At 44.5% G+C, this 288,358-nt stretch overlaps 1 protein-coding gene across 4 annotated transcripts; it reads left to right on the top strand.

Moving 5' to 3' along the window:
* The first annotated feature begins 49,824 nt into the window (after positions 1-49,824).
* bcl11ba (BCL11 transcription factor B a) lies at positions 49,825-230,213 on the top strand. 4 transcript variants are annotated; one of them, XM_080202332.1, is made up of 4 exons: positions 49,825-49,904; positions 58,586-58,702; positions 64,250-64,606; positions 222,440-230,213. In XM_080202332.1, exons 2-4 carry the CDS (start codon positions 58,648-58,650, stop codon positions 224,440-224,442), a joined length of 2,415 nt encoding a protein of 804 aa, XP_080058458.1. In that variant the 5' UTR covers positions 49,825-49,904; positions 58,586-58,647; the 3' UTR covers positions 224,443-230,213. The 4 variants fall into 4 exon arrangements, 3 of the variants coding, with proteins under 3 accessions (XP_080058458.1, XP_080058460.1, XP_080058459.1); XR_013888543.1 differs by lacking the exon at positions 49,825-49,904 and having other exon boundaries at positions 57,864-58,702; positions 222,440-224,574; positions 225,554-230,213; XM_080202334.1 differs by lacking the exon at positions 49,825-49,904 and having other exon boundaries at positions 57,864-58,702; positions 222,440-224,321; positions 225,554-230,213.
* The last annotated feature ends 58,145 nt before the right edge of the window (positions 230,214-288,358 follow it).

Consider the following 288,358-nt stretch of genomic DNA (forward strand, 5'->3'; position numbering starts at 1 on the left):
CAGGGATTCCCAGGAATGTGTTAATATTTGCAGAGAATCCCCAGGGCTGTTTTAATAGCTTGAGGAAGTTCCTGGGAGTCAGTTAATACTTACAGGAAATTCCTGAGATTGTGCCAATCATCATCACATTGCACTGACTTTTTGGGAGTCTGTTAAGGAATTCTCAGGGATGTATTTATATTGTCAGAGGGGCCTGGGAGTATGTTTGTACTTTCAAGAGGTTTGCAACACAGAAAGGTTTGAAAGCCTTGTCTGCACAATATTGCAATTATCTTTAAAAGTCAAAATGTCGTTCTAGTATTCCACACTGTCAGAAAAGCTGTAAACTGTGGATTGTTATGATCCCTGTGAGGGAACCATATGGCAAGATGATCAAATTTACCAAATGACCAACACAAAAGAAATTAAACAAGGATTCACTAGTTGTAACTCTTACTTTAACCCACATCAAAACTGATGCAAATTACATGTGAATTAATAGGCATGTGATACTTTCAATAGTTACAATGAAGATACATCTAATGTAATCACAAGTAACATAGGAATTAGGCAATTCAGCCTTTGATTCTATTTCTGCACAAATATTTGATTTGATTTATTATTGTCACATGTATTAGCATACAGTGAAAAATATTGTTTCTTGGATGCTATACAGACAAAGTATACTGTTCATAGAGAAGGAAACAAGACAGTGCAGAATGTAGTGTTACAGTCATAGCTAGGGTGTAGAGAAAGAACAACTTAACGCAAGGTAGGTCCATTCAAAAGTCTGATGAGGGAGCAAGCTGTTCTTGTGTCGGTTGGTACGTGACCTCAGACTTTTGAATCTATGTGGCACTGTGTAGCTACACAGTTCCACCGTATGCTGTAGTTTATTCATGAAGGGTTAGGTAGGAGCTCATCCGACAACTGCATTCATCCCTGCGTTACGTGGGTACAACTATCATTCAATAAGGCACATTTCTAAGAACCCTTACTCTCTTGTCATGGCAGTCCTTATGGTGTAGCTTTTCAGAGTTCCTTTTCAACTGAACAACCAAAAACAGTCCAGTTCGTGGTTTGCCACTTCAGGGAAAGCACCCAGATCTTTAGTGTCGCAGAGCTATTTACACAGCTTTCCAGATTTAAGACCCTTATAGCCAGCTCACACATCACCACTAATACTTTGTGTCTCCTTTACTGCCAGACAGAAAAACTGATCTCTTCCTGAGAGCCACTCACTTCTTCGCCTCACAATAATTGTGTTCCTTTCACAGCTCTGACTGCTTTCTTTTTTGTCTGCATTTATGTGCCGATTGCCATCACCCATCAACTCTCTATTTGTAGCTCTTCTGCTGTCTGCAGCTCTTCTGTGTGTCTGCAGGTCACATGGCTTCTGGTCTTATATTTCAACCTGTTGGCGCTGCTTCTGGGCTAGTTGTTGCCATCACATAAAAAAAGCGTTCTTAATAATAAAGTTTCCCTCAAAGAAATCTCTAGCCTTTCCCCTTTTGTCCTCAGTAACGATTACCCTACCTTCAACCCTCACTTGTCTCCAAAGTCCTTGAACATGTCATTACCTCTCAGATTGATGTGCATCTCTCCTACAACTTGAAATGCTCCAAATGGGTTTCTTCCTCTTCCACAGTACTGAAATGGCCCACATTAAAATCATTTGCTGGAATTTTACTGCCACACCCGCCCCAGGATTGGGGCGGATACAGCTCACAGAATGGAAATTATCCATTGGCCTCAGGCAGGAGTTTACGAGCCTTGCCGGAGCATTGTCGTAAAATACAAGCATTGGTTGACATTTCAATTCACTAAAACCCATCCACTTGCACAGAGTTAAAATCAAGCCTTTTTTTTGTAACTGTGATTATTCCTCAACCCCTCTGTAGACTTTGACATCATTGATCAGCTGATTCTTCGTCAAAAGCTCCTTTCTATTGGCCAGTTCAGTGGGATTAACTCCTCTGGTTCAACCCTCACCTATCCAATTGTATTCAAAGCATCTCCACTAATGACAACCTTTTAATCCTCACTCTGAATATTTTTCCATTTTTATTCCAGCCATTGTTTTCCTTACATTTCTGAGAAATGCTTTGGGCTTTTTTTAATATTTACATTTACATGCAAATTGCTGTGTGTCCTGGACAATTTTGTTTCAGGTTTGAACAATGTACTTGGGAGGTTAGTTATAGCTAAGGTGTTTACAGTTGCCCCACTGTTTTGTAAGATAGTTGCTCTGTGGACAAGTGAGGCAGTTCTGTCACTCGGCTGAAATGCTTTGACATTGTAATGTGCATTTTCTGTACATTACTTCAGATTCCCTATACCCAATGAGGCCTCTAGAATCATAGAATCCTTACAGTGCAGGAAAAGGCCATATGGCCCATCGAGTCTGCACCAACAACAATCATACCCAGGCCCCAACTCCATAACCCCACGTTTCTACCTGGCTAATCTCCCTGATGCTAACGGTAGTTTTTAGCATGGTCAATCTACCTAACCTGCATACCTTTGGACTGTGGAAGGAAACGGGAGCACCCGGAGGAAACCCATGCAGCCACAGGGAGAACGTGCAAACACCACACAAACATTTACGCAAGCTGGGAATCGAACCCAGGTCCCTGGAGCTGTGAGGCAGCAGTGCTAACCACTGTGCAACCATGCCATTCATGTGCCACCAATGCAGACATTAGTTTCATGCAGCACGACAGGCTCCCTCCATTCTGCCCAACATAGCTCCAGGACAATAGTCTGGAAATTCCAAAGACACCATTATATTGATGGAAGTCTGGAGGGGCTGAATTTCTACTGGTTGCTTGATCCTGTGATGGCCTTGTCTCAAATCAGTAAGATGGGTCTAATAACATATTAAGGATAGGATGGGGCTATTAACATATTAAGGACAGATGCACAATGGTATTAAAGAATTGTCATACTTGAGAAAGTGATAAAACCTTGGGGTGACATCTTGCTGCTTCGAGAGGGGATTCACAGGTCAGACTGACCAAAGTGAAATACTTATCCACATCTTCCCATTCATTGTTTTTTGATATTTGGGCCAGAGTCAAATGATAATTGATTCTTCTGATATTAATTGCTATTTGATTCCTCCCCTGTTGGGGTTCTACTAGGGGTGTAGAAATGTGCCTGGATATCTCTTACGGTCACTGTCTTGATCTCTGGGAAATATTCTCCAGATCAAGGAAGAAATGCCTGTTCCCTCCAGCCAAACTTTCTCTTCCTTCTTGCATGGGGTGGGCTTTGTTAGAGACGGTTCCAACACAACCCTTTGGTCTCTCCACCAATGCCCTTATGTTTAACTTCTGCTTCAGAAAGAGCTGAAGTTCTCAGTCAAGACCACAGTTCCAATGAGGAAAGCACATGCAAATTTCCCATGTTGCTGATGACTTTCCATTGAACTGCTAGTTGGTACAGTAAGAAGATGTGGGATGGGGTGAGGGAGTGTACAGTAGTGGGTAAGTGCAGTATGTAACCAAACTCTTTAAGTATTGATTTAAAACCACCAGATACTTTCTTTAGGATGAGTACAAGTACTTTTGTAATTCTGATTTATTTCCTCAGTCCAAGGTATTGGGGAAAAGTTTAAAGTAATAAAACTTTGTTCTAGCTCTGATTTCAACTGTAGGTTGAATGTGGCTTCTGCCAGAATTTACATTACTGAATATTGAATTAAAAAAATTCAAGATAACCTTCAGCAGCAAAACTGAAAGAAAGGGGCAATGCACAGCGAACCGACTAGTGTGTGGGTAATTGTTATCTCTGAAAATGCCATCAAATCCACATCTAGTTGTATTCCTGAGTGAGGAGGTATTATTTCATGCCAGACTGACTTCAACAACTGGAAACAGTCAGCAGGTGACCAAAGCACTTGGCACTGAAGTTCCCCACACTGGAGCACAGAAATTTGAAAAGCCACTTCTTCAGATTGCTATAGAGAAGCACGATCTCGGGGAGGAGCAGGTGGCGATAAGCCCTGCATCAGTGAATGACAACCAATTTATGATGCTTGCATCGCAATCAACAATGCCCTGTTCAAATTGGACTGTATTACCACTTGAAGACTCACAACAGATGTGTAACATCAACAATATTGTAAACCCAAAGAGAAGATATCTCTATGTTACCCAAGGTAATTCAAACTGTAGTAACCACCCATTCATTACACAGCAGCCAAATTCCACCAAACCAGAGCAACAAAGAATTTGAATATTTGCAGCACTATTTGAAAGTAATGATTTACTATTTCTTTACTGAACTTTCAACCTATAATTAGAGAAAAGACTTTGCTATTTTGTGTCTTCCTCGATATGTGTAATGTTGTAAATTGATCCTCAATCTACAGTAAACTAGCTTGAAAGCCCTGATTTCCCACTTGAACCTTAGTCCTAATACGACTCCATATCGTATGCTAAAATAAACGCAATATACTGTGGATGCTGGAAATCTGAAGTGAAAACAGTAAATGCTGGATAAACTCAGCAGCTTTGGCAGCATCTGTGGAAAGAGAAACAGAGTTAATGTTTGAATGTGACTCTTCAGAGCTAAAGGGAGCGAGAAATGCAAAGGATTTTACACTGTTAGAAAGGGGGCGGAGCAGATGGAGCAAAATAGAAGGTCACTGATAAGTGTAAACTAGGAATACACTGTTAGGTTATGATGTGGAGATGCCAGCGTTGGACTGAGGTGGGCACAGTAAGAAGTCTCACAAAACCAGATTAAAGTCCAACAGATTTATTTGAAATCACAAGCTTTCGGAGCACTGCTTCTTCATCAGGTGAGTCACCTGATGAAGGAGCAGTGCTCGGAAAGCTCGTGATACCAAATAAACCTGATAGACTTTAACGTGGTGTTGTGAGACTTCTTTCTGTTAGGTTGTACCTATTTACGTACAATATCCATTTTACAGCTAATTAGAACAAATGGATAGAACTGTGCATTTGTTTCTTGGTTCTGTGCAGCCAGTAAGATACTACAATCAAGCTTGGTACAACCTAGATTGGGCTGTGGGCCTGGCTGTGGGTTGGGGGGGTGGGGGGCTAAATTATCTGCAGCTTTGTCATCACAGTGGCCCTGTGGAGAATACATCTATGTAGTTGTAAGATGAGTGCAGAATCAGGCTTTGTTTTGAATGCTCTCACGCTGGTCCCTCCAGTCAAATATCTTCAATTGCTGGGACACTTGCAAAGCTTGCCCCTTCAGCTTGGTGATGGAAGGCCCTATGGAATTATCCTCTAACATGAATAAACATGTTCAGCAGAAGCGGGAAGGAAAGCAATTCTCCTACAAAACAAATGCCCCTATTGTTGCACATGGTTAAAGATGACCCGTTTGCCTTAATCCCCTCCATAGTAATATGTCATGAAAACCCCCCTAAACTCCAATTCCCTGATCAAAAGTGTTGGGATATTACTAAAAAGCTTCTGTATTTGCATAACTTACTGCAGCATGGACAACTGAAATTAAATTCTGTCCAAGCAATGGACCAACAAGGAGATCTTGTTGTGCAGTGCATAGCAGCCCTGCCTCTGAGCCAGAAGCTTTGGGTTCAAGTCCCACCCTAAGACTTGATGGCCAAAGAACGTGGTCAAACTGTTTGAGTATGTCAACCTGCAAATCCTTTTAACACATCAGTGGGAGACACTCCTGGTCAGCCACACTTGATGTGGAGTGGTGCCCCTCAAGCCAGCAGCCTCTGGTGACAGACTAGTGGAATTACCAGCTATGGAAACAGACAGAAGTCTACTTTAATGCATTATTAGATGCAGGAAGAGAATTGGAATGGACCAGTAAAGGCCCATGGTAAAGGACACCAAGATTGGAAATAGGAGAAAACCAAACAGTATTGCATCTTTATGACACCTTTTTGGTCGTGTCTTGTTGGCGTTATCTTAAGGACAATTTATTTTGAATACATTTAATTTATGATTGAAAAAACTAGAGATTGAATGGATAAGCACCTCCCTCATACAAGTAAATGAATGATTGGGATTTGAATTGGAATGGGATGTATATTTCTGCTGTTTGTTTCAAACTCCAACTTGAAGCCTAGCTCTGAATCATATAACAGACACAATGGAGGGTGGGGTTATACAAAATTCACCTGTGGTAGAGGAAATCCACTTAATGTCATCCAGCAGTGAAGAGCACCACCAAAGCCAATAAAGATAATGAGGAAAAAGAAATCAGTAAGTAATGGTCTATGTCAAACTGGTAGCCTGTACAGGGAAAGGAAGATTGAGGAACGCTTAAAAGACTCCAAGAGGGGGAGATTTCAGAAGTCTAGGAGTTCCACAGCTTCAAATCTTTGGAAGAAATTAATTAGTTGGATTGTACAAGTGCTTGGCCCATAAACTGGGACATTCATACTAGACCTTTTGGTGTGATCCCAATTGTTTGGAAAGTTGAGATTAATTTTACTTTCCTCCATTCATGAAACCTGAAATAAGCCATTCCCACAACAATCCAGTTGGCATGTGTCTGTACCTGTGACTGCAGTGATTGTAATATACATAGAAAATAAAAGCAGGAGTAGGCCATTCAGCTCTTTGAGCCTGCTCCGCCACTCATTTTGATCACGGCTGATCCTCAAATTCAACACCCTGATCCCGCCTTTCTCCCATATTCTTTGATCTCTTTTGCCCCAAGAGCTATATCTAATTCCTTCTTGAAATCACACAACTCTTTGGCCTCAACTACTTTCTGTGGTGGTGAAGAAATTTCTCTTCACATCAGTCCGTAAAGGTTTACCCCTTATCCTCAAACTTATGACCCCTAGCTCTGGACAATCTTACCATTTGGTGAAGTGTTTGATTAATTGATACCAAAGATCACAATTAGGTGTCAGAAAATCCTGAACTAGGAGACTGAAAATGGTCACACCATTGACATAGCATGCAGTATACAAAATAGAATCCTTACAGTACAGAAGGAGGCCATTCAGCCCATCAAGCATGTACTGATCACAATTCCACCCAGGGCCTATTCCCATAACCCCACACATTTACCCTGCTAATCCTCCTGACACTAACATGGCCTATCAACTTAATCTGCACATCTTTGAACTGTGGTAGGAAACCGGAGCATCGGAAATCCACGCAGATGCTGGGAGAATGTGCAAACTTCACATAGACAATGACCCAAGCCAGGAATTGAACCTGGGTCCTTGGCGCTGTGAGACAGCAGCATTAACCACTGTGCCATTGAGCCACCCAAAAATGAATGCAATAACCAATCAGAATAAAAAGCAATACTTTATGGCATTATTTGTATAGCAACAGTAATTAAGACATTGCAAATTTAGCGACAGACTTCACTACTGAATGACATTTAAGAGAGCTTCCTCTACAACAGATGACTTTTGAATAATCCCACACTGCAGCTTGTACTGGATTGTTCCTTTTTATTTCCTGTGGAAAATATCACTCAATTGTGGGCTTTAACTTGGGCTTTGATAGAAAAAAAAGCGATCATTCAAATAATTAATTGACTTGTGTGAGAGCAGCATTTATCCGTTCAATCTCAGCTTGTTTACCGCAACTTAAATGTGTTCAGACTACATTCTCATTAGGACAATAATAAGCGAGGAAACAAAGAACTGAATAGGTGATCAAAGACACAATGCTATTTGGTTTTCTAAAAGCTTTAAAATCCAGACTGCGTAATTCAGAGTTGAGGAACGCTGTCTGTTTAATGATATGGCCACTAAACCATTCAGGCTGTTACCAAGTTCATTTCCCTACTCATTCCTTGGAGATTGCTTGCTCGGAACCAGTTAATTTAAATTGAACATGGTACTCAGGATAAGAGAGACAGGCTGCCAAGCAGTGGAGGCCCCAGCAGGCCCAGCAGCCTGGGTCAGGGAGATGGACAAAAACGGATGTTCTGCACTTCAGGTTCCCATACCTTCATCTATCAGTGCCAGGAGGGAAGCCGTCATCTTTCTCATAACCTAATTGTGGTTCGAGATATGCATTTCTCCTTTTTTTCATAGGAGGGACACACTACATGTTCGTTAGGAGAGCACATCATTTCTATTCTCCTAGGTCAGTGTGGGAACAATTAAGTGTGGAGGGTGCAGCCAGTTTTCACTGTGCAGCGGACAGTTGATGAATGTGCGAGCAGGCAGCGAGTGACAATATGCAGACAAGTGATGTAATTTGCAAATGGATACAGCGAGACAAAGTCATGAGCAGCAGGATTTTTTTTTTTGTTTTTTTTAACCCAAAGAAAAACTGTGGAAAAGGGTGCACACACAAAGACATTCACAAAAAAAAATAATATAATGTTTGGCTCTTTTATAATTATCTGTGTAATTTCTCCAAAGTGCTTATGACTATTTGATGCAAATTGCACAATAGGAATTTTCATTAACCCTTCTAGTGCTGAAACCTCTGCATATTGTAATCGTGAGCACATTCTCTTGCAATGTTCTGAAGTTCCAAGAAAGCTACATTTGACTGGTAAATCTGGTTTTGATTGAACAAAGCTAATGAGTTTGCAGCGCTCTGCTGGGGTCGATGCTCTCACGTTCTTTATGTGAGGTACCCTATTTGAAATATAAAGCCCTGCTTATTTACAGATCAAAGAGGAGTTGTCTGTGCAAATACATAATGTCTTCATTAAAACTGCCTTTTTGCCTTGATCTTATTATGGGGTCTCTGTCAAATCTAGTCTGAGGTGAGCTTGATTTAGATTGATCCAAATCCAAATGGATGATTTCAAAGGGGTGTTGATAATTGAAGAAAGTATCTCCACTGACAATGTCACTTAGTTTATAAATAGAGCTATGAAGTGACACATTGGATGCATGACATTCATCCTATCAAGGTTTCTTATGCCAATTTAGCAAGAGTGTTTCCACTCTTACCAGAACATCGCCTGCATTTGCTTCTCTTCCACTTCTTGCATTTTTACCACGGGAGTCTTCCAAGGAATAATCCTTGGCCACATCCTCTTCCTTATACATGCTGTCCTTTGGCAAATCTTCCCAAGTAAGGTGAGGTTCCATATATACTCTGACAACACCCAGCTCTTCCTCTTCATTACCTTTCTCAATTTCTTCCTTGCTTCTGTGTTGTCAGCCTTCTTGCCTGGCATCCCTTTCTCCTTCTCCATTGAGGTTGTTAATGTGCTGTCCTCATTGATCCCAAATGGACCTCATATAGGAACACCATATTCCTTCCAATACAAAGACCAACTACTTCCACCTCCATAATATGACCCAACCCCACTGCTACATCAGATAATTTGTTGAAGGAATCCCTGCCCATGTCACTGCCACCTCCAGATTCAACTATTGCAATATTCTCATGGCCAGACTCCCACTTTCCTTCCTCTATAAAGTTCAACTTATTCAAAACTCAGCTGCCTATTCTATCCTGTACTAAGCTCCAATCCTCATTCTTCCATAACTCTGTAATCTCCTCCAACCCTACAATCCCTCTTAAGTAAACGCACCCCCCCACCCCCCCCCCGGCCCACCATGGTGGCCATGCCTTCAGATGTCTAGGCGCTCTGCTCTGGAATTCCTTCCCTGAGTCTCTGCCTGCCCACCTCCCTCTCCTCCTTTCAGACCCTTCTTAAAGTTCATCTAGAGTCACCCTCACTAACATCTCATTCTTTGGCTTGGCATTCACATTAATCTGGTATCTATGTGTTCTGATGTAAGGTCATCGACCTGAATCATTAACTCTGTTTCTCACCATACGGATGCTGCCACACCTGCTGAGTATTTCGCGCACTTTTTGCTTTAGTTATTTATGGCATGCACTTTAGACTGATTATGCCTTTGTGTTTGGTGATCCCTGTTACCTTGTCTGGCAGTTCACACCACCACTTTCTTAGTTTGCGTAGAATCTGCATGGTATATCAAGGGTGGATTCCCTCAGTAAAGAATTAGTGAAAAGTTGGGCACTGACCTGCCCTCTGCATAGCAATTCTACAGTCCTGCTTATTTGGCTTCTATTCTCTTTTTTTCCTTTTATGGCATGCACTGCTCAATGCACTTCTGCATTGGAAAGCCTCTGTATTCTCAGAAATTTCATATGGGCAAATGATAAATTTAGCACAAAATACAGGAATATGTCACACGTGACTGCTTGTAGAGCTATGATGGAGAGGTCAAGGTTGCTGTGATCATGACAATATTCCAAGCACTTTCTATAGGCATTCACCTGAAAGGTTCACACTATTTCTTCCTCTGCGGATGCTGTCAGATCGGCTGAGTATTTTCAGTGATTCAGTGAGTATTTTCAGCATTCTGTTTTTAATTCATGAAAAGGTGTTTTTAGCAACAGCAATGTTTTTCTTTTGATTGGAATTTGGACAAGCCAAGTTCGATTTTGAGTTGCAGAACTAAAATTTGACCTTCAAAAACACGCTGGGTGAAAGAAAACCTAAAAATATCCCAAGTTGAAATATTTGCGTTATTTCATTTGCAAGAAATAATTATACACGTGCTTAAAGAAATGAACAGGTAGACAGATAAATGCTAGATAAAATAAATGCATTAAAAATAAAATAAGCAGGTAGATGCCAGATTAATTAGATGGTATATTGTAGTTGGTACGTAGAGAATAGATAGATATAAATAACAGATTAATTAGATTGTGCATGTTTTTTGTATATATATATATAGAATGGATAGATGATGGATGGATGAATAGAAGGGATGAAAAGAAACAATAACATTAATGTTTATATCTAGATGTATTTGGAAATAGAAACCTGACTAAGAAATTGCTTACAGATTAAACATACCTGCCAAAAGGATTGAAGTGCTGGCTTTAAAGGACGAGTCTAAACTGTTTTGGCACAGCTTGCTCTTTACTATTAAAAACTTTGTCAGATAAAAATGCATCCCTCCCCCTGTTTGAGTTTCTGTAATTATTCCTCCTTCCCCAAGCCCCTGATGTCCTTTTTTATTGCATTCATCTCCTTCACTGACAGCCTCTTGCTCTTAAATCAATCCAACTACACAAAGGTTGCTGGTTGGTTGATATGTAACTTTCTTGAAACCAGCCAGAAATTGACAAGATGATTGTTGGGAAAGGGGGAATTTCCACAGCATTTAAAGACAAACATATTTTCATTTGATCCCCCCCGCCCCATCACAGATGATTTTCAATTTTTTGGCTATCAGGTCGGCTAATAATACCAGCTGCATACCTGAACAATCTAACAGAGACCAAGATGGTTTAAATACAGACAGCAAAAAACCCTATTATATGTTATCTGCAGCTATCATTACTGGGAGCCCATATTGAATAGATTTATGGATAATGAAACAGTAACATGTAGAAAGCCTTTGCTGCAAATGAATTTCCTAGACATTTCTTTTCCTCCTGTTCAATCAGTTTTAAGTAAGCGCTGGTCTTTCTTTTATCAACATTGTTTTGGTTTTTCTGATTTTTTTGAGCATTGTGAAGGATATCATTGGCAGGAATTGGAATAATTTTCCAGATTGAGTGCTCAGTGTGAGTAGTAAACAGTCCCAGTTCAGATATGGCAAAGCCAGCTATAGGGTGGAATTCTCCCAACTGGTCCGCTGCAGGTTTGGTGGTGGTCAGGCACGGTAAATCCAGCAGGTTCCAAAATGTCGAAAACCCTCTGGCATAAAATCACATTGTGATTCTCTCAATGGCAGGTCACTCAAATGCCATTTGTATCTCCTGAATGCTTATTAAAACAGCTGCCCACCAACATCCCGTCAGGCCTTTCAGTCTTGCATCACGCCAGCAGTAATTTCCATCAGCATTGATACTGATTGCTAATGAGTGGTGTTCATAAGACGGTGCTCAGTTCACAGAGACTTCAGGGTGAATGCCACAGTTTTCTGCCTTAATGCCACGTGTCTCCACCTCCAAGTTGGCCTTCATGATAACACAGTTCTGCAGGACACCAATCAGTACTGCGCCTGGTTTTGGGGAATACAGGGGCCTCTTTGTGTGCTCTTGTTGCTTCTGTCCTGCACAGGAGTTCACTGTAGATTATCCAAATACTCTGGTAGTTGTTGGAGTGGGTGAAGCTGAACCAGTCACAGAAATATCACACCGTATAATAAATTTCACTCCCCTTTTCATCTAATGGGATTTATCAAAGTCCTGATTGTGTAAAAGTTAACCCTTCAGTTTTACTCATTAAAAACTGAGTAAAAACTCAGTAGTTTTGTTAATAATTTTTGATAACCTATACACACAACTGACTGGCACAAAAAAATCCAAGAGAAAGCAGAACGTGCATTAAAAGAAGCCTCTAATTGCACATCTCCGATGTCATATGTCTGTTGTCTTTAATTACAAACCATCTGCTCACCTGTGTACAGTCTACTCCCAGCAACATGATACCAACCTCCTATTGCGGAGACAAAATAAAACAAATTATGCTATCTGTATTATATAAAATAACAGATGGTTGAGGTGGATTAATAAGGTAGTATATAGTTGTGCGTTAGTCCTGAGCTTTAATATAACTTACATATCTTGGCCTATAACCACATCAAGCTCACATATTTTTAATGTGTCTCTGATCATCCATTATTCTGTACATAGCAATGTTCCTACAGCTGATTTTGTTTCATTCTTTTTTAACCAAAAATGATTAAATTTAAAAAAAAATGTGTATCTGATTTGTGATTGCAACCTTAAAGCGTAATACTATTTTCTAGATGAACAAACATATTCTTGTGAGGAACAAAAATAGGGAGAGAGAGAGAGAAGGGGAGGTTGGTGGGGGAGGGTGAGGGTGGCTATCCCAGATCCCAGTCTACATGGCAGATAATTTTATTCACCTCCATACATCACTGCTCAGCGTATTAATAAGTGGGTGAGAAGAAGTGTGATGAATGACAGACAGCCACAGTGTCTCCTGTTTTATGAGTTTTAGTGTACAGCCCAGAGAACACTGGAGAAATGCAAGAGCAAAGCAGCAGTACGAGGAGAATTCAGCTGTTCACTCTCAAAGCCAGGGAGCACTGAAAGAGAAAAAAAACACTTCAACTAGTTTTTATTTATTGCAGTTAAAGATCATTATTTTTATAGTGTGCATGAAGTGTACGGTATTGATTGTTACATGTATACCTCAAAATAAAATGAAAACTGTATTTGTGAGTTTTTTTTGTTGTTTTCAGACAAGTAAATACACAGAAAATTGAGCAATTGCATTGATGCTTTATTTCTATTAGTTGGGACAACCTCGGGGACTCAGTTGGAATAAATGCACTCTCCCAAAAAGTGATGTCCAATTCATTTTGTGTCAAGGTGCAGAGCACAGTACAAAATCGTTGAATTAAATATCCAGCACAGTTATCGAACTGGAAACTAGCTTTCTCAGATAGTTAGTCCTCAGGTCAACAGAATATTTAGTTGGCCAGTTGTTAATATTCATTACTTTGCTTTTACTTTAATATTTCATCTAAACTTTAAGAGATTAAATTCCCTGCAGTTTGAACATGAACATTTTACTGGCATAGACTCCCATTGACCAAATAACCTCTCCTCCGTACTGTAAACGTTCTATGACTGTGGAGGGCCTGGGCTTAACACATGCCGAAGTTCAGAGCAGTTTCTGCATTGTCTTGGAGCTGATTTTCTTTGTATGTTTCCTATGCAACATATGCAGTCCTTTTCCTCTCAGAACAAGTGCAGCAGCTTTCTATCAGCCAAGAGGGGGCTGCTTGAGGTCCCAGTATTGTCTGACAGTCAGATCCAACAGCCATATTTTGTCATGATGAGTTCCATCAGTCTTCAATGGAGCTATCAGGTAGAATACCTTTGGGAGCACCCGTGACTTGTTGTATTTTATGACAAAGCAGCAAGATTTTATGTTTTTTTTCTCTCGTCTTATCCCCCTCTTTACCTTTTCCCAAAAGAATTGTGTGAAAATAAATGTAAATTGGCGGAATAAGTTTCATACTCTTGAGCAACTGCTGACGATTATGGATCACCCATTACAGTAGTGCATCCTGTCATTGAAGAGTGGAGGCAATTAAGGGGTATCAAACCCACAAGAAATGGTCCAGGTCCAACTGACATCCAACATGGCAAGTTCATTTGGATTTAGCTTTAAATTTCATGTAATGAATTTCAGCCATCTGCATGAAATCTTGACCTTTGCTTACCAGAAAATATTGGAGCTGAGCTAAGGGGTAGATTCTGTAGTAAATCAGACTAAGAATTGGAAGTGTCTAGAATTAGGCCATTACAAATTGAAGATCCAACTTTGCCTTGATTTATGATATTAAAAAAAAGCTGAATGAAGATACTGAGAGTACGTAGTACCAGCCAGTAACAAAGGCTTAAATCGTGATGGTGGATTGGGATTGCAAAGTTTAGTGATGCAAGTTTAACACAATGAGGGTGGGGTGGGGGGAGGTGGGGCTGGGGGTTGGTGGGAGAGTGGCTGGAATCTGTTGGAAACCTTATTGGACACAACAGACAGCTGTCTTCATTTTTTAGAAAATTGTTCATGGGGTGCAGGCACTGCTGGCATGTATTGCCCATCCCAAATTGTTCTTGAAAAGGTTGGGCTGGATTCTCCGATCTCTCCTGCAGCTGCGATTCTCCAGTCCCGCTGCAGTGAATGGGAGATTTGGCTGAGTGCCAAATTCTCCGTTCTCGCTGGCAGCGGCGGCGGGGCGTAATCAGCTGGAGAATTCTGGCCATTGTCTTCTTGGAGCTCTACTGTCTATGTGGTGGAAGTACACATTGTTGTTGGGTTGGAAGTTCCAGGGCTTTGACCCAACAACACAGAAAGCCTTTGTGTGTCCAACGCCTGAGTTGATAACAGATCATCTGTCTCGTTTTATTCTGATTAGACTTTTTTGCAGCAATTTTGATTGAATTGAGCAGCTTGCTAGTCCAGTGCAAAGGGCAGTTAAGAGCCATATTGCTGTGGGTCTGGAGTCACAGGAAAACCAGACTCAATAAGGATATCCTTCTCCAGAGGGGATGAGTGAACCAGGTGGTGATTCAATAGTTTCATTCTCACTATTACTGACAGTAGCTTTTTAAATTCCAGATTTATTATTTAATTGAATTTAAATTCTCCGGCTACCATGGTGGGACTTGAACCCAGCTCTCTGGATCATTAGTCCAAGCTTCTGGATTGCTGATCCAGAAACATAACCACCATGTTACAATAGAATTGCATAGAATGAACAGCACAGAAACAAGTCATTGAGGTCCAACTAGTTCATGCTGGTGTACAACAGACAGGTAGGTAACACTGTGGAATAGCATTTCAATGGAAATAAAAACTGAGGCATGGAGATGACAAAGTGGCTGTTGGTTCACTATGACCTGTTTCACGCTAGCACACAAAGTCAAGAGCTACCCCATTCTGTGCCTCCAGGATGCCCAATCTGTCTGTTGCTCTTTCAAACTGGCACAAAGTTCTGTGTCTGCTCACGAATGTGACCTATTTTAGCACGTTTTCACCATGTGGCAATTGGAACAGATGTTCATTGCTGTGCGATGGGTAGACAACTTCTGTCTCCTGCAAGCTAATAGCCCAGCTCTTATTTGGATCATCCTAGGCTACTGTAACATTCTTCCCTCTTATTCTTTAGATAAGTATCAGCTGCAATGGGTCAGTCATTCTACGCTGGTAACAGTGTCAAATCAGAGGACCCAGATTAAAAATGTCAGAGGTGTTGTCGGACATGACAAGTAACTCCTTGCTGTTTTTAACCAGAGAAGGTATGCAGCTGCAGCATTGATATACTCATGGCTTGCCTCCAAACTTAACACTTCAACTAGGTGACTAACTTCATTATTTAATGGATTGCACCATGGTAATTATAATGCATGATTAAACAAATTAAGTTGTATCCCCCGGTTCAGGATAGTAAGTTAAAAATAAACTCCATTGGAAGAACTGGTACAAAATTTCCTAAATTACTGGCTTCATCTATCTGTTTCTGACTATTTTCTTCTACGTCATGTTATAGTGGAACCTGGTAGTAACCTTTTGGCGTACAGCCTGTAGAATCAGCCTGTGTATGCAGGTGTTGAAATGTGATAGGATGGCATTGCAGTCTTCTGCATAATTCACTGCAGTCCTTTCCATTTACACTAAGTATATTCCATCGTGGTGATCAAAGAAATTTGTGTTCATCTTTCACTTAAGGGAGCCAGGCTGTCAGCATTCCTTCCCAATGCATACACAAAAGATAATTGAGGTTGCTTTGCATTGTTACAGCTACCTCGGACGAACCTGTATCTGAGGTCAGCTTTGCTGACATCAGAGCAGCCTTCTCAATGGTCAATCCACGGAAAACAGCTGGCCCAAATGGGGTACCCGGCACTCAGATCCTGCGGGGATCAGCTGGTAGGGGTATTCGCAGACATTTTCAACCTCTCTTTACAACAATTTGAGGTCCCTATCTCCTTCAAGAAGATGACCATCATCCTGGTATTGAAGAAAAGCGTGCCTTAATGACTATCATCTGGTGGCTCTGACATCCATCGTTTTGAAGTGCGTCAAAAGGTTAGTCATGGCACAAATCAATTCCAGCCTCCCAGATTGCCTTGATCCACAACAGTTTGCCTACCGCTGCAACGGTCCACAACAGATGCCATCTCCCTGGCCCTGCACTCAATCCTGGAACACCTAGATAACAAAGACACCAATGTCAAACTCCTATTTATCACCTATAGCTCAGCCTTCAACATCATTATTCCTACGAAAGTCATCTCCAAACTCTATGGCCTGAGGCTCAGCTCCTCCCTCTGTGACTGGATCCTGAACTTCCTAACCCACAGACCACAATCAGTAAGGATAGGCAACAACACCTCCTCCACAATCATCCTCAACAACAGTGCCCCACAAGGCGATGTGTTCAGCCCCTTACTATACTCCTTATACACCTATGACTGAGTGGCCAAATTCCCCTCCAACTTGATTTTTAAGTTTGCTAATGACAGCACTGTGGTGGGTCGAATCTCAAACAATGACAAGACAGAGTACAGGAAAGAAATAGAGAATCTGGTGAACTGGTGTGACGACAGTAATCTCTTCCTCAATGTCAACAAAAGAAGGAGATAGTCATCGATTTAAGGAAGTATAGTGGAGGACAAGCCCCTGTCCACATCAATGGGGATGTAGTAGAAAGTTTTTATGTGCCCAAATCACCAACAACCTGTTATGGCCCTTCCATGCCGGCGCTATAGTTAAGAAAGCCCAGCAACATCTTTACTTTCTCGGAAGACCTAGGAAATTTGTCCACTACGACTCTCAACAACTTTTGGAGATGCACCATAGAAAACATTCTTTCTGGTTGGTACACCTCTGCTCTGTCCAAGATCACAAGAAACTACAAAGAGTCATGAACAAAGCAGCTTCCCACCCATAGACACTGCCTCAGAAAAGCAGCCTGCATAATTAAGGACCCCTTGCACTCTGGACATACTCTCTTTTAACTTCTTCCATTGGGAAAATGATACAAAAGTGTGAGGACACTTACCAACTGACTCAAGAACATCTTCTTCGCTGATGCCATCAGACTTTTGAATGAACCTACCTCATATTAAGTTGATCTTTCTGTACACCCTAGCTATGACTGTAACACTACATTCTGCACTCTCTCCTTTCCTTCTCTATGTACTACAGTATGCTTTGTCTCTATAGTGTGCAAGAAGTAATACTTTTCACTGTGCATGTGACAATAATAAATCAAATCATTTTGAGTGTTGATTATATGGGCAACCATAACTCTCTGAAACCAATCCCACTCTTCTTACTGGAGATGAGGGGGTTAGCTTATGAGGAGAGATTAAATAGATTGGGCCTGTACTCGTTGGAATTTAGAAGACTGACGGGAGATCTTATAGAGACACATAAGATAATGAAAGGGCTAGACAGGGTAGAAGCAGAGAGATTATTTCCACTTAGAAAGGAAACAAGAACTAGAAGGCACAGCCCCAAAATAAGGGGGAGTCAATTTAGAACAGAGTTGAGGAGGAACTTCTTCTCTCCGAGGGTAGTGAATCTTTGGAATTCTCTGCCCATTGAAGCCGTGGAGGCTACCTCGTTAAATGTGTTTAAGTCACAGGTAGATAGACTTCTGACCAATAAGGGAATTAAGGGTTATGGGAGCAGGCGGTTAGGTGGAACTGAACCACTATCAGATCAGCCATGACCTTGTTGAATGGTGGGGCACGCTCGAGAGGCTAGATGGCCTACTCCTGCTCTTACTTCTTATGTTCTTATGTTGTGCTCATTGAGCCTAGACAGCGAGAGTTGGCAAGTTATTTAACCAACAATGGGAGGTAGAAGTGAATGCCACAGTGGAGGCCATTCAGCCCATGTGTCTGTGCTGACTGTTTTGGAACATTATCCAATTAGTTTCATTCCCCTTAACCTTGCAGCCTTTTTACCTTCAAGTATTTATTCAATGGATTTGAAATCACAAAAGCTCTCCATAATAGAAAAATTTAAGGACTTTCTTGATAGTACAGAACTTGAATAGTGCTGAAATCCTCCTGAGTGAGCTAAGAATTATACAAACCAATTTAGGATTGTCTGTCAGATCCACTTATACTTGCTAGCAGCTGTATTTATTCATCTTCAGGGACCTATCCTCTGCAGGCAAAAGGAATGAACCTGGATGTTGCACTTTTTCTGAATAAACAAAAGCATGGGGGAGCAATAGCTCCCTGGTGTATTCGCTATGGAAATGTCTCAGCCAATCAGAGTTGACTTGCCACCTAGTCAGCACCCCTCGCCTCATGCAGTATAAATTGTTGTTCCCGTTGAAATTTGTCATGCTTGTGTCTGTCCTGATAAGTGCAGAATGAAAAGCTTCAATAGCATGTCTCTTTTTTCAGAAATAACATTTTTCCTCATCTCACAGGCACAGCCTTCTGAAAGCTAAAGCAAAGTACCAACCAGAGTGTATTAGCATTATCAGGGACTCCCAGGAAATGCGGTAATTTTGTAAGGACCCCATGGGAACACGTTGGTCATTTGCCAGGGCTTCTCAGACATGTGTTAAGATGGTGGTTGTTGGAGAAAAACCATTTCAGCCCCAGGACAGGAGTTCCTCAGGGTAGTGTCCTAGATCCAACCATCTTCAGCTCCTTCATCAATGACCTTCCCTTCATCATAAGGTTGGAAGGGGGATGTCTGCTGAACTGAGAGAATTGAAGCACCTCTGCTTGATATTCAACAACATTACCAATGCTGAAACCCCATTCTGGGGGTTACCATTGATTGGAAACTTAACTGAGCTAGCCATATAAATACTGTGACTACAAAGTAGATCAGAGTCTTGGAATTCTGCAGCAAATAACTCACCTCCTGACTCTCCAAAGTCTGTCCACAAAGCACAAGTCAGGAGTGTAATGGAATTCTCTCCACTTGCCTGAATGAGTGCAGCTCCAATAACATTCAAGAAGGTCAACATTATCCAACAAAAAGCAATCTATCCATTATCTTAAATATTCATTCCCTCCTCCACCAATGCACAATGGTTGCAGTGTGTTCCATATACATGTTGCACTGCAGCAAGTCATCAAGTTTCCTTTGATAATACACTCCAGACAAGGCCAGCAGACACATGGGAACAGCACCACGTGCAAGTTCCCCTCCAAGCTACACACCATCCTGAGTTGGAACTATATTGTGTGTTCCTGCACTGTTGTTGAATCTGGAACACCCTTCATGAAGCATTGTGGGTGTACCTACATCAGTAACAAGTTAAAACATATTCATAGAAAGCACAAGTCAGGAGTGTGGTGGGATGCTCTCCACTTGCCTCGATCAGTGCAGGTCCAATAACACTGAAGGGGCTTGATACCATCCAGGACAAAGCATCCCACTTGATTGGCACCACGCCCACAAACGTTCACTCCTTCCACCACTGACTCATGCAGGATGGCATCAGTTTGTACCATGTGCAAGATGCACTGCAGCAACTGAGTTACTCAGGTAAGTAGTAGGGAGAGAGCTTTGGAGCAATCCCTTGCAAGGACATGAAGATCTGTATTAATGACCCCGGGTGTACAGAGCACCATGTCAAAGTTTTCACATGGCACAACACTTGGAAATATTGTGAACTGTGATAGTGATAGACCACAAGAGGATATAGACAAGCTGATGGAATGGGTGGAGACAGGAGAGAAGTGGACCTGTGGTAAACCTTGCCGAACATGAGATCACATTGGTATGGCTTGAATATTTGGGGAGAGTATCAAGATCTGGTGGGGAGGGGGGTTAACTATATTTAAACATGTTAGAATGGATTTAAATCAGGTTCATGCCCACTATGGACATATACCTGATTTTGGCACTGGCAAGGGGTGGTGAAATCGGGAGCCATGATCTCATTGGTGACATCTGCAACTCCAGGGATTTTGGCAAATCTTGAGCCCCCAGCGCCATTCCCATGGATAGCAAGCACAGGCTCAAGATTGCCCCCAGAGTGTACAGTTCTGGGCGCCACATGCATTAGAGAGAATGCAGAAGAGGTTTACAAGAATGGTTCCAGGGATGAGAAACTTCAGTTACGAGGATAGATTGGGGCTTTTTAAAGTCTTTTGTAAGTTTATTTGTTAGTCACAAGTGAGGCATACATTAACATTGCAATGAAGTTACTGTGTAATTTCCCTCGTTGCCATAGTCTGGTGCCTGTTCGGGTCAATGCACCTAGCTAGCACATCTTTCAGAATGGAGGAAACCGGAGCACCTGGAGGAAACCCACGCAGACATGGGGAGAACATGCAAACTCCACACAGACATTGAACCAAACTGGGAATCGAACTCAGGTCCCTGGTGCTGTGAAGTAGCAGGGCTAGCCACTGTGCTACCGTGCCACCAAGGATTGTTCTGTTTGGAGAGAAGTAGGCTAAGAGGAGATTTGACAGCATAGTGCAAATTCATGAGGGGCTGGACAGAGTAAGTAGGGAGAAATTGTTCCCGCTCGTAAAAGGATCAAGAATGAGAGGACACAGATTTCAAGTGATTTACAAAAGAAGAAAACGTGATGTGAAATTTTTTTTTTCACACGATGAGTGGTTCAGGTCTGGATGCACTGCCTGGAAGTATGGTGGAGGCAGGTTCAATCAAGGCATTAGATGAATTGCTTGAATAGAAACAGCGTGCAGGGGTATGGAGAAAGGCAAGAGAATAGTACTGAACCACGATGCTCATTTGGAGAGCTGGTGCAGACATGATGGGCCAAATGGCTTCGTTCCATGCTGTAACAATTCTGTGATACTTCTCATGTTCATCACCCTTATTGAGACTAGCTTTTAATTCCAGATTTATTAATTGAATTTAAATCCACAGCTGCCATGGTGGGATTTGAACCCTTTTCCCATGAGTATTAGCCTGGTTCTCTGAATTACTAGTCCAGGTATATTACCACTGCACCGCTGTCTTGCCAATGAAGAAGTGAGGTGTAGTGTTTCTTGATGTGACTCTCTTCTAATTTTAAGATTTTTCCCCTCTTATTCTGACCTTCCTACCAGGGCAAGCAGTTTATCTGTATTAACTCCTTTCATCACCTTAAACACCTCAATTAGATCACCTTAATCCCCTTAATCTTCTACATTCAAGGGGGATACAAGCTTAGTCTATGCGATCACAATTTAGCTCTTTTACTCCTTGGAGAAGTTAACTGGGGGGGGGGGGGGGGGGCGCGGGGGGGGGAATAAATCTTCATTGTTTGGTGGGGGAGGGGGTTGGGGGGGTGCGGGGGGCAGGGTCTGCTTGGTAAAGGATCACTGACAGAACTCCAAGTTCAGGCTCCAAACTGATAAATCCTGCATTCTTGCTGTTAGAATGTCTTTGGAACCACTCGGTTGAATTAGTGCCTTCTGATCCTCAGCACAATGTCCAGCATCCCTCAATGCCTAAGTGCCAGGTAAGTGATGGAATCAGGTAAATGAGATGCCAGGGAGCCTCTGCACTCATTGCAACCCTGGAACAAGTCCGAGAGCGCCAGCAAATGTGCAGTCATTAATTACACATTATGAAGCAGAGGGCTGAGTCAAACAGAAGGTTCAGAGTAGCTGGCTAGTGGTGTTAATTTATTTCTCCAATTCTGTCACCGCTGAGAAATATTCACAGAATGTTCTTAGCAAATTGAAAATGTTCCCGCAATTAAATATAATATTGGTCATTCCTACATGGAAAAAGCAATCTGGAATAGATTTTTCCTTGTGCTTTAATTTGTTTTTATTAGTAGTTGGGGTGTGGGCATTGCTTGCCAAACTACCATTTATTGCCCTTCCCTGGTTCCCCATGGAAGGTGGCAGCAGACCTTATTCTTGAAGCCCATGTGGTGACAGTGATCCCACTGTGGCAGTACCAGGATTTAAACCCAGCGATGATGAAGCTTTGATTACACGTGTTCAAATCAGTTTGATGTGTGACATGGAGGAGATCTTGATGTTCCCATGCATCTGCTACCCTTGTCCTTCCAGTTAGTAGAAGCTGCATGTTTAGATGATGCTGCCAAAACTTTCAGGACTTGCTGGAGGATATTTTGTAGTCAGAAGACACACGCCGAATCCTCCCTACCACCACAGGAATCGGAGCGGGCGAGGGGCGGCCAATGGGATGGTCCATTGACCTCGGGCGGGATTTTCTGGTCTCAGGTCAAGCAAGGCCATAAAATCCTGCCCAAAAGTACCAACAGTGGAGAAGTTTAGGATAAAGTGCAAAGTGCAGATGAAGCAGATTGTTTTATCCTTAATGGTACCACCCATCAAGGCGAGTTAGGGATTTATTAAATCAGAGCAGAAGGAGGCCACTTAGTCCATCAAGTCTGCACTGACTTTCTGATAGAGCATCTTACCCATGCCCTATTCCTGTAACTCCACATATTTACCCCATGTACTTACCCCACTAATCCTCCTAACCTACACATCTTTGGACACCAAAGGGCAATTTAGCATGGTCAATCAACCTACACTGCACATCTTTAGATTGTGGGAGGAAACTAGAGCAATCAGAGGAAACTCACGCAGACACAGGGAGAAGGTGCAAACTCCACACAGACAGTGACCCAAGGCTGGGAATTGAACCCAGGTCCCTGGAGCTGTGAGGCAGCAGTGCTAATCACTGTCAGGTGACGTAGCATTACTTGCCTCAAAATATCCAGCTTCCGACTTTTTGGCTGGGCCAGTTGAATTTCCAGTCAAATGGTGGCCCGCAGGATGTTAATGCTAGGGAATTCAGCGATGGTAAAGTTAAGGGGATATGGTTAGATTCTCTCTCCTGTTGGAGACAGCCATTGCCTGGTACTTGTGTGGCATGCATGTCATTTATCAGCCTATGCTTGAATATGATGTATGTGGGCACAGACTGCTTCATTAGCTGAGGAGTCGTGTCTGGTACTGAACACGGTGCAATCAGTGAGCACCCTCACTTCTGACCTTATGATGGAGGAAAGGTTATTGACAAATCATCTGAAGATGGTTGGCCCTGATCAACCCTGACATCACTTCCAGTATGAAACTCATTTACTCACCTTCTTTTCTCTGTAATCACAGACAAGGGTAGGTCGTGCCTCACAAACCTTATCGAGTTTTTTGAAAAGGTGACCAAAGAGGTGGATAAGGGTAAAGAAGTTGATGCGGTGTATATGGATTTTAGCAAAGTGTTTGATAAGGTTCCCCAAGGTAGGCTACTGCAGAAAATGCAGATGCATGGGATTGAGGGTCATTTAGCAGTTTGGATCAGGCTAGCTGATAGAAGACAGAGAGTGGTGGTTGATGGGAAATATTCAACCTGGAGTTCAGTTACAAGTGGTGTACCTCAGGGATCTGTTTTGGGGCCACTGCTGTTTGTCATTTTTATAAATGACCTAGATGAGGGTGTAGAAGGATGGGTTAGTAAATTTGCTGACAACACCAAAGTCGGAGGAGTTGTAGATACTGAGGATGGATGTTACAGTTTGCAGAGGGACATGGATAAGCTGCAGAGCTGGGCTGAGAGGTGGCAAATGGAGTTTAATGCGGAAAAGTGTGAGGTGATTCACTTTGGTAAGAGTAACAGGAGTACAGAATATAGGGCTAATGGAAGGACTCTTAGTAGTGTCGACGAGCAGAGAGATCTCAGTGTACATGGGCATAGATCCCTGAAAGTTGGCACCCAGGTTGATAAGGTTGTTAAGATGGCATACGGTGTGTTAGCTTTTATTGGTAGAGGGATTGAATTTCAGGGCCGTGAGGTCATGTTGCAACTGTAGAAAACTCTGGTGCGGCCGCACTTGGAGTATTGCGTATAGTTCTGGTCACTGCATTATAAGAAGGATGTGGAGGAATTGAAAAGGGTGCAGAGGAGGTTTACCAGGATGTTGCTTGGTATGGTGGGAAGGTCTTATGAGGCACATAAGAACATAAGAAATAGAAGCAGGAGTAGGCCATCTAGCCCTTTGAGCCTGCCCCGCCATTCAACAAGATCATGGCTGATCTGAAGTGGCTCAGTTCCACTTTCCCGCTTTCTCCCCAGAACCCTTAATCCCCTTGCCTACCAAAAACCTATCTACCTGTGTCTTAAATATATTTAGTGAGGTAGCCTCAACCACTTCAATGGGCGGAGAATTCCAGAGATTCACTACCCTTTGAGTGAAGAAGTGCCTCCTCAACTCCGTTCTAAACTGCACCCCCCTTATCTTGAGGCTGTGCCGTCTAGTCCTGCTGTCCTTTCTGAGCAGGAAGACCCTCTCCACCTCTACCCTATCCATCCCATTCATCATCTTATACGTCTCAATGAGATCTCCCCTCATCCTTCTAAACTCTAACGAGTACAAGCCCAGTCTATTCAGCCTCTCCTCATAGCTCAACCCCCTCAACTCCGGTATCAGCCTAGTAAACCTCCTCTGCACTCCCTCCAAGGCCAAAATATCCTTGCGCAGGTGCGGCGACCAAAACTGCACACAGTACTCCAGCTGCGGCCTCACCAGTGTCCTGTACAGTTGCAGCAAGACTTCCCTACTTTTATATTCAATCCCCCTCACTATGAAGGCCAGCATCCCATTTGCCTTCCTGACCACCTGCTGCACCTGTAGGCTGGGTTTTTGCAACTCATGTACAAGGACCCCCGGGTCCCTCTGCACCGTCGCATGCTGCAGTTTTTTGGGCTGAGGGACTTGAGGTTATTTTTGTTAGAAAGAAGAAGGTCAAGAGGTGATCTAATTGAGGCAAACAAGATGAACAGAGGGTTAGATAGGGTGGACAGTGAGAGCCTTTTTCCTCAGATGGTGATGGCTAACACGAGGGGACATAGCTTTAAATTAAGGGGTGGTAATTATAGGACGGATGTCAGAGGTAGGTTCTTTACTCAGAGGGTAGTAAGAGTGTGGAATGCCCTGCCTGCAGCAGTTGTGGACTCGCCAACTTAAGGGTGTTCAAATGGTCAGTGGATAGGCATATGGATAACATTGGAATAGTTTAGGTTAGAGGGTCATTAGATTGGTTCCACTGGTCGGCGCAACATCGAGGGCCGAAGGGCCTGTACTGCGCTGCAATGTTCTATGTTCTATATCTATGTATGGAAGGTGAGATTAATGCTTTCAAAACAGTTAAAAATCAAAAAGCAAACTTACTACACTTTTGCCAGTAGATGGCAGCAGCTCCTTTCTTTCCCACTTTGGCATCTCTCTCTATTTTCCATAAATTAATTCATTTGAAGTGTCAGCATGTGGATAAATAATCTCTATAAAATCACTGGTACAATAAGATGTGAATGAGTCATATCAAATATTTAATTTTAGAAGAGCTAGATTCGCAACATCCACCCAATCCTCATCGGCAATATACTAACTCCCTTGATTGTGAGGTTAAATTCTGTCTCTGTGAACCTTAGAAAAGCTAGAACTACAAAAATGACACTACCCTGAAAGATTCATTCTTTTAGTTAGTATCTATAGTCAATTTTCCTACACCCAGAGCCAGCCGAACAAGTGGCGCTTTGTTTATTTTGCTCACTTCACGAAAGTTGTAAAGTCAGGTTTCAATGGAAGGCCTTTGGTTCATCCTCAATGATGGAGAAGCCCAGCACATCAGTGCGGAAGACATGGCTGAAGTATTTGCAGCATCTTCAGCCAGAAGTGCCAAGTGGATGATCCATCATGGCCTCCTGCTGAGGTCCACAGTACCACAGATTTCAGCCTTCAGCCAATTTAATTTACTCCATGGTATAAGAAATGGTTGAAGGCACTGGATACTACAAAGCCTTTGGGCCCTGACAATATTCGTAAGATATATGCTCCAGAATGGGCCAAGCCACAACACTGGCATCTACTCAGCAATGTGGAAAATTGCCCACGTATGTTCTGCTCTGAAGAAACAGGACAACCTGGCCAATTACTGCCCCATCAGCTTCCTCTTATCTTCATCAAAGTGATGGAAGGGGTCATCAACAGCACTATCAAGGGGCACTTACACAGCAATAACTTCTTTACTGCCTTTCAGTTTGGCTTCCACCAGGGCCATTCAGGTCCTGACCTCATTACTGCCAAACATGGACAAAAGAGCTGACAAGGAGTGTGGTGAGAGTGACTGCCATGGACATCAAGGCAGCATTTGATCCAGCATGACATCAAGATGTGGGGATGTTCACTGATGATTACACAAAGTTTGGCATCATTTGCAACTCCTCTGCATCAAGACATGGACAATATTGAGGCTTGGGCTGATAACTGATAAGTGACAAGTAACATTTATGTCATACAGGTGCCAAGCAGTGACCATCTCCAACAAAGGATAATGTAAACATCATTCTTTGACAATCAATGGTATTACCATTTCGAAACCCTCACTATCAATATTTTGGGGGCTGCCATTGACCACAAACTAAACTGGACCAGCTACAAGATCAGGTCAGAAGCTGGGAATTCTGAGATGAGTAACTCACCTCATGACTCCCTAAAGCCTGCAAGGCACAAGTCAGATAGAAGACTCTCTACTTGCCTGGATGAGTGCAGCTTCACCAAGAAGCCTGAGGCCTTCCAGAACAAAGCAACCAGCCTGATTGACACCCCACCCACCTCTATCATTGACACATAGTAGCAGCAGTGTGTACCATCTACCAAGATGTACTGCAGGAACTCACCAAGGCTCTTTTCAACAGCACCTTGTAATCACCTACCACCTAGAAGGATAAGGGCAGGAGTGAACGGGAATTTCATCCCTTGTAAGTTCCCCTCCACAGCACACACCACCCTGCAATGATATTCACTGTCACTGAATCAAAATCTTGGGACTCCCTTGCAAATAGCAGTGCAGAAGCATCTATATCAAATTAACTGCAGCCATTCAAAAAGGCTCCTTCTCAAGGGAAGTTAGGGATGGGCACCCACTGTTGACCAGTGTTGACCTACCTAGCAATACCCACATTCCATCAAAGAATATTTAAAAACCTGACTCTGTAATTCCAGTTCACCAGCTCCCCTGTGCTTAATATAGTCAATCATCCTTTTCACAAAAGACCATCCTTTTTCAACATGTTCGGAAGTACTGAATGGTTTCTATAGCAGTGAAGAAACACTGACATTTGAACTAACTCTGGCATGGTGGATGCCTGAAGCAATTGTAAGTTTCTGAGAGAATCCTGGGATGAAGCACTGCACAAAGTGGCCATTCATCCCATTATGCTGTGCTACGCTGTGTTGGCGTTTTGAAAAAGTTAGGCCGAAATTTAATGACTTTTCCTGCCACAGGATCTCTCGGTCCCACCTTTGGTGACCCTCCATGACTTGTTCCCCAGCGGCAGAGTGTGCGGGGCACACAAAGCCCCACACATCAACGAGACTGGAAGATCCCACCGCCAGACAACAGTGTGCCGGCCGTCTCTGCTGCCTGAAAATATGCTGTGTGGGGGGAGGAATCCTGCCCCTAATAAATTTTTCCTAGTCCCCTGCTTTTTCCACATAGACCTGGAAATTTCCTCCCTTCAGCTATTCACCTAATTGTCTTTTGAAGGATACTAGTGAACATATTTCCCAACAGTCCAAGGATGTGCAGTTTAGGTGGATTGGCCATGTTAAGTTGCCCCTTAGTGTCAGGGGGATTAGCATGGGTAAATACCTGGGATTACGATGATAGGGCCTGCGTGGGATTGTGGTCGGTGCAGGCTTGTTGGGCCGAATGGCCTCCTTCTGCACTATAAAGATTTTTTGATTCCAATCTTTTACGCAGTCTTTTGCAGGCGGCCACAAACTTGCTATGGGATAAAAAAGACTCCTCATCTCCCTGCCCGCCAACCCCCCATCCGGTTCTTTTGCCAATTACTCCTTGCTTGTTTCTCTATTTGTTAAGGGCTTTTCTGAAGATGTTGACGCCTGGTGTGATGGCTCCGGATACATCTCTCAGTCCTGGGGTCAGAAGAAATCATTTCCCCCAGTACTCAACTCACGCTTCCATGAATCACATATGGTACACGTGAGCCTTAATGCTGGCTGATCCACTAGGAACTGAGGAGAGATAGAAATCCTCACGGCAATTGGATTTTGAGGTACAGAGTTGCAGAGCCGGGAGATTGATTCCGTCTGCTAACTCCCCTGTGAAGTACCTCGGATTGTGTTCACTCTTTATAGGAGCTATATAAATGCAACTTCCTGAGGCAGTTGGTTGTTGCAGCGTTGGCACAGCAAGAATTTTCAAGCAATGCACTCCTAAATACATTTTGAACCCCTGTGGAACTCCCAGGTAGATTTTCTATCTGTATACATTATTTTTGTTTAATTGTCATTGGGTGGTTTACCAGCTTAATCTGTTTATCTTCACTGAGCTTTCCCTTGTTGTGAAATAGAAGTTGAAAGCTCAGACAGATTACAGCTAATAAACCTATTTGGCTTTTGGGACTCTTGACCTCTTGCTATTGAAATCTATTGCTGCTAAAACATGCCGGCGATTGTACAAGTGGCAATACATGGATTGGCAGTATAAGAGCAGGTGAGATACCAGGGTAATTATGGGTCAAACTGTTATGACAAGCAGCACTGACTGCTCAGTGGCAGTAACACACATACACAGCAAGTGGAGCCACCATTATGGTTTGATTGCAATGGGAGTCATTAACAACCTGCAACCTATTCTCAGGAGAAAAAAAGAAAGACTTGCATTTGTATAGCAGCTTGCATGGCTGCGGGATGTTTGAAAGTGCTTTACAACGAGTGAAGTGCTTCTTTTAAAATGTGTTATTGAAATATGGAAAACACAGCAGCCAATTCCCACACAGCAAGATCCCCCAACACCTTACTGCCTGCTTTTGATGTTGGCTAAGGGATCAGTATTGACCAGGAAAGTGGGAATAACTTTTATGTTCTGGATCTTTTGCACTGATGTGGGAGAGTTGACAGGGTTTCGGTTCAACAGCTCACCCAAAAGAGTTCACCGCTGACAGTGCAGGACTCTCTCAATGTTGCAGCACTCTCTCAGTGTTGCACACAAGTGTCAGATTATGTGTGCTCAGATCTCTGGGGCAGGACTTGAACCACAACATTCTGGCAGAAAGATTGCATGCACACACTGGGCAGCAGATGCACTTTAGCAGTGACTGCATGATAATGGATGGCGTCAAGGGATAGAACTTCTGATGAAAGCTGTCCTGTTAGGCTGGGAGGTCAGTGGGAACCACCTCATAACCTGATTGGAGTTGGTGTGTGGAGGTTTGCCAATAAGTGGCTGGTGGATGGAATGGATTGGTGTGGCTGGGAGGCGGTTACATGGCAGCCACACAGTGGAAGAATACAACGGCATCATAAACCCAAAGAGCAAAGCACTCTATAAATTTTATTAGTGACCTCCAAATTATTTTACACACTTCAGTTCCCTCCCACTTTAAACTTTACAGTTCATACTGCTATAGTGATAAGAGAATTGGCAGAACTGGGCCACTCCAAGGTCATGATCCCATGGTATTAACAAGTGAGTTGTAATGCAGGAAGTGCTCGATACAGGGTCACACAGCTGCTGCCCGCATGTTGCAAGGTTGTTTTCTCTAGTGAGAAATTCCTAATCTGCATCGATTAGATGCAATCTATATAGAGTATTTTGGGCTAGGGGTTGAAATGAAGGTTATTAACTTTACTGTGCGGAACATCAGACAGAGCTGGATTTTATTTGTATTTTTTTATGGCTTTGTGCTCCTCGAAGTAAGGCATGTTGGGCAGTAAAGCGCTGTCCTGTTTCAGACAAGCAATGTCAGGTCAGGTGCAGCATGGGTAGGGGCAGGGGAAAGTTTAAGGACAAAGTACTGCGGATACAGGAGACTGGAAATAAAGTCAGACAATGCTAAAAAAGGCGTAGCAGATCTGGTCAGCGTGCCTGGAGGGAGAAACAAAGTTAACACTTCAAGTCGATGGTCCTTCTGTATTTCTCTGTCGGCAGATGCTGCCCAACTTGTTGAATACTTTCTGTAAAGATTCCCCCCTGCGTCATCCAGCTTAACTTTGGAGGGTAACTTCACTCCCCTGCTCCACTGTGATGTTATTCCATGTCTAATATCAACCACTGATTACTCCCTCGGAGCAGTTCCCTACATCCAATTTGACTCAATCTGGAGATCAGTTTGTCCCGTTTGTCCTGGGAGCCTTACTTTCACTCTACCATTCTTGATTGGATTCAATCCCAAGGTACCAGAATGGTAAGGCTGATGTGCTAGCCCACTGCTACCCAATCGTCCAGTGATCAGCTTCATAAGGGAAATTAAACAGTGCGAGTAAACTCAGTATTACAGATTCAACCAGCAGGGTTGAATTCTTCATTTGAAGTCTTCACTTGAAGTCTTCATTTTAAGTTGCTCTATTTTGAATTTTTCCACTTTATTATCAGTCAATTCGCACTTAGTGTCAGGAATTTTGTTTTAACATCACTTCACGTTGGGTGAGACATAGGTTCACATTACCCAACAGCCTGATCCATAACGCCTGATCCTCCCTATCATTGCCATTCGTCATCTTTCCTGCTCACCACCACTCCTGCTCGCCACCTCTCCCACTCATTGATCCTCCAGCTGGCTGCCTCTCTTGCTCCCCGTTGATTGCGCTTGTTGATCCTCCCTCTTGTTGACCCTCCCTCTTGTTGATCCTCTCTCTTGTTGACTCTCCCTCTTGCCAAACCTCCCTCTTGGTCCTGAACTTTAGAATAGAATAGCGTGGCACAGTGGTTAGCGCTTCTGCCTCAGAGTGCCAGGGACCTGGGTTCAATTCCTGGCTTGGGTCACTGCCTATGTGGAGTTTGCACGTTCTCCCCAGGTCTGCATGGGTTTCCTCCTGGTGCTCTGGTTTCCTCCCACACTCCAAAAAACGTGCTACTTAGGTGCATTAGCTATGCTAAATTCTCCCTCAGCGTACCCAAACAGCCGCCGGAGTGTGTTGATGAGGGGATTTGCTTCATATCTTTATGATGTAAGGCTACTTGTAACATTAATTAATAGACTTTAGAATTCTCTCCCTTTACCTCTCTACCTCTCTCTCTCTTCCTTTAGGACACTTCTCAAAATCTATACACTTAAACCAAGCTTTTGGTGTCTGCTGTAATATAAAACCATTAGACATAGGAGTAAAAGTAGGCCATTTAGCCCAATGAGCCTGCTCCACCATTCAATTACATCATGATTGATTTGATAATCCTCAACTCCACTTTCCCACCTTATCCCCATAACCCTTGATTCCATTACTGATTAAAAATCTATATCTCAGCTTTGAACGTATTTAATGATCCAGCCTCTACAGCTCTCTGTGGTAAAGAATTCCACAGGTTCACTGCCCTCTGGAAGAAGGAATTCTTCCTCATCTCTGTTTTAAATGGGTGATACTCTTACTCTGAAATTATGCCCTCTGATCTTGGACTCTCCCACAAGGGAAAACAATCTCTCAGTATCTACCCTGTCAAACTCCCTGACAATCGTATATGTCTCAATAAGGTCGCCTTTCATTCTTCTAAACTCCAATGAGTACAGCCCCAATCTACTCAGTTTCTCCTCAAAGGAAATTGCTTCATAGCCAGGATCAACCCAGCAAACACTCTCTGGAATGTCTCCAACGCCAGTATATTGTTCCTTTGGTAAGGGGATCACAACTGTTCACAGTCTTCCTATGTAGCTTGGTTTCCAATTGTGTTTGGCAGTGTTCTGGTACAGCACCTTGGGACATTTTACTATGTGAAAGGCAATATATAAATACATGTTGTTATTGTAAGAGAATTGCAGATTGTAATCTACAAAGAATAGGCAGCAGTCATGGGATTTGACAGTAAAAGTGGAATTTGACGTTTTTTTTGTAAACCTGTAACTCCCATTTATGTGTTAAAAGCTAGGCCAAGGAAAAGGACATCCTCCACTCACATCTGCAATTGCTTTCTACGGGGTTGTCAAGCCTTTTGTCTATGGGTAGCATGGTGGCACAGTGACTAGCACTGCTGTCACACAGTGCCGGGAACCCACGTTCGATTCCCAGCTTGGATCATTATCTGTGCGGAGTTTGCACGTTCTCCCTGTGTCTGTGTGAGTTTCCTCCAGGTGCTCTGGTTTCCCCCCACAGCCTGAAAGACGTGCTGGTTAGGTGCATTGACCCAAACAGGTGCCAGAATGTGGCGACTAGGGAAATTTCACAGTAACTTCATTGCAGTGTTAATGTAAGCCTTACTTGTGAGTAATAAATAAACTTTACTTTTACAATTATGTAAAGCTGTGGGGCATGCCCTATGTCCCACAACTAAACATTATCAATATTGCAATGTTTTGGCTATGGACAGCTGCTGCTTTCAACCTTTATTGATTGAAAATGAATTGACCAGAGTGTACTTTCCCCTTTGAGGATGAGAGCTGACTGGTGGTGATTTAACTTGACGATCGTCACACCTCAGGTGAGGGGCAAGTTTGAGAAGGTAGGGACTTTGTGAATAATTTCAGCCATTACGGGAAGCGTACCCATGCTGTTGGCATCGCTCTGCATCACAAACCAGCTGTCCAGCCAACTAAACACACGCAAAGCAGTTCCGCCAGCAAGCTACTGCTAAAGCTGTTCGAATTTTGCTTTCAATTTCTATTTCTAGAGCTTTTATTGTTTAGGCTGACGGTGGGTCTGTTTGAGATTTCCAGTCTTCGAGGCTTGCAAAAGGTCCCACGGTGGAAGATTTTAGATTTTGGACCGGAGGGAGATGAATGGAGCAAGAGCTGTCAGGCAGTAGATTCTTATCAGGGTGAGGGGTAAAGTATTGGCCCACCTTTATCTTTCAGATTCTGATTGGTCTGTGGTATGTCAAAGAATCATAGAATCCCTACAGTATAAAAGGAGGCCATCCGGTTCATCAAGTCTGCACTGACTCTCTGACAGAGTATCATCCCCAGGTCCTCTCCCCCACCCTACTCCATAACCTCAGGAGACAATTTTACTGTGGATCAACCTGCACACCTTTGTTCTGTGGGAGGAAACTGGAGGAATGTGTAGGTGCCACACAAACAGTCACCCAAGGCCAGAATTGAACCTGGGTCCCTGTTGCTATGAGACAGCAGTGCTAACCACTGTGCCACCCTTATGTTCAGAAATTTCTACTTGATTTCCAGCGTACCTGTGCTTCACAACCTCCACACTGCCCCCCCCCCACCCCCCCCCAATTAAACCTCTTCCTTCTTAAACGTTTCGCGATCCAGCTTGATTTTGACCATCACCACCTGCTCCATTTGAGAGGACAGCCTGTGGTTTGCCATTAATTTATTTGTTTTTGTGAATCAGGTGCTGCCCTACAAGTGTGTGTACAGTTAGTGTTGGCAATTCCTAGTACCGTACCAAAAGTGAATAAATAAATAAATAAACCACAATCAAATGACTGCAGAAAAAAACCCCACCAACCTCTGGTCTGTTAAACTCAATTTATTTTTCATTTTGGGGGAGAAAGATTTACACAGTGTATTAGTTTATATTTTCATTGAGAGAATTCACTGACAAATAAAAGAGCGACTGTCAACTGGAGAAATTCAGTTCTATTATTTATTTCATACAGTGTCTCCAAAGGTTCACGGTGCTATTATTGCCTCGGCACTGTTCTGCTTTTTCATAACTAAGTTATTGTATGTACAAATTACTTTAAATTATATAAAACGAGTGAAAATTATGGGGTTGCTATTCCCCAGACCCTCTACAAGCAAAGTGCAACAATATGAACTATATTCAGCTATCCTTTAGGATACATCCTCGACTACTGGGGGAGATCGCCTTTAAACACAGCTAAATGCAGTTTGTGAGTTTGCTGCACAGCAGCAAGGAAGCTGTGCCTCACAGCATTAGCGCACAGAAAGGACACATGTAGCATTCTGTAGAATCACAGCACACACTCAAAAAAACATTCAGCCCGACATGCCTATGTCAGTGCAAAGGCAAAATACTGAGGAAGCAAGAAATTTGAAATCAAAGCAAAAAGAATGGCTGGAAATGTTCAGCAGTTCAGGCAGCACCCATAGTGAGTAACAGAGCTGATATTTCAGCTGGAGGTGAACTTTCATGAATCATTTGAAAGTTTGAATCCAATGAAAGGTCATCTCGACCTCAACTCTCTTTCTTTCCAGAGATACTATCTGACCTGCTAAGCACTTGCCACATTTATTTGCTCTTATTATGGTCTTTATCAGTGTTTATCCTCCACACAAATTTTCTATCCTATTTTGTCTCACCCCATCTATATATCCCAATCTCCACTTCTCCATGATTTGTTTAGGTGCAGCAGGTGGTCAGGAAGGCGAATAGGATGCTGGGGGATTGAATATAAACGTAGGGAGGTCTTGCTGCAGCTGTATAGGGCATTGGTGAGGCCGCAGCTGGAGTACTGTGTGCAGTTTTGGGCGCCGCACCTGCGCAAAGATATTTTGGCCTTGGAGGGAGTGCAGAGGAGGTTTACTAGGCTGATACCGGAGTTGAGGGGGTTGAGCTATGAGGAGAGGCTGAATAAACTGGGCTTGTACTCGTTAGAGTTTAGAAGAATGAGGGGAGATCTCATTGAGACGTATAAGATGATGAATGGGATGGATAGGATAGAGGTGGAGAGACTCTTCCCGCTCAAAAAAGACAGTAGGACTAGGGGGCACAGCCTCAAGATAAAAGGGGGGCGGTTTAGAACAGAGTTGAGGAGGAACTTCTTCACTCAAAGGGTGGTGAATCTCTAGAATTCTCTGCCCGTTGAAGTGGTGGAGGCTGCCTCGCTAAATATTTTTAAGACGCGGGTTGATGGGTTTTTGATAAGAGAGGGGATTAAGGGTTATGGGGAGAGGGCGGGAAAGTGGAACTGAGCAGCGACAGATCAGCCATGATCTTATTGAATGGCGGGGCAGGCTCGAAGGGCCAGATGGCCTACTCCTGCTCCTATTTCTTATGTTCTTATGTTCTTATGTACCTTGCCAGAAATGAAAGGCATGTATGCTTTTCGCCTCAACTAATCCATGTACAGCAACTTCCACATTCTGATCTCAGGCACAACTTTTAAATGAATTGTGTCTTCACCTGGCATCCACCACTGGTCTGTTGTTCTACCTCGACATGGTGTCACCAACCCAACTTCCCTCCAATTTTGCCACCTGTTTATAGAAATTGCCCCATTCCAGTATCAATTGGGTGGGTTCTATGACAGTTGGGTGGTTATTGTCTGGGTGGTGCCATTAAAAATTAAAGCCTCTCTCCCCCCCACCTCCATCCTGCGTGTTACAGTCTGGATTATGGCTCCACATGTGCCTGCTGCTCTCTGCTGCCCCATTTTTCATGTATGAATGTCAACAATGAATAATGACGACCCAGTCAGATATTGGCAGGTTTCAAAGTCAGGCCATCCAGTCCTTGTTTGATGTCACTTTCTAACACGGAGCCATTCATAAAATAATATAGAATTCCTACAGTGAGGAGGCCATTCGGCCCATTAAGTCTGCACCGACTCTCTGAAAGAGCATCTTACTCAGGCCCACCCCCTGCCCTATACCCGTAACCCTACACATTTACTGCGCTAATTCCGCCAAACCTACACATCTAGGGATACTAAAGGGTAATTTTGTATGACCAATCCACCTAACCTACACATCTTTGGATTGTGGGAGGAAACTGGAGCACCCAGAAGAAACAGGGACACAGGGAGAATGTGCAAACTCCACACAGTTGCCCAACGCTAGAATTGAACCCAGGTACCTGGCACTGTGAAGTGGCAGTGCTAACCACTCTGCCACCATACCACGTGACAGAGATCAGGACAGTCCCCAGCCCTGCTCTGTAATCCAAATGGTACTGGGGCTAATTGTGACCAACCCCTGGCTGAAATCAGTTAACCCAATATGGATAGGAGAATCAAAGAATAAAACTGTAGCCAGTTTTCAAGGCCAGAGAAGGAGTTTGGACACCTAATGGGCTCCAACAGATGACAGACTTTATCTCATTATATAAATGTCTTGGATTGGATTACTGGCAGTTGAAGTGTACCAGGCTGCAATTTAAAAATTCATAAAATACCTTGACAACATAATATATTTTGGTTAGTTTTGGTGTTTAGTGCAAGGACCACAACTTGTTGCAATGAGGCTTAGAATCTTTTTTAACATATATTTAGGGGATGCTGGAAATACTCAGCAGTTCAAGCATCTTTTTCGATGTGTACAACTTTTTTAATGTTGTTTTCTGTTTGTCATTCTCTAGCCTCTCCCCATTACAATTAGCTATGGCTCCAAGCATCTCCCTTCAGTACAGAAATTAGGGAGTGCGGCTGCCTCTCTTAACATGTGCAGTGCAGTGTCAGGGGACCAGGTAAATCAATTGTCCCTTGGGGCAAGGTCCCTCGCTGGTTCTCAGGACTGGACGAGATGACAAGCAAACCAGCAGGTGCCTGAGACCTCCTGAGACCAGCCAGGGGAAAAGACATGTTGCTGTTGTTGTTCTTTTTATTCTTCTGCGTGCTGTTCAAAAAAAAAACCAGCCGGGGAATCTTTGGGGCTTTTGTTGAATATATTTCAAAGGATGTCTGTTTTCAAGTTGCAAACTGCTTATACAATGAAACTCCCATCTAAAAGCCACCGACCAAAAAGTGTCATCAACTTAATTTAGAAAAAAAACATATCTCTACAACAGGAGAGCATTCAAAACAATGGGAGGAAGTAACATAATTGGTGTACGTGGGACAGTGCTGATGGTGAGATATGATATTGATGCCTTCCTCAGGTTCATGGTTCTTGAAGTGCACATCATGAACAAGTACCTGCAGAGGAAGGAGATCATTTTAACCACAAAGGTCTTTGTGATGAAAAGTAAAATTGGGCGGGGGTGTTAAGTGTGCAGTTGTTCTGATCCCCTTAGTTTATCGCTGGGCATTTTAGATCAAAATTACCCCCTGAAGACTCTTGCTGGGCTGCATTTTATTTAAGTTGTGTATCCACCTGCACTGATGCCAATGTAATTGCTGACTCGGCTGTGCCAATGTACCAGAGACCTGTCTATTTCATTGTCACAATAAGGGGATTATTCATCTTTGGAATGTATCTGCTCTTCCAGTTTTCCTCTCTTCTTTCTCTGAATAGGCTGGGCTCTCTGGTATATGATTCCAGGCACAAGGCCAACTCACTATCTCAGGGATAATATCAATAAAGCTGAGATCCAAGACTGAGTTAGCTAAGGATAATCACATTGCCAATGGATACAAGTATCCTTGGACTATCAGCTAGCTCCTGATCGCTGTTCCGTCATCTTCTCCTCATTGCCACCCCCACACTGTGGTCTGGTGGTGGAGGAGTCACAGCTGACACTATTCTAGTCTTCACACTGTACACAGCTGTTTTAGCGCTCACATCAACATGCTTTCCAGCTGTTGGTGACTGGATGGTGAGACTCTGGGTTATTTTTCTAACTCCCTGTCAACCATGAAAGCCTGTTACTTCCTTCCTAATTCCAGGTTGATCTAGTGCGGCCTCTAATTTGGGGAGGCATGGTGGCACAATGGTTAGCACTGCTGCCTCACAGTGCCAGGGACCCAAGTCCAATTCCGGCCTCAGGTCACTGGCTGTGTGGAGTTTGCATGTTCTCCCCGTGTCTGCATGGGTTTCCTCCAGGTGCTCCACAGATGTGCAGGTTAGGTTGATTGGCCATGCCAAACTGACCCTAGTATCAGGGGGATGAGCAGGGTAAACGTGTGGGGTTACAGGAATAGAGCCTGGGTAGGATTGTAGTCGGTACAGACTCAATGGGCCGAATGGCCTTCTTCTGCACTGTAGGGATTCTATGATGATTCTATGATGAAACTAAAGCAAATTCCTACCCACTGGGTGAAAATTTTAGCTCTGCATTCTGATCATTGAATGGCCAATTTCAGATTACCCATTTCCCTTTGTTTTCAGGCCATTATGGCACATGTTCTGCATTGTTTCTTGATTGCCTGCTGTCAGAACTAATCCTGGACTTTCCATCAATCACAGAAAAGTAATCTCCATGAATAATGAGTAGACTGGGCTCTCTCTACCTGTAAGGATGTGGTGGAAAGCTGAGAGTATGGTACAGCTTTGTAGTTTCCATCCAGTTTCTCCTCAATACAGGTTCACCCAAGGGTCGGATTCGCTGCCGTAAGCGCTGTCGTCCAGTCAAGTATGAGCTTAGAAAGTCAAGATCAATTGTTTTGGAAGTAGCTTTGTAGCCTTTCTGTGCATGTACTTGGAGGATCCCTAAAAAGGAGTGCTGAGCGAGGTGGCATAGTGTCTTATAATCTTATCACCTGCAGTTTTTATAAAATCTGGTGCACCTGCTGATTAATTCCCCTCAACCTCGGCCAGATGGCGCCAGACTTAAAGATGTAACTGGGTTTTCTAAATGCAACTCAAACTTCAGCTTTAGGGGTGAAACCAAGCAAGATTATCGCCATATTCCTGACAGACTTATTTACAGTCAGATTTAAGCTAGATTGTAAGGTTCCTGGAAATTATAATGGCACTGCTCAATGAACAGCGCCCATTAAAGGGAACAGGAGTGGGCTCCATGAGCCTTTGAGCGTAAGATCATAAGACCATAAGATATAGGAGCAGAATTAGGCCATTTGGCCCATCAAGTCTGCACTGTCCACCACGGCTGATAAATTTGTCAACTCCATTCTCCTGCCTTTTTCCCGTAACCTTTGATCCCCTTACCATTCAAGAGCCAATCTATCTCTGTCTTAATCACACTCAATGACCTGGCTTCCTTAGCCTTCCGTGGCAATGAATTCCACAGATTCACCATCTCTGGCTGAAGAAATTCCTCCTCATTTCGATTCAATCTCGAATAAAGGTCGGCCCTTTATTCTGAAGCTGCGCCCTCGGATCCTAGTCTCGATCCAGGAGACTAACTGAGACAATTGAAATTTTATGTACATATAGATTTATGAAAGCATATAATTTAGTGGCTAGATAAAAAAGCATAAATTGTAAAACTAGATAAATCCCGAAAAGTAAAGATTTCTGGTTCATATCTAACAGAGAATCCAAGCTTTACCTGTTACAGAAAGAAAGAAAGGATTGATATCCATCAAATAATAAAGTAAGATGACCTTAATCCCCTAGCATGTGGGGCTTGTTAGAACTGATCTGAAGCCAATCTAAATGATCTCTTACAAATCTGAAATAGTTTAGTTTTTGTTGAGATATTGAGAATGAATTTTGGTATTGTATAATTATGAAGAAGATTGATCGGGAATAGACCACCGCGCCTTCATATCCCACATTTGGTGAAAGGACCACTTATTATAATGAGACTGGCCATGTTCAGTTTCTAAGAATTGTTGTTTAGAATTTATTCCTGAAAATTGGACCTTTAAGTAACAGTCACATTGGTCAATTTTGCTTAGTCAAGCTACAGTGTCCAGCAAGATAATAAGACTTGAGGCCTGGTATTCTTTTATCTGATTGTGGTTTAAATTATCAGGGCTGGCAGTATGCTTATGTGTTAGTGTAATAGCCTGAACTGTAGAATACTGTTTTTTAGGTGGCATGTCTTATCGGTGAATTCACATTGTCATGAAGGGAGTTAACCATGTTGTTTTACAAGCCAGTTTTGACTCCGCTTATGTTTTACTTAAGTAACTTTTAACCTAATATTCCTGGACTAATTCTATGTTAATTGATCCGTATTCCTTCACAGTGGGAAAATGGTTCCTGGACTTTGGATAGAAGGAAATGCTGGAGATAGGATGGTAGTTGGATAGAATGGAGGGAATGAGTGCTGTGGTTTTGAAGCGAAGTCTGTTTAGTGTATTTTTGAGGTATGGCTAAGAGCATTGCCAAAGGACAGAGAGATGGGCTGGCCTAAACTCCTGCCAGTGCCTTTATCAAGATACGATTCAGTTCGCTGGTTAGCAGCTGAGATTGGAGTCGATAAGAGCATTAGAAAATAAGAGCAGGATTTGGCCACAAACTCTTCGAGCCTGCTTCTCCATTCAGAAAGGCTGTGGCTGATCTGATTGTGGCTTTAACCCCACTTTCTGGCCTGAACATCTCCTACTCCCACCTCCCAATATCCCGACCCTCCAAAACGCTTGACTCCCATATAAGTCAAAAAATCTGTTCAACAAGGAAGTGCTTCAGGAGGCAAATGCTGAGTTTACAGGGCAGGATGAGTGGTGATGAGGAGAAAAGTGGGGAAAAGCAGCAAAATGCAGGAGAGGTGAGGGCTCATTTCAGAGAAATGCAGGAGGGAGGACTGGGATTCGAAAGGATTTTATCACCAGGAGATTAGAGAAGGCACCTGCCAATCGATTTGGACACAAAAAGGTTTATGATTCTTTGAACTGTGCATTTGAGGTCAAGGCAAGCAGTGCAGAAAGAAAAGTTCAGAAGAGATGTTTATTGGGCAAGAAGAGGAATTTGGAACACTATCAGAGAATGTTGCAGTGAGGGCCTACAAAAACAACAGCAAGAAAAACTTGTATGTGTATTGTGCCTTTAAAATTGCTCCAAATCATTTTACAAGAGCGTTATCTAAAGACATTTGATGTCAAGCTACATAAAGAATTGTTAGGATTAGTGGCCAAACAAGTTGATTAAAAAGGTAGACTTTAAGGGAGTGTCTTAAAGGAGATCATAAGAAATAGGAGCAGGAGTAGGTCATTTGGCTCAACAAGCCTGCCCTGCCATTCAATAAGACCATGACTGATCTGATTGTGGCCTTAACTCCACTTTCCTGTCTGATCCCCTAACTCAGTCCAATGACCCAGCTTCCACTGCTTTCTGGAATGAAGGATTCCAAGGATGAGTGAGCCCTGTGAGAAGAAATTCCTCCTCGTCTTCACGTTAAATGCAGAACCCAAATTTTGAAATTGTGGCCCTCAAGTTCTGTATTGCCCGATGAATAGAAATGCTCTCTCAGCAATTACTCTTCAGAATTGTATATGTTCCAAAAAGATTACCTCCAATTCTTCTAAACTCTCATGAGTATAGGTCTAACCTGCTCAACCTTTCTTCGTAAGTCACATTCTTTCATCCCAGGAATCAGCCACGGGAGCCTTCTATAAACTCCTTTCAATGCAATTGAATCCTTCCCTATGTAAGGAGGCCAAAACTGTACACATTGGCTGGACAGAATCACAGATAAGGATGGGTGAGGCCATGGATTTCAGCACAAAGCTTCAGCAAAATTTGTTAACTGGAAACTCCCATGCAAAAAACAGAAAATACATTTACCTTCCCTTTGCCCCATTCCACTACCTCCCCACATCCACCACCCTCCATCCCACTCCCACAGTATAAATCGCTGCTGATTCTCTTTGCTTTTAGCTCTGAGAAGGCTCATTCAAACTCAAGACATTGGCTTTATTCTCTCTCTCCCCACGGATGCTGTCAGGCCTGCTGAGAGTTTCTAGCATTCTCTGTTTTTGTTTCAGATTCCAGCATCCCGCTGTATTTTGCTTTTAACTAGAAACTCCAATGGGCTAAGATATGACCTATAATACTGAGTTCATCTTACACTAGGCTGAAAAGTGTGCTTCAATTCCGACCCAGGAATGAATGTTGTCAAAGCAGCAGCTTTGTCATACCAGACTTTGATATAATGAGAATGATTGCTATGAATTTCAAATAAATCTTCCCATTGCATTTTAACATTTACTGCGATATTGCTATAGAAGCCAAGTCTTTAATAAGAGTTCCTGGCAGCAGAATACCTGTATTATAGATCAACAATTGACATTTCTGTGGTCTGCTAATTCATTTTTAAACTTAACCAAAGTTAACTCTATGTGCTTTTAAACCATTCTCACATGTAAGGCACAAAATATGTTTAGTTAGTGGGAGACATGGTAACCAGAGAGAATGACAGAGAGAATGTCAAATGCTAAAAATCTAGTGACCCAGGCTGATGCTCTGGGTACACACAGGTTCAAATCTCACCACAGCAGCTGGTAGAATTTAAATTCCATTAATTGAAGTAATCTGGATTTGAAAGCTAGTTTGTAGCCAGCAATGGTGACCATGAAAACCCAACTGGTTCACTCATGCCCTTTTAGGAAGGGAAGGAAATCTGCCATCCTTGCTTGATCTGGCCTATATGTGACTCTCCAGCCCACAGCAATGTGGTTGACTTTGAAATCGCCTCACTTACTGCTCAGTCCAAAGGAAGTTAGAAATGAACTACACATGCTGGACTTTGCCAGTGGTACCCTTGTCCCAAGCAAGTGTGAATATCTGTTGTACATCCCACACATCTCTGAAACTTTGGCAGCAGCAGGTTTTTTTTCCCCTTCATTTGTGGGATATGGAGACATTGCAGATTGGCCAGCATTTATTGATGTGGAGATGCCAGCGTTGGACTGGGGGAGCACAGTAAGAAGTCTCACAACACCAGGTTAAAGTCCAACAACCTTTTGGACTTTAACCTGGTGTAGTGAGGCTTCTTACATCATTTATTGCCCACCCTAATTACACTTGAAAAGGTGGTTGTGAATGACTGATACAACTGAGTTGCTTGTAGGCCATTTCAGAGGGCAGTTGAGAGTCAGCCACATTGCTGTGGCTCTTGAGTCACATGTAGCCCATACCAGGTAAGGTGTGGTAGATTTCCTTCCCTAAAGGACATTAGTGAACCAGCTGAATTTTTCCAACAATCGTTAAGAGAAGTAGTTCCCACATTGTTAGCTGAGTTTCTGAATTAATACTCGAGCAATAATCCCACCAGGTCAACATTAGATTCTTAATTCCAGGTTTTTTTTATTGAATTCAAATTCCACCAGTGCCATGCCAGGATTTGAACCCAAGTCCACAGAACATTAGCTGAGTTTCTGGATTAAATTAGTGATAATGCCATTTGGCCATCGCCTCTCCTATATCTGATGAATTGTTGAACCGCCTGGACAGGAATGTTCAAGGTTCAATCCTGCCCTGTACTGAGCCAACTGGTATCAGTGGTAGTAATCAGAGCACTCCAATTACTCTCACTGCGTCAGGTTAGATGCCACAGTACATTGGTAGACCAATCTGTTTGCACCATATTTCCTTAGTGCTTCATTGCATCTTTGAAACAAAGCAATACCTCATAGTTTTCACAAGGGTTATGATTATTGGTAACACTCGATGCAGATTCTATAACTTGCTTAATTTTATATGCAGCAACACTTTCCCATGAAGGTAATCCGTATTTGTCAGTTCTGCGAGGTTGGGATTAGTTAAAATTACCTGTTGCAACACCTGCACATCGCACTACAGAAAGCTTGAACTCTGTTCTCTGCTCTGATTTCACAGCCTGTCTGCTTTTAGTTCAGCTGTCTGGGCGCACTGGTGGAAGGGGGGTTGTATGAAAGAAGTAAGGTGAGGCAACTTAAGGTAATTTTCTGCACCCTGCGTCTCACCTCAATGTGCATTGGGAACAGTGTGAGAGTAGCTTGTTCAAATCTATTAAACAATGAAGAGGAAAGTTCACAAACTAAACTGAAAGTAAAAATGTATGTGTAAATATTCTTGGACTCTTTCCTTCCCTTTTGTTCAGTATTCACTTTTTTACAACAAACAATTTTTGTAGATTGGAGGAATAGACTGCACATTTTGAAAACCGCATCCGGTAATGCCATACCCGGAGAAACCCTTCATCTACAGGATACCTAGAATTTATCCTTATCCTCGGAAACCAATACAGGGTGGCACAGTGGCACAGTGGTTAGCACAGCTGGCTCATAGCGCCAGGGACTTGGGTTTGATTCCCAGCTTGGGTCAGTTTGTGCGGAGTCTGCACATTCTCTCCATGTCTGCGTGGATTTCCTCTGGGTGCTCTGGTTTCCTCCCTTACTTCAAAAGACGCGCTGGTTAGGTGCATTGGCAGTACTAAATTCTCCCTCAGTATACCCGAACAGGTGCTGGAGTGTGGCAACTAGGGGATTTTCGCAGTAATTTCATTGCAGTGTTAATGTAAGCTTACTTGTGACACTAAAGGATAAACTAAACTTAAACTCCAGCCGCTTTGTCCCTCTTAACGGGTTACCTGACATGGTGTCCGGGGTAACAGCTGTCACTGCTCTTTGTCTATGCTACCAGCAGCTGATTCTATTCACCAGCTGAGGAAAAGGCAGCACATCTGGATGGGGGAGGATCAACATGAGTAGGGGCTCGGGGAAAAGATCCAGAGGAGAAGGACACCTTGGGGAGGTGTTACTGATCTGGAGCTGAGAGCTGAGCATGTGGCAAAGAGGAACCAAAAGGGGGCGCTGTGAGCCAACAATTCAGTGTCATTAGCATTAATGTGCCAGAGATGCTGATGCTGAGGTCTTGACGATATGTGTATGATTGTGTGGGAATGAACCAAAGGGAAAGATAGAAATTTCTGAGAATTCAGAACTATGCTGAAGAGTGAATATTGACAAGGGCATTTATCTCCTGCCCTCTTGAAGGGGCACCAGAGAAACGACCCACCCTCTGCTGCCTAGCTGAATGTTGGCAGGTGATTCAAACATTGGAGAGGGGAGAATCGACAAAATCAAAAACCACTCCTGTTCTCACCAAATGTCCAGATAAACTCCTTGTAGTAAATGTCACTGGAAAGCAACTGGGGTCAGATCACCAGTACACTCCTTTCCTTCTTAACCCAAGAGCACTGAAATCAATTGTAAAGCCCCCATCCCTGCTATTCAACCCGAGGTCAGATTTAATCTTTCTTAACCTGAAGGGCTGTACATAATGCTTTAGAAACTACAGGCATCTTCATTATCCACTGCCAATGTTTATTCCACTGAACAAACGGCACGGTGGCACAGTGGTTAGCACTGTTGCCTCACAGCGCCAGGGACCTGGGTTCCCGTCTCAGGTCACTGTCTGAGTGGAGTTTACGAGTTCTTCCCATGTCTGTGTGGGCTTCCTCCGAGTGCTCCGGCTTCCTCCCACAGTCCAAAGATGTGTGGGTTTGGTGGATTGGCCATGCCAAATTGCCCCTTAGTGTCAGGGGGACTAGCTAGGGTAAATACATGGGGTTACGACGATAGGGCCTGGGTGAGATTGTGGTCGATGCAGAATCAATGGACAGAATGGCCTCTTTCTGCGCTGTATGATTCTATGACAATGTTTGGAGTGTGATACATAAAGCGTTCAGGCAGTTTTTCAGGGGCGGACATGCTTAATCTGTAAGACATTCTCTATCCAGTACCTTGCCATGCAGCCCAGGGAAAGGGCCGACAATGTGGAGGGACCGACTCAGTGAATTCAATGCTCAGGGATGATATCATTATAATAAAGTGCAAGATTGAAAACTGGCAACAGTGGAGCTTCAGCGTAGCTTTTGTACCCCATCTGAGGGTTTACGTATGTATTTGGGGTGAGGCTTGGTGTGGACTCAAAGGATAATCAAATCTCTGGCTCAGCCGTTCAGATGTTGCTGTGCTGGGCGTTTTGTAATCTTTGTGTAAATGTCTTGGGCCACAGGATCGCACACATCTTTCCAATATTTCACTTTCCCCAGGCAATAGCAAAAGGTATGAAGTGCAGTGTACAGTCTCACAGGGAGAACACGTGTGTCGTTTTTGTAGTGTCCAAAAAAATACCCAGACTTGTCCTATAGCTGGGGGAAAGGAAGGAGGGGTGAAGGCCAAACTATTTGCTCATCAGTTATATTAATATGGATAATGTCTCTTAACATTTGTCAGACTGGTTTACCAGCTTGGTGATTTTTTTTTGAGTTGAGCTGAGCCAGAAGCTTTGCGTCTCATTTATCACAGAATTATTACACGTTAAGACCACTTGCTTCCATCTCTGCCGCATCGCTGCCTCTCTTCTTATCTCAGACCCACTGTTGCTGACACCCTTAACCACATTATTGCCACCCCCAAGTTTTAACATCTCCAGCATCCCCCTCTTGTTAACTAATTCTGCGGCTGCCCAGCTTCCTGCCACCCCCCCCTCCCTTGCCCAATACATAAACTCACGTCGTCCTTCATGAGTCCATACACAAGCTGACGCTTCACCCTTGAAATCGCCTCAAGCCCCAGCGCTCTCATCCTTTAGTCTTCTGATTCTGGCCTCTCTTAATCTCTCTCTCCATCACTTATGGCACAATGTTTCAGACATTCCACCCTGACACCTCTGACCTGGCTCTTGAAACATTAGCTCCCACCCACCCCTCACCAATCTTGCTACCCCCACCTGTCTCTCAGCCATTAGATGTCTCCTGGAAAGCTTTTCGTATTTTTCCCCCCTTCTTCTTCATAAAGCACTTGCAACCTTCACAAAGGCACCATATAAATAATGAGAATTTGCATTTGTGCAACCACCTTTAACATAATAAAACATTGCAAGGTGCTTCACATGTGAGAGAACAGATTGAGCAATAGTGGGAAATTAGAAGAGGTACATAAAAGCATAGTCAAAAAGGCCTTGAGGAGGCTTTTACATAAGAACACTTGAGACTGCTTCGCTGTAACATAGCACAAACTTAGAAAAGGTGGGAGAATTTCTGATATATTCACTATTTTCCATGTATCCCTCGCCACTCCTGAAAAGGACCAACATTTTTTTCTGGATTATTGCACAGAATTGCTATGCTTCATTCATTAGCACTTCGTGTGTTGATATTCGAGAATGAATACTGAAGGCTATTTAGATTCTTCATCCCGGCTGGGTTTAACCTTATCTAACATCTACACTTTCCAGCAGGGGCTACTGGATAGTTCATAGGAGCAGAAACCATGCCTGCTATTTCCCCTATTTATTTTGGAAATATTCTAATGTGGGCCTATTGAAATCAATTCTGGTGCCCAAACTGCTTGTTTGTGGCTTTGTAGACAAGGGGACAGTTGAAATGAGGACAGTTTGGTTTAGAAGTCTCAGTGCCACATTTACTCTGAGTAAATCTGGGAAGCCTTTATCCATATAAATTTGTTTAGTTAGACCTATATCGTTTTTTAATACATAATGATGCGATTGTTGATTTGTTTGACTACTGAGCCACCTGTACCATCTAGAACTGATGCAGTCGTACCTGTACGGTGATGGATCTGCCACGCGATGAAGAGTGAAGGCTCCCACATTTGTTGCACCGCTCACTTTACATCAGGGATCGCACTGGGGAAGGGCTGGTTGCGGTTATGCATCTAAGCAGCAATAGATCTATCCGCAATATTACTTGTTTTGAAAGAGTCCACTTGAAGATAACGCGACAAGGAGAAATGAGAGCATTATAGCAGCGTCACCGCTTACCAAAGCTTGTGGTGCACTGGTGGGGGATTTTAATTGGCATTTGCTACCTAAGCTGCCACAGCATGGCCATTACCCTAAACTTAGTGAGTCTCAGAGCCCTTTGAGGAAAAGATCTGCAGACAGGATAGGACTCACCATTAATTCAAGGTGGTGCCAGAGCGTGGCTACTTCTTGTGAGCTGTGCCTAGCACACACCCTCTAATTCTATCTTTTACTCTCTTTCTATGCTTCTAAAATTGTATTCTAACTCTTTTAAACTCTCCAACAATGCACTATTACCATCTCTTATTAAGTTAATCTTTCTATACACCCTAGCTATGACACTACATTCTGCACCCTCTCGTTTCCTTCTCTATGTACAGTATGCTTTGTCTGTATAGTGTGCCAGAAACAATACTTTTCACTGTATGCTAATACATGTGACAATAACAAATCAAATCAAAAATCACCCAGCAAAGTTGTGCTATTTGAGAAGGAGTCAATGGCTTAAAGAGAATAGGGGACAATAACTGCCGGAGAAAGAAAGAAAAAATAAATGAAGGAAAAGAGGAATAAGATTCTATCCCAATGTCTCAGTAGGGAATCTCACAGTGCCATTTGTACTCCAGAAGCCTCACCTGCAAGGCTTTACATGACCTGCTGCTGTTGTTAAGTATGAAGCTAACTCCTGAGTGTGACGCAATGGTGTGGGGTCCTATTAATTGTATGAGGACAGTGGAAGAGAGAAGCAGCAAAACATATTGTGATTATGCACAGAATAATAGGTACCTGGGGGTGAGTTACCAGGCTGTAACCCAATTAAGAGGCTTGGATGACATCATAAATCATTACAATGAAACCTGAGCAAATGATAAACACAATCAGAAATCTGAGATTGGGCTAAAACCTTTTAAACATCTTTCTTTTAATTTATTTGGAATATATATATATTACAGGTATGCTGTCAACATCAGCTGAGTTGCTATGGGCTAATAGTATTCTTCAGTGTGCGCTGTTGGACTTTAATGAGCTCATGTGACTCCTAGAATGATATTAACAACTCTTTGTGATGTAATTACACCATCATGTGACTGACAGAAGGGTATTACAAGGTTGTCGATTTAAAGAAGGTTGTAATTTTATTTGTTACAGAGGCTGCATCATAATTGCTTCATTCCTTTACTGTACTCACATAATACAGTAAATTGAAAGATTGTGTGGTTCTATTCATCTCTCAAATGCTATGTTTGTTCTAGAGCTTCACTGGGTCAAGTGAGGATAGTGTTCTGTGGGTGCTGTCTAATAAGAGGCTATTCTTTATCTGCAAGATAGAGATAATGTGTGTTGAAAAGCTGTTTGTACTTGGGAGGCATCACAGCCAAACCCCATTCCATTTTCACCTAACACTCACAATCAGAAACTGCGGATTTATTTTTCTTCCCTCCTTATCCTAGAGTTTTTAAGAGCTTCAATTTACTCTCTTTTTAAATGGTGATGCTAAAGAAGACAATGTATAAATGTTTGGTATAAAAGTGTCCAAACACAATGCAAAATCACAGGTAATATCCCAGTCGTGTGCTCAAACCGAGCTTTCACTGAGGAAGACAATCCAGTCATCCCCTCCAAGGAACGAGAATTTTCCATTGGAAAAGGTTGCTCTTAAAGCGGAATGGTTCTCCAGAGGATTTTTGCATTCCGCAGGGACTGGCGTCAGCTCCGCACACACACATACAAACAAAAAAGGCTGAGGTAACTTAACTCTTAGTGGGACGCTGCTTTCAAATGGAGGAATCTGCTCTATAGCGTTAGAAGAAGTCAACGCAAAAGAGCAATAGGTTACAGAGGAGAGAGCCGAGTTCCCAAGTAAACAGTTTAGAATGGGATTTCCAGGCTGAAAGGCGTTTGATTCATGTGAAGTTCATGTGCTGCTCTGAGACTGGTGATGGACCCCAGGAACAGAGTATGTTCTGTAAACAAGCACTCCATTCCATTCTGATGTCACAGATCTAAGCTCCTTTCCCTCCCACTGTGACGGTGATTGATTTCATGAGTTCACTCCTGTTGGCTTCCAGTATTCTGATAGGACCGTGTCAGTTAAGCAGCTCCTCCCACTCATTTCTCTCTCTCTTTCTCTCTCTGTCTGCTTTCTCGATCCTTGCGTTTTGTTCTCTCCTTCTATGCATCTTTTCTTTCCCCTTGACTTTTCCAAGTTGACTGTACGTGTGTGTGTGTGTGTGTGGGTGGGTGTGTGTGAATTTGTGTGTTTCTTTGAAAAAAAAATCTTCTCTTTGTGAAGAAGGAGGCAAAAGGACAGTCAAGTGAGTGAGAAAATTTGTTGTGATGTTTTGGTCAGAATTTCTTTCTTTTAAAAAAAGCATAATACATGACAGCGCTCAAACATTGCTGGCAATTGAGGATGTAATTAACTGGCATTGTAAATTCTAAGCTCTACAGAGCAAACTACATGAGCGCATTGTACCTGACTCACATGAATGTGTGCTATGTGGGTTCTTGCCAGTAGCAACCCCACTCCACCTGATTTATTTTGCTAGTAGCCAAACTCAGTTACAAAAGCGAAGGCAAGGTGGCTGCCAAAACGTCAACACAACAAAAAGACGATTTCTGTCAGCTAACTGTCAGTTTTGAAACACTGCCGGCAAAATCCGCTGCAAAATGGTTAGTGCCCACTCTGAACCATGCAGACTAGCTTCTGTGTAAATAGTATTTAGTGACTGAATGTACGTGGTGGGAAACCATGCCAATATAAACCCCAAAAATGCAGCAGGAATAAAAAGAAGGGAAGCAAAGGAGAAAATTCCAATGCATTGTACCAAAACTCCCAAAATGAATATTTCTACAATGTATTTACAGCTTTAAAACATTACTCATAAAATTCACATTTAGTACTCAGTGCCAGTTCTACATTGCCACAAATTAGCCTATGTATGTCCATGTACAATAGAATGTGTTATGATTGACTGGGTGACTGTGTACGATGTGAGCTGCTTGCCAGCACTTACCTTCTTTTGTTGCTGTTTTTGAACTGAAGCATCGAAAAAGTGCATCACACGGAATGAAAAAAAAACTTTTGAGATTATCGATAGCTGTTGGATTTGCATGGCATACGTGGGAATTAGCTTATATGTTCATTATACTGGAAGAAGGAATATTTTTAATCAAGGGAGTGTTGCCAATGCAGCCTGTTCATTCCTATTTACAATGAGAGGTATCTCCTTGTGTTTTTAAGCAGGAGGAATTCACTCTGTGTCAAACGGAGAATGATTTCCGCATCAAACCCGCAGCCTTGAAACATTACAGTACATAAAGAGTGGGTGCCCACCATCACCCGAGGATGGTAGCATAGAGAAAGAAACCTGTTCCTAAGGTTTGCGAAGGTTTTCTGCAATTCTATTTCGATTTGGATATGGAGAAATACACAAAAAACCTGAAGTTTAATTTTTACACGAATCGTGAAGAATTTGTTCTTTGGATAGCCCTTCCCGTGACCAGCAATCAAACCATCTGACTATAAGATGACACTCTTAGGTTTAAACCTGTGACCATCTGGCAAGTCAGCGAGCTAGCACTTGTGACACCGGTGGCGCCCTGCACTTTTTTCTTCACCCTTAAATAAATGCACGCGCGCATATTGAAAATCAGGAACAAACAGTTAGGTAGGGAGATAATTTCATCAATAAACTGCTGGAAATCAGTTGCAACTTTACAGCTTGTCCTGCCCCTGAACGGCAATGTTTAGACCAATAGTGCGTATTCTGGTTGAGTGAATCATTGAACAATATCATTGTTTTTTTGTTTTGTGGAAACCTGGGTACTTTCATTGCTGGTGTGCAATATCTGAGAACTGGAGAATAAAATGAATTTCTGTGATAAAGTTTTTAAAATGCCACCCGCCCAAAAGAAACTGCCATCAGCAATTTCTCCACTGAATGAGCTAAACAATGCAATCAGATGCTAGATGTAGCCACTTGCTTGAAAGAAACAGGAAAAAGAAATCATTTCAGTAATGCTCCTTTTAAAGGATCGCCCCCTTCCAATAAACGAACAGATATCCAAAGGGTTTAGCCAGTGCCAGTTTTCAACTGTGAAGACTCCACCGTATTGTGATTAAGTGAATGAGCGTACAATAAACACTTGCCGGTGAAAGCTCCCATTTAGCGTTATATTTTAAAAGCTCATTGCATTTACTTAGAGTGATGATTACCAATGTTATTACAAGTGGCTATTTTTCACTGCGTAGATTAGTCTCTGTGTCTATTGTCTTTGAATAAGTGCCTCACAATGTGAGGTATGTGCGTGTGCGTGTGTGTGTGTGTGTCCATTTACAATTATTTGATCCACAAATTACTCATGCTATGTGATAGGCTGGCAGAAAATATAATTTGAGCAAACAGTGATTTGAGAAAGACAGTGCCTACTCTCTCCCCTTCCACCTTCTGATTAAATGCCTCCCTTCCATGAGCCACTCCATTCAAAACATAGCGGAATGTGGGAGGAAAATCAAATTACTCAAGTCAATTTTGCCAAATGAATTTGAATACAAAACTTGGACTTGGGACTTTCTGATTGTGAACAAGCATTGGACCAGCTGCACGATATCAGCCTGCTGTCCAGCCCAGGTGTCTGAGCTCCTCAAAGTAACAACTCTTAACAAAAGAAGAAAAATATGGACAGAATTTGGGAGGGATTGTGAGGCAGTTACCTAACCAATAAACTAACGCGACTGATGTTTGAATGGTTTAGGACATAAGCTTTGGAAACCTCCTTCCAGCCTGAGAAACAAGAAATGAACCAGTCTGTTGTAATTTGTAAAGGACGATGAGGCCCGCTCGTCATGAGGATGACCAGTTGGAAGTTATTCATTTCCTGTGGATCGTGCCATGACTGTGTGGGCCAGCCATTGAATGGTGGGGGTTTGCGCAGCATGGACATTTGAATGGTCACTAGGTTGTTGCCATTGACGCTATGTTGATATTGTTGTCGGTGCTGCATCATAAAGCTGTCCGCAGCGTACCGTCATATCAAACAATCTGCCACAGACTCCCCTCCAAGCAGTGTTTCTAATAGGTACTCGCAATAGTTGCAACAACAAGGTTAGAATGTGTAAGCCTTGGTTTTTCGCTATAACCTTTTGTGTGGCAGTCACGGAGAGGAATGTTAAAAACTGAGGTATGGATCAGAATGAAAGTTAGCAAAAGTTTGCAGGCTTTATTTTTGTAGCAGATTTATATATTTTTCTCCTCTGCTGCTGGCTAATCTTCAAGTTTGAGCCTGTGTCAGCAGGGACAGTGGAGGAGATCACAGACTAAACCTGATCTTCAAAGGTATATTCACAATGCTGTATTACCACCTTAACCCTTTGTGGATTTTTGTGAGTAGCTGATGGCAAACAGCATTGACAGGTGAATAATTCAAAGCCTTTCACATGTTGCTACTCACGGAAAATTGATCAGCAGGGAAAGCCATCCGTCCAGTGCATGTGTTGTACAATTAATGCAGACGCAGTACTATAATGAACGCCAGGAAAATTTGGCTGCAAGTAGCTGGTGCCAATCGTGTGCTGCACATGTCAATCTATGTGTACGTACTCTTAGTTGAATTGAATGCCTGACAATGCGATTTGTTGCCAGAAGTAACCTCCTTTAATTGGAGAATAGAAACAAACATTCAAGTCGCAGCATATGTTAAAAACTGCTGCTTTAAAGCAAGATGAGCAAATGCTAACATACACAGCTGTTGCCAGTCCTGCAGGGCACAGGTTAGACGCGTAACATCTTAAAATGTGCTTCCTTGCCAGTTTTAGTGGTCTTCCTTAATTGTAAAAAGAAAGGACAAGGGAAAAGAAAATCTTCAGCATTCTGAAAACTGAAAGCAAAATAAACGGCACCAGCACATGAATACAGATGTAAGGAGCTGTTCCCAGTTTGACAATATGCAGATCAGCTGTACTCTACCAGGATATGTATGTGTATGTGTGTGTGCGTGTGTGGAGCTCCATCTCACGTCAAACTATCTGTTTTTAATTGTATGTGGGGAGAGAAACACATATACCATCCACTTAATTTATTTTACAACCCTAGTTCTAAAGCACCCAGCTGTATGTGCATTAGGTGCTGTTGGCTAGGCAGAGCACAATTTAGAATTGCACTGCACTGAATTCAGTGAATGATATAAGTTATTGCAAATAAAATTCCCTGCTGTGGTAAAATAAGACCAATAATTATCCACAGCATATTAAAGAATAAAAACACACAAATTAAAATATTATTGCAAGTGGAGTACCTGATAGCAATAGCTGAGAATTCCTAGACGCCTATTGAGGGATAATGATTAGAGATGTACTTATTTATTTCTCTTTGCCCTCTCTCCCCTAACCTAAGGTTATCAGGGTTGTCCTAGAGTGTCCAGAAATTAAAGATTAATCTCTTGGACACAAATCTTTAGAACAACTGTGTGTTTCATTTTCTTCAAACATTTTCATTTGTTCTTTCTAACATTATTGGTGAGAGGAGGCACTGGGGAAGAAGTTATTTGACTGGGTGGGACATCCAGGGACACTTGTCCATCTGACAAGAACTGGCAACCCACTTGTCCCATTTCATTCACAGACTGCCAGTGGATCTGCTGCCCAGGCCTCCGCCAACATGTAACCAGGTGGTAGGTCCCGTGGAGGTACCTGAGGATAACCTGCCCTCCAAGTGCTACTTCCTTCCCTCCTGCCCTCCCTGCCTCCCTCCCTCCAAATGAACCATCTTTCATTTGAAAGTTCTACCTCACCTAACCAGCCAAGGTTGCCAATTTTGCCAAATGGCAAACTGGAGGTGTTAGCACTTATCACCACCCCCCATCCCCCAACACCACTCCACCAACCCCTTACCAATTGATAAACCGACTAGGTCAGAGTCATCTACTAGCTATGGATCCTTTTTCCAATGTTGGGAAAGCTGATGAATGAAATGCACTGTGGTATCAGACAGGGCACCATCTCCACAGGGAGGCTAAACCTTTATACCTTTCATTCACTGCGTTCCACAACGGCACCCCCCCCACCCCGCCACCCGCCTCCTCATCCACCCCAAAATCAGGACAGAATTGTTTGGCTAGCTTGTAATAAAATGAAATTGATGGACGGTGATTGTTGCGGGGGGGGGGGGGGGGGTGGTGGGGGGCGGTAGGGAGAGATAGTCGTTCACACACATTGACTGGAGAAGCTATAGAAATAGCAGACACCGACCTTTGTGTGCTATTTAAATACCGTTCAAATAAATTGTCTTTTCCCCCCCTCTCTCTGTAAATTAACTGCTGCCAGCCACAACACAGAAAGTTAAATGATATCAGTGCAAATGTCTGGTTTGTGTGTGAGAGCTTGGCGAACGGAAGCCCCCTATTTAAAATCAACACAATTCATTTAGTCAGCAAGATGATTGGAAAATGTTACTATGAGTGGCTATTAGTAGTTCAGTACTGCTCAATTTAGCCCGCGTCTGTTAGTTTTTGATTTGTGAGAGGGAGATTATACTTATGCAATAAACTAACAAATATGCTCTGGTGTTAATCACTCCTACCTAATACCGAACTGCATGTCTCCAGTCAGACTGTGTGCGGGTGTACCCCACCTCACAGCCGTTCAGCATTTTTATGTTATTTAAAGAGTCCAACACCCCAACCGCAAACCAAAAATAACTGAAGTTTTTTGCCCCCCTCCTCCTCCCCAGCACCCAACTAAATCACATCACGGCAATTTTAACGTCCTTTAGCCCTTCTTTTTTGTTGCTGTTGTTCTTGAAGATGTTAGTTTTTTTTGGGTGGGGGGGGAGGGAGAAAAGGTAACAATTTTTTTTCAGGAAAAAAGAGAAACTGTTTCACACAATGCCGGTGGGACTCTAGCTAGAGATGTCACTAATCAATAATGAGGTGTGGCTTTGTACAGACGAGGTATCTGTGTGTGTTTAATTAGCAGTCGGTGTCTTCTGTTTTTTCGTTGCTGATCATTGTCGGTGAAGAGGCGATCAAATTTTACTTATTGTGCCAAAAGCATCAATTTCTCCCCCCTCCCTCCCTCCCCCATCATAATTAGTAACGTGTGTGTGTATGTGTGTGGTGTGTGTGTTTTTAACTGTATATCTATAAGTCGTGTTAACCCCCGTGTACAGGAGGTAAGCTCAGTCCTGCTTTCGGGTATTTTCTTTTAAAGATCGAATAATCAAAGTCTGCTGGAAAAATAGGCTTGCGAATGTTCGCAGAGTGGCGGAGCTGCTCCCAGATTCCCAGCCCCCCCTTCAGATGGAAGTGAGGGGACTGCGGCTAAACAGATCCTTCCCCAATTCACACAGTTTGAGCGCTCTGTAATTTGTTTTAGGGGCAAACAGCAACGACAAAAAAATACTTGTAAATATACTTTTTAAAAAAGGGGGTAGAATTGCTCGCATACGCAGTAAGTGGCCAGTGCGCTCTCTCTCTCTCTAAATGTTACATATGGGTGAATACCAGTAGCAAACCTTAGTTTGGGAAGGAGAGTGGAGGAGGGAAATAAAATCCTCCTGCACGTTTTTCCCCCCTCGCTTTTTTTTCGCTATAAGAAAATCGCACAAATACATCAAAGATCGGAGCTGTTGCCAACTCCGTAATTCTCAGATTAGGTCGGGTGTATGCATTGTGAGTGAGTCACTATCTGTACAATGCGCGCTCTCTCTCTCTCTCTCGCCAGTAGCAATGCAATGTATTTCTTAAAAAAAAACATACTGCAAACATAGCAATAAGTAGCTGTTAGCAGTCCTGCACTTCTCAGGTTAACCGATGTGTGCGTGTGTGCATAACTGCAGATGAATGAATATCTTCCAGCACTACTCCCCCCCCCCACTCCTTTTAAGCAGTAAGCCCTTATTTTTAAAATATAGTTCCTTCAAAAAAAATTAAGACGCATTTCATTCGGAAAGCCCTTTTTCTAGTTGAACGGCGAACATCTTTTGAGTGCCACTCAGGGACAGTCCGACTTAACTTTTAAATCTCAGTGCGAGAAAGTTTGAGGCAAATAAAACAATTTTTGTAACAAAATACTATCACACAAAGAGTAGTAAGGTGGTGGGAGGGAGGGGAGAGAAGCCTTGAAAAATATAGACACCGGCTTTTAAGGGGGAAAAGGTATGTCGCTTTTTAAAGAACAACATGCGAATGGCAGAAAAAACAATGAAATGAAAAGGGAGTTTTTTTGGTTAAAGATTGTACATGCAACTTGCAAAAGATAATGAAATGAAAAAGTTTTTTCACTTTCATCCAGGGATGAAAAAGTAAATTTATTGTGTGATGATTGACTTTGGAGGGGAGTGGGAGAGAGCGAGGGGGGAAGGGGAAAGGGAGGGACGGGAAAGAGAGGAGAGAGATGGAGGGAGACAGGGATGGAGGGGTAGAGAGAGGGAAGGAGGGAAAAGAAAGGAGAGGAAGTGAGTGAGGGAGCGAGCGGGATGAGGAAGAGAGAGGAGGGGAGAAAGGGAAAGAGAGGGACGGAGACTGTGGGAAATAAAGTGAGTGTGTGAGAGGGAGAGTGGGAGGGAGATTGTGTGAGAGACTGGGAGGGGGAGGGAGAAAAGAGGAAAGAGAGTGAAGGTGGAGGACACAGAGTGGGGGAAAGAGTGTACGAGAGTGGGATGGAGGGAGAGGGGAAAAGAAGGACGGAGAGGGAAGATGGGAGACATAGGGAGTAGGGGAGTGTGTAAGGGAGAAAGAGTGGAATGGCAAGGGGGAGAAAAGAGGAGGGAGAGAGAAAGTGGGAGAGGTAAAGAGTGGGGGAGAGTGTGTGTAAGTGAGAGAGAGTGGGAGGGACGGAGAAACTGAGAGAGTGGAGGAGAGAGTAAGTGAGAGATAGTGAGAGAAGGTGGGAGAGATAGAGTGGGAGAGAAAAGAGGGAGAGAGAAGGCAGGAGAGTGTGTGTAAGACAGAGAGAAGAGGAGGGAGAGAAGGTGGGAGAGAGTGTGTAAGATAAAGAGAGAGGGGAAAGAAGAGAGAGAAAAGGCGGAAGAGAGTGTGTAAGAAAGAGAGGGAAAGGGGGAAAGAAGGTGGACAGTGTGTAAAAGAAAGAGCGAGGGGAAAAGAAGAGAGAGAGGTGGGAGAGAGAGTGTGTAAGAGAAAGAGAGAGGGGGAAAGGAAGAGAGAGAAGGTGGGAGGGAGAATGTGTAAGAGAAAGAGAGAGGGGGAAAGAGAGAGAGAAGGTGGGAGAGAGTATGTGTAAGAAAGAAAGGGAAATAGGGAGATAAGGTGGAGAGTATGTAAAAGAAAGAGCGAGGGGGGAAAGAAGAGTTGGGAGAAAGAGAGTGTGTAAGAGAAAGAGAGAGGGGAAAGGAGGAGAGAGAAGGTGGGAGAGAGAGAATGTAAGAGAATGAGAGAGGAGGAAAGGAAGAGAGAGAAGGTGGAGAGAGTGTGTAAAAGAAAGAGCGAGGGGGAAGAAGAGAGAGAGAAGGTGGGAGAGAGTGTGTACAAGAGAAAGAGCGAGGGGGAAAGGAGGAGAGGAGAAGGTGGGAGAGAGCGTGTAAGAAAAAGAGAGAGAGAGAAAGGAGGAGGGAGAGAGAAGGTGGGAGAGAGGGGTGGGTGTTGCTGCTGGAAAGACAGTGGCTCAGTCAGGTCCTGTCGAGTGAACTGAGTGAAGTGAAGTGAGTGGCTGTGAATGAAAACTCCCTCTCTCTCTCTCTCTCTCTCTGTGTGTGTCTGTACAATGTGATGCCTTTGCCAGTAGTAGCCCCCATTGAGCTGGCGGCCAATTCATCGGCTTGACGTTCAAGTTCGCGGGCGCGTCACGTCCGCACTTGAACTTGACAGTGTTCCCTCTCTGTGTGTGTGTGTGTGTGTGTGTGTTTGCTGTAATAGTGTGTGTGTAATGTGTGTGTGTGTGTGCTAGCTCCTCTCCCCCCCTCTCTCTCTCTCTGACGGCCATCCCATAATCCATCTCCATCCGCCATCTTTGCATTATTTCCAATTTATTTTCTGTCAGGGGCTCTGATGAAGATATTTTTCTCTGGAGTCTCCGGCTTTCCGCTCCAGATGTGACCGACTATGTCTCGCCGCAAGCAAGGCAACCCTCAGCATTTAAGTAAAAGGGAATTTTCGCGTAAGTAACCATTCAAAAAAATCATAAAAAATAATAAATGAAACAAACCTCTTTTGCCCCCGCTTCCCCCCCAAAAAATAAAATTAAAAAAAATTAAGTATTTTTTTCTGGATATTTATATACGATATAAATTGTTAATGTTTGAGGTGGTAATTTTCTGAGCGTTGTCTTCTAAATATTGTTTTGAGGTGCATTGCCCAGGATGACAACAAAACATTGAGACTTTTAAATTCTGCAGAGTTTTTAATTGCAGGAGGGGGAAGAATTATTTAATCTTTAATCGGTCCGTTGCTGGATTCAGTTCTTTTTGAGCAGGGTGCGATGTGTGATTTTAATTTTAATTTTTATAAAAGAGCATGATTTGAGTGAGCCCTCGGTGCAAGCATGTGTATTCTTTTATATAGTGTTAACAGCCGGCTTTTGCAACATTTGGGAGAAGTTGCAATTTTTTCTGCTCCTTGCGTGAAGTGTATCCTTTTTTTCTGTCGGGCGCTCCTGCTTGGGTTGAGATTTTATTTCATTTTTTTTTAAAAAAAGGGAGAAAAAAGTTTGTGCAATAGTGCGTTGGAGTTGTCCCTCTGCATTGCTCATTGCAGAGGTGTCCGATCTTGCATGCGGCGGGTGTTTATCGGTTTCTTTTTGGTGAGAGGTAGAGGGGGGAAAAGGTTTGGTGCGAGTTTGCGAAAAGTTGCGAGCGGCGCGCGTGGAGCCCCGGCCGGCGCGAGGGAGGGGAGTGTGCGGGGATGGAACGCGGCGGTTCGCAACGTTCCAAACGTGGCCAAATAAGGAGAAAGTCGGAATATTTATGGTGCTTTATTCTGCTAAAAAAATTTAAATAAATATATTCTTCCATCCCTCTCTCTCTCCCTCCTCCTCTCCCCTTCCTCCTTCCTTTCCTCCCTCTCCCTCCCCATCCTCCTCCTCCCGCTGCCCCGACAAAACAAAAAGGGGGGAGAGATTGCATTGCATAAATTGCAACTCGGCTGCAAAGACAAGCCTGGTAAAGAGCAGCAAATCTCTCTTCCCCCCCCCCAACCTCACTTCTCCCCCAAAACCCACCCAACTCCTACAACCCCACTCTTTGCAAACAACTCCTGCTATTGCATTATGTTTTCGGGGGGGAGGGGTGGGGTGTGTGTAATCGTAGGACAAGAAATTCTGCAGATTTTATTTATTTCCCCCTTTTTGGAAATCATCGGATCTCAAAATAAATAAAAGAAAAAGGAGGGTAATGTTATTCTCTCCCCCCCACCACCCCCAACCACTCTCCGCCCCGAATCTCAACCTTTGCGTCTGTCCATGCAAAAAATGGTCGGAATATCTTTTTTTCTTTTTCAATGAAGATCGGTTCCATTTTTCTTGCAAACTGCAAAAATCAGAGAGAAAGAGAAAGGTAAATGCGTTTTTTTATTTTTTAAGGAAAGGAAAAAAGACGATTGGGATTCTTTGGAGAGAAGGTGATGGGGGGGAGTGGGGGGAAATCGCATGCATCTGAGATGTTGACCACTTTGTTCAATGCAAAAAATAAGATTAAATCCAAAGCGTTTTTTTGTTCTTCTATTTATTATTTCCAAATGGTGTGTATGTGTGTTTATATATGTGTGTGTGTATGAAATACCTGCTCTGGCACGTTGTTGTCTTTTAGAAAGCGCTCACTTTTTATTTGTAAGATTCTGCAACTCATTGAGAAGGTAAAATGCTTGTGAGACATTTGCAACTCTGACAGCGGCGATGGTAATTTTTTTGTGGGGGGGGCGGGGAAAGAGACAGGTTTTTTTAAAGCAAATTGTGAAAATGATTCCGTCCCTGATCCAATGAATGGATCGTTTTATTTTAAATTTTAAAAAAGAATTAAATGCACGATTCTCCCCTTCCTCTGCACGTTGCATTTATTTTAATGCATAATTGTGTGAGAGTAAGGTATTTGTTTTTTTTATTCTACCCTCCCCTGACTTGTCCATCCCGGCTCGGAAATATGAGCGTGGGGGTGGTGGCAGAGGGGGGGCGGGGGGTGGGGGGGAGAGTCTCTCCCTTCGCCATACCTTTCTCCAGTGACTGAGAAATTAATGCCAGGCGCTCGATTTGCAAACCCGACCTCCTCCCCCTTCCTCCTCCTTTAATTTTTTTTATTTTGCACCGTGTGCGGACACTGGCCGCTTTTAAAAAGAAATGCCACTTCAGGCAAAGCACAACTTGCATCCATCCCATCCTCCTGGACATTGCAAGATGCAATTCCAGTTTGCTCATTAATAAATCTCTCCTTGCTACACAGCCGCCGGTGGAGTGTGTGTTTGTGTGTGTGTGGGGTGGGGGAGAGATTTAACAATTCAATATACAATGTGTGTTTTTTTTGAGCACGCGGATTAGTCCTTGCTATTACAATCTCTGCAATGTTCGTAGAAGTCCTCTTTTTTTTGTTGTTGCAGGGCTGGGTTTGCTTAAACTTGATCGGGCAGTCGGGGAAGGGGGGTGGGGGGGGCGCTGGGAAGAGAGCGAGAGAGAGGCAGGAGGGTTAGTTAGACATTGAACTTGGGCTTGCATTGGGGTCCGAGTTAGACTCCTTTGGCTGCCTTTGTTACTGAATAAAGGGTTGGAAGGAGGAGGAGGGGGGAGGAGGAGGAGGTTGGGGCAGAGAGAGAGAGAGAGAGAGTGAAATTCCCATTGAAGTGCTTTCGCTTTGCAATGCATGTGTGTGTGTGTGCATCGCCACAAAAATAAACTCAGCAAATATACAAAAAAAAATGCACCGAGGATAATGAGTGAGATTTAAAGATAGTTGCAATTGCAAATAAACTTTGTCCAGGATTCCAACTCAAAGCGCGTGGGTCCCGCGCTGAGGGAGCCGCAGTGACGAGCGGCCGCCGCAACGGGGCGCTCTAAGTCAACTCATCAGTGCCGAGTCCCCACTACCTGGAAAATGACTACTGTCACACACACACACACATCATGTACACTTCTCCCCAAGTGTAAAGAAAGCATTTGCTGCAGCATTCATTCCCCCCCCCGCCACCTTTGCACTTCTCTCAGTCCCCCCCCCCAACCACCAATATGTTTAATTTCTGAGATGCACTTTTATTTCTGAGAATCCACATATCCTGCCTTCTGCCATTCAAGTCTCTCTGTCTTTCTGCACATATCAACTTCTGGCACAGCACAGTCAAAATCAGTTTGGTCAAAGCTCCAAAAGACTGTCTTGATTTTTGTGGAGGAACTTGATTTCACAGATGTGGGGGGGGGGGGGGGAGGGTGGTAGTCGTTATTAAAATAATGGATTGAAATATCCAAAAGCAATCCTTTTGATATCATTCTTATTTGAATTAATTTAAACGCTGCGCAGGGCGACGTAATGAAAATATCAGATGCACCGCTTTGTCCCTTTTTTAAAAATAAACAATATTTGGTGTGTTATGTGTGCGTGTGGCTGACAATTATTTACCAGATCTCCAAAAATCTTTAGGATGCTGCACTGATGTGGTTTATTTTCCACCGTGGGCGAGAGAAAGAGAGATGGTGTTTGAAAGCAATAAATACATTAATTTTTAAAATATCCGTTCAAGTTTGTGATTGCAGGCGTTTAAGGCAAATTGAGATTGGGTGTCTGTGTGTGTGCTTGTTTGTTTGTTTTATTGTGAGTTCCCTTAAGCTAGAAAATAACCCAGGCCAGCGATGAGGAGAGGGAGAGAGAAAACACTTCGACTTGTGCAGGAGTGAAATGCTTCTGAGCGTCAACCCTTCCTTCATTGTTTTTTGCGCTCGTAAAAACCCAGGAATAAAACAAAAAGTGCCTTAAGCAAGTTATTTAGAAATAAATTAAAGCAGAGGGGATACACTTCAGCAGTTGTACACACGTCAATGAGTAGGTTAGATGAATATCATCATTTTCTTGCTAAAGTGACAGCAGATGTGGGAATTGATTAATGATAGAACAATCACAGAGAGTCTATTTGCCTTTTCTGTGTCTTCTGATATTAAATATTGTATGTTTTATTTTATGTATCAAATGCAGATTTTTTTTTTGTTGCGTGGAGAGTTGGCGTAATCTCCCGATTATTTGCAGGCTGCTGTGTATGAAAAAATATGTGCCACCTCGTTTAGACTTCTGCTGGGTTTTTTTTTGCTTGCCCGGAAATAAATAACACTGCTCTGTCTTACACAAACCTATTTGTACACTCCGGCTGGTTGGGATCAGTTTTGCCGCTGATTAATATTCCTTGAGAACCTGCTAAGGTTTTTCAAATGATGCAAAAAAAAAATCGTATCACTGAAATAATGAGGCTTCTTGTAATCCTGTGACAGAGCAAGTTGTTAAACTTTGAGCGACTGTCTGTGGAGAGCACTAAAATGTTACGTGCTTGTCGGTACAATGGCCGGGGAGCTGAAAGGAGGCAGATGAATCAGAACATTCCTATTCATGCTTTGTCTTCCCAGTCTCTCCCCCCCCCCCTTCTCTCTCTCTCCCCCCTCTTTGTTGTTCTCGCTTGTTAATTGCACCTATCAATGTAGGAAACCTGTGCACAAAATTTCAATGCGGCGTTCCCCTACTCAGCAGCCTAACTCGCTGCAACGACTTGTCCAGTTTTATTTACCCGGACGTGAAACTGAAATTGGTGATGATTTTAAAAGAGGGCTGTTTGGAAAAAAAAACATCACCTCCAGCTCAACAAAAGCCCCCCCCCAGAAAACCACCAGTTGTGCCGTTTTTATCTTTTTTTTCCAAAAAAAAGAAAGGATGTCCTTCTTCGTCTTAAGCCCTTTTATTTATTTTTTTTGGTTCAGGGGAGATTGTTCTCTTCGGTCAGTCTTTCTGGTTCGTGGTACAACTCTTGTGTGTTGACTGTCACTAAATCCAGAGAGGTTTATAATGCAGATTTTGGGGAGGGAGTGGCACTGGGGGAGGCTGGAGGGGAGGTGGTGGTGGTGGTGGTGGGTGGAGGGGGGGGTTTGGTTTAGAATATTCAGCTGTTGAACCCTCTCACCTCTGAAAAATAACCAACCTTGGTTCTGGTGAATGACTCCCACATTCAGCACAGCCAGAATAAACCCCAAGCCAATATATCAGTAAACGTGAAATTAAACTGAATGAGGGAGAGCCACAGTTGAAGAGTTTATCTAGATTTATGAGAGGCCAGAGTGTTAGTGTTAGAAAGCACCCTTTTGTTTTTTTTTTCTTCACCCCCCCCAACCAGTGTTTTGTTTATCCAGTTGAGCCCTGAGTGTCTTCCATCGCCTTCCCTGTGTTCTGTTTCACTGACTTGTTGTATGCAAGGTGCAAAGATATATTCAGGAAAAATAAATAAATAAATAAAATGCTTTTACTGGCTCCGCTGTCATTCTCACAATTCCTTTTATTTCGTGATTGCAGAATAAAAAAGATGTTCTGTTTGAGTGGGGGAAGTGAAAGGGGGAAAATGTTGGCCAGAGACGTTTGGAACAACTTATAATTGGGAATGGGGTTGTACACTGAAAGTTCCAGCTAAATGCAACCTCTCCTTTTTCTCTCTCTCCCGCTCTCTTTCTCTCCCTCCCTCCCTCCGTTACTGCGTGAAGCAGAGGCTGACCATGTGGAGACGGCGAGCACGGACGAAGAGGACGCGGTCATGGCTGGGCCGGGCAGTGGCGGCGGCGGCGGCGGAGACCACGACCTGCTGACCTGCGGGCAGTGCCAGGCGCACTTCCCGCTGGCCGACATCCTCGTCTTCATCGAGCACAAGAGGAAGCGCTGCAACGGGGCGGGCATCTGCTTCGAGAAGCCCCTGGATAAACGGAGCCCCTCGCCCCAGCACCCGGAGCCCAGGAGAGTGTCTGAGCCCGTCGAAATCGGCATCCAGGTCACGCCCGAGGAAGACGACCGGCTACTAACGCCTACGAAAGGAATTTGCCCGAAGCAGGAGAACCTTGCAGGAGGTAATGCGTCTGGTACCACTCAACGTACTGATAATCCCCTGTGTTTGTTGCTTAATATGTTTGGGGTGGGGGGGAGTGGGGGAGTGGGGGGGGGGGAGGGTGGGTACACCATGATAGATCCTCCTGTCCCCACTCCACCTCTTCGGGCACATTCAGCATTTTGCTTTTAAGCCTTCACGGGCTTTTCAGATCTTCCTACTCTCCTGAATCTGTACCTAGTTTAAAAATACACGGGGATGAGGAAAACCTGTCTGAATGTGCAAGTCTCTTTGCCACGCTCCTACCGACACTGTATATAGCATGCATCATGAGAATTGTCACACACATACACACACACACACACACACACACACATATACACACTATAAATAGATAGGAGGAGGTACAGTTGGCCCTTTGTGTGTTTTTATTTTAAGCATTTTCAGAGCTTGCTGTTTTTGTATATAATTTCATTGCTGTCACTACAGAGAGGGCTCCTGGGATGCGTGCGCGCTTTTGAGTGCAACTCCTAGAGAAGGGATAACTTTTAACCATTCACAGTGCTGCGATGTTTAAAAAAAAAAGTGGTTCTGAATCAGTGGGTGGTGACATGTGACACGTGGCGCTTTAAGGGTTAATAGGATGTCAGTTGTCTGTGTGTGTGTTTTTTTTTAATGTACCAATACTGATTCACACTAGCTGTTGTGTGTGTTTTTTGGGGGGGGGGGGGGGGGAGGTGGGGTGTGGTGGTGGGAGCGGAGGGGGGGGGTGGAAAACTGATGTTATGGAAGGAAAGAGAAAGAATTGACAAGTTGCACCCAGAATGTTGCAGGAAAGGCTGCCATTGTGTTGACTGAAATATCAACTGGGATTTCAGCTCTCCTCCCTGATGACCCCCCCCACCCACCCCCACCCCCCCCATTAGAAGAGTAAGAACTTAACCATATTCAACAAAAAACAACTGCATGTAAACAAAAAGTTAGGCCTAAGCTGACTACGTTTCCAAATCAGACTTGTGACCTGTAAGCTTCCCGGGTCAGGTCTTTTTTGGACAAGGGCTTTAAGTGATTATGGTGCAGGGTTAGAAATTTACGGTCCGACCGTAACTTCAAAGCCTACTTGTGACAAGTTGTGAAATTGGACTTGACGAACGCTTGGTGATTTGTTGGTGTGGTGGGGGGCAGGGGTAGAAAAACAAAACCCCCCCTTCCGTCTCTCTCTCTCTCTCTCTCTCTCCCCCTCCCTTCAAACCCTCCCCAAATTGGCATTTGATTGATCAAGGCAGGGTGACATGCCACTGGTTGATCTAAGCCCACGCCATCTTAAGTGCACATCGTTCAGAACCAGCGAGCTGCCCCTATGCTAGCGGCAAAAGTGGAAGTGAATTTCAGGGGAGTGGGCGAGCCGGTGACTGGCTTGAGGCTTTGAGGTGACGCGTGATCAGGGCCTCTTTGCTACACTTGTGCGTGTATTGTCATAGGAGTACACATTTGCCTGCATTGTGTTCTTAGCGTACAAAGTCTCTGTCGACTTATTTTTCAGAGCGCCGCTAAACAGTAAATTGCAGCCATTTGAACAAAATGCTCCACATTGCTGGTGACTTCACTCTTCATCAGGAAGCTCCTCTTAATGGAGTGAAGCTTCTCAAAAAATATAATACCTAATTTTTTAATGAAAAAGCTTCTATCGGAGTAATCAGCACCACTGCGAGTGTAGACATTTTTTCAGGGTATTAGAAGGTTGTTTAAAGGATAAAAGAGTTGAGACACAACCTGATTAGCCACGAGCTTGTTGAATGGTGCAGCAGGCTGGAAAGGCTGAATGGCCTTTTTCCTACGTTCCTATTGTAAAATATTTAGCATGAATTGGAATGGTGTGGCTTTTTCCAGTTTTCAAAGTTTATGGTGTATTTATTGTCTGAAGGCCAATGAAAGGGGTTATTTTGGTGATTGATGTGGGGAGTGGAGTTATAAATTTGCAAACAACATTGGGAGGGGTGGAGCGCACGTGTTGTTTTGTCCTTTTGCAGCAATTAGCAAACCCCTTCGGTGCTCATGGGCCGGAAGATGGAAAATCAGTGAATCGGGTGACTTGAGCTGGTGCTTAAAACAATGTCTGCCTGACTCTCTCACATCATATGTACAGACCCTCGCAAGCGAGAGAAAGAGACACACACATACATATATACACAGGCATGTATGCACGCACACACACACACATACATACACATACACACAAACGCATGCCCTTGCCTTCTCCCCCTTTATGCCTCAGCCACTCATGCAGACACATCCTTGCCTTCTCCCCATTCTCTCTACCACCTCACATACACACGCACGTGCATGTGTCACTGCCTCCCCCCCCCCGCCGACATCTCCCCCCCACCCCTTCTCTTTCTCTCTCTTCCTCCGCACCCCCGCTCCCCATCATCGCTAAGAATCTGCTGGTGGGCCATTTTGTTAAGTTTAAAAGAGTGGGTGGGGTACCAGGCAGATTTAGTGTCTACGGGCGAGGGGCTTATCCAGAAATCCCAAAGATATAATGAAAACAGAATGGCCCTCTTTGCTTCCCTTTGATGTCTTTGACAGTCAGAGGACTCACAAGCGCAGTGTTTTGTTTGTGATGGTTTGCCTTAGACTCACAGGGTGTCCTTTAAAGCAACTCGGATTAGAAAGCAACAGTTTAAAAAAAAATGGTTTCAAGTTTTTTGCTAATTGACATCATGCGGACATTTTTAGCTTGCAGTTTTGTTTATTTTGTCTTAAGCTAAACTTGTTCAGATTGAGACAGAAAAATCTGAAAACCGTCAATAGCGAATCCCAGGATTTTGCAAAGGCGATGCGACTGTCTTAACAGTTACTCTTCTTTAATGAAATGCATCTTGTGAAATGAAGTGTAATCGCACGCTAATTATTGTGATGCTGCAGTTAATTCTGCCATTCCTTCCTCGCCTTCCTGCTCCAAAGTGTAAGGATCCTTCTTTGAACTGTTCCCCCAATAATTTGCCACTGCCGTAGATTATCGCTCCCTGGGAACAGACAGAAAGAACTTTAATTATCACACATTGGAGAGTATCGTACTATTTAGACATCCGAAAACTGGGATTATTTTAAGAGTTAGGAATCCAGCCGGAAATTAGGGTTGTCAACACCTCAAGGAAGGGACTTTGTCCGAGGAAAGTCATGTTGTATTTTTAAAGTGCAGCATTATGTTGCAGGATGCCAGGTATAGTTTGGCGAACAGCACTTTGTTGCATCTATTTGTTTACAGTGATGTAGGGAAAAATATTTTTGCAGAACTTTGGAAATGTAGCTGTGGAAGTATGCCAGCACCTGCCGGGTGATGCAGCCTTTCATTGTTCGATTTGACTCGCAGTCTTCCCGTTGTGCTTGCTTACACCTTGCTCTCACTGAATGGGGCTATTTGCTTCGTGCCGCGGCTGCACTTGAACAAACGCAGCAAGATTGTGGGTTACTGCAGTCTGCTGTGTTCTTGGGTGTGCCCTTTTCTGCATGTATCCACGTACAGACACACAACATACACACAGGCACAAACACAACACACGTGCACACACACACAGACTGCACACATGCACAAGCACAACACACACATGCACACACAAACAACACACATGCACATACAAACACAACACGCTGCTCATATGCACACACAACACACATGCACACATGGACTGCAATGATTCAAGAAGGCAGCTCACCACCACCTTCTCAAGGGCAACTGGAGTTGGGCAATAAATGCTAGCCCAGCCAGCGACACCCATGTCCTACGAGTGAATAAAAAAAATTACAGACAACACACACACACACACACACACACACACACACACACACACACACACACACACACACACACACACACACACACACACACACACACACACACATAACACAGGCACATACACACACATATGCTGCCTTTCACATTTATACACAAAAGTTCCCACAGCCATCCATGTGTGCTTATGTGCTTGATGGCAAGGCCAGCATTTATTGTCCATCCCTAATTGCCTTTGAACTGAATGGTTTACTGGGCCATCTCAGAGGGCAGTTAAAAGTCAACCACATTGCTGTGAGTCTGGATTCCCATGTGGGCCAGACAGAATAGGGATGGTAGATTTCCTTCTCTAAAGGACATTAGAATGTACATATGCATGGACATTCCTTCACACAGTCACGTACATACGCATGATCTTTCTCTCTCACCCACCTCACACACTCTCAAGCTCCGTGCCACACCAGTTTCTCACACACACGTAGATATTTTCACATATGTATACTCTTTCACAAATGTGCTCATATGCACACAGACACATGTTTACACACATATCAAGGCTCTGATGCAACCGTCTGATTTTTGTACATTGCTTGCCTTTTCTGGACGCGGTTGGAAGCATGTGCCATCTCTGGTGCACACCAGAAACATCTGACTCCTGCAAATTGCATTTCAGAACTGAGCATAAAATGTGGCCACATTGAACCCCGGATGTATCTGAACAGCCAGTATTCTGTCCTACAGTTACTGCTTTATCCCAGATATCTTTGGTTGTGTGATGTCTCTGCAGTTCAATCCCACCAGTCAGTGCAGTGGAACAGAGCCAGTCCTGAGTAAGCTTTGCTTGAATTCCCGGCCTCAACATCAAAGTTTATTTATACATTGTGGCCCTGATAGATACATGCTGAAACAGAAAGGTGAAAAAGGAGACTTATTTACAGGGTGTGTGCTGAGACACAAAAAAGTAAAAAAGCTCTGTTTGCTTTATTTCCCTGTCTGTCTATGTGTTTCTGTCTCTGTCTGCATGTCTCCATCTGCATGTTTTTGTCTGTGTGTCTGCGTTTCTCTGTCTGCGTGTCTGTCTTTATATTTCTGTCTGTGCCTCTTTGTCTCTGTCTGCGTGTCTCTGTCTGCGTCTCTCTGCGTGTGTGTCTCTGTCTGCATGTCCCTGTCTAGTGTTTGTCTGTCTGCGTCTCTGTCTTTGTGTGTCCGTCTTTGTGTCTCTGTCTGTGCCTCTCTGTCTCTGTCTACGTGTCTCTGTCTACATGTTTCTGTCTACGTGTCTCTGTCTGCGTGTCCCTGTTTGCATGTCTCTTGTCTGCGTAACTCTGTCTGTGTGTCCCTGTCTAATGTTTCCCTGCCTAGTGTTTCTCTGTCTGCTTTGTGTGTCTGTCTTTGTGCCTCTGTCTGTGCCCCTCCGTCTGTCTGCATGTCTCTGTCTGCATGTCCCTGTCTGCGTGTCTCTTGTCTGTGTCTCTGTCTGTGTATCTCTGTCTAGTGTTTCTCTGTCCCCATCTGTGTCTCTCAGGCTCTTGTGTGTCTCTGTCTCTCTCTTTTTATGACTTTGAGTGTCTCTCTCTCTTTGATTCTGTGTGTGTATCTTTGTCTCTATATCTCTCGGTCTCTGTGTGTGCCTCTCACTGTTTCACAGAGCTACGTTAGATGCCTCCTTTCTCAAAGGAATATTCTTGGTGAGCTTATTCTCTTCCCCGTCTGTTGCACAGAAGGAAACAGAGGGACAAATGGGGGAAGGACCACGTGAAGCATTGTAAAATGATTCATACAGTGGACCCGTTTGCCTTGAGATTTGTTGCTTGATTGTTGTGGTTAGTTGGTGGATCAGGCAGAATTGTTTGGTTTCTTTCACGTCGCTTTGGACATGGAATTGGAGAAACAGCCAGTGGTATTACTGAAATGTTCACCGTCCCACCCCACTTCTGTTTCCCTTTGAAAAATTGCCCCCCCCCCCCCCCCCACTATTACTCATCAAGTAATGATTAGGAGGATAATGCAGCTCATGCACCTGATTCTGTTCTTACCTGCTTCTCATGGCCATGGACTTTGTGTGGTGAATGGGTGGGTTGGGGTCGGGGGAGCGTTCCTAGAATGAGGAATAGGAAGTCTGGCTGGTTCTCTCCCCATCCTGGGTACTCTTACCTAGGTTTTTACTGCACGTCCTGCTGCCCTCATGGGCTGCCTCAGATCTACTTCATCCAGAGCATGCTTTCAATGCCCCTTTACCCCATCATTGCCCAATGTGTTGCCAGCACCATGAGTTAATCTACCAAACTTTGGTGTTTGAAGAAAAGAAGATGTTTCCCTTCAACTTTGCGTGAAAATGGAATGGAATGGTTAAGTTTGGGGGTGGGGGGGAGGGTGGGCTGCGGGGTAGGGGTGGGAGAGCGAAGGGTGTTGCCACTATCCTCAGACAGGAGACCGGTGGAATAACTTTAAACGGTTTGATTTCTACCTATGCTTTCATCGGTTGGAGGTACCCCCCCGCCCCCCCACCCCATCTTTCTCTGCCCTCCAGCCCTATAGAAAACCTGCTGTATTGCTCCCTATTCTGTACAGACTGGACCATCTTGAGATAAAGAAGAAAGTGCGCAGGTCAACCAGATTTCAAGCAGCACCCATTTAATCACAATCCCTGTTCCCTGCTCAAATTTCAAAATAATTTTTGTGCGTGTGTGTTTTGTTCTGGAGGCCTGGCAATGTTAAAAAGCGAGATTACATATTCTTTACCGCTGCTGCCTTTTTTCTTTCTGAGACGGTTGCCAATAACTGCCTGGGAGTTAAGACGGTTTTGTTTTAAATGGGGTAGAATTGAATCCGTTTCATAAAATGTCGATGGACAGTTAAACCTCAGCACTGGTGAATTTTTGTTCAGCCTGTGGTTTGATAGGTGACTGTGAAACTGTCTGCCCCAGGAAGTGGTGGTGTAGGGTGGGCAGTTGGGAAACAGGGGCGGGGGTTTGGGTGGAGGTGGTGAGGGTGGCGGGGGGGAGATTTGCTGTTCGGGGCAGTGAGGGGCAATGATTCAGGTAGCCACAAAGTGAGGCGCTGCCTCAGTTTCCCCTGACGATGCCCAGATTTGGTTTGTGGCTGGGTTTGATGAGAACAGTAATCCAGTGATTGAGGATTTCCGAATGCTGCGTGGCCAGATTTATTTCACCAGCCTGGTTGGTGCTGGCCTAAGTAAAGTGAACCTGTTTGGGAGGTTGCCTATGGCCTTGTTCCCTTCGTATTTCATTGTGTGCCGGGGGAAAGTTGGCAATAAAAATAAAAACTGCTTTCCTTCTGATTTACTCTCGGGACCGTCTGCAGGTACCCGTGCACGCACCAACGTGCGCATACACAAACGCACACACACAAACACACGCACACACACGCACACACACATACACATACACACTGATACACAAGTATACACACACACAAACAGACGCACGCACAAATACACACACATAAATGCACACATACACCGGCGCATGCATATATTATATATATATATATATACATACACACATACACACACAGGGATTAGTAAGCTTGCGGATGACACAAGGTTTGGACGGGTGGTTAACAGTGAGGCAGAGTGCTTTGGGCTGCAAGGAAATATAGACGGGATGGTCAAATAGGCAGATAAGTTGCAGGCGGAATTTAACCCTGAAACATGTGAGGTGATACACTTTGGAAGGAGTAATTTGACAGGAAAGTAATCAGTGAGAGGTAGGACACTGGGAAGTTCTGTCTAACAAAAGGACCTTGGCGTGTTTGTCCATAGACCTCTGAAGGTGGAAGGGCATGTTAGTAGCGTTATGAAAAATGCAAATGGGACACTTGCCTTCATCAGTTGAGACACAGATTACAAAAGCAAGGAAGTCATGTTGGAGTTGTTTAGAACGTTGGTGCGGCCACAGCTGGGATTAGGTGGGAGCTCAGGTGTTTCTAATGTGTTGGTGTGGACTTGATGGGCCAAAGGACCTCTTCTGCGCTGTATGGTTCAGACAAAACATTTGCTTGTTGCTCAGAGGCCAGGGAATTCTATGGTTTGAGGGATCAGGAAATATCTGCATTTCTGGCCAGTATACGTGTGGAGGGGCATAGTCCCATCCCACCCCCATCCTACCTCACCTCACTAATTTCTATACTGAAGGATGGGGAGCATTGGCGATGCAGTTGCTAGCAGATGGCAGCTCTTCAGGTGGCAGCTTGGCTCACTGGGTGGCACTCTCATCACTGGGACAAGTGGGCATGGATTCTAATCCCACTCCAAAGACTTGCGCACACAGTTGAGGCCGACACGTCAGTACCAAGGGAGTGCAATTCTGCCAGAGGTGCCAGCTTTGAGATGAATTGTCTCGGTGCTTGGGTAGATGCACCATTGCAAGCCGAGCAGGAGTGTTCTCCTGGCGCGCTAGCTCATATTTAACCTTCAGCTCATATTCGATTATCCAGTGGTTTATCTCAGAGCTTCCTATGGGATCTTGCTGTTTCTGCATTGGATGCTGTGTTTGCCTGCGTAATAATGCCAGCTTCACTTAAACAAAGTAGTTGATGATACGGTAGACGGAAAAGGTGCCAAACAAATGAAACTTTATTCATGGTCACACTGGCCTGTTCATTTGAGCCTCAACATCTTCACATTACATAGTTGTAATATGAAGAAAACGTTTGTAACCTCCATGTTTCCCATTGAACCTGCTCCTTCTATTCCTCTCCACTCCAGCCACCCTCCACCCTTCCAAAATCAAACTGGGTTAAGTGTCCAAAGGCACAGAGACTCTGGAAGGAGGGAAGGAGGCAAGCTTCCCAGCATTTCCAGTGTCCCAGTTTAAGACGCTGATAATGTGGGAAAACACTTTCCCACATCACCTTTTGACTTAAGCCTGGAACAAAGCAACTGAATTGCTGCAGTTCTGATGGTTTGACTTCCGACATTTCCATCTGTTTAATCAGCAACTGATTCCCCAAATGAACAGAATCGCTGCCAGCCAGCCATGTCCATAGTTTGGCATAGGTTAAGATCTGATTTTCTTTTCTCTCTTTAAATCCATCTTCCTTCCCACACACCCCCACCCCCACCACACCCCACCCCCACCCCACCCCTCCGTGCTCTCATGAATTCAAAATGGACTTTGGTGGAAGTCTCACATTACTGGGAAATGTGTGTGAAGGTCAGCTTTCAGGGCTGGTAAAGACTAATTAGCTTTTTCTGCTATGAGTCTGCCAGGGCTCAGTACCAGAAAATGTTGGCGTGCGTTTGTTGTAGGTCTGAAATCAAGGTTGATGCAGCACAGATAACTGGTCTTGCATTAATGAGGTTGGATAGAGAATTGGACCTGATCCTGTTGCTTCTGTTGACCTCAGTGTTCCTGCATTGACAGCTGGTGGGGAGAATGAACGAAAATAATAGGTCCCTGCTCCCGCTCTCCTGAAGGCTACCACCAGTGTTGCCTGAAAGGGCATTAGTGTGTCTGCCAGGATGTAAACTGTGTATCACCCTGACCCCACGACCAGAGCCCCATGAGAGCACTTGCCGGTGGCATTCATCAATTGGTGAGGAGACGGTGTGGAAGTGGTAATGTCACTGGACTGCTTATACAGAGGCCCAGGCTGATGTTGAATGGGCCATGGGTTCAAATCCCATCACAGAAGCTGCGGAATTTACATTTGATTCATACACTTGGAATATAAAGCTAAACTCAGCAAGGTTAGCTATCACCACAGGTTGTTGTAAGAACCTATCTGATTCACTCATGCCTTTCAGCAAAGGAAATCAGTCATCTTTATACAGTCTGGCCTTCATGTGACTCCAGACCTGCAACAATGTGCTTCACTTCTAACTGGCCCCTGCAATGGGCTAGCAAGCCACTCACTTCAAGGACAGTTGGTGATGGGCAGCAAATGCTGGCCTTGCCAGTGAACTTCAGCCCCAGGAAAGAATAAAGAAATATTAAGTGCTGTACTGACTGGCATGTAATTGTAGAGAGGGGCCCAGATCTGTATTGACTTAACACATAATTGCAGCTTTGCCTGTGTTTTTTTTTAACAAGCCCTGCTAAAAGGTCCTCAAACTCGCTGGAAACCTTCAGCTGGAAGAAGCCCTTATTTAATGGTTCCTGTTGTGTTTGGACTTTGTGTTTCTGTTTTTCTTTTGTTGCCCTCCCCCCCCACCCCCCTTTATAGAATTATAGAATCCCTATAATGCAGAAGAGGCCATTCAACCCATCGAGTCTGCACTGGCTCACTGACAGAGCATCTTACCCAGGCCCTCTCCCCCACACCACCCCTGTCACCCCACACATTTCCCATGGCTAATTCACCTAACCGACACATCTTGAGACACTGAGGGGCAATTTAGCTTTGATCCAGGGCGTCTAATCATTCTGATGGAGAAATGAAAGAATTCACTTTACACTGATTTTTCAATAGAATGGTGTTGGAAATAAAAAAAATGGATCCCAGGTGCATTCCACTGTTGGGAACGAGATTTATGAAGAAGCCTTAGGGTCAGCTAGTCAATAAAAATTATGAAGTAGTAGGGAGGGTGGATCTGTAGCAGTGATTGATTGACAAATTGTGAGGTTTGTTTGATCAGTCTAGTCAGACAGGATGCCTCCATTCTGATATCCCACAGTGTCAGTTATCACATGCACATGGCTGTCCCATGCAGAGAGCTCACTTGGTTTGTCAAGCCTCCGCCTGATGGCAGGAGAGGCCCTGCCTGCTAGGGTTGCAGGAGAGGAAGCCAGTCAGCTCGGGATGTGTCTGGTCCTCTGAGCTCCGTATGTAGCAGAGTCCTACCAACCTGCAGCGCTGCAGGTCCACAGGCCTGCCAGCCAAGATTCATTTGTTGGGTTAAAACAGACATCCATAGGGCACGGCACCCAACCTGTGAACCTAGACATGTGAGAGGGGCGCTTGGAACTCTCTCCTGTTGAGTGCCCGTGAAGAGGTGATAGCTCCCTCAGAGTTTCCCTTCTGATCTGAAGGCAGGCTATAGGGGCCAGTTAGAAGTGAACCACATTGTTGCAGGTCTGGAGTCATATGTAGGCCATGCTGTGTAAAGATGACTGATTTCCTTCACTGAAGGGAAGACTTGATTACCTGTAAAGACTCGCATTCCAATCATTATCTTGTAAATTGAGTTAGTGTCTGTATATGCCCTGTATGTGAACACAACTCCTCACTCACCTGAAGAAGGAGTGACACTCCAAAAGCTTGTGCTACCAAATAAACCCGTTGGACCTCAACCTGGTGTTGTGAGACTTCTTACGTGCTTTCCGCAGTCCAACGCCAGCATCTCCACATCAATGCTACGACCACATAGCCTTGGTGTTGTCTTACCTACTCAAGTCGAGCTTTTGTTCCTTCAGAACCCAGTAGACAGCAATGATGTGTATCCTTGTTTTAATGATACAGGCTGTTGGCGTTGCTTCCATATTCCCTGGCAACGTTTTAACTTCCTGTGGCACTGATTAAAAAAACCCTCTCTGCCCCCTTGCTGGCTGCCCTTGTCCGACTGGCAACATTCTGCATCCATGTCTGGCACCGATTCAAAGCCTTTCGCAGTTAAGATTTTCTGTATCTTTTTTTTTGTTTTTAAATGAAAACACACATTGTGAAGTGTGAGACACAGATTCAGTTGCAGAGCTCGGCAGGAGAGAGGTGAGACAGGCACACAAACAGCACTGCGAGAATACAGTGCCGGTCATTTCTGTTCACGAGTGGGAACGAGTCAATGGGCTGTCCTCATGTGCTTCCAATCCATCTTTCTGACTTTAAGACATTTAGAGAACAGAAAGACTTACGTTCATATAGCACGTTTCTCAATCACAGCATTTGTGTAGTGTGTAGTCACTAGTGTTGTAATGTATGAAATGTGGCAACCAATTTCGGCAGAGCAAGCTCCCGCAAATAGCAGTGAGATAAATGACAGTATATTGCTTTTTAGTGATGTTCATTGTGTGGTAAATATTGGGCTGGACAATGATAACACAGCTGGCTGTTCTTGGCATCTGCTGCAAGCAATATCTCTTCTTCGGGGGAGTGGGAGATATGGTTATCCAGTGTCAGGTTGTACCGTTGTCGAGAGGGTTATGTGGAAATCGCTAAAATCTAAATTAGGCTGTTTAAGGTCTGATCCTGCTTCATGTCCTGTGACAGGCCTGGATTAGTAAACCTATTCTCCACCACCACCCTCACCTGGTATTATGCCCAGTATTAGGTACCACACTTCATGATGGAAGAAGACAATTCTACAGGGCTAGGGGGAAAGAGCAGGGTGAGTGAGACAAATTGGATGGCTATACCAAAGATGTGGCAGAAGCACAATGGGCTGAATGGCCCTTTGTCCTGCATGATGCCCTTAAGAAGCAGCAAGTTGACAAAGTTAGTGATGAGAAGACAGGAGCATACCACGTAAAAAGATAGTCTTCTCAGTGTGCTATTGCAATAGGTGTTAATCTGGGAATTATTGTTCCTCCATTAAACCATCGGCGAAGAGACTTGTTTGGCTTTCACACTACCGGTAAACACCTCAGCCATTATATAGTCTTACAGTCTTACATGCCATGGTTTTAAGATGCGGCGTAAAGGAGAAGATTACACCAAATTCCTTAAACCGACTTGAGATTCTTTTTAAAGGGTGGCACGGTTGAAAACGTGACTTGCTGAACCCTAGAGATCTTTTTCCTTCTACTTCTGATTGTGCATTGTCACATCGCAGCCAGGAACTGCGTTTAATCTTTAATATGGAAAGTTATTTCCTTCCTTCCTTTACAAACCCCCTGGTCCTTAACACCTGCTAGCTGCTGCTTACAGACGTGTTTTCTCTCTCCCTCCCTCTTTTCTCTCTCCTGTAATAACTCCTTCCTGTCTGCGGCCACGTGACTGGTGTAGCGGTTCTTCCGTCCCCTGGTTCTTACTTTTCATGTGTAGCCGTAATTAATATTGTCACTTCATTCTTCAGAATTAACACCAGAAGCATTTTGTAACTTGTCAAATGTGCCATGTTCGACAGTCCTTGTTCGGAAGAGTCGGAGTAAAATCAACATTTGTCTTTAGATTTAAATGCACCCTCTGCTTTTATCAGTTGTCAGTCCCCATCACTCAGTCGCTGGCGCTTTATTTTAAAAGAAGCATAGCAATAAGATTTTGTTCTGCTGGAAAGCACTCAGTTTGCCTGAAAAATGATTTGACAACAAATAGTGGATTTTACAGCTTAAAATATCATTTTGCGGAATAAGTGCCCAGTCACCATGTTGTCCACAGTCAGGCCATATTTTTTGCTGAACATCCGGAATGGTCAGGTGAACCCGCTAAGTGTTCTATTGTCACACTGTGTTGTGAGCTGCAGTTGAGGGGTTTTGCCTGTTGTGTTGCAGGGTGGGAGCCCAGTGTGATGACGGATTGATTGGGAGACTCGTATTCAAGTTTATTTATTAGTCGCAAATAAGGCTTACATTAACACTGTAATGAAGTTACTGTGAAATTCCCCGAGTTGCCACACTACAGGGCCTGTTCGAGTCAGTGCACCTAACCAGCGTGTCTTTCAGACTGTGGGAGGAAACCGGAGCACCCGGAGGAAACCCACGCAGACGAGGGGAGAATGTGCAAACTCCAGACAGACAGTGGCCCAAGCCAGGAATTGAACCTGGATCCCTGGTGCTGTGAGGCAGCAGTGCTGCCCACTGTGCTGCCCACCTTCACCTTTTCTCAAGTGTGAAACCTTGGGAGGCGAGGAAATCTCTTCTCCCTGCTGGATTTGGAGTATTTTGCCTTGGCTGTGATGTTGCAAATTCATGAAAAGCCTTGGGAACAATTGTAAGTCATTGCCTCCATCCACATCCTGGGACACATGCAAAAGCCAAATTTGAAGTACACCTTCCCATTTGCTATTTCCGGCCACACTATCCAAAACCTCAGCTGTCGAGCACAGAACTAGATTGGCATGTTCTTCCTCTGTACAAGTACAGCACATAGTCTGTCCGTATAACCCTTGCACTGACCCAATTTGTGTGTGGTGGTGTAAGATGTGCTTTGTGTTTTAAAACAAAACACATAGAAAGTATTTACGTTGATATGGCTTGTCCTGCAACCTCAGGCTACTCCTTTTCAGCCAGTAAGCTACTTCTAAAGTACCACATTCCTTTCCAACAGCAAGGTACTTCTAAAGTGTCATCACTGTTGAAATGTAGGAAGATGTTGCAGTCGTGTGTATGCATGTGTGTGTGCATGTATGTGCGCTTGTGCGTGTGTGTGTGCACTTGTGTGTGCGCTTGTGTGTGTGCATGTGTGTGCACGTGTGTGTGCGTATGTGCCTGTGGATGTGCGCATGTGTGTGTGTATATAAGTAAATGAGTGAGTGTGTGTGTAAACGTTTAATAATGGGGCTGAGATAAAGCAGAAAATGTTCAAAATACTCAGCAGGTAGGGCAGAAATCATTCTTGTGATTCTCTTTCCTCCATCAGCCCCCTTACCCCTCACCCTTTTGGTCAGTCAGTTGCTACCCAAGCCAGGCCATCCACTAACAAGAAGGGTTGAACGTGGGACTTTCCTAATTTGTGGACAGACTGAATCATCTTGGGGCAGTGCGACAAGAGGCTTTTGGCTGTCCCTGTTGTGGTGCGATAGTTAAAACCTTAATTTTTCTTTTAAAATGTTATCTTCATTTATTGTCAAAGGAGCCACCGTTTTATAAAGGTTACAGTTGTACTCTGAGCCAGTCTCACAGGCTTTGCCGACACTTACTGAAGTAAAGGCCACTGTGCAGTTTAGTTAAACATCACGTCCAAATGGCCTCCAGCAAAAAAAAGTATTGTCGACTAATTAAGTGAGTGCAGCCATCTTTCGAAAATGCTGCCCGTCAGTGGGTTAAATCTGGCTTTGTGTTTGCTTGTCAAAAGGGAAGAATAGTCTGCTCTGCTGATATCAGGTAGACGAGAAGTGGATCACTTTTTTTTTCTTGTTGTCCATTTCTTCTTTCTCTTTTTCTTTAAAGGTGTCTTGGGGTGGGTTTTATGAGCTTGTAAAGATCTGAGCAGTGACCACGCAGCTTCCTGTACAGGAAGTTTTTTTTTCTCTTTCTTTGTACAGAGTTAGCTCGGAGCTTGGCTTGGAGCCAGTTCACCTCCACTAAACCAAGGAGCCAGTCCGTGCACTGATTTAGAACCAGGAGGGGGAGGGGAGCCGAGGGAGTGGGCTGGGGGTGGAGAGCACACAAGTCCAAGGGCAGAATCGCGCTCCTTGCAAACCCTTTATCTGTTTGTTACTGATTAATGCTGCTGCTTGTTGAACATGTGCTTTGTCCTCAGCCTTCAGGTTTCTGCTGTGCAAGGCTTCCTTTGTCGTGTACGATTACATTGAGCAGAAGTAGAGACAAGAACATTCTTTGCTTTGGAGTTCAGACACTGTTTGCTAGAGCAGCAAATGCCAGTGCAGAGGAGTCACTACAACAGGCTTGAAATCAGTCAGACCTGTTCTGCATAATAGCAGGCGACCACTGCCGCTGTACCTCTGAGTCAGTGAGATCCGATGACTAGAGAAGGGAATGCAGCAAGCAGAATCACAATTCTAAAAACCTGTGTAGAGAGCAACTTACAATTCACTGTTTTTAAAATAGCGTTTTGTATTTTGACAGAAAGATGATATGACCTAGGATGGCTAGACTGGAGCAAGCTGCAGTGACTCCATACGCTCATAATTTCAAATTTAATCCGAGTTAAAGGGAAACTGGAATAATTCTTGTCAGGTGAAAAGATTGAAGGGCTACAGACAAAGAACAAGAGACTGGGACTAATGTGATAGGTTATTCATTGAGCAAGCACTGGCACAATGGGCCAAATGGTCATTCTTTGTTTGAGCAAAAGTACAATGGAAGGGAGATTAAAGCTTGCACTGGTCTAGTCGTTCCCACTGCTTCTAAACGGCTAAAAGAATACCATTGCAGTGAAGTGGGTTAGTTGAGCAGTCTAGCACGCAGAGGTCTGTGGAGGAACATGAGTTAATGGCAGATAACCCTATAGCAGTGGTGCAGGAAAGCCCACTTTTGGCCTTGCTGTTAGAGGATTGCTGTGGGAAGGACACCCGTCGCGCCCAGAGAAATCCTCCAGACTACCTGAACACCATCCAGCAGCTAGGTGAAGGCCAGTGTGGGCAGGAACTTTGGCAGAAGTGATCTCAGGTGGGTGTGTGGAGGTACTGAGGCCAATAATTACTGCAGAAATACTTTTGCAGAGGCGTTTGGCTTTCTAAGCTGTGGGCTTGTAACATGCAAAGTGGTTGTTTCTGGGTTAAGAATGTCCATCTGTGCCTTGGGAAGAGGGCTTGGTTTTGAATTCTTTGCTATAAGTGGTAAAGAAAGCATAGTGAATCTGGTTAGTTAAGCACCAGATCTTTGTATGTATTCTTTCATGGGGTGTGGGCATCACTGGCAAGTTAACTTTTGCTGCCCCTCCCTAATTGCCTGTGAACTGAATGGTTTGCCATACCATTTCAGGGGGTTATTAAAAGTCAACCCTATTTCTGTGGATCTGGAATCACCTATAAACCAGACCAGGAAAGGGTGGCAGATTTCTTTCCCTAAAAGACATTGGTCAACCAGATTGGTTTTTACTATAATCGACAATGGTTTGGCGGTCACCATACTCAGATAACCTTTTCAATCCAGTTTATTAATTGAATTTAAATGCCACAAGCTCCCGTGGTGGGATTTGAACCCCTGTCCCCAGATTATTAAAATGGATCTACCGGATTAGTAGTCCAGTGATCCTACCACTACACCACGATCTCCCCAGACTATGTTGCCTTTTCCCTATTTGCCATTGTAGTCTGGCGATGTGCTAACGAAGGGCTTTGAAATAATTAACTCCAGCTGTTGAGGCTGGGGGAACCATTTGAAAACTTAGGTTGATTTTGTTTTTGGGTAAAGTGTATTAAGAGTAACAGAACAAAGGCAGGTTGATGGAGTTAGCATACCTACAAACGTATGAATTAGGCTTCGGCTCCTTCATTCTGCTCTGCCATTCCATAAGATCATGGCCGATCTAATTGTAACCTCAACCCCATAATCTTGCCTATCCCTGATAACCTTTCATCCCTTGTTAATCAAGAATCTACCTAGGTGTGCTTAAAAATATTTAAATGCTCTGCTTCCACTGCCTTTTGAGGAGAAGTTCCAGAGTCTCATGGCCTTCTGAAAGAAAATCTTTCTCCTCATCTCCATCTTAAATGAGTGACCCCTTATTTTTAAACAGTGACCCCCTGGCTCCAGATTCTCCGCCAAGGGGAAAAACCTGCTCTTCATCCACCCTGATAGTACTCCCCCAGGATCTTAAAGGTTTCAATTGGGTCATCTCTTATTGTTCTAAGCTCTAATGGATACAGGTCCAATCTCTCTAACCTTTTCTCATAAGGCAGCCATTCCTGGTTTTAGTCTAGTAAAGCAGTTAAGGTAGAAATCAGCCATGATCTACTGTAATGGATGATAGAGCAGAGTGGAGGGGCTGAATGGCACATTCCTTTACGATATCATGAAGCTCCGCTGCCGTGTTAGACCTGAGCACGGATCAGAGGTGTGGCTAAATTATCTTGGCCTAATTCTGCTCATTCACTTCTCTCTAGCAAGATCTGCTGGCGTTCCCTTGAAACCTTCGCCCGTACGTTCCAGCTTTCTTTTATTTGCAATCGGTCCATTAGGCATTATTTGGTCTTGAATGAAAAGAGAATTCAGCTATCTTCATTTCCACTTAATCTTCAAAAAATGTGGAGTGATTAAATAGCAGGTTAAACACTACAAAGACAGCATTAGGATGCTCAATGCCTGATCACAGCCAAGAGAGTTAACAGTTTGGGAGAATCAATGACTTGCTTTAACACACCTAGAATTGACTGGAACAGCGGGGAAAACTAATACAGTTTTGTTGTTTTTGGTCCAAGAAGAGGGGAAGTGTGACCACATTCTTTTCTCCGGATCACAATCATAGAATGATCACAGTCATAGAATCCCCACAGTGCAGAAGGAGGCTATTTGGCCCATCGGGTATGTGCTGTCTCCAACAGAGTGTCTCACCCAGTCCCTATCCCTGTAATCCCATGTATTTACCCCTCTAATTCCCTAATCTACACATCTAAGAGGCAATTTAGCATTGCCAACCCATCCACCCTGTGCATCTTCAGAGGGTGGGAGGAAACCGGAGCACGTGGAGGAAACCCACACAGACACGGGGAGAATGTGCAATTCCATACAGTCAGTCAAGGCCAGAATTGAACACAGATCCCTGGCGCTGTGAGGCAGCAGTGCTCACCAATGTGCCACCCAATCCAGGGAATTCTGGTTGAAATGTACACCAGATCAAGCCAGAATAAGGTATGCTAAGCTCAACTATCTAAATTAGCACTTGGTCCCTAGCGACTGGGGGTAACTTTTACCTGAGCAAAGGTCACTGCCATTGCTGCCTTACACTCAGCCAACGTGTGCTGGGGGTGAGTAACAGTGATCAGTTCTCATTTTACAGTCTCTTGTGAATGTGAGAGGGGCATTTCCTCAACTTCTTAAGATATCCATTTACCTGTGTTAGTTCAGAAAGTCTCGTTGCAGATGCCAGTTTGGTTAAGGTTCAGATCTCTGCCAATATAACAGCAGACTCTATGGTACTGTGCGCTTTTGTTACTGAACCACTGGATTATATGCATCATTTTAAAATCTAGGCAGAGGCCTATTTAAACAGCAGATTGACGTTTCTTTCTCGTACTTTTGCAACTGCGAATCTGAATTGGCGAACAAAATGAGGTCAGTGTTTAATAAACTCGTTCATCAGTGTCAACCCGTAGGTGTTCGGGGTTAACACAAGTTGAAGACTTCGAGCATTCCTAAACCCTGTGTTGTTAAAAAAAAAGTCCATGATGTTTTCCGGAGTGCATTAGTTTTTGCACAGTTTATGTTGCAATTCAAGTTGCAGGGATCATTTTTCCTATTCCCAAATCGAGCTTTCATTGCACCCTGCAAGGTCCAAATCTGTGGGTGGGTCCATGTTAACTTCATTGGCGTTGAAATGTTCTGGTTTGCTTCGGCTGCCCTGGTGTGGAGTCCTCCTCACTGGTATTGTCCAGAAGATCTACACTGCGGGCAGTCGAGGCAGTCATGTTAATTACTTGCCTGAGAGTGAGAGATAGGCTGGATTGAGCTGCCAATATTTAGGTTCTTCCGTTTAGGCCTGATATGAAAGGTCTCGCATTTAAATGCAATACCTTTCATGACCTCAGCACAGTGTAAAGCTCTTTATAGTCAGTGCAATGACTATTATAATGTAGGAAATGTGGCAACCAGTATGCTGCTTGTTCTTTGACAGTGTAATCAATTGAAGGGCTGGGGGTTGATCAGCAATTGATAATTAGTTAAAATAGTGAAGCATTAACCATTGATAGTGGGGCGGGGGTTTGAAATGCTACATGTTAGTGTTCTTCCATTCTTGACTCTTAATTTTAACTAGTTGGTTGGCTATGCAGATGTTCACAATTGTTTATCTCTTCCTGAAAAGATTTCTGCTTTCCATCTATCATTTTCTCTATGAATGCGTCTCATTCTCTAATTCTGTTTGTCTGAGACTCTCCCCCCACTCCCTCTCTCTCTCGCTCCTTCTTCCCCTTTTCTGTCAATCTCTCCTTGTTTCTGATTCCAGTTTTCATTAAGGCCCTTTGGCTTTCTTCGCATACCTGTTCTTCATCTTCTTGTCCTCTGCGATTTTTTTTCCTCTCTGTATATCAAACATTCTGAATGTTTCTGCTTTTCTTTGTATAAATTTTTCTGTATGTTATACATTTATCTGTCAGGGACCTGGAAGCAAAGGCTAACTTCCAAACCTCTGCTATTTTAGGAGACTATTCTGTCTTTCTGTCTCCTGCCCTCTAAACGTGACCTGATTATCAGACAATTTGGGCATCTTTCGAGTGGTCTACTATAGAATGTGCATATATGCTGAATTAGAAGTAAGTTTGAAACAAGTGGCTATCTGGATGCTTTGCAAGCAATGGATTCAGGTCGTGAGGGGAGATGTATAGGTCAGAAAAGCTCAGCTTGCTACTGTTGCAGTATATCATTTGTGCCACCAGGGGTTGTAGAGCTTCCCCTCCATCACACATGTATGCACACACAAACTCATACACACACGCACACACACACACAAACTCTCACACACACAAAAACTCACATACACACAAAATCTCATACACACACAAACTCTCATACACGCACACACAAATTCACACAAAACTCTCATACATATACACACACATACAAACTCATACACGCACACACAGACACACACAAACTCTCACACATACAGAAACTCATACATGCACTCAACCCTCACACACACAAATTCTCATACTTGGGTGTGCACACAAACACGGTCAACTCATTCTGCCGACTTTAACTAAGATCTGTAAAATAGCGTATTAAAGATTACTGTACAGCATAGGAAGAGATGGTTGGATGCGGAGGGATTTGACATGTTGACGGTAACCATTTTGGTAAATGTAACTATGCTATAATCCACATCCTCTTTTTGACTGGCTGCTGTTTAGTTGAAATTTTTTGTTTTGCTCATTAAACCTGGATATTCGGTGATGATCACAGACGGGGCCAGCATGCACAAGTTTGATCGAAAACTAGGGTCACAACAGATAAGCTATAAACAAATATGGATAAAATTCATAATGTGGTTTTCTTGGTTAAACAGTTTTTATAAGTGGGACAAGGCAAGGTAAAACCAGTCAAACATGTTAAGGTCTTGTTATATCACATATGCCTGTTATCCTATTTTCTCTCACACACACACACACACACACACACACACACACACACACACACACACACACACACACACACACACACACCAGCACTAACGAGGCATTAATTGAGGCTTGAACAAGTGCTCCCTTTTAAGCAGGCGCTCCTGTCATAGGTGGGCATATGGTGGTATTGTCTTGTTGGAAGGCATGTCCGATGAGGCACCCAGAAAGAAAAGTGTTTCAGAGTGTTGAAGTAGCTTTGACAGTAGGAATGTGATTTTTGGGGTGAAGCATATTCTGATGGCCAGCAAAGCACATGTGAATGGTCCGGATTTGGTGTGCCTGCAGTGGTTCTACAACGTTGTGTACTGTATATGGACATGGCTTGGAGGGGTGTTTACCATGATGCAGCCAGCTTCCTTGGGGGGTTGTTTGGGTGACTCGGTTCAGGTGCGGGCGGGAGGTGGGTGGCAAACAAGAGGAAGAGCACCACTGGTTGGGTGCCGGAGCGAAATGGTGAAGTCAAATCAATGCGGATATGTACTTAATGGATTTGATCTCGCAGCAGAGACGTCCCAACGCAGCCTTTATAGGAAACTGCAAAAGGAAAAATTGAAATTACCCTTGGCACGAGCAGACTGAGACTTACTGCTGAGCTAGCTGCACTCTGGGCAGCAGCATTCTTGCTGACAGGTCTCAGTAAAAAACGTCTGGCCTTTCCCTCGCTTCCTTCAGAGCAAGCGTCTCTTTGTGCAGATGTATGAAATGCTGACTGACGGACAATGGCACTCTGTGTGATTCCTAGTAATAACAGTCAGTTCTGCTGTGTGTTTACTGGGCCCTGTTTCCCCAGTCAGAGTGTCACATTGATCTTGCTGCACCCATTCCGCAAACGTGTAATACCCAGGGTGACTGTACTTCCTCCTCTGTTTGTCTGTCTGCCTCTGGCTATGTTGTAATAATAACTCGCAGTGTTGGCAGAATACCAAAGCTAGGGTTTGTAGAATCTTGACCCCGCAACCTCCTCTCTTCAAAGAGTGGACCAACCCAATTTTAAGTGCCTGTAAAAGTTGTATATCAGAAAGCCCACTGGTTAAACATGGCCTCAGAGTACAGGATGCCACACTAAATGGAATGGGGGAAAAATACTTCATTTGTATACAAGGTAATGCTCTGTAGAATGGGTGGATAGGCCTGATATTCAGGTGACCAAGAAATTTATAGAAAAATACTGACTTAATGTGCAAGACAACCCTGAATGGAATATGTAATATAATGGTCCAGATGTGCAGGATACTGTACAAACTATCTGATAGCTAAATCACCATTCAATGTACAGAATATCCCTAAATAAAACAGGTAAAACACCACCTTGATGTACAAGGCAGAAGTTAATAAAAGGGACAAAACCTTGTCTTACTATTAACAGAATTAATGGATAAAGTGGCCAAAACTTTCAGTGCATTAGCAAATAAAACCTTGTCTTAATGTCCAGCGAATTAGTGAACAGAATTCGAAATTGTATTAGTGAGTGAATAAAATTGGCAAAAGCTTGTCTTAGTATTCAGGACAGGATTTAAATTTGACTGTACTAACATAGTGAGAAGTATTGTTTTTTGCGCGCTATACGGACAAAGCATACTGTCTATAGGGAGGAAAGGAGAGAATGCAGAATGTAGTGTTACAGTCATAGCTAAGGTGTAGAGAAAGATCAACTTAATGCAAGGTAGCTCCATTCAAAAGTCTGATGGCAGCAGGGCAGAAGTTGTTTTTGACTCGGTTGGTACAGTGTCCTCAGACTTTTGTATCTTTTTTTCCCGACAGAAGAAGGTGGAAGAGAGTGTGTCGGGGGGTGCGTGGGATTCTTGATTATGCTGGCTGCTTTTCCGAGGCAGCAGGAAGTGTAGAATAGGATGAGTAAAACACTTAATATTCAGGGCTAGTGGAGATAAGTTATAACACTGTCAGCCCTCCTCTGGTGAGCCGTCTTCCTCTTGAGCTTGTTTTGCTTTGGTCAGATATTGGATTGTAAAGTTTACTTTCCCATGTTTTTTTTGTTGGCAAATGACTGCAGATTTGCATATCGCCACTGCAGAGAATATTGAGCCGAACATGCTGCTGTCATATCTGGGCATCGGCTGTGTGGCGTGTAGGTTTTGTTGTGTCATGTATTGCACACGCTGCTGGGAATGCGAGGAAAGTCTCTGCAGATTTCGACAAGCTCTGCTCGTAGTATTATGCTCGATTATAGCAGAAACGTTTGGGTAGTTTATTTGGTGGGTGGGTGAGGGGTGTGGGGGGGGGGGAAGAACTCCTAACAAAAGACGACTGGTCGGAAAATGTCAGTCGGGGGGAAAAAAAGAGAGAATTCGTCAGAAATAAAGCTCAAATTGTGCTTGTGCTGATGGAGTCGGATAGAAAAAAAAAATGACTTTGGAAAATGCCAGGTAGCTGATTCACGTGTGGCTTGACGGGCATTTTGAAAATACGTGGAGTTAAAAAGAACACCACCAGCAAAAAAAAATGATTGTTAGTCAATAAAACAAAACATAAAAGGTGGCACTAACCTTGGTAGGATTGTTCAAATAGCCTGCAAAATACTCTTTCTGCGACAATGGCAGTGCAACTGGGGGGACTGCATAGGGTTAAGTAAACTGACAGCCAGCCTTCTGCAGTACAAGATGATTTGTCGTGATTAGTTCAATTGCAGTAGGAGAAAGCGACTGCTTAAAGTACTTTGTAGCATCCTTAATTACGACATTTTTTTTTGAAGACATGCATCTGAATGAGGAAGGAGCTATTGTTTGGTGGTTGCCGTGCACCGACTTCAGAGTATTCTCCTGGGCCCCATTTATTACAATCTAACAAGATACCATCTACTTTTGAAAATCTGTAAATATAGTTCGGGATAAGACAGCTGTATTCATAATTCATAGATACTAAAGAGGAAAATTGCCGTGTTTGATTTTGTGCAGATAGTACAGGGAGATGAAGGGGTAGGGGAGGATGAGGAGGATGTTTAACAAAGTGCTTTTTTATGCATGAGCCTTCAAAAGGCTTCTATCTTAAAAAGTGCAGACCGTTAAGTGAAGATTTCCTCCGTGCGCTATGCAGGCTGTGGGATTGCAGAGCGGCTCCTTTACCAATGCGGCTGAGATTTACTAGACCGAGCGCAGGGAGAAATCGTCCCACCTGAATCTTTCCCTGCAACTTAACCTGTGTCCAGTTTTTTGAATGCGTGCCGTCAAATTGTTTTTCTTCGCTCGGCCAAGCTCATATTTTCCTTGATTAACCATGCTTCTTTTTAAAAAAACCAAAATCAAACCACCAGCGTGTTTTTTGTTTTAATTTGCCTGGTGCTTTCTTGCCCGTTGCCCAGCTGAGAGGGTGGTTGGTGAGGACAGTTCACTCGGCCCCCGTTTGGAGATCCATGAGTTAAAATCCAGCGGCAGCCTGGCGAAGGACCTTTTGTTATCACTTCTTTTTAAACTCTTCCTGGCTGTGAAGACACTACAGGTTTAGAAGGGTAGAGAGAAGCCCAAAGAATGGGATCCGAATGCATTTAATCGCACATCTAAATTTCTAATTGGGTCCATCTCCCTTTCAAGATGAATAAATTTTACCCCCCTCCCTCTTTCAAAATAAAAAAAAACCCCTAAAACATCAGTTTCTTTGGGTGAGAAGTCCAATATTTTAACTCTTTGATGGTGCAAACTAAATATATATATGTTCTATATATGTTGTGTGATGAATAAAAATGTCTTTTGATAATGTCAAGCTGCGGCATATTCTGAATTAATTTTACGATGTAACCGCAAATGAGGGTTGAAGATGACTTGCCATCATTTTCCTTTATTTGGGAAGCGGAAATTCCTTGCTGAGATTTTGCCATTGATGACGGAGCCTGTTTTACCGGGCTGAAGTGTGTTAGAAGGCACAGCGCGGAATTGCTTTTATTTTGTTGATAGTTTTGAAATGCAATCTCGATAGGTTAACATAAAGGGTTTCTGTGAGCAGTATGAAATCGCTGGGCACTAGCTAGAGTTCGGCCAGCATAATACCAATTGAATCTTATTTGTATTAGTGTCAGTGGAAGAGTGATTTTGTTTCTTTGTGTTCCCCAGGAAGCTTTTGTCAGGGGAGGGGGTGGCGGGGGGAGTGGAAAATTGCTTAGCCTTTTTCTGAGGACCAGCTGACCTTTTATTTAAAAATAGTGTTGCCTCTCTCTCTCTCTTTCTCTCTTTCTCGCTCTCTCTCCATCCTTGGCCGGGGATCCAGAGTTTGGGATTAAATGGAACGCTCTTCTGAGAAATTAACAAATTGGTCAGAGGGCTCAAGCAAAGTTTGATGACCTAATTTAAGAAAAACACAAGCTCAGACTGTAACGCCTGAGCATATGTGAGCACCCGCGGTTTTATCTCCGATTCCTGCTACCAGAGATATAAAAATCCACATTCTGTTGCCTGACTGTGTGAGCATTGTTTCCCTCAGTGCATCTTTGTGCCCACACAAGCGTTACATGGGCCTTACGATTTGAAGCAGAAACCTATCATTGTGTACTTTCTGAAAGGTATACCGACTTTTAATTCACTGGGGTGGTGGTGGGGGATCGGGAGGGGGGGGGTGGGGGAGTGTGGAGGAAGCTGCCACACTTTATTTCCCAGTTTTGCAGTTATACGGAGCGTTTGCTATTTGTGTTAGTATGTGCAGATCTTCATTCCTCAGCATGTTTTAATGCATCAGTACACATATGTTGTCAATTTTCTTGTAAGCCTAACCTTCTGTAGGAGGGAAGTAGGTGAGAGTTTGAAAAAGACCAGTGTCCATTCTGGTAGCGACAGGTAAAATATCCAGCATCTGTAATGTCAACTTCATTTGATGAACATTTGATCACTGCAGGAGGAGGTATTTCTCTGCTTTGGAGGCAATGAACTAAGTTATAAATCTTACAAGTTTAATTTATTACTGTGAGGATTTAAGCTTATTAAGCTTTATTATGAGGTTGGCCCACCGGTGTAATGACATACCAGCCAGTCAGCTTATTTGGCAATGGGATACTGACACTCCAATTCCCAGTCACTGTATGAAGCATCTTAATGTTTATAAATTTGTTATTATTCAGTCCCGATCTGAGTCCGTTTCTACAGGTTTCTTGCCAAAAGGTGCCACTGATATCCTCTTCTGCTCCTCAGCCGTTCCTGGCTCCCATTTTCTGGGATGCCGAGCCACAGGTGGAAAGATTCACCCTTGCCCCAAGCAACAATGAGGGTGAATTGCTGCCAAAGGGCAGGGCAACCCTATCGTATATGGTGCCCAGGTAGAGAGGGTGGGGTAGCAGGGCACAGGTACAAGTCGCAGGCTGGTAGGCAGGGTAAAACTACAGAGGGTAAACCGCTTAATTGTGAAGTAAACCTTGGCTGCTGGATGTGCGTAATTAATGAGAAGCTTGTGCTCTGTTCTAGAAATTCCAAAAGGAGACAGACTCCATAAAGCTCAGCTTCTGGTGTGTTGTTTTCCACAGTAGCTTCATTTTGTTCCTTTGGATTATAATTTATTTTACTTTGCAAACCAATCAGGGCAAGATAATGTCCAGCAGCGCGCACATGTTAAATAGATGAAAGATTTTTGCATCTGGATTCTCTTGCTCGTTCAGTCGAAGCTCGTGTCTTGAGCTTTCCCAGGCACTGTGGAAAAACATTCGACTCTTTTCTTATTGGTTGCTTTTTCACCAGTTCTGGTTGGCTGGATGGATCAAATAGACCGCAGGGCCATCCTGATTATCTTGTGAACTTACATAGAACTTCATAGCAAATACAGCATGAAGACAGTGCCTCTTTCCCTAATCCTACCATAGAATCCCTACAGTCCAGAAGGAAGACATTCGGCCCATTGAACCTGCACCAATAACAAGCTCACCCAGGCCCTATCCCCATAATCCCACCTATTTGCCCTGCCAATCCCCCTGACACTAGGGGGCAATTTAGCATAGCCAATCAATCTAACCTGCACATCTTTGGATTGTGGAAGGAAACCGGAGGAAACCCATGGGAAGAATGTGCAAATTCCGCACAGTGACCTGAAGCCAGAATTGAACCCAGGTCATTGACGCTGTGAATTAGCAGTACTAGCTACTGTGCCACCCTAACATTTGGGGAAAGCCCTCCATACTTAAAATAGAAGGTGACCACCTATAAAATACATAATTGATCTGAAATGTTCTCCTTCCCCTGTTATGTATCAACTAACTTTAGATCAGACTCAATTAAACTTGGTTAGGTTTTTAATTAAACGTGTGCTGAACTTCAGTCATCAGTCAAGTATCAGGACTGTATAAATGATCAAGGATTGAACTGGCTTGAGAGTGAATTGGAAGGGGATCAGCATAGACCAAAGGGCACAGTTACAAGAGCAGTGCAAAATTATTTCAGTCCCGCCAATTCTGAATGCCACAGATGTAAATGTGCTTGCGTGTAAATCAAGGTTGTGCAATCCTTCTCACCGCTTACCTTTTTAACCCAACTGTGGGTACTCAGACCAGACCTCCCTCAGTTTTACTTGGGACTGCATTCGGGGCTGCAGTTGCATTGATGCAAACTTTCAATCTTGTAAGTCGCTCTCAGTTATCTCCCTTGTTCTGTGTGTAACTGGGGCTGATAACAGCTGTGGTGTCTTATCGAGGTGGCCAAGGTGTTTTATTAATTGAAAGGAGGAATCGAGTTTGAATTTGAGTTTGAATTTGAAAGGGTTTTGATTCTGGTTAGAATCTCAAAATTTTTTTAAAAGGACTTTTCTGGTTGCCAAAAACCTGCGATTAAAAATTGAAAAAATTCCCCAGCAGGTCAGCCGACTTCTGGAAGGTAGAAAGCTGGTTAATACTTGGAGGTAGAATATCCCAGAGTCCGAATGTTGAATTTTCCAGAGGCTCTCGATCATATGGGCAATAAAGCAATTCAGAAATGGAACTCTGGTAACGTCAGTATCCTGGCAACCATTATTGAACTGATCATGAATTCATTACCATCAGGCCTCCCCACGAGAACAGAGTGTCAATCAGCACACCTTCGCAATGGTGCTGAGCTTTAGAACTGATCTGGGGGTGGCCGCTCCACACTCCAAACACAATTTTTGGAGTACTTCTGACTCTAGCTCTGCAACCCAGAAGTTACATCTCTGATTCTGAAACCTGCTCTGGCCTCTGGAGTCCAACCTCCCCCATCCCCCACCGGGTTTTCTGCACTAGCCTCTTGTGCAACCTCGATTTCGAATGGCTCCAGCATTGGTGACCACACCTTCCACTGCTCAGGCCCTGAGTCCTGGAATGCCGTTAGTAAATAAGCCCTCTCCACTTCTCCATCTTTCTTTCCACCTTTTGGATGCTCCCTCAAGCCTACCTCTTTGACCAAGCTTTTGGTCACCTGCCCTTCTATTTCCTTCCAGTGGTTGCTAAGGAGCACCTTCAGCTGTCTTCACCATGTTAAAGGCACTGTTACTGTGGTTGTAGTCACACTATGAAAATAAATTACAGCACCTGTTTCGCTCAAAGCTTTGGGTAGAGAAAGCACGGCACCCAGATTTTTATAAATCCCAATTTTTATAAATTATCCTGCATTATGCATATAAATCGTTATTTAAATTCTGTGGACTTATTTACATCCCTTTTGTTAACGACTGCAGGTTTTGCAGAAGGTGCATCCAGGGATAAATGAGCACTGGGCAAGTGTCCACTCCTTGGGCTCCGCATGTTAAGCCTCTCAGTTACAGTTGTCAAATAAAAGATGATGCAAATCTAGCTTCTTCACAAACTCACTTTATTCTCTTTACAGCTCCACATACTAACCCAACACCCAATGCCACCAGTAAACCCTTTATATACCCTGGAGAGTACTATTAAACAATTAACATACAAATTAGGCCTAAAGTGGGAGGTTGCATTTCAACACTGCGTAGTGTGATGCATCTTCAACCCACTGATGCATTGGGTTGGGTGATCATATGAAATGGACATATGCAATATTCCTAGGTGCTGACAATTGTCCAGGAAACAAATGCAAATATAGAATCATAGAATCCCTGCAGTGCAGAAGGAGGCCTTTTGGCTCATTGAGCCTGCACTGACAACAATCCCACCCAGGCCCTATCCCTGTAACACCATGTATTAACCCTGCTTGTACCTCTGACACTGAGGGGAAATTTAGCATGGCCAGTCAATCTAACCTGCACCTCTTTGGCCTGTGGGAGGAAACCTGAGTACCCAGAGGAAACCCACGCAAAAACACGGAGAATATGCAAACTCCCCACAGTCAACCGAGGCCGGAATTGCGCCCGGGACCCTGGTGCTGTGAGGCAGCTGTGCTAACCACTGTGCCACCATTCCGCCCAAATGGAAGTAAAAGTTGCAGTTGTGGGAAAGGGTAGGGGAAAAAAAGAAATGGACTAATGCATTATCCAAAGCAGATTGTGGAAATGAGACTGGGTACTCTTTGATACATTATTCTGTATCCAGGTGTGACATTTAACTGGCCCCTAAAGTGGATGTAGGAAATCCCATAACATTATTTCAAAAAACAGGAGAGATCTCCCTAATGTCCTGGCCAATATTTATCCCTCAACCAACACCTGATGATAGATGATCTGATAATTATTACATTGCTGTCTGCAGGATCTTGCCATGTGCAAGTTGGCTGCCACATTCTCTACATTGCAGCAACGATTGACTGCACTCCAGAAGTACTTAGTTAACTGTGACCTGCTTTGGAACGTGCTGCGGTTGTGAAGGATTCTTTGTGGGTGCCCGTTTTTCTTCCTATGGTATTTCCCCAAATTCCCTTTTTCCCCCTGTTGATTTCCTGTATCATTTCAGGGTCTGCGATGTTGCCGACTTTGTGTCTCAGTTCTGTAAAATGTTTATATGTGGGCGGGGTATATGGTGGGGGGAGGGGGGGGCTGCTGGGTGAGGAGCGAGGGGGAGCAAGAAAGAGGATTTCTCCTCCACCTCCAGAAAAAGAGCAAAGAAAGGTTAATGTTTGGACTGTAGACCATTCACTGGCGCACAGTTCTGATAAAGGGTCTTGTTCTCTCTACAGACCTGCCCTGTACCTCCAGCACTTTCTGTTCTAATTCGTGATTCCCAGCTTTTGCAGTCTTCTCTCTTTTTTTCTTGTGCGTCACGCTCTGATTTTCACACCTTCCTACTTGAGAAGAGTCTTGCTCGCGTCACAAGATGACCCGGAAGAGAGTGAGCCCATTTTCAGGTAAAATTAAAAATATAAACCCACGTGTCACCCTCCTGTCACTGTGCCTCGGTACAATTATGTTTTGGATGCCACACTTCTGCTGTCACCGACACAAGGAGTGCAACTGGTAACGACTTTCATTTCCACTTGTTAAAAAAATAGTCTCAAATCAAAAGTTTAACCTTTTAAAATCTGTTAGTTGTCGTTGCTCACCATTTAGACTCTTTAGCACCTTTCACGATCTCAGGCTGCCTTAAAGTTCTTTACAGACATCTTTCAGAATGTTGCCACTGCTGTGATGTAGGAGAAAATGACAACCACTGCAGACTGTATCCACTGGGCAGGCTCCAGTGCATGTGAGGCATGCCCTGTCTAGTATGACTCTGATTTAGAGAGGTTTAATGGTGAAAATTGAGAGGAGTGCCTCAGTGAGCACTTATTCTTAACTCCATCCACCCCCCTCCCCCAACTCAAGCCCACAAACCACCCAATGTTAATCTTATAAGGGTTCAGATTGGAAATATTTATTTTCAGCTGCTTTGTCTCACTTAGTTTCTCTCTCATGTTACACTTTGTGACTGAACATATTCCAATATGGAGCGCACCAGCCTGAGCTTGAAGATCCAGCCTTGGAGATGTGTCAGGTGTTACCGTTGCTAGTGACGTACAGATCTTCCGCCAGGTTTATAGTGACCCGAGCTGACACTTGCCTTCAGAGCTATTCTATCCTGCTGTCTTTGGAAGTATGCGTCTGTCAGAGCATCTCACCGCAACCCCCCCAGCTCCCCTACCCCAACACAAAAGGTGGAAAGCTCCTTAAAACTTTCTGTTTTAAAATAATGATGGTATGTGAGGAGGGGCGGGGCTTTGGTACTTCTACCTACTGCAAGTGATTGTTTTTCAAATGCTGGCCCTTGTTCCACAAACCCCCCTACTGAGTTTTGACCGGCCCCGTGGGTGCAGAGAGAGAGTTAGCTGTCTCCCCGCGACTTGTGCGCCTGACACGGCTCAGGACAGTCCCAGTCGGACTTGCATGTTTAAGGAAAAATAAGTTGCCGAGCGACTCTTAAACACAATACAGCTGCAGCTTTTCGAAAGAAGAAATGATTCAGAATGCTTAAGAGAAAAGAAATGATTGCAAGAAATATGAAACGAAGGAAGGATGCATGGTTTGGTGTTGTGCTGAAGTGATGCATTTAGAACGATGGATTGCTGCACTGGGTATCACGGTGTCAGTCAACCTGCAACATATTGCTGCCCTGAGGTGTTCCCACTGAGGCCACCTTAAAGTTGGTGGCGGCTTGCCTTTATATAACATATGGAGTACTTTAAGCAAATTGTAAGGATATTGAGAATAAAATTTAACACTCCTGGCATTTTAATTATCCAGGGAGCGGGAATAGTTTGGGGAAAAATAACTTCCTGCTTTCCCCCCATCAGGGCAGGAATTGGTAAGCAATCGCTTGGTCCGGTTAAAATTCCACCTCTGCAGATGTTACTGAAAGATGTCAGACTCACAGTGCTTCACAAAAGGTGGCATTGTTTTTTCCTAACACCAAACCTGAGCTAGCATCTACCTTAATAGGCTACGTTCTGTGTGCGTTTCTCTGTATCTGTCTCTGTCTGCCTGTGTCGCTTTCTGTCTTTCTCTCTCTCTCTCACTCTGTTTCTTATCTGTCTCTTTCTCTGTATCTCTCTCTGTGACTCTCTCTGTGCCTTTCTCTGTGCCTTTCCCACTCTCTCCGAACCCCTCTCTGTACCTGTCTCCGCTGTCTCTTTCTGTCTGTTTCTCTCTCTCTCTTTCCCTGTCTTTTTTTCTGTCTCTGTCTCTCCATGTGTCTCTTTCTCTGTGACTCTGTCTCTGTGTTCTCTCTCTCTGTCTGTGACCCTCTGTGTGTCTCTTCCTCTGTCTCTCTGTATCTCTCTCTGCCTTTCTTGTGTCTTTCTTTCTCTGTCTCTTTCTATCTCTCTGTCTTTCTCTTTTTCTTTCTCTTTCTGTCTCTGTCTCGCTCTCTGTTTTTCTCTCTCTCTGTCTCTGTCTTTCTCTCTCCCCTTGTCATTCTTTTTCTGTCTCTCTTTCTCTCTCTCTCTGCCTCTTTTTGTTTATTACACCCTGATGAAAAGATGTAAATTTGATGTATTTGTCCTGGGCACAGGTAAGGAACCTTTGCTTGTCCCCATGTACTTTTCCCTTTTCAGACAAAGCTGCTTTGCTCTCTGCTTCTCGGTATCCCAGTTCCACAGCAAGGTGAACCAGTAAACTGCCAGAGTCCTTCATCCCAAGTGCATGAAATAGGTAGTGAGTTATCAGCACGATCCTTGAGTCAATTGCTGGAGCGTGCCTAAAGAGTCCCTTTACTTTTGAAAAAAAATCCTGCCTCACCCACATGGTCCAGTATATCTCGGCAGCTTTTGGCATCCTGTCTAGCTACATATAAGCAGTGGGAATTCTTTGCCAGTGGGGACAATTACAAGGGCAACCTTCGCACGCCCAGACTTCCTGGCACAGCTCACTGGCACAGAGCTGTGTGATCCAGCAACACACAGCCGATCCTGGTTTAAACTCGAGGCATTCCTGCATTTCTTGTACAACAAGAGAGTGACACCCATAAACTGGCTGCTTGTGTTTATGTTGCTAAAATCAACTCCTTATCTCTGTGGCAGAATTGCGCGGATCTACAAACACAGCTGTCTCCCGTGATACAAAAATACTCAATTCTGTGAGTAGAAGACGTGGGCTGTGCTGCTGATGGTTTAGTGGGCCGTTGTACTTCCATTCGCACAGATTCAATTCCCTGCTTTACAAACCCACCTGAGTGTATAGGTTTTTTTCTGGGTCATCCTCTGGGATTGTGCTTGGGGCATTTAGACAGAGTGGCCTGCAAAACCCACAGAAGTTTTCATCCCTTAACGTTAGCAGGATGAAAAAAATACCCTGCGGGCCCACGCACCCGTGTCCCTGCGGAGGAAACCACTTGCTGGAATAGCACGTTCTGAAGATAACTTCCCCTCTAAAGTAACTTCTTCACGCGATGGGAATCGGGTTAATACAGACCGTCGTTGCCTGTGTTTATACTTAGCTCAGTTCGCTCGAACAGAGGGCGGGATTTTACAGCCTCGCTTGTCGCGAAACCGTAAAATCTCACCTGAGCTCAACAGACCATTCCGCTCTTACCCTCGCCTACTCCAATTTCTGTGGCGGGTGGGCTGGTGGTAAATCTGGCCGTGGAGTGGCAATTGACAGCACATACTTAACTTCGCTGACTGGAAGCATCCCAAAATCGTGAAAGGTGCTATGGAAATGCACGTCCTTTTTTTTCTCTCTTTGCACGGAAATGTAATCTAATCAAGAACAGTTTGCTTTCCCTGAAACTGAAGTCCAACAAGAAAAGGGGTATTCCATTACTTAAAGCTGAATACTAGTGAAATTGTGTACACGTGTGTGTGTGTGTGTGTGTGTGTGTGTGTGTGTGTGTGTGTGTGTGTGTGTGTGTGTGTGTGTGTGTCAGACGTACTGATGCATGGCCATTCATAACATCATTTCCAGAGGAGGATGTTCCCTTAGCCAGTTTAATCACTTCTTTCAGACAACAGTGCTACCATCTTCCCTTTCAAGGGGTAGCCTGGCTGTGAACAATAAGCTAGTGTTCATATCAGGTTGTATGATATTGGCCGAAGAGTGCAAACGAATGTGAGGCATTACTCTGAATCTTTGTTTCTCTCCATCGGGAGATTTGCTGATTACTTTTGTCACATCAGGTAAAAGTGCAGGGCTGACTTCTTGTACCGGGCAAACTGCAAGTCAGGAGGCATTTGGAGTTTGCAATCATTATCCATTATCCATTATTCATTTTTCAGAGCTGATAACAAGTGTATCCAAGTTTAATTTCTCTTGTTTCTTTGTGTTTCATTTGCTTTATTTCTGGAGATGAGAGATAAAATTCCAAAACCCTCACATGTTAGAATCATTTGTGGGGTTTGCGTGAACGTTGACTGGTTTGGGTTCTTCATTTGAAGCGTACTGTTTTGAATTTGTGGTGGGTGGTAGTGGGCTGGTGGGGGCGGTGGGGGGGGGGGGGGGTGGGGAGTCGGGGGGCTGGTGTGGAGACTGTGGTGGGGGTGGGATTGGTTTAACTGTCTCCCAATGCATGAGTCCGGGTTGCAACAGAGAGTGCGGCAACATTTTAATCCAGCCCAGCTCCATGGTGGCGAAGTGGGTTAATGCCCTGCTTGGTGTGAGAACGAACGTTGCAGATCAGAAAAGCCGCACGTTATTGCTGCCATCCCGATCTGAGTTGGGCTAGCAATGGTTTGTGCTACCTCGAGTGGGTTAGGGTTGGAGTTTGGGGAGGGGGGGGACGGTGAGGGGGAATGCCTACTCCATACCACCAATATCCCATACGTATTTATGATTGCCTGGTCATGATCTGCGCCTCGCACCTCACTACAGTTAAATGGATGCCAGCTACCTATACCTCCCCCCTCCTCCTCCCACCACCTCCCTCCAGTGAGAGGCAAGTGGGGAGAAAGCATGAGGGCAACTTTTATTAATTTATTTCTTAGGATATTTATTAGTGTCACAAGTAGGCTTACGTTAACACGGCAATGAAGTTCCTGTGAAAATCCCCTAGTCGCCACACTCTAGTACCTGTTCGGTTACACCGAGGGAGAATTTAGCACGGCCAGTACACCTAACCAGCACATCTTTCGGACTGTGGGAGGAAACCGGAGCACCCAAAGGAAACCCACGTAGACACGGGGGAGAACGTGCAGACTCTGCACACACAGTGACCCTAGCTGGGAACCGAAACCGGGTCCCTGTCACTGCGAGGCAGCAGCGCTGGCCACTGTGCCACTGTGGATGCTGCTGGGGTTTATGTCGCTACATCCTAGCACAAATCAGGAAAATAGGGGAGGGGAAGGGGGACCGAAGTGAAAAAAAAAGACCACTTGAAAACGCAGCTTGTTGAAACCTGAAGATCTAATCGTTGGCACACAATCAGACCCTTCCATTTCATAATATATATTTAAAAATTCCTATCGTCTTTTCATCGTGTGTGGGATTGCTTCTTCTTAAAAAATATATATGTATTTTTAAATAAAAAGAAATAAATACCAAGCTCTGGTTCTGCACTGCAGTCCCTCCTCCTTCCCAAATCTACCTCTTTCCATTTCCATTTTCTGCACACTTGCTCTTTGTTAATAATTCGGCAGCGCTCATTTGAATATTAAAAATTTCTTTAATCATCAAAGGCAGGAGCGGCTTCATGAATATTCATATTTTGACTGGATTCTAGTTCATTACCCTGCAGTAAAGCCAAACACTCATCAATCGCCTTCATTACGCCTGCTGCCGTTTTGATTGGCCGCCTGGTGTTGATCGATTCTTGATGAGTTGCTGTGTTTCTGTCAAAACTTGCAACAACACAAGGGATTTTTTTTTAAATGTTGTTTCCCCTCCAGTAAGAACATTGGCCTACAAACTTGACAAGTTTCTCCCTTTGACGCCTCTCTCCCTCCCTCCCTCTCTCTCTCTCTCTCTCTCTCTCCCTCTCTCTCCCCCCCACCCCAGCCACCCACCCCCACACCAACACACCCACAACCGAACCCACCCCCTCCCCTTTTCAAAAAAAAATCTCCCAGAAATTGATTCTGCTGCTGAATATTTGTCAAGAGAGTTGACGTAGGTTTAATTTGCATAATGACTTTGTACTTCTGCATTAATAAAATTTGCATATGAAGCTCTGTTAATTACTTTTGATCATGCTTTTTGCATTCATGCATGGTAATTTTCATGACTTTTGAGAATTAATGTCTTGGCGTGGGGGAGGGAGGGAGATGAGGGTGATGCTACTGTCATGTAGCTGCTGAGGCTCACTGCTTTCCCTGTCTGCCCATGGCTCCCAGTCGCCAACCATTCCCAAAAGCGCTCTGGACTCGCCAGGTTTTAACTCTTGCGTGACGTTTAACAGTCCTAATTTTTTTTGGGGGGTGGGGGGGAATGTTTGTTATAAATTTGTGTTTCTAAACTCATCGCTGAAAGCGGGTGCCGTTTCACTGCGGCTTTACATATCAACATTTTCACCATGACTACACCTCGTGCTGATTGAATAATCTGCCGCTGTCATTATTTTTTAAAATCCTGACTTTTTCCTCTACCCATTCTGGTTTTGTTTTAGCCTGTCTATATGTAATTCTGCACGCATTTGTTTTGTGCGCAAATGATCGAGAGACAATTGGTGGTGGTGAGGGGTGGGGGGGTGCGGTGAGGGGGGGGGGAGCAGGAAATTGTGGGGCAGGAGGGGAGAAGATGCAACATTTTGTGGATGATTGTCAATCCTTCTGTGGCCCTCTGTTTATACGCAAGTGAAATGCTTATGCAGACCGGTGCCTCCCATTGTGCTGTACGATGCAGGTACATACGTACGGTGACCTGGTAGTGAGCCTGCCATTGTGTGCATGGGTGAGACACAAATCGCTGCCATCTCTTGGTTTGTTGCTCCTTTTATTAAATGAAGAGATGGCAGACGTTCTAGGTGGAACTTCTGGGCTTGGTTGAGACCTTCCCTGCTATGTGCCGGATGTCCAGAAGCCGTCCCGCTCCCTCGTTTTGCAGTCTCTCAATCCACCATTATAGCTTTGAGAGTGTGATAAATGATGAGGCAGAGTGGCTGTGATTATTTTTTTAACCAACTTGCAGTCAACCCTGATTCCTACCCACTTCTTCCCAGCATGCTTATTGGTTGCGCCTACGCGTGAAGGATGGGCCAGGTACCAAGAGTGTTCAGGAGATTGTGGAATCCTACTCCAGCAGGATCTAGGATCAACTGGAAAGGTGACATATTAAGAGGAAAGGATGGTGAAGGCAGTTCCTTAGCACCCTATAATGTTGGGCACCCTCTGGCCTTGTTACAACAATTTGCATTCATCTAGCACCTTTAATGTAGTAAAACATCTCGCAGGTTCTTCACAGGAGTGTCATCATTTAAACACTGGGACACGAGGTATTAGGACAGGTGATCAAATGTTTGGTCAAAGGGGTTTTCTTCAAGGAGCATCTTGAATGAGGAAAGGGAGGTGACGAGGTTTAGGAAGGGAAATGCTCAGTTTAGGGCCCAGGTAGCTGGAGGCGTGCCTGGCAATGGTGAGGCATTGGAGATTTGGGGTGCGTGGTGTTAGAAGGTAGTAGGGCTGGAGGAGGTGACATCGGTAGGATGGAGTGAGGCCATGGAGGAATTTGAAAGCAAGACATGTCAGCTAAACTACATGTGATGAGGGAGCTGTCCATTAGCAGCAATACGCGCTCCTTCAGTTCAAGGAAGGAATCCGGAACAATAAACTGATGGGCCAACCCTTCTCCATCAACAGTGCAGCTAATTTCTCAGAATAAAAACTCAGTTTTACTTTAGTCCACAAAACAGAAATTCTTATTGAATGTTCAAACTTATGCTCAACTCTTTTAAAGCCATAGTTTAAGTGTAAAATTTGCTGAGCCTTTGGACGTTGTCTCTTTTTTAATGGGAAAAACAAGCTGAAGAATTCCAATTTGAGTCAATGGTTTTAAGCTGGTGTGAGGGCACAGTGTGGGCGGTTGCCTTTGATGGTATATGACGTGAGAATGTAGAGAGCACAGGAAGTTTTGCCATCGTTCCAAAACCCACAACCAGGAACGTAGGAACTGAGGGAGGTATTTTAGTCCATCAAACCTGTTCCGCCATTCACTGAGATCATGGCTGATCTGTGACTTGCCTCATATCCCTCAATGCTTTTGGTTAACAAAAATGTCCATTTCAAATTGAAATTAACAATTGACCAAGTAACTTCTGACTTTTGTGCAAGAGAATTCTGATTTTCTACCACCATTTTTGTGTTAAATTGTTTTTTAACTTGCTCCTGTAAATCTGCCTCTAATTCTTGACTATGTCCTTAGTCTTAGATTCCCCAGCCAGCCTTTGAAGTACGTTTCTCTCTATCTACCTGATCAGTTCCCCATAATATCGTGAAAGGTTCCATCAAATTGCTTTAAGTTCTAGCAATCCTAACCTTAGTTTGTGTAATCTCTCCTTGTACTTTGACCCTTGGAGCCCAGGTGTCATTTTGGAAAATCTGCACTGCATTTCCTCCAAGGCCAATGTGTCCTTCCTGAGGTGTGGTTCCCACGGTTCAATGCACTAGCAGCCAGCCAAACTGATTGGCCAACTGCCCTCTAGTCCCTGCAGCGCCAGAAGTTGCAGTGGACGAGACTGGGACTGCAAGCAGACCTCAGCACCTAAGTCCTAGGAGTTGAGGACCAGGTAAGTGGAGGTGGGGTGGTCTCGGGGCAAGGAGGGTAGGTGCGGGGAAGTGCTTTCATCAAAGAGGACTGGGGTGTCAGTGGAGCAGCTGGGCGGGGAGGGAAGACTTGCTGGTCCTTGAAAGGGGTTGCTGACGGAGGCGACTCCCACCCCAACCCCTTTCCACCTGAGGCCTGAACCTGATTTATTTTTGAATTTCCCCCAATACATCCAGACTCCTCCCACCAGCCTGAAAATTGAGACTGGGCAGAAAACAGCTCTTAAGTGGTCAGTAATTGGTCACCTAAGGGCCTCGATTGTGGCAAGAGGCCGACATAGGCCTCACCCCCGATCGCTCCTGTGTAAAGTTGCAGAAAGGCCAAAGGGAAACCAGTAGGAAGCTTATCCATCTGAAAAATGTTATGCTCCCCCACCCCCCACCAACCTAAAGACCTGCCAGCGGGGGAACGTAAAATTCTGCACACTGAAGTGCATGTAACGCAGTGCCTACATCTCTTCCCTTCTCAGATCTAATCCTGGGTTAATCTTAATCCTTGCTAGCCTAGAGCTGGTCAGATCACCGGATTGTTGACCCCACCAGATGAGTTAATTTGGCACAGTGCAGGAACTTAAATCGGTAATTTCCTGACTCCATGGTGTTGGCCTGGTGCCTTTCCTAACTCGGCAATCGAGAGAGCTCAACTTCGAACTATTTATAAAGATTTCGATTTGTCATGTTTCATTGGACACACAACGCTTGTGGTTTGAACTGCTGAGTTTGTTAAACCAAATCAGCAAATCTGCCATAGTTGGTATGAATGAGTTTTTGGTTTTGGCTGAAGTATTTTGACTACCGTAGTCGAAACCTTCCAGGACATCTGGTGTCAAGACTAGTCCCCAGAATGGTTGACTGTATTGCCTTCGTGCCCGACCGCAGGTCATCAGGATTGGGTGTGCAAGAAAAAAATGAGCATGATTGTGCTGGGCTGCCCATACTTTTCCTGATGCCGCCTGCTGTTGGCTTTATAGTTTTTTGTGGATATTGAGGTGCTCCATGCGTTTGTGTCACCAAGCTAGAGACCCCCTCCCCTTTAGCCTCATCCTACAGATGACGATGTTGGTGTTATCTTGTTCTATTGACTGGCTGAAGGGAACATCTTGCACTTTGCTCTTTTGCCATCCTGTGTGGAGACCCATGTGTCAGAAGGAAGTAGCAAGGAACTTGACACAGAATCGACGTGAGTGAAGCTCCCTTGCCTCCGTCGGAGTTTACGCGTTGATCCCTCTCCAGCAGTAACTTGCATTCATTTCGCACCTTGTAAAAACTGGCGAAAATGACCCAAGGCATTAATCAGACAAAAGAACTGAAGTGAAGAAGGAGACAGGTACCCGAAAGCTTAGTCAAAGGAGGAGATAAGTGAGGGTGGAAAAGGAGTTCAGAGCTTAAGGGCGTGCGCCATTAAAGGCGCGATCGCCAGTGGTGGCCTGAAGGAGAAAAATCACTGACCTCCACTCAGAACCCTTTGTCTTCCACTCCGAGCCCCCTGTCTTTCAACTCAAAATCCCCTGCCTTCCACTCAGAACCCCCTGCTTTCCGCTCAGAAACCCGCTGCTCTTGCTGAAATTGATGACCAAAGTGAGGAATCAGGTCTGTACCCCTTTGCACTATTGCTTCATTTCCTTAAAGTTGAAATTCAGCACAAGAGAGTTTGGGATTTTAACCCAATCGGTGGGGGAGGGGAATGATTAAATGTATAAATTGCACAAGGCGTTACACAAAAGATTTCAATTTGGTTAAATTTTTTTTAAATCGCAAAATTAAACCCAGACAAATTTATTTTTTTCCTTCGGCTGATTTAACGCTATTTACCATCGGCGATAAAGTGAAATTAAGCTTCCACAAAATGTAAATCCCGTGAAAATAAAGCATTGTACAGTATGTAACAATTCATCAGGAGAATTGATTGGTAAAGTATTTTTGCACGGCACATTTTTCCTTACCATGGGGTGAAAATAGTTATCAAAGCTTTAATGGAATTAACACGTATAAATAAAGCTTAGAGAAATCATTCATATTGCACACAGAATTCGTACTTTGAAGAAAATTCAATTTTTCATGCCCTGTTGGTTTTAACTATAGGCTTTCCCCAGCTCCTAGGGTCTTTCACAAGGAAGCCTTTTCAGTCTGGAAGATTTGAACCTGCCGCAGAGGTGTTGATGGAGGTAATTTGGTCCCGGGAGCTGGGACTCTTTTGATACATGTAGCATAAATGAGAAACGACAATTTGCATCAGGGGCCCCCCGAATTGCTGAGGGGTATTGATTAAAGCTCCGCTAACCAATTATTATGGCAATTAAATAATCTGTCAATTATTGAAAGGAATAGGCGACTGTTCCGGTTAGGCGTGTAATCACCGTTTCTGCAGAGCAGCAGAGCTGACATCATGGTGAATGAATGAGCTGCTTTTCGGAGCTTGCATGTGATCCAGTCAGTCAGCTACACAAACTAAAGTCGCGAATGTATCTCACGCAGCATCGCTCCCTTGTGACAAGATTATATCAGTACGTGGTCGTAATCTCGTGCCTCCACAGAATTGTTTTCCTGTTCTTCCCTGCCTTTTCGATTGACCTGATTGGACAGATGTATCGTCCTGCTTCCTGCTTCCCTAACTACCCTGACTCGGAATTACAGAATCCCTTCAGTCTGGAAGGAAGCAATCCCGGCCCACCGCCCCCTGGTCCTGCTGCTCCGAAGAAGCTGTGCACTTAGTTCCATTTCCCCGCGCCCTTCTGAATTTTTCTTCTTCAAATATTTATCTCCTTCCTTTTTAAAAGCTCTCACAGATTCTGCTGCCCTGGCATTTTGTGGGAGATCAAATCGAATGGTCTGCAGCCCAGGTCCACAGACTAGTCATGTTAATATTGAAAGAACCCATTAAGTTTTTTTGCTGGCGGGGTTGGGAGGGGGAGCAGTGGTACACGGATGGAGCGTCGGAGAAGGTGATCTAATCGAGGGGTGAAAACGCATAAACGCACCGGGGTTTTTGAAGGTCAAATGCTTTCAAACGATCATCCCAATCCTCGGTATTATAGCCTTGAAGTAACTCTGGGGTTTCTGTTCATAATATCTTGTTTTTAATGTTGCGTGGGAGCCTCACTGTGCTGCTGCTGCTGCATTGTTGTGGCAGCAAGAGCTGTGAATGTGGAGATCTGCTGCCGGTGACATTCATGCCAGAGAATTAATGCCACCGTATTTAATATATAATGTATTAACCAGTTCGTGGCAGGAATGCTCTGAGAGTTTGTAAAGTCCGATTGCTAATTGCTTGTTGCTTCCTTTTCACTTGCCTCTTGGAACCGATTCTCAAAACCTGAACAGCAGCAGCCATTTTCTTCAAGTTCTGGCAGTGTCCTCACCATGTGGAGATGGTGGCGTTGGACTGGGGTAAACACAGTAAGAAGTCTCACAACATTTCGGTATCTTGTCTGCTTGTTGTGAGACTTCTTACAGTGTCCTCACCAACATCGTTATCACTTTAATTCTGCTTCGTCTGTACGGGTAGTGGAAAGTCACTGTTGTTTTTGTTTAAGGATAAACATCAGGATTATCGGTGGGTTTGATCAGAGTGGTGTGGCTCCCGAGATTTAGGTGTTTTTTTTTTAAACCATCCCACCTCACGCGCAGCAACCTCCCAAGAACTAGCTTCCTGACAATGGACCAGACGGTAGCTTTGAAGGGGATGTACCCTTGTAAAGGAGGCGCCTCCAGAGCTGTGGCGCGAGGATCAATTCAGTGGCTCTCATCAGGAGCCAACACAGGCGTACCAGACCAAATGGTCATTTGTTTGTCTTTTCTTTAAGATTCTGTGATTCCAAATACCGGGCTAGTGGTGCTGCCATGGCCTTCACTCTGCGAGGAGGTGGGGTTGTGGGGTGGGGTGGGGGTGGGGCGGGGGGGGAGGTGGGGCGGCGGTGGTTGGGGGAGGCAGTTCTCTTTGCTCTCAGTCCCAGATGTTGTTTGTCTTCAGAAAAAAAGCCCTCATTAAGACTCTGATGGAGATTCCAGGCAGATGTTGTCTGGGTCGTGGAGAATAGTGGGACGTTGAAGAGGAAAGGGCCGAGTGCCCCTCAGAATCTTGGTGACTTATGAATGACTGTCCAACTGAGTGTGTTGTTGGAGGGGACGTCCTGCTGTGGCCTGGCCTTCATTGAAACTGTGGCCAGGAAGATAAATTTTCTGATCGTATTAGAAATCATTTACCTGCTTCCTTATTGCACATTCTAAGTAAAACTCTATCCTTTAGCTTCTTGGAAAAGTAAACCTTGTGCAAACAAAGGATTAAAAGATTTTTGAGTTACTTTGGTCTCCATTGTGAATGTGCAGTGGATGAGTGTCTAGGAAAGGTATTTGTGACAGAATCTTTTTTGTCGCATCTCCTGTAAAACACCTCCAAGCGTTCGGTGTCCTGGTAACCACATGGGTGTGAGTTCATTTCCCATTCCCAGAGACTTAAGCCCATAAGCTTTGCTGTGACACACCCAGTGGCAGCACTGAAGGAGATGCCGTCCTTTGGACGAGATGGCAAACCGAGGCCCCTGTCTGTTCCGTTAAAGGATTCCCACAAAGACTGGTGGGTGGGAGAGCACCCCCCCCCCCCCCCCCCCCCCGGTGTCCTGGGCCATTGTCAATCACTCTGCTGACATTGGGCCAGCTTGGTTATCTGGTCCATTGTCAGGATGCTAGTCCTTGGGAGCTTGCTGTGCGTGAGGTGGGATGGTTAAAAAAAACACCTAAACCTCGGGAGCCGCACCACTCTGATCAAACCCACCGATAATCCTGATGTTTATCCTTAAACAAAAACAACAGTGACCCGGAATAAACCAGCAGGATTGATGGAATCCCCGTCGTTTCACTGCGACTATTGATCTCGTTTGATTTATCGTGCTGTCAGATTCTGTTATCCCTTAAGTCTTAACTGCAATCTCGCAAAGCAACTTTTACTCTCTCTCTTTCTCTCTCTATTTATATATACAGTTTGCAATCTGTTGGTGTTTCATTCTGTTTTGTATGTCACCAGCCTTCCTCCCCTCCCCCTCCCCACATTTCCGCCCCCCCTTCACCCCATGGCAGAATTGGAAATGAATAACCTGAACTGATAGACCGGACCAGAGATTTGAGAGGATGTGGCGATTTAATTTCAACCTGTTTCAACCCTGAGAGGTTCCTGTGGAAGGGAAAAATAGCTGCCGGTTGCAGTCTGCATAGCTTCAGCCAGCACTGTCACTGTTCCCACATAGGGGAGGCTGTAGGACAGCTTTTGCTGGGAAGTGCTGGAGATTTATTAGCGTACCACTGTATTAGTCAGGGAACAAAGAACGTTTCTTTTACTTAAGATCTGCTTGAAAAATCGTAGTATGTATTTCATTAAGCAGAAAAAAAACAAATGGATTTGCAGACATTTTCCTGTCTCCTCTCTTGAGAAAAGAAACACTTTTTTTGCATTGTTGTAATTTTCTTTTAAACTTGCCGGCCCTTTCTGCTCACTTGACCTTTTCCTCTAGGAGGGAGCTGTTTAACTGGCCAGTGTCTGGACACTTGGGTGGAACGCAAGCCCACCCATGTGTTGTGAGGTGGGGTGGAGGCGGGGGTGGGGGGGGGGCAGGAAACATTTGCACAAGGGGACAGAGCCTGTTCATTGTGGCTGCAGTAAAGCCCCCCTGAAAGCTCAGCCTTTCACAGAGGCAGCACGCTGCACCTTCTGAAAAGGGAGGGAGGGAGTGTGTCAAAATGCACTTGTCATGCCCTGACCAAATTCTGTTTTACTTAGGGCACACTTTGTCTCGAAGCTGTAATTTTTGTGACTTTGTTTTGCAGACAGATTTGCCTCCCTTAATGGTCAGGGGGATGAGAGGAGAATATGGAATGGTCTGGAGGGGAGGAGGGGGGGATAAAAAGATAAGCATTTTTGTACTCTGTGTAGGCCAGCTGAGTTACACAGCCTACCAGCGACCTGCAATACGCCTGTCCCTCCCACTGGTGCCTTGTGTTTATACTGCAGCTGGAGCCCCGAAGAACAGCGACACCTTGTTTACTGTACATTTGCCAAAGACCAGACTGTTGTCAGCAATGCTATTGAAATGTTCTCCTGTGGTATTCAGATCAACTGCCCTGACATAATTTAACGCTGTGTCTGTAATGGTGGCACGGTGGTCAGCATTGCTGCTTCACAACGCCCGGGACACGAGTTCGATTTCCGGTTTGGGTCACTGTCTGTGCGGAGTCTGCACATTCTCCCCGTGTCTGCGTGGGTTTCCTCTCATAGTCCAAAGATGTGCTGGTTAAAGGCATTGGCTGGATTCTCCCTCAGTGTACCTGAACAAGCACCGGAGTGTGGTGACTTGGGGATTTTCACAGTAACGTCATTGCAGTATTAACGTAAGCCTACTTGTGACACTAATGAATAGATTTTAACTGTGACCTTTACTCTCTTGTTAGCCCCTGCCTTTCACCCCACTCTTACTCTGTTCAGTCTTTGCTCATTTGTAGCGTTTTCTTGACCGATGGCTAAAACTCACAACCCAAGTGTAGTTCAGGTCATAGGAGCTGCTGGATGGAGAAAGACCGGGGCCCATCTTACTCGCCTTCTACCATCTTGGTGGTTATTTGAGACAATGGGAGAGCAGACTAGGGTTCAGGATGACCAACACCCAGTGCCCCTTGCTGAAGGTGCAGGCCAGTGGAGCTGGGGTGGGAAAAGATGGGGTTAGACATGACCCGGATGCCGATGTAATTAACAATGGTTAAATACTATCCTGGAAGGAGACAACAGTTATAGATGGGGCAACTCCCTTTGGGAAAGACAAGACAGGAGCAACAGGTAGAAATAAGATTTGGAGAACTGAAAGATTTATCAAATATTGGCACTTCCAGAACCCTGAACAATAAAAATAGCGTATACTGATAGGGTGTCTTTCACATAATGAAACATCTCAGAATTCTGGAATGCGGTCTGACACCCAGCCAAATAAAGGAATGCTAGGTCAAATGACCAAAGACTTGGTCAAATAGATTGTGTCATAATGAGTGTCCTAAAGGAGGAAAGCGAGGAAGAGAGATGGAAAGGTATAAGGAGGGAATACTTGAACTTGGAGCCTGGACAACTGAAGGCACAGCCACCAATGGTGGCACAAATATAATTGGGAATGGACGAGAGGCCAGAAATAGAGGAGCGCAGATACCTGAGAGAATTGTGGGGCTGGAGGAGATTACAGAGATAGGGAAGGATGAGGTTTTGGATGAGCTGGAAAGCAAGAATGAGAATCTTAAATTCAACACTTTGCTTGACTGGGGAGCCAGTATAGGTCAGTAAGCACAAGGGTGATGGAGGAATGGGACATCTTCAATTAAGTGGAGGATAGAGATTGGGGGTGGCTGACCAGGAGAGTGTTGGAGCAATTGAGTCTAGGGTAACAGAAGCATAGACGAGGGTTTCAGCAGCAGATGATCTGCATTGGGTGGGGTTACCAAGGTGGAAATAGGCAGCCTTTCTGGTGGCATGATTATGAAGTTGGAAGCTCATCTCAGGATCAAATGTGACGCAGAGCATGCATATACCTGTGACTGATGCTGTGTATGGGGCAAGTTATGGCTCTTCCCAAAGCTTTGCAGCTACTGAGAGATGTGTTTCTGGGCATTCTATCACCCTATAGCCTTATAAATCCCAAGCATGAGTGACTCAGTTATGATGGCATCTCTCATATGCGAAGACACCATTATGTTGCATGAGTAGCGGCGCACTGTTCTGTTATTTTTGTGGGTGAGCTTTTGAGAGCATGTCGTACGGTGCCTTTCAGATCCCTTCAACCGGGAGAACGTGGTTGGGTACATTCAACCTGATTGTTGTAATGGGTCTGACGTGTGCTGCTCCACCCAACGTGGATTCAGTGAGTTACCAAACTAGGGCCCATGCAGCACCACACTCCAGCCAGCCTATGCTGAGCTGGCTGATCACAGCCAGGATAATGGTAGGAGGCTTGTGTTTGGGCTCAATGGCCCTGGGTTATGTTATGGGGAGTGGGAAAGTTGTCTCAGGTTTTATTCTCCCCAGTCATCACGCTGAATAACTAGGCCGGTGAGCAAATTTAGGGGGAAGAGGGAAGGATTGGACACCTTCTGTGAAACCCCCTTGTTGAATAATGTGCCCAACTTCGATACTGAAATCACGTGGGCATTGAGGGAGATGTCTTACAAAATGTGGGACTGTACCCAACGGGGGCATAGCCATTGTAATCAGAAGGGGAAGAGAGCAGGGTGGTGTTGGAGGGGATTTTTTGTATTCCCAGTTTGGGAAATCAGCATCCTGAAAAGATTAGAAAAATAACCTGGAAAAGAGACTTGGAATTAATCACGGTGGCTGAGCACCATATGGAGTAAATATAAAGTCAAGTACATAAGTTATTTTGACTTCTCCTGCAGCAGATAACCTGTTGAAGAAATATTTGGCAAAAAATAGAACTGTTCTTTCTTAAAAAAAACAACAGGGAAGATTTTCATTTTTTTCCCCTCCCCTACTTGTCCGGTCGCTCACGAAAGAAAAGCTTTGAACCGACTGATTTTTATTTTTAACACCTTTTACCCCTCCTGTGTATATCTCGGTTGTTTACTGGGACTCGAAATACATAATGCCACGCACTCCAGGGACCAGCAATAAGCTGCTTTAAATGTAGATTAACAAAACAGTGCGCCTCTCCACTACTAAAGTGGCAAAACAGAACACACGCAGCCCTTCAAAAACCTGGCTAAATTTAGTATTAAATCAAAGTTCCCTGTTTTAAATCTGTGCAAGATGTTGCCATTTTAACTATGAAAGGGAGCGAGAGGGAGTTGGAAGCTTCTTTTTTTTTATTGCTGCCTTTAAATTGAGTTTGGTTGCCTTGCACAGCTGGTGCTCATTAAGATATGCACTATCAATAAAATAGCATGTGTAATTAATTTTTAATGCAGTATTGTAAGTAGCACTTTAAAGCAGTTCCAGTACATGGGGAATATTTGATGACCAGTGAAGGAAGATGAAAGTGATTAGATCAGTTGTTAAAAATAGGAGACCTGACAGGACGAGGGGATGAAGTTGGGACGCACGCAGGCGTGAATTAAGAGCTGCTCACGCCAACCCCTCCCCTCTCCATTTCATGCCCCCACCCCCCCAAAATAACTCAAGAGAGAGGATGGAGACCAATAATCTGCTACCTTAGGTCAAAACATCCCCGGTGCCCTGATACTGGGGGGAGTGTTCACCATTTAAAATGCAAGGATATGCTGGCCTCAGAAGGGGTGCAGTGTGTCGTTGGTCATTAGCGTTGGATTATGAGGAGAGATTAAGAACACCAGAATTAGGAGCAGAAGTAGGCACATCAGCTCTTCGAGCCTGCTCCACCATGCAGTCAGATCATGGCTGATCTCTACCTGGTCTCAAATCCACCTCCCTACCTGTTCCCCATATCCCTTTAAGCCGTTTTTAAAATCAGAAGTGTGTCTGTTTCCTTCTTGATTCAGACTTCACTGCGCTATGGAGCAGCGAGTTCCACAAATTCACCACCCCCTGCGAGAAGTAGTTCCTCCTTATGTCAGTTTTAAATCTACTGCCTCTCAATTTGTACTTGTGACCTCTTGTTCTAGTTTTATACTCTGTGTAAAGCAGCAGGTTAATGGGTGATTTGATTGAGGTTTCATTTCTAGGATTTTGGAAGGGATTGATCTGATAGATAGGGAAAGAGAGAGGCTGTTCTGCTGCTGGGAGAGTCCATGAAAGCGTGAAAACCTTAAATCCATTGCTGGTCATTCAGGAGGGAAGTGAGGGAATGCTTTGTGAAGCAAAGGCAGGGAAGAAATAATGTTAAACTTTCCCTCAAAACCAAACAGATGCCAGTAGTCACTATAAGTATGAAATTAATAGATTTTTGCCAAAGCCAAGAGTCTTAGAGGGAAAAGCAGCCAAGGCTGTTGGATGGAGTTGGGATACGGATATGATTTCATTGAATGATGGAGTATGCTGGAGGGGCTGAATGGTCTTCTTCTGTTCCTACATGTGTAATGAATTCGCAATATTTATGCCAATTGGTCGAAGGAACTTTTACAAATCATTGCATCACTTTCTTGGGTTAGTTTGCCATGTGCAGGGACAATGTCCGAACCTAGGGTGGGTGAGGCATTGAATGAAGCCCCCCTCCCCACCCTGCAACGGCCAAACAAAAATATAGTAAAATTTTAACACAGGAGAGAAGGAAGTCAGTTAACTCGACGTGTCCCAGTCGGATTCACATCAGTAGGTTTGAGAATAGGATTTGGAGAGCCTTGGGAGTTTGTCACTGTCCCAAACATTCAGTCGTGTTGGAAATCTGTATGAGGAAGGAAAGAAAATGTAGTTTTCAGCTTTGAAAAAAATCACAAAAGTTGTTGAACTGTTCAGTATAGTTTAATCGGCATAAGATTTGCACAGATGTTAGTTTGGGTTTCAGTTTGTCTGATTGTTTAATTTCTGCAGCTAATCGATACCACCAAAAATATCTGTGCTTTTCATAGGTCTGAATCTTTAGGGTGACGGGCTTGGCAGCTCTGTCATCTGAAGAGTTGGCAAGGAATGTATCCCCCTGACTCCAGCAGCCCCAAGGCCATTCCACGCTCTAGCAAGTGTTGATTGGCATGAGGCAGGATTTCCATCCCTCACTCAGTCTGCTTGACCCTCCAGAAGTTCCAGACACAGCGCTACAGAGGCCGGAAGAGGCACTGCAGCCATGTGCTTGGAACTAAGTGCCGGGAACAGGAGGAACAGGTAAGTGGCAGGGAGGATAGGGAAGGACTTGGGGAGGGGGGTGGGGAACCTGAAAGAAGAGGTGCCCGCCATCAGACAGTGCCTTCTGATAGAGGTGCTGTTTCCCATCTGAGATCTATATCCCAGTTATGGGTTACCTCCCCCTCCCCGAGCTCTCATCTGCCCGCTAGCCTTAATTGGGACAAAAGTGGACTTTCCCTCTGTGGCCCTGCCCACCACACCATAAAATTGCTAACTGGTTGGGGTGATATGGAATCCGGGAAGGAACCCCCTCCGTGCAGTACTCTGGGCTTAGCTGAGTCCAGAAGCCATATCCTCTTTTTCACAGGACCACCTTGCAGCCCCAACAGTGCCACTATTAAGTTCTAGAATTCTTGCCCTGTAAAGGCTACTCAGAGTACATTACAGCCTTGTTGAAAACCGGTCGAGTCAGTATTGTCCTTTTTCTTTCCATGGGAGGAGGTGTGGGGGCGTGCAGTACGCGTACACCCCTTCACCCCTTCCCCATCTCATGCAAAATTCAGCCCTCAGTGTTCTATAATGAGGATCATCATTAATTCACTCAGGGCTGTTCATTCTGATGCAAGAAAAGAAATGGTAGCAGGTGGGAGACACCTGATAAAAGAGGGATGACCTCCCAAACTTGGTAATGTGTCACCATGATAATTGAAGATTTGGTATTTTGAGTAGGAGGATGTCTTCTTTTGTGTTCATGACCCAGCATGGAAATGGCACCAAATAGCTTTTCTTTTAAAATGAATGAGCTCTAGAAATTGGACCAAAGTACTTTAAATGTAAAATTTATGGGCTAGGTGACGGAGTGCAATGATCCTTCCTCGCACCGCCTCAAAGTTTTCTGCAGAGCTGAACTTGTCTTGTAGCTGATGGATCTTACAGCCATTGCTCAGTGGCTGCATCTATATTGTGAATCCATTGATATATGGAGAGTTCAAGCCTGTGCCCCATATCAGTCTTCTCCCACCCTTCTTCATTCACCATATCAGCATAATCTTCTATTCCACTCTCCCTCATGTACCTAACCGGCTCACCTTTAAGATGTCAATGTATGCATCCAAATAACTACTCCTTCAGATAGCGTCTGCCATATTCTGATTACTCTCTGTGTTAAGTATCTCTAGGTTTCCTTGATGGATTTTATAAGCGACTGTTTGTGGGTTCCCCACTTGTGGCCTTGAACACTGGTTAGTGCCTCCTTGGTTGTGGATGTGCTGTGAACTTGGTTCAACGAGATGTCTGGGCCTTGCCCCTCAGTTCACGCTGAGTGAATTTCAACAGCTGCTTCCCTGAATGCTTTGCGCTGTAAAGCAGGGGATGACAGGAGTCCACCTCGGGCCCCTTCTTTTGGCCCACCTGAGCCACCAGCTTTTCAGAGGGTGACTGCCCCTCATGTCTCTCTCCGTTTCGATTGATTTGGGGTGCAGATCGTATACAACCCATATTGACTCATCACAGGGGAGTAAATTAATAAATGAATGAGAGACTCTTATTAGGATCCAGAAATAAAACATCCTGCAAGATATTTCACAACCCCTGAAGCAATAAACTCTGCATCTCCATATCCTTTTCTTTTGTGTGGGATTGAATGAGACAGAGTGACATTTTGTCAATACGTTGTAGTATTGTACCCATGTGTGAATCCATTAGTTTTTTTGAGGGAGCTTGGAAATATGCTGGTTAACCTGACCTTTTTTGTTAATGTCAAGTGCCCTGGAATCCTGTAGTAAGCAACGAAAAAGGGCCAGGATCAGAAATGTGATGTTTGTTCCCCTGCTTGCAATGTCATTTCTAATTCAATAATGATAATCAGCAAGCAACCTGGATGTTGCAGAAAAAAGAGGGGCAAAAGCTCAGAGTCAGATTGGGCTGGCCCTTAACTGTTTAAGCGCTGCACTGACATACTGTGCCTCAAAGTAAACCATCCATCTTGACTACATGTACTTTGACCCAAATTGCCTTTTCCTTTGGGGACAGGGCAGACAGGGGGAAAGGAGACATTCTCCGTCCATAGTTTTACAGTTAGAAAGTGAACAAGTTCACCCTGTGGCTGTTTTCAATTTGTTTTCTATAAATAGGCTTCTCCCGTTAGGATTCACTACTTTCGCCGAACCCGAATAATAATGATCAGAGCTAAAATGAAGGGCTGAAGCACAAACCAGATTAATATTTTAATAAATCACTGGCAGATTATTATTCCTTGTTGTGTGGACTGTTCCAGGCAAAATAAAAATCTGGCTTCTGCAAGAGCTTACTTGATGACCATTTGGATTTGATCCTGCATCACCCAGGTTTGTAGTGTACCAGAGTAGGATTTAGATTGGATGTGGTATTTTAAGAACGCAGTTCAAACATTTCCAAAAGAGATTTACCCTCACTACCCGTGCCCTCCAAGTTAGAGGATTTGCCTGGAAAAGTTGTACTCTTGCGAATGTTTTATTGTACAATAAAATACTAAAGCGATGTCTGGGGCACTTGTATAGTGCTGCCAGGTTTTTCTTGCTTAACACTGTAGTGTAGAATTGTCGAAAGTGGTCACAGCCATTTGACGTGTTGTTCCCTTGCTGGCTTCTGCAGAAGCAATTTGCCTAGTGTCACTCCTGACAGAAAGGTAAATTCTGCACCATCAGCGCGCGCACCCCCCCCCCCCCCCCCCCCCCCAACACCTTCCAGCTCTTTTCACACATACATGCATATGACATTTGCATGTGCGCATACATAATGGCACACACACAACCACATTGACGTAAAGGTGCTGTCATCCAGGCCATGAGTCAACTGTGTGAAGATGCTGGGAGCAATGACCTTGTCAAGCCAGACAGAGTGAAGACAGAGTAAAGTGACCTGAGTTTCTGGGTTCCTTGCTCATGGATGTTCTGCTGCGAATATTGATCTGTTGGAGTAACAGATACGCCAGCGCAGCGTACCATACCACTTCTACCCAGGCTCTTGACCAGGCCCTATGCCAAAACACAAAGAAAAGAGTGTGTGAGATGTCTGTGTGGGCATTTAGTGGTCTGAAGGTTCAGTGCAGTTTTTAGGAAGGGGCAAGAGATACTGCCTGCTGTTCAATGGAAGGACTGACTTGCCACAAATGCAGTTGTCTTGTGTCCAAAACTGGGAATTTGAGGGGGTGGAGAGGGGGAGAGAGAGAGAGCGAGAGAGGAGGAGGAAGAGGACAGGCATGTGAGCTGGTAATTTCCTCTGCCCACACTGAACTTTATTCAGGCATTCTGTGGCTCTTCTGAGCTCCCTGAATCCCAGCTGCAGGGCGGCAAAGTAATGGGATAACGATGAGACGGGCAGTTTGCGAGATTCCCATTGGAGGAAATGGAGAGAAGGGGGGCTTGGTGAGGCGAGGCCCACATTACACACCCTTTAGCCAAGGAGTAGAGTCAGTTCCATTTCTGCATTTGCACTGCTTGCTCTGGTAAATGCAAAGAAAACAGCACAAAGTAGGGAGCACTTCAGCTCTCTTTATTGATTTTGTGACTGTGTTTGTCTCTCTTGAAATGGTGCACTGGCCCATTGTGTCAGATCAATGGGCGCTTTGACTGCTGCTGGTTAGAAGCTGGAAATCAAGTGGTAAAATATGCAAATTGTCAGGTGGAAATTAAGTAGAATGCCCAGAAATGCAATCACGGGCATGCAAGTATATTTAGCCGAGTTAGCCGTGTCGTGTTAACATAGGGAGACAAAAACAGAACTACTTTAGACTCTTCCCATAAATAAGTGGACATTGCAGCTAAGTGGTCAGCTTTTTTTAAAAACTTCTATTGAAGATGATGGTTCTGTGTTGTGTTGTGGAGTTCCCACAAGGAGAAAAGGTTCAGGATAGATGTAACAGCAAAATGCTGCAGGTGCGGGAAATCTGAAATGAAAACCCAGAAATCCTAGAAATGCTCAGCAAATTAGGCAGCATCTGTGGAGGGAGAGAGAGAGAGATAGCGTTAACGTTTCAGGCTACGCAGGAAATTTTCAGGATTGCCGTCTTGTCTTTGCAGAGTTACTTTGAGAGCCAGCTTAGTACCTGGGGCTCAAGAAGGTAAAAGAAAGTGTTGGGGAGAGGGGCGACTGCCAATCACTGTCCCAATAACTTCTGCTTAACTTATACATAGAATCCTACAGTGCAGAAGGAGGCCATTCGGCCCAACGAGACTGCACTGACCACAATCCCACCCAGCCCTGTCCCCATAACTCTATGCGTTTACCCTAGCTAGTCCCCCTGACACAAAGGGGCAATTTTAGCATGGTCAATCCCACCTAACCTGCACAACTTTGGACTGTGGGAGGAAACTGGAGCACCTGGAGGAAACCCACGCGGACACGGGGAGAACGTGCAAACTTCACACAGACAGTGACCCAAGCTGGGAATCGAACCCAGGCCCCTGGAGCTGTGAGGCAGCAGTGCTAACCACTGTGCCATCATGCCGCCAGACGTGTGCACCGTCCTTACCGTCTAGATTTACACATCATTAGATGGACAAGGTAGCAGATGGTGTGCGTCAGCACTCTCCGTTGGAGGCTGTGGGCTCACTCCAGAGGCATGAGAATAAAATCCAGTATTGAGGGAGTGCTGTGCTGCAGGAGCTGCTGTCTTTTGGAAGAGATATTATAATGAAGCTCCATCTGTCCATTCAAGTCAATGTAAAAGATCCCATGGTGCTGTTGCAAAGAGGAGTGGGGAAGTTCTTCCCGGTCACCTGACCAATATATCTATCCCTCAGCAAGCATTGCCAGAGCATAGAACATTACAGTGCAGTACAGGTCCTTCAGCCCTCGATGTTGCGCCGACCTGTGAAACCAATCTAAAGCCCATTTAATCTACAATATTCCAATATCATCCATATGTTTATCCAATGACCATTTAAATGCCCTTAGTGTTGGCGAATCCACTACTGTTGCAGGCAGGGCATTCCACGCTCTTACTACTCTCTGAGTAAAGAACCTACCTCTGACATCTGAACTATATCTATCACCCCTCAATTTAAAGCTATGTCCCCTCATGCTAGCCATCTCGATTCGAGGAAGAAGGTTCACACTGTCCACCTATCTAATCCTCTTTCATCTTGTATGCCTCTATTAAATCACCTCTTAATCTTCTTCTCTCTAACGAAAGCAGCCTCAAGTCCCTCAGCCTTTCCTTATAAGACCTTCATAAGATCAGATCATCTAGTCGTTATCACATTGCTGTTTGTGGGAACATGGGGGTGCTTGAATTGGCTGCTGCATTTCCTACGTTACAACAGAAAGAAACTACCTCATTGGCTGTAATTGCACTTTGTGACATTCAGAAGTCATGAAAGATGCTATATAAATGCAAACTTTTGCCTAGTTTATGTGGAGCAGTGCCAAAGAGGAGGGCATTGGAGAGAGGGTGGAAAGTAGAACTTGGTGCGTATGCATACAAAACTCACGCAGTCCAGGCCAGTTGTGCAGAGCCTTGGCTGTTTTCGATTTTTTTTGTTGTTTGTTGAAAATTTTGACAGGAGCTAGGCTCAGCTCCCAAGATTTCTTAGCTAGGAGCTGCTGGCAGGGAGTTGAAATCTGGACTGAGCACTAGAGAGCTTGGCAAGGAAGCAAGCGTTACATTATCTACAAGGTGTGATTTAAGCAGGAGCTAAATTTAACTCTAAAAGACATGGGGCAGGGGTTGATTCATGCTGGGGGATGGGGTGGGGGGTGTGGTTTGTCTCACAGGGGGATCATGCATGGATGGATCGTGGAGGTGGTCTTGATTGGGGCACATGTTGGGGGTCGGGCAGGGGGACCCATCAGGAGAGCCCCAGTGCTGACAACCCATGTTGGGAAGGGTGTGGGGGAATATTCCACCAATGAGTGAAGTCGGGGAAGGGGACCCCGATGTCCATGGGGTGATGGAGGGGGTCTCCCAGTGGACTCTTGAGATCGGGGGTGCCTTTTTGCAATGGCGCCCGAACGCTCTGAAGCTGGGCTCACTGGCTTGTTTAGCTGCACCCTTCCCATTGCCTCCAAAAAAATGACTATGGGAGGATTGAGATGAAGAGTGTGCCTGAAAGACAGGCACGTATCATTCCATTATTCTTGCCATTATGAAACTAAAAAATTTTTTAGGAGAATTGCGCCTATGGTTTCTGCAACATACAGCTCTTCAGCACCCTTTTTCATCCCAGGTCAAACAGTGTGACCCCCCCAGGGTTAGTTGTGTTGCTATATCACCCCAGCATGCTCCAGAGGGTCTGACCAGAAAGTCTGAGATTTAACACTAGTTGACATGCTTAATTGTAGAATTCTTGCTCAGAAGGAGGCCATTCAGCCTACATTGTTCGCTGCCAACCCCTTGAAAGAGCAGCTCTGGTCACCTCACTATAGGCTTAGCCCTTTCTTCAGGCATTTTTTCAATTGGGCACCGCATTTTAGAGCCTAACTAGGTGAAGCATAAAAAGCAAAAAATTCTCAAGCCACCATTTTTTTATTTGCTTCTGGTTCTCAAATTGACTGTCGATTGGAATGGTTGCTCTTGACTTACTAGATCCAGACCCCTTATTACTTTGAACACATCTTTCAAACCTCCTTTCACCCTTCCCTTCTCTAAGGGGAATAACCCCAGTTTCACAACCTGTTCATCAAACTGAAATCTCTCATCCCCAAAACCACTCACAAACCTTTTCTGCGCTTTAGGCTTACTTGGGAAGCAGTTCAGAGAAGGTTTGCTGGGCTGATTCTTGAGATGTAGGCATTGTTTTTTGAGGAATAGTTGAGCAAGTTGGGGACCTGTAGTCATTGGAGTTTAGATGAATTAGAGGCGATTTTATGGAAACGTAGGATCCCGAAGAGGCTTGACAGGGTGGGTGCTGAGAAGATGTTTTCTATGGTGGGAGAATCTAGAACTAGGGGCCACCGTTTATAAGTGAGTGATCTCCCATTCAAGATGAAGATGAGGAGGAATTTCTTCTCTTGGTGCGTCATTAGTGTTTGGAATTCACTTCCCCAGAGAGCAGTGGTTGTTGAGTCATTAAATATATTTAAGCCTCAGTTAGACAGATTTTTTAAATTAATTTTAAAAATTGAAGGGTTTTGGGGGGCAGGCAGGAGAATGGAATTGAGGCCACAATCAAATCAGCCATGATCTTTTTGAATGGTGGAGCAGGCGCTATATGCTGAATGGCCTGTTCCTATTCCTACTCCTGTTTCTATTCCTTATGACCTTCTCTTTTTCCTAAATATCCTTTGTGTTGCCCAGAATTGGACACAATCTGAGGCTGAATCAGTGTTTTGTGCATATGCACCATAACTTTCTCGCTTTTGTACTCCACTTATAAAGGCCAGGATCCTGAATGCTTTTTGACCACTTTCTCTGACCTGTCTGGCCATCTTCAGCGATCTGTGCACACGTAAATTCCCAGATCTCTCTGCTACTGTATTTGAATTGTACCCTTTATTTCACATTCCCTCTCCTTATTCTTCAAGGCAAAATGTGTCACTTATCTGCAGTAGGTTTCAGCTATCGCTGGTCTGCCCATCCCACCAGCCTCTTGAAGAAGAGTTGCTGAAGATGGCCAGACAGGTCAGAGAAAGTGATTAAAAAGCATTCAGGATCCTGGGCAGTAGAAGTAGTGTACAAAATCCAGAAAGTTATGGTGCATACGCATTAAACACTGATTCAGTCTCTAGATTGTGTCCAATTCAGGGCACCACACTTAAGGAAGGATGTTTAGGCAAAAGAGAAGGTCATAAGGAATAGAAACAGGAGTAGGAATAGGATTCACGATCCTCCTCACAGTTCACAATGCTTTCAAGTTTTGTGTCATCTGCAGATTTTGAAATTTTGCCCTGTGTGCCCAAGGCACCCAAGATATCTAACATAGATACCAAAAAAAACAGTTTTCCAATTGCAACTTGGGAACCCCGTTTTATACCTTCCTCCAGTCTAGAGAGTAACTGCTCAACATGAGCTTCCTGTCACTCAGCCAAGTTCACATCTATGCTGTCACTGTCCCTTTTGTTCCACGGGCTTCAACTTTGCTGACAAGCTGTTACATGGTATTTTATCAAATGCCTTCAGCTGCCTAGGCCTTAATCTCTGGAATTTCCTCACCAAACCTCTCTGCCTCTCTAATTCTGTTTCCTCCTTTACAGTGTTTTTTTTTAAACCGACCTCATTGACCGGGGCTTTGGGGGTCACCTGCCCTGTTGTGTGGCTCTGTCACCAATTGTCTCTCACTACTCTCTCATGAAATGCTCTGGGATGTTCTTACTATGTTAAAGGTGCCATAGAGACGCAAGCTTCTGTTGAAATTGTGTTTCTCTTTTGACTTTGAACGGTAGTACAAAATGCAGTGATATCAGATCGGGTCATCTGCAAGTTACATACCTCCCAATTTTCATGGGTGACTGGCATGTTTTACACTTATGGCCAAAAATCAAAATTACCCCAATCCCTCTCTGCGTCATAATCACACACATTTTTTTTAATTTTGTTTCCTCTCTCCTGGAGAACATAGAGCAGACTTAAGGCTCCATTTCAGACCCTTCTTCAGTGACCGCCAATGTTTTGCAACAGATCTCCTGCTGACTAGAAAAGTGACTTTGCTCTCTCTTTTTTTGCTGTGGTATCTGACCAATGGAAAGGGAAAGAGGTTTTGGGTGGGGGTGGATCAGAGTGAGAGTAGCGGGGGGAGGTTGGAGACAGAGGAGGTATCCATTTAAAACACCTCTGAGATGTGGGTCAGCTGGAACCTTTTATGTTGTTTCTGCCACTCCAGCTCAAAGTAGCCACGGGTGCTGAAGGAGACAGTAATCCCTTTGTCGGACAGTGCAGGTTCGAACCTGAGTACACATCACTTCTTGTTATGGCATAAAGATCAAAGGGAGATGTAAAGAGAACTGCACGGTACAGCTGAAGAGAAAATAAGTTTTCATTCTTCACAGTAAAGCAACGTCACCAGATAAAGGGGGAGGGGGGTGGATTCTTTCCTAGACATTTAGAAGTGGAATTCATTCTTTAAATAATACAATAGATATAACTTATTTTGAGTGTGAAAACCAGGAGATTGAGGCTATAATCAAACTAGATTCAACTAACCTGTTTTTCTGGTTTGCTGTCTTTCCCATTTCACGTATTTGTGGCAAAATGATCATAGCGTCACAAAATCATAGAATCCCTTCATTGCAAAAGGATATCATTCACTCATTGAGTCTGCCTACCCAGACTCTAACCCTGTAACCTTATGTAATCCTTCTGACATTAAGGGTCAATTTAGCATGATCAATCAACCTAACCCACACACCTTTGGAGTGTGGGAGGAAACTGGAGCATCCGGAGGAAACTCATGCAGGGAGAACGTGCAAACTCCACACAGGCAGTCACCCAAAACCAGAATTGAACCCAGGTCCCTGGTGCTGTGAGGCAGCAGTGCTAACCAGTGTGTCACCATGATACATTTATTTATTTTGCTAATTTCATAATTTGTTTTCAACCATGTTAACAAAGTATTGAATAATCCGGCTGGATTAGCAAAGCCATAAAATGTTGCCTTGGATTCATTGGTATGTGAACATTCAAAAGGTTCATATTCTTTTGGCTGCTTCAACAGAGGCATCTCGTGTTTTACACACACACACACACACACACACACACACACACACACACACACACACACACACACACACACACACACACACAGACATATTTGGGAATAGTTCAATATTCTTCCCATTTTACCATGCACACGAACTGGCGGCCATGATGTAATCATAAACTTTGTAACATATTAAATAAAGTGTAAAAAAAACCCATTAAGAAGGCGTTTTAAATTTATTTTGACCAAGTTTGTACTTGAGGAAGTCAGGGGACCTTCCACAGCTTGTGCACAATTGGATTCACTGATGAAATTTGGAGACTTTTTGAGTGAAGCTCTCTTTCTGTCTTCACTCCTTGACCTAATGCTTTCTCCCTCCACTTTTTCAACTTTATGCCTCCCAGCACTCTGCCTGGTTATTTGTTGTTGAGCCAGAATAGTGGTCAAGGCTTCAAATCCTCCACAGAGAACTTCTGGCTGGCTGGCTTAGAGCTCTTCCTGATTCTGAAAGGTTAAGGCAAGGCAGATGGGGACAGATTGTTTCAACTGGTCATTCAGACAGTCAGGGGAGAGCACAAGTTTAAGGCAAATCACAACAGCAGAACACAACTTATAAAAAGGGACTGAGGAAAGAAAATACTTTACAGAGAGGCGGAATTCTTCACCACTCAGTGTTGAAGCAGGGCTCCTGCGAATTATTTCAAAAGAGAGTTATTTATTTGATAGCAAGGAATATTAAAGTGACTAGGAGATTGGGTTGAGAATACAGTGGCTAATGGTGGACAGCAATGATACACGCTTAATGGGCTGTGTTGCCTGCAGCACAATGGCACAGTGGTTAGCACTGCTGTCTCACAGTGCTAGGGTCCCAGGTTCATTTTCGGCCGTGGGTCACCATCTGTGTGGAGTTCTCACAGCGTCGGCATAAGTTTCCTCTGGGTGCTCCAGATTCCTCCCGCAGTCCAAAGATGTGCGGGTTAGGTTGATTGGCCATGCTAAATTGATCCTAGTGTCAGGGGGATTAGCAGGATAAATGCATGAGGTTACAGGAGTAGGACCTGCATGGGATTGTAGTTGGTACAGAGTCAGTCGGCTGAATGACTCCTTCTGTACTGTAGGGATTCAAATGTCAAGCTTCCTTTTGTTTTAAGCAGAATCTTACAGTGCAGAAGGGGGCCATTTGGCCTGTTGAGTCTGCACCGACCACAATCCCATCCAGACACTATCCATTGGATAAGTGAACATGCTGCATTCACATGCTGAATTGTACAACCGGGTGAGTTCAGATGAAGGGGTTTGTCCGCCGATAAAATTTGGTGAACTTTAAAATGATTTCCTCTGGGACTTTTATTTAGATGTACTTTGTTATATTCATTTTTTTGTTGTAATGGCTCACTTGTGTTCCCGTTCAGTGAAAGAACGGTTTTCAGATTTTAAAAATGTGACATTAAGAGAAAGAACTCGCAAAACAGAACAAGATTGCATAATTCAGCAAAAAGGTATTACAAACTCCAGCAGAATAATAACACAAATAAATGCCATAGGAATAGCAAGATTGAGTAATAAACATTGACTATAACATGCTGAACAGAGAGAGAAACCCATCAGCCTTGCTACACTATATGGCGTTTGCGACCAAATAAACCTGTTGGACTTTAACCTGGTGTTGTGAGACTTCTTACTACACCATAGGATGGCCAGAAAAGATCCAATCAACATGCATCTGAAGAAGGAGAGAAAGCTGGCCTTGTATCATAAATGGAGACATTTTAAATGGCAGGATGTTGATGGCTTTGGCAAAAGTTTGGGGTGTTTTGGAAGTAAAAACGTCTCTCGGTTCTCCAAAATAAGCAGGCTGTGTGTGAAACTTTTGCCATGTGTTCTTCCTTTGCTAGCATGTGCTGTAATACTAGTGGGAACAAAAGAGAGAAGGGGAATGAGTGCTTACTGCCCCTAGCCACTGTTGTACCCAGTGACTCATGAAAGGTTTGCTATATTAGGAAGCTGTTTGGCCGGTTGTACCTGTTCCGATGTAAACACCCTTGTTGGTGCTGACTGCCCTTAATCTTATTTTCCTGCTGTTTCAACATTGTCCTTCAAGTGCATTTAATTCTGTCTCACCTTAGCTTTAAAGTTCTCATCTTTGTTTTCAAATCTCACCATGCCTTTATCCTTCCCTTACTCTGTAATGTCCTCCAATCCTATAACCCTCTGAGATCTGTATGTCTCAACAATTCTGACCTGTTGAACATGTTCCACTGCATTCGCCCCACTGTCAGCAGGTGCAATTCAGTTGCCTAAGTCCTACAATTCCCACTTCAAACCTCTCCACCTGTAGACTTCTGCTTTCAAATCTTGCCCCTTTGTGAAAGCTCTTGGCACGTTCTGATATCTCCCTATTATGTTAAGTATTTGGCTGATGACACTCCTGGCAAGCACCTTGCAACATTTCACTACATAGGAGGTGTTTATGTAAAGGCATGTTGTTGTTGCAGACTTGGGTTTAGTAGCCATATGAGGTAAAGCATTATGAAGACAAGCCCCCGCCTTGGAATCAAGGCCTTTTATATTGTTGGCTCGCAGTAGCTGTTAATACATTATTAAATTACAACCTGCGTGTGACACTCTATGATTGAAGCCCACTGTTGCCCAAACCCTTTCCTTCCATGATTTCCATTCAGCCCTTAATTTTTTTTTGTTGTTAATTTTCTATGATAAGTGAAAGAAGGAAATACGAAGCCTCGTTGTTGCATGTCATTCTGTCTCGTGTGACATTAAAGCTGCAGTGGTTTTTAAGAGTTTATTTTAAAAGGCAGCATTCTGCATGGGAGGTGGTGGTGAGTATGCAGAGTTTCTGTGAAGGAGTCTCATGGGCCAGTGAGCAGACAGACTACTGCTGTTGCCAGCACTCTTCCCCCACCCCCCCAGATCATTTCAACTGTCCAGGAGGTTAAAATGCAGGAAAAACAAAACGTGGGATGTAATTGTGATTGGGTCAGAGGATGTCCCTCCAGAGAGATGCAGAATACCAAAATTATTCAGTGCGATTGTTCAGAGATTGTTTTGCATTCTGCGGTTACTCGGGGGAAGTTCTATTTATATAACACATTTGGTATCCCTTCATTTGTAATTTTTTTTGGATGTTTAAGTTCCGATTGTGAGTGTTGGCAGGACCTTCGCCCAATCCAGAATCCACCTCCCAACCCTCATCAGAGACTTGAACACTCGCTAGAGCAGCTCCAGAGTCTCCAGGAGTGAAAGGTTCATTCATGGGCACGGAAGCCAACAACCCCGGGAGAAAAATCAAGCGGCTGTTTTTGTTTTAAATTATGTTTGTTCTGTCTGTTTATAAACAATTATAAAAATATTGGAGACGGGGGGAAATGAGGCTGTTTGACTGCTGTGAATCATCCAGTTGGATGTTGGAAGAGTTGACTGTTTTCCAGTTGAATGGGAAGGCAGGGCTCCACGAAGGTACAAATGTTGGATGGCCAGTGAAAGGGAGGTAGGGAGGGCATGGGGCTTAGAGGAAGGAGATTATGTGGTAAGGAGGTCATGTGGTAAAAAACACGTGGGTGTCCTCTGCTGTCATGGACAAGATGGGCCAAATGGTCTTCTTTAGTGCTGTAATTTTTCTATTCTACGGAACACATGCAACAAGTGTTGGAAACGAGGTGCCCAGAGGGTTGATGGTGTGTGTGTGTGTGTGTGTGTGTGTGTGTGTGTGTGTGTGTGTGTGTGTGTGTGTGGTTGGTGGGGGATGTGAAGGAGGAGGAAGAGGGAGTCTACATGGTCCGGTGCCATGTTTTTCCTCTGTAACCCAGACTTTCCTGGACACTGGTGGCAGCCTCAGGTGCTGCCCCAAGTAAGCCAAGGCAGTACTGTTGGGGAATGAAGCGTGAGATCTTTGGTCTTGCATGCCCTAATACCAGAACATACAGTGCATCTGTCCCATTGGAGGCAGGTGCCCAGAGTCATTCTTGTCTTGCAGTTCGAGTGGGAATAAATACATCACTCATGCTTGTGGATGGTTTGGTTCATTGGATACTGAGTGAAATTGGGTTATGCGTTTTAGTGGGACCATAGTGTAATACCAGAAGTTGTGACTGAAGGTGTGTGTGAAAGTTACGTAAGAACATGAGAACTAGGAGCAGGAGTAGGCTCCCACCCCTCAAGCCTACTCTGCCATTCATTAAGATCAAGGCTGATCTTCTCGTGGACTCAACACTTATCCGCCCACTCACCGTAAACCCTTAATTCCTTTACTGTTCAAAAATGTATATCTATCCTTGTCTTAAAAACATTCAATGAGATAGCCTCAACTGCTTTGCTTGGTAGGGAATTCCACAGATAGTTAGAAGTCAACTGATCACAAACAACATGCATTTGAGATTGTAATGGCAGTGCCACAAAGCTCTCTTGTTGTCTGCCAGTAAAATAGAGGCAATCTTCAGTTTTCGCCTCTTTTATATGCAAGCTTTTCTCATGAGTGTGAGTCTGAAACAGTCTACAGATGTGCCGGCAAAGTATAGGGTTAATGTTAATGGAGCTGTAAATGGCCACCACTTGCGGTGTTGGTCGCTGTGGGGGCAGCATTTCTATCAGAGCTATGTTTGCTAACGGGACCTTTGAAAATTATATTTATTACAACCAGGCACAGCTTCAGAAATGATGCACACCATGGAGTTGGCATGCTTCCACTGTGATGGGTAAATGTACAGTCATTCCTTATTCCTGGTATCAATCCATGATTTAGCAGCCAAAGTTGAACAGAGAGTACCTCACTTTTAAAATCCTTCTAACTTTTTTGATTTCTTTCCTCCATTTAATCCCAAATTGATTGTACTTGCATCTATGACATAGAATAAAACAGACTAACTAACACAATCTCTGCTGCAACAACATAAAAATAAAGCAGCCCAACTGGTACTGTATATACTTTGCTTGAGGTTCCTCCCCACCCTTCTTCATCTAACCTATCACCATTACTGTCTGTTCTTGCCTCTCACATCTATTTATTTGGCTTTCCCTTTTGTACACCTATGTATACTTTCTTCAACCAGTCCTTCTAATAGTGACTTGTGCAATCTAACCACTCTGGGTAAAAGACATTTCAGCTGAATTCTCTTTTTTTCCCAAACCATTTTTTACTTTTCCATGTTTCTTTCCTCTCCGTTTAATCCAGAGATTACACTGAATGTCCCCGTATGTATGGATGTGTGTGGAAGTACAGGTTGGGAGTGGGTGTGTGGTGAGGGTGGAGGGGGCGGGTGACAGTGGGACAAGGGGAGTGGGGCCTGGAGAACGCAGAGTGAAGAGTGTGTCACGAGGCAGTAAATTTCTGAGTCCGGGTGACATCCCCGGCAGTGAGTTGGAACCTGACTTTGATGGTTGGCTTCCTCTGGATCCTGCAATCTGTCTATTGGGTCAGATTATATTGCGTTTCTACGATATACTGAGATGCTCACCCCTTACCAGTGGGCCAAGTTGAGCAGTAGCCCATGGCTGCAGCATAATTTTGGCTCCAAAAGTCAGTGCTGTTGCATCAATGACGTCTTGCGTTCATTTCACCTTTGCTATATGGGTGATGTGCAGAATTGAATCTTCTCCTACACATCCATTTTAATGATCTTTTAACTGCTTTGAAGCTGTCACTTTTTACACACTACATCCCACGTATAGGAATCTTCAGCCCTGGACTGTGTGGTTGTTAACAACAATGTGACAGCCACTGGACCCTGGGATTAAAACAAGAGGATCAAAGCTGCGTTGCATTGCATAATCTCTGCAGCATCAACAGAAAGATATTGCCACTGTAGATTAGATTTCTTGTAGCTTCTGAAATTCATTCATAGGTTGCTCCCTATCTTTCTTAAAGGTACTATTTGTTACTGGAATATATTACCACAAGTGTTTACAGCCCCCCATTGTGTTTCTCATTGAAGTGGCCCCTCGTCAAATGTAAGGCTGGACAATAGCAAAACAGCTTGTGCTTAAAATAGTAAAACATCCCAAGATACTTCGCAGGAGCGTAATCAAACAAAATTTAACTCCTAATCACATCAGGGTGGCCAGATAGATAAGTGACCAAAAAAGAGGTGGATTTGAAGGAGTGTCTTGCAAAGAGGAGCGGGCTGGAGAGATTTAGGGAGGGGATTCCAGAACTTGGGTACCAGGCAGGAATGGGCGGCAAGCGATGGAGCAGTCAGAATCAGAAACGTTCAAGACAGTGCATTCAACATTGTGGGCGCCATAATAGAGTCTGACCCTCATCCATTCCTTATGAGACATCTGAATATGTCCAGTGTCCAGCAGCAGTTGGGTCAATAAGGATTGCGAGTGGGGTGCTGACTCACCTTGGCCTTAAGCTAGAATTGCTCCTCCTTATGAATATCACTCCTGGCCATAACTCGCCATCTAGGCTATTGGGGATGGGGCTGTTACTCGGGTGAATGCACTGGCATGCCATTTATAATATTGATGCAGAAGGAGGAGTTCCAACCGTACTCAGGAGCAATAATACAGCCTTAACTCCAAAGATGTGTGGGTTAAGTTGATTGGACATGCATGCTAAATTGCCCCTTGGTGTCCCGGGATGCGAAGGTTCGAGGAGTTAGTGGGTTGGTTATGAGCTTAGAGCCTGGGTGATATTATTGTCGGTGCAGACTCGATGGGCAGAATGGCTTCCTTCTGCACTGTAGGTTTGTATAATTCTATTCTAATTTCATAACCAGTCTTAAAGTTAGTCAGCATTTTCTTTTGTAACATTGGATTCTGTTGTGCTGGAGTGATGCAATGGGCAGCCCAGTGAAGGTGATTGTGGCACCTTGCCTAACAGTATAGTGTACGTCAAAAATTCTCTGGTATTTTTGGCAGTGAGTTTCTCAGTAAGTAAATTGCTGTTCGCACAGCTTACAAAACTGTCGCATCATTACATTCATTTGCATCCGGAATCGTTCCCGGTGTCTTTTGGAAAGCTAACACCATATTGGCTGCGTATTACAGATGTGGGGGAAAAAAATAAACATTGATGACATTTAGTCTGGATTAGAGAAAAGATTTAATTTAAACTTTCCTTTTTTTTAAAATAAGAAAAACTAATTGTTGGGGTTACCAGCTCAGTGCCAGGTACAAAATTTCGACTACTTGGCTGGGGAATGAAAATCTGTCACAATATGGGCAGCCACTGGATTATTCTTATAATATTATCATCATTGTTAGCACCTGTCTGTCTCGATGGACTACACCCAGGGTGTATGTCACTTCTGTATTGAACATTTTTTTTATTAACGTAATTTCACTGCAATGAAGTTACTGTGAAAATCCCCTAGTCGCCGCACTCCGGCACCTGTTTGGGTACACTGAGGGAGAATTTAGCATGGCCAACGCATTTAACCAGCACATCTTTCGGATTGTGGGAGGAAACCAGAGTAGCTGGAGGAAACCCATGCAGACAAGGGGAGAACGTGCAGAGTCCAACACAGTCAGTGACCCAAATCGGGAATCGAACTTGGGTCTCTGCTGCTGTGAGGCAGCAATGTTAACCGCTGTGCCACCCTGTTGTGGACGTAGAGGCCGATTTGAGAGTGGCAGTCCCTTCTGCAGCTGGATACATGGAATCTAATTAATTACCAAACAAGTCTTTTTATTTCTTACCTTGCACTTACTAAGTAATTTATTGAGTGAGCAGTGAGTTCACTGTTCCCATTGACTCACACAAGTGCAAACAAGTGAAGCGTAGCAGCCGCATGGGCTTTCTTATCAGTTAGTTGGTGGCTGCCCAGTTCTGTTTATCTGATTGTGTTTTTTATTACTCCGGTTATATAATTTAAGAATTGAACATATCATTTACTCAGAAAGAATAAACCAAGTTCACCGTGAAAACAATCTCTCCTCCTGCTTAATGTGGTGCAAGATTGAAATTTATGGTCCCCACCTTTGTGGAATTATTTTTGTTAGAGGAAGCAGACTATTTATTTAATTGTGGTGGGGGCTATTTTTTGTTGCCTCGTGTGATAATGGGCAATAGGAAGGCTGTAAGTATTATAATTCCTTCTGCAAATGCTGTTCTTTAGTTGAGTTTGTTACCTGGACTGAAAATCAGGAGATTGCAAGTTCAGATCTCACCATGGAAATTTGAATTCAGTTCAGCAAAAGTGACTGAGAAACAATCGGATTATCATTAAAAGAACCCCATATGGCTGGAAAATGTCCTTTTGAGTGAGAATCCCAGCTGTAATATAAAACAAAAATTTCAAATGTTGTGTATCATTAGCGAGCAGGTATTGATTGGAAAGCACGTTCTTTCTTTATTCCCCCTCCCTCTCTCTCCATTGCCAATTAAAATGCTCGTCTTTACCAGTGGAAGGAGGAACCTAATTCTCCCAGTTTTTTCAGTGATTTGTTTCCCCCTTCCCTTCCCTCACCACTGCCCTTCGGCATTTCTTTATACTAAGAGAGGCGAGTGTGACGCACTGTCAAAGAATTAATGTGGAGCACCACTCATCTGGTTTTGATTTCACTTAAACCTAGTGGAAACAGTTGCAGCCATTTTAATTTAGGCTGTGTCACTGCTGAAATTCTGTGTACGGTCTCTGTTACTTTCCTTTTCGCAGGTTCTTTTTTCCCTTTTGCGCTTTGAAGCGCATAGGCAGATCAGGTATTGTTTATGTGTCTGTACCTGTGTGTGTGTCTGTCTGTCAGAACAGATGCTTATTGCCTAAGTGGCTGTCGGTGATAGCAGGATTGCCCAGTCCAAGAGGATTGCGTGCGATATCAACAAGGGTCAGTCATGCGCACCCCCCTCCCCAGCCCATAATCAAACCGAGCCATATTTCCCCAGGGAGGTGGTTCGTACGTAAAACATTCCTCATTTTCCGACGCAGGGTTCCAGTGAAGACGAAAAAATATGTTGCCTGAGAGGATGGTGCAAGCTGATCCTAGAGCAATTTCCAAAAGAGAGTTGGATACAATAAGACAAAAAAAAGAGAATAAAATGTGAGGGAAAGGGACAGGGGAGGGAGGAGTGGGACTAATTGGATTGTTCCTTCTAAGTGTTGGCACAGACACAATGGACTGAGTGGCTTCTCTAAGTGTGGGATGATCAGGAAAAGGTCACCTTAATGGCTTTGAGAGAGTTGTTGCTCTCCTTTACGAAAGTCGCTGTAGGTCAAAAGCAGGTCCTGTTTTTAAAAAGAGGGCAACATGAAATCCAGTTGGATTTGTGATGCCAAGTTATAACCATGCCTGACATTTTTGTTGGGAGTAGTGGCGGTAATAGCAGATAAGAAAACTTAAGTGACTGATGGATTGAAGAGGAATACAAACGCTCACTGTCTTGAGTTTGCAGAGTTGGACCGTTGCCCCTGCGGGTTTGCTGGACAAAGGAGTGAAAGGCGAAACAGAGGTTGCATTAATATCATAGAATTTCTACAGTGCCATTCAACCCATCCACCATCTGTCTGACTGAGTATCATATCTCTGCTCGCTCCCCCTGCTCTATCCCTGTAACCCCGCATATTTACCCCATTAATCCCCCTAACCTACACATTTTGGGACATGATTTAGCATGACCAATCCACCTAAACCTCACATCTTTGGACTGTGGGAGCAAACTGGAATATCCAGAGGAAACCCACGCATATATGGGGAGAACGTGCAAACTCCATACAGACAGTTACCCCAAGGTTGTAATTGAACTCAGGTCCTTGGCGCTGTGAGGTAGCAATGTTAACCACCGTGTCACCCGGCAATATAGTTCTTTCACGCAACCTGAGTCCTACAATGCTCAGTCAGCCTCTGAAGGAAGGGTATTTATCAGCTTTGCGGCTGGATGCTTCGATGGTGGTTCCGAAACCCAAAACACTGATTTTTCCTTTCTGATGTTGACCATTCTGCTGTGCATTTGCAGCTTATGTTCTGGGTTTTTTTAAACTCCTGTTCCTCCTTGACCATGGCAGCAGAATTGTTTTGAATAAGAAATTTTTATATATAGGTTTCCCACAAATGCCACTATTTCGTAGACTGGATTTCTGGTTCCCCTGAGCTGGAGCTTCCATCTATCATTAGCTCTTTGTTTCCAAGCTTGAAAGAGAGAGGTTGGTGGAGCTTCGCTTAGTATTTGATTATATAAAAAGCAGTAAGATATTCTTTAAGTCTTGATACTGCTTTGTGTGAATGCTTAGTGTACAGATACATGCGGATGCTCTTTCTCTACCTGTCCATTTTGATGGAAATATGGAAACCTATTGCTAATACAGACCCACTCAAGCATTAAAGCCCTTTTAAATTTTATATTTAAGAAAAGGGCCTCCTGCATCCCTACAACCACCTGTGATCTCTCTGCTCTTTCAGTTCTTTACCTCTCTAGAATTCCTCACTTCCTTTACGCTACTCTTGGCAGCCGTGTCTTCAGATATTAAACTTTGGAGTTCCTTCCCTTAGTTTCTCTGTTTCCATCATACTCTCCTCCTGTAAGATATCCTTCAAACGGGTGGTTTGCCATGCTAAATTGACCCCTAGTGCCCCAGGATATGTAGGTTAGGGGTATTAGTGGGGTAACTATGTGGGGTTACAGGGATAGGGCCTGAGTAAGATGCTCTGTTGGGGAGTCGGTGCAGACTCAATGGGCCAGATGGCTTCCTTCTGCCCTATGAAACATATGCCTCTTTGGTCATCTTGCCCTCCTTTGGCGCAGCATTGGTTTAGCTTTGATAATGCCCCCTCAAAGCATCCTTGGATCTGAAAACAACATTAAAGGAGTTAAATAAAATGCAAGTGTTTGTTGCTGAAATAAGGGAGAGAGGTTAAGCTGGAGTAATGCAAAGCCACCCGAGCTCCAGTCACGGTGGTTAATATATGGAAGGAGGAATTGCTGGTGTCAATTGAAGAAATGAACTCCAGTAGCAATGGAAAAGCTCAGTCATGGGACAGGGGGTAAAAAAACTTGGAGATGCATATTTCACAGACGGTTTAGAAAGGCATGAGACTGTGCTTGAAGGGTGTAGCAGTCTCTGGATTCATATGACATCAGTTTACTGCTGCTGCTTCATTGCTCTGTGGTTTATGAGGTCATTTGAAGCAGCCGTTGCCTTGCAGCCTGGTGAATAAGCTTGCCACCATTTTGTTGTCCTCTGCCGTAATAGACGAGTTGCATAGCCTTGCGACTCATGCAGAATCCAATTAGGATGTAAGAAGTGGTGCTGTCAGGCCGGGTTAAAGAATGAGCCCTGTCTGAGCCCCATGTGCATGTGGAGCCAATGCTGACAGCCCTCTGTGAAGCATTGGTCACAGAGTTTGAAGTCCCACTGGTGTCCTGGTGGCCAGATGGGGCTCACATGTGGACAGAGGGTAGCAACAAACCAAAACTATATAATATTATGCCAGAGTGAGGCAACTTCTTGCGAGCTGTCCACAGCATACCTTCTAATTGCATCTTTTATTCCCGTTCTGCACTTCTAAAGCTATATTCTAAATCTTTTAAACTTTTGAATTCATTTTTGCAATGCTACATTTTGCACCATCTCCTTTCTGCAATGTACTCTATGTACGGTAAGTTTTGCTTGTACAGTGCACAAGAAACAATACTTTTCACTGTATCACATTATCTGTGACAATAATAAATCAAATCAAATCAAATATTTTAACTGTTTAGGAGTTCTAAAATAACCAACAATTAAAGAGGATTAGGATGTTGGCATGGCAGACCATGCAGCATTGAAGGATATCTTTCCTGTTCTGTAAGCAGGGGACTTATAGCCATTGAATCTGCACTGCTTTACGTCGGTTTGGGTTGGTTGTTCCTCGAGTACTCAGTGATTTGATTTGATTAATTTTATTTGATTTATTATTGTCACTTGTATTAGCATACAGTGAAAAGTATTATTTCTTGCGTGCTATACAGACAAAGCATACTGTTCATAGAGAAAGAAGAAGAAGCTGTTTGTGATTCGGTTGGTAGGTGATCTCAGACTTATGTATCTTTTTCCCAATGGAAGAAGGTGGAAGACAGAATGTCCTGAGTGCGTGGGGTCTTTAATTATGCTGGCTGCTTTTCCGAGGCAGCGGGAAGTGTAGACAGAGTCAGTGGATGGGAGGCTGGTTTGCGTGATGGACTGGGCTACAATCACGACCTTTTGTAGTTCCTTGCAGTCTTAGGCAGAGCAGGAGCCATGCCAAGCTGTGATATGACCAGAAAGAATGCATTCTATGGTGCATCTGTAGGAGTTGGTGAGAGTCATAGCTGACATGCCAGATTTCCTCCAGTGTATTCTTTCATTGTGTTGAAACCGTCTTCACATTCTCGTGCAGCCATGCATTAACTTCAGGTCTTCCCTTTCACATTTACGCCAGCGATCAAGGCCATTTTATGTTCAGTGGAGATCAGAACCAAATTGCAAGAGGATCTGACTTAAGGACAGCAAATGCCAGAGGTACACGGCAGGAAAGAGGAAAGACAGCTTTATTTTTCTGGGTGTTTTGGCTTTCTGAGTTCTGATGAAGAACCTATAACAGAGATGGTAACTTGTCTCTTCTCTTCACGGATCCTAATTGAATTGCTGTGTAATTTCAGGCGCTTGCTATTCATTTTACTTTCTCTCCAGTTCTCAGTTCACAGCCAAGGAGTTTCTGGAGTTGCTGCTAAATATAAAAAGACCAAAAATGCTCTTTGATTACAAGCTGTAGAAACTAGAAAATGATCTTGATTGTGGTGTCTTTGCTTTTCTTTTTAAAAACTTAGAACATTTACTTATTGTTATTGTTCTGAGATGCACTGGCTCCAACTGTTGTCAAAATATGTCCTTTCCAGAGTATTCTTTAATAATTCCCCATCGTGAGGTACTCTCGCCCAGGAATCTGGCTTTCTGAAGTGTGGGTCCCTGGCATGTACAATGTTAAAAAAGCTGCAAACATTACAGCTTGTTGACAGTTATAAAATTGTTCCATATCTGTGAGTTTGGAGATTTGAAAGAAGTGTTCAAAATCATAAGGTGTTGACGCGATGGGCCGAATGGCCTCCTTCTGCACTGTAGGGATTCTATGATCTGGACAGAGTAGATGGGAAGAAGCTGTTCCCATTTGGGGAAGGGTTGTGAACCAAAGGACATTGATTTAAGTTAGACCCAACGGCAGTGAGGAAAAACATTTTTACAGAGCGCATGGCTATGATCAGAAAGGCAATGCCTGAAAGGGTGGTGAAGGCACATTCAATAGTGACTTTCAGAAGGGAATTAGTTAAGTACCAGAAGGAGGGAAAAAGTGGCCGGACATGCGGGGAAAGGGCAGAGGAGTTGGGCTAGTTTAATTGCTCCAACAAGGAGCTAGTACAAATGCAACAAATAGAACTCCTGTGTGGGTCACCAATCCGAGTTTAAAAAATTGTTAAACAAATCCTACCTAGGTGGTTTCTGCTGCACTCCTGAGCACATGCAGCTCCCAACTCCCATCCCTGATCCATGCTGGGTTTGCGGATCCTTGCATGAGGAGAGTTAAGGGCACTGCACCCATCCTCAGTTCCCCAAAGATGCAAATGGATGATCCAGGTTCTCTGCTCCTGTTGCCCATTTTACGCTGTTGCCAGTGGTTGCCCCCACTGTGTAGATATTGGGGCAGAATCAGGCTTGCCTCTCATTTTCTATCATTCAGATAGTTGAGGCAAAGCCTGCTATCTGGGCTGACGCTTGAGAAGCGGTCACTAAGGCAAGGTACTGGCAATGAAATTGATTGTGCCCCAGCGTGAGGCAGTGCCGAGAAGAACAAGGGGATGCGAGGGTGTTGTAGGAGGGCGGGGGGGAATGTAGGAGGAGGAAAATAAATAGAGAACAGTTTTCCGCACCTGTTTTGGGAACTCCTCTGCTGGCCATTCCAAGAGGGAAAGGGAGGAAGAGAGAAACAAGACGAGAAGGCCTTCTTTTGTGTCTTGTCAGATATGGACATGTCCCAGTGACAGGGCTCGTTGCAAAGCAGTGTTGACTGTTTTAAAATCATTGTTAGACTGGAAGTGTAAACGCGTTTCTATTTGACAGTTTCTTTTTTTAGCAGGGAATTTAAGCTGCCTGCTCAGAGATACACTATTGCACCCAACTGAGCAAATAAGCAATCTCGTATCCTAGTTGGCAGGGCTTGTATACATGATAGACTGTGGCGAAAAGTATAATTTTTTTCTCTCTCTCTCTCCCTCTTGAAAATATTTTAAACTATAACAGATGTGTGAGTAGGCACATGCATACCAGCTTCCCCCTCCTCGTAAATGAGATAAGTTGCAGTATTCTGTAGGGCGTAAGCTGGGCCCAATCCAAAAAGGCACCTTTTATTTAAAGGTCATCAAATTGTGAATAGAATTGACAGATAAACTGACACATTTGGAGCTTCCTCTTCCAGTCACACATGGGGGCTAATCTTGACTTTAGACAATAGGGCAAAATGCCAGCTAAACACCTCTTCTTCTGATTGTTTCTGGAACCAGCTAGTAGGAGAGGGGGTTTGGCGATTGAGCAGATGTTGCAAGTTATACAATACAAGCTGAAGCCCCCCTCCCCCACCCACCCACGCACCACCGTCAATGCAACCCCCCGTGAAGAGTTTGCAGACTGTTGATTGTAGAACTTGTTGGAAGATCAGCGTTTAATTCTCTTTGTTCTCCATCCCTTCCTTAAGACGTTGACTCCTCATTAAGGAAATTGGAACAGGAGTTGGCCATTTAGCCCCTCCAACACGGCTGTTCTGTTTCTTGGCACCTAGCAAATCAGTGAAAATGGTGACAACAAGGACTCTTGATTTTTGGCAGTCGGCGTCAGAGGAGCAGGAAGTGAAGGAGGGACAGCTTCACTGTCCTTGTAACAGTGAGAAACATAGTCTGTAAATGCCTAATGCTAGATCAGTATTCAAACAATTTCAAATTCTATTAAGGGATTGATAACTACTTAAAAGATTCCAATTTGATTTGTTTATAATAAAATTCATAGATATGGGAAATAAAAACACTATCCGCAACCCTGAACACTCTTGCCTAACCAAAATCTATCAACCTCAGATTGATGCAGGGATGAAATTAGACAGTCATCAGTATTTTGCCCAAATGTCTGAGCCTGAGAGTGTGGAGGACATCATCAGAACTTCCACATAAAACTGCTTTTGGAGCTGGGGGGAAGTGGCGGGGGGGGTATGTGTTGTACAGAGACTTGGGGCAGCTTCATGTTTCCAATCCCCTCCTTCACTAACACAGCAGTGCCGAGGCCACAGGTGACATGCCACAAGGTCAGCTCAAGTCAGCTCAAGTCAGACTTCTCTGCTCCACGTTGAAAACTGCATTGTCAGCAATGGAGTGAAAACTTGTTACCTGGTGGGAGTGGATTGGTCCGTGTGTGGGGAGGGTCAGGTGGGGAAGAAACTGTGGAAGAACCATAGGAAAGTTAGGGTGCAGGAAGAGGCCATTCAGCCCATTGTGTCTGCACCAGCCAAAAACAAAAGGAAAAAAAAGAGAAAAGATATGGCAAAATGGACGAGAATTGTTACATCATGTTTTTCAGACAGTTCATGAATACATAATAGGATTAATGCGGGTTATAGCTGGATGTTAGATGTTGTCATTTGATGAATGTTTGTACTTTTTCTTCAGGTGTGAATGTCTCCTGCACATGCGTGTGCAGATGTATGATATATGTGAGCACAGTCTGTCATTTCCCTAAATCCCTTGATTGCACTAACCAAAGTGGGCCTTCTGCGACAAAATAAAATGTTCCAGTAAGCATTGTAATTAAGAAAGGCTGACAGAAGGATGACCTTCTCTAATTATCACACCCCCTGTGCTCTCCGTGTAGGGTCAGGTGCTGAAACGTAAAGTTACCAATTTATAAAACAGCCAAGGAACCACCGGCTGATTGGACTAAGCAGTCAGGCAAGACATGGGGTTACAAGGATAAAGATTGTTGTGAGAGGAATCTCATTAACCAGGTGACTCAGAGCACGAAGCAGACTCTGATGTGTATTTGCCGTTGCGTCTTCTTAATCAGCTGCCTCCTGATTCTGTACCTGTCTCTGTCATACTGACCTTAGTGGAGTTTGGGCCAGACCTGGACAAATCCCATGAAGAAACTTTGGAATGACAGTATGGATTTGGCGTTGGGGGATAGGGGGTGCTAAGATTCAGTTTGCCAAAAGGCAAAAGTGGAGTGATAACTAGCTCCTTAGGCTGGCAGACAGCATAGAAACATCTCGGTCATTACCAGGTGTTAGGTACCTCTGTCCCTCACCTATATGCTATGAGACTGTCACGCTGCCACCTTGGAAAAGAATATGCAATAGTGAACAGTAAGTGGATGGGTAGGTGGGGCAGGTTCCAAGTCCAAACTTGCCCTTACAAAATACTACCTTTGCAGGTTGACAATGGGAACCAACCATTACAGACACAAGAAGATCCCAGATTTAACTTATTGTCTTGCCTCTGTTATTGCATTAAGTTATTGGGGAGGATACTGCTTCTTAGTAAGGTGAGTGTAGTGATTCAGGAAGCCCGACTGGCAAGGAACATTGTTTATTATAGAACACAAAGTAAATCCATTACCATGGTGTACACACCATTAGTCCCTTCCTAAGACTACAGTTCAACAGGCTCAGTCCTGGCTCCCAAAAGGCTCAGGCAACGAGTTCCAGCATGGCAGGCCACTGGGGGAGCTCATACTCCATGAAGCCCACTGGGACATCAATCAGTGATTCCCCCATGGACCTCGTGGGGTTATTACAGAGAGAAAAATGAGCTAGTGTTCCTGCTCCCGCTATCCCATCTGCCACCACCCCCAGCCCCTCAACTTGTACCCTATTTCCCCAACTGGCTGAATAGCAGGTCTTTGGGCATCAGTGAAGATGGGATCAAGCTTGATGATGATAGACTGCTGTGATTGACATGACATGGAGAATATCATGTGACCATTTGTGGAACTGGAACCCAGCTGGGGTCATTGTTTTCAGAGAGAGAAAGATAAAGGAAAAGACACACTTTTCAAAACTTCAGTCCTTTTTCCTCCCAGAGATATCAACGTTTCAAGAGTGATTTCTTTATCGTACAAACCCCCTCTCTCCCCCCACCCCCATCTCATTTTCTTAAACAAAATCTTAGCCTTGTTTCCTTCAAATACAGTCAGAACTATTCCAATGGGAAAATTATGATGATAGAATTTTGGCTTTAGTTGCGATGTGCTTCAGCTCCTGAAGAATTGGAGAATTTAACCCTGGGTTTGTTGAGTGGAGGGAAAACACAGAGCCCCATTCACTGAACCAGAGACTGACATAGTAATGCTGGTTAAATTGCCTCAAACGGAAGGTTAAGCGAGTGAGGCAGGCGAGTGATGGCAGGAACAACTAGTACCTTAAATGGCACCAGCCCCGGAAGAACGTGGGTTGTGTCCGAACAAACAACGGTGGCTGTTTCCTTATTTGGAACCTGAGCCTGGTACCTGGCTTAGGACGCCAGGTTCTCCTTGTCCTTTGTAGAATTAATGCCAGATGAACCCTCAGATCTTTTTAAAGTGAAGGAGGCCCCTTGGCTTCAGAAGATTGCACTGGTGGGTGGGAAGGAGAGTGGGGGTGGGGCAGAGGAAAGAACAAAATAAAAAAGTGCTGGAGAATGAGGCTGAGGAATTTTTAATGAAATTCGATAGTTCACATATCACCAGTTTAATGCCTGTAGTTAAAGTACATCAAAACGACTTAATACTGTATAAATTAAGAAATTCCACTGCACGCCCAGATTCAGATCCCTGTTGCAATTCCCCAGGGAACAATCCTCTTTTTTTTTTATTTAAGAAAAAGGCATTTTACGTTCGCTTTAGAATCTTAAAAGTTACAAGCTTAGCCAGAAGCTCAACACTTAGCCGTTGTAGAAATCCACTCCTCATGAAAAGATTGCACTGCCTCTGTAACCCGAGACCTCTTTGCTAAGCTTGAGTATTGAACTTAAGTTGCACCTTTACTGAGACGGAGGGGAGGGAGGGGGTTGGTGGTGTTGTGGGAGGGGGGAGGGTGGATGTGGGTGGGGGCAGACCTCGAGTGGTAGAGGGAGTCCTAACTCTCATCTGTCCAATTAAATAATAATTTTGCCATTCAGCTGATATTAACTCTTTCTCAGGGAGGCATACACCCTGACTTAATGACACACTCGCCTGAGTGGGTAGGCCTTGGGCCGGGCTGCCACTTTTAAGGCAAGGATGGATACATTTTTGAGCAGTAAAGGAATTAAGGGTTATGGTGAGTGGGTGGGTAAGTGGAGCTGAGTCCACAAAAAGATCAGTCATGATCTTATTGAATGGTGGAGCCGGCTCGAGGGGCCAGATGGCCTATTCCCGCTCCTAGCCCTCATGTTGTTATGTTCAAAGACTCACTCAAGCGTGAAATGGTTGCAGGACACTCAGGAGTCAATGAGGATCGCTTCTCGCATGGCGGGAAGTGAGACCCTGCCATCTGAAACATTCAGTCTATGTGTTCAAGTCCCACTGCGGCAGCTGGTAGAATTTAAATTCAGTTGGTAAATCTGGAAGGATAAATTAGTCTCGGTGATGGTGACCACAAACAACTGCCAGTAGTTTTTGTTTTAAAAGAAACCCACCTGACTCACTAATGTCCTTTAGGGAAGGAAATCTGCCATCCTTACCTGGCCTGGTCTATGTGTGACACCAGACACTCAGCAATGTGGTTGACCATTAGCAGTGCCCCTGAAATGGCCTACCAAGCCACTCGGTTCAGGTCCAATTAGAGATAAGCAACAAGTGCTGGATTCATCAGCGATGCCCACATCCCATGAAAGAATAAAAGGATTCACAAAGACACCATTGGTGACTTGGTTCTCCATCACTTCCCCATACTACAGAGGATTAGAGAAAGAATCACCCCCATTTCTTCTTGCTGACCAGTGATCCTTGGCTAGAATATGTATGCATGAATATTGGTTGAGAGTAAAGTCAGACTCCAATTGTCCCTCTTGCATGCTGGTGAAGAGCAGTCCAGTGAAGTGGGTGAGTGAGGTTCTGGCAAGACCCCGGGAATCTGAGGAACTGTTTGCTGTACAACTGTTGGCATAACAGGGAAAAGAGAGGGAAAAGAAAATTACATACTCCCAATCAACATGATGTGTCCACTCTTATGTGATTGACGTTTGTGAAGAGGCCCAACTCTAGATGGACCAGCGTCTTCTGTTACACAAACATTTCCTCTATTCTTTCGTCAGGTTTACCCTCTCTAACCCCACAGTAATACCATTGGCTTCAGTCTTAGAGGTCAGATCTGCTGGGTACCATTTCACCAGTGTACATGCAAGCTTTCCACCAATCCAGCCAAAAGCAACCTGATTTCAAAGTACCCTCCACATAATACATCCTCCATGTGAGCATTAGCGTTATCAAACCACGCTTGACAGAAAGTGACAACTTCAGTGCCTTTAGAGAGTAAGTGGGACTGCCCGACCAGGAAGTCAGCCACCATGGTCTCCAGTGTGAATCATAGAATCCCTACAGTATAGAAAGAGGCCATTCGGCCCATCAAGTCTGCACCGACCACAATCCTACCCAGGCCCTACCCCAACATGTTTACCGGCTAATCCCTCCAACCTACGCATCTCAGGACACTAAGGGCAATTTTTTTTTAGCATGGCCAATCAACCTAACCCGCACATCTTTGGACTGTGGGAGGAAACCGGAGCACCCGGCGGAAACCCACGCAGATACGAGGAGAATATTCAAACTCCACACAGACAGTGACCCAAGCCAGGAATTGAACCCAGGTACCTGGAGCTGTGAAACAGCAGTGCTAACCACTATGCTACCGTGCCGCCCCATGTGGATTTGATTTGATTTGATTTGATTTATTTTTGTCACATATACACAATGAAAAGTATTGTTTCTTGCGCACTGTACAGACAAACATACCTTCATAGAGAAGGAAAGAAGTGAGTGCACAATGTAGTGTTACAGTCATAACTAGGGTGTAGAGAAAAATAAACTTAGTGTGAGGTAAGTCCATTTGAAAGTCTGATGACAGCAGGGAAGGAGCTGTTTTTGAGTCGGTTGGCAGGTGACCTCAGACTTTTGTATCTTTTTCCCTAAGGAAGAAGGTGAAAGGGAGAATGTCTGGGGTGCGTGGGGTCCTTGGTTATGCTGGCTGCTTTTCCAAGGCAGCGAGAAGTGTAGACAAAGTCAGTGGATGGGAGGCTGGTTCGAGTGATGGACTGGGCTACATCTACAACCTTTTGTAGTTTCTTGCGATCTTGGGCAGAGCATGAGCCATAGCAAGCTGTGATACAACCAGAAAGAATGCTTTCTGTGGTGCATCTGTAAAAATTGGTGGGACCACCACTCTCCAGTGTGGACAGTCCAATCCCGGCGGCTGGCATCCCACTTCATCTTCATTTAGACCGCAGCCCTTTTCTTTAATTCCACACTGTGTACTTCATGCTTGGCTGAGACAGCAGGCCACATTTTTTTCATATTTATAGGGAACAAAACAAAAAAGTGGGGGGCGGGGGGTAGAAAACCACTACAAGGGAAGAATTGAAAAGTTTGTCCAACTGAATAGTTTTCAGATGTGGGCTTGTCTCCTTGTTGCCACCACAGCAGCCTTTGTTCACTGACGGCTGACTTGGGATGACGGAAGTCAGTGGCGTCCCCTTGTTGTGAGCCCGCCGGCTGGGACCCACACCCAGACGCTCTGGCTTTCCAGGTGGGATATCTTGGCCCTGTCATTCGAGCTACAGAGCACTCTCAAAGAACCACGAGTCGGAACCTGATAGCTGCTTCTGCTCAGCCTTGCCCTCGAGAACAGAAATTCGCTGACTCTATCCTCTTCGAGTATGTTGCAGATTGGCTGAACCCTCTAAGCCTCCGAACCACAATCTTATATAGACATACACACACGAAGATTTAACCAAATTGTAAGTTTCCAGGTTAACAGCCTCAGACATGAATCCTGGATTAGCTGAGCAAGCAGTTTGGCTAAAAATGCAAAGCAAAAAGAAACAAGTGTTAGCCAAGGAGAAGAGATGACGACATTGCATTTGGCTGCCAGTTAGCTGATGGCAGTTCGAGTAAGCCATGTATGTGCATATTGGCCATATTCCCTGGTTTATTTTTTTCTGAAGAGCAGACAGTAAAAGGCGACCAAGGGAATTACCACAACTTTACCACAGGGGAAAATAAAATGTTGAGTTTGGCCCAGGGAGAAGGGAGAAAAGGGAGTGATTCTGTCTCAATGACGCGATAAAAGGCAGCAGTGTTCATGTAACCACACTTTCCCTGAGAAAACGATCACGTGGGTGCCTAAATCCCTCTGGTTATATTGCTCAGAGTCACTTTAGAACAGGTAGCAGGGGACAAAAGGAGTTGGAGTGATATGGCTACAGAAGGAAAATCACCAACATTCTAGGGAAACAAGATGAAGATTCAGCCCAACACTTTTATGGGCTCATCAAGATATGGGATGTCAGCTCCAAGAACCGGTGCAATTTTCTAGATCTACCACCCAGTGTCAGCTTTGTGCGCGCAGAGTCAGTCATCTCCAGTGCTGTCTCGATGCAGGGTCAAAAAGCTCCTTGAAGTCTGCCAAAAGTATTGGCTTCAGCCCCAACCTTAGAAGAGCTTCGACCCCGTCTATCATTCTCTACACCCAGCCATCCTCGTGGCTTTTCTGAACAGAGAGGCCAGTTCAGTCCCAATCCTCTGCTTTTTACTTAAAAATTTAAACAAGTAGTTTACACTGTATTCAATCCAACCTGGAACTTCGAGTTTCCATGCACCTTTTGGGTCAGGAATTGGATGACAGTGGGGAAATTTAAAGACTTGATGTTAAAATGAGATTGAGAACTAATTTCTAAAACATTTACCCGCCATATTAGGAGAGTGCAAGTGTTCCAACAATCATGCTCCATGATCAGAACCTTTAAAACCAATTCTAAAGATGTTGGGAAGACTGGAACCATTGCCTTCATTCCTCTACCCTTTGGCACCTGAAGCCGAAACCAGTATATGGATGGACTGTTTTCCACCTCAGAAAAACATAGTCTGCTTGTTGGAGAAACACTCATCCATGGCTCTGTCACCTCCTGGCTGGAGCATACCAAGGCTTCCTATCTTCCTATCTCTGTAAAGTTGAGTTAATCCAAAATTCAGCTACTTGTATCCTATCCCCCACTGAGTTCCCTTTGCATTTGCAAATCTACGATTACCATTGCCGCCCCCCCCCCCCCCCCCCCCCCTGCCAAGTCTCATCATGCTTCCCATTAAAAATTATCATTTTTGTGTTGAAATGCCTTTGTGGTTTTGCCTTTCCCTACCTCTCTCAACCATGCCATCCCAAACGCTACCTCCTGGCATTCTCAGTACACCGTTTCTCTGACCTCTGCCTTTTGTGTATTCCTTCCCTCCCCTCATTCCTCTGTTGGCAGGTCGTGCAGTCCTGTAGCTGTCAACCCAGCAACCTGGTCTTCCCATCCTTGAAGCCTTCCCCCCACCTATCCATCTCTCTCCTCCTCTCAAACCTTTGCCATTAATGGGAGGAGTGGAAGGGACACACACCAAAGGTAGGGGTGGAGTGGGGTAGGTGGGCAGGCAGGGTGGCAGGCGCATGCACAAGAGGCTGAAGTTAGGGCAATGGATAGTGGAGAAGAGATTGTAGCACAGTGGCACAGTGGTTAGCACTGCTGCCTCTGAGCACCATGGACCCAGATTCAGTTGTGGTCTCGGGTCACTGTCTGTGTGGAGTTTGCACGTTCCCACCGTGTCTACGTGGGTTTCCTCCCACAGTCCAATGATGTGCGAGTTAGGTGGACTTTGCATGGTAAATGCGTGGGGTTAGGGGGATAGGGTGGAGGGGAGGTCCAGTGTGGGATGCTCTTCCGGAGAGTTGGTACAGACTCGATGGGCTGAACAGCTTCTTTCTGCACTGGGGGGGATTCTGTGGTGTTGAAGCAGGTTAGAGAGAATGGATGAGGTGAGGCCCTCTTCATTTCACATGTACTAATTCTTCGTGGAAGCTTATAATTTTACAGATGATAACCAGCATTGTGCAGTGTATATTGATTGGCTGAATGAGTGCTTGGTCATTGTAGATTAAGATTTGTTTGTTTATCTCTGCCATGGCAATTTCATAGCGAGTGACTGTAACCATGAGTGACACAGGAAGTAATCTGGATGTAATACCGCATGCTTGCAGATCATGAAATTGTCTACAGTGCCGTCTTCTGTGTACTCATAAATGGCTGTTTCTCTGTGAAAAAAAAAGTGTGACAGGAAATTGTGGCTACTGCATATTGGTTCGTTGTAGTGTTATATATTGGTGCCTGGAGTTAATTAACTACCTGTCCTCCTACTGCTTCACCAGTAGAGCTTTTCTGTTTTTCTGAAAAAAAACGGAAAACAAGAGTGAAAGAGATGAAATCACACCTGTCCCTGGTATTAGAGAATTATTCACATATTCCAATTAAACTTGGCTTTGCTCTGAACACCCAGCAATGTCAAATCAGAAAACCAGAGTCTAATGGCTGAACTAATGATTGCCTCACTGATTGAGTTGACCTCCGCTGCAGTATCCCTGCTAATTTCTTCCCATTTGTTTTGATGGCATTTCCTTAAGTTGTCCAAAACAAGTACTGTAGATGCAGGTGGACCAGTCCGTATCATGGTTGTTCCTTGCTTAGGCATGTGGGTTAATTGATGTAAACTTAAAAAAATGAAACCTCTCCAAATACCGCTCACCTTCATCACCCCCTCTGTAACTTCCAATAACACACAGATCTGTGCATCTTCCAACTCTCACCCCTCCCTTTTGCACCTCCAGATTTATTGCTGCACCAGCTGTGCCTTTAACTGCTTGGACCCAAAGCTCTTTGGTTCCTCTCCCCTTAAACCCGTTTAGAACTACTTCTTTGTCCAGAGTTTAGGCTCACCTGTTCCTAGCTTCCTTAGGAGCTTGGCGTCAAATGTCGTTGGATAACGTTGCTATGAACACTCAGGGGCTTGTTGCTATGTTAAAGGTGATATGCGAATGCAAGCTGTTTTGGCACTCCAGCTTTCAGGCACCTGACAAGCTGGCAAGAAGTGGCAGCTTATTTTGGGGCACCGTCAGCCTTCATTTCATGAAAGGCAGTGCGGGTGTCTTTGGTCACTCAGTGAGTGAATTTGTCTCTGACATCCATCATTATGAAGTGTTTCGAAAAGTTAGTCATGGCACAAATCAATTCCTGCCTCCCAGACTCCCTGAATTCATTACAGTTCGCCTACTGCCACAACAGGCTCACAGCAGACACCATCTCCCTGGCCTTACTCTGAAACCTGTAACACCTAGATAATAAAGAAACTTATGTCAGATCTCTGCTCATAAACTATGGCTCAGCTTTTAACACCATTATTCTTAGGAACCTCATCTCCAAACTTTGCGGCCTGGTGCTCGGCTCCTCCATCTGCAACTGGATCCTAGACTTTCTAACCCACAGACTGCACTCAATAAAGATGGGCAACAACACCTTCTCCACGATCATCCTCAAGGCCCCACAAGGCTGTGTCCTCAGCCCCTTACTATACTCCTTATACACCTCTGACTGTATGATACCACTGTTTTTGGTTGATCTCAAACAATGATGAGACACAGTACAGAAAAGAGATAGAGAGTCTGGTGAAATGGTGCGATGACAATAATCTCTCCCCCAATGTCAACAAAATGAAGGAGATTGTCATCGAGTGGAGGGTTGTGCCTGTCTAAATCAATGGGGACAGAGTAGAAATGGGCAAGAGTTTCAGGTTTTTAGGTGTCCAGATCATCAACAACCTGTCTTGGTCCCTCCATGCGAACACTATAGTTAAGAAAGCCCACCAACAGCTCTACTTTCTCAGGAGACTAAGGAAATTTGGCATGTCTGCTACAACTCTCACCAACCTCTAAGATGCACCATAGAAAGCATTCTTTCTGGTTGCTTCACAGCTTGATATGGCTCCTGCTCTATCCAAGACCACAAGAAACTACGAAGCCTCATGAACAAAGCCCAGTCCATCACTCAAACCAACCTCCCATTCATTGATACTGTTTGTATTTCCCGCTGCCTCAGAAAAGCAGCTAGCACAATTAAAGACCCCAGGCACCCCGGACATTCTCTCTTTTGCCTTCTTCCACCAGATATAAAAGTCTGAGGACATGTGCCAACCGACTCAAAAACAGCTCCTTCCCTCCTGCCATCAAATTTTTGAATGGACCTACCTTGCATTAAGTTGATCTTTCTCTCCACCCTAGCTATGAGTTAATGCTACATTCTGCACTCCTTTTCTCCCCAGTGAATGGTATGCTTTGTCTGTATAGCGTGCAAGAAACAATACTTTTCACTATAGACCAGCGGTCTCCAAACTCCGATCTGGATGCAGCCCGCTGCAGGCTGGATGTGGCCCGCGGGCCGTAGTTTGGAGACCCCTGCTGTAGACTAATATATGTGACAATAATAAATCGAATCAGATCAAAAACATCCAAATCACCAGACCAGCAGAGACCAGCTTCAATGTCGAATGTGTGCCGGGAGTGGTGGGCAAACTGGGGCGTCAGGGAATTGAAAGTTAGCCTGGATTCCTTTTCCAGCGCATCATTGCGTTCCATGTGGCCCTCAGGCGGAGTCACTGGATAATGATATGGGGGAGATGGTTTAGCTTATGAAATAACTTGCCTAACCGACGCAAGAAAATCTCCAAAACTTGGCTGAAATTCACCTTTCTCGCCGAGAAATTCAAAATGTTTGCCTACCAAAATGTTTGCCAGAAGTGAGAGGCGCGTTCTGCCTGTAAGTGGCACTGTGGGTAGGGGGGTTAATGAACTGGGTTTGAACTGAACCTGGGCGCACCAGTTGCTGTGGCTTGTTTGCCCTGGATTAAAACCAGGTGGCTGGTTCAAATTGATTTCGCTGCCCTGCCTGAGTGAACTGGCACATCCTCCCATGCTTGGGTATGTTTCAGAATAGGCCATTGACACGGGTGCGAGGTGCTTGCTGTGTGATCACGGCCCATTAAATCAGTGATTAATGGGCTGTTTTACGGGGAAAGGTCACCGTGGATCACCAGAGTGTTCAGAGGTAGGAACTGGGAAACAGCGAAATGGAATGGAGGTGGGAAAGAAATGGTCTCATTAAAAAGGAAATCTTGCTCCTGCAGGATAACTTATTGAGGAGGTCGAATTCAGTCATAATGGAATGTATACCTCAGGCTCTCGCAATTTCTAGCATTTGCCGTTGTTTTTATGAGTGGGTGGGAGAGGGGTGGGGATTGGTGTGGACAAGAGGTGATCAGTCGCTCTCTCTTACTCTTCAGAAAATAATTAAATAACAGTGCAATGCGCAACCTAATAACCATACAAGAGTCAGAATTTCCTCTCGCATTACCCGGGCCTTTTGTAAAAATCCAGAGCTGGCCAGCAGTAATTATAGAATGCCTGCTGTACAGAAGGAGGCCATTCGGTCCACCGAGTCTACACCAACGACAGTCCCACCCTATACCCGTAACCTCACATATGTGCCCCGCCATGCCCCCAAAATTAGGTTCAATTTAGTATAGCCAATCAACCTAACCCGTACATCTTTGGACTGTGAGAGGAAACTGGAGCACCAGGTGGAAACCCACACAGACACAAGGAGAATGTGCACTCCACATAGACAGTCACCCAAGCCAGGAATCGAATCCGGGTCTCTGATGCTGTGAGGCAGCAGTTCTAACCACTTTGCCGGCCTGAAAGGTTCTGCAAAGTCATGAAGAGCTGGAGCACCATTTGGAACCTTTCAGCCCCCATTGCCTTCTGGCTGGTAGACATGACACCACTGTGGTCAGCAACAAACGGGTCCAGTTTGCAACAGGCCACACTTAACAGGTAGCGAGCCACCTAGCTAGTAGACCAGAGATGGGACATATATGCATCAGAGGGCCACTAGCCAGCCAGATTGACCAGCAGCTCTGTAGTCCCAGAAACAGCAGTGGCCAGGACTGGAGATAGTAGTCCCCCTGAGTCTAAGTCCCAGAGTTCAAGACTGCAGGGAAGGTGGGCCACATGGCAGAGAGGGGAGGTGAGATGTGGGGTGAGAGTGAGTGGAATGGCGTGGAGAGGAGAGTGGGCATCTTGCTGGCGAAGAGGAGCCACCCATGCATGGGGGGAGGGGCAGAACAAACCTTGCAGGAGCTGGGGATAGGAGGGGGGAGGGAAGAAATGATACCCAATAAAGAAAGGGGGCCCTTGAAGGTGGCACTACCCACCCCCCCATCCTGAAGCCCTGAGCAGGGTTAGACTTCATCCCTGCCCCTGAGCTTTTCCCACCATACCCACAGTTGAGGCTGGGTGGGAAGCAACCCTTAAGTGGGCAATAATTGGCTGATATTGCAGACAAGTTGGGGGTAGGCCAGAGAGCAGTGGGAAGACCCCCTGGGAAATTTTACCCCCAGCCCATGTGCAAACCCAATCCAGGCCTCACTCTGTAGCACAAAAGGAAGCTTCATACTTCCCCACACTTTGTCGTGCCCTTGGCTGTATTTGATTATGTGGGACATTTCTGAATCAGGCGTTCTTTACCCGCCCGCCCCCCCGCCCCCGCCCCCCCGAAGCTTGGATTTTTTGTAACAAATCTCCAGTTTCAGAATAAAACTTCCAATAACTTTCTCCACTGGATCATCTAGACATGATCACCCGATTCATACCACTAGTGTACGATGTAAAAATAGAATGAAGGAAAATCCATTTGATTTTGACTTTGAACAGAAGGAATGATTTTGTGTGCAGCTACATACATATGCGGCATGTTGGAACAGTGATTAGCATTGCTACTTCACAGCGCCAGAGACCTGGGTTCGATTCCTGGCTTGGGTCACTGTCTGTGTGGAGTCTGCACATTCTGAGTGTCTGCATGGGTTACCTCTGGGTGCTCCAATTTCCTCCCACAGTCCGAAAGACATGCTGGTTAGATGCATTGGCTGTGCTAAATTCCCCCTCAGTGTACACAAACAGGTGCTGGAGTGTAGCGGCTAGGGGATTTTCACAGTAACTTCATTGCAGTGTTAATGTAAGCCTACTTGTGACAATAATAAATAGAATTTAAAAAATATTTAAAATATGAGTGTAAAGTAAATTGGTGAAAGCAAGCTTCTGTGAAAAAAGGCAAATGTGTCAAAAATAAATGCATGAAGCATTTGTCCCCTAGAAAGAAAGACTCGCATTTATATAGGACCTTTCATAATCTCAGGACGTCCCAAAGCACTTTACCACTGTTAAAGTATACTCACTGCTCTAACGTAGGAAGGGCAGCAGTCAGTTTGTGTGAAGAAGTGGCCAGCAGCCAATGATAGGATCATGACCAACTGTTTCAGTGGTGTTGTTTGAGGGATAAATGTTGATTAAAGTTAAATACCCCCCTGCTCTTCTTCAACACAGTGCCATGGGATCTTTAATGTCCATTTGAGAGAGCAGAAAGAGCCTTAACCTTAACAATTTGTGTGAGACAAAGGCCGGGATTTTGTGGCCTCATCTTGGCAGGGATGCTGTGTGAAATTCAGCAGCCCGACCAGAAGTCTGTTGACTTTGGCTGGGACTGGATGATCCCAGCAGCGGGCGGGACCGGAAAATCCCAACCTAGAGCCTTTGCGAAAGTGCTGCACTCCCTCAGTGCCGACACAGTGTCAGGCATAGATTCTGAGTTTAAGTGATGCTAATCTCTTAAATTATCACTGCCTTAAATGTCTAAAATATTTGCCTACGTAACTGACTGCTTGTAGTGTTTGAAATCTCTTTTCCAATTAAAGTCTAGATTCAGACTGAATTCTAAGGAACCGTGCAGTTCAGTAGTTTAAAGTAAGCTGTGAGTGTGCGCCGGCGAGTATGTGTCCGTTTAACAGGGATTGTGTTGTGGAATGTTATAAGATTAGTAGAGCATTTCCAACTTACTTCAAAACACTGATTTTGACAGTGGAGCAGAGACCTTGCCCAGTTAATCAAAACCATCATGTAAATAATTTAAGGGAATAATGGATGCATATGTGAACTGTCTTGCTGAATTGAACTAACTTGAATGATGGGGAGGTGAGAAACAAGGCCTGCGATGCTTTGCCGTGTCCTCCATTTGCTAAGACTCCCCACTCAAAAGTCTATTCTGGATACTTAATCGGACCAAAAATAAGCTGAATTTCTAAATTTTGTTTTGCTCTTGGTTTCTTTCGTGTTCAGATCACTCCCCACCCTCCCACCTTTCCAGAATACCTTTCTCGAGCACCGGCCTATGTGGTTTATTTAATATTTCAAATCACAAGACACTTGTCCATCTGCATGTAATCTTGTTTCAGATCAGAATGGAGGAAAAAATCACTGGAAGGTACAGAGTTGTTTTAACTGAACAAACCTGTTTAGTTTCCCTGAAAAATAAGTGGCCTAGCAACAAGAGAGAACTGCCGCACAGACAGGGATGAATAATTTGTTTGGGGGGTGTTGGAGTCTCACAATTGAAAGAATTTGATAGACTTCTCTAAGACAACCAGGAGTATTTAGCTACTTTTGCGCAAAATGAATGCCCGTAGAAAGGATACATCCACCTCTCTTCTCCCTCTCTTACTCTCTCTCCCTTTCTTAAAATTGTATTGAAGTAGATTTAGCTTGCAAGATGTATTGTGGGAATGAAGCCCCTTTGCTGTTTCACAGTACTGTGTCTGTACAGATTGTTTTACATTGCAAGCTGCAGATGACTTGTTTTCTTACATGTAAGGGCACCAAGTCTTAGGAACAGAAGAAGTAGGCCTCTGGAACCTCCTCCACCATTCACTTATGTTATGGCTGATGTGTAACTCAACTTCGTTTACATGCCTTCGTTCAATATTCGTCTCTATCCCTCAACTGACATCACTAAAACAGATTTTCCAATCATTATCACACTACTGTTTATGGGAGCTTGCTGTGCACATTTTGGCTGCCTCATTTCCTACATTACAAAAGTGATTGTACTTAAAAAGTACTTAATGGGCTGCCAAATGCATCCTGAGGTCATGAAAGGAGGCATATAAATACAAGTTTTTTGATTTGATTTGATTTATTATTGTCATGTATTGGGATACAATGAAAAGTATTGTTTCTTGCGTGCTATGCAGACAAGACATACCATTCATAGAGTTCATCCTGAAAAACATGCTGGTTAGGTGCATTGATTTGAACAGGCACCGGAATATGGCAACTAGGGGAATTTTGCAGTAATATAATTGCAGTGTTGATGTAAGCCTACTTATAACTAATAAATAAACTTAAAAACATAGGGGAGAAGGAAAATAGAGGGTGCAGAATATAGTGTTACAGCCATAGCTAGAGAGAAGAGTTTGATCAACTTAATATATGGTAGGTCCATTCATAAGAACATAAGAACATAAGAAATAGGAGCAGGAGTAGGCCATCTGGCCCTTCGAGCCTGCCCCGCCATTCAATAAGATCATGGCTGATCTGTCGTGGCTCAGTTCCACTTTCCCGCCCTCTCCCCATAACCCTTAATCCCCTCTCTTATCAAAAACCCATCAACCCGCTTCTTAAAAATATTTAGCGAGGCAGCCTCCACCACTTCAACGGGCAGAGAATTCCAGAGATTCACCACCCTTTGAGTGAAGAAGTTCCTCCTCAACTCCGTTCTGAACCGCCCCCCCTTTATCTTGAGGCTGTGCCCCCTAGTCCTACTGTCTTTTTTGAGCGGGAAGAGTCTTTCCACCTCTATCCTATCCATCCCATTCATCATCTTATACGTCTCAATGAGATCTCCCCTCATTCTTCTAAACTCTAACGAGTACAAGCCTAGTTTATTCAGCCTCTCCTCATAGCTCAACCCCCTCAACTCCGGTATCAGCCTAGTAAACCTCCTCTGCACTCCCTCCAGGGCCAAAATATCCTTGCGCAGGTGCGGCGCCCAAAACTGCACACAGTACTCCAGCTGCGGCCTCACCAATGCCCTATACAGCTGCAGCAAGACCTCCCTACTTTTATATTCAATCCCCCTCGCTATGAAGGCCAGCATCCCATTCGCCTTCCTGACAACATTCAAAAGAAGTTTTCTCTCCTTCCTTATGTCCCAAACATATATATACCCAAAATAGTCTGTTGACTTTGGTCTTGAAGATCAAGAGTCGGTAGAGTAAATGAAATATTTTAAAATTGGTTACTATTAATTATTATAAATATTATTTACCTTGAGAAACTGAATTCAAAATTTTTACCAAGATGCTCTGTTACTTGGACCTTTAGCTTTACCTAATGAAAGAACATTTCTGCCTGTAGCTGTAGGGTGTGAGTAGAATGAGAGAGTAGGTGCTGCCCATGAGTAGGGGAGAGAGCAGAAGCACCTTGTAGTTTGGCAGAGGCTGGGAGCCAGTGACCTGCTCTTTCTTGGCTCAGCCAGGTGTGGCTGGTGAGAGCAACCTGAAAGATGAGAGATAAGGGATTGGAAGTTCGGTCTTTTGAGGAGTGCTTGCATCCAAGAGTGCTTGCACCACTTGGGTCCATGCACCTGGTTGGGATTGGTTGAACTCTCCAACACTGGCTGCTGGGAAGACCCATTAGAAAAAGGGTGCCCTCGCAGCACTTTGCGAATCTGACACATTTATACTGGGGGTCTTCTTGCCCAAGTGTGGGAGACCTGCACATTGAAGACATGCATTCCCGTCTAAAGTTCATACAAATGGAACTAAAAAAGGACTGCTATTTTCTTTAGCCATTTTAGCCATGGAGTACAGTCCTTAAACCCCTCCACACCGCAACTCACATTTTTAGACGCCTCCTGTGAAAGTTATCTGTTCAGTTAGACCTTTCATAAACTTCCCCACACAATTTGGTATTCAGTATCTCTTAGTAATGCACCATGGACCTCTTTACTACATTAAAAGCATTCATTGTTATTGAACAGCTCATCTTGCCTCTCAGAGGCTTTACATGCAGAGAATTACTTTTGAAGCCCATCAAATGATGTTACGTAGGAAAATATGATAGCCAATTTGTGCATAGCAAAATTTCTCAAACAGTAACGAAATGACTAACCAGTTAATTTTTAAAATTCTTTTATGGGATTTGGACATCACTGACAAAGCCAACATTTTTTTGTCTACCTCTGCCCTTGAACTGAACATTTTCAGAGGTCAGTTGAGAGTCAACCACATTGCTACGGGTCTGGAGTCGCATGTAGACCTGTAGGCAAGACTGGGTAGTAACAGCAGAGCTTTCTTCCCCAAAGGACATTATTGAACAATCAATGATAGTTTCACGGTCGCCATTACTGAGTCAAGTCATTCACCATCACGCAAACCTGCCTCCCACCTCCATCACGCAAACCAGCCTCCCATCCATTGAATCTGTCTACACTTCCTGTTGCCTCGGCAAAGCAGCTAGCATAATTAAGGATCCTTCGCACCCAGGCATTCTCTCTTCCACCATCTTCCTTCGGGGAAAAGATACAAAAGTCTGAGGTCACTATCAACTGACTCAAGAACAGCATCTTCTCTGCTGCTGTCAGACTTTTGATTGGACTTACCTCGCATTAAGTTTATCTTTCTCTACACCCTAGCTATGACTGTAACACTACATTCTGTACTGTCTCGTTTCCTTCTCTAGGAACGGTATGCTTTGTCTGTATAGCATACAAGAATCAATACTTTTCACTGTATGTTAATATATGTGACAATAATAAATCAAATCAAAACCATTCCAACTCGGGCATATATCACCGTTCAGTCATGGTGTTTTGTCAAAATTCAGGAACACTCCCCTCACCACATGGACTGCAGGCATTCAAGAACATAGCTCACCACAACCTTCTCAAAGGCAATTAAGGATAGGCAATCAGTTACCTTGCTAGCAATCCCTCTGTTCCCCAAATTAAAAAAATACATAGCAAATGTAATGGTAACTGGAAACCAAAGTTAACCTGATCAATCATAACATTGGTACTTTGAGTAAGGTCTGCAGAGGTGCGAGGAGATTTTGTTCTCTTCAGTGGTTCACATGTGGAAATAGTAAGACCTCCCTAGTGGCCTAGCAAGTTTATTGAGCCCAACAGTCTCTGATTTATGGTATCTTAGATGAAACCAGCACATTAAGGGTACTACAGTTGACTTGAACAAACCCATAGGGGGATTCCCATGGCTGTACGCCCCCTGGAAGAATAATTCCATACACGGAAGTTGGGTTAGGACACAAGTAGAGTCTGCGTCATGCCTCACAAGATTGAATAGTTTCCATTGGAGACTCAGATAAGTCTTATTTAGTCGGGGGTAACATTATCCATGGAACGGAAGTCAGGAAAAAGGGAACAGAGGAAAAGAAGCCTCTTAAATGCATTATTAGCATTAGCCCCAAACAACTCCCCGTAAAAGCTATTGATAATGGCCAGATAATCTGTTTTAATTATGTTGATTGAGGGCTATATTTTAGCCAGGATTCTGGAGATAACTCCCTTACTGTTCTTCTAAATAGTGCCGGGAGATATTTTACGTCCAACCGCGAGTTAACAGGGCCTCCCCATTTACACCCCCGCCGACAGCCCCCTCCCCCCACCCCGCCACCCACCTCTCTGCCACGTTCTACATTACATTGCCAACTTGAGTGTCAAATCTAAGTCTCTAGAGTGAGACTTGAGCGCACAACCTCCCAACTCACAGTGAGAGCTCTGCCCCCTTGAACTACGGCTGACTCAAGTCGGAATCATTTCCATTGGGGTTTTCCTTCCACTTGGCTCGTCTGGCTCAAACAATCCATCCTCTCAAATCAGTAGTAAATGTCGAAATATTTGAAAACAAAATAAGCTTGATGGGGTTTTCTTTTGGGTTTTGCTTTGTTGGAGTATGTAGGCCAAAAAAAACATTTTGGGATTAAATGACATCTGGAATCGGCATGCCTTGCTGGAACCAAGAAAATAAAGTAGCAGTCAGCCGGAGAGAGGAGAATTCCACAGTGGTGTGGATTGCAAATGCAGATTAGCTGATTCCTGGGATGGCGGGCCTGTCATATGAGGAGAGACTAAATCAGTTAGGATTATATTTACTGAAGTTTAGAAGAATGAGAGGGATTGCATAGAAACATATAAAATTCTAACAGAGTTAGGGCAGATTCAGAAAGAATGTTCTCGATGGTGGAGGAGTCCAGAACTAGGAGTCATAGTTTGAGGATAAAGGGTAAACCTTTTAGAACTGAGGTGAGGAGAAGTTTCTTCACCCGGAGAGTGTTGAATGCATGAAATTCACCACCACAGAACATAGTTGAGGCTAAAATGTTGCGTGATTTCAAGAAGGAATTAAATATAGCTCTTGGGGCTAAAGTGATCAAGGGATATGGAAGGGGAAGGTGAGGTCAGGATATTGAATTTGATGATCAGCCATGATCATGGTGATTGGCACAGCAGATTCAGAGGGCCGAATGGCCTACTCCTACTCCAATTTTCTGTGGATTTAGTTTGCTGCTGTTTGAATTCTTCTATTTACCTTGCTCACTCACCATTGTTGTTACTGTAGCCATTTTTTTCGTGTCTGCATTGTTGGTAAGTGAGGCTGAGCAACAGGGTGAGTCTCGTTGAATAATGACTCGCACCCATTCTGGCGTTCCCAGCTAAAACTCCCGTTGGATTGTCAACATTGTGCCGAGTGCTCCTCGTTTTATGTGTAGCAGATTTTCACCACAAGCACGCAAGGACTCACTTGTGGCGAGGGTTGGCGCTTTACTGGCCCATAAATTCAGACCATTTAACCCTACTGTTGAGGAACGGATCTAATTCAAGGAACCTAAGGGTGAGGTGCAGAATATGACATTTACACTGGTTAAACTTCAGTGTTTAGTGAACTGTTGAGGCATTAAACAGAGGCATTTAGCTGAACAATGAAAGGATTAGCATTTGTAAAGGTGAGAATGGGGTCATTAATCTGCTGCTTAAGGGTGCATTGTGTGTGCGGACAGCAAAAACTCCATATATTTTAAAATGAAAATTGCCCCTCATACGCTCCGCTCTTTTAACCATGCAGACTCCCTTAGAACTGGAGGATGGTGAAGTTGCAGCTTTATGCACATTTTATTTTTAAAAACGCATTTAAAAAAGGGAGTGCAACTTTTGACGGAGGGGGTGTGCACACACTGGGGAGGGGATGAAAACCATCGATTCTATATTGTTGGAACCCGTCACTATCTGTCGAGGGTCTTAACTGCTGTAAAGCTGCATTTCTTCTAGAGGTGAAGATTAATGCGGAAATAACAACTTGTCTGTAAATGAAAATGAGGAACAGATGCTTGTTGATTAGGAATGTGCTTTTGATAACAGGACTGCACTGGTACACTGAGCACACCGATAGAAAGCAGCTGTTTTCCAATTCCTCAGCTTGATAACTATATAAATCATTCAGTAAATATTGGAGATGAACTGATACCTGGTACCATTTATCTGGGATCTGACACACACACAGAAAAATGCTGTCTGTGTGTTGTTGGCTGGTATCGGGTGCAGCGGAGAATTGAGGATTATCTCCTCTTAAAATCAGTTTTCACTTGGATAGGTTCCCCCCCCCCCCCTTTATTGTAGAACCACAGAATTCACTTCCACTGTAACATTACGAGGGTCGAGGAAAGTGATGCCGAGCTCCGAGACAAAACGTAATTAGGAACCGCGCAGTATTTACGCTAACTCTCTGGTAACGTGTGCATGGCAGAGTTTTAATAATAGACACTCGTCACACATTACAGCTTCAGAAATAATGCGTCTCTTTCATGCTGCGTATCATTAAATCACAAAGCTATGAGTACTCAGAAACGCTTCGTCCAAGAGTTATGAATAAACTGTACTGTTCCAAAATAAAGTTATGTTTCTTTTTGCCTGAGCCTTTGGTTAAACGACAGTTTTTTTTTAAAGGATTGAAAAATAATCTCTTATACATTGAGGAAAGGTCTATCTCCTGGAAGTCTTTATTTTTAACTGGCAATTATCAGGAGCCGGTAATATTTTGGGAAGAGCTTTTTCTATTCCCTTCTCTAGGCTCGATATCAGCCGACAGTGAGTTGCTTCGATGAGATCGTCTTTGAATTCAGGTGCATTAGAGGAATGCAGTTCGACTGACACCCTTTCTGTTTGAATGTGTTGCACATGCCATTTGCTTTTCCTATTGTTGTTCTGAATATTTGCACGATTTCGAGTGAGATTCGATCGGGCTGGACCATCAGATTATGTTAAAAACTAAAGTGGGCTATAGCCGTTTTCTCGTGGCTATGTTAGACACTGTGCCTCCAGGAAAATTGAGTTGGAATCTCCAGGAATTTAAAGATTAATCTGTCGGACCCCACTGCGAGCCACTTGGGGGTATGGGGTTGGTGGGGGAGGAATTGGGATGTTAAAAAGGAGTGTCTCTTATTTCATTTTCTTAAAGCATATATGTTTTAATTGGCCGTAAAAGAAAAATTGGAGAAGGGGTTTGACGGGATAGAGCAGGAATCTCTGGGAAAATATCCAACTCGCATTGGTAATCCTAATGCTGTGATGGAGTGACATGCAGAATGACTTCTGATGCTGTGGAATTTCTGTTTGGAAGGAATTGGGTGAAATGCTGGAAATTAAATTTGATATTTCAAATACCACATACACTGCTCTTCAGCAATAAAAAAGGCTGGGTCTTTGGAGCTAGTTGTTGCATTTTTATTTCATGGATGATTTTTCAAGGGAACAATCTAACCTATTTATATAAATACAGTTTGCTAAAGTTCCTTTTTTCATTGCAAATCTGTTTGTAAGGAGTGATTCATCTTTAAAAGCTTGTGGCTTCACGCAGTGAAGGAAACTCTTCTTGCCATGAAAATTTAAAAATAAAAGGTGCATTGCTTGGTAGAGGAGAGATTTCGGAGCCAGATATACTTTCAGAGTGTGCCCCCTCCCTCCCCCATGAATGTTTAAACTAACTATGTGGTACCTTTAAACGATCAGTAATAACTATGAGCAAAATGGTCAACCTCCCCACCATCACCTCCCCCCTCCCACCGACCCTTCCCCCTCCCCCCACACAAGAAACATGGGCACGATTGGTGTTGATGTGAAGTGTCCACTTCCCTCTCTCTTTGCCTTCCCCCCCACCCCCCAAGGCTCCTTGCCACCCCACCGTCACTATTATCAAACTCTTTCCATGAGGAAGAGATGAGGGGGGTTGAAATTGTTCGATTATTACTGCAATGAATGCAACGTCAGTAAGACGAGGTGTGAAATTAGGGCCTGCCAACAGCAAGTGGCAGATTTAAACTAATGAACTGCAGGCTAAATAACAGAGCTATCTCGCAGAATTGTCAGGTCAATTTAACACAGCTTGAGTCCCCAACCTCACTCACACAGAACATGTTAACTCAGCCCTGGCCGCTGTCAAGTAACACAATAAAATGGATATCATTTAAAGATAATTCAATCTGCAATTTTTTTTTCCACCCCCCCCCCCCCCCCCCCCCCCCCCCACCTCCCCCAGATGCAGGCCGCAGAGAATTGTTTCTGTTCTGATGGGGCTGGGGTTGAATGGCAGGGGTCGGAGAGGGGGCTGTTTCTTTTTTAAAAGCAGCTTGCGCAAGCAACATGCGCAACAGTGCTGACCCACTGTCGGGCCGATTCCTCCCCCGCCTCCCCGATTGTCCATCTGCGATGGCACATCTACAAATACCAGATACTTTCTGCCCTCTGCAGAGTACAGTGAGTAATCATTCCTCGGTTCCCAGGCAAAAGCTTGTGGGTTCGAGCCCCCACCCCCCCCCATGTTTCCCTCTCCCACATCAGGGTCTCAAGCACAAAACCCAGGCTGACATCCTGCACTGTAGGGGGAGAGCTGTGCTGTCAGGAGTGCTGTCTTCCGGAAGAAGGGGGTTAAACCCCCATCCGTCTGCCCTCTCAGATGTACTCTTGGCACTTTTTCAAGGGGAGCATTCATGCCTTTTTCCCTCCACCCAAGCAAACTACCTTCTCAGAAAGGCAGAGGATGAGGGAGACAGCAGGGTTAGTGGCAAGTGTAACCCTGCTCATACTCCTTATCATTCTGGGCTTGTTGTGCTATTGGGCTGAGTGACTAAATGAATTTGAGTCACGGACTAAGTGAAAAGTGTGACTAATATTACAATAGGAGAACCAGGAGTGGGCAGAGATGAACAAGTCACAAGCACAGTTGAATTTTGGTGGTGCGTGCATCCTGACGTGCAAGCCTTGAATGCCTCCACCTTGCCCTGCACCTTGCATAAAAAGCCTCCCCGCGAACATACTTCTTCGACCATGTCCTTTTTTTCTTCCTCTTGTTCATTTGGGAGCGGGGTGGATTATTTGAAGAGCATTATTGAAGCTTGCTGTTGCCTGTGGATCCATGCCTTTGTGTACATGATATAAAAGAAGAAATCCCATTTGTGTAACACCTTGCACAATCTCGGAACATCCCAAAGCACAATTACAGCCAACGAAGGGTGGCACGATGGCACAGTGGTTAGCACTGCTGCCTCACAGCCCCAGGGACCTGGGTTCAATTCCAGCCTTGGGCCAATGTCTGTTTGCACGTTCTCCCTGTGTCTGTGTGAGTTTCCTCCGGTTGCTCCCGTTTCGTCCCACACTCCAAAGATGTGCAGGTTAGATGGATTGTCCATGTTAATTTTTTCCTTGGTGTCCCAAGTTGTGAGGGATAGGGGGATAAAATGTGTGTGGTTATGGAGACAGGGCAGGGGTGCCAGAGAGTCGGTGCAGACTCGATGGTCCGGATAGGCTCCTTCTGCACTGTTGGGATTCTATGAAGTACTTCAGAAGTGGAGTCAATTTTGTATTGGGGAGAACACAATATCCAGTTTGTACACAAGGTTCCATCTACAGCAGTGCGTTAATGGCCAGATGTTCTGTTTTAGTGATTGCTGTTGAGGGATAAAATTGCATGGGAAGACACCCCCCCCCGCCCACTTTCCTTTTGAACAGTACTTCGGGAATCCACCAGGAAATTTAACATCTCGTTGGAAAAGTGGAATCTCCAACAGTGCAGCACCCACTGGAGTGGCAGCCTTGGCTTTTGCACTGACACCTCTTGAGGTGGCCATGAACCCACAGTTTTGCGAAACGGGCAACAGTGTTACCCCCGAGCCACAGTTGACACCCATCCCGAGGTGGGGGTGAGGGGGGCTCCCTATTCTGAATCACCTCTACAGTCGCTTTCCAAGACTGTCGAAGGAAGTCTTATTAAATTACTGCCACGGCTCACTTCCAAGCTTCCATTTATGGGAGGGTGCGTGCAAATGCGGAGCGAGGAAATGGTGAGGCCACACCTAGAGTATTGTGTGCAGTTTTGGTCTCCTTTTCCAAGGAAGAATGTTTTTGCTCTTGAGGGAGTGCAGTGAAGGTTTACCGGGCTGATTCCGGGGATGGCAGGACTGATGTATGAGGAGAGATTGACTAGGTTAGGACTATTTTCACCGGAGTTCAGACAAATGAGGGGGGATCTCATAGAGACTTATGAAGTTCTGAGGTCTAGACAGGGTAAATGCAGGGAGGGTGTTCCCAATGGTGGGCGTGTCCAGAACTAGGAGACACAGTCTGAGGATACAGGATGGAATTGGGGTGAGCCTGTGGAATTCATTACCGCAGGAAGCAATTGATGCCAAAACATTGAATGTATTCAAGAGGCAGTTAAATATAGTAAGAGGGGCAAATGGGATCAAAGGTTGTAGAGAGAAAAAGGATTAGCCATGATCGTGATGGATGGTGGAGCAGGCTCAAAGGGCTGAATGGCCCCTTCCTGCTCCTATCGTCCATGATTCCATCTTTCTATGTGAGAGTTTTGACTTTTGAGTAGGGGGCAAGGCACAGAACTGGCAGGGGGAGGGGGTAACACGTGATTGGCCACATCGCACTATCCCTGCCCTGTGGAACTGGCTTCAAATCAAGGGAACAGTTTGAGACCATCTGAGCGAATTTTTGCTTAGCTGGTGGTGGATTTGAATGCTGCATCAAGCAACTCATGGCCTTGCAATTGTTGGTTTTATTGGCTTTTCGAAAGGAAATGGACAAGTGAGCAGAGGTTAAAAAGTATAGTGAGTTTATCTTTCCCAGCTCCCTGGAAACTAGTTCGACTGATTAAAATTGCATAAAATGGCAGGAAAGGTCTAGCGAGGTGGCAGATCCCTTGGAGAAGCAGATATAAAAAAAATTAAACTGGACTCAGTGATTTGCCTGCAGAAATTATATTATTGTGTATTAATCGCTCTTAATTTGACGTGTCATAACTGGCTCTTGACTTAATATTTTTTGACTTTAGTTTGACCAAGAGGAATGAGAGGAAGAGTCTGAGGAGCAATAAAATGCACCTTTGTTTACAGACTGTACCAGTCAGCCAAGCAGCAGTGGGGAAGAAGCTGCAACTGCGCGCAAAATAAAATCCAGGATAGCAAGAAGGCAGAAGGAGCAGCATTAAGATAAGAGACCCTGAAAGCAGAGCAAAGTGCTGGGGGTGCCCGATTTCCCAGCTGTGTTTTACTGAAACGTTCCTGCATAACTTTAAACATCGTGCCACACACCATGTCCTGGTCAAGGGCAACTCTCGGGCAGTGGGTTGGGGTCAGGGAAGGCGAGGGGTGGAAGAAACTGCAGCTTACAATCTGTCAAAAAGGTTGAGGTGCGCCAGACTGATTTAAAACATAATGTGAACCGAGGTTTCCTCCAGAAGGACGAGTGCTGCACAAAAAGCTACGTTTACAACAAAAAACAGACACGCACACACACACACACTGCTCTGAACCCACTTTACTGTTTGTGCCCAGACAGTCTGTCTGAGTCCTACCGCCCCTCCCCGCCCATCTATCCTGCTCCTATCTCGTGATGTTCTGCAGCTGGCCAGCCCTTTCCTTTGCTCCCTATCGGAGATTGCATCCAGGAAACCCCTGTTGCTTTGTTAAGCTAGTAAATACAAATTGCTGCTGGGTTTTTTTCTGCCATTCTCGCAAAACATTTTGATCCAGACCAGTGGAAGAGTAGATTCCTTTCGGCCCACACCAGTGGACACCAATGATTTCACGTGTCCGTGACTTTTGAGAGACCTCCGGGCCTTTTCGTTCCAGAGTTACAAGTTGGGAGCTTGTGAAGAAGTGAAATGCTAATTTTGGCGCAGCCACCTCCTGTCAAAGATTTGCTGCATTGATGAGTCTTCAGTTAGTCATCCTGAGGGTTGCTCTTTCTCAGCGATTTGAGTCTTGCTTGGAGTATCGTGAATTTGAAGCATGCGCCCCACCTCTATTGGGGAGAAGCAGTTTCTGTGGTGGAGCGGTGAGTTACCATGTACCAAGAGAAGTGCAACTTGCTGCGTCATGAATATGCATTGGTTTTGGATTAGAAAGTGAGAACAATTTGGGGGCGGCTTGGTGTCACAGTGGTTAGCACTGCTGCCTCACAGCACCAAGAATCCGGGGGTTCATTTCCGGCTTTGGGTGACTATTTATGTGGAGTTTGCACATTCTCCCTGTGTCCCTGGGTCTCCTCTGGATGCACCGGTTTCCTCACACAGTCCAAACGTGTGCGGGTTATGTGGATTGGCCATGCTAAATTGCCCCTTAGTATCCCAAAATGTGAAGGTTAGCTGAATTATCCATGATAAATGTTTGGGGTTATGTGGATAGGGTGGGGGAGAGGGCCTGGATAAGATACTCTGTCAGAGAGTTGGTGCAGACTTGATGGGGTGAACGACCTCCTTCTGCACTATAGGGATTCTATGATTCTTTAATAGCGATCGAGCCAATACTGCCCTATGAACAGAATATTTTAGATTGTCTGAAACCCTCCTTGGAGAATCTGTAGTTAAAAAAAAATAGTTGTGATAGCTGCTTAGAATTCCGAATAATTATCAGGAAAATGTGCTGGCATTTTGTGCAGGTCAAATCAGAAATTTGGTGGTGGCTAGCCCTCAAGGTGCTGAGGGACTTTCTGCTCCAAAAGAACAAAGAATAAAGAAAATTTCATCATAAGAACAGGCCCTTTGGCCCTCCAAGCCTACACTGACCATGCTCCCCGATTTCACTAAAGCCCCCTACGTTTCCAGGGACCATATCCCTCTATTTCCATCTCATTCATGTACTTGTCAGGATGCCCCTTAAAAGTCACTACTGTATCCGCTTCCACTACCTCCCCCGGCAACGAGTTCCAGGCACCCACCACTCTCCGTGTAAAAAAATCTGCCTGTACATCTCCTTTAAAACTTGTCCTCGCACCTTAAATCTGTGCCCCCTAGTAATTGACTCTTCTACCCTGGGAAAAAGCCTCTGACTATCCAGTCTGTCCATGCCTCATATAATCTTGTAGACTTCTATCAGGTCTCCCCTCAACCTCCGCCGCTCCAGTGAGAGCAAACCAAGTTTCTCCAACCTCTCCTCATAACTAATGCCCTCTGTGCCAAGCACCATCCTGATAAATCTTTTCTGTCCCCTCTCCAAAGCCTCCACATCCTTCTGGTAGTGTGGCGACCAGAATTGAACACTATATTCCAAGTGCTGCCTCATTAAGACCCTACAAAGCGTCAACATGACTTGCCAGTTTTTAAATTCAATACACCGGCTGATGAAGGCAAGCATGCCGTATGCCTTCTCGACTATCTTCTCCACCTGCATTGCCACTTTCAGTGATAGGTTTGACCACCAGTGATACAAGAATGGGCGCCAGTCATGAGAATGAACCACCTTTACCCAGAGCAACAGTGGCTGAATTTATATGTCACCTTTTAACACAGTTTCACAGGAGGTTTATCAAACAAAACTTGATATCCAGTAATATAAATAAATAGGCAAACTGGAGACTATAAAACTTGAGTCAAAGAGTTGGTTTTATGGAGTGACTTGGCAGGTTTGAGTTGAAAAATTTGCTTTAACAATTATGCAAATTCATCAAGAACTTCCAAGCAATGTACCTCAGTGTTGTTAATGTTTTCACAGTAAACGGTGCAGCAGGAGAAAAGATGGGTGATCACCAATACCGATAAATATAAAACTGGAAACTAGACTTGTGTTAGAAATTTCCACAGCACTTCAATCGGAAATTGGACACTGTGCTGTCAAAGTTAAACAGATAGGCATTCTTGGCACACGTGATGATTTATTCCAACGAAACAGGACGCTGCCCAGTACACTGAGCCACAGTTAATTGGTGCTATAAAACTACAAGCTGTGCAGGACTCAAAACCAGAGCCAGAGTTAAGATCACAAAGATAAGTACAGATGAGGGCAGTCAGATCATTCAGCCCACCTAGCTCACCCTGCCACAGAAGCCTGCAATTTCACCAACACGCATCCAGGTTTCCTCGTGAACAACTCAGAAAACAAGAGCTTTTGCCTTTGCTGCCTTACCCAGAAGAACATTCCAGATATTAATCACTCTGTGAAGAAGTGCTCCTGAACATGCCTTTTATTAGTTCGAGTCTGTGGCCTTTTGTCCCGCAGCCAAGGTTTTGAACAAATTACTTAGAGCTGCTTTTCGAATCTGCATCTATCTTTTCTTCAAGGCGAAGGGGCCCATGTTTCGCGGCCATTGTCACGCCGTGTGCTCCTCAATTGCGCGGGATCAGCCATGTGACCCCCCCCCCCCACCCCCCGCGCCACTTGCAGACCTTTTATGCTTTGAAGATAAGAGCTGGAAGCAGTGATCAAGGTGCAGCCTGAGCAGAGCAATACACAGCTTCTGCTTAGCGACCTTCGACTTGTACTCTACTGATTGGCAGCATGGCTCAGCATCCTGTTTGCTTTAATTGCTGCTTCGCAGTGCCTGGGCATGGTCATAATTGAGTCTACTGTCACTCCCAGATCTTTCTAGGTTTCTTCCCCTAGATAGCACACACCACTCATTAAGCAAGCATGTTTTCCATTTCTTCTCATTTAATCTGTATCACCTCATGCATCTGTCTTGAATATTATTCATCCAAATGCTGTTCCCTTGCAAATCTTTTTCCCAGTTTGTATAGTCATTCCGTTGCGGCTTCCAATTTGGTGTAACGTGTGAAACTGATCACCGTGCCATTGTCTTTCATTTATATAAATCAGAAACTGACAGGGGTAAGGTGGGGTGTGTGGAGAAATCACCTTAAAATTCGAGCTTGGCAGTTTGAAGTGTGTCAGGGAGCAATTTTATGCACCAAGGTCAGTGGATATCTGGAACTCTCTTGCCCCAAAGGCTGTTGAGGCTATGTCAATGGAAATATCAAAACATGAGATTGATAGATCTCTGTCAGGCAAGAGTATTAAAGAACATAAGAACATAAGAAATAGGAGCAGGAGTAGGCCATCTAGCCCTTCGAGGTCCCTCTGCACCATCGCCTGCTGCAGTTTTTCGCCCCGTAAGTAATAGTCCTTCCTACCATTCTTCCTACCAAAGCGTTATTAGAACCAAGGTGAGTAGGTAGATTTATGTGCAGATCAGCCCCAACCTAATTGAATGGTCAGAGAGGTTGAAAGAACTGAATGGCATATACCTAGGCCCTACATTCCTTATGAGGGACTCTCCACTGAGTGCCCGGACTTCAGCCCCAGCCAACCTCATTCATTGAGAAGAAATTTCCATCTTTCAGAATTGTTGATCAACCTGATTGGGATTGGGGGGTGAGGGGGAGGGCGGTGTGGAACGCAGGTAGGGAGTATCATCATGACAGAGGTGTGGTTGGGGAGGAGAGGGAGGCTACCCTTGATACATGCAGGGCCCCTATCCCCCCTTCCCCAAAGAGAAGTATCATAAAATCCCTACAGTGCAGAAGGAGGCTATTTGGCCCATTGAGCCAGCACCGACCACAATCCCACCCAGGCCCTATTCCCATAACCCCACAAATTTACCCTGCTAATCCTCCTGATACTAGGGTCAATCAACCTAACCCGCAGATCTTTGGACTGTAGGAGGAAACCGGAGCACCTGGACGAAACCCACACAGACAGCGACCTGAGGCTGGAATTGAACCTGGGTCCCTGGTGCTATAAGGCAGTAGTGCTAACCACTGTGCCACCGTGCTGCCCAAAGGGGTATAACCCCTTCCTTCCCGCCATTTTTTTCATCCTAGATGGTGAAAAGGTGAGTTGCCTCCCTGTCCATGCCAACCACATTGTGGCCTGGGTGGTGTAATATTCGGGTTGGTTGGCTTGTTGGCAACTCAGTTGCCTGTTAATGACCCTTTCAAAATGGCGGATATGCTGCTAATTTCAGTACCCATTTACAGTATTACGAAAAACCAGCATGTTGACATCAGGTTCATGACCTAACGTCATGGTGCTGGAGTTTAGGCATGCGCAGGACATCAGCAGTCCCCAAATTATAAACGTAGAATCCCGGCTAATTTATGGTAGGTAAGAGCTTTACGACCTCTTCTTCAGGAAATAATCTCTTTGTATCTCACCCCCATAACCCTTGACTCCCTTGCTGATTAACAATCTGTCTGTCTCAGCCATGAACATATTTAATAACCCAGCCTCTGCAACTCTCTGTGGCAAAGAATTCCACAGATTCGCTAGCTACAGAGTGAAAAAATTCCTCTTCATCTCCGCCTTAAATGGGCGACCCTTTACTCTGAGAATATGTGCCCTAGACCTAGACTCTGCCACAAGCAGAAACAACCTCTCAGCGTCTATCATGTCAAGCTCCCTGAAAATCCTATGGCTGGGATTTTATGGCCCCGCTTGTCCCAAAACTGTAAAATCCCCTCCGAGGTGAATGGACCTTCCCATTGTCTGCCCCTTTGATTATCATGGCGGGTGGCAAAATTCCAGTCTGTATGTCTCAATAAAGTTGCCTGTTATTCTTCTAAACTCCAGTGAGTACAGGCCCAACCTAGTTAACCTCTCCTTGTAAGAAAATTCTCACCATATCTGGGATCAACCTAATGAACCTTCTCTGGATTGCTTCCAATGCTAGTATATCTTTCCTTAGATAACGGGACCAAAATTGTTCACAGTATTCCAGGTATGGTCAAACTAGTGCCTTGTATAGTTTTAGCAAGACTTCCCTATTTTTATACTCCATTCCCTTTGAAATAAAGGCCAACATTCCATTTGCCTCCCCAATTATTTGCTGAACTTGCATGCTAGCTTTTTGTGATTTATGCACGAGACCCTCACATCTAGGCTTTAGTTTTCTGCAGTCTTCCTTCATTTAAATAATATTCAGTGCTTTATTCTTTGTACCAAAGTGCATAACTTCACATTATCCTACATTATATTCTGTCTGCCAAGTTTTTGCCCATTCACCTAACCTGTGTCATCTTTACCACTTGCCTTCCAACTATTTTTGTGTCAACTGCAAACTTGGCAATAGTACATTCTCTTCCCTCATACAAGTCATTAAATAATATTGTAAATAATTGTGACCCCAGCATCAATCCCTGTGGCACTCCACTAGTTACAGGTTGCCATCCTGAAAATGCCCCTCTTATTCCAATTCTCAGTCAACCAATTCAGCCAATCAGGTAGCCAGTTCTCTACACATGTTAATATACTGCCCCCAACACCATGGGTTCTTACCTTATGAAGTAGCCTTTTGTGCGTTACCTTATTGAACACGTTTTGGAAATCCAACTATATTGCATCTGCTGGTTCCCCTTTATCTGTCAGGTTCTTAACCACTTCAAAGAATTCTCATAAATTTGTCAGGCATGATTTCCCCTTCATGATCCCATGCTATCTGCTTGATTATATGATGTATTTCAAAATGCTTTGCTAATGCATTCTTTATAATGGACTCTACTATTTCCCTAATTACAGAAGTTAAGCTAATTGGTCTATAGTTCACTGTTTTTCATCTTCCTCACTTTTTGAATACGGGTATTACATTGACAGTTTTCCAGTCCTCTGTGACTTTTCCAGAATTTAATTATTTTTGGAAGATTATTATCAGTGCATTCACTGTGCCAGTAGTTACTTCCTTTAATATCCTGGGATGCACCCCATCAGGTCCAGGGTACTTACCGACCTTTGGCTCCATTAGTTTCCCTAGTACTTTTTCCTCTAGTGGTAGTTATTTTGTTTATTTGTCTCCCCCTCTCCCTCCTTCTGCCCCTTATTTAGCATTTTTGGAATGCTGGTAGTATTTTCCACCATGAAGACTGGTGCAAAGTATTTGCTTAAGTCCTCTGCCATTTCCTGGTTCCCCATTATTATTTCCCAGTTCTCATTCTCTAAGGGACTGATGTTCACTTTGACCTCTCTTTTACAGTATCTTAGCACCAACTACTATCTGTGTTTGTGATATATTGCACAGATATTTAAATAATATAAAATCTCAGGCTATCGATTCAAATTCAGACAGGCTTGTTTGCATCTAGACAATGATTTATTTCTGGATGAATTTAACATCTCTAATGGAGCCTTATGGTCAAGGTTTTACATCAGCAGCAAAATGTGTCTATATAGCTCCTTGAACCTAGTAAAACATCCCAAAGTGCTCCACGGGTGCAAATTTCGATATCACCCACATAAGGCTTGGTTTAAGAGGTAGGTTTTAGGGAATGTCTTAAAGGAAGAATGTAAGGTGGAGAAACGGAGGAGTTTATGAAGGAAATTCGTAGACCTGGACCGAGCAATGCACGGCCACCAGTGACGGATTAAAGGAAACTGGGAATGCTGGCGAGGCCAGAATTGGAAAAGGACAGAATCTCAGCAGGTCAGAGGACTGGGAAAAATTGAGACAGGAAGGGAGGGGGGGAAAACAAAGCTGTGGAGAGATTTGAAAACATTGGTGAGAATTTTAAAATCAAGGCTTTAACAAACTGCAGAGAAATCGACGTAGTGGGATCATGTGGAAATTACCCTCTTGGCAAACCTGCAAATTGTTTTTGGTATAACCATGCAGTAAGAGATCCAGATGGTCAGAGGGAATGCCGAACTAATCTGCCTCAGTGGCAGTTAGAATAATCTTTGAAGGCGAATGTTACCCCTAACCCAAAATGTACTGTTTCAATCAGTGAACGTTTGTTCCATCTTTTAAAAATGCTATCTATTCCAAGTTTTTCCAGCTACAGAGAAGTACTATGGAGGTCCAAAACAAGACCAACGAGATGCTGCTGATGGGCAGGCTGTATCTGGAGAAAGCAGGAATGAGCTGATGTTCCTTGTGTGGACCTTCCATCCACACTCAAAATGCAGACCTCATGGAAACATAAAAGATAGAAGCAGGAAGAGGCCATTTAGCCCTTCAAGCCTGCTCTGTTATTCATTACGATCGCGGCTGATCATCCAACTCAATAGCCTAATCCTTCTTTCCCCCCATAACCTTTCATCCTATTCTCCCCAAGTGCTATATCCTGCTGCCTCTTGAATACATTCAATGTCTTGGCATCAACTACTTCCTGTGCTAATGAATTCCACAGGCTCACCACTCTTTGGGTGAAGAATTATCTCGTCACCTCCGTTCTAAATGATCTACCCTGAATCCTCAGACTGTGACCCCTGGTTCTGAACACCCCCACCATCGGGAATATCCTCCCTGCATCTACCCTATCTAATCATGGATGGGATTTTCCAGCCGAGCTTGCCCCAAGACCAGAAAATTCTGCCTGAGGCCAATGCACCTTTGCATGGTTGCCCACCCCCCCAAAGATTCCTGTGGGGGCAGGATGGGAAAATTCCAACACATCTGGTTCTCTCTCTGCAGATGCCACCTGATCAACTAAACAAATCGCCATTGTATTTAAGTTCTGGTTTCAGAATTACAGTGACTGACTTTTTTTTTGCCTTAGCTTTATGGAAATTCCCAGTTGAAAGACACAAAGGCATTTGTATAGCGCCTTTCATGACTTCAGGACATCCCATGCTTTACCATGCTTGCCACCGGCAATCAGGAGCGAGAAGGAATAGGTCACTGCTCATAAAGCGAAAATGCTGGAAAATGTCAGGAGGCCTGGCAGCACCTGTATGGAGAGAGAAGAGCTGACGTTTCAAGTCCAGATGACCCTTTGTCAAAGCTTAGGTCGCTCGGCCTGCTCAATTCATTCATTCTCCTAGTAGGTTAGCTATTGCCGGACCTCTGCTTGTACTGCTGTGGGAAGCACGGGTAACAGCTATACGGCACCTCCCCTTTAATTGCATAATGTCAGGACCACAGGCAGTTCTGCAATTAAGCAGTCTCCATTAACATGAATGGGGAAGTCTCCATCTCTTAGCTGCAAACACTTTATTTTCTGTTGTTTTGGTTTGCTATTTTCAAAAGGATGTAAAGGAAACAATACCTACTACTGAAACAGTGAAACACTTTAAAAAGGGGGGAGGCGTGATTGTCTCAGTGGGGCGTTTCCTGGGATAAGCCAGTGCTGACAGTTTACCACTGAGCTGCTGTGCTTAGCCATTGGGGAAAGTTCGGTGCTGCAGCATTGGGAAACTTTTTCCCTTGTAGTGTTGTATTTTTAGCATTGTTTAACATTGTAATAGCTAATTGTTACTGGCCTAGACTTTTCACACATTAGGCTGTGTTGAAGTCTAGCCTACTAACAACTTGCATTCAAATGCCAAATGTACTCATGTCCATTATCGAATCCCTCATTCACATTTCTGTTGCCTTCACACTTACCTGTTCTCCTGGCTGACCTCCCATGTTGCATGTTTAATAAACTTGTGCTCATCCAAAACCATGCTGCCTGGTATCCGAACTTGCACCTCGTCCCATTCTCCCATCACACGTGCTCACTGAGCCTCATCAGCAACCAGTTTGGGAACGGTTCAGTGTTAAAAGCTCTCGCTCCCTTAATTGTCCAAATCTCTCCATTGCCTTGTTTCACTCTACCTCACCCCACCCTATCTCTTTAATTTCCCCCAATCCTACAACCTTTCTGAAATATTTGTGTTCCTCCACCAATCCCTGCCCTCAACTACTCACCGTCACCTCCAGCTCGCTATGTCTCACTACCACTGGTTGTGCCCTCAATCACATGGGCCCTTGATTCTGGAATTCCCATTCTAAGCCTCACCACTTCTCTGCCTTTTTCCTCATTCAAAATGTGCCTTAAAACCTTGGATCAAGCTTTTGGTCACCTGTCCTTAAACTCCTTATGTGGCCCTGTGTCAATTTTATCGTAGAATATTACAGAATTCCAACAATGCAGAAGGAGGGGCAACTAGACGAATACATGAATAGGATGGCAATGGAAAGATAATGGCTCCGTAAGTGCATAAGTTTAGGCAGGCATCATGATTGGCGCAGGCTTGGAGGGCCTAAGGGCCTGTTCCTATGCTGTACTCTTCTTTGTTCTTTCTTTGAGGCCATTTGGCCTGTCAAACCTACACCGACACCAATCCCACCCATGTCCTATTCCCTCAAGCCCACCTATTTACTCCACAAATCCTCCTGACACTAATGATCAATGTTAGCATGGCCAATCAACCTAACCCACAATCTTTGAACCGTTCTGTCCGATTACTGTCCTTGGGATGATTCATTATCTTAAATAAATGTGATTGTGAAATTTCTGGTCCTTCCAATGAAAAGCCAACAGTTAAGTTGTTGACGTTGGAACTTGGAAACATGGAAAGTGTGAAGTGCCAGCCCCCTCTGGTCAACGTAAAAGCCCTCATTAGCACCGAGTGACTTTAGTTCTTAAACATTTCCCTCAGCTACCATGGGTGGGATTTTCCAGCCAGTCCTGCCGCCGACGACCCTTCTTCCTTTGGTTCCCTAGTGGAGGAGGGTGCGAACAAAGGGAAATCTCATTTATATCAGCAGGACCGGGAAATCCCATTGATAGCAGCAGGACCAATGGTGGTCTTCTTTTGCCACCTCAAAGAACCAAGGGTGTGGCTCATGTTTCTTCTTCTAATGATCAGATAGCTTGGCGCTCATTCTCCCAGTTCCTGATGGGAATTTATGCCAGTGGAGTTTTACAGTCCCATCAAAGTCAATGGGCTTTTGAACGGCTTGCTGGACTTTTCCGGTTCTGACCCCTTCCGCGACGTGCAGTAAAATGCCCATGTGTGTAAAATGTCAACTCATGGAAGGTGCTACTCAGGCCACCTCACCTGTATGACCATACGAAACCCACAAAACCTGGCCTTCAGAAAGAAGGGAAGAAAATTGGAGCAGTAAAAAAAATGATCAATGCTGAGTAGTTTGGTCATTATACGAGTTGTTGTTTTGGACAGGGACCCTCAAAAGAACTTTAGCTTCCAGCTGGTTTTCCTCATCCATTTCTAGTGTCATGTTCTCTAGAACTCTCCGACTCATCAGTATTCTGATTGGCGTTGGCTCAATCAAGGAAGTAAATGCTGTTAGAGGATGCGAATAAGCAGGTGGAACTCAATCCAAAGGCAGAATTTGATATGTAAACATGCAGTTTATGCATGCAAGTCAATTTGATTTGGAACGTTACTGTTACAAGGGAAATGGGAGAAAAATTAGAGACTTAACACTCTTATGCAATTAAGTGAGTATACAATTGACTGCTGTAGAATTAAGTGGGAGGTACTGTCCTGAAATAGCAATTTCATTACAATTGTGCCTATACCACGCGCAATGCTCCAGTTACTGAAAGATCGTGAAATGGAAACAAAGGTTTGCTAAATTGATGCAGTGGATTCCATGAAAATGGAGAGAGGAAAATGTTGGCTGTAATTTTGCGTGTGAATTGTGCTAATTGGATGCCAAAATGGGGTGCAAAGACTCATCCTGTCAGCTTGGATCTTGTATGTTTCTCTTGTGGGGACCATGAATTGGATTAAATTTCAGTTTGGTTTTTGGAACAAGCAAAGGGATGGATTCGGCGTTTGCCCACTCCACTCTGCGCATTGGCTTTTGTAACTTTTAAGGATGGAACTTTCCACTTGACTGAATTGCACTTTGTGCTTTCGAATGGCAGAGATTCACATGTGGCAGGAGATGCCACAAAACCTGGGGGGAAATGTTATTTTAAAGGTGATGATGGTGTTTTTAAAGAAAAATATTAACCTAAGCCTGCCCTTTTCCTTGATTTTTGTCAGTGGGGACATTAAGGGATATGGATCCAAGGAGGGTAAATTATATTAATAGACAGAATGGCCATGATCTAACTGAATGGTGTAACAGGATCGATGGGTTGAATGGCCTACCCTTGCTCCTTTGTCCTATCCACAGGAAAGAAGCAAACCTCAGAATTGTGCAAGGGCCTACCTGATGCTGTTTGCACATCCATGTACTGACTAGTTGCACATATCCATCAAAAGTAGTAGGTTTGTGATCTTAGCTCAAATATAGAGCAGTGGCTTCTCAGGTACATCTTTGCTGTTGATTTTACCTCAGAATATCGGCGAACGAGGAGATTTTCAGGGAATTCACCTGTACTTTGGCAATATAAGTTGCCCCTCTTTCTCTGTAGCAACACAAGGCATGAGATGTTTTTTGAGGTTGTGGCATTTACCTTATGGACTGCAGTGGTTCAAGAAACTCACAACAACCTTCTGAAGGGCAGTTAGGGATGGGCAACAAGTGCTGGCTTTGCTGGGGACCGTAGCATCCCATGAAAGGATTTTTTAAAGGTATTATGTTGGAGAGTGCATCCTTGTGCAGTTCCTAAAGTCAGGATTTGGAATGTAGAGGTTAGTTAGGGACTGCCTCAGAACACGGCACAAATCTGATCTGAGCAGCATTCACTTGCAGATTATCCAAGAACTTCGAGATACAGCTGGTATTACAGTGGAGATCACGTAAAACTAATCAGAAATCTCTGTCGATTTAAATTCCCTCCCTCCCCCTTAAATAGAGAAAGGTAAACCACATTCAATTGCTATGTGTTGTAATTGCAATAATTTAATTTAGCTATTTAACCTGTAATTCAGCAATATTTATTAAAGCGCTGTTCGCAGAATGAGGCCATTAAGAGCAAATGATGAATACATTTAAATTAAAATGAACAGTTCTAAGAGCTAGTTGACCTCCATTTTGTAATGGTTTTATTAGACTGGTCACACTAATTATAGCCAATGATTCACTCTCAAACGAAAACATTTTTGCAGTGCAATTTTTCCCTGTTTATTTGAGAGCATTTTCAAAATAGGAATAGAAAAAGAGATGGTCTGTATATATATTTGAAATAAAATATAATTTTACTTCTATTCACTGGTTACGTAGATTGCCGTCAGTGTTCTGTTTGATTTGTGCACACATTCCTGGGATGTATGTGTCACTGAACGGCGTTGGGTATTATTTGTGTTATTAAATGAGGCTTTTTTTTTCTGTCTTGGTGAGAGAGATTGTTTACTTTGCATCCTTTATTCGAAAAATTCAAACACTAAAGATGTCGTTTTGCCCCATATCGTTGGAGGGGATGGGCGAGGTGGGAAAAGAAAAGGGTCGGGTTTGAAGAGTCTGGTAGGCAATTGTAAACGCACCTCAATCTCACTAACCACCCCAAGCGCACTGCACGGTCAGTGAGGCACAACCATCTCGTTTTTTTGGAATGTTGCATCAGGAGAAGTAGTGTCACAGCTACATTGATCCTGTGTGCAACATCATTTGGGGTGTTGCGGGGGGGGTGTTGCTGGGTAGGGGTAGATAATTTGCTCATTAGCGCATTATTGTTTGTGGGGACTTGCTACATGCAAATTGGCTGCAGGGGTTTCTCTACATCAGAACAGTGACTCATGTATCAACCGACCCAAGAACAGCTTCTTCCCTGCTGCCATCAGACTTCTGAATAGACCTACCTCGCACTAAGCTGATCTTTCTCTACACCTTAGCTATGACTATAACACTATGTTCTGCACTCTCTCCTCTATGGACGGTATGCTTTGTCTGTGTAGCAGGCAAGAAACAATACTTTTCATTGTATATTAACATATGTGATGATAATAAATCAAATCAAATCAAATCAAAAGCACTTCATCAGTGTGTTTTTGGCTGTAAAGTACTTTGGGACAACCTGAAGTTGTCTTTCTTTCAATGACCAAAAGATAAGGAGGAGTGCTGGGAAAAGAATAAAGATTGCTTCCTGTTGGTCTTTTATACTTTTATGTGTCTTTTCATAAGAATTGTAAGACACAGAAAGAGTTCATCTAGCCCATTTGAAAGAGCAATCCAATTAGTTCCCCTCCCTGTTCTTTCCCCATATCCTTTCCCCAGATGCCTACAGATTTAATCCTTCTTTAATATTCATCCAGTTCCCTTTCGGAAGTTATTGTTGAGTCTGCTCTGACTGCGTTTTCAGACAGTGCATTGCATATCCTATATCAAGGGCAGGATTTTCCGGCTCCACCCTCCGCTCGGATTGTCCGATCCCGCTGAAAGTCAATGGACTTTTGGCTGGGCCACTGAATCTCCCAGGGCGGGGACCTGCCGCCGGAGTGCCGGAAAATCACATGACAGATTATCTTGAGAACATTGTAAACAGCAGATATTGATGGCCGGTAAAGATGCCGGCTTAGTGCTGACCCCATCGCAGCAATGACGAATTGGAATATGCGGCATTCTTCCTCCTATATTGACCAAAGAACAGTACAGCACAGGAACTGGCCCTTCGACCCACCAACTCTGTACCGACACAAAAGCCTCTCCAACCTAATATTTCCTTGCCTCTACATGGTCCATATTACTCTATTCCCTGTCTGTTCATGTATCTATCCAGATGCCTCCTGAATGTTGTTATAGAATCTGCTTCCACCATCTCCACTGGCAGCATGTTCCAGGCATTCACCACAACCTGTGTGAAAAATTAGCGCCTTACATCTCTCTTAAACTTTCTTCCCCTCACTCCCAACCTATGCCCCCGAGTAATTGACCCTTCGAGCCTGGGAAAAGGACTCTGACTATCCAGTCTATCCAAGCTTGTCATAATCTTGTGAACCTCTATCAGGTTCCCCCTCATCCTCCGCCACTTCAATGAGAACAGTCCAAAGTGACGTTGTTCTATTTTTTAAAAATATGTTTGGCAAAAAAGCTATTCAACCTCTTTGATTGCAAAGTGTTTTCAATCCACCTGACAGCCAGCTGAACAGTGGGAACCCAGTCCCCTCCAGGCAAACACCTTCTAATCTTGGGCAACCTCTTGGGTGCATTACCACCTACGCAGTGTCACACTCATCAACAGCCCACTTTTAAGTCACAATAACCTTCCCAGTCTATTGATATTAGTAATGGCTACCCTGTATACATTAATATAAAGGAATAAAATACCCTGGGATTTATTTACATTTGGCACTGAATTAATTGAAATCATTACCATTCTCTCATTCTTGCCCAGGTGGTGACAGGACCATGCATACTGGAAGGATCAGGGCCTGTTTCCTGTTCTCCCCTAGGCTAATCTAGGAAATGATGAGAATTGTTGATATTATGCTTCAACATCACTCTCTCTGAGGAAGTGGGAAAATCAGTCCTTGTTCCCACTCCAGACAACTATCCAGTGGTGTCTGCTGCGGAGAGGTTAGGCCTCAAAGGATTGGACTGAACGCTTGAAATCCCTTTGCTGATGTTCAGTTTCTGAATATAAAGCACTGTTGGTGTTGGGTGGAAGACATTGGTCTTGGGTGGGGCTCAGAAACAGTTAAACTCCCCAACAGAAGAGAACAAAATTTTATGTTTAGAATCATAGAAACCCTACAGTGCAGAAAAAGGCCATTCAGCCTGCACCGACAACAATCCCACCCAGGACCTATATCCGTAACCCCCACATATTTACCTTGCCAATCTTCCTTACACTAAAGAGCAATTTAGCATGGCCAATCAATCTAACCCACACATCTTTGGACTGTGGGAGAAAACTGGAGCACCTGGAGGAAACCCATGCAGCCAAGGGGAGAACATGCAAGCTCCACACAACCATTTAAAATAAAAAAGTAGTGCCTTTCACCTGATGTGAGTACAAATCCAGTTAAGACTTCAGAAAATTTGCCACTGAGAGCTCAATAAGAAAGGAAAACCCCAGCTGATGTAGTGTCTTTCAAAGCCTCAGCACATCCCAAAGTGCTTTGCAGCCAGTTAAGTGCCTATTAAAGTCGTGTTACTGTTGTGTAATGTAGGAATGAAGTTTTGTAACACAGGAATGAAGTTTTGGGCAGTGGGGGCCAGGTTATGGGTGAAAGACTAAACCGCCTGTGTAACTCAGTGTTAGTTGGACATTTTCCAAGAGGCCGTGAAGATAGCTGGGGCAGGGAACTAAAATATCACACTGGCGGAGCAGGCGTTCTTCTCTGACTATGTGGTTGAAACTGAATTTTCCAGGGAGGAAGATTGTAAAGTGTTTGGCTAATTTAGAAGTCTTGTTACATTACCCAGCGCAGCTGAGCTGCTGGCGATGGACTCTCAGTAACCTGCGGCATGGCAGTGGCTCCAAGATCCCAGACAGTGTTATTAGTGGTGAGGGCTGTACTCAACAGCTTCAAAGCATTACGTATGCACTGAAGCTTAAACCTGGAGGAGTGCGCAGGCCCAACGCAGCCAGAGCCTAGACTGGACCAGACTTGAGAAGTCTTAAAATTAGGCAAAGTCTTCAATGATTCACCTGCAGGAAGGATGGTCTGCAGCATGCATTGTGATAGCTGTCGTATTGCTCTTTGGTGTGAAGCGTTGTTTGTGGAACACAGTGATTGGTTGTGATTTCAGTGGAAACCCCAAACACACCCCCCCTCCCCCCAAAACCTTAGGTCGTGTGTCCCCCTTCTCCCCAAAAAAAAACCTTCAGTAGAAGGTAACCTGGCCAAATACTGCTGCCCCAACTAAGCCTGCACGGAAGACCTCATAGCTTGGAATGGGCGACCATCGGACCAAAATCAAAGAGGTTGAATAGCTCTTATGTCAAACGTATTTTTTAAAAATGAAACAAGATCACTGACAAAACATGTACTTGATGAGAAACCGCCTTTTAAAACAACTGACACGAACTAGTTTAAAAAGTGCACAAAAGGAGGGGAGAAAATAATTCCAGTCACAATCAGCGTTGTCCGGTAGAAGGTGAAGTTGCCACAGTCCCAGATGACCATAGGATGCTCTCCCCCAGTGAGGGGGAGGGCTGACTAGTGATGATTTAACCTGAGGATCACCACACCACAGGTGAGGGGTGAGATTGAGAAGGTGGGCCTCCATGAATAACCTCTGTTGGTACGGGAATTGAGCCCAGGCTGTTGGCTGTCCAGCCAACTAAGCAAACCGAAATTGCTGTGTAGTCATCTTAGTAGAAAATGCCTTAAATGCACTCTGACAGCACAGGTCCATCTGCAGTTGTTGGTTATGTTACTAGACTAAAAGCAAGTCTCACGTTTATATAGCTTTTATAACCTTAGGGATCCCAAAATGTTTTCCAGCCCAGTGAGGTACTTTTGAAGTGCGCTTACTGTTGCAGTGTTGGAGGCGGAGCAGTCAGTTTATCCACAGCAAGCTCCCACAAGCAGCGGTGTGATATTGAGCAGTTACTGTTGTTTAGTGGCGTCGGTTGAGGAATACGTAGTGGCTCAGACGAGTAATCAAAAGGCTGCGGAAGGCTCTGAAATGAGGAAGATGCTGCCATTCTGCATCATTGCTCGGTCAAGCTATGTAGCCCTCCTGCCTGGCCAGATACTGAGCTGCTGCTTTATTTTCTCTGTTGCAGTCTCTTAAGTAAATGAGCACAGCTCTTCTGGATAATGTGCTTATTAATCCATATTCAACTCACAATTGTGGTGTCACATTCAAAGCCATTAATGATTTAATAAACGACTCACTGGATCAAAAGAAGTACTAAAACAAACTGACATTGGAAGTGTTCTAAGTTCTGCCCTTTGTTTTTGCGGTTGATCTCCGTTTCTGCTTCTTCATTGCTGATTTTATTTGTGTTGTTTTGCAATGCCAACAGTGCAGTTCCACAGTTTAACGCTGGTCCTGGCCTGAGGCTGGTGGCAGAGTGTTGTGTCCCCAGCAGCTTTCCTCACTCAACAGTCTCATTGTTCATCCAGGCAGAAACATTTAAGAGAAATTGTTTATTGATGCCATCCACTTGATAAGTGTTATTTTGTTCAGATTTGCATATTATTTGCCTGGCCACATCCAGGCTGCCCACGGACCCTGGAAGGAGGGGAGGGAAAAGGTGATGGTTCAGCCCACAGGCTACGTCCTTGGTTTCTGCAAATGCTACTCATTAGCTGATTTACTGCAATATTGTCCAGTACATTAGACACTAGCCACATGTGGCTAATTGAGAATCCAGATGTGGCTAATTGCATTTCTGATTAGTAAGTTAAAAAAAATACGCAGCAGACACTGATCTCAATATTCATTCTCGCACAGTGCATGGATGTGCGCTTGAATTTGTGCTGGTAAGGAGAAAAGCAGAGTGTGCAAGTGTTTATGATTGTTACGTGTGCGATACTTCCTTGCATATTGAATGGTGCTAGATATTTTATTTGGTAAATACAAGAAGATCTCGTTTAACGTCATCCTGCGCAATGTCATTTCATGTTAACATCGCTCTTCGGTTCACACCCTGCATTTGCATTATGTTCCTGCTGTTTCGTGCTATGAACATAAGAATTAGAGCGCATGTAGGCCATTTGGCCCCTCCGGCCTGCTCCACCATTTGATAAGATCATGATTAATATGATTGTGGGCTCTCCCTTCCCCATTTGCTCCCTATGCCCTATGACTTCCTTGTCTGCCAAGAATCTATCTAACTCAGCCTTAGAAATATACAATGATCCTGCCTCCACTGCTCCCTGGGGAAGAGAATTCCACAGACTGATGGCCCTTTGAGAGAAAAGAAAATTCTCCTTATATAAATGACCCTCATTTTCAACCTCTGTCCCCTTAGTTCTCTCTCGCCGTTTCAGCTCCACCCTGTCAGGCTGCTCAGGATCTCATTTGTTTCGAGAAGATCACCTCTCGTTCTCCTAAACTCCAGTGGAGGCAGGCCCAACCTGTCCAATCTTCCCTCATATGACAACCGCTTCATTCCAGAAATCAGTCAAAATGAACCTTCTCCGCATTGCTTCTTAAATTAGGGGACCAAAACTGCACATAGAACTCTAGATGCGCTGACGTAGTTTGTACATCTGAACCCACAGTTCTCACGTAACTCCCATTTTGAGCCTGCAAGGGCTGGGGCTCAGCTACAGTTGGGAGCACACAACCTTGGGGGAGAGATATGTTTCTCGGAGAGTCTGGAAACTGTCCAGATTTTTATTTGTGCTGGTTATCCCTTTAACGATGGCTCATTTAACACTCAGAGCCTTATATTGTACAGATGTGTAGAGTGAGTGGCTTGCTCATTTGCACATCAGCATTTCAAAAAATCCCTTCTAATAACACTTGGAAAAGTCCACCAAACCTTGAGTAAAGTCTCTTTCCACCACCATTTGTCTAATTCCCCTGAGCTTCACACCTTGAGGAATGCCCATATTTTCACGTTTTCTTAGCTTTCTCACAGTAGGATAAATTTATTGTTGACGTTTGCTACATTTTCTTAACTTTATAATGTTTATGTACACATTTGTGTCCAAATGTCTATTACAAAATCCTTCCCTCAGGAATGTAATCCCTAACCTTGCGCCTGTGGGAAATTGCACTAAGCATAAAGTTGTGTTTTCCAGGAACCAGCTAATGATGTTAAGCAATGTATGCACCTGTGAAACAGGTTTACTGGGGATGTTGGAAAATTGGCATTTACTGGCCCTGTCTATTTGCTGCTGAAGTGGTAGTGCTGGGTCACCTTCTTCTAAGTAACAGTTGAATGCAACTGAATAGCTTGCTGGGTCATTAATAATGGTAACAGGCGGCATGGTAGCCCAGTGATTAGCACAGGGACCTGGGTTCGATTCCCGGCTTGGGGCACTATCTACGGAGTTTGACCATTTTACCTCCGGGTGCTCCGGTTTCCTTCCACAGTCCAAAAGACGTGCTGATTAGGTGCATTGGCCATGCTAAATTCTCCTTCAGTGTGCCTGAACAGGCGCCAGAGTGTGCCAATTAGGGGATTTTCACAGTAACTTCATTGCAGTGTTAATGTAAGCCTTCTTGTGACACTAGTAATTTGACTTAAACTTAAACCTAAGAACAGCAGGTTGCCTTCGCCAAAGGGCACTTAATGAAGCAGTCATATTTTTCACATCAGTCTGAAAGCTTTCTGGTCACTTTTCCTGATAGTTGCTTTTTATTTTCAGATTCTTAAAATCAGATTGAAATTTTCAAGCTACCGTGATAGATTATGAACTCATTATTTTTGTCAGATTATTAAGCCCAGAACTCTGATTATGAGCCCAATAACCACTGGGCTGCCATGCATTGTATATGCATCCATGCCCAACATGAACACTCAAATAGTGTCCTTAGGAGCAAAGAGGATGTTGCTGTACTTGAATAAAGCCTCAGGTTAGGTGCTAAGACCAGCAAAGCTTGGCAATCCCCTCTCCAACCCAAGGCTTCCCGGTGGGAATTCTTTATGGCTGGAATTTTACCGGCACGCCTGCCCGAGGCTCATAAGATCACACCTGAAGCCAACGGAGAATGCAGGGTATGCCGGTAAAATCGGGACCTACGAGCTGCAGAACTGCTTATTCGGGATATCAGTAGTGCATTGGTAGACCTGTGAATTGTAAATAATTGTGATGGCCCTTTGGGGTGAGCAATACCTCAAATTAGGAAAGGTAAGGACTGGAAAATTTGTAGGTAATGTGCAGGGGAGTGGAATTGCAGCCTGTGAGTCTGATGTGGAGCAGGCAAAGGCACCTAGTGCAGCGTCTTTTTTTGGATCATGCGATTATTCTTGCTCCATTTATGTCTAGGGAGAGAATTTGGTGCTATGTAATCTGACCATTGGCAGTGATGGCAATTGGGGCAGTTTGAGACTAAGAAATCATGATTGTCTGTGAAGTAAGTATTGTATAACATAAGGGCGCTGAAGGTTTGCATGTGTGATTTCCTGCCTCATCCACCACACCGCCCCCCCACCCCACCTGCACCCCCTGCACCTCACCACTTCCCCAACCGTAGCCTCACAATCGTATATTGGCATGATTTATGATTAGAGATAATCTCCTCATCTTCCTTCAGGTACTATGCCCTCAGAGGGCGTTGGCGATCATGGACTTCCATTGGCTCCATCCCTGGTTATGCTCGGCCAAGTACTGCGGTGTTTGGTGTTGCCTTCTGCAGTATGGCTCACCAGGGAACTCTGGCAACATTGACATTGTGTAACGCAGGTTCCCTGAACTTTACAGCACAGGAGGTTGTGTCCTGTTGTGTCTGTGCCAGAACAATCCAAATCTAACCACCTCCCGCATCCCATCCCCAAGTCTCCTTGTGGCCCTTTCTCTATTTCAACCATTTCTTCAGCTTTAACCGCTACCCCCCCCCCCCACTCCCCACCTGCCCCACCAACGAAATGTTGATCTCTCTGTCTCAACTACTCCTTTTGGCAAAGGAATCAAAATCTCTCTGCATAAACCAATGACCCCTTACCCACCTTCCTCACTCCCTTTGTGACCATTTGAAATTGATGGTTCCTTGTTACAAGAGAAAGGCATCTGATATACATTGTCGGCTTTGATATCACGCCACTGAGTTAATGTACAAGTTTATGTGGAGCAACTTGATGGTCTGGAAAATGTTAGGAAACAACACAGATAAAATCGCTAAGAAAGACCACAGAAGGAACCACCTCACAGGAATATGGCTATGACCCTAAACTTCGGTTGATTGAAGCAGTTAGGTTATTCATATATGGCTTCACACCCCCATTGTTTTTTGGCGACTGTGCATTAACTGAGCTGTTTAATGGAAGGTGAAATACATCATAAAAAAACAAAATGTTAATAACCCGTTGCTGGTCTGATGGACTCTTTCATTGTAGCCTGGTGAAAGAAAGCTTATCACTCAGTAGCTAGCCTGTGCCTCTTAATTACTGCAGTACTGACATTTTTATAGAGTGTAGCACATAGCCCGTGCAGCTGATAGCCCTAATGTGCATGACCATGACGACTGCTCAGCTCAGAGCTGAGTGCTGAGGCTTGTTTTCTCTATTTGTTTCCAGCCTACCTTTCCCCTCATTCACCGGCTGCCAAAGGTGGGAGTCTATCCACTCCACCGGATTCCCCCACCGCGTGGTCATCTCCCTCTCGGTTGTCCTCTCTCAGCCGGGATGTCCTGACATCGGATTGCGCTGAAGAATTTAAAAAGTGGCAGCATGGGGTCTTCCCAAGCTGGCCAAATCCAGCGTGTCCCCAGAGCAAAGACCCACGCTTAGGCCTGGAGCTGGAATCCCTTCCCACCCCTTTAGCACTTTGTGTGTTGGAAGTCCGTCATTGAATATGAAAGGACTGGTTGAGAAGATGGTTAATAAAGCATATGGGGTCCTGGGATTTATAAGTAGGGGCATTGGGTGCAAAAGCAAGGAAGTTATGATAAACCTAAATAAAACATTGGTTTGGCCACAACTGGTGTTTTGTGTCCCACGATGTGGGAAGGATTTGAGAGGGTACGAGAAAGATTCACTCAAACAGAGTGAGGAGCATCAATGGTTTGGAGAAGCTGGGGCTTTTCTCCACAGGGAAGAGAGGATCAGGGGGATATTTGAATGAGGTGTTCAAAATCTGGATGGAGTAGATTGGAGAAAACCTGTTCCCATTGGCTGAAGAGTCGAGGACCAGAAAGCATCAATTTAAGGTGATTGGCCAAAAAAAGCAACGGGTGGTCAGGAGCTGGAACACACTGTGTGAGAGTGTGGTAGAGGCAGATTCAGTTGTGGCTTTCAAAAAAGAATTGGATCATTTTCTGAAGGGAAAGAATTGGCGGGGCCATGAGGAAAAGGTGAGGGAGTCAAACTAGGTAAGTAGCTCTTGTAGAGAGTGGGAACGGGTGCGATAGGCCGAGTGGCTGCTTCCTGTACTGTAACCATTGATCTGAGTTAATCATTTCTAGGGATGGTGAGCAATATTTGAAGCAAGGGTTCTGAGTGCAAAGAGAGCAAGGGTGAAAAACAGAAAATGCTGGGAAAACTCAGCTGGTCTGGCAGCATCCGTGAAGAGGGAAACAGAGTTAGCATTTCGAGCTTGCCTGCTACATTGATTCTCCAATCTTGGATCTAACTGACACGTGGCGAGACGTTTGGGAATAGGGGTGGGATGGGCATGAAATTTTGGAAATGAAGCGGCAGATCAGTCACTCCCTTTCATCAGGCCTCCCTTCGCGCATTCTAAACCATGATTTAACACTCTTGCAGTCAGAATGGTTTGTGGCAATTCATCGGACTGTAGTGTGCCTGAGACAGTTCTAAATAGAGGTTTCTCTGCTGAAGACAGGCAATTCTTCCCTTAGCTGATGGACATTCTTTGAACGTTGGTATTTTTTGATGTGCGCATCTTCTTTAAAAACTGATTTTTTAATAGATGCCTTAAAATAACACATTGAAGATTAAATGATTTGTGGATAGGCTGCCTTCAGCATTGCACAGAATCATGGCCTTCTGCTTACCGTGTTACGTTCAAAACCCTCTTGCTGCTGCTACGTTCTGAGGTGAATGAAGAGAGTTGGCACTCTCTAAAGCTGACACGAGCTGTTGTCTAACTTTTGATTAGTCACCATAACCAATGTAAAGTGAAGCATTTAAATAAGAAAATCCATACGGCAGCCAGAACACTGTGTCGATTGGCAGTTCCCCTTTTATTGTTATTCGTGATTTATGCCGTCAAGGTTGCGATGAAGTCCTTTTGTGTGTGCCATGTGTGTTAAAAAAAAATATATTGGCCCTGTTCTTGTGGAACAAAAGAGTGAGGCAATTTTAAACAAGGTGTTCTTATTAACGAGGTTTCAATTGACTGTAATGAAGTAATATTTATACTGTAACTGTTTTAAAAAAAATAAGGTTCAGAAGAGAGTACACACATAAGGAATTTAATGGAACGGCACGACACAGAACCATAAATTATACAGGGAAAAATAAATGGCCATTGGCCCAGAAATCCTGTGCAGATTGAACTGTGATTAACCCTAACTTTACTGAATGAATGGGAACTTGTCCCATTGGCATGTTGAACATTATGTCTATTGATTTGCAGAACTGAGTTACACATGGTATATTACAGTATTAGCTACATTATCTAAACCTGCCGCGGGGATGTAGCCCGGATACAAATGCTTATTGGAAGCAAATTTGTTGAGGTCAACATAAAGTGGTCAGGATAAAGTGTGGCTGTCCGTCTGTAGGCAAAGGTGCTCCACAGTCCTCTCCAAACTGGGTTGTTCTGACTTGTGTCGGTGTTTCAGAGTGGCTGGCTGCAGCTCATGGGTTTGAAAACCTGAGTGAGTTTCCTTCAGCTCTGTGCGTATCTGATTATTGTGGGTGGCAGGGGCAAAGTGGTGGGGTAATGCAAACCTGCCCTTGGAATATTGATCACAGGTGGCTGATTGTTCTTTCCCAGCTCAGGGACCAAAAGGCCAATTGTACCAGCCTTCCGGCCACTGTGCTTTTTAACAGCCACAGGGAGTTGTAGCTGTTAAAGAGTTTTGTTTCCCTGGAATAGTGCCCCTTTTTGCTGGAAATCAAAAGGCGTTGGCTAGGGCAGGGGATGAGGTGGGGCGGGGGGGTGGTGAGGAATTATCTCCTCACGCTGCTGAAAATGTGCTGGGCTCAACGAAACACATCCCGGTGCAGCAGGGACTGAAAGTATTTGCACATCTGAAATCCAGGCTGATGGATTGGCGCAGGTGAATCTGTGCTCGTTACAGGTTTCCAAGTCAGATTTCTGGAAAATCTACTGCTTCACTTCCAGTGGCAGGTGTGGAACAGATTACAGACAATACTGACTTTAACCTTTTATTAAATCGCCAACCTCTTAAATGATTTATTCCCCTTGCCCTCCCACGATACAAAAAAAAATTGCAGCTATTTATTTTGTACCACTCCGCAAAATAAAAAAAAAGGATGTCTGGCTGTTTCCTTTCTTTCCTGGCAGTTATTCAGTTTCACATGTCCACAAATGTGACACCTCCCATAGCCTATCCGAATGGGCTGCCTCTAATATAACGCGTAGCCATTCAATGTCGCTGTGAAATGCAGTGTGACATCTCCCCGGGGAGCTCAACAGATCATTTCAATAATTGGAAGGGCACATGGCGCTGCCTTATGACAGCTTCCCTGCTGAGTTCAATTAACCCTTTCATTTACTTTTCATGACTCCAGCATTGTTTGAAGCATTTCCTTAATTTAATCCCATCCCAGTGTGCAGTTCTGTAATTGAATTGCACCTCTGAAAAACTTGAAACTGTCCGATTGACGAAGGCCACTCCCTGTAGATTGTTATTTTTAGGAACCCTGCTACTTGCGTGTGGCAGCGTGAGAACAACAGGAGGTTCCCAATTTGTACATACGTGCACACACACACACGTGTTTCAGGAGTCACGAGGTGACGTCCCACTCTGCGAGTTGGGAAAATTCGCTTAATGTTTAGTCTGGAATAAAAAATCTGATTTCGGCAACGCTGATCATGGAATTGTTGGATTGTCCTCAAAACTCTGCCTGGTTCACTAATCTCCTTGTGGAAATCTGCTTTCCTTACCTGGTCAGGCCTATATGCGATTCCAGACCTACAGCAATGTGGTTAACTCAAAACTGCCTTGTGAAACAACCGAGCAAGCCACTCATTTAACCGTAGCTGGGGGTAGCCAATAAAGGTTGGCCTTGCCAGTGATAGCCATAAGGATAAAATAAAATGTGCATACGTGCATTTAGATGTAATATATGTTATGCCCTTCACACATCCATTGCGTACTCTCTTCTGCTTTGCTTCCAATACTTCTCTGTCCCAACACTTGGCCTTTGAATCATAGAATCCATACAGAGCAAATAGAGGCCGTTCAGCCCATTGAGTCTGTACCGACCACAATACCACCCAGACCCTAGCCCTACAACCACACATATTTGCCCTGTTAGTCTCCCTGATACATAGGGGCAATTTATCATTACCAATCCACCCACCCTGCACATCATTGGAGTATGGGAGGAAACCAGAGCGCCTGGAGGAAACCCACGGGGAGAGTGTGCAGATTCCACACAGACAGTGACCAGGAATCAAACCCAGGTCCCTGGTGTTGTGAGGCAGCAGTGCTAACCACTGTGCTGCCCAAAAAATAAAATTCTTATTCATGCTAACCCTCAAATCAGAAGCATGTGCCTTCTCTCTTTCTTTCTGGCTTTGAGTGGGATTTCTCCTGGGAATGGGCAACAGCCCACTTTCCAGCTGATGCCAGGAACAGAGGTGGGGATTTCCAGCATAGGCACAATGGGCCAAATGGCCGTATTTAGCGCTTTTATCGTTCCATGGTTGATGGGATGATGCGTCCAATATTGCCTCAATTTTGTGCTATGACAGGTCCTGAGCCTGCAATCTTCTGATTCAGAGATGTGAGGCCTACTCACTTAGATGTGGCGGAGTTGGTGTTGTGATAGATGCCACATTCAGAGGTGCCACAGTATAGCAGCGAGCTCAGATCTGAGAAAGTGAAGCGGCACATGCTGGTTTTAGAGGTCGCCAGGGACAACATCTTCAGCAGAGAACAGCATCTTTAATCTGTTGTAAAGTTTTGCTACGGATTTGATTGCGTGATGGACAGAAGGGAGCCTTGCCCAGCGCACATAAATCTCCAGGAGCTTTCTAGCACCGCGCAAGTGAACTGCAACCCATAAAAATGATAAAGTACCTAACACTCCAAAAACCTTTCCAGAGTTGAAGGAAAATATGTTCACCTTCACATGCTTCAGATAATTCTTGATTAACCATTTCACCAACCCATTGTGTTCTCCACCAGAGAGCAGGCAAACTGTCCTGGCTGCTGCAGAGTTTAGCTTTCCATGGGGTTGTGGAACAGAATGTAATATGGGCAAGTGTCCACTTTGGCAGGAAGGTCAGCAAAACAGTATTATATTTAAATGGAGAGTGATTGCAGAACTCTCCAGTACAGAGGAATCTGGCTGGTCCTCATACACGATGCAAAAAATTAGTAAGCGGGCACAGCAAGTGATTAGGAAAGCAAATGAAATTTTGTCATTCGTTGCAAGGGAAATGGAATATAAAAGTAGGGACGATTTGCTATAGTTGTACGGGGCCTCAGTGAGGCAACTTCTGCAGTACTGTGTGCAGTTTTGTTCTCCATATTAATGAAAGGACATAAGTAAAGTTTATTTAGTAGTCACAAGTAAAGCTTACATTAACACTGCAATGAAGTTACTGTGAAATTCCCCAAGTCACCATACTCCGACGCCTATTCAGGTCAGTGTACCTAACCAGCAAGTCTTTCAGACCACAGGAGCTAACTGGAGCACCTGGCAGAAACCCATGCAGACATGGAGAGAATGTGCAAGCTCCACATAGACAGTGGCCCAAGCCAGGAACCAAACCTGGGTCCCTGGCACTGTGAGGCAGCAGTGCTAACTACATAATTACGTTAGAAACAGTTCAGAGAAGTTCCACCTGATCAGTTATTGGGAATAAGAGGATTTTGTTCGAGGAGAGGTTGGACTTGTATGTTATGGTGTTTAGAAGAATGAGAGGTGATCTTTATTGAAACACGTGCACATCAACACTTGCACACAGCATCATTGATTGGCTGCTCCATCTCATTTATATATTAAAAAAAGTTCGCCGAAACATTTTGGCCTTATTTAATAAGTCAGCAGGGTTTGAAACTGCTAATTTCAGTTATTCTAAACAAATCAGAATTAATCACAGTTGTTAGTTAACCTGCCCCGTGCAGCATGCCTTCCTGATTTCCAAAATAGAAAATCCCTACCTGCCTCTTTATCTCCAACAGGAAAGGTCATCCGACTGATTGGAGTAGCGCTTTTGAGGCTTTCCTTTACAGTGTCTCTGATCCTGTCCCTGGCATGAGAGGTTTTGAGGTTTATTCGATATTTGTTCATGGGGAGCTAAAAAAAGAAGAAAGACTTGCATCTTGTATCATGTGTATCTCCACCCTCCACAGTGGTTAGCACTGCTGCCTCACAGCACCACGGACCCAGGTTTGATTCTGTGCAGAGTCTGCATGTTCTCCCCATGTCTGCATGGGTTTCTACTGGGTGCTCTGGTTGCCTCCCATAGTCTGAAACATGTGCTGGTTAGGTGCATAGGCCGTGCTAAATGCTCCATCAGTATACCCAAACAGGTGCTAGGGCGTGGTGACTAGGGGATTTTCACAGTAACTTCATTGTAGCCTACTTGTGACGCTAATAAATAAACAAAGTGCTTTGCACTCATTTTTGAAGCGCAGTCATTGTTGTAGCATAGAAAATAAAGTGGTGTGATGATGACCATCTTTTCCATGCTGTTGATGAGGGATAAATATTGAGTGGAAGACCGGGAAGAATTACCTGCTGTTCTTCGAGTAGGATCTTTTACATCCATCCGAGAGTGCAGACTGAAGCTGCTGTAGATTGAACTAAAAAACAGAAGGAGGAATGCGGGTGATGGTTGGAGCTTCTACAGGAACTGATGAGTGAGTCTCTCCTGAAGACTCATAGATCATGAAATCCTACAGTGCAGAAGGAGGCCATTTGGCCCATCGAGTCTGTACCGACCACAGTCCCACCCAGGCCCTATCTCCGTAACCCCATGCATTTACCCTCGCTAGTCCTGATACTGAGAGGCAATTTAGCATGGCCAATCCACCTAACCTGTACATCTTTGGGTTGTGAGAGGAAACCAGAACACCCAGCAGAATCGCACACAGACATGGAGAGAATGTGCAAACTCCATACAGACGGTGACCCAAGCCAGGAATTGAACCAGGGTCCCTAGTGCTGTGAGGCAGCACTGCTACCTACTGTGCCACCGTGCCGCCACTCACCCTTTTTATGTTTCTATAGCCCTTGGGGCTAAAGGGATCAAGGGATACGGAGGCAAGTGGGATCAGGATATTGAATTTGATGATAAACCACGAACAAAATGAATGGTGGAGCAGGTTCGAAGGGCTGAATGGCCTACTGCTGCATCTAGCTTCTATGGTTCTTTCTCTTCCAAAACCTGACAGGTTCAGGTGTGGTGCCTCCAGCATCTCACAGATTAAAAAAAAAACCAACAAACTACTCACCAAGGTACAATCCTCTCAGGAATGCAGGAAGAGGAGGAAGGCATTCAGCCCTTCGAACTGGTTCAGCTGTCACAGTTGACCTATAATATCTTGACTCCCATCTCCCAATTCCATGACCCCGGCCTAACAAGGGAGAATGTGCCGCAGACCGTTTAGTATTGGTTGAAATCTTATTTCCAACGTTGAAGGTTGAAAAGGTTATATGCAAATTTCCCACTTGCCGCTTTCTCAACGCAGTTTCTAAGTTGAAGCTCGCAAATGAATTAAGTGCTAGCGTGCTCATTGATTATTCAGTACAATCAGTACATCATTCTTATAGTGAAGAGCTCCTCAGTTTAAAAATAGCTCCAGAGCAATGTAAACACAGCAGCCTCCAAGCATTGTAGTATTTGTAACATTTGCCAGTCACTCTATTTCTTTCACATAGTTACTGCAGTGAGCTTGTTCTACGCTGCTAATATCTTTGAAGTAGTTTACTCACTAAACAGTATATATATAAAATAAAAGTCACGTTTGATCCTCCAGAGGAATTCTCTTGCTATCATCTCCCTTTGATTGAATTGTCATTGTTTTGAGTTGGTTCACACTGCTGCCTCACCGCGTCACTGTCTGTGTGGAGTCTGCACGTTCTCTCCATGCCTGCATGGGTTTCCTGCGGATGCTCTGGTTTCCTCCCACAATCCTAAAGATGTTTTTGGTTAGGTGAATTGACCGTGCTAAATTCTCTCCCTTGGTGTACCTGAACAGGCGCCGGAGTGTGGCGACTAGGGGATTTTCACAGTAATTTCATTGCAGTGTTAATGCTAACACTAATAAATAAACTTTAAACTTTAGGAACACTGGGGGAAACTTTAGTGGTCACAACTTTTAGATCGCAGGATCTTCAATTTTGGAGAATCACTGTCTACTGCAGGGGCGAACTGATAAATTTCAAACACTTGTACCAAAATCTTTGCGAAGGATTAAAGGCAAGCTTGCTTTTCATTCTAAAGGTGAAGGTGAAGTGAGGCCACAAAATTTGTGAAGGATTGAATAATTTACACAGAAAGAATTGGAATAATAGTTTTTGCAATCGTGAGTAGGAAGGTAGAGAATGAAAAGGAGTCGGGAGAAAGAGGAGCCCATTGTATTTGTGCCTTGTCTAGGTTGAAGATTTGGGGGATTACTAGGTAGAAATGTCCAAGGGTTAAGTAAACATAACTAGTTAAATCTTCTCTTTGGGTGAGAATTTTACATATATCTAACACAATTTAAAGATGAGCTAAGCTGCAAGGCTTGTTTCTATTTGTGCCTTTGAACATAAGAACATAAGAAATAGGAGCAGAAGTAGGCCAACTAGCCCTTCGAGCCTGCCCCGCCATTCAATAAGATCATGGCTGATCTGTCGTGGCTCAGTTCCACATTCCCGCCCTCTCCCCATAACCCTTAATCCCCTCTCTCATCAAAAACCCATCAACCCACGTCTTAAAAATATTTAGCGAGGCAGCCTCCACCACTTCAACGGGCAGAGAATTCCAGAGATTCACCACCCTTTGAGTGAAGAAGTTCCTCCTCAACTCCGTTCTAAACCGCCCCCCCTTTATCTTGAGGCTATGCCCCCTAGTCCTGCTATCCTTTCTGAGCGGGAAGAGTCTCTCCACCTCTATCCTATCCATCCCATTCATCATCTTATACGTCTCAATGAGATCTCCCCTCATTCTTCTAAACTCTAACGAGTACAAGCCTAATCTATTCAGCCTCTCCTCATAGCTCAACCCCCTCAACTCTGGCATCAGCCTAGTAAACCTCCTCTGCACTCCCTCCAAGGCCAAAATATCCTTGCGCAAGTACGGCGCCCAAAACTGCACACAGTACTCCAGCTGCGGCCTCACCAATGCCCTACGCAGCCGCAGCAAGACCTCCCTACTTTTATATTCAATCCCCCTCGCGATGAAGGCCAGCATCCCATTCGCCTTCCTGACCACCTGCTGCACCTGCAAGCTGGGTTTTTGCGACTCATGCACAAGGACCCCGAGGTCCCTCTGCACCGTCGCCTGCTGCAGTTTTTCTCCACGTAAGTAATAATCCTTCCTACCATTATTCCTACCAAAGTGGACCACCTCGCACTTGCCAACATTAAATTCCATTTGCCATTTCCTGGCCCATTCGCCCAGCCTATCTAGATCCTTCTGTAGACTCTCCCCACCCTCCGCACAATTTGCCTTTCCACCAATTTTGGTGTCATCAGCAAATTTCGACACCCTACACTCGGTTCCCTCCTCCAGATCATCTATATAAATGGTAAATAGCTGAGGCCCCAACACCGACCCCTGGGGCACTCCACTAGTCACCATCTGCCAATCCGAATAGCACCCATTGACCCCCACTCTCTGCCTCCTATTTGACAACCAGTCCTCTATCCACGCTAACACCCTACCCCCAACTCCATGCCCCCTGACCTTCTGTAATAACCTCTTGTGAGGTACCTTGTCAGACGCCTTCTGAAAATCCAGAAAGACCACATCCACCGGCTCTCCTCTATCCACTGCCCTAGACACATCCTCATAGAACTTAATTTGAACCTAATTATAAAAGTTGGAATCAGTTTTATTCCACTGACTGAAAACAGCAAGTTAAAAGTGATTTAGTAGAAAGGTTCAGAAATGAAAATGTGATCTGGAAGGAGACAGGATTTAACTTGCCGTTGTGTAATTTCCATCAGTCGCTAATGTGAACAACAGATGAAGCAAAGTGAGAAGACTCATTTTTACACTCAAGGTGAACTGTGCGATGATGGTGAAACATGCTTTGTCCTGTGTGCTGCTTCTGAAGCTGTTTTCATCTTAAAATTGGCGCTGAAGGGGAGTGGGGTTGAGGGTTTGGGGGCAGCGGGGCGGGGGGGTGGTGGTCGGGTGGTTGTTTCTGGCATGTGGGTTTTTCACAGCTGGTGGACTCACCAGTGTAAATGTACCAGGGCTTCCTGCTGCAAGGCCTGAGCCAACGCGGTTGGATTTGCCTCTACCATTGGCCATTGGCTTATACCAAGTAATTTGCTTGGATCCTCTGCTTGCCATCACTTTCAAGCTGCCAGTGATTTGCTTTTATGTACCATGGCATTTACAGCACAGAATCAGCCCAAGTGGCATGCGTTCCTGCGACCCTACTTCATTTGAACCTTTCAGCAGAGGGCAAGATCGGAATTATTTGAGTCAACGCTATTCTGTTTCAAGTGGGTTACCACTGGAGTTTGGACAATGCTCTTTGGAATTTGTAGGTTATAATTTGTTCTTTACCATCATTTGTTCCCAGGACATGGGTGACTAACAAGCCCACATTTTTTGCCCATCACTACTTGCATTGAAGGAATATTTAGCCTTACATTTGTATAGCACTCTTCATGACCCTGGGACATCCCAAAGTGTTTTGCAACCAATGAAGCACCTTGTTTGAAATATAATCACTGTGACTTGGGGGCATTCAGAATTGGGTGTAGGTTAGTGTGTTATAATTCCAACAAGAGAACCATTTGAGAGATTAAATCCCATTTTTCCCAGCACCATGGCTAGAATGATACATTACGCTATGCATGGAGCTTTGTGGCATTAATTTGCCATCATTTTCTTTGAACAAATGTTACTTTGAAAAAAGAAACAAAACTAGATGTTGAATGATTTTTCATTGGACCAAATTGATCATTGGACCAAATTCGTAGCCAGGTATAACTAAAAGATACCAAAGGAACAAGACTGCCAATTCCTTTACCTTGGGCTCCATGAAGCCATCACCTGTAAGGTGTAGGGCAGCATGGTAGCACAGTGGTTAACACTGCTACCTCACAGCACCAGGGTCCCGGGTTCGATTCCTGGCTTGGGCCACTGCCTGTGTGGAGTCTGCATGTTCTCCCCATGTCTGTGTGGGCTTCCTCTAGGTGCTGCAGTTTCCTCCCATTGTCCGGAAGACATGATGTTTTAGGTGCATTGGCCATGTTAAATTCCCTCTCAGTGAACCTGAACAGATGCCGGAATGTGGCGGCTAGGGGATTTTCACAGTAATTTCAGTGCACTGTTGATATAAATCTACTTACAAAATGAATAAAATCATTTTTTTAAAAAAAATCCTGGTGTTTACATGACCTGCCCTGACTGTCCTTCTCGCATAGATTGACCTGTAGATCCCCTTGACAAACTAGGCCAGGGATAAGGGGACCAGAGTGATGAATGTAAAATGGGGAGTTGCATTGGTGACACAAGAATGCGCGCTGAACAAGTGCCAGAGTCAAAGTGAACTGCGGCCAGAGTGCCTGTAGGATTTTCCGCACTTTATGTTTTCATTATCTAAAGTGTTGGAGCCTGACTGGCCTGAAGTTTAGGTCAGAGTTTGCAGGATGATGTTACCGCTACTGCAGCCGCCAGTCACGGCTCCATGTTGGGTCCCTGATGGCTCTCACTATCATCCCAACAGTGGAAGCAAGTCACAGATCAGCAAACCTATTGGCGTCTTTTATTAACTTCAAAACAAAAACAAAAATAGAAAATACTACATGCGGGCCAGCCAGCATCTGGAAAGAGAGGAGACTAATTGGCATTCTGGGGGGACATTATTCCCCTCGGAATATATTTTAGAACAGGTAATAAATACCGTATGATTCAATTAACATTTGCTGCAGTGTACCACTAACAGGACCTCCATGGGTCACTTAAAAATAAGGAATTATCAAAAGAATGCTACATCAGAGGACACTCTCTCCTTCCCTTCCTTACCTCTGTCTCTCTCTCTCCCTTCATCCATCCCTCCTTCCTTCCTTTTGTCACTCTGAAGAGTGCAGGGGTAGGGTGGTAAGGAGTAGTGTATTTGCCACCTCTTATCCACCCTACTGATTTTGCTTCCCAATGAAGTAACTATAGAGTTTGTAGAATAACTCGCTTGTCCGAATACAACACATTCTTGTCCTCCTAAGTTGAATTTGACTTCAGTTGGATTGTGCAACACTGGCTATTTTTTTGACTTTTTGATGGCGAAAAGACAATGAAAATGTCCCATGCAGCTCTCAGTCTACAGAACTTGTCTGCTGGTTGTTATTACTGGATGAAGATCATTTACTAGTCTGGGCTTGTGTGCGATAAGTGTTAGTACAATCCCCCTGAGGGCTATTGAAGTATTATGAGGTTTACATAAAACCCGGTTTGTTTTTAATGAAAAGTCCGCAGATATTAAAATCTTGTTACTGAACCTGCCAATATTGGAAACTTGCAAGTTGAGTTCGGGGATTTCAGATTATTGCCATCTATTAGCCAGTATTGTGAGGCCTTTCTTAAGCACAGTACTGAGGCAATTAATTCAAATATTTTGAATCTGATAGTGAAATGGGGACTGTTGGTGAGCATTTGTTAGGGTGGTACCTGTAATTCAGAATGTTATTATAGAATCCCCACAGTGCAGAAGGAGGCCATTCAGCCCATTGAGTCTGCACTGACTGTTCCACGGAGCATCTTACTCAGGCCCACCCCTACCCTATCGCAACAATTCCATGTACTTACCCCACTAATCCCTCTTTCCTATCCATGTTGGGACACTAAGGGGCAATTCAGCATGACCAGTCCATCTAACTACACATTTTTGGACTGTGGGAGGAAACTGGCGCATCTAGAGGAACCCACGCAGACACAGTGAGAGAATGTGCAAACTCCACACACACAGTGACCTGAGGTCAGAATCAAATCTGGGTCCCTGATGCTGTGAGGCAGCGGTGCTAACCGCTGTTGCCAACATGTCGCCCATTGTACACACCAGAGGATATCCATCAGCAGTAGGGGGGTAATTAATACAACATGCACAACACACTTTAACACCTACTGTGTATTCTCCAGTAATAGTTGATCCACTTCAAGAACCAACTCCTGAGCTTTGGCCAAAAGATCCTTAATTTTTCATATACCTGATCTAAAGATTTATCCTTGACTTTCTGAGGCCCTATGTTCCATCTGAGCTCACTGCCCTATTCTACGTTCAGAGACCAGGATTTGAGGCAGGTGTACTCTGATCTTTCTGCATCAGTGCTAGACCATAAGTGGGTACTTTGCCCACTGAGATATCGGGGAACTTTATTAAACTTCGCAGAGATGAGGGAGGTAAAATTGGAATGAACTGCAGTCAGTGGTGCACCTGCCCAGTAGGCATCTTGTGTGGAGTAGCCAGCTGTTTGTGTGAGCTACGGGTGTCGGTAGTTGAAAATAAGCCCCTCAGAATTAAGCCCCTCCAACAAAGTGGGGCAGTGACTGGCAACCCAGCATGGCTCACTGTTGGCCGTGTGAGCCGTGGGACAGACAGACACACACACACAAATACACACAACCTTACTCATTCGCTCTAGGGCAGTACGCAATGGTGGATTTCAAGACATTTTACAGTGGGAAATGATTGCCATGCTGGTGATTGCCTTGGCACGAGATGAAAACGCAAAATAGACATAACCGTGCTAAATAAAATCACTTGCGATGTATGCAAATCCTCAAATCCCCTTTCTCGCCATTTTATTCCATAGGTTTTATGGTCAGCCTGCTCAATAGTCGAGTCTGTATCTGCGTCAGTTTTTTGCAATTCGTTTGGCTTAACGCCCTTGTACTGCCTGCGATTATTTATCTCCTTGGCCTTGTTTAGCTCCACCATGACCAACTCTGGTCTCATTTATTCATTATTCTGGTTGCTCATTCAGACGTCCCATTCTCGATGGCCACTGACTCTGTCTTTGAACAGAGGAATCCACCTTGCAAAACCTCGGTTTGGAGAGGTGGTGGATGTAGATGGTGGCTTGGGGAAACTCCTATCTAAACAGATCTCTTTGGAAAGTTTCCTGCTGATACACAGACACCAAACACGGTCTCCTTCCCTATTCCTCCCCCCAAAAATGCAGATTTGTTAATGGTTCCTATAGCATCTGTCACAGAGTAATGAACATTTTTCAAGAGCCACTTTTAAATTGTAAATTTGCAGAGGCCTTGCACCTATTCCCATGAGTTGTGTTGTAGTGTACAAGTTTATTAACGTCGCCAAGAATTTCTTGGATCCATTCCATCTTAGGCAACAACAAAAAAAAGCTCTCTTGCTTTTAAATGCTAAAGTGACAGTAAGCCTTACTCGGATCTGTTACTTAAAGGTGTCTTGTGAGTGTGTTTCACTTGCAGCGTGAAGATAGATTGCCAACTTAAGGTTTTTTGAGAAGAGGTTTTTAAACCCTGTTCTTGTTTTAAATGTTCCATTCCTTCACCCCGCCAAACAAAAAAGACCAGCCATGCAGAACCAAACAACAATTATTGATTGCAGCTGCGATAAGACGAGAACTGTTAATGCATCCTTTAACTTACAGTGGTTCGTGTTGCGCAGCGCAGAAGGCATGCCCAGTTTTGGTTTTGCTCTGCCCACTGTTGGTGGTCCCGGCTCACCCACAAGGACTGGGGCAGGTGGATAAGGCACTGGAGAAACTGCTGAGACCGATGGGGTCATGTTCCAGTGGCTAGTCAGTGCGTTCAGTGGGATGGGGGGGGAGCGGGGTGGGGGGCAATGGTGAGAATAAAGAATGACAGAATATTTAGCTTAAAAAAAAATTCATAGGGAAAAGCCTGGGTGTGCCTGAATGGCAGCGAGCCACGTAGTCCGTTTGCATTCAGATGAGCACCATTCTAACTCGATATGGTCTTCATTTAAAAATCGGCGAGAGATAACGTTCGCTGTAGTTTGGAGGAAGTCAGCAGTAGCTGTTAGACTTTAGGAAGACATCCAAAGTCATCACTTGTGTATATAAAGAGCTGTGCCTAAATAAACACTTTGTATAAGTCAGGGAGGCTGCATCAGAAACGCGGTATGTGAACACGCGTTACTTCATTATAATATAAAAATAAATAAACACTTGGCAAAGCCCGCGCTGACACGGTTTTTTTGTGTTGTTGATCTTGCCTCCCTTGGCACGTGTGCTGTTAGAAAACGGATGGTAGGAACTGTTAGGATGTGAGTGTGAACGTCTCTGACGGCACTTTCACTGTGCTCTTTCCAAACAGTGCTTTGCCAGCACAGTATGTGAACAGTGTCCAAAGCAAGCACAACATTCCTTCCAGTAACAGCCCATGTGGACTGACTAGCTCTTAAAAAAAGGGCTTCCTCCAGCACAGGATTGTGTGTTCCCTCCTTATCTTTTTCTCTTTGTTTCTCTCTCTCATTATTTCTCTCTCTTATCCCACTGTCCCCATTAGTCTTTCTCCTTCATCTCTCTCATTGTCTCTCTCTCATCTCATGATTACTTGCTCTTTCTCATCTCTTTTTCTGTCATAATATCTGTCCACCCCACTCACCCCTTTCTCTCTCTCTCTCTTATATCTCTCACTTTATCTTGTCAACACTTAAAGTTCTTCAGAGATTTAATCAAGAAGATAATGCAACTTGAGTTGAAGGTTTTGACTCAGATCTTCCATCCCTGTTTGCCACTGGGATTTTCCGATCCGGCTTAAAGTTGATGGAGTGTTGGCTGGAACGCCAAATTTTCCATTCTGGCTCGCAAAATGCCCCACCGCTGATGAGATCGGAGTGTCCTGATCTTTTCTTTCCTGTTCTTTTCTTTCCTGTTCAACTCAAATGTTCTGAAGTTTTTGAAGTTGGAAATAATGGGTGGGACTCTCTGACCAACCACGCCCCAAGACCGGAAATTCCCACTTGAATGGTCCGTCAAATTTTCTGTCTCGATCACCACAGTTCCTGCCGCGGGCAAGATGGGAGAATTTTGGCCAATGTATCACAATCATGTTTCTATGACTGTAGCGGGTGAATTTTTTTCTTGAACCATTCAGGGGCAGTGTAAATTTATAATCTTCTGTCACAATTAATTTCAGGATAATATCATATTTGGCTTTGAATTTGCAAAACCACTTTTGTTCATGTGGCATGTCGCAGGAGCGTTACAGAATAAAAACCTGATCGCGAGCCGTATGTAGAGGTATTGGGTCAGAAGACCAAAAGCTTGGTCAAAAGGCTAGGTCTTCTGAGGAGCGGCGGTATAGAGGAAGGCATGGAGGGAGAGAGGCTGAGAGGTTTAGCACAGGAGCGATGAGCGTGGGCCACTGAAAGCACAGACACCAGAGCGATTAAAATTGGGCACATGCAGGAGGCCAGATTACGAGTACCGGTGCGAACAAAAAAAATTTCAATGTGCTAGACTGCCAAATTAAACAAGGTTGCGATTAACTGGAGATTACTGAGGTGTTTGGGATTTATTTTTAAAGAGGCATCCCTTGTTCTCACTGTCTGATCATCAGAAGCCGAGCGGCGCAGGCTGTTGGGAGAGGCATTGTTGTTTTCCTGCAGGGTCCTTTGGAGAAGATGTCCATAAATTTTCAAATGAAATGCAATGGGTGCGTAGTCTGGTCTGGGTATTGGTCACATGGTGACAGATGTCTGATGAGTTTGGGAAGCAGACTTTTTTTATTAGGATGTAATTCTGTAGGCACCAACATTTACAACATTGCCCTTTTTTCTCAGAAAATATGTTTGAAACCAAGGGCCCTCAAATGGATGTAAAATAGCCTTTTGCACTATTTCGGAGAGGAGCAGGGAGTTTAACTCAAGCGTCAATATTTATCCCTCATCCAATATCACTTAAACAGGTCATTTTAGTATTGCTTTATGGAAGTGTGATATGCACAGATTAACTGCCGCATTTCCAACAGTGATCACGCTTCAGAAGTATTTCATTAGCAGTAGTGTGCTTCAGGACATCTTGAGGTTGTAAAAGGTTCCATATCAATACAAGACTTTCTATTTGCCATTGCAGAGGACATGGCTGGTTATGGAAATAATATGCCTACTTTTATTATTGGAAGATATATTTTAGTTGCTCCAAATAAGAAAGGAGCAAACATATGTTTCAAGGTGTACGGGGTGGTGGTGGTTGGCGGTGTTGTGGGAGGGGGTCATTGACTGAAGAGTGGGCAGGTGGCTTGCTGTTAAGAATGGTGAGCCTGTAATCCTCACCCCTCTATTTCACATGGGATTCAGGAATGTTGGGTTATGCGAGCTGGCCTCAGCACCCCTAGGTTAAGCAAGAAGAGGGGAATGTTGCCTGCGATCCCTTTCAGGTTAATGAATTCTATTGGAGCATGCATGTGTGTCAAGTTTGGATGGTGGGTAGAATTGAGCAGGGTTGTGGTAATCTGCTGGGATTTTCTGGTCTCACTTGCCACTGGGATCACCTGGTCCTGCCAAAGGTCAGTGGAACTTTATGCTGGGCTACTGAATCTCCTGTAGCATGGCTCACCAGAGTGGGACCAGAAAATCCTAAGCCCTGGTCTTGGCCCTTTGTGTTTGTAACATGGATATATTTTTCCATGAAATAGATGTGTCCTCATTAATCCGGAAACGTATTTCCAGCTCTCTCACTCTCTCACTCTTTCTCTCGTTTGTGCAGCAGACTGTCTCAAAATTAAGTGAGGTGCGAGGCAAATAGCTTTAAAATTTCATTAATGGTCTCACTGTAAAACCCAGGGGTCAGCTCCCACAGACAGGGCCTGCTGACCTGGGAGTTCTTGCGTGCGATGGGTGGTTTTCTTTTACATTAAGACATGCTAACTGGGTCCTATTCCCACCATGTCCGCATCATTTGGAAAACGATCTTAGCCTTTGCACACAGGATGGCGATAAGATCTGGTAATGTGAATCAGTTTTGAGGAGTCTTTTCAGAATTATCATGGAAATGCAATTGGGAGAGAATACTATTCTATCCGGTTTCCATTGAGTTTTATCTAAATTCCACCTTATTTCAGAATTGCATCTTATGATTTTTTTTAACCAAAATATTCCCACCGTGCATTGATAGCAATCTGTAGCATTTTCAAAATTTAATATAACTCATTTGCAGTTACACCAGGAACAAATTTTAAAAAGACCTAATAGCCTCGCTCCACACAGTGACCTGACCACAGGAATTCTTGGCCCCTGTCACCATTCCAATATTTACTGCTCAGCAGAGCTTTACAAGCCCAGCATCAGGCCAGGTATGTCCTGGGTGGACACTGGCTTTGTGCCAAAAGACCGTCTGGTGGATGCCAAGACTTTTCTGTACACTTGCACAACCTCTGCCTGGATTGTCCTGCCTCCCTTTCCACTCTCCTCTACTTTGGCAGTGCCTTGCACTGTAGACAGTTCCCTGGCCATCTCAGTAAATATGCAGACCAGTTTCAGCTTTGTCGCTCTGTCCGGTTTGACCTTGCAATCCATGTCTGCTGAGGAACACGGGCTGTGCAAATCAGACAAATTATTTTGTGTGGTGGCTCAAGAAGTGATTTGCAGCCACTCTGTTGATGGTGGGGGTTGAGGGAAGTGGGGGGAGGGCGCAGGGGGGTCTAAAGCACGGAGGATTACTGGCCCGCAGTATTGGGAACCCACTTGTGCCAGCATAAGGTCGTCTGCTCAATGCGGTGTGCGCACAGCTGTTACGTTGGACGAAAATTATTTCCATCGCAAACATCCACGTTTGCCTTTCCTCTGCCCTCAATCCCAGCCCATTGCCATTCACAAAGGTGTAAGAGGCCTTTGAACAGGCATTCATTCTGAGGCTCAGCTTAAAACTGTCGACTTTGCTCTCGGCTGCGACTTTGAAAATCCAGAATAGGTTTTAAATATTAAAGATTGAGTAGTTGATTCCTGTCATACCCATCTTGTGAAGGCCCTGGCTGCTGTTCATTTGTGGCTCATGGTGTTTGTGTGTTTTTTAATTTTTGTTTCGGTTTCATATTATCAATTAACTCCCCCAAAAAAAAACAAGCTGCGTTGTCTATAGGTTGCTGTTTGCTGTTTCCGGTTGAATTCATTCACAGCCCGTTTATTATTTATTTTTATTTATTTATTACTGTCACAAGTAGCCTTATATTAACACTGCAATAAAGTTACTGTGAAAAACTTAATCCTTTTCTCCAAAACCGGCTTGACTCAGGGGCCGCAAGTTTAACTTTGTGGTGCTGCTTGGGGCTTAGCAAGCAAGTGTGCGGACTGAACCGATACTGTCTTTTTTAGCTGTTTCTAACAGGATGGGCTGCAAAAAAGAAAATCTTCCTATGCTCCATTCATTCTCCGGAGGAATAGCAGCAGGTTTTTGGATTAATATATCACACTGGGGGATTTTAAAATTCTATCTTCTACTCCACAGTCACCCACTTTACATTTTAGCTCTGCCTTATTCAAATGAGGTGTGATTGAGTTTTCTGCCTGACGCTCCTTCTGTGTATCAGATTTGTATTGTGGGGAATAACCAATGAGCTTTGCTTCAAAGCCCACTTTTTATACCTACCTTTGACCACACGCTCCTGTCCCCTTTAGTCTCCCAACTATTGGCAGGTAAGTGAAGCTTCAAGAGTTGGGATTGGCCAGACGGTGACTGCTTTAAAAAAAATAAACAAATCGCCTTTTCTTCCCCGCTTCTTATTTGATTTTGATTCGATTTATTGTTGTCACATGTATTGGGATACAGTGTGAAGTATTATTTCTTGTGCGCTACACAGACAAGTCATACTGTTCATAGAGAACGGAACGAGAGAGTGCAGAATGTATTGTCACTGTCATAGCTAGGGTGTAGAGAAAGATCAATTTAATATAAGGTAGGTCCCATCAGAAGTCTGATGGCAGCAGGAAAGAAGCTGCTCTTGAAACGGTTGGTACGTGACCTCAGGCTTTGTATCTTTTTCTCGATGGAAGAAGGTTGCAGAGAGAATGTCTGGGGCTTGTGGAGTCCTTGATTATGCTGGCTGTTCTTGCGAGGCAGCGGGAAGTGTAGACAGAGTCGATGGATGGATCGCTCGTCCACCAATGTAACCATTGCCTCAAAACCCATAACAACAAGACCAGGACATGGCTCCCATGAGTGGTGGAGGACGGGGTGTGCATTCCGCAGTCCTGTATGCATGCTAGCTGGTGGCAGCATGCTGCCATCTCATCATGCACACTGTATTCTTTAGATGCAGCAGCACATGGTCAGCCCTCTCCCTTGACACCCCGACGTCGAATATAAAATGCCCTTAAAACTTAATAGGAGGTTATTTTCGATTGGGGCGTGTGGACTACTCACCCATTGAGGCTGATCACCTGCTTTCCCTCACTCAGTGGGTGAGGGATCCACTCTGCTACATTCCCACCCTGCTGGCCAAATTCACAGAATCATAGAATCCCTACAGTGCAGAAGAAGGCCATTCAGTCCATCGAGCCCGCACTGACAACAAATCCACCCAGGCCCTATCCCTGAACCCCAGGGGGCAATTGAGCACAGCCAATCAGCCTAACCCTCACATCTCTGCAGTGTGTAGGAGGAAACCAGAGCACTCAGAGGAAACCCACGTAGACATGGGGAGAGAACATGCAAACTCCACACAGACTGTCGCCGAAGGCCGGGATTAAACCGAGATCCCTGGCTCTGTGAGGCACTGGTGCTCACCACTGTGCCACCATGTCACCCTAAAGTTGAACGCTACACTTCACATTTCCCAGTGTGATTATTCTACCATAGTGTGGTTGCAACTTATATTGTTTTTAAAGGTGAGCCTGTGTCGGTCATTTCTAAAAATGACCAAGCAGTGGGAAAACACTAATCTTCAAAGTTGCTATTTTTAAATCTGACGCAGTTCTTCTGGAAAGATTTTCACAGTCTTGTTGCTGTGGGCCTGAAAGGGTTAATGGCTGAACTTTGCTCTTTCTCTTTCTATGTGGAAGATAAGCCTCCACTTTATTGTTTGGGAAGAAGGGGCGGAACTAAAAAGAAAAGGCTGAAGAATTTTTTTTGTTTTAAGAGCCTGCCACGACCCGCAGTTGTTTTTTAAGGTGTCCTTCAGAAATCCTTTGCTTCCCACCGACACAACTGTGGATTGATCCAGTGGCAGGGCAGTGAGGAACAAGCTGGGGGAAGTGACTTGATCAACAAGCTGACAACATGACCAGTCTGGTCGGATTACTGAGCTGAAAACTCACAGGGCGCGAGTGTGACACATAGGAGTGGCAAGGCAAATAATAGCAAGGTTGTCCAAAGAAGGTGGACGTGACCTTTTCTGCAGCCTTTATCTCAGCAAAATAGCCACGTGTTCCTCATAGTTGTACAAGATTGCTGAAGAGAAAGCCCTGAAACATTTTAGCAGCACTTGGCAGGCCTTTAGTTTAATGATACAATTGTCCCCGTTCACATCAGCTAACTGGTTGCTATTGTTCAACACAGGCAGAAGGCGAATCAGCAGAAAGGAAAGCAAGCCGGCGTGAAATGATCGGCCGGCGAGGTTTCAGAGACCTCACTCTGCCTTCGAAGCTTCAGGCTTGTGCCTCTACCACAAGGGAGGGAGAGGGCTTGTAATAAGACGCAGGATTGCATTTTCCCAGGGAAGATGATGAGGGTGGGACACAAGTGGTCAGTACCACTTACACACCAGGCTGGGATTAACAGCAACAGCTCGCTGCATTCATCTAGCGCCAAGAATGTAGCAAGACATCCCTAACGGGAGCAAGCATAATCAAACCAAGTTTGAATAAATTGTGAGGGTATTCAGTTTATTTTTAATCATAAGGGATTGGAGTTTCCTTTGCTGCGTTGCTGTAGGTTCGTTGCACGTATGGCTGAATAACAGGCTGTATGCCACAGCTTAGTTTGATGGTCAGTTTGCACATCACTGAGATAGGCAGTCTGATTGAAAGAGGATTTTGGATTTGGCAGAGGGCCCAGACAAGACACCCCACCTTATCTAACCCTGTTCTTCTCCCAACCCCACCTCTCCAATTTGTCACCTCCTTACCCTTGAAGAAATGTTAGTATTAAAGTGCGGTGTTAGCCAGAAGGGGCAGAAGGTAACCACAGAGACAGCATACCCAGAGGTTGCATTTGAAAACATAGGCAAAGGATTTATTCCATGATGCTGGCCCCTTGAACAGGAAAGAGTGTACGAGTTAAAGGCTGGTTAAAATATTGGCTGGGGATTCTTCCAAGAAAATTCCAAGTGCCAACTTAGTGTAAAAATTGGAGTAACTCCCAAAATGGATCTCCCACATTCTGAGCACTGCAGAGTACCGTGGTGAGATTCACATTGAAAATCTAGGGGCAGGGCCTATTCCTGCTGGAGAAGCTGGCAGCATAGCGCTGAGGGGGCCACTGCGCATGTGCAGATCTGTCATAGTGTAGGACAGCATATGTGCAGCAGCCCCACACTGCCAGCCTCCCAATTGCTGGCCAGCTTGATTGCTGACCAGCTCCACGACCTGCAACGCTGCCCCTCTGACCCGACCCACGTGAGGTTGCTGGCCTCCCGGACATCTCTTGGTCAGCTCCGTCCCCGACTCCCCTTGCCCACCTCGATTCGCCCCCATTGTCTCTGACCCATACTCCCTGTGAGTACAGCTCCTTGCAACTCCACACTAGGAGTGAGGAATAAATGAATTACTCCCTTCCTTGCATAGGATATATTGACTTGTACAGCCTTTAAGATCACTTCCAAGTCAGATCAGAACAAGCAAATTAAAACGGGCAAAAACAAGTAAATTTATACATAGATATATATATAGGGCATTGTATAGGGCATTGGTGAGGCCGCAACTGGAATACTGTGTGCATTTTTGGGCGCCGCACCTGCGCAAAGATATTTTGGCCTTAGAGGGAGTGCAGAGGAGGTTTACTAAGCTGATACCGGAGTTGAGGGGGTTGAGCTATGAGGAGAGGCTGAATAAACTGGGCTTGTACTCGTTAGAGTTTAGAAGAATGAGAGGAGATCTCATTGAGACGTATAAGATGATGAATGGGATGGATAGGATAGAGGTGGAAAGACTCTTCCCACTCAAAAAAGACAATAGGACTAGGGGGCACAGCCTCAAGATAAAAGGGGGGCGGTTTAGAACGGAGTTGAGGAGGAACTTCTTCACTCAAAGGGTGGTGAATCTCTGGAATTCTCTGCCCGTTGAAGTGGTGGAGGCTGCCTCGCTAAATACTTTTAAGACGCGGGTTGATGGGTTTTTGATAGGAGAGGGGATTAAGGGTTATGGGGAGAGGGCGGGAAAGTGGAACTGAGCAGCGACAGATCAGCCATGATCTTATTGAATGGCGGGGCAGGCTCGAAGGGCTGGATGGCCTACTCCTGCTCCTATTTCTTATGTTCTTATGTTCTTATATCAGGATAATTTTTTGAAACTAGATATGTTTGGAGTTATGGAAGCAGACATCAGAGGTGTTAGAGATGTGATTGCATGCTACGTTTGATCAGCATGAGTGGTGGGAGGATGGGTAAATAGGCAGAAAGAACCCCCACATCCCCTGTTATCCTCGCTTCCGTGTAGGCTTAACACTGCTGCTCTGTCCGTTTGGCTTGCTGTTGGTTGTGTTGAGTTGGAATGTGGTACTTTTGGCACACTGGGACATTCCTGTTGATCTCACCTACCAGCCTTGCACCAGTCAGTTTGTAGAGATTCTCTAACAAATGTGTGGCAACAAAACCGATCACATTTAGGACATCAGGGCTGTGGGCACTGGTGTTGACAGCTGTAACCACAGGGTTTGGCTATCGGAGATACCAGCCTCTTAACAAGCAAGTGGGAAATCCAGTTGATGCTCTGTTGTCAGTGGAGTTTGAACATCTTTTGCGAATTGGACTGTAAACACTCTTGCCGGAATTCTACCCCTCACCCCATCACAGCAATCGGAGCGAGCAAGAGACGGACAGTGGGAAGGTCTGTTGACTTTGGGGTGGGATTTTCCAGTCTTGGGTCGAGCAGGGCCATAAAATCCCGCCACCTATTTATGAAGTTTATTGTAGAAGGAGCTACACACTTCAGTCACACCTTCATAAAGGGTGGCACTGCTGCCTCAGTGTCGGGGATCCGGGTTCAATTCCGGCCTCGGGTCACTGTCTGTGTGGAATTTGTACATTTTCCATGTGGTTGCGTGGGTTTCCTCCAGGTACTTCGGTTTCCTCCCACAGTCAAAAGATGGTGCGATTTAGGTGGATTGGCCATGCTAAATTGCTCCTTAGTGTCAGGGGGATTTACAGAGTAAATGCAAGGGATTACAGGGATGGGGGAGGGGTGGGATTGTTGTCGATGCAGGCTCGATGGGCCGAATGGCCTCCTGCACTGTAGGCTACAGGACTTCCCTTGCCTGCCACATTTGCCCCCCCGTCACCCATATGACCAAATTTGCCATTTCCTTTGATGTGACAAGATAGTGAATATTAACTTGTCGAGATTGGTTCTGTCCTCCTGGCCTGTTAATCGCATGTGGCCCCTTCAACATTAGTCACTGGACAAGTAACCAGGAATTGCAACCTTGACTCATTTTTAATCCTGCTTTTCCTACAGGTGCTTATTTTCAAAAAGGAAAGAAATAATACTTATGGAGACTCCCCAAGGCCACACAGCTAGAGAACCGTTGTTGTTGTAAAATGGGGAACATGGCAGCCAGTTTGCGCACAGCAAGCTCCCACAAAAAGCAAGATCATGTGGATCAAACATCTCTTTTTAAAGTCATGTTGGTTGAGGAATAAATGTTGGTCTAGGGCTGCAGGGGAACCTCCCTACCACTTTTAGAAAGAGACCCTGTACTAACCAACTTAGAAACAGCTTCTTCCCTGATGCCATCAGACTTTTGAATGGACTTACTTTGCATTAAGTTAATCTTTCTCTACACCCTAACCATTACATTCTCCACTCTCTCTTTTCCTTCTGTATGTACATACATTATGCTTTTGTCTGCAGAGTGTGCAAGAAACAATACTTTTCGCGGTATACTAATACATGTGACAATAATAAATTAAATCAAATCAAAATACCACCACGGGAGCTTCTGGTCACCTGAGAACGCAGTCCAGAGATATCAGCCTAATGTCTCATTTCCACTGTTGCCTGACCAGACAAGCTAACTCAGGCTAGATAGGGGATCGTCCACCAATCTTGGTCACGCTGACCCAGTACCGCGCCAGGCGTTTGTTTCAACAGTAGCTCTCCGTCAGTGAGTTAGGATTTTTATGGTCGCGGTTTAGGCACTAGATTCTGTGGAACAGAACTCTTGTTTCAAGTCGGATTTCTTTTTTTTTAATGAGTGGCAAAAGGTTGGCAGATGCCAGATTTCAGAGCTGAGCCACTGTGATGGGCCATTTCTGCAACATCTTCCAATGTCTGTGGCAGATTTGAGCTGCAAATCCATCTCGTGGCTGGCAGCTTGGGCTAATTGGTTGACGTTTTTTAGCTTCCGGCTATTTAAATCAGCCCCTGTAACTTGTACAGGCTTTGCGAACGCAGCAGCTGCATTTTTGATTATGATTATGTCTTTTTTTTGTCCTTTTTTTCCGAGGAGAGATATTAGTGACCACTCGTGCAAATGCAGCTACGCAAGCTGAAGGGTAAGGCAGCCATTGTCGCGGGGACAGAACAGGAGCTGCTGTGGGGTTTTTTCATATGGAAATGCAGAATAATGGGGTGATTAAATAGAGCCGTATATAAAAGTACATCTGACATTGGAATTAGCATAATACTATGTAGCCTAAGGCTGAGGACTTTATTTGCCATCTGTGACTGAGCAAAATCCCCCTGGGGGCGGCTAAAATATTCTGAATAAACTCAACCGAAAACCTTATTGAAAGTAAAATACCATTTCTGGCACATCATATTGATTTTGCTTAATTGCGGTGCAGCTAAGAACATTTAGTTACTGATGACTTTTGTACAGCGTGACAAGTCTGCAAGCGTTTTTCCAACTTGAGAGGTTGGGTTTACATTCAAGCGCTTGCCCCTGCTATTGAGGGAGAGAACTAATCCCGCAAACCCTCACCCTCCCTCTCTTTTCAGGATTTTAACCAAACCAGGTTGTTATTCTTCGTTTTTTTTTGCTGTGGTTAATTCGGAGATAGAGGGCAAGGCAGACATTAGTAGTGAAGGAATGGCATTTTGCTTTGTCAGAGCGGGACTTCAGGAGGCTTTTATTGGCATGCCTCATGTTGGGCACCATTGCTCCATTCATGAATCAGCCTCTGCAGCCAGAGCAGATGATGTTCAGTACAGAAGTGCAGTCCATCGTCTCCGAACTAAAACACAGTTAAAACAGAAAAACACCCATTAGAATTTGCCCGAGGTGCAAAACAATGGTATAACTTCTGACTCATTTTGCCAGACCCTCCACAGAAAACAGTGTGGTGCAGATTGTACTTTTGGTCATGATCTCTCTGTCCTCCTCCTGGGATTTGTTGCATCTTTCAGACAGCAAGCGTCCAATCAGCTGCTCAGTCATGGAGTCATCATGTCCGCGCCGGTTTCCCATCGCCACCTGACATTCACAGATGGATGTTTCTATCTGGATGAAGCTAAAATCTCGGGCTGATGTCTACCTCTGCCTCTAGACCAGGCATCCGAAGACCAATGATCACTGGTCTACTCAGACCTCCTCTGTAGTCAACTGCATCACGGCATATACAAACTAGCGGGTGGGGTGGGTGGGGGCTGGGTCAGTTTATACCCTGGTTGACCCACCTGGCAACAGGAGCCTCGGTTGATTTTAACCACGTGCTCTATCTGGATGCCACTAGTCCACTTCCCACCCCAAATGAGTGGTGGGGGGGAGGAGTTTTCAAGGCAACAGCAGGATTCCCAATATCAGACGACATGGCATCTAAGCATTGGATAAGGGAGGGAAGAGCTTCTCTCTTCTCATTCTTAGTTGCTCTCGATTATACCACCCCCCGCCTCCCTCCACATACATACACACACACATGCACACACACAAAACCTCTGCTGTGTTCCCTGTGTTGTGAATCCTCACATCCTGCAGAGGCCAAAAGTCATCAGTCAGATCAGGATACATTGAATTACCCTACCGATTTTGGATAAAATTAGCACGGCCATCACCTCCACACTTCCACCACATACAGCCCTTCCCTAGGTTTCCCCCTCCCCCGCCTGTGAATGCAGTGGGGTTTACATCCATTATTTGTACCATTGCACTTCTGAATGCATCATTAGGCTTCTCCTCTTTAGTGTGCCCCGTTCAGGCTGTGCGGTCGGTTTAAAGTCTCTGCAGACCTTCACATTGGCAATAATTCAGTTTGTGTGTCGGAGGAGTGATTTGCATTGGGCTCTGAAAACTTAAGCAATCAATGCTGAATTTGTTGCTGCACTGACAGTTCCCCAATTCCGCCCTCTCCCCAGCACACAGACATCCCTTTGCAGGGGTACATCCCAACAGGGAACTAGATATCCTGCTCGGACCTGATGCCCATACAAGTCTTGTCACTGGGAGAAACTGGGTAACCATCACAAAGGAACCCTGAGACCAACTTTAGTACCTCCCTGCTTTCTCTCCCCTTGCCCACCTGGATAGTGACTGTACCTGCTGGGCCACTCGGCTGTTGGAATTCTTCAACATTTTAACATCTATGCAAAGTAAACTGGCCCAAGTGGGATGTTGACCAGTGTCTTAATGGTTGTTACAAACAGTCTGTGAAATCCTAGCAACCTGAATCAATTATCAGTTGGTTATAACTCCTTGGTTATAACTCCTTGTGTCGTATCACTTAGTGTATGGTAGTGTAATGGTTACGTTAGTGGACAGGCCTAATAATCAAGTGGCCTGACCTAATAATGGACAGAATGCATATTCAGATTCTAACATGGTAGTTTGAGAACTTAAATGTTTGAGAATTTGAATTCAGTGTTTTATCAAACTGGTTGTCGGCAAAAGTCACCATGAAGCTGTAATTAAGTCAGTAGCTCCAAAAGTGACCTTTAGGGTAGGAATCCCTATACTCCAATACTTCTCACTATATGATAATACATGTGACAATGTAATCAAATCAAATCAAATCAAAATCCTGCCAACTTTAACTGATCTGGTTTATAGATGATTCCAGTCCCACACTATTGTGGTTGGTATGGTGGCACAGTACTTAGCACCGCTGTCTCACAGCGCCAGGAACCTGCGTTTGATTCCCAGCTTGGGTCACTGTCAGCGCGGAGTCTGGATGTTCTCCCCATATCTGCGTGGATTCCCTGTGGGTGCTCTGGTTTTCTCCCACCATCCAAAAGGCGTGCTGGTTAGCTGAACTGGCCATGCCAATTAGGTGTCAAAATGCGGCGACTAGGAGATTTTCACAGTAACTTCATTGCAGCATGGATGTAAGCCTACTTGTGACGTTAATAAATAAATTTTAGACTTTTATCCTTAAATGCTTTCTGAAGGCCCATCACCGCCTTCTCAGGGAAACCAGGGCCCTGCCAGCAATGTTCAGGTCCCAGGAATGAATGTTCTTGGGGATTGCAGACTCTATCTTGGATCTGAAGCATGAATACCCAATGTGAGGACAGACGTAGTGGCAGTTGTGGTTCCTCAAGTAGTCTCCTTATGTCCATTTATTGAGTCCCAAATTTATCCAATTCCCAGTGAGTTAGTGCCTTGAAGAGATGAGGGTGAACAAAATAGACATTGCTTGGATGATTGGATCATTAAAATGCATTTAGTTTTTAAACCCCAGACTGTCTTTGTGGTGGTCACAACCTGCTGTTCATTGTCTAGATTTAGTCGTGTCAGGAACAAGAAACGAACAAGTCATGAAATCGGTTTGCAGATTGCTGAGGTAGAAAGTTTGATCAAGAAGTAGGTGTTCGACTTGGATGCTGAAGAGTCATCCCAATTTAGCCCCCGCAAGCCCACCCATCCCCACTTTCTGTTCTTCCTCCCCAGCCCTATCGCAGTCCACCGCAGGAAGAAATATTAGCATGAAAGTACAGTGGCAGTCAGGGGTAGAAGGCAACCGCAGAGACTGCATAACCGGACATTGCAATCTGCATGCTGAAACTCCAACCACTGCATCTCTGAGACCAGAGGAAATCATATAGGGCGCATGTGGTCTGGTACTAGTATTTCTTGCTTATATATAGACAATTGAACGTGTAATTTGTCATTTCTGTAGGACATTGATCAGCAGTAAAACAAAGACATATTTCACTTATCAGAATTTCACACATCTTTTGAAGCAAGAAAAAAATGAAGTTTTTGTTTCACCTGTTACTGAGACTGCAGCAGTTTGGTAACACCACCCTATGCCTTTATTTCTTAATTGGGTCACTTGCTTTGGATGTTGTGAGTCATGGCATTTAGTCACTGCCATCATGTTTGCATCCAAAGATTTGTACTAAGATATGAAGCAAGTTAATGCAAATGATGGAAGCCTTAAGATGAAACAAAAAGTGCATGGTGGTTCTCGCAGCCCCTAAAAAGGAAAGAGGTGGATTTATTATTTACGCCCTTCATCAGAAATTAAGAAAGTGTTCAGTGAGCTAGCTGCAGAGGGGGGAAGAAATGCTCCTGCGTAAACGCATGCTCTTACTCCTTCCCCAGAATGTGCTGGAACATTTTGCAATTAGCATTGTCCTTTCGATATCTAATGACTGTTGCTGTGTTGCCAAATGCAACACCAAATTCTGTACGTATCAAGATCCCACAAATTGCAAATGACCAGTCAGCCTGTTTTTATTAGTGTTGGTTGAGTGAGGAAAGTTGACTCGGAACACCGGTACAACTTTTTCGGAAGAGATCATGGTTACAAAGTTGGTGGGGGGTGGGTAGTGGGAGGGAAGGAATGGGGCGGGTGGGGGGGAGGGGGCAGAGGGGAGTGGGGGTGATGGGGGTTGGCAGGTAGAGATCATGGTTGCAAAGTGTTTTGGAGGGGGAGGGATGGAGTGGTGGTTGGGGCTGGGTTAACCAAAAAAACCCCCAAAATTCAGCCTAGGTTAAGTGCTGGAGGCCCAAAGTGACCTTGGACTAGGAACTTCCTTGACTTTTAGGCACCGCAGTATAAATGGAGCCAACACCAGGAGAGAAAGATTGGGTGCCTGCTAAGAGTCAGATTGAGTAAGCATTGACAGAGGCCCACTCTGAAGTTACAATATTTTATTGTGTTTCAGGTCAGAAGGCTGACCTTTAATTTAATAGACAAATGAGACAAATTTACTAGTGCTCAGTTGTCATTTTTTTCTGTTTTATAAATCCCACAAGACCCAACACTCTCAACATCACATCATTCAGCACTGCATACATACATTATCATTTGTTTGCTCTGCCCTATTAATGACTCCCCTCTGTATTCGCTAACCTATATAATGTGGCTATGAGACTGTGTCTGTGTAATGTCAATTACCACTTAGTTGCTAAATGTATGCTCTGCATAGCTCCATTAAAATTAAAATACTGTCTGTACATTGGCTCGTGGGATTAGGCAGGAGGTTTGTGTAGATTTACTACGATAGGAGCTAATGGAAAACATAACTGTTAACAATCTGAGGTTTTCAATTAGCCATTCTCTGATTGATTTTTATGAAATCTCATCGACTGATAACCATGCTTCGCTGAGCTAACCACAGGCACATGCTGCGATATCAACAATTTTTTTAATTTGGGAAAAAAAACACTTTAATACCTAGCAAAGTAACAGAAAAAATGACAAGTCCCAAGAAATACTGCATCCAAAGTATGCGGATGGAATACAAAGCCTTCTTGCAAGTACTTCTTTCAGTGATGTTTCCTTTACAGCTTGTTTCACAAACACACCACCCCATACCAAAATTGAATTATTCCTGGCTTAAATATGTGAGATGGAGCGTTGCAATTTTACTGTAACCAATTGAGTCTTATTGTAATCGCAAAGAGTGTTGGATGGGTTCAGTTCTACAGGAACTTGTTTCAACACAGTGTCTGGGTCACTGTGATTGAATAAGACGAGTTCCATGTTTCTATATGAAGGATTGTTGATGCTATTTTGCATCTGCATTTTGTGAATTTGTCTGTTCCCCCCACCCCCCAAAGACTAGGGCCTGTGATTTAAGCAAGCGCTCACAGGTGACACAAAGGGTTGACGTATTCACCGGTCTGTTTCCGGCTGATTCACGATTTTTTTCACCCCGCCTGGCGTGTACCGAAGCTGCTGATAGTCCAAAGTTAACTTCACCAAACGTGCATGAAAATAATCTCCCTGCAGATCGAACAAACCAAAACAGCACCCCCTTCAGGAAATCTGATCTATAAACTTTTCCTTCTTCAGAAGAACTCTCAGAATATGTTGAAGTAAACTATCAGGATTCAAAAGGCGGACGTCGTATTCAGCAGGCTTTGTTTATCTCTCGATAAACACTTTAGTGAAGGCTTTCATGATGAATGACCAGAGTCAGTCGCCTGTACACTGTGCCTGCAAATAGTTACATGTGAGAGACGCGGGAATGGTTGGTCACTGATTTTCTGAGTAGCATTGACAGATTTATTCCAGTCAATGTAGAGCAAGTCAGATTTCTTTCCTTTTGAATGTCTTACTTTGTATAAATTATGAACGCATTATGAACTGATAAATACAAAGAGCAAATGAAAGAGAGAGAGAGAGATCACACCATGGCTTGTCTTTTGAGCTCCACTGAGTCTGGTTTGTTAGTTCTTAGTTCTGGCTAGAGACAATACACATCTCTCTAGCCTGTGCTTAACCCTCTCTCTACTCACATTGTCTGTACCTTTAGACTTGATTACCTGTAAAGATTTGCATTCCAACCATTATCTTGTGAATTGAGTTTGTGTCTATATATTCCCTGTTTGTGAACACAACTCCTCACTCAACTTAAGAAGGAGCGACACTCTGAAAGCTCCTGCTACCAAATAAACAGGTTGGACTTTAACCTGGCGTTGTAAGACTTCTTACTGTGCCCACCCCAATCCAACACCAGCATCTCCACATCATATCAGTTCTTCACAGGGCTGCTGGAGAGTAATCAGCCCTTCCCAGGCCAGGCTTGAAGGTGCGGGCTATGTGAGGATCATGGCCAGCTTTTAATCAGAACACTTAAAAATAATGCGTGCATTGACTGTGTACATTTCAATTAAAAGCTCACTCGTGTGGAATTTACTTATTGTATATTCCTCAAAAGGCTGAAATCTTGTCAGCCACTAAGTTCACCTTTAACTGTGAATATCCTTTCTTTGCATTTCAGTTAATTAAAAAAAGCAATTCTGGCGTTCATGACATCATTGGGGAAGTGTTGAGCCCAACAGTGTAGGTTAGCTGAATTAACATGACTATTCTGGATTAATGACTGTCTCTTACTAATGGTTTAATGATTTGCTCTCTTACTGAAGGTTCAAATCTCTTGTGCTGTGGGGGTCACCTGCTCCTCTTGGTCAGAATCCCAGTGATACCACAAAATGTCACTCTTTTAAAAGAATAATCTGAACAAAGCAAAATTGCATTGAGCTTGGTATGGCTGCATCTAGTATATCTTATTTAGTGTGCTGTTCTCTCTGGGCTTGAATAATTTTTCTGTTTTGCCTTGGTTTTTACCGGCATCAAAAATGTAATTCATTTGTACAGCCTGATAGTGGGTAATTATTGTTAAAGCATACCAACAGGTAACTCATATCCCAGTGGTTCAGAGGGTCAAGTTCTTTGAGCTGTCAAAACCAGTAATGTCAAAAGACTCGGTCTGTTGCATCCACTGTCCAAGCGGCCAGAGGGCATTCAGATTAGCTGCGATGCCCTCGGCTGAGAGAGAGAGAGAGAACGACCACAAGTTCCATTCCTGATCTGCTTTACCACAGCCCCCCACCACCCCCCACTCTTTTGGTGAGCACACGCATCTGCTGGGAGGCATGGCATAGCCACGTAGCTTGTCACGATCACTGCCCAGTGTGTTCAGGAAGAACCAGGGTCCCAGAGAGATAGCAGACAGCTCCAAGTCAGGAGGGGCAGGGGGGGGGGGGGGGGGGGTGGGAAACAAAATTGGAAAAATACTTCTGGTCAGATGCCAGGTGACCTCTCGGGTAAGTGCGTTCAAACTATGTGGCATTTTCTTTATTAGTACAAGCCACATCCCAGACTGCTTATCCTTATGAATGCAGCTATTAATGAACAGAACCAATATTTCAAAGCTAAAAACTGTACACCCCTTGATGCAAAACCCATTTTATACATTCACCTTCAAAATCATAAAACTTTTTAGGATCAGTAAAGGACCAGTAAACCCGGTGGACCATTTACTTAAGATCAACAGCACGTAGCCGTTACGTGACTTTTCTCTCCGGACATTGTACTTGTTGCCAGTTCAGCCTGCTTAAACAATCCGTTCATTTCAGTCACCTTCCCTGCTGATTCACTTCACCTTAATTTAAAATAGGGTTCAGAAACTGAGGGATGCCATTTAAAAATTAGGAGTGATTAGGGAATTTGTGCAAATGGTAATGGCCATATGGAATAAGTTACAGGGGGAGGGGGGAACTGGAAGAAAAAAAGCCATCAAACAAAATGTTACAGGTTAAGGAGACAGCTGTAAATATGTTTGTCGAGAAACTGAAAGATGAATGGGGTGTGAAGTGGGGAGGCTGTTGACTTGACTCAGAAAACCTAGTGAGCTAGATGGACTGAATGGTCATCTTCAGTTCCTTGTGGTTCCGTGCCGACGACACGCGTTTCAAGTGACGAGGGGGTTGGGGGAAGTGTTCACAGTGCAAGGCATTATTTTTCTCCATAGAGACGACTGATCTGTGTCGATCTATTGCTGGTGCTGTGCTGAAGAGATCTGAGGGAACCTAGTTGGGAGTGTTTAAAAGCATCTTTGTGGAAGTGCTGGCGGGTAGCCGCGAGAGCGCTTCCTCAGGGTCGGCAGGGAGACGGCAAGGCTCAGTTCCTCTTTTTTTTTGAGAGGAATGCCGATTTTGTTGCAAGTTCACCTCTGAAGCACCCCTGATGAAAAAGCCATGTGTGTTAGGTGGACGCGTGTGTTTGCGAGTGGAGGCCCTTGCCTCTGTCTAAAGACACTGTATATTTTACTTTCTTCTTTATTTCGGCTACGCATCAGTTTGAACCTGTCAAAAGCAGTTGCAGAGTCGAATGGCTCACGCTGAATTTCACTAAGAGGAGGCGATGAATCCCAAGTCAACAGAATGTATGTTCTTTGTACTGTGTTTTAACAATGATAAAGTGTATATTTTGGGTGGGTTGTGCGATGGGGGGAGGGTAGCATGGGGCTGCTGGAACGTGGGAGGAAAAAGAAAACGAAATTTGTTCTTGCACTATAAATTTTCCCTATCTGCCCATCGCTCTGAATAACTGGGGTGGGTGGGAGGGCGGCTGGTGGGGCTTGGAGTGCGTTAAGTCCTGTCACTAAAAAATAAAGAATTAGGCTATCATATTAACACAATGTACTGGGACAGCCTTAATGAAAAAACATTAATGGCATTCTGTAGTGTAGCAGTGAGCAGGTCATTAAAGTTCCCCTCATCAGGAACCATATGGAAATGGCTGTAGAGATCTCCAGTAAATTTTTTGAAGTATAATTGAACAGCTGTCCCTGATTAATTGATTAATTTAAAGCCAGGAAAAGCAGGTAAAACCCAAGGTGAAGGATGCGGTTGCACATTAAATGGATAGAATACCACTCCTGGGACATCGTCACAGGTTCTGTATTGTGAGGATGCACTCGGTTGACAGTGTTAATATCGAACTGGTGGTTCCCGTGTCTGGAGTCCAAGAGGACAGGGGTTACCGGGGGGCTGCTCAGATAACGTGCTTTAATTCAGAAGCTGCTTCTGACTGGTTTTAACGGTGCAAGCTGAGCATTGCAGTCACCTGCACCGCAGGAGGTATTCCTACTTTGGTAGCTAAGAGTCACTTTCCTGACTGGAGGATCATAGGAACTTGCAGCACAGAGTGAGGCCACTCGGCTCATCCTATCTGTGCCAGCCACACAGAAAAAATAAGGGTACAGCAGGGAAGAGCATGATGACACTGTGGTTAGTACTGCTGCCTCACAGCTCCTGGGACCCAGGTTCGATTCCCATGACTGTCTGTGTGGAGTTTGCAAGTTCTCCCCATGTCTGCATGGATTTCCTCCGAGTGCTGTGGTTTCCTCCCACAGACCAAAGATGTGCAGGTTAGGTGCATTGGCCATGCTAAATTGCCCCTTAGTGTCCCAAGATGTGTAAGTTAGATGAATTAGCCATGGTAAGTATGTGGGGTTCCAAGGAGGGGGAGAGAGCCTGGATAAGATACTCTGTCTGCTAGTCGGTGCCGACTCAATGAGCCGACTGTCCCCTCCTGCACTGTAGGGATTCTATTCTATGATTCAGCTGCATATGCAATTCGCATCAGACAGCACGGTTCAGGACAAAACCTAAGAAGTTAAAAGCAGCGGCCCGATAAAGGACAGCCAGCTAGCTGCTATTCTGAAGCACCGTGCTGTCAGCCAGAAGGCTGTCGCTTATATCACCCTGTCCCCTCCACCCTCCAGATTACTTTTGTTGAGTTCCAGATTCTGTCGTCAAGAGGAAGACAGGATGGAAATTCTCCCCTGAACTGATCGTGTGCAACGCCTTGTGATTTGACCAATTAATACTCGTGGCAGGTTATGGTGAAGTGTAGACTCCACCTTGCCAGCCAGAGAGAGTAGAGTGAGTGTGAGGTAGAGATAAACTGGGATGTGGGTTTGGCTAGGTAGTTGAGGGAAGCAGCTGAGTTATAACAGCTGGAGGGACTATTGCATAAGGGAACGCTTTCTCATTTCTACTTGTCTTCTGACTAAGTATCAGTGACTGCAATAAATAGAGTGCAACTGATTAGGCAAGGACTGAGTGGTCTTAACAATTGACCTCTGTTACTATTAAAGGTCTCTGGTTTATATTAATTTACCAGCAGAGATAATACTACATGATTCAGTCCATGCTTTGTTTGCTAATTATTGAAAAATAGCTTTTGGTTGTCTCTGCGTTATAATTGATTCTGTCACAGCATTAGATTAAACTAATGGAAAACTGTCTTGCATTGAAATTTAAAAAGTGATGAGAGCAGCTACTCAGACATTCTGAAATCTCTCTCTCTCGCTCCCATACCCCACAATGCGTTAAGTCAAGACACATTGCCCGACTCTACCTCCTCCTTTAACCCATCCACGTGAAGACATGAACGCCGGACTTCTTTATTTGCACCAGTTACACTTCCCTTCAGAATGATACAGCACGGAAGGAAGCCATTTGGCCCACTATGGCTTGGCTGGCTCTCCGAAAGTGTTATCCAATAAGTTCCACTCCCTGTCTCTTTCTCCGTTGACCTTCTCAAGTGATTATCCATTTCCCTTTTGAAAGTTACTTTTGGTTATGTTCAAATCGTAATACACAGCTTGAGAAACATTTAAAATTATTCTTCCCATCTCACCTCTTTCTGTGCTTCCAAATCCAAGCTTGCTGTCCCCAGAATGTGGTTCTCTGATTTATCTTTTCCTTCGCTCCTACTCATTTCAGCAGCTTGGCCAGGTTCCCTCACGACACCACTAGGTCCTTAAATGAGAAAAAACACGCACAAGATTCTCTTCCTCCTGTGCTCAGAGCTGTTGAGGCACCTCAGCACACAGAGTTATGGGAACGTTGGATGTGGAGGAGCACAGTTTCTCAACGCTGCCTAGACCATTTTATTTTCCCCACCCATCAGGGAGGTTCCCCCTTGCCCATTGGGGAGGCAGTGGCAGAGTGTTATTGTCACTGGACTAGTAATCCAAGACACTGCTCTGGGACCTGGCTTCCAATCCCACCACAGCAGATGGCGAAATTTGAATTCAATAAAAATCTGTGATTATAGGTTGAGTGTTGTAAAGATCCATCTGCTTCACTGGTGCCCTTTAGCGAAGGAAATTTGCCATCTTTACCTGATCTGACCTACATGTGACTCTGACCTATAGCAACGTGGTTGATTTTTAACTGCCCTGTGTTCATGGGCAATTAGGGATGGGCAACAAATGCTGGCCTTGCTGGCGATGCCCTCATTCAATGATAGAATAAAGAGATGTCATCTGTCTGATATTTGCCACACATGCCAGTGATGCTTGTAGGTGCAATGACATACAGTCCAAGGTAGATGGTGTTAATTTTCCTGACTCTCGTATTGAAGTCCAGGCTCTGTTTACCTATTGCCCCACATGTTCATCAGATCCAAATTGGCTGCTGTTCTGGTGACGCCTCAGATTTTAAATTCTGATCCTCGTTTTCAAATTCCTCTGTAGCCTCCCACTATCTTATCTTTTGACCTGTGCCAGTCCTACAGTCCTGTGAGATCTCTGGCACATCTCCAAATTTAAGTTGCCCCCACTATAGGAATCTGTGCTTTGAGCTGCCTAGGTCCCATGTTCTGGAATTCTCTCCCTAAACCTCTCTGCCTCGCCTAGCTCTCTCTACTCCTTTAGGATGCTCCTTAAGACCTATCTCTATGACTAGGATTTGGTCACTTGACCCAGTATTAGCACAGTGTCAGGATTTGTCAGTTGTCCCGTGGAACCCTATTTTGTTAAAGCGCTACATAAATGAAAGTTATTGTATGTTCTGGTTTAATGGAATGCATCTTTCTGTTTTCTTGCAGGTAAAGATGAGCCTTCAAGCTACATTTGCACAACATGCAAGCAGCCTTTCACGAGTGCTTGGTTCCTGCTCCAACATGCACAGAACACACACGGATTCCGGATCTACTTGGAGACGCACCCATCAAACAGCCCCCTTACTCCTCGGATCGGCCTCCCCCCCTCCTTGGGCCCAGACCCCATCTCACAGTCCCCCCTTACCACGTTCCTCGGTGAGAACAATCCTTTCAACCTGCTGCGGATGACTGGACCTATCCTTCAGGAGCACCCGGGCTTTGGCGACGGCCGCCTCCCCAATACTCCCCCCATTTTCAGCCCGCCGCCTCGCCACCATCTGGACCCGCATCGTCTGGACCGCCTTAGTGCTGATGAAATGGGCTTGGTATCTCAGCATCATAGTGCCTTTGACAGAGTAATGCGCTTGAACCACCCACTGGGTATCGAATCCCAGACCATGGACTTCTCTAGGAGGCTCCGAGAACTAGCAGGGAACAACAGCTCCACTCCGCCCTTGTCACCCAGTCGCCACAATCCTATGCATCGCTTACTTCAGCCCTTCCAGCCCAGCCCCAAGTCGCCGTTTCTGAGCACTCCGCCACTCCCTCCCATGCCCCCCAGCAGCACAACCCCTCCTCAGTCGCAAGCCAAGAGCAAGTCCTGTGAGTTCTGCGGGAAAACCTTCAAGTTCCAGAGCAACCTGATTGTCCATCGGCGTAGCCACACGGGGGAGAAGCCGTACAAGTGTCAGCTCTGCGACCACGCCTGTTCCCAGGCCAGCAAGCTCAAGCGTCACATGAAGACGCACATACACAAGTCAGCCTCCATCACGGCCAGGTCAGACGATGGGCTCTCCACCACAAGTTCACCCGAACCCGGCACCAGTGAGCATGCGGGCGGAGAAGGCTGCGGCTTGAAAGCCAACATAACAAATTTCAACACTGGCCAAATGAACGAGAACGAGGAGGAAGAGGAGGAGGAGGAGGAGGAAGAGGAGGAGGAATTGGAAAATGAAAGCAGGCCCGAGTCCAGCTTCAGTATGGACTCGGAGCTGAGTCGCAACAGAGAGAACGGCTTCAAGTTGCCAGTGAATGAAAAGCACTGTGTTCTGGGCAAGGTCATGGAAAATGTAGGCCTCCGGGCAATCCAGCATTACAGTGATGTGCTAACCGACAAGCAGAAGCGAAACAGCTTCTCGAAACGATCCTCTGATGGTCAGAGAGATACTGGGGACGAAGACTCTGTGGCAGGAGAACTGGATCGACCAGAAGACGGCACGGTGAACGGAAGAGGCTTTGGTCCTGGGGAGTCTTTCCCTATCACGTTGCCTCGGAAACCCCCCCTTATCACTAGCCCCTCTCTGTCAATTGCTTCTGCGAAAAGAATTAAAATGGAGAAAGACCTAGACTTGTCCTCGGCACCTTTAATTCCCTCTGAGAATGTTTACTCTCAATGGCTGGTGGGCTACGCAGCATCAAGGCACTTCATGAAAGACCCATTCCTGGGATTCGGCGACTCCAGACAATCTCCCTTCGCCACTTCTTCAGAGCACTCCTCGGAGAACGGCAGCCTGAGATTCTCCACTCCGCCCGGAGACATGCTAGATGGAGGCCTCTCGGGCCGCAGTGGCACGGCCAGCAGCGGCAGTACCCCTCACATGGGAGGACCCGGCCCCGGAAGGCCGAGCTCCAAGGAAGGACGCCGGAGCGACACTTGCGAGTACTGCGGCAAAGTGTTCAAAAACTGCAGCAACTTGACAGTGCACCGCAGGAGCCACACCGGCGAACGGCCTTACAAATGCGAGCTCTGCAACTATGCATGCGCCCAGAGCAGCAAGCTGACGCGCCACATGAAAACGCACGGTCAGATCGGCAAGGAGGTTTACAGGTGCGACATTTGTCAAATGCCCTTCAGCGTTTACAGCACCCTTGAGAAACACATGAAAAAATGGCATGGAGAACACTTGCTGACAAGCGACGTAAAAATCGAACAAGCAGAAAGAAGCTAAAGCTCCTTGAAGTAAAAGAGACTTGGTTTAAAAAAAAACACACACACAAAAAATTCAATTGTAAAGCTTAATTAATTGCCAACTGAGAAAGTCGGCCCAGAGTGCCTCCTGTGGCACTTAAATATTTTCAAGGTATAATTTGTGTCTGAGAAGTTCAATCAAACCTGAGGGTGATGTAGAGGCAGTAAAATAATGTTGAGCCTTTTCAACTGTGCAATAATTTCTGTATTTATTGTTTTTTTAAAAATATTTTTTCAAGCATCATGTGCAGGTACTTTTTTTTTCCTTTCCATTTTTTTCGTTGTTTGAAACTTCTGTTTTTTTTTTGGGTATCCCTTTTGATTTTACCCACTTTTTAAAAAGAAAACCTGAGATTACTTGCATTTTGAGGTGCAGACCTGTAGAAATAACCCTTTTCCCGGGCCGCTGCTTATGTGGAATTGAATAGTTAAGCTACTCAACACAGTAATTTCTTGAATAGAAGCCGCGTTTACTCATTCTTCTGTTTTTGTTTTTTTTTGCAAGGGGAAGGAAGGATTGGAATTGCACAAAAATATATATTTTTTAATTTTAAAGATGAGAGAAGAAAAAAGCCACAGCGGATCACAATCCTAACCGTAGCACTTAAACGGGCTTTTATCACAAGCTGGGTTCGAAATGTAGCACTGATCTCACCAGCCTCTGGTGTCTGGAGCTGCCATTGTCGCTTTTCATCAATGACGCCTGGCTAAAACTAATGCAGTTCGTAAAGATTACAAAACAAAAAGTAGGCAAATGAGGCAGAGAGAGAGAGGCAGTTCACTACCTGGTATCCAGTCTTTACCAGCCGGAAACTTAACCTAAGCAATAACGGACTTTTAGTTGTGTTATTAATTAGTGAATAAAACGCACAGCAAAGTAAATCGAGCAAAGTTAGAAGTGCATTATTGCCAACACATACGGAAACATCTGTGCTCGATTGTGAGCTATATGCATTATTGTAGAGATGCACTGCTATTTGCCATTAGGAGTTAGTTGGTCTTTGGCCACTGTGTTACGTAGCTAAATTTGTACCTGAGATATTTCCTTTTTTTGAACCCGCACCTTAACATATTTGTTTTTTTAATTATAGAAACTGCGACTTCTGAACAAGAAACTATGGGAAATCTATGGTCCAAAAGGGTTATGGTATACATTAGGGAACAACCGAGATTAAAAGTGTCAGTGTTGCTTAGCATAGCATTCACAATGCTGGCACTATAAAAAAAATGTTAATGTCAGTTGACGGTTTTTGTACTGCCATTCAATTTGACATGAGTGCCTTGAATATTTGATCTTCCTAATGAGTCTCTGAGACAAATGCAAAACCATTTTTTGTGAAGTTAAAAAAGTACTGATTTGAAGAAGAAAAAAAAACAAACACAACAAAGAGAAAAATGTACGTCATATTAGATTCTAGAGTTCTACACGCACCAACAATCCAGCATTTGTAAAAACAAAAAAAAACAAAAATAAATCAGCGGACCTTCACGCCAGCCGCTACAAGTTGGTGAAGACGAGACAACATCCCTTTTCCCCCATTTGCCCCCCCTACTTGCCCATCTAATCAACTTCGGAAAACCAGTTTGACGATCTGTGCTCATCAATTGACGCTGCAGGACGCTGCTTTATACTGTGGGAACCCCACTGTAGCAAGGCTCAAAAGTTTTTAAAAACAAAAAAAAAGATGCCTCCAGAGTCCCAACAAGAACATAAAGACAGTTACTCATCAGGAACAATGGCTACTCCTTATTTTTTTTTCGTTCTGAACAGAGTTTAGTGCACTCAGTCTCGAATAAGTTTACAGTATTGAATATATACAAAGGTGGAAAAAAAACAACAAAAAAAAATTGTGTGTGTGTGCGTGCGTGTGTTTGTTGAATGATCAAGAGATTTTTTTTTCCTGAAGTTTGCTTAGTAAATACATGGATGCCATTATGGCCATGTGTATATTGGGTTCTCTCTGATTCAACTGGTGACGGGGTTTAATATATATATTACAGTTTCTTGATCACTGTAAAAGTGTACCAGTATTTGTAATAATGGAGAATGCTTGGGCATTTCACAAAATGGAGAAAGAAAAACAAAAAAAAAATTTTTTTTTTCAAAAATGGAAATTGTTGCAGTAAATTTGTGGGTCTAAAATTGTACTTGTCACTGTAATTGTAAAGTCTAATTGACTATCAGTTTTAGTAGACTTTTTTGCCTTGGGTGTTTAATCTTTTTTCAAAAATTGTATAGAACTTGTATTGGGAAGAACGATTACTGCTACCATATGTAGACAAGAAAAAAAATAGTAGAAACGTGCATATTCATGTAATTGCTTTGCTTAAATCACATTCCTGACCTGTACTTTTTTCCCTCTGTTTCTCTGGAATGGTTACTTGGTATTGATTCATAATAGTGTAGGCACTTGCTGTATTTATACAGGAGCTTGTATTTTTTAACTGTTTGCTTGTCCTTTTAAAGGTACAACAAAAAAAAAGTACCTTTTTTTTGGTAGTGGATTAGAAAAAGAACACACAGGCTGCCATAATATATTTTTTTAATTTTGGCAGGATAAAAATAGTGCAAAAATAATTTGTATGTTCTGAAATCTTATTGTACAGGAGAAAAAGAAAGGCCGTGTAACGGCCTTTTGTTAAAAAAAAATACAAAAAGGAATTAGGAAATGCATTACTGGTCACTGATAATTTGATTTTTCAGTTGTACAGTTTCTCTCCCAGATTCCCTGTTGGATATGCACGGTTTACAGTTCTGCCAGTCTGTTTCGAGTCCTTTTTTTCCCCCTTTGTGACTTGCTGCCTTCACTCTCCCCCATTCACACGGACTCCGCTCAGATCCGTTGTGGTCAAGAGTTAGCTCTGACCCGAATGAAAACTGAAATGTGTTGCATCTCACGCTGCTCTGAGGATCATTCAGGTGCATGGCATTGAAGACAGTAGATGAACTGTGTCATGTACATGCCGGGGAGGTGTATGCGCACAGGGATGAGAAGTTTCATTATTTTGGGCACATTTATGCTTTTTCTTTGTTTTGTAAAATAGTTACCGGGATTGTCACTTTTTTTAAAGAAAGATTAATGATTAAATTAAATGATAATGTATGCAGTATGTAGTCACCACTAGATGTCACTAAAGCATTCAGTCATACGTGCACTAGCGACCACTAGTGGTAGTGAATCGATACTGCATTTCTCCTCCATGGGACCACCTTAAGAGTTCCATATTTTTATTTTCCCTTGTAGCTCCTCTCTTGTCCCTGATGCATCCACATTACGTGCATGGCACTATTTTGTTCAACGTTTCCATGGGGATTTGGGTTTCAGGCCTCCTTGATCTGCTGCTGTGTAAAACTGATGAGGCAGGTACAAGTATCTGTTGATCTAACTGCCATTTGGTTTTTTTGTGTTAACAGGATCATTCACTCCTTATTTCACATTCCACGGGTTCCTCAACATATGTAATGATAATAGGTAAGAGGTGGGATGAAACCTTTTGTATTTTGACACTTTGAAATTTGCACTAAAAGACAGAAGCAAATTAAACTGTCCTGGATGAATAATCTGTACCTTTCACTATTAAGGTCTGAAATATTAGCACTCCACTACCTAAAGACATGGGCAGCATTCATTAACCTCCACGTGTTTTAAGTTGCTTATCAGTCGATGGGCTAAGTGGCTTGAAGTATAAAATTGTTAGTAAGTTTGATATTCAGACATTCCAGTGCATTTTCTGTAAATAAAATGTAGCATGAAAGCTGGAGAGACTCCATTGCATATCTGTTAATCTGCCACTATTGCTGTTTGGGCTAGGTTGTGTCAGCTGTTGACAATTACACATTTTTAATTGATCATTATTTAGATAAGATAACAAGAGACCGTTGACACATTTTTCGAAAGCTCTGGTAGACAAGTCTTCTGTATGATGATGCCCTTTTGATTCTCCAAGCAGCATTTTAATGATTGCAAATAGTTCAGTGAGATGAAAGGAGGCTCATTCAACATTATCCCACGTTAGGGCTGAGTTGTCAGCCTCACCAGTCCAAGAGACGCAGCTCCCAGTGGTTGGTTGACAGAAACAGAGGTGCCAAATTTGACAGATGTGTAATTCTCATTGGCCAAACAAAAGAATGTTGAATTAATTATGTCAAAGTACAATCCATGGAGCCAACTTTTCCGTCAGTGTAGCACTTCTCGGGACTTCTCTCAGTCTTCTTGGCATGTCAATCTTAAGTTTACCCAGCCCGTGTTTGGAAAGTCATGTCCCTTTTATGTCTTCCTTGTGAAGCACGCAGGCACCATAAAGAACTGTGGTGATTTCTGCAAATTGCACACTTGCCATTACAGCATTGAAAAATTGGACCAGAAAGTAAATTTAGGAATAATAGATGGGCACCAAATGGTAGATATGATTAGATTTCAAATGGACGTGTTCTGGAGTTACATCTGGTACCAACCCCGTTCCAACCAAGGTCTGTTTTCCCACCCTAAGATAGCAATATGCCCTCTCTGTTCTCCAAGTGGCACTTTGCCCAGCAAAGCTTCAAAGAAAAAAAGCGTGACATTGGAGAACAGACATCCATATAGAATTGTACAGAAAGGACAAGTATCTCTCATTTAGGGAAGGTTTCATATCACTGGAGGGAACAGAATCGAATGTGTTACAGCAATATTCTACAGCCTATTCTTTTCAGCCACAAAGGGAAAAAGTTAGTATTTGCGAATTGGCAGACACTGCATAGACTCCAATGAACACGGGTTTACAGAACTAGACAACAGATTATTTGCCTAACTTTGCAAATTTGGTGTGCAAGAATCCAAGGATCTACAGCCTGGAAAAAAAAGCATATCTTCTGCTGAAAGTGCCAGATGTCAGTACTTGGTGCTGGGGATTAATGAACTCTGAAGTAGAGCCATTGTACCAATTACACAATGGGCATATGCCTACTTTCGTAAAGTTGACAAACTTGAAAAAAAACATTGTAGCTTCTTGTTTAGGCAACCTGCCTATGACTATTTTATATTGGATCAATTTACGATTCATTGATTGCTCCTTTATGTAGTGGTGTTTAATGGTCTGACATTGGTCCCCATCACTACCTGGTGTTCAGGCTGTGTTGCTTTGGCAGCTTCTGACATTGTGCACCACGACAAAGGACTCAACTCCCCATGCTGCCCTTTACAACAGTCCTTCTCTTATGAGTAGATTTGTGAGGAAAAATACTGACAAACGTTCAAAGGTTAAGAGCTCACGTTTCATCCCACCTCTGTTGAATACAGTCCACAGGTTGTTTTATCATGACCAAAACACTTTAATGGTGCTGTTGTATTTTTAAGAATTGTACTTAAAATGCAAAGCAAATCAATGCCACTTGAGTTGGACCTATTTGTAACGGCAAGGCAAAATATTTTATTAGCTTTTTTTCTATTTCTGTATTTAGAGCTTTTTATTGTAACTTGAGATTTGGTCTTATACTACAAGTTTGAACTATTTATTATTGCTTGTGTTGTGCTCTGTTTAAAACAGACGCACGTTATCCTTTTTTTATGTTGAAGTGCTGACCAGAGGTCACATCAGCTTGGCTTTGTGTAATATTTATTGTTCTGTTTTCTGTACAAAATCAAGCCCTCTCCTAAGCCACACTGTTTTCAGCTTGTGTCTACCATTTCATTCATACACTCATCCAAATGTTTGTCCCATTTTCAAGTGAAAGAAATAAATCAAAAGTTATCTTTACAATCTTCAAACTTTTACCTTTCTGCCTATTTTTTTCCCCTTTTCAGTACCTGGGTTGAACAATATACGTTTAGCAATTTAGACCTGTGTGATGATGGCATCGCAGGTCAAGTTGAGCACAATCAAGACCTTAGTGAGATAATAAAAACCTTCAATAGCACTAGAAATGATAATGGAACGTATCCTTGCATTTCATTCTGTGGCGTCTGGCTGAGCCCTAATGGCCCACTCATCCTGTTGAGTAGGTCAATAACGATCAGAATTTTTTTTTAATAGGTTATCAGTATATGTAACCAAGAACCCAATTTGGCATACACTGGCATCATGAATGAACCAATACATCCTGTTTTTTTTTACAGCCATATTTTAATTATAAAATTCTCGAGCCCAATTCATACCTATTGGACATCATTTCATCCTTTTACACGCACACGCACACAAGCACAATTCATTGGTACTTTTCCCATGCACAAATAAAACAACCTTTTCAGCCTTTTGCTCTTTTGTTATTTTCAGTAGACAGCTGTCCCATTAATTTATTTTTTGCAATTGCACTTATTTCATATCCATTGGCACCAGTTTATCCAAAGTTGAGTAACAATAAAAAAAAATTGACTTGTTATATTTACATAAGAAATTGACTCTGCTGTGTCTACTTATTGCATAAGTTCCTTTTATTTAATAGCTAACTGACCATTTTAATGAAGGCATTTTTTCCCCCCAATTCTGATTCCACTCCAACCATGACAAAGTATGATTGGGCCATTTGAAGATGCTGTTCTTTTGGAAGAGATTTTTTAAAAAGTTTTCCCATGTACTAGCTAGAATCCATCCATGATAGGTAACTTCCAGAAACCGAACCTGAAAATCTTGTGCACGTTTAGTGTCTGCAATGATTATTTTGAATTGGAGTTACGTAGTGTATTGAAAAGCAAAGCCTCGGACAGTGAGCTGCTTATTGAAAAAGCTTATTCAACAGAAGCGCTTTGAATTAAGTGCCACTGCTTATATAAAATGTATAGAAGCAGCCATAGATCTCCCAGGGTTGGAGGAAACCCAAGTGCTCTAGAGGTGCAAACCAACATGTATAGTGACCAAAGAAATGATGATCAAAATCGATATATAAGCGGCATGAGAAAGACAAAGGTGTATCTTGTGAATTTTTCAGAATGTGGAAAAGCCATTTAGTCCCAACAAGCCCCTCTCATATCACTTAAGCACTCATATTTCAGCAACACATTTAATTGCCTCTTGAACCAAAGTCTACTGTCCAGGTTAATGCCCCTCCATGAGAACTGGCTCCACAGAGAGAAGGTGATATAGTGGTATTATCACTAGACTAGTAATCCAGAGATTTAGCAATCCAGACAACACTCTGGGGGCCTGGGTTTGAATCTCACCACAGCAGATGGTGAAGTTTGAATTTGGTAAAAATCTGGAATTAAAAGTCTAATGATGACCATGAAACCATTGTCAGAAAAAACCCCCATCTGGTTCATTAATGTCCTTTAGGGAAGGAAATCTGCCATCCTCACCTGGTCTGCCGTACATGTAACTCCAGATCCACAGCAAGGTGGTTGACTCTTAAATGCCCTCTGAAATGGCCTAGCAAGCTCCCCAGTTCTAGGGCAATTAGGGACGGGCAATAAAAGCTGGCCCAGCGGGTGACACCCACATTCAATAAATGAATTTTAAAAAAACAACTGTGCTCCTCTTTAAGTAGAAAAGTTAGCCCAGCTCTCCCAATTTCTGCTATTTTAAGTTGCAGCCCCTGGTATTAATGAGCAACCCTTAGGCGAACTTCTAATAATTATTTTTATCATGTTGAAAACTTACATTATTAACATTACCCAATTTTTTTTTTCAACATATAACCTCAATTTCTGTAACCCTTCCTGTTGCAACTGTCTGATACTGGGACTTACCAGTGTTACTCCAAATGGTTTGTAATAATTGAAAGATGCCTCCTGTTAATGGTTAACTGGAATCTTAGAATTAAGTATATATTAGATTTAATGATTGCACCATAGGCAAGTTGCATGTGCAGGACAGGATTGTCATACAGATGTAACATATAGCAGGTATGAAGAACATCGCTGAGGAGGATAGCAGAGGAAGAACTTTAAATTATTTCTGACTTGAGAATGTTGGGCACATTGTTAGGTACAAAGGGACAATCTTGTACTCCATGAAACACATAAATAGCATGCTTTGAAATATATTGCATTGAATGTAGTGTGATTTTCTAGTAATCTCTGCACAACATGCACATCAGGACTACTTTTGTAGTAACTTTGGTTTAACCTCCTTCCTGTCACATGCACAGTAAGCAAGACTGAACTAGCTGATTAAAAATAAGCAAATCTACCTTCTACCCACTAACTTGCAATGACAGGCTTATAAGCCAAAACAACAGTGAGACAAGACTTGCACATTAAGACATCCAAATGCCTACATCATCAAAAAGGTCACGGGAGACCAAATGTGCAATAAAATTTCCCAGCTCCTATTACTGAAACTGCCCTGGATAATATAAGATGCTCAAAAGTGTGCTGCAAGTTAAAATGTCACGGTTCATATAATGTTACACACAGATTTATTTTCATCATTTATGCTTTCATTGGAACTTTTTAATAGCCTTCCACACATTGCCAATATTATAGTTTGTGGTAAATTTTTACTTAACTCCTTCTCGTAAATGAATATAAAGAACCTGCTGGCAGGTATCTCAGTGAAATAGTGAATGTGCTAATTTCCAAATAGCTTCCACATTTAATCAATGCAACAGTTAGTTTGCCCTGTGGAGGGTGAATAAAGCTAACCAGCTCAGACATACGCAATGTTAGACTAATAATTGAAAACTTGGCTTGCGCTCAAGGTTGCTTTATATTTTGCTAGAAGGGCTAAAGAAGAAGAGTTTCACAAGGCCAAAAGTAGCATGTTATCCACATTGCTTAAATAACGGTTCAATGACAGTAGTTCTGAGTTTGTTCAATGCCCATTTCTCATTTCATCCTCTCATTACATAATTCCTTCCTCGATAAACTAGAATCACTTATCTACTTTCCTAAAGCTCAATGCTTCTGTAAGTGAGGGGAGCATTCACTGGAAAGCTTTTTGTCCATTTCAGCCTATGAACATGACCTTTTAAGTTTTTAATTAAACATAGTTCAGAAAACAAACATTTCGGACGATGGTAGCTATTGATGGAAATTTTCCTAAGCTATCCGATGGTAATGATTGTCCCCAATTCAAAGCGATCTAACATTGCATTTGTTATTCTGGAACTTCTGAGGGAAGTGTAGAGAGCTTTAACGGGGTGAATGTGTAGGATAAGTGTCAAGGCAGGGATATTTCTTTTGATGGAGGCATTCACTCATGCTTCAATAGCTTATCTTCCCAAATGTGTTACTTGCCATGGCATTAAGTATGTGTTTGCTAGATGCTTTTGGTCATTAAAGAAATGGCAAGGAAAAGCTTTCCAACTTGGGATCTCGCAGTCTGAAGTCATCTCTTGTGATCACTGCCTCAAGTGTAGTGTTGAAATAGACCTTGGAAAGGAGGAGAAAAGAGAGGCTCTTGGTTGTAAGATAAAACCGTCCCATTATACAAAACAATTTCTAATTGCATTATTGTGAGACTAGCAGACATCTTCCTTTTCAAGTTTTCAAATTCATGGATTAGCATTGTTTTATAATGATGAAAGGTGCATTCTATGGAATGTGGTTACTTGAATTCTGTAGGGAGCACCATGCACAAATTGCTCGAAAGAAGGAGTGATAATTTTCTCAGCCTGCTGTGAAGAACTTTGTCATGTGCCCCTCAAACCTGCTGCTGAACTATGGATTCCTTCTGATTTTGTTTAAGATACATTAGCTAGCCAGGCCAGAATAATTATAAGAGAGTTATCTCCTGCCAGTGCAACACACCTTAGGAGGGCCAACCATTGGGTATTCATCAATTGAGGAAAATCTATCCAACACTTTAAGATGACCAAATGAAACAGATTTCCATAATCTACAGCCATTTTGCAAACTGTTTTGCCCGGGATAGGTTCCTATGAGACCTAGAATGTCTCTGAAATTACAGCTGTCCAACTAGGGAAGGGCGATCATAGAATCCCTACAGTGCAGCAAGAGGCCATCAAGTCTGCACTGATACTCCCACCCATGCCCTATCCCCATAAACCCAAAGTATTTAGTCTGCCAACCCCCTAACATTTAAGTTATGAAGAGAGGTTGGATAGGCTTGGGTTGTTTTCATTCGAAGAGGGGCAAGCTGATTGAGGAGTACAAAATTATGAGGGGCATGGACAGAGTGTATAAGGAGCAGTTGTTCCACTTAGCTGAAAGATCAGTCACGAGGGGGCACAAATTCAAGGTAAGGGACAGGAGGTTTAGAGAGGATGTAAGGAAAAGCTTTTGTGATGCTCTTGAATGTGCCACCTGGGAGGGTGGTAGAAGTGAGTCGCCTCGCAACTTTTAGAAAGTACCAAGCTGAGCACTTGACACAACATAACATTCAAGGCTATAGGCTGGTAAATGGGGTTAGGTGGGAGGTCACACATGTGGGTCCAGACTCAAAGGGCTTCTTCTGCACTGTATGATTCTATGACTAAGGGGCAATTTAGCATGGCCAATCAACGTGGGCCACACATCTTTGGACTGTGGGTGTAAAGTATAAGAATGCCACAGTAATTGCTGGGGCTGGGTAATGTGTAGAAATTAGAAGACAGATCCAGGAGCCATAATGGCACAAAGGCAACACAATGGGAGTGAACCTATTCAAATTTCTTCTAAGTCAGTGAGCAGAAATTTCCATTGATGTTTGGCGATAGGAATTAACAGTAAGTGGTGGGAAGGTGAGGTGGGTGGAAATGTTGTTTCAGTGCTTCATTACTCATGTGTTGGTAGAGAAGTTCCTGATCACTTTTTTGTCCTCCCAAAAGTATGAAATATTAAGGAAGATTAATGTTTTAAAAAATCTTATGTAATGGAGATAATAGATGTCACATTTATTCTTTGCGGTTATTTGCCCGTAGAAAAGTTAGGTACACTTTGGATACATAAGAGCCTAAGAAGTTCTTATATTCAGTGGAATGCAGAAGGTGAGAAAGGTTGATTTGATTGATGTTGTGTATTTATTAGTGTCAGGAGTAGGCTTACATGAACTTACTGTGAAAATCCCCTAGTTGCCGCACTCTGGCACCGGTTTGGGTACACTGAGGGAGAATTTAGCATGGCTAATGCACTTAACCAGCACGTCTTTTGGACTGTGGGAGGAAACCGGAGCACCTGGAGGAAACCCACGCAGACACGGGGAGAACATGCAGTCTCCACACAGACAGTGACCCAAGCCCGGAATCGAACCCGGCTGTGAGGCAGCCGTGTTAACCACTGTGCCTCTCTCATTAGGATTTTGAAAGGGATTGATAAGATGAGTGGACCCCCACAGGGGTCTGTGCTGGTGCCTCGACTTGTTACAAATTTGCATCAGTAACTTAGCTGAGTGAAGTCATGGTAGCTAAGTGAGTAGATAACACAAAGATAGGTAGGTAAGTAAGATGTAAAGAAAACATATGGAGTTTGCGGGTGGATATAGATAGGTTGAGTGAGTGGGCAAAAATGTGGCAGATGGAGTGTAATGAGGGAAAGTGACGTTATTCACTTTGGCAGGAAGAATAAAAAAGCAGAGTATTCCTTGGAGAAAGACTGCAAAATTCTGAGGCGCAGAGGGAATTAGGTATTCTGGTGCTTGAGTCACAACAGGTTAGTATGCTGATGCAACATGTAATCAAAAAGGCTAATGGAATGCTATCTTTTAGAATGAGAGGTATTGAACATAAGATCAAGGATGTTATGCTTCAGTAATACAGGGCATTGGTGAGACTACATCTCGAATATTGTGTACAATTTTGATTTCTTTAAGGAAGGATGTGGGTTGGAGGAGGTTCAGAAGAGATGTACTAGATTTATACCTGGAATGTGTGAGTTGTCTTATGAGGATAGATTGGGAAGATTGGACTTGGTTTCACTAGAATTTAGGAGAGCAAGGGAGTGCTGTAATTGAAGTTTATAAGAGTCTGAATGGTCTTGAAGTTGAAAGCATCTTTCCCCCTGTGGGTGAGTCCTGAACTGGTGGGGGGTGGGAGGCCACTGTTTCAAAATTAGGGATTGCCTTCACAGGACATCGATGAGGAGAGGTTGGAGAAACTTGGTTTGTTCTCCTTGGAACGACAGACATTGAGGGGTGATGTGATAGAAGTCTACAAGATTACGAGGGGCATGGAGAGAGTGGATAGTCAGAAGCTTTTCCCCAGGGTGGAAGAGTCAAATACTAGGGGGCATAAGTTTAAGGTGCGAGGGACAAGGTTTAAAAGAGATGTATGAGGCAAGGTTTTTACACAGAGAGTGGAGGATGTCTGGAACTTGCTGCCAGGGGAAGTAGTGGAAGCAGATACGATAGTGAGTTTTAACGGGTATCTGGACAAATACATGAATAGGATAGGAATAGAGGGATACAGTCCCCAGAAGGGTAGGGGGTTTTAGTTCAGCCAAACAGCATGGTCAATACAGGTTAGAGGGCCGAAAGGCCTGTTCCTGTGCTATAATTTTCTTTGTTGTTTGTTCTTTGACAGAGATGAGATTTTTTTCCTTTCAGAGTGTTACATGATCTTGGAAATGTCTGCCTCAGGTGGCGGTGCAAGTGGGATTAATGAATATTTTCAAGGGAGAGATAGATAGATTCTTGTTGGACGAAAGAATCGAAGACTATCGGGGGTGGATGGAGAATGTGGAATTCAACACAAACAGATCAACTACGATCTTATTAAATGGCAGAACAAGCTCGAGGGGCTGAATGGCCTACACCTATTTTGTATTTTCTCTGGGAGAGTATAAGGAAGGAGAAAAACCTGAAAATTAGAGCTGGCCATTCAGAAGGGAAGTTAGGGAATACTTTGTGAAGCAAAGACGGGGAAATAACAATGGCTGGAATTTTACTGTCCTGCCTGCCATGGAATTGGAGTGGGTGAGGGGCGGACCATGGAAAGGTCCATTGATCTTGGGCGGGATTTTACAGTTTCAGGGCAGGCAAGGGTGTAAAACCCTGCCCTATATGCAACCCTCCCACAAAACAAAGTAGATGCTAGTAATCACTTAAAATCTGAAATTAACAGATTTCTGAAGAAAACCAAGGATTTTGAGGAAAGAGAAGCCAAGGCTGTTGGATGGAGTTGGGATACGGATATGATTTCATTGAATGATGGAACAGGCTCGAGGGGCTGAATGGCCTACTTCTGTTCCTACATCTGTAATAAATTGGTAAAGTTCCTCAGAAAGTGAAATATTTGAAGTGGTTTCTCAGTGTATTGTAAGGACGGAAATGTGCTTTTGTCGTTGATTGCATTCCTTGTCTTTCAAGCATGTCATGTGTTTGTCAAAGTAGCCATTGGAAAAACACTTTCCCGAGGCTCCCATGTTGCGGCAACGGCTATCAGTACAGTCATCACACCCCAGTTGTCCAAGAGGTCATCCGAGCAGCCCTTTTATACCTGTAGGATTTACTTTTGATCATCTGCCCTAAAAGCTCCTTAATGTCTCTTAGCTTGGTGTTGATAAACGTTCCTGTGAAGCATCTTGGGATGTTTCACCATGTTAAAGTTGCTGTATAAATGCAATTTATTATTTGAAAACTGCCCAGCAAGGAACCTTTTGTTTAACCCACAGAGGAAAATAATTAGAAGCATTGATACATAGCTCACAAACATAGGCAATGAGGGGTCCTGATAAAGCACCTAAAGGAATCCTCCCAGATCATCAGTTTCTAAGGAGCCAGATTTCATGGTATCCAGGGAGAATTAATCTTCATACGGAGCTGGAGCTGGAGCTGGAATTTGTAACAGTAAAAGACTTTCTTTATGTTGCAGCGTGATCAACACTTTCCAATTAAAACTGTTAGCTCAATAGCCACCCAAGTGCTGCCTCTGTTCACATCGGGTGACAGTGGAGCAACGCTTTAAAAACATCTCTAGAGCGAAGGACGGGGGAGTGGGGGGGTGGGATACCAAATAGGAAGAGCCATCCAATTCCCTATCATTGACTGAAAAAAAAATGCCTGCCCAACTGGGTAGCAATATGCTTGATGAAACAAATTGGTGCAAGGTATCCCAAGAAAGCAAGTTGGCACATCAACAGACTGGAGATGAAAGCAATTAGTCTGTCTTTCCATCACTTGCTGCAACTATGTAACTATGGTGCCTACTGTCAAGAGATGGATTACCCAGGGCTGCACAAGCTAATCCTCCTCTTTATATAGTTGGCACTATAATAACAGGAGCAATGCCAAATTATGCGCTTGAGATTGGGCTCTGCGGAAAGAGATACATAATACCTATAGCTCAGCATTTATCAGTAAAATAAATAACTTTACAGACCTTCTAAGTAGAAGAATTATATACTCCATGAGAGCTTTAGATATGGTGTTAGGCACAAAAATGTATGTTCCTGTTGCAGGTGATAATTACAATACTCCAGCCACTAATTGATCCGATTCAATACAAGTGGGCAACGTCTTTCTTTGAAGGCCTCACACAGGCTGGGTTTTTGTGACAGTTGTTCAGTAGCCCTTCAGCGCTTAATTCTCAGATGGTTTCAATCTTTCTGGCAATACCTGTTAGCTTAAAGCAAATGATGGTTCAGGTAGATGCTAAAGATCTCATTGCACCGTTGGAATACAGAAGGGAGTTGTGGCCAATACATTTCCTTGCAATGACACTCCTAAATATGGATTAACCACCCATTCGTCTCATTGCCGCTGCTGGGCACAGAATGGCTGTTAGGCTCGCCTACAAAACACTGACTGCACGTCAAAGTAATTCATTGTATATAAAGCTCTTTAGGATGTTTATGAGTAATGTGATAAAGCACCATATAAATGCAATTTCTCCCAGAGGTAAGTTTTTCTTTTTAGCGCTCTCAACTTGCAAAGATTTGCACTGGGGGCTTTTAAAGATGAGAATTTGCCGCCTTCTCTCGGCTGACCGAACCTCAGGCTATCCAGAAGCTCCTGATATCCTGCTTCCTCCATTATTTCATTGAGTCGCGTGGACGGCATGGTGACACAGTGGTTAGTATTGCTGTCTCGCAGCGCCATGGACCTGGGTTCGATTCCTGGCTTGGCTCACTGTGTGGAGTCTGCACGTTCTCCCCGTGTCTGTGTGAGTTTCCTCCAGGCTGTTTCCTTCCATGGTCTGTAAGACGTGCTGGTTAGATGCACTCCATGCTAAGTTCTCCCTCCGTGTACCTGAACAGGTGCCAGAAAGTGGTGAGTTGGGGTTTTTTTTTACAGTGACTTCATTGCAGTGTTAATGTAAGCCTACTTGTGACTAATTAATTAACTTTAACTTAGGAACACAGTGAGCCAAGTTAGGAACAACTTAGATGAAGCTTAGTTTATAGTGAGATCTGATGAACCCAATCTTTGGACATGAGAAAACGATGAATGAGAAAGTCTTCCTATTCTCTCCTCAAATTCTGAAGAAGATGCCAACGCCTGTTCCTATATCCAGTGCCTCATTACTTCAATGGCAGATGAAGATCGTACTAGTTTTCAAGATAATTATTACTTACAAATTGACTGTCTCCCTTTTTTATTTCCTTTTTTACAAGTTGCTATCTTTCTACCAATGAGAATGGGTCACAGATTTTGGCAATCATGTTTATTGAACCAGTGAGAAGTTGGTTGGAAGATAATTCCACTTCACTTGCATGTAGTCCGCCCTCAAGAGGCTTGGTTGAAAGAACACTTTATTTTCCTTACAAGTGTAGATGACGTCAAGTGGCAAGATATGCTAGGATCCAAACCCAAGATAGGGTTGAAAGCATTCTCTCATTTGCACTAGTGAAGTGTTATTAAACTTGTACTCAATAATAACATTATGTGCATCAATGCACTCTGATGTATTTTCCAATTAATTACATACAAAAATTGCTATTAAGACCTCACAACTGGGTAGGAATGTGTGGTGAAATTGTAAGTGGATTTCCTAGAGGCCTCCTCTAGTGACTGATACTAGCAAAAGTTTAACAATATTTTAAAAGATCAACTGTGGTGGCATTGTGGGTTTCCTCTGGGTGCCTCGGTTTCTGCCCACACTCCAAAGATGTGCAGGTTAGGTGGATTAGCCATGGTAAATTTACCCTGTGTGTCCAAAAACGTATTGGTTAGGTGGACTAGTCATGGTAAATTGCCCCTTAGTGTCCTAAGGTGTGTAAGTTAGATGGATTATCCATGCTAAATTGTCCCTTAGTGTCCAAAGATATGTAGGTTAAGTGGATTAGCCATGGTAAATTGCCCCTTTGTGTCCAAAGGCGTGTAGGTTAGGTGGATTACCCATGGTAAACGTGTGTCGTTATACGGGGATAGGGCGGTGGGGTGACTGGGTAAGATGTTTGGAGAGTTGGTGCAGACTTGATGGGCTGAATGGCTTCCTTCTACACTGTATGGATTCTATGATAACCTCAGTTCTGTTGGACATATGGAACAGAGAGAATTTCCACAGTTCATTTTCAATGGCAGCTACTGTTAACATTGAAAAGTAGCAAAGGTGATGCCAATGTTTACTGGGATTTTTTATAGGTCGCAATACTTAAGTAAGCAATTAAAATTTCAGATCGAATAATATCATGTATAAACTTACAGTCCATTTTAATTATTCTTAACGTGTTTATTAACAGGGGGTTTGAGTTTAAGAGCCGTGGGGTTATGCTGCAACTATACAGGACATTGGTAAGACCACATTTGGAATATTGTGTGCAGTTCTGGTCACCTCACTATAAGAAGGATGTGGAAGCATTGGAGAGAGTGCAGAGGAGATTTACCAGGATGCTGCCTGGTTTGGAGGGTAGGTCTTATGAGGAAAGGTTGAGGGAGCTGGGGCTTTTCTCTTTGGAGCGGAGGAGGATGAGAGGCGATTTAATAAAGGTTTATAAGATGATGAGGGGGATAGCTGGAGTGGATATGCGGAGACTATTTCCTTGGGTGGATGTAGCTGTTACTAGGGGGGCATAGCTATAAGGTTCCTGGTGGGAGATATAGGAGGGAGGTTGATTCTTTACTCAGAGAGTGGTTGGAGTGTGGAATGCACTGCCTGCTGTGATAGTGGAGTCGGACACTTTAGGAACTTTCAAGCGGTTATTGGATAGGCACATGGAGCACACCAGAATGATAGGGAGTGGGATAGCTTGATCTTGGGTTTAGACATAGCTTGGCACAACATCGAAGGCCGAAGGGCCTGTACTGTGCTGTACTGTTCTATATTCTATGTTCTTAATCTATTTGAAAGATGTTTTTATCCTGATAGTTGCCAATCAATCCGGCTCTGCTTTTAGCAACAAGAAAAACAGAAAACAGAAATAAAAATGGAAATGTGTTTTGTCTGATTGAGGAAAACACTGAGGCAAAAAGAAAAATGTTAAACATGCAAGAATTGGGAATAAGTATGTTAGAACTTCACATCAATGATCACTTTTGACCTCACATGACCTTCTCCATGTAGATGGCTGCTGTATCTACATGATACACAGTGCCCAATACCAAACTGGGAGCGCAGTCAGCTACCCATTATTATCTGTAAGAGATGCTACGTGCTCAGGGGAGGGGCTATCGACCAATATTGTTGAAATTTGTGTCATTGTTAGCTCTGATAAGTTGTGTTAAGATAGATAAGTCTGGGTTCTTTTTAATCAAATTTAGGCCATTGATCCTTTGGAAAAAGGCTTGGAAAGTATAACTACTGAAGACATGGGCTGGATTTTCATGTCTCTGATTTTGGGCGGAATTTTCCGGTCCTGCCCACCACGGGACACGGGCCATGCAGAGGTCTAATGACCTCGGGTGGGATTTTCCAGCTTTGGGGCGACCACAGCCGGAGAATCCTATCCCTTGTCTTTAAAAATAGCAGAAGGAACCTGATTCCAGGATTCATTTCTGGCGTGCCAAATTTTCAGTGAAATTTCTGACCTGGTCTGATGCATTGTGGGGGCAGGCATCTGCTAACCCCGTCCCCGCCCCCATAATTTTCATGGAGTTGGGTTGGCTTCATCAGGACTCATAGTTCATTGTCCCTCAGAGAAACTGTCTGGCCTCATAAACATTTTGAAAGAACATAAGAACATAAGAAATAGGAGCAGGAGTAGGCCATCTAGCCCTTCGAGCCTGCCCCGCCATTCAATAAGATCATGGCTGATCTGTCGTGGCTCAGTTCCACATTCCCGCCCTCTCCCCATAACCCTTAATCCCCTCGCTTATCAAGAACCCATCAACCCGCTTCTTAAAAATATTTAGCGAGGCAGCCTCCACCACTTCAACGGGCAGAGAATTCCAGAGATTCACCACCCTTTGAGTGAAGAAGTTCCTCCTCAACTCCGTTCTAAACCGCCCCCCCCCTTTATCTTGAGGCTGTGCCCCCTAGTCCTAGGTAAAAGTCACAACACTTGGCTCATGTCTCTCACCCACTTCTAATATTCATTCCCCATTGTCAATTCAGCTGCCCGCACCCCTCACCAGCCCCAATGTCACCTCACAGTCTCCATGTCAACTAATGCCACTTCCATATCCATTCACCCAGTAGTATGCACTTGGTATAGAACCACAGAATCCTGCCGTAAGTGGCATGTGTGGAACTGCTTAAAATTTTTTTAAAAAATTGCTGTTGCTAGGACCCTATAAAGTGTCAATCAAGCAGACTTAGAAGTATTAATAACAAGAGCTGTAAGCCCTTGACACCAATTTACATCATACAAATAAGTGTTGAACTCTTGATAAGAGTCATCACAAAAAAAATCCTCAGTAATACAGAATTTGAGTCTTGCTGAAAAAGGGACATGCTTTGGAAAATTTGTTTTCTTGTGGTCATCGGGACAGATGCAAGAATGCCAATTTTCAAATACAGCAACAATTTATACTGCATGAGAAAAGAGTGCTGATTGGTTCAAGTCAACTCTGATTGGTTGAGGTGTTGCCACTTTGCGAACCATGTATCTACTCATGCTTGCTAGAAGCTACATAGATTCACATGCCAGGGCCTGTTCAGTGTCTGCAAAAAGGATTGTGCCTTTTTTTGAATTAAACAAAAGTAGGGGGACAATAGGTATCTGGTGCATTCTCCATGGCAACATATCAATCAATCAGTTTTGATTTTCCAACCAATCAGCACCCTATTCTCATACAGTATAAATTGCTGCTCCCTTTGAAATTTGGAGTTCTTGCATTTGTCCTGATAAGTACAAGATGAAAAGTTTCAGCAGCATGTCTCTTTATAGCAATATCAAATAACTTTTTATAATGCATGATGAGGCTTGGTTGAGAAACCCGGTTCCCATAAAAAGGTTTTGGAAACAGCTGAGGAGAAGGAAAAACCTTGCTTGGTTGGCAGCTTTATAATGTTATAATAAGCTATTTTTCTGTGATCTCCTTTGTCAATGTTCAATGTTTACTTGCATAAGATAAAGAGGTGTTGAGTACTACAGCTTCTGTTATTCACACTTCAAATGTTTGGCTAATGTGCACTTTTATATGGTCATAGCAACATGAAGCTTAATATCAGCACAATTAAGGACCCCACATACCCTGGACATACTCTCTTCCACCTTCTTCTGTCAGGAAAAAGATGCAATAGTCTGAAATCATGCACCAACCGATTTAGGAACAGCTTCTCCCCTGCTGCCATCAGCAGGGAATGGACCTACCTTACATTAAGTCGATCTTTCTCTACATCCAGCTATGACTATAACATTATATTCTGCACCCTCTCCTTTCCTTCTCCCCTACGTACTCTATGAAAGGTATCCTTTGTCTGTATAGCGCGCAATAAACAATACTTTTCACTGTATCCCAATACATGTAACAATAATAAATCAAATCAAATCAAACAGTTTTTAAAGAAAATTATGATTTTTTTTAAGCAGTCCCATATATACCATTGTATCGATAGTGTTCATTGGGTCTGTACAGAATGTTTACTATGTGAATGGGAATGGAAATGCCATGAATTGGCATGCGGGTTATCAGGATATGGGTGGGAGGAATGAGGTGGCATAGAACGGCATGTGCAGTAGGTGGAGGTACGAGGGGTGAGATATAGAGGATCTAAAATGTAATCAAACCCTTTTACCATCTTCTACTAATGTGGGCTTGTTGAGTGGTGAAATTTCTGCTGGATTGTCCCGGGCACACCAGCCCGAGACTCGTCAGATCCTGCCCAAGCCAATGGAAAACGCCAATCTGTGAGCTGTGCCCGCCCCGATTCCAGAGCAGGCGTGCCTTTAAAATTCTGGCCTTCCTGTCTCCGACTACCCATCTTAACAATGAGAATCTGAACCTGGGTTTCTTACACATGAAAGAACTAAACATTTGTAAAGCACATCATTAGTCACAACATCCCAAGTTATCAATGGGTTATTTCTGAAGTGTGGTTTTATTTGGGCAAGCACAGCAGCCATTCTTTACACAGCAATGAATGAATTACCACTTCCTGTTAATGTTCGTTGACATTTTCATTGTGCCTGCTCCATCATCAACATGCTTTGGCGGGTGGGTGGGGGGAGTTGTTGGAAATCACCCATTGACTAGAAACTCAACTGGAACTGCAACACAAAGCGTGTTGCTTCTATGGAAGATCAGTTGCTTGGTATTTTGTGATGAGTGACTCAATTCCTGACTCCCTAAGGCCTCTTCAAAATCACCAGTCAGAGTGTGGCAGAGTAGTCTGCCTGTTTAGCAGCCCGCCCCAGATTAAACATTGTCCCTCCACCATGACCACGGCAACACGTGTTTCCCCTACAAGATCTGCGGCAGCAAGTCACCAAAATCTCTGCGACAACAGTCCTGAACCCCCAAACTCCACTGGATAGAAGGACAATGGCAGCAAGCACGTGGACTCACAACAATCTGTAAGTTCGCCCCAAGTCACAATCCATTCTGACTTGGAAAATAACTTACAATCCGTCCTGATTTGGGGGTGGTGGCACAGTGGTTAGCACTGCTGCCTCGCGGTGCCAGGGACCCAGGTTCGATTCCCGGCCTGGGTCACTGTCCGTGTGGAGTTTGCACGTCCTTCCTGTGTGGGGTTCCTCCGGATGCCCTGGTTTCCTCCCCCAAGTCCTAAGATGTGTGGGTTAGATGGATTGGCCATGTTAAAATTGCCCCTTAGTGTCAGGGGGATTGACTAGGGTAAATGCATGGAGCTACGGTGTAATGGGGATAGGGCCTGTGTGGGATTGTAGTCTGGGCGGGCTTGATGGGCCAAATGGCGTCCTTCTGCACTGTAGGATTCTCTGATTCTAAATCATCATTTTTTTCATTGTCACTTGGTTAAAGTGATGGAATTCACTAATAGGCCTGCACACTGAACATGGAGGGGCAATGATTCAAATGGAAGGCCCACCATCAAATTCTTGTGGAAAGTGAGGAGTGGACATTGCCAGCAGCATCTACAACCCAAAAATTAAGGTTAAGTTTCTCTTCTTGGTACTGGTTGAGGGATGTTGTTGGCCATGATCGAAGGAGAATTCTTGGTTCTTCTTCAAATAGCTTCATTGCAATAGTTTCCCCTGAGCCAACAGTTTAGCATCTCATCCAAGTGACAGCACTTTTGGTCAGATAAGAGCCAACCTAAGTTCTCATGGTCAACTGAAGAGTGAGGTTAAAGGCCACAAACATCATGTATCTGAGCCAAGTTCACCAGGGTTAAAACTTCTAACAATTGGTCCCTTCCCTTTCGCGGCATTTTTATCTCAGTTTGAACTGCAGATTGATTGGGAGGGAGGGGGTTTCTGAAAAAGTATAGAGCTGTTAAGCTTAAATATAAGTTCTGGTATCTGTGAGGCCAGAATTAAGTTGGACGTCTGGAGAACAGTGGACTTGTGGAACAGGATCCCGTCTTGTGAGGAGAATGCTGATTCACACGCGGGAACTGGAACTATTTGTGGCTGGGATGGCGATCTCCCCATATAAAAGGCTGGTGCTTTTTGGCATTTATTAGGTCCAAGAATGGTTGCTGAGGAGTTTTATGGAAGAGTAGAATTCACACAGTGCAGAAGGAGGCTGTTTGGCCCATCGCATCTGCACCAATTCTTCAACAGAGCATCCCACCCAGGCCCTCTCCCTGTAACCCCACATATTTAAGAACATAAGAAATAGGAGCAGGAGTAGGCCATCTAGCCCTTCGAGCCTGCCCCGCCATTCAATAAGATCATGGCTGATCTGTCGTGGCTCAGTTCCACTTTCCCGCCCTCTCCCCATAACCCTTAATCCCCTCTCTTATCAAGAACCCATCAACCCGCTTCTTAAAAATATTTAGCGAGGCAGCCTCCACCACTTCAACGGGCAGAGAATTCCAGAGATTCACCACCCTTTGAGTGAAGAAGTTCCTCCTCAACTCCGTTCTAAACCGCCTCCCCTTTATCTTGAGGCTGTGCCCCCTAGTCCTACTGTCTTTTTTGAGCGGGAAGAGTCTCTCCACCTCTATCCTATCCATCCCATTCATCATCTTATACGTCTCAATGAGATCTCCCCTCATTCTTCTAAACTCTAACGAGTACAAGCCCAGTTTATTCAGCCTCTCCTCATAGCTCAACCCCCTCAACTCCGGTATCAGCCTAGTAAACCTCCTCTGCACTCCCTCCAGGGCCAAAATATCCTTGCGCAGGTGCGGCGCCCAAAACTGCACACAGTACTCCAGCTGCGGCCTCACCAATGCCCTATACAGCTGCAGCAAGACCTCCCTACTTTTATATTCAATCCCCCTCGCTATGAAGGCCAGCATCCCATTCGCCTTCCTGACCACCTGCTGCACCTGCAAGCTGGGTTTTTGCGACTCATGCACAAGGACCCCGAGGTCCCTCTGCACCGTCGCCTGCTGCAGTTTTTCGCCACGTAAGTAATAGTCCTTCCTACCATTCTTCCTACCAAAGTGGACCACCTCACACTTGCCAACATTAAATTCCATTTGCCATTTCCTGGCCCATTCGCCCAGCCTATCTAGATCCTTCTGCAGACTCTCCACACCCTCCGCACAATTTGCCTTTCCCCCAATCTTGGTGTCATCAGCAAATTTCGACACCCTGCACTCGGTTCCCTCCTCCAGATCATCTATATAAATGGTAAATAGCTGAGGCCCCAGCACCGACCCCTGGGGCACCCCACTAGTCACCAACCGCCAATCCGAATAGCACCCATTGACCCCCACTCTCTGCCTCCTATTTGACAACCAATCCTCTATCCACGCTAACACCCTACCCCCAACTCCATGTCCCCTGACCTTCTGCAATAACCTCTTGTGAGGTACCTTGTCAAACGCCTTCTGAAAATCCAGAAAGACCACATCCACCGGCTCTCCTCTATCCACTGCCCTAGACACATCCTCATAGAACTCCAGTAAATTTGTCAGACACGACTTCCCTTTAATGAAACCGTGTTGCGTCTGCCCTATCAAGCAATTCCCTTCAAGATGCCTCGCAATTTCCTCCTTAATGACGGATTCCAACATTTTACCTACCACAGACGTTAAACTAACCGGCCTATAATTCCCCGCCTTTTGCCTGGCACCCTTCTTAAACAACGGCGTAACATTAGCCGTTTTCCAATCTTCCGGCACTTCCCCGGAATCCAGCGACGTCTGGAAAATAACCACCAAGGCATCCACTATAACCTCCGCCATTTCTTTCAGAACCCTCGGATGCATTCCATCCGGTCCTGGGGACTTGTCCACAATCAGCCCCTCCAGTCTGTCGAGCACCACCTCTCTAGTAACAGTAATGTCATTAAGACCCTCCAGTCCTACCACCTTTCCATCGCTAACACCCGGCAAATTATTCACGTCCTCCTCCGTGAAGACAGAAACAAAAAAGTTATTCAAGACCTTCGCCATATCCCCATCCCCTACCACTAGGTCCCCTTTCTCATCCTCTAAAGGACCAACGTTCACCCTAGCCAGCCTCTTCCTTTTTATATATTTATAAAAACTCTTGCTATCCTTTTTTATATTAAGCGCTAGCCCAGCTTCATAGCTTCTCCTACCCTCCTTTATCAACTTCTTTGTCAATCTTTGTTGACATTTAAACCTTTCCCAATCCTCTTCTCGCCCACTGCTCTTAGCTACTCTAAATTCCTCCGCTTTTAATTTAACACTTTCCTTCACCTCCTTCGTTATCCACGGCTTATTACCTCTCCTCCTACTGTCCTTTTTGACCATCGGAATAAATTTCTGCTGAGCACCAAGAAAGATCTCCTTAAAGATCCTCCACTGCTCCTCAGCAGACCTACCTTCCAACGCGCTCCCCCAGTCCACATTCGCCAATTCTTCTCTCATCCTACCATACTCCCCTCTATTCAAACAAAGGACGCGTGTCCGGGAACCCACTTTCTCCTCCTCCATCTGCAACAGAAACTCCACCATGCAATGATCACTCTCTCCAAGAGGATCCTTCACCGCAAGGTCCATAATTCTACCCGCCTCATTACATAGCACCAGATCCAAGATAGCTCGCTCCCTCGTCGGCTCCAACACACACTGTTCAAGGAAATTATCCCGGCAGCATTCCAAGAACTCCTCCTCGAGCCCACCTCGTCCAACATGGGTCGACCAATCAATATGCAGATTGAAATCTCCCATAACTACTGCCGTCCCATTCCTGCACGTCGCACTTATTTGCGCGTTAACAGCCCGCCCCACCTCCAGATCATTATTTGGGGGCCTATAGACGACACCCACCAGCGTCTTCCTCCCTTTGCTGTTCCTAATCTCCACCCACAACGATTCCACTTTCTGCTCTTTGGCTCCGATATCATCCCTTGCTACCACCTTGATACTATCCTTAATCAGCAGAGCTACGCCACCCCCTCTTTCCTCCTGCCTATCCTTCCTAAACACTTGATAGCCCTGTACATTCATCTCCCAGTCCCTGTCACCTTGCAGCCACGTCTCTGTAATGGCCACCAGATCGTATCCATTTGTGTCGATCTGCGCCACCAGCTCATCCACTTTATTCCGAATGCTTCGTGCATTCAGATAAAGCGCTTTCATCCCAGCCTTTACCCTGCTAATCCCCCTAACCTACACATCTGGGGACAGTAAGGGAGAATTTAGCACGGCCAATCAACCTAACCTACACATCTTTGGTCTATGGGGAGGAAACAGGAGCACCTGGAGGAAACCCACGCAGACACTGGGAGAATGTGCAAACTCCACACAGACAGTCACCCGAGGCTGGAATCGAACTTGGGTCCCTGGTGCTGTGAGGCAGCAGTGCTAACCACTGTGCCACTGTGCTGCCCTAGGCTTACCTGCCACCCTTCATCCCCACAGCTGGCATGGGCTTTGTATCGGGTATCCTGGTGATGACACAGAGTGTGGCTGAGGTATATATATTATGATGTATGGGGCATTGTAGATGTGAGGGACTGGCGGAATGGACTTTCCTATCTGTCAATGTTCACATACTTGTAAATAAAAGTTGTAGCAATTTCATTTATATTTTTAATGTTAGCGTAACATTATTCCTTCACTGAAGACATTAAACCTTCTAGATTCTCAGCAACAAATCTGAATGGAGACTTATCCAATATTTGTTCTTAATACAACTGTAGCATTTATACCTGTGTGTGTGATACTCCAAAAACAAAACACAGTTAAAAGGAAAGACCGTCATTACTCGCAGCCTGAGCACTTTAATGGGTCAATAACATATTATTACCCTCCAGGATCGCCTGATAATATCTTGTTCTCATTTTCACTTGGAACTTGAAGTCCACACACACGGCAGCTTAAGCGTGAGCTCAGAATTAACTTAGTGGCTGTGGCTGCCTGATAATCGCACTGTCTTTATATTCACAAACTCCCTTGCACAGGATCCAAGTTGCTTGACTGTCAGTCCTCATGCTGAGCTAGTGGGCTACAGAATCCTCCACAGATACTCCTACCAACGCTGTTCCATATATTGAGTGGTGGGAGGCGTACAAACTGGGATGAGATGAAAAGAGCTGTCAGACTTAATATCTAATTTACAATAATGCCATCAGTCTGCAGGTTCGGTTTTTATAGCAACCAATCATTCACTCTGACAAACTTAATTAAAACCACAAATGAGTCGCAATGCCATGTCCTATTATGATCAGTTCTTGTTACTATCTGGCTCAGGATTGCATCTGGCACTGGCAATTGCAAGTGGATCCATGCAACTGTTTAAAGAGTAGGGACTACCCATGGTGGATTTGCCTTCAAAGTCATCCAATATAACGTTTGAGAAGAAAGCTGCTGGCATTAGGCTTCCAACTGTAATGCTGCGCTGTCTCTTGTTGCAGTCAGCCTTCCCTCAATAGGATCGTTCAAGTGTAGGAAAGCCCTGTGCGCAGTACTGTTCATTGTCTGTACCACTGAGAGACATTGCTACTGGAGCTGTGAAGCGACCTCATTCCCAGCACTTTCAGCGAGAGGTGTGCAGGCTCCCACGTTGCATACTGGAAGACCAATTGTAATTTCCTAGCATGGAACCTGATGCTGATTTTGACATCCTTCCACTGATGAGTCCTAACAATGATCCCTACTATTAACAACAACAGAAAGTGCTAGAAACTCTGACAGCATCTGTGGAGAGAGAATGGAGCCAGTGTTTGCTCTACACAGGTCACCCTGACTCGAAACGTTGGCTCTATTCTCCCTCCACAGACCTGCTGAGATTTTCCAGCATTTTCTGTTTTTGTTCCCGATTCCAGCATCCGCGGTATTTTCGAAATGTGGAAACTAGAAGCAGGAGTAGGCCATTTGGCCCTTTGAGTCTGCTCTGCCATTTATTTTGATCATCGCTGATCATCGAATTTAATATCCTGATCCCCCCTTCCCCCCCATATTCCTTGATCCCTTTAGCCTCAAGAGCTATATCTAATTTATTCTGGAAATCAGACAATGATTTGGCCTTCTGTGGTAGTGAATTCCACACATTCACCATCTTGTGGATGAAGAAATTTCTCCTTGCCTCAGTTCTAAAAGGTCCTTATCCTCAAATGATGATCCCTCGTTCTGGACTCCCTCACCATCAAGAACATTCTTCCTGAATCTACTAAGCCTAACCCTGTTAGAATTTTACAAGTTTCTATGAGGTCCCCTCTCACTCTTCTAAATTCCAGTGAATATAATCCTAACCAACTTAACCTGTCCTCATATGACAGACCTGCCACGCAAGGAATCGGCCTGGTAAACCTTCACTGTACTCCCTCTATAGCAAAGACATCCTTCCTCAGATAATTTACTTTAATTCCTACTATTAAGGTGTCTTTAGACCTCCATCTCTGGGGGTGTTCCATAAAAGGATGTCTTGGTAATAAATTTTGATCAAACATAACGCAGAATTCAAACCAAAATCCCATGGCATGCTCCTGGCCTGAGATATCTCAGGCAGAGTTAGGTTCCACTGTCTGCCTGTTACCACCTGGGATAGGGCATTGTTATAAACAGCTCGGAGGGCTTCACAAGACACGTATTGGCTCACCATGTAGTCAAACTCAAGCCATTATTAGCAGAAAAGGTAGACTGCCTTGAAGGCGTTCTTCAGATGCCTCAAAGCGTACAGGAAATAATGAAACAAAGAGGATTACTACAGTTTTAAAAAGCACTGAAGGGAAAGTGCTCTTCAGTAAAGTGCCACTTCTGAGGTAGATGAGTGAAGCTTTTTTTTTGATATTTAGATTTCCCTGCCTACGCAAAGCATTATGGCACATTCTCTTGGCTGCTTCGTGGGATTAAGTGTCTTGTCTTGTCAATTCCGACAACAATGGTATGAAATAGGTTGCAATTTTCACACAGCTTTTTTTTGTGTTATTACAGGCAGGTTTAGAGATTTACATAATTCTTCGGGTTTAGGTAGCAAAAGGTTTCTTGATAATGAAGAAGGAGCAAGATTTGAGAATTTTTAACACTTGAAATCTCATACCTTACTATTACTGTCAATGGGGCTGTGTAAGGCAATCTAGAAACGCTCTAAGTACAGACGAGAAAGAAAGGTTTGCGATCTGTGAAGCCCAATTCTCACTCGCATACCATCTCTACCTTAAAAAAACTCCCACATGATCAGTTGTTTCTCCTTCATCGTCAATTTAAGAACAGGATTTAGAAAATGGAAAGTTTTGGTTATATATTATTCAATATTTGCGATTCAAAATATCTGAATTTAAAAGTGAGCGTGAAACCGTTGTCGGAAAAATCCATCTGGTTCCCTTTAGGGAAGGAAATCTGCCATCTTCACCTGGTCTGGCCTACATGTGACTCCAGAGCCACAGCAATGTGGTTGAATCTCAACTGCCCTCTGGAATGGCCTAGCAAGTTATTCAGTTCAAGGGTGATTAGGAATGGGCAATAAATGCTGTAAGAAGTCTCACAACACCAGTTTAAAGTCCAACAGGTTTATTTGGCAGTTGGACTTTAACCTGGTGTTGTGGGACTTCTTATTGTGCTTACCCCAGTCCAACGCCAGCATCTCCACATCATCAATAAATGCTGGCCAGCCAGCGACACCCAGGCCCCACATCATAAACAAGTTAATGAGTCAAGTTTAAGAATTGGCACAGATTGTTTATATTGTTCAAAAATTTAGATAAGGGAATTAAAGCAAACAAGGCTAATAATTTGGATTGAATCTTTATCTGGACACAGTAAGAAGTCTCACTGCACCAGGATAAAGTCCAGCAGGTTTATTTGGGATCACGAGCTTTTGGAGCACTGCTCCTTCATCCTCCACTCACCTGATGGACTGTTGGACTTTAACCTGGTGTTGTGAGACTTCTTATTGTGCCCACCCCAGTCCAACATCAGCATCTTTATTTGGGAGCAGGGATCACGATGTGATATCTGCTGGTTGTAGTGAAGGAGGGCAGTTTGGTGTGCCTCATTCATGTGATAGTAACATTGGCCATTTTTGCTGGCTGCCTCTGTGCACAGCAGGGAGCCCAGCAGTGTTATGCAGCTAGACCATGGTGCAGGCAACCTTCTGCTTTCAAACACAGTCTGTCCCTCTTCCCTGAGCTGTGTGATGGATGGATGCTGCTGAATCCTGCCTCTGCAATTCTAAACAAGGAAAATGGAATACCAAGGCAGAGAAGGGTCACCAACATCTCAAATGTGAGGCATTGGAGGCATTTATGAGGGACGTGCACTGGAGGAGAATGTTCATGGTCCTATTGTGACCAGGAGAACCTCAAAGTCATCCCTCGGGTGAAATTGGGAGCAGACGGCCAGGGAAATCAATTCCTGGCATCTGAACCTGACAACAGCACCAAAATAAGTCAAGGCCTAGGCCATGGTCAGTGAATTAAACTTCACATTGGATCTCCTACCTACCAACCAATCGTACTGCTCAATCCACCATATCATAGAATCCCTGCAGTGCAGAAAGAGGCTATTCGGCCCATTGAATCTGTACCAAATCTGTAACAGAGCATCCATCCCAGGCCCTTTCCTGTAACCCCACACCCCACGTATTTACCCCACCAACCCCCCCAGCCTATACATCTTGGGTCACTAAGGGGCAACTTAGCACAGCCAATCACCCTAACCTGCACATCTTTGTGTGAGGAAGCTGGATTACCCAGAGGAAACGCGTGTAGATACAGGAAGAACATAGACTCTTATCATAGAAACACTACAGTGCAGAAGGAGGCCACTGACAACAATCTGACCCAGACTCTATCCCCATAATCCCATACATTTACCCCACTAATTCCTGCACATCACGGGACACTAACGGGCAATTTAACATGGCCAATGCGCCCAACCTATAAATCTTTGGAGTGTGGGAGGAAACTGGAGTACCCAGAGGAAACCCCACGCAGACATGGGGAGGATGTGCAAACTCCGCACAGACAGTGACCTAAGCCTGGAATTGAACCCAGGTCCCTGGAGCTGTAAGGTAGCAGTGCTAACCCACTGTGCCACCGTGCTGGCATTTGCTGACATCACCAGCACTCACCCAGCAGCACACCCGGACTCTTAGGACTCACGTCTAAAATCCAGATACTGCACCTCATGATTCACCTCCCAGTTCTAGCACATTCCCTCCAGCTTTCCCTGACAGGCATGTCACCCAAATAAAATCCAACACAAGTCACTGGCCCTCTCCACTCTCTCCTGCAGGACAAGGTGGTTAGTGACTGAAGGGAGCAGAGCTGGGGGCTATAAGGACACCAGGGTCTCATGGAGGAACTGGCTCTCGGCATCGTGGGGTCAGTTGTGACAAAGTCTGTGGCACCTGTCCTGGCTGAGAGCCCTGAGGATTCCTGCATTATGCCTCTTCTCAACTCCTAGAACACCCTCAACCTGCTACCTGGCACGATGAGCAAACTGCAGTTGGTGCGACCACCCACTCTCACCCTCCCTGCCTGTTGCTAGGTGATCACCAATGGTGGTGGGATGCCGCCTTTTAATAACGGCCCACTTGAGGGACGCAGTTGACAATGGGGTGGAAAGGCCAGTCACAGCCTTCCCATCCCACACCTAATTGTGGGGAGGAGCGGGAGGTGGGAAGATGTCAGGATTTCCATCCAACAGCCTCCTGCCTGATTAAATGCCCCCTTAGGCCAACCCACTATGGAGGGGGGTGGGGGGGGGGACATTAAGTTGTGTCCTTGATTTTTGTGAGTGATATGTAAATTTGTTGAATGGTGCTGTGCACCCCAATTTGGTGGCAAATAGGCAACGCAAGGACCTGCATGGTTGTGTGGCATCATGATAACACGCATTTAGTTGTTCCCAGTGTGCTCAGGAGATTCTTGTGGGTGTCCCCTTCTCTGTCTGGTGTGCTGCACTGGTCATGTCACACGTGGGTTGCGGTGTGCATAAACCCCTCACCCGCTCCCCCCTTAGCCCCAGCCCAGGAGGATGACTGAATTTAGCCACATTGTCTCCAGCGCCAATGTTAATCCGAATTTCTTGTCTGTTGTTTTAAAAAACTTCAAACGCGATGATTCACTCTGTGGCTGGCATTGTCAGAGTTTGCTTGTGAATGTCCCAAGAGGGCCACTTCAGTTCCTTCTTTTCCAAAACCATCTCAGAGGAATTCAGATGCGAATTTACTCAGTGCTATCTATACTGTGATCCTCACGATTCTACCCGAAAGACTGGGGGAAGGATCTTTTGGCATTGGGGTATGTTTTGTTGTGGAGGACAGTACATCTCCAACCAATCTGAAGGCCCTGAGGGAGGGCGTGCTCCAAACAATGTATCACGTATAAGATAATGTATCACGTATAAGATGATGAAAGGGATGGATAGGATAGAAGTGGAGAGATTCTTCCCGCTCAGAAAGGACAGCAGGATTAGGGGGCACAGCCTCAAGATAAAGGGGGGGCAGTTTAGAACGGAGTTGAGGAGGAACTTCTTCACTCAAAGGGTGGTGAATCTCTGGAATTCTCTGCCCGTTGAAGTGGTGGAGGCTACCTCGCTAAATATATTTAAGTCACGGGTAGATAGGTTTTTGATAGACAGGGGAATTAAGGGTTATGGGGAGACAGCAGGAAAGTGGAACTGATCCACTTCAGATCAGCCATGATCTTATTGAATGGCGGGGCAGGCTCGAAGGGCTAGATGGCCTACTCCTGCTCCTATTTCTTATGTTCTTATCACGTGTTGTTCCAAAATGGCGCATATGCAGGGATAAGGTGAAACTTTAACACGGGGGAGATTCCAGGAGCATCTTGCAGCCCATGCATTATAATCTTCGATCTTGATTTGAAGAGTATCGAGCCTCTATTTAAAAAAAAAGTCAAAATAGTTTGAACCGGTTCGGGGTGATTGAACGGAGAAGGCTGCTTACATCTGCCGAGATGCTGGGAACATAGGACATGGAGCAGGCAGTAAAGCCAAATACTGTGGAGATTGGGAATGAAAACAGGAAGTACCGGGAAAACTGGCAGCATCCGCGGAGAGAGAGAAACAGAGTTAACGTTTCGTGTCCGATATAACTCCTCTTCAGACTTTTCCTTTGAAACAGGCAACTTAGCTCCATAAGCATGGTTCACCACGCAGTTCGAACATGAATGATCTGTACCTTAAGTCCATTTACTCAATTTTTTTTTCATATCTCTTAATATCTTTAGCAAGCAAAAATCTTGCTTTCAATCTGAAATTTTTGGGGGTGAAAGTTCGAGATTTCAAGCCCCTTTGTGTGGAGAAATGCATTCTGGCGTCATTGGACAGGTCTGCTTCTAATTGTATAATCTTGTTCTGGACCACCCTCACCTGCCATGGTCCATATCACCTCGCCATCATAAACAATAGTTTCTCTCTATCTATCATATAATCAGCTTGATAATCACGCACATCTTATTCAGGGGAACATTTGTTAACAGGGTAGCTTTATTCAAATCAAGGGTTAGTCACTAGATAGGCATCTTAACAAAAGTCTGCTGGTTGGCAGGAGAAATGTAGATCAAGCTTTACTTTATAGGCACCTTTTCCCTTTATTCGTTCGTGGGACGTGGATAAGCTAATCTCCAGTTTTCCCTTGAACTGAACGGTTTTCTAGGCCATTTCAGAGGGCAGTTGGGAGTGAACCACATTGCTGCGGCTCTGGAGTTACATGTAGGCCTAATCAACATCTGAACAAACAATAATATCGGAGAACGGTTACAGCACACGAGGAGGCTATTTGTCCTGCAAAGTCAACATTGCCTCTCTTCAAGAGCGATTTATCTAGTCCCACTCTCTGGTTATTCCCCGTAGTCCCACAAGATTTATTTCCCCCTTCTGGTGCTTAACCAACTCCACTTTCAAGGTCATAGTTGAATCTGCCTTCACCAGGAGCTCATTGACAAGTGCAACGAGCCTGTTTAGAGGAGGCTGCCGTACAGGGCCGTCTGTAAAGTTGCTCGACCCAGTTTGAGCTTGTGTATCTTTTAGGTATTCTGCAGTGCAGCTTGTCGATCTCCAGAATTGGGTCACATTGCACAGATCTTTATAGCCATCAGGAGGTCCAGTTCCTCTCCACTCCCCCCACCCCCCCCCTCCACTAGTGAGTGACTCTTCATGTGTGCAATAATGATGTGAGTGTGTGTGCGAGAGTGCAGTGTTCGAGACAATAAATGTAGGACAGTGGTGCAAAAATGTGATTGTGGAGTCTGTGTATGAGTGTTGCCGAAATCTTGTTCCCGTTCATTCCGGCGGGATTTTACAGTTTCGCTGACGACGCACCCCCACCGCGGGTCTCCTGGCCACAAAGGGAGCTTTCAACAGAAACCCCATTGACAATGGCAGGACCATAAGACCCCACTACCAGTAGGGGCGTGACACCTTCCACTGCTGCAAACCACACCACGGAGAGGGAGAAATATCCCGCCCTGTGTTTCATCCGTGTCTATTTTTGAGAGGGTACGGGTGAGTATTTGTGGGTTTCTGGGTGGAATTTTATGACTTTGTTATGGCGGGGTGTGGGGCAGTGAGCCATTCAAATATCCACTGAACTTGGCGGCATCGGAAAATCCTGCCAGCAGGAGGGGCCATAAAATTCCACCCCTGTGAGTATTTGTATTGCAGTGTGTCAGTATGTGTGAGAGCATGAGTATGTGTGTTTGTCAATGTTTGTGCATCAGTGTGTGTGTCAATGTGTGTGTGTGTCAACGTGTGTGTGTGTCAAAAAGTGTGTGTGTGTGTCAACGTGTGTGTGTGTCAACGTGTGTGTGTGTCAACGTGTGTGTGTCAACGTGTGTGTGTGTGTCAAAACGTGTGTGTGTGTGTCAACGTGTGTGTGTGTCAACGTGTGTGTGTGTCAACGTGTGTGTGTGTCAACGTGTGTGTGTGTCAAAACGTGTGTGTGTGTGTCAACATGTGTGTGTGTCAACATGTGTGTGTGTCAACGTGTGTGTGTGTCAATGTGTGTGTGTGTCAACGTGTGTGTGTGTCAAAACGTGTGTGTGTGTGTCAACGTGTGTGTGTGTCAATGTGTGTGTTAATGTTTGCATGGGTGTATGTCAACGTGTGTACGTCAATGTTTGCGTGTATCAACGTGTGTGTGTGCGTGCTTGTCAATGCGTGCGTGTGTGTGTGTCAATGTGCGTGTGTCATTACATTTTGAGGACTATATGAATATGTATTTTCTCCCCCATCCACTCACACACACACACAGCTGTAGGTTTGTGGTTTAAACTCAGTGGAGAGAAAATGTTTACATAAGTCAGCCTCAGGTATCTGTAAAAATCATCAGTTGTGTATGTGTGTGTGTGTGTATCAATGTTTGTGTGTGTATGTATGTGTGTATCAATGTTTGTGTGTGTGTGTATGTGTGTATCAATGTTTGTGTGTGTGTGTATGTGTGTATCAATGTTTGTGTGTGTGTGTCTGTGTGACAGTGGAACTAAAGTCTAAACCCATCAGACGGGGATCAGATGTAATCAGCCCAGATGCTTGTTTTACAATCTACTCAACTTCCTTTATCATTGACTTTCACTGACATTAGAAAATAAAAGTGGGAGGGTTTGTAAAATGAATGGTGGGTCAGATCCACTCAGTTTCCTACTGGGTGGTTTTGGTGACGTTAAAATGAGTGTGCCAGCGCGTGTGGGGCAACAGGGAAACACTAAACTCCCTCACTAAACTCTGGATTAACCGCTGCAGCCTTATGTGGGAGGTTCCTCATTGGCTTCACTACATTTTGAGGGCTACATGAATATGTATTTTCTCCCCCATCCACTCACACACACACACAGCCCTAGGTTTGTGGTTTAAACTCAGTGGAGAGGAAATGTTTATATAAGTCAACCTCAGGTATCTGTAAAAATCATCAGTTGTGTATTTTGCTTTTGGGTTGCAGCTTCACTTTTACTCCTGCGACAGCATAGAACCGAAAGCCAGGAGCATGGCACAGGGTAGATTTGGAGGTGAGAATCCAGTGGAGAATAAGTGGGAACAGGAAAGCTCCCAAAACAAACTGAAAACAAGAAGGGGCAGAGGAGAGAACCAGAATCGGAAGGCTGACCTGGTTGGAGATACAAATAAGAGGAAGAGGATAGCAACTGAGAGAGATACGCCCACCATATCATAGTGACATCGGACTCTTTCTGAGCTCAATAATAACTCTTCAAAAGACAAGTGCTTTTAAATGGCTACCAATTGATTCCATCGTTTTACAAATCTGATAAAACCTGTTTATTACGGAAAAAAAAAAGTAGAGCAAATGTTTATTGATCAGAATTCCGGTGAATCCATCTTGATAAGCAGCCCACTGACTCATCATATCTGATGCCCGAGTGTGAGATAACTCTGCTAAACCATTGCTCGCCAGCGTGGCCTCATACTGGCTCTGTCTGTCTGGTAAATCTGCAGAGAGGGCGCATTCACAGACGAGGCAGAGATCCGCCCTCAGGCAAGGCACTGTGATAAAAATGCCCATCACAGCAGCTTTACACATGGGCTGCAGGTGAGACCTGTGGCCTACACGAAGAGGTGAAGGCACAGAAGGATGTAGTATATAAAATCTTGGCCCAGTTGGGTGCTAAGTGTAGTAGAACTGGAACACAGCGAGCCTGGCACTCCTGCCTTTCTGAAACGGTCAAACTTCCAGGCTCACCTTGGTTTGTTATTTGTGGCTTGGATTGGGCCTTCAGCTCCTGGATCCTGTTTAATCCAGCCAGCATGAAACCGGGCTTCTTTAAAGGGCAACAGTAGCATTTAAAGACAACATCTATTGTTTGGCTGACAGGATGGCCAGTATTTTACAACCTTGCTTGGGCGAGGCTCATAAAATCCCGCCCAAGGCTATTGGAGAATTCCATTCTGCAAACCGCACCCACCCTGATTCCGGGGTGGGATTGGAGGTAAAATTTGTTGCTATTCCTTCTCCCTCTCTCTGTAGCATCCTCATGGTTGGAGGATTGCTCATTATGGCTTAGGCCCCAAGAACTATGTCAACCGAGTCTTGAACGCTTGCTGCTGGCATCATTTGGCATCGGATACAGGTACAAAATTGGGCAGCCAATCTGAAGACTGGTGAGTTAGAGACCTAACTATCCCCCAAATTCCCAGTACATCTTATTATGTTCATTGTTTCACATGCTGCCATGGTTAGTAATGCTCATATAACCCCCTCCCCCCCATTTTTTACTTGCTTGTTCTGTACATTCAGTAGTGTTACAGGCATAGTTAGGGTGTAGAGAAAGATCAACTTAATGTGTGATAGATCCGTCCAAAAGTCTGACGGCAGCAGGGAGGAGGCTGTTCTTGCATCAGCTGGTACGTGACCTCAGACTTTTGTATCTTTTCCCCGATGGAAGAAGGTGGAAGAGAGAATGTCCGGGATGTGTGAGGTCCTTATTTATGCTGGCTGTTTTGCCGAGGCAATGGGAAGTGTAGACAGAGTCAATGGATGGGTGGCTGGTTTGTGTGACAGATTGGGCTTCATTCATGACTCTTTTGCAGAGCAAGAGCCATACCAAGCTGTGATGCAACCAGAAAGAATGCTTTTTATGGTGCATCTGTAAAAGTAATGGACATACCAAATTTCCTCAAAGTAATGGTGTTGGTGAGCTTTCTTAACTATAGCATCAGCATGGAAGGCTCAGGGCAGGTTGTTAGTGATCTGGACACCTAAAAACTTGAAGCTCTCGACCATTTCTACTTTATCACCATTGATGGAGATAGGGACATGTCCTTCACTATGCTTCCTGAAGTCGATGACTATCTCCTTCGTTTTGTTGACAATGAGGGGGAGATTATTCCCGATTACTGTCCTTACTGATTATTGTATGCAATGATGATCATATTTGTGGTAATTTGTAAAATCCAAAACTATTTCTGAATCGAATGTCAAGCATGTTCTTTGACAATTCAAATACTTCTTGATATTTGGAGAAAAAAATCGAAAAGAAAGAGCGAATTGGTGGATTGAGGACAGATGTATAAGTTGATGAACGAACATGTAAAGGATCACTCTCTCTGATGGCTAAATTGGTATTTTTTTTATTCATCAAGGGATAAAGGTATCAATGACTCGATCAGCATTAATTGCCCATCCATAATTGCCCTTGAAAAGCAGGTAGTGATCTACCTTATTGAACTGCTGCACTCTTTGTGGTGCAGGTACACCCACAGTGCTGTTAGGGAGGGAGCTCCAGGATTTTGACCCAGCGACAATAAATGAACAGTGATATATTTCCAAGTCAGGATGAACAGTGGCTAGGAGGGAAGGTGTTCTTCCTATGTATCAACTGCCCTTGTCCTTCTAGGCGGTAGCAGGCAGGATCTGAGTTGTCCCTATGGAACCCAAACTGAGTGTCATTTAGCAGGTTATAGCTAAGCAGGTGCTGCTTGCTAGCATTGTTGATGACCCCCACCCCCCCACCTCCCAACACTTTACTGATGATCAAGAGGGACTAATGGCATGGTAATTGGTGGGGTTGGATTTGCCTGCTTTTTGTGTATAGGACATACTTGGGCAATTTTCCACATCGCCAGGTAGATGCCAGTGTTGTAGCTGTACTGGAAAAGTTTGGCTAGGGGAGAACAACAAATCCTGGTGCACAATTCTTCAGTACTATTCTTGAAATATTGTCAGGGCCCATAACCTTTGCAGCGTCCAGTGCCTTCAGCCATTTCACCATTTTATTTTGGTGTAACTGTCTTTAATACACTAAGATGTTTCCTCAATGGCTGTGTAGATAACAGCACTGGATAATGTAGTGGTTGATGCTACTGAACTAGTAATCCAGAGACCTGCACCATGAGGAAATGTAGGCATTGTGATACTGGAGTAGTGATCCAAAGGCCTGACTGAAGCTCTGGCAATGCTGATTTAAATTCCATTGTGGCAATTAATTCAGTTCATAATGGTGACCGGGAAACTATCATCAACTGTCATTAAAACCCGTCTGATTCACTAAGGAAATCTGCTGTCCTTATCCGGTCTGGCCTACATGTGACTCCAGAGCCAGGGCAATGTGGTCAACTCTCATCTGCCCTCCGCAATTGTTGAGTGAGACATTCAGTTCAAAGGGATGGGCAACAAATGTCGGCCTTGCCAGAGATGCCCACATCTCGTGAAAGAATGAATAAAAAACACATAGCAGAGATTTACACCCCCGACACTGGCGGGCATCTTCATGGATGGGAAGGGAAAATTTGGAGAACCCTTAGAAGTCCTCTCACACCTTGTGGCATTGCTGACCAGTGTTGGGACTGGAAAATCCCAGGCATGACCAGAGGATTGGAATTCAGCTTCATGAAAGCTTTTGTTAGTATGTTGTTGGGGTATGTTGTTGGGCGGGGGCAGGGAATGTCGGGGGGGGGGGGGGACGGTGGTGGGCGGCGGTGGAGGGGGGAACACTCTTTCCCTCCCAGGTGACCAATGCCCATTCCCAGTCAGGTCTAAATGTGACTCCAGTCCAATATTAACCCTTTCTACACAAGCTGAGCAAGCCATTCAGTTGCATGGACCTTTCTCAAGGGCAGTTAAGGAAGTGTGGTGAGTGCTAACCTTGATAGCAAATCCTGCATCCTGCGATTGCAAACCCAGAATGAATTAGCCAGGGGTGACAGGGCATTGCCACGGTCCAAAATCAACCAGGCTGGTGGAATAAGGAGGCTCCACTTAGTGTATTTCAGGTGGAAAGTGCACAGGGAGCCACTGTTTGCCCGTAAAATGATCTGTACAGCCATCTTCCAACCAAATTGAATTTAATCTCTAATTCCAACGTGCCTGCTTTTGAGCAGGCCAGTCTTTCAGTGCAGTGATTAGAGTTAGTAGTTTTATTAATGTTTTGACACTCTGCGTAATGTGTTATACAGATTATCAATCACAATGCTTCCTTCACCACTTTGACTCACGAGAAGGGTGAAATGTGCCAAAGAGATTAGCATAGGCTCAATAAATGATTCTGCCTCTCCACTGCGAAGCAGCTTCTCACCAGGGATCCTCTTTTACTGACCGAGCCACTCTTTAAGCAACCAGTTATTTTTCTGCCCCTGGATATTTTTGGTGCCTTGCACTTGAATCTGCCCAGCTCGGGTTCTGAGCCCTCTGGACAAGTGATCCGGCCCAAAGTTGCACGTTGAGTCGAAAGATGTCTTGAAGACTTGATTAATTCGTCAGCACCGAAATAAGATGATCCGATAAGTACATGTTACTCAAAGAGCAGCAACTTATTTAAGTCAAAGCAGAAAATGTTGGGAAAAGACTCAGCAGGTCTGGCAATACCTGTGGAGAGAGAAACCGAGTTAACGTTTCGAGGCCATACAGTCAGTTGGAGTGGCAGGGGCGCTCATGGGGAGCAGGAACAGATCAATTGGGCAGAAAGGCCTGCTTCCATGTTCTACATTCTAGATAATTCTATGTGAATAGCGCGACTGAATAAGCTGCTTTTTTAGTGACCTCTCGCCATTTTTAAGATGCATTGAACTCAACTCATGCAGTGATTAGCACTGCTGCCTCACAGCGCCAGGGACCCGGGTTCAATTCTGACCTCGGGTCATTGTCTGTGTGCACATTCTCCCCGTGTCTGCGTGGGTTTCCTCCTGGTGCTCTGGTTTCCTCCCACAGTCTAAAGATGTGTTGATTGGCCATGCTAAATTGCCCTGAGTGTCAGGAGGGTTAGCAGGGGATAGGGCCTGGGTGGGATTGTTGTCCGATGCAGGCTCAATGGGCCGGATAGCCTCTTTCTGCACTGTAGGGATTCTATGATTCTAGGGATTTTAACCTTTTTAAACTCTGTCGTGCGATCAAATACGTTTACGGCTCCTGATTCTCTTCCTCCTTCCACCTAATCAATGGATATGTAAAATTGACATTGCGCATTGCGGAGGGCCACTGGCGCTCAGGAAATAGTTCAGCCACAATGCTGGCCCAGCGTTAAGTTGAGATATCTAACCCCGAGATACACATCAGTTTTGTGAACAGACTGCTGCTGTGAAAGGTGATTAATGAAGGAGCAGTTTGTCACATTATGAATCATATCTGCCTCCACCAATGTTTGAACTTTAAACTGGCAATAAAAAAAAAACCCAGCAACACGGAAGATGTTATCCTGCCCCTGCAGATTTTAGCAGCGGCTGCAATCCCCCAGGAGGCCTGTTTGACAGGCTCTGTGAGGAGACCTGGAAGGGAATGAGAACTTGGTTGAGGCACAGAGGAAGGAACACTCAAAGTTTTGTAACTGAGGGGAAGGAATCACAGAGCCCACAAAGCAGTGAGGTCTCTGACAGGGGATGGCAACAGGAAACGCGGCTTAAACTTCCAGTGGGAGCTTTTGAGTGACATATGCTTTCAATTTTGCAAAAAGCATTTTGAGCGCGTTTTGAGATCAGAGCAACGCAGCAGCAAGAAAGGACTTTAAAAACCCAAGCTTGGTGAGCACCTGACCTCAACTTCTGTATTAATCCCATCGCCTCACCCACCCTTTTGGTATCATAGAGGTTTACAGCATGGAAACAGGCCCTTCAGCCCAACTTGTTCATGCCATCCTTTTTTTAACCACTAAGCCCCATTTCCTCTATACCCATTGCACTGTCTAAATGCTTTTAAAAGACAAAATTGTAACCTTCTCCACTACTACCTCTGGCAGCTCATTCCAGACACTCACCACCCTCTGTGTGAAAAATATTGCCCCCTGGACCTTTTTGTATCTCTCCCCTCTCACCTTAAACCTACGCTGTCTAGTTTAGACACCCTGACCTTTGGGAAAAGATGTTGACTATCTAGCTGATCTACGCCTCTCATTATTTTATAGACCTCTATAAAGTCAAGTAATGTCTCGCAGTGTGGGACCTTGCCTCACCTAGACCTCAGCACAAGGTCTCTCCATAGCGGAGATATACTGGGCTCCTGCCCTCAACCACAAAAGCCTGACTGACCACTCACAGTGTGACTCAAAGTGGAAGGGTCACCACGACAGCTCCCCGGAGCATGTGGCAAACGGGATGCTCCCTCAGCACGGTAAGTTCACTTCTAACGGGAAGGGAAACGTAGTGGAGGCAACTCCGATTTCTTGCTGCTCCCAGCAGATCATAGAATAAAACCATAGAATCCCTACAGTGCAGGACGAGGTCATTCGGCCCATTGAGTTTGTGCCAACCACAATCCCACCCAGGGCCAAACCCCATTACCCCACATATTTACCCTGCTAATGCCCTTGACACTGGGGTCAATTTAGCATGGCCAACCAACCTAACCTGCACACCTTTGGAGATGGTAGGCGGGGACCTTTGTTTAATGTTTGGAGCATGGGTGGAAACTGGAGGAAACCCATGCAGACACGGGGAGAATGTGCAAATGCCACACGGACAGTAACCTGAGGCTGGAATTGAACCCAGGTCCCTGGTGCTGTGAGGCAGCAGTGCTGACCACTGTGCCACCCTGGATGCATGCTGACCTCCAGAATGGACATGGACACTGCACTGATATAAATCTGGATTTTGTACCGAGCCTCTTGGTAAGTTCCCAGTCACTGTTGGTGGTTTTCCGATTAGTCAGTGATAACAGGCAGCAGGAAATTTACCCCATGTAATTGCATCATTCGAATCTAAAAAGAGTGTAACTTTGAAGGGTTAATACTCTGTCATTTACAGACTTGCTTACCCATCACTTTCTCAACTACATTCCACGCTGCAAGAGGTTACAGAGTGAAGATATTTTCGGCAAGTGAGGCTGATTTAATCTGAGGCATATTTATACACTGCAGTAGTGATGCAAGATGAACAACTTGATACAGAGGAGGAGAAAATTCATTTTGTTGTTACTGGTCCTGATTTCACACCTCCTCATTGAATTGACACATCCTGCCTCAGATAATTATTGATAATGTGATTATTTCTGAAGATGTTTGGTCTTCAGTGAATCTCCAAGGTCACACATTTCCTGTTGAGAGTCGCATCAGATATGAAATGTGTTTTTATCATCGATTCTGAGGGAGGCCAAGAAAGTCTCACATGTACAACATTCAGATAGGAATTCTCCTGTCCAAATTTTATTTGTTAGTGTCACAAGTAGGCTTACATTAGTAAGTCACTGCGAAAATCCCCTAGTCGCCACACTGAGGGAGAATTTAGCACGGCCAACGCGCTTAACCAGCACGTCTTACGGGCTGTGGGAGGGAACCGAAGCACGCGGAGGAAACCCACGCAGACATGGGGAGAACGTGCAGACTCCACACAGACAGTGACACAAGCTGGGAATCGAACCTGCGTCCCTGGTGCTATGAGAAACAATGCTAACCACCGTGCCACTCCTGCTTTGGAGTCGAACCTGCCGCTCTCATCTCTTTTTAAACGTTTCTGGTCCCTGATTTACTCTGTTCTCCCTCCTGCCATTCTGCATGACCAAACTTCCTTTCAACTTTATTGTTACTCTTTGTTCGTTGTGAAGCGCTTTGGGAAGCCCTACACATGTCAGAAGCATTATGTCAGTGTAAGTTCTTTGTTTTCTTCAGAATTGATCTTTGTTCCTGTCCCAATAAAGCACCTACCTCCCAGCCAACCTTCACTGCCATTGCTTAATGCATGCTTGAGTCCTTGGTATTGTCTACCTGGCCCACTGTGATACCCACTGTTGGCAACAAGCTGGCCCTTCTCACTGCCCACTCCAGTTTCTGCCTTGCTCAGCTCACAAGTTGGTCAACCGTACCATTTCTTTGGCCTCTTACACTGGGCGCATCACCAGCCGATGTCCCATTCCACTTTGTCCAGCTTCATTCCCTCATTATCAAACCCCTCGCTATCACAGATGAATCTGTCACTGTTCTGATCCGAGCAACTGTCTGAGTTATGGGCAGAGACTCATTACATAAGTTCATAAAATATAGGAGCAGAAATGGGCCATTCGGCCCATCGAGTCCGCTCCGCCATTGGTCACGGTTGATATGCTCCCCTTCCCCATTTCCCTGCCTTCTCCTCATAACCCTTCACCCTATTACCAATTAAAAATCTGTCTAAGCCCTCCTTAAATTTACTCACTGTCCCAGCATCCACCACATTTTGGAGTAGCAAATTCCACAGATTCACGACCCTTTGGGAGAAGTGGTTTCTCATCAACTCTCTTTTAAATTTGCTACCCCTTAACCTAGAATGCCCCATAAGGGGAAGCATCTGCTCCACGTCTACTTTATCCACACCTTTTGTCATCTTGTACATCTCAATTTGATCTCGCCTCATTTTTCTAAATTCCAGACAGTATAGGCCTAAACTGTTCAATCTCTGTTCATAATACAGATCCCTTTGGTATCAATCTAATGAACTCCTCTGAACTGCCTCCAATGCCATTACATCTTTCCTCAAATAAGGGGACCAAAACTGTGCACAATACTCCAGGTGCAGCCTAACCAATGCCTTGTATAGTTGCAAAAATATTGCCTTACCTTCATATTCTATTCCTAGAATTATCCTGCAAGTTTCTGTCCAAATCTTTACGTTGGCAGAGTAACTTGTTGAAAAATACTTTGGCTTTAATGTATTTTTTACTCTGCTACTTTATCTACCTTTGACCGTCTCATCCTTTTTTATGTCTCCTGCCTCCAAAGCCAAATGCTTGCTCTACAACACCATCACAACTCCTACACCAACTCCTCCCTTGACTGTCAGTCCCTAGCCTAGTCCCCCCTCCCTGCCCCATCCCCATTTCGCCAACTCACGTGCCTTCTTATCATCACTCAATCTCACCTTCACATAAGGCCAACCCCTCACCTGCACCATTTGTCAAACGCTCCACTTTCTAACTCTTGATAAATGACCTCTGGTCACTTCCTTGTCTCCTTGAGCACTTTCAACTCCTGTCTTTCCCCCAGAACCCAAGTGCTTGGGAAAAGCCCCTTGCTCCGTTTGCTCACACAAGTTCAGTCTTCAAATCTCAACATTTTCTCTTCTTTGCAGCACAGGGGGAGGTCTTCTGTCCTGTCCATGCCCCCATGCTGGCACTTCCATGAGATCCCCGCCCTCCCCACCTGCCTCAATCCGTTTTACACACAGCTCTGAAACACTCACTGTCCTCTCCTAGCCTCCTCTTCAATACCATCATCACCATTCTTCTTCTCGATAAGCGCAAACATGATCCATTTGACATCATAAAATCACAGAATCCCTCCAGTGCTGGAGGAAGCCATTTGGTCCATCGAGCCTGCACTGACAACAACTTCACCCAGGCGCTATTCCCGTAACCCCACGTCTTAGGGTGGCATGGTGGCAGAGTGGTTAGCGCTATTGCCTCACAGTGCCAGGGACCTAGGTTCAATTCCAGCCTTGGGTGACTGTGTGTGTGTGGAGTTTTCACATTTCCCCTGTGTCTGTGTGGGTTTCCTCTGGGTGTTCCGGTTTTCTTCCACACTCCAAAGATGTGTGGGTTAAGTGGATTGGCACTAACTTGCCCCTTAGTGTCATGGAGATTAGCAGGGTAACTACATGCAATTATGGGGATAGGGCCTGGGTGGGATTGTGGTTAGTGCAGACTTGATGGGCCAAATGGCCTCTTTCTGCAATGTAAGGATTCTATCCTGCTAATTCCCCTAACACTAAGGGACAATTAAGCATGGCCATTCAGCCTTATCCACACATCTTTGGACTGTGGAAGAATCATAGAGCCCTACAATGCAGAAAGAGGCCCTTCGACCCATCAAGTCTGCACCGACCACAATCCCACCCAGGCCCTGCCCCCATATCTCTACGTATTTTACCTGCTAATCTCTCTAACCTAAGCATCTCAGACACTAAGGGGCAATTTTAGCATGGCCAATCAACCTAACCCGCACATCTTTGGATTGTGGGAGGAAACCGGAGCACCCGGAGGAAACGCAGACAGACATCGGGAGAATGTGCAAACTCCACACAGACAGCGACCCGAGGCTGGAATTGAACCCAGGTCCCTGGAGCTGTGAGGCAGCAGTGCTAACCACTGCACTATCATGACATCAGGTTCTGACTCCTGACCCTAGTCAGTAAGCTCTGTGCAAAAGTCCGCAGGTGTGGTGTGTGAAGGGTTGGGTTGCCTGCAATGCCTTCCAGAGTTGAATGCCTCACCAGCATTCATTCTCTCCACCTGACCCAGTAAGAATGACTGCTCGGGCTACAGCACTGGCCGTTCCTCACGGAGCAGTTGCGGGTAATGAGCGACCCACCTTCGGGGCAAAGTGTTCGGGTCCACTGAGGGAGAATTTAGCGTGGCCAGTGTACCCAACCAGCCCGTCTTTCAGACTGTGGGAGGAAACCGGAGCACCCGGAGGAAACTCACGCAGACACGGGGAGAACATGCAGACTCCACACAGGCAGTGACCCGAGTGGGAATCGAACCCGTGTCCCTGGTGTTGCGAGGCAGCAATGCTAACCATTGTGCCGCTGTGGAAGGGGGCTGGTTAGTAATGCGCAGTGGCACAACACCCTCGTTACACCACCTCCAATCTGCACTTTGGCCAAAAAAAAAACCAGAGTGTCGAATCGCTGCCAGGGACACGCGGCGCGGGAACCTGCTGTGACTGGAGCGAGTACACTCCTTCTAATGCTCCATGGCTCCAGTTCTCAATGCTGGCACTGGTAAGAATAATTAAAATGATAGCAAGGATCCAAGATGTTTGCATAGACATAGTAGGAAGGAGTCCAGGTGGCTTGTGTGGAAGTGCCATACTGTGTAACAAATTAACCTGGCACTCGCTGTGTGAAAATCCAGTCATCCGTTTCAACAGTTTTGATTTTGATGTCCAATCAAATAGTTAAAAGCAGCAATTTAGCTTTGACGATTTTTTTTTTCTTCCCCCCTCTATTTGATCTGATATTCCAAGCGGAACTATCAGATCAGCTTTAACTGATTTCCTCACACCTCCTGTCAGGCCAAGGGTTACAGGGTGATGCTGGGACGATGTGGGGTGGGGGGGTGGGGGCGACGAGGAGGGTGGTGAAGGGGTGGGAGAGAAACGATAGGACTTTTTAAACTTGCATTAATGGTTTCCTTCTCCCGACTGGATCTTTAATCAGGTCGTGAGTCCCACAAAAAAAAAAGGAACAACCTAAGCTAATGCCAGAGGCACTGAGGACTTTATTGAAAGCATTTTTTTTTTAAGAAAGAAAGATGTGACAATGGGGTCACAACGGCTCCAATACAGCAACAAAAGGTTGAAAAAGAAAGATTTGGATTGTCAGTGTGTAAAAGCAGGAAGACTTGCGTTGATGCAGTGTATTTCTTGAGCTCGGATGCTTTAAGAAGTGCTTTCTGAAGTATAGCCACTGTTATGTATGAAACGCAGCAGACAATTTGTACACAGTATGATCCCACAATCAGCTTTGAAATAAATGACTGAAAAGGCTGGATTCTCCGGCCACGCTGGCCCCAAGACTGGAAAATCCTGCCTGGGGTCAATGTACCTTTGCCTGACCCCACCCCCTCCCTTTCCCACCCCCCACCTTCAGCCAACATATGCTACGATTCCCATGGCAGGAAAATTCCACCCTAAATCATTGTTTCTTTTATCTGGTTGACAGATAAATATTTGACAGGTCACTGGGGAAAAGTGCCAAATGGGATCTTTTACATGGGTGCACAAACGGTGCGGCACATTAACCACATATCCAAAAGACAATGGCACAACACTCTCCTCACTATTTAACCTGGAGTGGTAGCCTGGATCTACTTTAAGATCCTGGGGTGGGATTTGAACCTGTGATCTCTGCCTCAAGACAGAGTACTATATTTATATATTATTATTGTCGCAAGTAGGCTTATATTAACACTGCAATGAAGTTACCGTGAAATTCCCCTAGTTGCCACACTCCAGCGCCTGTTTGGGTACACTGAGGGAGAATTTAGCATGGCAAATGCATCTAACCAGCACACCTTTCAGCCTGTGGGAGGAAACCGGAGCGCCCGGAGGAAACCCATGAAGACACAGGGAGAACATCCAGACTCCACATAGACAGTGACCCAAATGGGAATCGAACCTGTATCCCTGATGTTGTGAGATAGCAGTGCTAACCATTGTGCCATAGTGTCACCCTATCCATTGAGCCACAGCTTATAGGTGAGGATTGATTCGAATTGCACACAGGTTGCCTTGTTTGGTAATGTTATAAGGATGCAGTGATTACTTCTGGAGCTAGAGAGGAAAGTAAGCGACCAGGCATCCCACTCCTAATTGCTGGTGAGTGCCTCTTGTTGGCAGGTGTCTGTGTTCAGATGTCACCAGAAGACTGGATCTTGCTTGGCAGTGATGCCTGTGTTGTCAAACAGCCTGGCAACATTCAAGGCTTAGACTAACACATGAAGAATAGTTACCGGGACAAGTGAAATGTTGGCACCTGCTACACAGTTTCACAAGGATGTTGGGTGTGTTTTAATGGGTTTGGCACACAAGTCAAAAGAGGTGATTTTGAAACAGTACGGGGTCCTGGTGAGGACACATTAGCAGTCTTGGAGGTGAGGGAGGGGTGTGAGCAGGGGATGGGGAAATAAACTGATGTGACCTTTGTGTGGAGCTGGGCCAGTGGGCTGCAGGGGTAGGGGTGGAGTGAGGGAGAGGGTGGGGAGCGGGGGAGAGGAAGAGATCCGCTGACTAGCCTTCAATGAGGTCTCCTTTTGGGACTGCTTTCTTGGCAGTCTCTGTGGGGACTGCTGGTTAGGCAGTTCAATGCCTGGTAACGACTGGTAAATACTATTCCATTTAATTCAGAGGGATTAGAAAAAAAAGGCTTGCATTCAAACAGCACCTTTTGCAACGTCAGGAAATTCCAAAGTGCTTTGCAGCCAATCTTACCATAATGCCATTGTTGTCATGTAGGAAATATGGAAACCAATTTACCCGCAGCCAGCTCCCATAGATAGCAATGAGATAAATGACCAATCGGACCAGAAATACACCCAATGGTATGCAAAACTGGCTGCAGGGTTTTTTACAAGCAGTATAGGACCCCAATTTCAATAGTTTAGAATCATTCATTCCTATTTCGAGATCTGTCTGAAAATGGCAGTAGGTGTGGGCAATGGATGTCTAATAGATGGGCAATCTGTAGTGTCAAATTGCCACTGCTGACCGCAGCCCCCACCCCCCCCCCCCCTCACTATAAGCAGGGCGGCGGAAAATGACCTGCACCCTGCCCAGGTTTGGCACCCCTCCTTCAAGCAGGATATCAGGCAATGAGAAAGGGTTCAATGAAGAGTGGTAGGGGAGTTGAATGGTGATGATTAGCTGCGTAACCCCAGGTCGTTTTTCTCCTTGAGCAGAAACTACAAAAGATCATGAATGTAGCCCAATCCATCACGCAAACCAGCTTCCCATCCATTGAATCTGTCTACACTTCCCGCTGCCTCAGCAAAGCAGCCAGCATAATTAAGGACCCCACGCACCCCGGACATTCCCTCCTCCACCTTCTTTCCTCGGGAAAAAGATACAAACATCAGACGTCACGTACCAACTGACTTAAGAGCAGCTTCTTCCCTGCTACCATCAGACTTTTGAATGTACCCCTAACTTACATCAAGTTGATCTTTCTCTATACCCTGGCTATGACTGTAACACGACACTCTGCATTCTCTCATTTCCTTCTCAATAAACGGTATGCTGTGTCTGTACAGCATGCAAGAAACAATACTTTTCCCTATAAACTAATACGTGTGACAATAATAAATCAAAACAAATCAAAGAATCCTGGGACAGAAGCTAAATAAATAAGAATTGGACTTGTTTCCTCTTCTGCTGTAAGAAACAGCCCAGAATGTGGGAAGGAAAATGAAATGAAATACATTGCAGACAGCGTCTTTTCAATGCTTGCTGGAGCAAACCATGGGTACAGGTCATTGTTGAATATTCAAGACAGCTTCTAGGCTATGCGATGTTATATACACACACAAGACCACAGAAGACGGACAGGACAGATGGGCCAATGCTCACTGGGCAGGATTTTCCAGTTGCACCCGCCCGCAGGACAGGAAATTCCTGCCCGAAGTCAGTGGACCTAGAAATGGTTTGTCAAATTATCCATTCCGCCTGCAGCGATTCCTGTGGAGGGCAGGACTGGAAAAGTTACCCCGCTGTCTGAGCTGATTGATTGTAAACTTACTGTTGGCAATATTTCAAGCTTAACAATTTGCTTGTATGATATTCCCGTGTGCTCAGACTTTAATCATGTGGTAATACTATCCGCTGGTGTGAATTATTTCTTGTGCGTTGGCTCCAACCTGCCCTCCACCCCTCTGGGCTTTCCGCCTTGTTGTGAGACCACATGGGGCGGCACGGTAGCACAGTGGTTAGCACTGCTGCTTCACAGCTCCAGGGACCTGGGTTCGCTTCCTGGCTTGGGTCACTGACTGTGTGGAGTTTGCACATTCTCCTTGTGTCTGCGCGGGTTTCCTCCAGGTGCTCCGACTTCCTCCCACAGTCCAAAGATGTGCGGGTTAGGTTGATTGGCTGTGCTAAATTGACTGTAGATGCAAATGTTAGAGGGATTAGTGGGTAAAATATGTACAGATTGGGGGTAGGGCCTGGGTGGGATTGTGGTCGGTGCAGACTTGATGGGCCGAAGGGCCTCTTTCTGTACTGTAGGGTTTCTGTGACCAACAACATACACTGGGCAAGGGCAGCAATCACCCTGCAGTGTGGCAGCCGGAGTGTTTACCTACGCTGTGAATCAGATAATGTGTTGCGTTGATGCAATGCCAACCAATGTCAGATTGGGTGGCTTCAACGGGATGGCAGAGTTATGCAAAGCGGAAAATGAGGCACGGCCGCACATTCGACACGAACCGAAGAGAGTTTTACCACTGCAGAACTGTCAAAAGTACTTTCACTTCTGACAGTCCAAAAATTCCCCCAAGATAGCAAGAGTCTCCGACTGGTTGAGTAATCAGTTAAGACACTTCATACATTGTTGGATGTTTCTGGTTGAAATCCCAGTGCTTGGATCATCTTCACATTTGCCCACCCCCATTTGTGATGAGTTTAGTCAGTCCCCAGGTGACCGCCTCGACAGAATCTCTCACAGACTTGGAGCACCTGACCTTGAAAGAAAGTTGTCTCAATTCTCTGAGGGTGAATTTACTTCCTTTCTGCTGAACATTAACGGTAACGGCTGCCATCGCAGGGGGAAACCTGATCAGCTAAAAGGGCCAAAAACAATTTGGAATTATCTTGGAGGAAATTGGATGGGAGGAGGTCATCTTGGATGGACGAACAAAGAGGGGTTGAATGGTCTTGGCTGTGACAGCCTTTGTGGTGACCAGGGGATGATGGACAAAATAGGTGTGGGGATGCTAACTATGGGTTGTATGGAATTACATGGAGTATGCAGCACAGAACAGAACATACAGCCCCACTGGAATATGCTAGCACAGACACTAATCTCTCTACACAAGTGTCTCCCCGCCTTACCTCAATGAAATAAGTTGCCCTTGACTGGTGAATCACATTTGGTTTGCTTACGTATTTATGGGGATATATTTTCCAGTCTCGCCCTCCCACATTGTATTTCTAGCAGCAGAGGTGACCCACAGCTGGCCAGTAGTAGGATTTTCCAGTCCCGCTGATGTCTACAGGGTTTTGAATCATTGAATCCCTACAGCGCAGAAGAAGGTCATTCAGCCCATCGAGTCTGCACCAGCCACAATCCCACCCAGCCCCTATCCCCATAACCCCACCTATTTACCCTTGCTAATCCCCCTGGCACTGAGGGGCAATTTAGTGTGGCCAATCCACCTAACCCGCAGATTTCTGGACGCGCATCTTTCGCATGATCTCCCCCCACCACCGCCCCCAACCCCACCATGACCAGAGAACGTGTAATGGGTGGTCACCATCGGTGGGACTGGAAAATCCTGCTACTGGCCAGGAAGGGCCAGAAAATTTTGGCCATTGCCTTTATTGTGAAGAAATATTCCAGAAGATTCTGTGGTCCTACTTTGCCTGGATATTGGTCAGGCACTATTCAACCCCAGGAAGAAAGCTATGATTGATGAGTTAGGGGCAGCTAATCTCACTAAGGTGAGGAAGAGACTTGTCTGGAGAATAGACGCCAGCATAGACCAGTTTGGCCACATGTTCTATTTCTGTGCTGCAAATTTTGTGTTATTCTTTATTATTGTTGTTACTGGTGGTTTCAATGGTAGGTGTCCCCACCACTGGACCAGAAGCTCTGAGTTCGAATCCAGCACCAGGATTTGTTGGACATAGAAGGAGAGTTCATAAGGTGGTTCAGGGGGCTGATAATCAGCTCAGGAAATCCCCCCACCACTTCCCCCACTACTCACCCAAAGGGGGAAAAGCAGCGACCATACGCTATAAAAAAAGCTGATGGTACCTCAGTATCTAATTGTTAGTGGCCATTGTGTTAATAGCTAGGCCAGTGGATGGAGTTTTAAAGTTTATTTATTAGTGCGCAAGTAGGCTTACATTAACACTGCAATGAAGTTATTGTGAAAAGCCCCTAGTCACCACCGTCCGGGTACACTGAGGGAGAATTTAGCACAGCCAATGCACCTAACCAGCACGTCTTTCAGAGTGTGGGAGGAAACTGGAGAACCCGGAGGAAACCCATGCAGACACAGGGAGACACAGACAGTAACCCGAGCTGGGAATTGAACCCATATCTCTGGCACTGCGAGGCAGCTGCGCTAACCACTGTGCCGCCTTATCCATTGAGCCATGGCTTACAGCTGAGGATTGACTCGATTTGTATGTCTAGGGGTTGAATATTTCAACTTAACGCTGGGCCAGGATTGTGGCTGAACTATTTCCTGAGTGCCAATGACCCTCCACAATGTGCAATGTCAATGTTACGTATCTATTGATTAAATGGAAGGGAAAAAGGAGTCAGGAGCCATAAATGTATTTGATCGCACGACAGAGTTTAAAACAGTTAGAATCCCTACAGTGTAGAAAGAGGCTATTTGGCCCATCGAGCCTATACCTGACAACAATCCCACCCAGCCCCTCTCCCCATAACCACTTGTACTGACCCTGCTAATCCCCCTGACACAAAGGGGCAATTTAGCACGGCCAATCAACCTAACCCGCACAGCTTTTGGACTGTGGGAGGGGACTGGAGCACCCGGAGGAAACTCACACAGACACGGGGGAGGGAATGTGCATTCTCTGCACTGACAGTGACCTTGAGGCCGGAATTGAACCCGGATCCCTGGCTCTGTGAGGCAGCAGTGCTAACCACTGTGCCACCATGCTGCCGAATAGCACTGAGGTGGGGAGGGGTTTTGCAGGGGGGGGTGTGGGGGTGATGGGTAGTGGTCTATATGATCAGTATGTTATAATGCAGAGTGCAGGAGGGGGGTGGAATGAGCAATTGACATACTTGGCTTCCCCTGTTGCTGCCTGATTATGGAATCAGATTGATGCCAACATGATGAAGTCCATAAACTAGCCTGTCCCCTTTCATGGAAGGAGCGTGCGGTGATGAGCAGCTCCTGTGGGGAACATAAACAGCAAAAGATGAAGCAAAAAAAAAATAAGAATAAAGATCTGTCTGTACAATGGAGCTGCACTTTTAAGCCATAGATAATTTAGGAACACTGGGCTAATTCGAGCTCTTGGCCTGGATTCACCAGACCTTTCTACTTATAAAAGCTCGCTCACTGTGCGAATCCCTAGGTCGGTGCGAGCCACTTTGTCTTAATTACCTCAGGACAAGCTAGTGTCCCTGAAGCAATCATCTGTGTTTGTTAACACTGTACATGCTTCAGTACTACATATAAATAAAACATGACCAATATTACAATATCTTGTTTTTTTGCGGACCTGAAACCTTAGTAACTGCTCAGATAGAACGCAAAATATATCCCAGAGCACCCTGATGCATTTCTGGGTCATTGTGACTTTCTTCCTAAGCAACCTGGCATATGTTGGCACATAATATTAGTCAGGGTTTTAAGAGGCGCAAAATATTAAAATGCATTGTCAGATTAACGTCACAGCAGTGATATATCAACCTCATCCTTTATTATTTTTTTCCTCTCGTTCTTATCTCTGCTCCAGTCAGGTCTTTGGAGAATTTATTTTAAACCCAATCCATTATTGCGAGTATTAATTAGGGGCAAGGGAGTGAGTTAAAATCCACTCTAGTCTGTTGTTTCTTTTGGCATGTTTTTGAACCTTTTCCTGTGTCAAGATATATTGAAATGAAGCCAGCTTGCGAGCTCCCTCACACTCCCATCAACATAGGCCAAATAGGAAAGTTAGGATTTTGCTACATAAGAAGGGAATCTGTTATTTTACGGGATGTTCCGTTCTGGCCTTTTTGTAATGAATGCTAATTGAATTCTGAAGCTTTGGAAAACTAAATTGGTGCCGTGGATTCCATTTATTCATGCGTAGACCCTGTTATTTTTGCAACATCACGGTTTTGAATTCACTATGGAATGTTTGCGCCCTGTTCGCACCAGCAATAGGTTTTAAACAATACTGGGGACAAGAAACTGTCTGAATTTGGGGTCCGTGTGCACAACTTAACACCCGCTGATCGTTCCCGAGGGGTGGAATTTGAACCGACCTCAAAAAGGGAGACAAGTCACGAACTTTAACTGAAATTCTCTTTGCAACACAAATGGAAATAAATTAACAATGAAACTGCAGTGGGTGGGACACCTTGGAATATTGTTCCTGTTCTGGGATACTGATTATCATGGTTTCAGGAGCCATGCGAGTGTTAATTGGATTAACATCCCCAGGATACATGAAAACAAAATGTGGGAAATGGGTCTTCTTCATTCTAAAGGCCCCTGTGTAAACTCCAATTTAAGTATCTCCCTGGCCTAGCCTTCCCTCTCTCTGTGATCTCTGCCAATCCTACAACCATGTGGAATCTCTTGTCTTCCTCCAATTCTGCTCATTTGCCCCATGTCCAGTGCCTTGAACTACCTAGGGCCTCATCTCTGGAATTCCCATTAGAATTCTCTCCACATCCCAACCTCTTTTCCCTCAACTCCCTGAGGTAGTTGAGATTCCTCCCTGTACTTCTAGCCCTGGAGATTCTATGTTTTAAATTCCTTCTCAGAGTCAATGTTTACCTACTGGCTGATTGATACCCCCCCAATAGTTTGCATCACCCTCAAGACTCAAATTTCATGAAACGATTGAAAACTTGTCTCTCTTGTCTCAGTTCTGCATTTGTTCTTGAATGCTTCCTGTTCCCAGTTAACGTCAGTTTAGTTTTTCCGCAGAGGGTTGATGGTAGCTGTGGGATGAATCCTCATTTTCATGCATGACCAGTAGCCTGGCAAGGGGCTGGATCAGATCGTCCGGTCCCCATCCGCCCCCCCCCCCCCCCCCCTCCCCCCATCATAGAACGCGGCCAATTTGCATTGTTTTGGAATCAAGTAGAACGGCCATCATATCCCCCCCTTCCCTCCCACACTGATGATTTCCTGACCTCAACAACAACTTGCATTTATCCAACTGGGGAGGCGATGGCCCAGTGATATTATTGCTAGGCTATTAATCCAGAAACTCAGCTAATGTTCTGGGGACATAGGTTCAAATCCCACCATGGCAGATGGTGGAATTTGAATTCAATAATACATATCTGGAATTAAGAATCCACAGATGACCATGAAACCATTATCGGAAAAACCCATCTGGTTCGCTAATGTCCTTTAGGGAAGGAAATCTGCTGTCCTTACCTGGTCTGGCCTACATGGAACTCCAAAGCCACAGCAATGTGGTTTACTCTCAATCTCATCTCTAAAATGGTCTAGCAAGTCAATCAGTTCAAGGGCAACTAGGAGTGGGTAATAAATTCTGGCCAGCCAGCGATGTCCATGTCTCATGAATGATTTAAAAAAAACCTTCAATGCATTAAAATAATTGTCCACTGCTTGGAATGAAATGAAGATTTGACATTGAGCCATATAAGGAGATATTGGGTTGGGTATGTGAAAAACCGATGGGTCTTGAAGGAGGAGGGAGGGGTAGAGAGAGGGGGAGAATTTTCTGAAGTGAATTCTAGAGGCAGCTGAAGGCATGGCCTCTATTGCTGGAGTGAATAAAATCAGCAATAGGCAAGAGACTAGAATTGGAGGGACACAAAGATCTAGGTGTGTGGTGAGGCTGAAGGAGGTGAGTAGGTTGCAGGTTCTGGGGCTGTCTTGAAAAGGCAAGGTCTCAGTCATTTTTCTTGGAGGACACTACACGGGAAGGAATGATGTCCTCTTCTCCAAGGCATGAGTGGGAAAGGAAGGGGACTCAGCCATCTTAAGCAGACATCTCAGAGCGAATGCATCTTTTTCCTCACCTGGTAGGTGGAAGTCTAGGATGGGGAAGGTCATAGAATCCTTACAGTGCAGAAAGAGGCCATTTCACCCATCGAGTCTGCACTGACTCTCTGGCAAGAGTATCTTACCCAGGCCCTCTCCCCTGCTGTATCACATTTACCATAGCTATTCCTCATGACCTACATATCTTGGGACACTAAGGGGCAACTTCCATGGCCAATCCAGCTAACCTGCACATCTTTGGAGTGTGGGAGGAAAGCGGAGCAACCGGAGGAGACACGGGGAGAATGTACAAACTCCACACAGACAGAGATCCAAGGCCGGAATTGAACATGGGTCCCTGGTGCTGTGAGGCAGCAGTGCTAACCACTGTGTCACTGCACTGCTCCAATGACCCAAAGAGGACAAATCTCCCCTGGAAGCTCAGTCAAAACTGAGAGGTGGTTGTCTTATAACAGTATTTGTGACCAACCTGAGAATCATCGGTGTGTTGGAACCCATTTTAAGTCACATTACAAAAGAACAAAGAACAGTACAGTGCAGGAGCAAGCTCTTTGGCCCACCAAGCCTGCGCCGATCACCTTGTCCTACTTAGACCAACCGCCTGTATCTCTCTATTCCCCGCCTGTTCATGTGTCTATCCAGATAAGTCTTATTATAGTAGATAGAGTCCAATCTCTTGATGGTGTACGCGGCAATGGGGTATGGTGGGAGGCAGTGTCAGTGGGGGAGTGTGGGGTGCTGTGAGTTCTGACATGATTAAGAGCCACTCTGTTTCCAACATATGGTGAAGCGAGGGTATCGGACCGACAGAAGAAAAGCCGGCAGTGTCAAAAACATTGCAGTTAGTGTGCTGTAAACTATAAAATAGTGCTGTCAGAGCAGTAAAAATGTCAACAATAGGCATTATAGCAGAAATACTCTTTACTCAGGCCAGTAATCAGCACCCCAGGGTTGGAAATCACCCTTCAAATTGCTAGATTATAAAACTGTACATCACAAGCATGTACTGCCGAGTGCAGCAGTAAACAATGGCCTGTAATCAATTTTTCTTATTAAAGTTTAATCATGCTGTTTATTGAACATTTTTCAACAAGATAACAGTTCTTGACCAAGCTGCAGGCCTGTGGCAGCACATAGCCCATAAGATATACCGGGACGTCAAAGCAATTCAAATAGCCCTTTCGCCGTGCAGAGGCCGGGTGCTTTTGCTGCCTTCCGTCACAGCACTTTGGGGCTTCGGGAAAACTTTTGGATTGTGTCAAGGGGATATTGGATAATTGAAAATCAGTCGATGTTTCCCTCTTGGTCAGTACGGACCAGCCATTGTCTGTGGGGAATACTCAGGTTCTGGACATTAGAGGGGGCTCAATTTCTCCAAGGGTTCTTCCAGTGCCTCCCATAGTTTGGGAGTGGGGGTTGGGGTGTTGGCGGTCTAGAATGGGGATGGTGGAGGGGTGGATGTGGGTGGTCTGGAGTGAGGGTTGGAGGGGAGGTGAGTAGGCATCAATCACCCGATGAATTGGGCCAGCTTGTAGGAGCGCGATAAACCTCTCGGACCGTTGCAATCAGGGTGCCACACTCACCCCGTGCCAGTCATTGGCGCTGTGTCCCTGAAACATTACCTCCACTGGCGTGATGGTACAGTGGTTAGCACTGTTGCCTCTCAGCGCTAGGGACCTGGGTTCGATTCCTGGCTTGGGTCACTGTCTGTGAAGAGTCTGCACATTCTCCCTGTGTCTGCGTGGGTTTCCTCCGGGTGCTCCGTTTTCCTCCCACAGACTGACAGACATGCTGGTTAGGTGCCTTGGCCATGCTAAACTCTCCCTTCGTACCCAAACAGACGTGGGAGTGTGGCGATTAGGGGATTTTCACAGTAACTTCATTAATGTAAACTTACTTGTGACACCGCTAAATAAACTTTAAAATAACAGGGGCCCAGGTATACTTTGGGTAGTAAAGGGTGCTTAATCCTGTGGGGGCAATGGGGATAGGGTCTTGCCACACACAGGAACCCCCTGATCTCCCCAGCCCATTCATGATCCAAGCGCGATGTGTAGATCAGGCTTGCAAAGGCCTTTAAATAATAGTGCCTTGATTGGCTGCTTGGGGTCTGGGGTTGAAGCCTGGAGCTCAGTATGTGTCATGTTGCAAGAGGCTTTTGCTCTGCAGGCTTATTGCATTGCAAGTTGATGGTACGCTGCAAGGGGCTATAGCATTGTAAACAGCTTTAGTGTTATTTTGTAAAGGCCTATCGCAGTAATAGCAGTTCAGGGCCATTGATTTCTCAACACTCTTTTATTGTAGTAGGAGCTGGAGGACACAATTTTTGAAGACATTCAAACAGCTTGCTCAATGCCAAGCGAATGTTCAGAGGTGCGTTCTGAACCAGAACACCAGGAATTACTTGCACACTACCTTGTAGTGCCCGCAATGATACTCACCATAAATCACAGAGTCGTCCAGCACAGAAGGAGACCGTCCAGCCCATCGTGCCGGTGGCAGCTCCTCGGAAACAGCTTTTCAATTAGATCCACTCATCCGCTCTTTTCTATTAGGCCTGTAAATATTTTCTTTCCGAGCACGTATCCAACTCGTTTTTGGAAGTTCCTCTCGTATCTGCTTCCACCACCCTTCCAGGCAGTGCATTCCAGAGGATTGATGCCAGCCTGGCCAATTCCAATTAGGTGCCGTCCCAGTCACCCTGCAATCCCCTTTGGGCTAAGTGCTGGGATAACCTCCAGGATAACATTGGAGGCTTTTCAGGGTTGTTCTATCCCAACACTTTGCATACTCTTTCCCTGAGGGAGTTGAAATGTAGCTTTGCGAACCAGGAATGATGCTCCAGTCAGGAAATAAAGCACGTTTAATGTGTGTGGTCACTTACACTGACACAATTCCTCTCCCCCCCCACAACCCCCACAACTTCTTCATTCATTCATTCTCAAGTTCTATTTACCTGGCAGACCTCAGGCAGGCACAGTTCAACACGCACACAGTGCCCACAGGAGTTCCTGAATAATAAGCTGGAGGAGCGCAATGTCTAGCCTTTATGTCTTACCTTTCCGAAACCAAAGCAGAATAACACGAGGAATCTGAAATAAAAACGGCGAAAACTGGAAACCGCTCAGCAAGCCCGGCCGCGCCTGTGAAGGAGGAAAAGGAGTTTTCCTGGTCCAGGCTGTTTAGGCGAAGACAGGGCTTTCCAGGGCAAAACAGCAAGGGGCAGTTCCCCGATGAAGTCCCCAGCCTCCCACTCTCAGACAGGATGGTAGGCAGCTTGCTGCAAGACTGTGGGTGGGAGTGGTGGGGGTAAGGGGCAGGGGGACTCGGGGGGGACCGGGGGGGGGGAAGCCAGTTTGCTTTTATTTAAGGCCCCAGTTCGAATTATATAATCATTAGAATCCTTACGCTGCAGGAAGAGGCCATTCAGCCCATCCAGTCTGCACTTCCAACCATCCCACCCAGGCCCTATCCTTGTAACCCCACATGTTCACCCTGCTTACTGCCCTGACGCTAAGGGACAATTTAGGCCAATTCACCTAACCCCCACGTCTTTGGACTGTGGGAGGAAACCGGAGCACCCGGAGGAAACCCACGCAGACACGGGGGAAAACGCACAAATTCCACACAGACAGTGACCCGAGGCTGGAATTGAACCCGGGTCCCTGGCGCGATGAGGCAGCTGTGCTAATCACTGTGCCACCCTATCAGGTCCCAATTAGGCACCATTTCGAGCGCTAGTAACGTTTTACTGTTGGGCTGAGTCCCCTCCTCCCACCCAGCTTGCAACCAACTTTCAAAATGAAATCAAATGGGCAACTGAGGGAAATAAACTTATCGGACTACAGGGATGCAACGGGAATGGGACTGTATTGATTGCTCTGCAAAGAGCTGTGATGCACTCAATGGGCCGAATAGCCTCCTTCTGTGCCATTAATGAACGACTACATGGCCTGAATGGAGGCAGCCTCCCTGCGGGAGTTTGGGAGGCTATCAGACACAGAGGCTGCCTCCTGGGGCCCGCTGGCAGCAACGGCTGCACTTGTCGTCCAGAAACTTTTACACATGGGACCCACCCCTGTTCAGCCGTTCTACAAAAATGTAGATTCACCCCTCTGAGGGCCCCTCTATTTTGAGGTGCCTCCTGTTCACCTACCTGCCTCAGCAGTTCTTGCCGCTGTCAGTGGCTGCCGAGGCTCTGGAAGGGCCTGCAGCCAACCAGCCATAGCTTGATACAAAATGGCCAACCAAACAAAGAAAGGACACCACTGTGGCCTGATGGGAAATGTGGCTGACCTCAGAACTTAAGAGACAGTAACTCAGGCTGTGAGTATGTGACCTACAAGAAGAAGAAGAAGAAGTTTGTTGCTCGCAACAGATGTTTTTGATTTTATGATGGGCACTATATAGTTGGTTGGGTACTGGACAATAGATTTCTTCAAGGGAGAGACTAACCATGGCAAATCAGCAGGATGGAAAACAGCACACACTCCTAATGATTAACTCGTCCTAATTGACAAAATGGGCAGGGGCTAGATTCAAAACAGAATCAGAAAGACTGAGTGACAACTAGTCCCAAGTTCAGGCATCCTGCAATAGACTAATCTGAACAATATGCCTCTGGTCGGTGCCAATGTGTGTGAACGCTTGTTTTCAGCCAAACTCAGAGGACAAATATTGAAGTCTTGAGAGCAGAACTGGAAGGAAAACCAATGCAAGAAGAAGGGAACCTTAAGCTCTAAGCTTGACAAAGTCTGATCCCTCTCCATGGCCAGCACAAGTGGGTCAAGACCCTACAGGTCCATTAGATAAATTTTAGCAGTTGAAAATCTATGCTTGTAAACTTATTATAGTAAGAACATAAGAACATAAGAACATAAGAAATAGGAGCAGGAGTAGGCCATCTAGCCCTTCGAGCCTGCCCCGCCATTCAATAAGATCATGGCTGATCTGTTGTGGCTCAGTTCCACTTTCCCGCCCTCTCCCCATAACCCTTAATCCCCTCTCTTATCAAGAACCCATCAACCCGCTTCTTAAAAATATTTAGCGAGGCAGCCTCCACCACTTCAACGGGCAGAGAATTCCAGAGATTCACCACCCTTTGAGTGAAGAAGTTCCTCCTCAACTCCGTTCCAAACCGCCTCCCCTTTATCTTGAGGCTGTGCCCCCTAGTCCTACTGTCTTTTTTGAGCGGGAAGAGTCTCTCCACCTCTATCCTATCCATCCCATTCATCATCTTATACGTCTCAATGAGATCTCCCCTCATTCTTCTAAACTCTAACGAGTACAAGCCTAGTTTATTCAGCCTCTCCTCATAGCTCAACCCCCTCAACTCCGGTATCAGCCTAGTAAACCTCCTCTGCACTCCCTCCAGGGCCAAAATAGATTTATAGGGAAATAGAAACATTGAATTGAGATACAATGCAAGAGAATCAGTCTTGTAGCAGTCGTAAGTAGTTAATTTATTTTACATTTGTTCATAAAGTCGTGACTTAATTTAATGATAAAGTTATTGTGTGTATCAATTGAGTGGAGCAAGGGTCTCAGTTAACGTGCTGGTGCTGTATTGGGCTGACAGCATTGGCTCCCTGCTCACCATATTTAGTTGGATAGCGAGTTTGGAGGTGGCCAATTAGGAGGCTGACTCCAGGAAAATAGTTCCTCCATGTCTGGTCCTTGGCTCAGTATCTTTGAGAAAATCCTGCCCAATGTTTCAGTTCAATGATCTTTCATCAGAACTTGGAAAAGTTAGAAGTATACTTGGTTTTCAGCGAGTGAAAAGGAATGGATGGGAGAAAAGGACAGAAGAAATGACACCTGACAGGAAACTCACAGTTATGGCTCTGGACTGAATGGGAGTGTTCTGCAAAGTGGTCACTTGGTCTATGTTTAATTTCCTCATTGTGGAGGGGAGTGCAACGTGAGCAGAAAAAGCGGTAAACTGAATTGAAAAATGTACATGTACATCACTGGAAGGTGTTTTTGAGGCCTTTTTCTGACTCGTTCATGGGATGTGGACATTTTATTGCCCACCCTTGAGGGCATTTAAGAATCAACCATGTTGCTGTGGACCTGGAGTCACCTGTCGGCCAGACCAGGTAAGGCTGGCAGATTTCCTTCCCTAAAGGACATTAATGAACTAGATGGGCTTCTCCAACAATCAACAATGGTCAACAGTAGATCCTTAATTCCAGATATTTTTAAACTGAATTTAAATTCCACCACGGCCATAGAGGGATTTGAACCATGGTCCCCAGAGCATTACACTGGGTCTCTGGATTACTAGTCCAGTGTCAATACCACTATGCCTACCCTATGATGGCCATTACCCATGCTCAGAGTTGATATATTCTGCTGATTCCTGTCTGCGTAGTTTTTTTTCCTGCCAGTATGACTGGAGTGATAGGCACGAAAAGTAAGGACAAGTGAAGTGAGGTGTGTGCCGATTTATACAGCATTGAGTATGAGAGCTGTGTGTTCCCTCTGTGTCCAAGCATGTGCAAGTATTTATTTTGTCTTTACCATTTGAAGTTGATGACGGTTCTATTAATATATAAATGATTAAGCATTTTCTATAACTTGTTATGAAATATTCAGCGTGTATCAAACGCACTCAATCTTATTCAAGGGTCGTAGCCGGTGAACCAGTCGGATGTTATTCTTTGTGGCCCACTGAGATGAAGGAGGGTTACTCATGTGGCCCACTCCCTGGCCGAGAGGTTGCCCAATATCGATCCACACGCAGTTGTGCCAGATTGTGGTAACCTGCGTCACAATGAATGCCGTGCAATCCTCTTTACCCAGAGAGTGGTCAGAATGTGGAACTCCCTACACAGGGAAGAGTTAAGGAATTTGGTGTTGGTCCACCTAACACGAAGTTGGATAAAGTCATGGGGGAGCAAAGAATAAACAGATATGTCCTCAGATGAAGAGGGGGGGGGTGGGGGTCAGGTGGGCAGGTGTGGAGACACAAACACTGCAATCATTCTGTTGGGCTGAATGGCCTATTCCTCTGCTGTACTGTCTATATAATTTAAAAAAAAAATCATTTATAGGATATGGGTGTCACTGGCTAGGCCAGCATTTATTGCCCATCCCTAACTACCCTCCATTCCAGAGGATATTTGAGAGTCAACCACACTGTTGTGAATCTGGAGTCAAAATGTAGGCCAGACCAGGTAAGAATGGCAGATTTCCTGCCTTAAAGGACATGAGTGAACCAGATGGGTTTTTACGACAATTGATGATAGTTTAATGGTCCTCAGTAGTCTTCTAATTCCAGATTTTTACTGAATTCAAATATCACCATCTGCCATGGTAAGATTTGAACCTAGGGCCCCAGATCTTGCCTGGAGCCTCTGGATTACTAATCCAGTGATAATACAACTACGCCACTGCCTCCTGTATGAAAGGATAATCATTTAAGTAAACAGCCGAGAATTAAAAATACTCACTTTGTGGAGAGCAAAATAACAGGCCTGTCAAATGAATTTAAATCAGCTCAAATTCATGGGAGAACTGACTGTTCCAGGATGTCAGCTTTCTGGCAATCCATATCAGCTCTTTGGTTGTCCATCAGCTGTCCTTTTCAAACCCACCGCCACTGACCATCTCCGTACTGGTCGGCTCAATGTCATGTCAACTCATGTTTACTACAGATCGGAGACAGATCTACCCAGGTAGCAGTTGGGTGTGTTTTTTCTCCCCCCCCCCCCCTTTCTCTTTATTAACCCTCTGCGTTCACATGGCCCCCGGCGCTGCCTCTGAAATGTTACCCACTTTCGCCCCCAGGGGCCCAGAGTGAAAGCGATCGGGGAGACCTTCAGACAAAGGAAGCCCCGCGATCATTTTGTACTCTTGCCCTGGGAACTGTGGCCGGTGACATTGCTCTCTGCCGCTGTCGATAGTACAGCTGGAGCATAAAGCTCTTATACATTTTAATGTGACCTTAGCCTAGGCTGTTTTACTCATTCGCACCCCCCCCTCCACCCCCCTCAACCTACTTCAATGTAGATGAACAGCTGACTACACTTGAATCAGGGCTAATGGCATCCAGCTATCCTGTTCCTTTAGATGCAAAAGACCTTGACATACATGGGAGAGGTTGTTTGGAGGGGAGGGATAAGGGGGGGGGGAGAGGAGAGCTCGTGAAGATTGCAGATAGGCTGCAGAAAATCTTCATGATTTCCAGGTGACAATAAAAAGTGGCCTGTCCTCTCAGACCCTGGGGGAGGTTGCTAGGTGTCCACACAATATTTGATTGGAGATAGGATCTTCTCTCAGTGTATGACTGAAGAAATTCCATTGTCACCGGAAATGTGGCAGGAAGATAAGGCGACCTTTCGGTTGTTCTTATTTAAAAATTTTGAATGGGCCACGGAGGCTATAATACCATCAGCTGCATTTTTCAGGGAGGGGGATAGGGGCGGTGGGGGCCTTCTTTCTCTGCCTGCGTTTATTCAGCAATTATCACAAAGCTGAATCGGTGTTTGGGGCCTTGAGTGTAAACCGCGTAACCTTTCAAAATAACTTCCAGCTCTGTGGCTTTGGGCATCCTCACGTGAAATTCTTTTGTTCAGGCGGTTGGCCAGATACTCATCTGGCACACTCCGCACCAGGAGTCAGTAGGAAAATACAATGGCCCCGCTCCAGAAGTGCTGCCTGCAGGAAGTTCACCGGCTTTGTACAGGAGTAGAGGGGGCTCCTTACAGGAGTGCATTATGCAGCTTAATGCCATTCCTGACAAAAAAATTGTGGAAAACATCTCTAATCAGCTGTCATTGTACGCCAGCGAGGGAGAGACAAAGAGGAAGGGTAATTGTTAGAGGGAATTAACGCATCCAAATAGGTAGGAAGTAAGGTAGAAAATAAATGGATGATATTCAACACCCTTTCCATAAGTTTTCAACATCTTTCTGAATCTGCATCCCATTGGGTGAGGTAGGCTGGTCA

This window comes from Carcharhinus amblyrhynchos, chromosome 14 (genome assembly GCF_965287045.1).
Source record: "Carcharhinus amblyrhynchos chromosome 14, sCarAmb.v2.hapA, whole genome shotgun sequence".
NCBI lineage: Eukaryota > Metazoa > Chordata > Chondrichthyes > Carcharhiniformes > Carcharhinidae > Carcharhinus > Carcharhinus amblyrhynchos.

Bases quoted from the DNA above. Each gene is read 5' to 3' on its own strand.
- bcl11ba (XM_080202332.1), top strand. From the start codon at position 58,648: ATGTCTCGCCGCAAGCAAGGCAACCCTCAGCATTTAAGTAAAAGGGAA. The intron at 58,703-64,249 runs GTAAGTAACCAT...TACTGCGTGAAG, and splicing joins AAGTAAAAGGGAATTTTCGC to CAGAGGCTGACCATGTGGAG. The intron at 64,607-222,439 runs GTAATGCGTCTG...GTTTTCTTGCAG, and splicing joins GCAGGAGAACCTTGCAGGAG to GTAAAGATGAGCCTTCAAGC.